Here is a 254,126-nt window from a genome sequence, read left to right as displayed (position 1 = left end):
GTCTAACACAGACTCTGAGAGCCTTGGGTTGACAGCAAGGCCCCTGGAAGAGAGTCAGTCATCAACTCCCTCCCTACCCAGCCGGCGCAGACTGAGAAGTGCTGGGAGTCAGGCTGTGGCCGTTGGCTTGGGGAACTGAGAATCACCCATGAGTTCCCTCTAGCATGGGGCCTGAGCCAGGTCTGCCACAGATTCTGGAAGCATCGGGCTGCCAGCAAGGCCTCTGGAAGAGAGCCAGTCATCAGCTCCCTCCCTACCTAGCCGGGCGCAGACTGAAAAATGCCAGGATTCAGGCCATGGTCGACAACTTGAGAGAATTGTGAGTTGCCCTGTGCATTCTGCCATAGCACTGAGAAAGGTCCGTGCCCAAGCTTGTGAGACCAGGAAAGCCTGGCTGGGAGCGCGTGACCTCACACCAGGCCAGGACTGGGAATCTGGGGGAAAAATCTGCTCTCAGTGGGGTGCTGGAGAGCGGCACCAGTCTGGATCTTGGGAGGGCACTGGTGAGACTGGTTGAGTTCATTGAGAAGCGAGGAAGGCCACACTAATAGCCCCTCAGGCTGCTGCAGCTAGTGAGACCAGAAGAAAAAGTTTGACCAGCTGGAAACCAACAAGAGGAGTAGGTGGAAGCAGAGAACACCAAGATACCTGAAGAACACTGCACCACTGAATTTCACAAGTATCCTACCACAGAAGTTCACACCATAAACCCAGGGAACCAGAACAGATCAATTTAAGAAGCTGAGGCCAACAAGAAGAGCATCACAAACAATGGGAAGACAAAGAAACAACCCCAAATGAAAAAAAGGAGGAAGTCTCAGAAAGAATGTTAGATGAAATAGAGGCAAGTCAACTATCAGATATTGAATTCAAAGCACTGGTTATCAGGAAATTCAAAGAGCTTACAACGAGCTACCATAAACTACAGGGGAGCTACAATGAACTCTCCGCAAACTATACCAACATGAAAAAGGAAATAAACCATCAGTAAAAGCCAAGAGGATATGAAGAATACAATTTCTGAACTGAAGAACACAGTAGAAGGTATGAAAAGTAGGATCGATGAGGCGGAAGACTGCATAAGTGAGCTAGAGGACAGGGTAGAAAGAATCTCCCAGATGGACCAAGTAAGGGAAAAGAGAATCAGAAAAAATGAGGAGGGTTTAAGAGAAATGCAAGACAATATGAAACATAATAATATCTGAATAATAGGAATACCAGAAGGAGAAGAAGAAGAACAAGGGATAGAACATCTACTTGAAAGAGTAATAACAGAAAATTTTCCCAATTTGATGAAAGATAAAGTCACACAAATCCAAGAATCGCAGAGAGTCCCAGGCAGGTGGAAACCAAAAAGGCCTACTGCAAGACACATCATCATTAAAATGGCAAAACTCCAAGACAAAGAGAGAATCCTAAAGGCAGCAAGGGAGAAAAAGGAAGTAACGTACAAGGGAATCCCAATAAAGTTGGCTACTGACTTCTCAATGGAAACATTCCAAGCAAGAAGAGAATGGCAAGAAATATTCCAAGTAATGAGAAACAGAGGCCTACAACCAAGGCTACTTTACCCAGCAAGGCTCTCAATCAAGATAGAAGGCCAAATAAAGAGATTCTAAGACAAAAGAAGTCTAAAAGAACACACCTCCACCAAACCAGCTCTACAAGAATTACTAAAAGTGCTGCTTTAAGGAAAGGAAAGAAAAGAGAGAGAGACAGAGAGGAACACAGGTACATAAATGGCAATGAATAAGTACCTTTCAATAATAACCTTAAACATAAATGGATTAAATGCACCAATTAAAAGACATAGAATAGCTGAATGGATAAGAAAGCATGATCCACACATATGCTGCCTACAAGAGACCCATCTCAGGTCAAAAGACCATCACAGACTAAAAGTGAAAGGATGGAAACAAATTTTCCAAGCAAATGGACAAGAAGAAAAAGCCAGGGTAGCAATTCTCATATCGGACAAAATAGACTTCAAAAAAAGGGCCATAAAGAGAGACCCAGAAGGTCACTTCATAATACTCAAGGGAAGAATTCACCAAGAAGACATTAACATCATAAATATATATGCACCCAAATATATAAAGTAAATCCTAGAGGACCTCAAGAAAGATATTGACAGCAACACAATTAGAGTAGGGGATTTTAACACCCCACTGTCAAAAATGGACAGATCTTCCAAACAAAATATCAACAAAGATATTGCAGCATTAAACGACACTCTAGATGAAATGGACCTAATTGATATATATATAGAGCCCTTCATCCCAAAGAAGCTAAATACACATTCCTTTTGAATGCACATGGAACATTTTCAAAGATAGACCATATGATAGGACACAAAATGAGTTTCAACAAATTCAGGAAAATAGAAATCATACCAAGCATTGTTTCTGATCACAAGGGACTGAAATTGGAAACTAACCCCACAGGAAAAAAACCCAAAACACCAAAAATCATGGAGACTGAATGGTATGCTATTAAACAATGAATGGGTCAAGAATGAAATTAGGGAAGAAATCAAAAAGTTTCTGGAAACAAATGAAAATGAACTCACAACAACCTAAAACTTATGGGACACAGTGAAGGCAGTCCTGAGAGGGAAGTTCATAGCAATACAGGCTTACCTAAAGAAGATAGAAACATTTCAAACAAACAACTTAACCTGACGCCTGCAAGAATTCGGGGAACAACAACAAAGACAGCCCAGAGCAAGTAGAAGGAAGGAAATAACCAAAATCAGAGCAGAATTAAATGACATAGAGACTAAAAGCACAATTCTAAGGATCAATGAATCCAGGAGTTGGTTTTTTGAAAAGATAAACAAAATAGACAAACCTCTAAGTAGGTTCATCAAGAAAAAAAGAGAGAGGACCCAAATAAACACAATCAGAAATGAGAGAGGAGAGATTACAACTGATACCACAGAAATAGAAGGGATTGTAAGAAATTACTATGAAGAACTGTATGCCAAGAAATTTGAAAACCTAGGTGAAATGGACAAATTTCTAGAAAAATATAATCTTCCAAAACTCAATGAAAAAGAAGCAGAAAACCTGAACAGGCCAATAACAGCAGATGAAATTGAAGCAGTAATAAAAAAACTCCCATCACACAAAACCCCTGGACCAGATGGTTTCACAGGAGAATTCTACAAAGCTTTTAAGGAAGAGCTAACCCCTATTCTTCACAGACTATTCCAAAAAATCCAAAAGGAGGGAAAACTCCCCAACTCTTTTTATGAAGTCAGCATCATCTTAATTCCAAAGCCAGATAGAGACACAACAAAGAAAGAAAACTTCAGGCCATTATTGCTGATGAACATAGATGCTAAAATCCTCAATAAAATATTGGCAAATCACATCCAACAATACATCAAAAAGATTATACACCACAACCAAGTGGGATTCATCCCAGGGATGCAAAGATGGTTCAATATTCATAAATCANAAAAAAAAAAAAAATGAAACTCAAGCACCAACTTACACCATACACCAAAATAAATTCAAGGTGGATAAAAGACTTCAATATAAGCCGGGGCACCATTAAAGCCCTAGAGGAGAGCATTGGCAGGAAAATCTCAGATATTCCATGCAGCAATATTTTTACTGATACGTCCCCTAGAGTAAGGAACATAAAGGAAAGAATAAACAAATGGGATCTCATCAAAATTAAAAGGTTCTGCATGGCTAAGGAAAACAATATCAAGATAAAAAGAGAAGCAACTGTTTGGGAAAACATATTTGCCAATGATACCTCAGACAAAGGTTTAATCTCCAAAATATACAAAGAACTCACACCACTCCACTCAAAGAAGATGAGCAACCCAATTAAAAAATGGGGAAAGGACTTGAACAGATAATTCTCCAAGGAGGACATACAGAGGATCCAGAGACACATGAAAAGATGCTCGATATCACTAGCTATCAGAGAGATGCAAATTAAAATCACAATGAGATACCACTTAGCACCAGTCAGAATGGCCATCACAAACAAAGAAACAAACAACAAGTGCTGGAGAGGTTGTGGGGAAAAGGGGACTCTAGTTCACTCTTGGTGGGATTGCAGACTGGTACAACCATTATGGAAAATAGTATGGAATTTTCTAAGAAAACTAAAAGTGAACGTGCCTTTTGACCCAGCAATTCCACTGTTAGGAGTATATCCTAAGAACCCTGAAGCACTAATCCAAAAGAATCTATGCACCCCGATGTTCATAGCAGCACAATTTACGATAGCCAAGAGTTGGAAGCAAGCTAGATGCCCATCGGTAAATGACTGGATCAAAAAACTATGGTACATTTACACAATGGAATTCTATGTTGCAGAAAGGAAGAAGGAGCTCCTACCTTTTGTAATATCATGGATGGAACTGGAAAGCATTATGCTGAGCGAAATAAGCCAGGTGGTGAAAGACAAATAACATATGATATTACCATTAACAGGAATCTAAACAACAAAACAAACAAGCAAGCAAAATATGACCAAAGACACTCAAATACGGAACAGGCTGACAGGGACCAGAGGGGAGAGGGTAGAGAATCACAGGGGAAAAGGGGAAGGACTCACATGAACAAGTATAAAGGCCACATGGACAATAACTAAGATGGGGGTGGGAAATGGGAGGGAGGTGGGGAGCACTTGGGGGGCAGTGCTGGGAATATAAGACAGAAAACTGTACTTGAACAAGAATTAAATAAATTTACAAAACCAAAAACCACTAACTTATCCATTTTACAAAAAATGAAAGTGTAGAAAACTTTGAGTGGCCACAGTACAAAGGATGGCAGGAGAAGATGACCAGTGCAATGTACCCCCTTACAGCACTGTATTCACTAAAAAAAATTCTGAAATAGTTTAAGACTCGCAAGAAGTTTAAAAATAGCACAAGTTTCTTCCATGTACTCTTTGGCTCTTCCCAATGATAGTATCTTACATAACCATGTACCATGGTCATTGCCAAACTAGGAAATCAACATTGGTACAACAGGGTATTACAGGGCCACTGTAATCAAAACAGCCTGGTACTGGCATAAAAACAGGCATATAGACCAATGGAATAGAACAGAGAGCCCAGAAATAAACCCAAATCTCTACAGTCAATTAATATTCAGTTATGGACTGAATAACTAACTAACTCAGTTATGGACCTCATTTGGATTTCACCAGTTTTTCCCTGTTCTGTTTCATTTTTGAGGCTACTTCTGTATTTCAGAATATCGTTTGATAAGCTGAGTCTAAATTTAGCTCCATTCACACCAAATAAGTCTGGTTAAGCTTTAATTTGGTCCAACAAATTGAAACCCAGAACAAAATTTATGAACAACATTCTTTGAGCTTTCTAAACTGTCTGTATGCAGGAAGACCTCAGGGGATCTCCTGTTTACACCATTCACATGGGGAGTCAAGGACCTTCCGAAAGAGGTTTCCCCACTTACTAGTTGTGTGATCGTGACCAAATTACTTGAATTTTCTAAACTTTGCTCTTCTCATTCTGTAAAATGAGGGTAATAATCTCACCTACTTGATAGAATTATTACAAGGATTATATTTGAAAACATGTGAAATAGAATGATGTTATCAGTTTAGTTACTACTGTGACTATTACTAGTACTAGTAGTGTGGATGGTATAGGCATCACCACCATCACCATCAGGACCACCGCAACTACCACCAGTGGAATCCCTGTCCTTTTGGTCATTTTCTTAATAGTAGAGCTGCATAGGTATGGCTTAGAGCTGGGAGTCAGATCCGGGTGCAGCCAGAAGTCTTTACTCTCCTAGTGGCTGGCAGATAGCAGGTTGAATGCTGTGGTCGCTCCTGCCTGGGATGGTGGCCAGGTGCATGTAATTTAGTCTTCCCTGGCTGAAACTGAGACTGCATTTCCCAAAATACTGTTACTGCATTGATATCTATGGGTTTTGTGAGAAGTCCTGCAAGCTAGTCACCTGTGGTGTAGGACTCTCAGTGGAAGAATACATTAGGTTTGAAATGAAACTGTTGGAGCACAGCCCACAGAGTGGGGATTGCTTATACAAGAAAGATAATGGCTTGTATGTATTTTTTAAAAAAATAAATAAAAGCTTTTGTTTACTTATTTTTAGAGAGAGAGGAAAAGAGGGAGAAAGAGAGGGAGAGAAACATCAATTGGTTGCCTCTTGAACACACTCCAGGATCGAACCTGAAACCTAGGCATGTGCCCTGACTGGGAACCAACACAGCAACCTTTGGTTTTGTGAGACAACGCTCCAATCAACTGAGCCACACCAGTCAGATCTTGCTTATATATTATTTTTGAAACTAAGATATCCACTTGGCCCCAATGCTATTTCCAAGTAGCAGTAAGTTTAAAAGAAAAAGTAATAAAGATTGTTGGTTTGAATGTCAGTCATTTCCAAGTGACAGTAAAATTCTCCTTGCTGGCATTACTAGTGGATTAAATAATTTCATGTAGTTTAGCGTGAATTAATGTAGTATTGCTGGTCATAAGCACGTCTGAGTATTAGACAGAACCAGGTGTGTTGGAACTGGCTGGCCCAGGCTCACAAGAGCCAGCTGTGCGCCTCTCTTCCCTCTCTGTGTTCAGCAAGGTCAAGCTGGTAGCTTGACGTTGACCATGGTGGGCATATTAACATCACAGAAATCAGCCAATGCTTCCCCAGTCACTCTCAGTGCTGGATGTTCCACATTTACCAGCATACCACTGAGTCCAGTTTTTTTAATCCTCTCCTGAGGATATGTTTACTGATCTTAGAGAGGAAGGGAGAGAGAAGGGGAACATCAATGTCAGAAACACCAATCAGTTGCCTCCTGTATTGACCTAATGGGAGATCGAATCCCCTTTTGGTGTATGGGGGCAATGCTCCAACCGAGATGCCTGGCCTGGGCCCGACTCCAGGTTTAATTCAACAAACATTTATTGTGCCAACTGTATGTCCACCATTATTTTAGGAAACTATTTGTATAGCACTGAACAAGACAGCCCCTTGGAACTTTAAGGAGATCCTTATAGATAAACCTAACTCCAAGGACACATGAAATATAGATGGTTTGGGGTGAAAAAGCCCCCTGATGTCAGTGTAGCCCCTTTGATAATCCAAACCAAGTTTTCTCATCATTCAGTCTCTATTGGGCAAGTCCTCCTATGAAGGATTGCTGTTAAAGCCATCCGAGCCATTCCGTTTTTAACTACTTCCAGGAAAGTGCATTCCACAATCATTCACTGTAATCACTTATATTTGATCACTTCCAGTTTTTCCCTGGTTTTATACGCAGACCTGCTAAGCTGCCATGCCCAGAGCCAAGCATTGCATTGTACTCTACTCTGGTAAACACTAAGGTGAGCTCACCTAATGGTGTCCACATACTTCATTGTTAATTATGCATATTGATATTATACTCTAAAATTTAAAAATATCAAAACAGCATGACAAATTAATATTCTACCGTTTATGATGCAAATAGACTATCTTGTGCCTCATCCCACCCCTCACCTCACCCCAAGGTGACTTTCTCTACAGGGCCTGGTAACGTTGAACCCAGAATATCTGTGTTCCACTCAAATTTGTTTTAAAAAAATAACCCTTCAGTCCCTTGCTGAGGGGTTTGGGATGGAGGTGGTGAGTAGCCACTTGGCTGCATGTGGGAGGTAACGGGAACTCTGGGGGTCCAACAACCTCACATGAGACTTTCAAACCTTCTTTCACATTTTCAACCCCTGGCTGCACCCCCTTCTCTGCGGTGATTATTGCCTTTGAGGGGTTTGGGGAGAAAAGGGCTTCTCATTAGTATTCTCCTCAAACTACTTTGTAACTTTGGTCTTTCTGCTAAAACAATCCTACTCCAAGTCTGCCATTCAGTTTTTGTGTCTGTGTATAAACTTTTAAATTTCACAGTGCACAATGAAATGAACGAATCTTAAGTATACAACCTGATAAATATTTCACCAATGATTATATTCATTTAACAAACTTCCAGGTCAAGGTACAAAACATTCCTAGAACCAGAAGCCTCCCTCAGGCTCCTCAAAGGTAACAGCCATTCTGTACATCCACCTGTTGTATATTCATGGCTTTAATTCAACAAGTTTACTCTGAATGCCAGTTGATTAATGAAAATGTTAAACAATGCTGGGCTCAGACTGGACCCGGTGGGAACATCCTCCAAGTGTTTGAAGATGAGCAGGGACCCTGAAAGCTTCCTCTCCAGTTATGCCCTTTCAGAGAGATATTCAGTCCTCTCCTTAGTGTGGCGTATCCAATACGTAACAAAATTTTCTCTGTTTTTTTGAGTTAGGTAGAACCAAAAGACATAAACATTGCGAACAAAACCAAAAACATGCATCTGATTCTTTCCACAGAAGAACGTCTTGGAACCATGCTTTCCCCTCATTGATAATAATGTCCCTCCTTTGCTTCTGCCTTTTCTGTTTCAGAGTCTCTCCCCGAGCTCCGGTCAGTGGAGCGCTCCTAACCACGTCTGGGCCTGGCGCTGCTCAAGTAAACTCTTCAAAGCGTCAACGTGCTTCAGTTTCTCTTTCACAGTATAAAGGCCAATATCCCTCATATGTTTGAGCTCACCTCTCACCTCCCTCTTGCCTTCTCAAGGGCTTCCCTTCTCGGGGACCTGGGCCATTCTCTTGCTGTCTCACTAGCATGTGAGCTGTAATCTGGACTCTTCTCTCTTGAAAAACAAGACAGACAACAACAGTAAAACAACCCAAATCCAAACACTCCCATGTGCTTTTTAATCTCCGTAAGACTTGTCTCTACAACTGAATTTCCTTCTGACCACCCCACGCTGGCCTTGGCTTCCACCACTCCATCACACAGGTGTTGCTAAGGTCACTGCACTGGGCTGAATAACAGCCCCCTAGAAGATATGTTCATATCCTAACCCTTAGACCTGTGAGTGTGAACTTATTTGGCAAAAAAGATGTAATTAAGAATCTTGAGATGATATCATCCAGGATTTAGGGCTGGCCCTAAATCCAATGAAGATGTCCTCATTAGAGCTAGGCCGTGGGGGGTCTGAGGCAGAGGGGAAATGCAGAGGAGAAGCCCACACGAAGATGGAGTCGGAGATGGCAGTGGTGCACCTGTGAGCCAAGAACTGCTACCTGTCACAAGAAACTGGGAGAGGCAAGGGAGGGTGCTCTTCCAGAGCCCCTGGAGGGAATGCAGCCCTGCTTGCTTTTGGACTTCTGGTCTCCAGAATTCTGAGAGAATATATTTACATTGTTTTAAGCCACCGAGTAGTGGTAAATTGTTATGGTACCTTAGGAAACTGACAGTCACGAATGATCTGTGTTGCAAACCCAGGCCATAGTATCTACAGCCTCCATTTTACAGCAATTGTTCCCTCCTTGAAACATCTTACAGTTTTGGCTTCCAGGGAACCACTTTTTGTTGGGTTCTGTTCTGGTTGGGAATGCTTCAGCTTAGGGGTCTTTGCTAGCTTTTTGCTTCAACCTAACTTCTAAATTACTGCTCTTTTCCTTCTGCATTCTCTCAGGTAATCACATCCATACCTGTGGCCCTAAGTATTATCCATATACTAAAGATTCCCAAACTGAAGCCTCCAGCTTTGACCTGCAGATAGCTTTCATCACGTGTAGACCACGCCTTCTTGACATAGGACCTTAGGTGTTTTATAGTGGTCTCATACATGAACAAACTATTTGTGCAAAAAACAGGACTTCTAATCTTTACAATGCCCCTGCCACTGCAAAAACAAAACAAAACAAAACCAAACCCACCTGTTTCTTCTCGGGGTTTCCACATTCTGAAGAAACCTGCCCCCAACACAACTGCTCTGCCAGAACTGGAGAGTCATTCCTTCCCTGACTCTTGCACCCAAATCCTAAAGCAAGTCTTGTTGACTTAATATGTAAACTGTATTGTGAATCTATTCACTTCTCTTTATAAGTGCTGTCACCATCCCGAGACGACGCTCACATTTCGTCTTACCTGATCTCTTGCAATAGCTTCCAGCTGACTCTCCACACAGCAGCTAGAGTGATCTTTTAAAACATCAGATCATGCCATGTTCCTACTAAAGCCCCCCCCCCCCCACCAAGGGATTCCCACTGAATTCATTGCAAAAAAAAAAAAAAGCCTCCAAGAGCCTCTCTTGACCTTGTCCTTGCCTCCTGTCCCTCTCTCCTCCTGCTTCACCCACTGTGGATCTTCCTTAGGGTCTAGGAATTTACATGAACTTCTCATACCTTGGACAGTCTCTGCTTGGGAGTCTCTCCCCACTCTGTGCCTTCAGCTCACTTCCTCCCAGAAAACTCCCTGACAGCACTCCCCTCACACACTTTTGTCAGTTTCTCCTATTTTCTCTCACAGAACCATGGCATTTACCACCATCTGCCATTACACATTTGATCGTGTGTTTATTTACTGTCTCTTCTACTGGGCTGCTTCCAGAAAGCAGCTGGGACTATGTCTGTTTCTCATCACTAAGCATAGAGCACCTAGCTCAGGGGCAGCCACAGCCAGGATGCTCCATAAATATTTGCTGAATGAATTCACTCTTCTTTTCTAGTCCTCAAATGGACCTGTATGTCCTAGCAGGAAGTCTTGTCTGGTGAGAATATATATTCACCCCCCCTCCCCCACAAAAAAATCTAAATTTTATGAAAACCCGAAGACTCTGTTTTTTTTACAAACATATAAATTATTTTATTTACAAAGCCATGTTACAAAAAAAAAGAAAGGAAAAAAGAAAAAAAAAGCTCAAAAAGAAAAATACAATCGCTCACTGGAGAATGTCTCCAGGCCTGATGCTGAACCATGGCAGTATCAGTAGATACATGTTCGTTCTTTCCTTTTTACAACTGTAAGCCATAGAATTTACTATTTACACCTACTTTAGACATTTATTCTGCTTACAATATCACAGGCATGGAATGAATTCCGATAGTGCTAATACATAAAGGTGCGGGACAAAGAAGGAAAATACTTAGTGTTACAAAATATGGATCATAGAAAAGAAACCCACTCCACAAGTGTGGCATTTGTTTAGAATGTTTGGACATGCTTTCTTCAAAATTCTTCTGGAAAAGGTTTTAAAATCAGTAGTAGGAAAGGACAAATGAGCAGGTGCAAATTCTTCTCTGTGCAACAAGTTATTTAATATACCCCATGACTGGCCAGCTACGTAAAACCCACAGTTTCGTTAAAGTGCCATGGGCCGACGGCATTAACAAAATAGAAGGTGTAAATAGAAAATTTCTTTGTTTCCTTTTTTTAAAACAAGAGTTCACTGAGAATCAGCAATAATAGAATATGCTGTATAAACTATTCTCTACAAAGGTTGATCAGCGTTATTTACAATTGGTACATTGATACAAAAGAAGGCATACAAGTTATCCAAGTCGCTTTGTTTTTATGGCTGACAGGTCTATGCATTGCGTTATGCTTAACAACCAAACATTCCTGCCTCTGTGGCTGGCGGCAAGTCATGAGATCTCCAGGCAAATGGGCGTGTGCAGTCAAGAGGCTGGGAGAGAGGGCTGGGTGGGGGTGGAGGTGGGCAGAAGTACCCAAAGGGGGTCACCCTCATAGTGCTTTATAGGCTGGTCCAGTTGAACTCCATTAAAACAAAACCAAAGAAAACCTTTTATTTGCATTCCATTTTTCAAGCTGTGAGTTTTGAATACATCATTATAAAGTAAACCTGTGGTTGACTGTGAGGAAAGAAACATGGTGGGTTTTCCCTTTTTGCTCAGCTTTCCAGAAATGTCCTCACCTTGGTCAGAGCCAGTCTTTCACCAAGTCAGCAGCATTCGGCGGGGAGCCTCTTTCTTCCGGCTTGTAATGCAAGATGCAGAGCTAAAATGTTTAAGCCTACTACTGAATTGCTCCTTGAGTCCCTGTCGAGACGTGATTTCTCAGAAGCAGACACTTCATCTTTCAACCTTTGTTTTCCCTCTTTGAAAGTAGGAGTTTATAAATCAGAGGGTTATTTTGTTGCTGAGATTTTTTTTTGTTTTTAGTCCTGCAACTTTTACAACTCAAAATAAATTATAAAAAAACAGACTTCTAAAACCGAACAAGACAAAAATTGTGCAAAAATAACAAAGATATGTACACACTTTTCAGTCTGAAGAAATGTACAATAAAAACATAATTCAAAGAACATTTTAAAAATATAAACATTGCTTAAACTTTCCTAAGTTTCATACTGTTTTTGAAACTATTCTGGTCAGTTAGCTCTGTAATATAGTAAAACATAAATTATTACAAAATTAACACTATAAAAATTTACTTTAGGAATATCTTCTAAACTTTTTTCAAAGGGTCAAATCTTGTTTATAATTTCTTAAACATTTATAAGTCTTAAATCTGCCTTAACCTTTTTTTAAAAAGAAAAAGTAACATATCTTCCCTTCAATTTGCAGTCTTTTTTCTAAGATGTAAATAAACCAGCATATAAGTGCACTTTTAACACTGTAGAAATAAAAATGAAATTACCTGAACTAATGTCCTGGAACCTAATACCAACTCATGATTTAAAAAAATCTTTTTATATTAAAAATTTTAGTAATCCTGTACGAAACACTGTCAGTGCAACTTCATTGACGCAAATCACTCCATTGGCCTCCCGTCTTAGTAAAATCCAATTGTGTGGTGAAACTTAACAGGAGTCTGATCTTTGGGTTGGAGGGTGGGAGAAAGGAAAATGTCAGGGTGGGGATGAAGGTTTGTGTCCAGCCGCAAAACCGGCATTCATTTCTGGTTTAGGGATGAAGCAAAACTCCTATTATCTGTGCCGTGATATCATTTGCAGTTACACGATGAACAGCACAGAACATTTCTTTTATATTGTGAGTTACTTTACCGACTATGATTCCTGATTGGAGCTTACAGTGCTGATGTTTCCTTCAAAACTCCAGGGTGAAGTTTCTTGGCTGCAGAGTGGCAGCTTCTCTCCCCATCAGGCAGGCCTCTTCCTCATCACGCAGGGGCTCGGCCTTACCACTTCGGGGGGCGGCTGTGTCTGAGCTGTGGCCTCTGCTAACCCAGGACACCCTGATGTACGGATGTGCAGAGTCATGGGGCCGAGTGGCCCAGGCACAGAGGTAGGTGAGCCTTGCTAGTACTTATTCTCACCAGGGGTTTGACACACAGCCCTCCATGGAGTTTCCCCTCCGGGCCTTCTTCTCTTGCCTAGTCCTCCTGGAGGGCAGCCTGAGAACGTCCACAGCTGTAGACACTGTGCCTTCTCCAGAGTGGCTCCCTGGGGTCTCTCACCTTCTCCCTTGGGTGCTTCCCTCTCTGACTTGCCCAGCTTTGTACATGATGCCCAGGAAGGGGTTTTGCAGCATGGATTCCTAGCAAGCTCGGATGACCACAGCCACCCACTTCCCACAATCTTTTGAGGGATATCTTCTCTTACCTCCATTCTCTGCTTCCTGCCACCTCCCAGACTCATTCCAGACCTGACACAGTACATCCTCTCTGACCTGCTCAGCTGGACAGTGGTATTGGGTAAACCACATCTTTAAAAGGTTGCTTTTCTCAATTTTACCAATAGCATCTGGCTCTTGCTGCGCTGGTGCACTGCAGGAACCTGGTGAGTGCACTGAGCCACCCTCCGACTCTGCTCTCCGCTCCCCAAACACAGACTGCTCCACAGCAACGCCTCCTTTCAGCACACTGTCCAGAGGGGAGCTGAGGAGAGGCAGCTTCTTTTGATGGCCTTGGAGACCCAGTGTGTGGCAGGAGGGAGGGGAAATCAAGGAAGGGATGGATGGGTGAGGACAAAGAAAGGAGCACTGCACGTGCTCAAGTTCAAGAGTTTCTGACGATGCCCACCAGGAACTGAAGTCCTGCACTGTCTGTTCTTGTGGCTGGAGCAAAACGATGGTGCAGTAGCTAAATCAGAAGCTGGAGGAGTGACCCCCAGCTTTGGAAGAATGTGTACATGTGGCGAACAAAAGACAATGCAAAAAAAACACTGGTATTTCCTGTAAATTGCAAATTCGCGTTCTCTTGCCTTTTTCTTTTTCTTCAAAACTAAAAATTGGTCTTTAAAAATAGAAGAAGAAAGGCCAGAGTCACAGGCAGGGCCCAGGAAGTGGACTCCCCCACTGCCCACTCCCTTTCCTCCCCCGCCTGGGCCTCCTGGGTGGGGTTGGGTAGCCAGGCATTGGTTTGGAAGTGGCTTCATCATCTTGTTATGGAAGAGTCCTTATCCTGCCGGTTCTGTTTGTGGTCTTCTAGAAAAGAGAGGAAAAAAAAACACAGAAAAGAAGAAAAAGGAAAAGTTTGGTGTTACCACAAGGATTCAAGAACAGAGTGAGTCTTCTCATCTATAACAAAAAGGACACCATCCCAACGCAGGCAACCGGCTACAGGCAGGTGCAATGAGCACACCAGGGGATGGCTATAAAGGGCCCCGTAAAGGGAGGGTAGCCACAAAGCTCCTGGCTTCAGAGGAAGATGCAGGGACAAACCCTGTGGGCATTCAACAGGTTCCCTCTAGGAGAGAGGGCTGGAGTAAGTGAGCTGTCTACGGTTTTTGTCTCTCTTCGGTCACTTGGGATGTTTCCTGTCTAACCTACGAACAGCATAGAGAATCGTCTAAGAAAGAAGCCAAGTGTTGGGTTAAGCACAGAGACTTGGGAGACAGAGTCTTAGTCCAGTCATATGCACCTACAAAATGAGGACAATCCTTTTTGCCTCCCACAGAGTTTGTTAAAAGGTTTAAATATATGTAAAGGGTGTTGAGCACAGCACCTGCAGAGAAAGTGTTCAACAAATGATAGCTATTATTATTATTATTACGACTACATTTGTTTAGGCTGACTGCCAGCATTTGGGGCTCCCAAGGGTGCGCCTGGAGCTTTGGACAGGTGCACTGGGCCACCTATGCAGGAGGCCTGTGGCAAACAGTGGCAGACTGCCTGAGCATAGATGAGCCACCCCCAACGCCACCAGCCTGGAAGGTGGGCGGCAGGTGCTCAGGTCCCGAAAGGGCCACAGTGTCTCAAAATAAATGAGACATCCGCCTAGATCTGGGGATACAAAGACTATTTCCCTATAATCTTCACCTAAACTCTATCCCAGATTTGTGGGGAAACCCCAAAGCTCAAAATGTAGATGAACACATTGCCATTTGTTATCTATAAAACCTAAAGCACATCTAAGACAACACAGCACAGCTGTATTTGTATCTTTTGCAATCATGCAGAACATGCAGAACCCTACCGCCTACTCCCTCTGGTCTCCCCTGGATGCACACAGGCCACTGGAGAAAGTCATTTGTGTACTGGCTACTCTCACGTCTCAAGTTTATAAAAAGCCCTAAATCTATGCTGAATACTCGTACCAGAGGCCTTGAGAAGGCACTGACTGGTACCTGCAAGGCCCTTTAGTCAATGTCATCTTGTTGAACTGTCACAAGAACCCTAGGAGGCAAGCATTGATTTTGCCATTTAATAGATGGAAAAAAATCAGACTCAGAGAAGTAATCTGCCTAATATTACACAGTTGCTGCTAATAATAATAATAGTTAAACTTGTGTGTTTGTTATATCAGGCATTTTCTAGAGGCTTTATGTGAATAAAGAGTCATCCTCAAAAAGCCATACGAGGTAGGGGCCATTATAATTCCCATCTTAATGTGAGGAAGCTGAGGCACAGAGAAAAAGTTAAGTACCTTGCCCAAGGGCACACAGTTAGTAACTACTAGTTGTGGAAGCAACACAACAATGCTCTTAACTGGAGATGAGATTTGGACCAGGGTCTGACTCCAACGCTCACATTCTTTCCACCCTGCTGATGACCCCATGAACTTTTGCTCCCCAGTAACTTACCTGTCGGCTGTGTCCTGGGCTGGACATGCTTGAAGGGCTGGATTGTGACAAAGCTAGGCTGCTATTTTTCCCCACCTGAAAGAAACCAGCGAAGCCCTACTCAGATATTCAAGCCAGCTTGGGAAAGACCTCCCCTCCCAGCCATCCCACGTGTTGCTGGGGAAAGGAGAGGGGCTGCGTGATAACATGCTCATTCTCCTCGCATCCATTTGGAACTTGTGTTTCCACTTTAAATGGCAGAGAAAATGAACATGTTTCAGGGGGTACTTTGAAGATGCCGCTCTCATCATGGAGGGGCACTCTTAATTCTGCTTCCCAGATGTACATACTGGGAGTTTTAGGGGTGAGGACAGAAGCATCTGGCTAGAGGTGTGCCCCTCCCTCCAGGAGCATCTAACTCAGCAGAGGCCCAGTTCCCTCAGCTGCCAGTGGGTTATACAGATTTATCCGCCTCTGAACGCAGTGGCAGACTCCCCTGGACCAGTGGGGGATAAAAGCCTGGGTCTTTTTCTGGGTCAGTGTTCTCGGCCAGGGGACACAGTGCACACCTTACTGTTTCTGAGAAAAATAGCAAGATGGCACAGGTCTTCCCCGTCAAGTGGGAGGCCCAGCTGGGTCCTTGCAGTGCACCTGGGTGTGGCCGTCCAGCTCCTCTCCTTCCTCACTGGCTCCCTTGGCACCTGTCGGGCTGGTCCTCAGGTGAGTACCATTCCACAGGCAGCTCCCCCCTGTGGCCCATAAGAACTGGTCCTCCACTTAACTCGACTTTGCATAGACATTTGTCTTACACTCACAGTTTTTTTGTTTAATACTTCTGTGCAAATTCTGGCCTTACACCTACCAGAGACAATTAAACAGGCCCTCAGTTGGTCACCAAAGCACAGGTGTACCTTGAATTTCTCAACCTGAAGCCACACCCTTTCCAACCTCCTAGGAGAATTAAGAGATTCCAAAAGCTTTTTCCTCCAGCACGTGAGAATCACTGGCAGTTGCCCCGCACAAAGCCTTTTCTTAACAGCCTGGGGACAAGCCCCAGATGTCCCCTGCATTAGAGAACCTATACAGGCTAGACTTGAGGCAGCCTGTTACATTCACCAGCTTTTTTTGGATTCCTTCCTGATGGGCACTCACTGGTGGAGGCTTGCCTGCTCCTCTTACCACTCGCTGGTGGTGACTGATTCATTCGGTGTTTGCTGAACATTTCCTATGTTCTTGCAGACCCAAGGGTCAAAAGAACAAGCAACGTTCACTCCACACAGAGGCACTCCATTAACACAGAGGCATGGGAGGAAAGAGCCCAGACTCCAGAGCTCAATTACCTGGTTTGGATCCCAACCCTACTATTTATTTGCTGTGTGACTTTGGGCACGTTGCTTGATTTTCCTGTGCCTTGGTTTACTCATCTACAAAACGGGGTGGGTCATAACAGGTAAGGAATAAATAAGTTAATATATCTGAACTACTCGGAACAGAGCCCATCCCGTAAGTATTAGCTACTAGGACTTTCCCTAAAATGGGTGGTACTACCGCCCTGCTGCTCGGGGTGCGGCCTGCAAATCAGTGGTCTGTTAGAAATGCAGACGCTCAGGCCCCACCCCAGACCTGCTGACTCAGAACACGCGTTTTAACAAACCCCCAGGTAATTCATGCGCATGTTCAGTTTTTGGAAGTCCTGGCTATGCCCTCCACCCTGAGTCCTGGAGGTGGCACTGACCCACAGTTAAGCCTCAGCATAGGGCCCTGTGGGTGCTGGTCCCCCTCCCCCTGCGCCCCTGGGACGGGGGAGTCAGAAGGCAGCACAGGCTCTAGTGAGACGACCTACGTCTCCCCCTCTCTCACCTTGGCCTCAGTTGCAGCTTGTCTGGCCCTTGGGATCCAAACTTGCTGTTTCTCAAGTGTTTACTTGTGATTTGTGAATCCCCCTCAAGATGTTCTCTTCGTGAGGTTTTAACAAGTCTCATATAAAAATGACACAAAACAATAAAACATCTTTTTAACAACTGCCTCTCATCTCTCCCAAGTCCTCATCCCCAGGCGGGGCTAGGCTCCGGGTCTGGCCCACTTCATTCTGTGGCTGCGAATCTGGGGCTGCTGCTACAGTCCGCTTGCCGCCCTGGCACACCTAAGCCCCTTGGGCAGGCCTGCAGACTTTGGTCCTCCCGCCAGACTCGGCCCCTCCTCCGTGCCCAACTGGCACCAGTCTGGAGAAGGTGGGGACTTTCTTAAGTAGCTTCCCCAGCCTGAGGAGACAGACTAGACTTGAGGATGTGACGAGAACTCAAGGGAAAGAAACAAGGATTCTTCCTGGGCCATGCCCCACTCCCATAGCTTTCTTCACAATATACCATCCTATTTGTACAGTGGCATTGAATAGTTCTGTGCTGGTTGGTGTTAGTTTTACATTCAGAAACAAAAAGCTACATCAGTAAGAGGGGGCCTCAAGGCTGTCAGGTGAAGGGAGAAAAGCAGTCACCTGGGAGCTGGAAGCATAAGCTATCACCCCACAGGTGGGATCCCAGGCATCATTTAACCTGCTTGGGCCTCAGCTCTTCCTAAGGGGACTCCAAAAGACCAGATAAAACTTCTTGGCAATAGAACTCTTTAATAAAATGGCCAGAACCTCAAGACGAAACAGGAGTGGAGTGGGGAACTCAGAATCTCCTCGTGCCTCAGTTTACTCATCCGTAAGGTGGTGATAACAATTATATCAACTGCACTGGGTTGTGAGGATTAAAGGAGAAAATATTTGCACAATGCTTACAAGAGCACTTAGCACAAAGTGAGGCTGCAGAAAGTATTTGTTAAATAAACTGCCCTTGGAGCAGAGGGGGACAACTGCATATGGGAAAATGGACAGTCACCTGGCTCAGCAGGGGTGCTGCCCAGCTCCCCCTGCCCTGGGGACTGAGAAGGAAGTGCCAGGAGGTCCCTGGCGGGATGGGTCCCTTACCTGCCGAGAGGAGGTGCTGTTAACGGGATCGGGCATCGGTGCGAGAAGGCTGGGTGGGTTCTTTTTGTGAACGCTATTCATACCAGGCATTTTAGTGATTTTACAGGCTTTGCTACTAGAACTTGAGTTCTTACGCTTTTTTCCTTCTGATTTGTCAAAAGAGAGGGGCAGAGAAGACACGGCATTGTGTGAGGCCAGAGAAAGGTCCCCTGCAAGGGAGGGCACTGAAAGGGGACAGGAGTCACTGCCGCCGCCCACCGAGCCCACGTGTCTCCCTATGTCCGTGGGGCCACCGGGCAGCGAGGTCCGTCCTGAGGGCTCCAGTTTGGCACTGAGTGGGCTCACCCCATTGTTCGAGTTGTGCATGGACAGACTGTTATAGGGAAGGGCCGCCTGATAGGAGTTCAAAGCTGAACTGGCATTCAAAACACAATTCTTTTTGTGGGGCCCTGATAATGAAGACGAGAGGGATGTCTGCAAGGAGAATGAGGAGGAGGAGGAAGTCGAGGATTGCGGCTTCCTCTTTTTGTTACTTGGAGACTCGTCGCTACGGGCAGACAGGTCTTTGACTTTTGAGGATTTGCTGGTTTTGGTTTTGGATGGCTTGTGGGATGGGGAAGGGATGACGGCTGGTATCGGGGACACCGCGGATGGGGCCTTGAAGGTTGAGTCCATGATGCTGAGGGTTGCAGCCACATGAGGGAAAGCTGTGGTGTGTGACATGAGGGCGCTCGGGTCCGGCGATGTCACAAAAGCTGCGTTTGAGAGCATGGCTGATGTCATTATGTAAGAAGAGGTGAGTCTCGAGCTGATGGGAGCTGAAGGAAGATACACAGCACTGGGGTTGCTGAAAGGCTGTAAAACGGATGCTGGAACAGGGGTGGTGATGTGGGCTGCTGGCGAGGGCATGGGGCTATCTGCCGCAGGAGGGATCTTCCTAAACATGAGAGAAGAGTGAAAGAGAAACAGTGAGAAACAGGCGTGGCACTCCTCAGAGGCTCGAGTAAGTGCGAGCATCAGGGCTACAGAGAAAACCCCGGTAGGACCAGACTATGGAAAATGAAGCCTTGAAGGATGGCAAAATCTGAATTATGGCCCTTCCCTAGTCCCTGCGGCTCCCCCCATTGCCATGTCCAGCAAACTCTCTTCAATCACTTTCAGGTTCTCCGATCCTTTTTTCCATGCTTGGCTATTGGATAATGGCTGATTCGGGTTCATGAATAAAAGGCGATGGTGATTTAGAATATAAATTTCTCCAACAATATTGGTCTCCTTATTTGCAGGGGTGGGAGGCCGTGATGAAGGTGGCTTTTAATGAGAAGTGGTCATTTCACACTTAGGTCCTGGCTTGAAGTGAGAAGTGTGAGGACAAGGCTTTGCCACCTACACACACGGGACAGAGCAGCTCTGCCCACCTGTCCCCCGCCACTCCTCCCTGCTCTTGGCTCCAGGCACAGTGGGAAACACCCCGCTGCTCACAGGCCAGCCTCCTCCTGTATTTCCTGTCTGCAGCCTCTGGTTTGTTCCATAGAGGCATTTCCATGTTAGCTTGTGGCCACTGGCTCCTGCTGGCCAGGCCATGGAAGCTGCAGGGCAGCAGAGGGTCGGGGCTGGGAAATGATGCAGACGTTAACTTTCTCAGACCCAGGGCTAACTTCTTCTTGACCCCCCACCTTACGTCAGCTCTCACTCAGAGGAGCTATAATGGGAGTGTGGCTGCCCTTCAACAGGTCTTCTTGTCCCTGTGTTAGGAAGGGGTGAGAGAACAGAGACTCTCATGTACCCAGGAAAGGGGATCAGGAATTTCTAGTTTGTTCTGAAGACAAGTGTAGGGTTTGGGTATAGGAGAACACACGGACAGAAAAGGTCCTCCTGGAGGCTGGGGTGCCTGGGAGCAAACACCATGCCGCTTACACTCTGTGGAGCCAAGGCCAGAACCAGGCGGTGGGCCACTCTTCGGGCCTTCCCGCAAACTCCATCCTTTGACTGGTGGTAGAAGTGGCTCCCAATTCCAAGCCATGGCCTGATATTGCTGCTACTCTGGGGACCAGGAGGAGCACAGAGCCTTGGGGATCACCATTTGTTCCAGATTTGCAGGAAAAAATACTGACCTCAGGATGAATGTTGTCAAACTGGCTCTTTTTCATTTCTCACCTTTCCCCCCCTCCCTGTATCCCCTGGGAATCATTCCCAGCACAGCTAGGGCTCTCCAGAAGTTAGGAGTTCACTCTCCTTTGAAAGCAGCACTGGAAGGTGAGCAGGTCTGGCATCTGCCACCCAGGAGCTTGCAGCAAGGTGTGAGATGGGGCTTCTCCAGTCCCTTTTCTCCTGAGAGGCCCCACTCCCCGCTGTAGCATCAGGGAACTCTGGAAAGAGGACCTGCTGACAAGGACATGCCTCTCATAGCGCTGTTCTCTCTGAGGATTCCATTTTCTGCCTGCCACTGGGTGAAGCTATGGCTTCAGTCTTTAGGGTGGAATCTGAAGGAATCCTTGAATATAGATAAACAGAGTCCTTGAAAACATCAGACTGAGGAGATCAAAGATAAAAGAAAAATGTTGCCAAACACACTGTGGCCATAGCGGTGTTTGAGAATCTACTTTCTCTCAAGCCTAGAGAATGTAGAAGATCCCATCAGCACTAAACAAGTGTTCCATTAATTGCACTTATTGCAATGAATGAATGAGTAAATGAACGGATGGATGGATGGGTGGGTGGATGGTGAGCAAGTGAATTCTCAGTAGCAACAAACTATGCATGCTGGGCAAGGACTTCCATATAATTGGACAGGAAGGGTCTAAACACGCTCTTAGAACTGTTGGGCGCTGTACAACCCCCTCCGAACAGTGCCAGGGAACATGTCTCAGCGCGTGTGGCATCGGCACACTTGCCCTGCTGTCTCAGCTGCCTTGGTGTGGACTGTAGGCCTCCCACTCAATCTCCCCTCAACTCAAGGTTCTTACCAGTTAGAATCTGGATAGAAGTACATGTGGGCAGAGGTCTGGCAGTTACTTGTAATAAAAAGTTACTTACAAAGATCAGATGGCTCATTTAGAGAGGACCCCATTCAAGACCTTAACTGGGATCTCTCTGATGTCCCAATTTGTAATTTTCCCATTCAATGGTATAAATTCACGTTTCACTTGTACTGCCAAGCTGAGCTGAAGTCCTTAATCTTGTCTCCCAGACACTCAGGATTGGGATGGGGCTATTTTTCTGGCATACTTCTTCTCCCTTTCCTTCCTGTCCCACTGACCGTAGTGGATAGCAGAGGCAGGAGAGAAGAGCAGGGGAAGCAGGGCAAGGGCCATGTGCCTGCTCACTGTCCCCGGGACCCGCTTCCCCCCATGCTAAGCAGTTTATGTGTCTGTCTAGGGGCCAAATGACCGTGGATTTCAGCTTTGCAGGCTGTGCCTGGTTTAAGCTTTGCACGCTGGCCTAGGGAAGTCCCGTAAAAAGCCCACAGATGCGAATAAATTACTGACAGTGCCCATCCTCCCCTGCCAGCTGGCATGGAGCTCCAGATGCTGACCTGGCTGAAAGAGAATACTGTGTTGGCGTCTCCTGATGCAGAGTTAAATGCTTGTTAAAGAAAAAAGAGTCTTGGCCGTTCCTTTTCTTCCTAATGTCTTCCACGCCCCCATCGGCTGCCATCCCTCCAAGTTCGGGCCCGTCCGGGCCTGGGGTTTGGGCAGCGAGGTTGAGAGGGCAGCGGGGTGCTACGCTCTCCAGAGTTGACACCCAAGCAGCCCCAATGTTGCTCAGTGACAGTAGATTGGTTAGGCAAGTCCTGAAAAGGGGGGAGGGACCTGATGCCCTGTGGCTCGGGTTTCTGTGCCTGAGGAGGAAAGGAATATGGAGCTTGAGCTGACAGGACAGCAGGTAGCGAAATACAGATCAACACATTCCTTCCACGTGCCTGGGTTTTACACTTCCACAACACAGGAGAGCAAAGAGCCGCGAGAGTCATCAGGGCTGGCTGCCATCTTGGGGGAACAATCGCAGAAGGATCAATTAACAAATAACCATGAACACGGTAACCCCGCATGCAGCACCAATCTGTTGCTGTTTAGAATGGACACAAGTAGGTATCAAGGGTGCCTTTTAGACACACTGGGCAGTCACTTAAATGGGAAGAAATGATAAGCTTCTCTTGTGGCCCTTTCCTACTTTATAGAAAGTATTCTCATTTAGTCCTAAATCCACTCTGAGAGCTTACTGCAGACACAACGGAGCTTACTCCTTCTAGATGTTCAGGTCAGCAAGCTTTTTGGGCACCATGATGAAGAGGTGTCACAGCTGCCTGGGACAGAGGAGGAAACCTGGGAGAAGGGCAAGTTTTGAATTCTGTTCCCATCCCCACTACCAGTCCCTCTCGTTTCTCAGGAATGCCTTCCTTGCCTCTCCTGGGCTTCACTGGGCTGGGTGAGGGCTTCAGAGTTGGCTTTCCTGCACCATCTGGGCTTAGATCTGAGAGAGCTATGATTTTAAGCAATTATGATACCTTAAGAGCTCACCTTTGTAGGAGGTGGGGGGTGGGGATAGCCAGCAGGCTGGTCTTGTTTTATCAAGTGGCCAGAATGGCAGATTCTTATGTGCTGAGGTTTGAGAGGGTCTAGCCTGTCATTCCTTCACAACAGCATTTTCCTAAGAAGGTTTCTTCCTTTTTTATGAAACTCCTATGAAAATGTAAATACATTGGGAGGTGTTGGAGAATAAAGGGACATTAGAGAAATGGAATGTAAGTCTGGGTTTAGGTTAGAGAGAAGTGTGAGTACAGAGCTCTAAGGAGGCGGGAAGGGCCAAAGACAAGCTTAACCAACTTCACAGCATCGCTCAGGATCTGCCCTGTTGGCCGACGTACGTATTGTTTTCATAGGATATTAAGCGATTAGAAATTGGTCATAACCATCATGAAATTTTTAGTATGGACATTATAGCTTTAACATTTCAAACAGAAACATATTTTTAATATCCTTAGGTGTCCTTACTCATAGCCAAAAGGCCCTTTATCATTGTTAAAGAAATAAGATTTTTTCTAATACTCTTTTCATTTAGATTACCAACACAGAAATGACCTCCAAATAAGACAAAGCATAACACACATCTATATGTCTCTGAACAACTGTAGGCGAGCCATTAAGAAAAGCTGACATTTAAGAGTTAATTATGAATCCTGATTTCAGAATCATTTTGTTCTACTAAAAGCTAACTGCTGATACTCATTGAGAAAGTTGGGGGTCAGACAGTTGTAGGGCAGCTCTGATCTTACATTGCACAAGAACTGCACACTTACTTCCACATCTGCGAATTCAAGTGTTTTTCTACCATGGAGTTTAGTGCGAATCGAAAACGATCCCATCTTCTATCAAACACATAGTACCCTCGTCCCATGAGGCGACTCCCGAATGAGCAAAACTGTGAGAAAAAAAGTTTTAATTTTGATTACAGGCTAATACGCTAATATACACCATACAGAGAAAAATAACATTTGCATAAAAACACACAGGGGCACACTTAAACTCAAAATAAAGAAGCAAACAGAACTGAAGCCAAAAATATTTCTGTGGTGCTTTAGTTTGAGCTCTAGATTTTTTGCAGAACATCACATTATGACTCAACAATAGTGACATTTAATTTTCTGTGGCACTGAGGGCTCTTTCTCTACATCTGGGATTAAGCCAACATTTTAGGTTGAAAACACCGAAACCAACAACAACCAGCAGCCGGGATGATTTTTTAGCACCACCTGCTTATTGAGTCATCCATCTTCTTACGGGACTTGGTGGTTCCTTGCTTTTTATCACAGTAGTGGAGAGACTTCATGCTGATGTTCTTCGGCCAACTGGTCACACCCTTCCTACCTGTCGTCAACAGAGCCACATAATTTCTAACTGGGCTACACTCCTCCTTTCCTAGTCCTGACCTCATCTCCTTTCCTATCAGCGCTTGCAGGCTGCCCAGGACCCATCACTGCCTCCACACTTACACTCATGCTGTGCCGTCTACCTGTCTTCTCCCTTCTTCCCTGTCAACCCCAATCCTCCCTGCCCTCAGCGCCCTACCAAGACTCTCGTTTCCAATGACTTTATCTGGGTAACATTGCCATTCTGAACTCCCACAACACACGTACTGCATACTTTTTACATCTCACCTTGGAAACACTAGGTGGTCTTATGGTATATGTAATGCCTAGGTGCCTGATGTGTTTATTCACTATAAATGAATAAAGCCCAGGGACCCCATTCTGTTCAATGAAGATAGTAGGGATCTGGGCAGAATGATGGATTGGAGAGGTAAGGTCCCACAAAATGTTTAAATCAAACTATTACATTTAAACCATATGGCTGAAATATGGGTAGTAAGATGTTTAATAAACATCATTTTATTATGATGATAGGACAACCAGAACTGTAAGAAGCGGCCTCTGCGAAGGTGACATTTGGCTGGTCTAGAGCTCAGACGAGTCTGCAGATGACTCTATAACTCAACGCAGCTTCTCTCCCTTTCCTCGGGCCTCTGGCAGCTCCTGGCCTCCATCCCAGACACAGTGCTGGGTTGGCGCTCGCTCCACAACCCTTCCTGGAACAGTTCTCAGGAGCAAATGCAAGATCTTCCCTTTGTTTTGTTTCTGCTTAGGTTCTGGGCATTTTGCATGAAAATCTTGCTGCCCATCAAATGTGGTACTATTGATGAAAAAGTCTTTACTTGCATATTAAGTGCTTATTGATGAGGGAAGAAAATGCGCAAAGGGGATTCTCTAGCGTGAAGCTGGCCCCCAGCATCATGGGGGAGCTCGCCCACGTCTAGACGTCTCTTCTTCCTTCATCCCGTTGCTAAAGACACACCGAATGAGTGTTCACTACAAAAATGATTTAATATAGCAATTGATCATGAGAGAAAAGATAAAACAAAGGAACAAATCTGTGGCCTTTCTATTTAAATCAGCACACCATTAAGGGCACACAAATCCACTGTGGCCAGAGCTGAGTGAATCCTTTGTAGCCTGGCAGCTTGTCATGTGGACAAACATCCTGATGTGTTCCAGATTCTGGCTTCCTGGGAGAGCTCAATCTCTCTTTCTGACTTGGAAGCCAAAGGCACCTTTTCGTCTTTGCTACCTGTGTCTCTAATTCCCTAGGGCAAAGCCACATGCCCTGAGAGGCTCTTGTTCCCGGTCACACACTATGCCCTCAACAGAGCTGTAGATTTGCCATTGGCTACTGCAGCAGACCCCACAGGCTGCCAATCTCGCCAACTGCCACCCCACTGCCACCTCTCCCTGCATTTTCCTGGCGAGCAGAACCGCACTTTTGTTCTGATATCTGACATGGAGCAGTGAGCAGGAAGGTGGGTCTCTTCCCAGAGCCTTGGGATGAATCCTGGCTGGCTCCATCCCGTGTCACTGAAGTCCCATCCTTCCCTGCTGTTGAGTGGTGCAGGCGTGAGCATGTGAGCCAGTCTGGTAGAAGTAAGGGGAAATCAGCTAGGGAGATCACAGGAAGATTTTCATCCTTATAAATGAAGACTTCCTTTCTGTTTGAACCTTTCCATCCTGTGTTAATGCTACCGCGTGAGGACTGGAGTTGTAGCAGACATGCTGAGACCAGTGTCCCTCAGCTTGGAACCACTTACCTCTAGACTTCTTGTGACATGAGTCAATTAAATGACCATAGTATATGCACTGTATGAGTTGAGTTTTTTATTACTGGCAGTCAAAGGCATTCTTAATTATCCTTCACTACTTCTGAATTAGCCAAGAGGCTACTGGTAAACCCCAGGTCCCCTCAACAGGAAATGAATTTGGTCTTCATTCATCTCACAGACAGAGGGAGAAGGGAGTCACTCTTTCTTGATGCAGGATCGATGTCACCTACATAGTCCCTGAGCTCCAGAAAGAGCCAAAACTATTCCTGCAGGGCTCAAGCTGACACCGGAGCAAACCATCCATGGGGTCCCATGTGCCAGGCCCCCAGCATTCAGCTCTGTGATGGTAGCACCAAGCATCTCCTTCTCAAGTGCTCATACGGCAAACCTAAGTACACCTCCAGCTCATGCCTCTTTATGTTTCTAAGCTCGATTTCAATGATCTGAATAGTTAAAGGGGGCTCTTTCGAGGAATGGAAGAAAATGACCTTTCTGTTCATCAGCAATCAAGCTGCTATGAACAGTCTCCTCCTTTCTTTAATGCACAGACACACACATACTCAGTACCAGCACCATATGGTCACACTCACTAATAACAATAAAAACTCAGAACCAACAATGGGAGCAACAGCTACTGGGCTGGCACCTGGCACACTGCTTAGACAGACGGCTCCCAGTGCAGGTGAACTAGACTAACTCTTAAAATCAAAGTCTCCATTTTTAGATGGGCAAAGCTAGAAGGTCAGCTCCCCAGTGCACTTAAATAAACACCATTTCTTAAGCATTATTACTTCAAGATAGACCACAAATACTCAGGTGCTTAAAGGATTATAATAAGTTGGGAGCCCTTTCCTTTCCTTCTGTGTTTTTCAAGCTTATTTCTAAGGCAATCATTTAACCTCAGGGTTGCTTATCCTGACGACCTCTCCTTAAGAATGCATGCCCTTTGACACGATCACCTAAATGCCCACAAAGCACAGGGGGGAACATGCACAGAGGGAAACATCCAGTGGCCTACCCCAAGAGGTCTAGGGTGGTGGGTGGAGAACTGACAATCAAACTTCTCAGATTCGTCGGCTCCGTCCATCTCCCCTTCATCACTTGACAGTCGGCTGGCCAGATCACCTCCAACTGGAGGCAGAGGGGGTTCCGGAGTGTAGCCACTATGATTTGAAGATGTGGTGCTGCTTATGCTATTTGCAGATGATGGTCTAAGGGCAAGAGAGAACAAACAGAATAAACTTTTCTAAGGTATCAAGACCCATGCAGTTTAACAGAGCCCAGAGGGCAGCCCAAGTAGCTTTTCCGGGTCAGTGGCAAATTTGCACAGGGAAATATTCAGGCTGAGAGAGTCAGCAGCAACCAGCTCTCTACAGATCTGGTGGAGCTAAGGCTCTGCCCTGTTTCAATCTGGGCATCAGGGAAAATATGAACAGTGAATGCAGAATGTAAAATGCAGTGACAGAGTCTTCTATGAGTTGTTAAAACTATTCGACCACTTGCATGTAAGTAATTGGTCATGTAGTTGCTTCTCTTTGAAAGTGGAACTTGACAGGAAGATCAACCAGATAAGCAAGTTAAAACCAATTGACAAAATATCAATAATGACGAAGGACATCCCTACAGACAGCTTTTTTTTTTTTTTTTTTGCTACTGAACAATGGCTTTATGAGACTGTTATAGTGACATGAAAAAAGGTTTTGTCCAAATGATGGGGCCACAAGTCCCTTACCCCACAGCCAGGCCAGTTTCTTAATATCATGCCACATGTAATTTAATTGTATCTTCTGAGGATAAATGTTTAATTTTTTTAAAGATTCGGCTTTTAAAATTTTTATTTACTTATTTTTAGACAGAGGGGAAGAGAGGGTAAGAAACATTAATGCCTCTCGAGTGTCCCCTACAGGAGACCTGGTCTGCAACCCAGGCATGTGCCCTGACTGAGAATTGACCCAGTAACCTCTTGGTTCACAAGCTGGTGCTCAATCTACTGAGACACACCAGCTAGGGTGAATGTTTAATTTTTGACAAGGAATTAGAGCCTTCCACTGGCAAGGTTGGCTTGTAGTAGGTGTTGAAATATGTTTCTCAATGAAGGAATAAATGAATTCCATGTGTATAAATAATCCAAGAGATCTCATCTCAATTATGGCTAAGATTATAGAGAAGCAATGTCATAGTATGAAGTAGAACATTCTTTCTAAGCAGTAAAAATTGAAACAAGGTAAAAACAAAAAACCAAACAAACATATGCACATCAGTAGAAGAGTTAGAAGAGAAATAGTCAAAGTTAGTTGTCAGTTGTTTTTACTGCTTCTTAGGCAGCTGATCAGGGAAAAAGATAGAGAGGAAAAGAAGTTTTGGAGTAAAAAACCCTGAGATCCTTAAAAAATTGTTTTTCTGTATTCTTCTTTGAAAGCTTCCCCTTAAAGTCACATGAAGCAGCACTGTTGATCTGTCTCCCTTCTCTTTCATTTCTACTCTGGATTCTTTGTTGCTATAAAATCTTTCCAGGTATGAAATACCTGAGTTCATGGCAGGCTGGTGTGGCTCAGTGGGTTGAGCGCCAGCCTGCGAACCAAAGGGTCGCTGTTTTGACTCCCAGTCAGGGTATGTGCCTGGGCTGTGGGCCAGGTCCCTAACAAGGGGCATATGAGAGGCAATCACACATTGATGTTTCTCTTCCTCTCCCTTCCCCTCTCTAAAATAAATAAATAAAATCTTAAAAAAGGAGAAATACCTGAGTTCAAAGCAGCTCCTGAAAGCACAGTTCTTTAAAAACAAAGCCACAGAGGTGGAAACAACCCAAATGTCCATCAACAGGTAAATGGATAAACAAAATATGGTATATCCACACAAAATATTAATTAAGTCTTTAAAAATGATGAAATTTTGATACATGCTACAACATGGATGAACCATGAAGACATTATGCTAAGAGAAATAAGCCAGACAGAAAGGACAAATATTGTATGATTCCACTTACACAACATACCTAGAACAGTCAAGTCCATAGAGACAGAAAGCAGAGCAGTAGTTACCGGGCAGTGGGGGCGGGGGAGTGGGACATTTGTGTTCAATGACTACAGAGAGGTTCAGGATGGGGTCATGAAAAGTTCTGGAGACGGTGGTGGCAGCTGCACCACAGTGTGAGTGTGCTCAATGCTACTAAACTGTACACTTAGAAACAATTAACATGATAAATTTCGTTATGTATATTTTACCACAAAAAACACCCAAACCTGCCCTGAACAAAACTACAGGTAGTTTTTCAGTGTTGTTAAAAGAACTCCATTAGTATGACAGTTTATTATTGACTATCACCTTCCCATATTTATAAAAACAAAGACACCCTTCACTCTGCATGTTAAGTCCACAGTCCAGAGACCACATCTCCCTGGGTGCATTTCCAGATACCTACTCCCCTGCAGAAGGGGCAAGCACACTATTGCCTGTTAACAGCTGAAGACCCAAATGGTAAAACAATTTTGATGGAATGTATGAAAAAAGAAAACAGCATCCATAATCCTACCACTGAATATTGAGTGCTATTACCATTCTGATTTATATCCTTCCAGACTTCTTTATTGTGCGTACACTGACATTTTAAAATAAGAACTGAATGGACCACACTGTACATACTATTTTGAGACATTAAGAAAAAAACCTACTGATATTGCAAAAATCTCTCCATGTATAGAACTATGTCATCTTTTAAAATATTCCCTAGTATTCCAAAATATGGATACATCTCAATTTACTCAACTAGTCTATGGATGGACATTTAAATTGTTTCCAAACTTTCTAGTAGGCTCCTTTTGAAGCCTTCTCCAACATGATAGGAGCCCCCTGCCTCACAGGAGATAAAAGTTAGCTGGATTTTGTTAAGTGTGTAATGATTACACAGAAAATTATCTTTACTTTTAAAAGATGTATCTGGAAATCTTTACAAGTATAATGCCATGATAATTGCAGTTTACTCCAAAATATATCATCAAAAAATATAAATGAAGTAAATATAATTGCAAAACCTGAATATTATAATTCTTCAAGCTAGGTATATGAGGTGTTCATTATATTGTACTCTTTTCTTTTCTATGTATGGGTTAAAATTTAATAAGAAAAAGTAGAAAAAGAAAATGAAAAAAAAGTGAGCAAGGAGTACAGGAACTTTTTTGTAAGAAAGTGTGGAAGAACTTCCTGTTAAGTGGGCTGATTGATTGAACACTTATCTTCTCTCCCTCCCAAAATCCCACTAAAATCAGAGTAAGGGGATAAAAAAGGCATTAGCTGCAAAGAACAAAAAGGTCAGCAAAAATAAGGTGGTAGTTATAGTGATGAACTCACAGCCTCCACTGAACCTCCAAACCATAATGAAATCTCATTCATCTTGCTAATGATTGGTTTAGAAAGGGACATGAGAAATAAAAGAAAATGTGTTCTTTGGGGAGGGCTTTTTGCAAAGATTTTTCTCACCTTTAAAAAGAGACACAAGAAAAAAGTGGTTTCCACCTTCACTAGACCTTGTTTTATCTGGATGTGCCAGAAAGTGCTACAACCATCTTGTTATAGATTTTGAAGACAGAAGAAATGAAATGAAAAAAAGGGCAGAGAAGCAGAGCCAATTTCTGATCTCTGGGGACAGATGCCCTTTCACCTCCAGACTTCCTGTCTCAGTTGATTAGAAATTTGCTAATTATTTCAGCACGTATTAAGACTAGGTTTTCTGCACATAAACAAATGGGGATACATCAAGCTAAAAAGTTTTTGCAAACCAAGTAAGGAAACCAACAACGAAATGAAAAGACAAGCCACTGAAAGGGAGAACATATTCACCAATGATACATCTGATAATGGGCTAATATAAAAAATTTGTACAACTCAACATTAAAACAAACAATCCAATTAAAAAATGAGCAGAGGACCTAAATAATTATTTTTCCAAAGAAGACATACAGATGGCTAATAAACATATGAAAAGATGCTTAATGTGACTAATCATCAGAAAAATGCAAAATAAAACCAGAATGAAATACCACCTCACACTTGTCAGAATGGCTATCATCAATAATCCAAAAACAAGTGTTGGCGAGGATATGGAAAGGGGAACCCTTTAGCACTGTTGGTGGGAATGCAGATTGGTACAACCACTGTGGAAAGCAATATGGAGTTACCTCAAAAAATTAAAAGGGAACTGCCTTATGACCCAGAGATTCTAATTCTGGGTATATAACCCAAGAGTCCCAAAACACTAATTTGAAAGAGTATATGCACCCTTATGTTCACTGCAGCATTATTTCAATAGCCTAGCGATGGAAACAACCCAAGAGCCCATCAATAGACAAGTAGATGAAAAAGTTGTGATGTAAATATAAAATGGAATATTAGCCATAAAAAGGAATGAAATCTTACCATTTGTGATGGTAGGGATGGACCTAGAGGGTATTATGCTAAGTGAAGTAAGTGAGACAGAGAAAGACAAATACCATATGATTTCACTTATATATGGAATCTGGAGAGTAAAATAAATGAACAAACAAAACAGAAACAGACTCGGATACAGAGATTAGACTTATGGTCAGAGGAAGGGGGTTGGGGGTCTAAGTGAAAAAGGTGAAGGAATTAAAAAGCACAAATTGGTAGTAACAAAATAGTCACAGGGATGTAAAGTACAGCACAGGTAATATAGTCAATGATATTGTAATAACTATGTACAGTGCCAGGTGAGTATTTAAAATATTGGGGGGAGCACTTGGTAAAGCATTTGATTTTCTAACCACTAGGCTGTATACCTGAAATGAATACAAAATAATATTAAATATAAACTGAGATTGAAAAAAAATGACCAGGTTTTGCATCTGAAGAACCCCAACTGAGGTAAGTGTGAAGAAGAGATTTAGCGTATTTTTAGATGACAGAATCTGGCTGGAGAATGTTAATTAATGGGACAGGAGGTGACTTACCACAGAACCTCTGAGAAGGAGGGCACCAGGAGCTACCCAGAGATGCAAAAGTCATGGCAGATGTGACAGCTAAACACAGTGGGAGAGTTTAAAGTCTTAATATAGGGTAGTCATCAACACTACATCAGACAGCCAGGTGACTCAGTATCTACCAGGACCACCCTCCCTCTCCATCAGCTCTCCAACAAGAGAACAAAGGTTTATTTTCTAGAGAAACTGAACTGGAGAGACTGGACACCAGGCTTAGCAGAGATCAGAAGGGAGGGACAGGGCTGGACATAGAGTGACTGTGGGCTGTCCCTAGTCAGATCCTTAGTTTGCACTCTCAGAATGCCCATGGCTAGACGCATCACTGGGCAGGATTCTTCCCTTGAGAAACTGAATGACTCCAGAGAAAGGCCCCCAGATCTCGCCTATGAGAATCCTCCAACAAAGGCTGATTGGTGACCTGATGACCTTTTGGTTTTATTTTCCCACACATGGGCTTCCAATCAGCCTGTTAGAATCTCTCTTCTAAATATGAATGGTTAGGGATCACCAAAAAATTCTTGGAACATCTCCACCATGAGATTGTTCAATCAAACTTGAAAACATGTGCATGAAAGAAACTTGTGGGAAATTAAGATAAGGAAGGAAAAAACCTATTTCCAAAGATATTAGAAATGTACTACCTCTGCAAAATGATTGCATTTCATAGGACATTATAAGGAGCAATCAAATAAAGAGCAGATCCTAAAAATTTATTAAGTGAATCATAAATTGATTATTTAATATATATAGTTTTGAAGGTCAAGAAAGTATTTTAGAAAATAAAATCTTTGAGGAAGTGGAATATGAGATTAAGAGAATTAACAGGAGAAAAGATGTTAAGACAATGAAAAGATCAGAGTAAAACGTCCGACATCCAACCAATATGAGATGAAGAAAGAGAATTAAGACAACAGTGTAGAGAAAATTTTCTGGGATGTAAAGACGGGGAAATATCCCGGAAACAAGTGTTTTCAGATTGAGAGAATCTACTGAGTATGCAATACAATACATGAAAAAAAATACCTATATTAAGAGTAGTCCCTTTGATATTTAAAGCATGTCTTCAGAGACAAAAACTGGTCATTGAAAAGAAGTGTGAATTTGAATGATATTAAACTTTTCAACAAAAACCTTTTAATATGAGAAGTGAATGGAAATATTACTCCAAATTCTGTAGTAATATCCAAATATTACTCCAAATTGAAATGATTTCAATCCAGTTATTTGCTAAGAAAGGTGATCAATTAAGTGTGAGGGTAGGAAAAAAACATTTAAGCGTGCAAGGATTCTAAAAACTGACCTCCTGTGCACCTTTTCCCCAGGAGCCAATGGAGGAGATACTCCTTCAAAATAAAGAAGCAAACCAACAGGGAGGAAGGAAGGCACTGTGATCCAGGAAAACAGGTGCTCTAAACAGAGAGGGTAGGAAGAGTCCCAGGATAGCAGGAAGTACTGTTTTCCATTCTATGTCTTTCAGTACTAGGCAGTATTTGAACTATATGCCTATATAAATTTGTTTAAAAAAGAAATTTAAACATAAAAAGTAAGCTGATGCAAAATTATAGTGTGATCTTCTCTCTCTACTGAAGACAAAGTTTCTTGGACTATTGGTCTGCTACTGATACTGGAAAAAAATCTTCTGCCTAGAAAACAAAGATTCTGTGTTCATCAAAATAGTTTTCTGTGTTTTATGTTGTTTTAACCAGGTCCTTAATTACTTAAGAAAATGGCACCTCATCAATACCAAGAACTGTTTTGTTAATAATTATGTAAACTTCTGTATTTTTTAATCAGCTTATCAATAACCCACAACCTTCAGACCAACTTATACTTCTGTATTTGTGTTTGAAATTTTCTATTATCACTTTGATTAGATGGATAATTGCATATTGCTTCATAATGACATGATCCTATGTAGTCAGATGTCTAAAATCTCCTGATATATTTTGACAAACTTCCAAAATTTAAATTATAAATAGAGTCTTGACCTGGGAACACCTGAGATGTTCCAGAGGGCCTATGAAAGACCCCCCCAAAATTTGTTTTCTCTCTTTACAAGGAGAGATGTTAAACTAATTAAGTTTTTTTTTTATTTTTTTTAAATATTTTATTTATTTATCTTTAGAGGGGAAGGGAAGGAGAGAAGGAGAGAAATATCAATGTATGGTTGCCTTTTGTGCATCCCCTGCTGGGAGTTGGCCTGCAGGGAACTGGCCTGCAACCCAGATATGTGCCCTGACTGGGAATTGAACCGCGATCATGTGGTTCGCAGGCCCGTGCTCAATCCACTGAGCTACACCAGCCAGGTGTAATTAAGTTTATTTTGATGAGGAGAAAATATATAAAAAGCACTGTCAAATAACAGTGAGTCTTCTTTATGTTGTATTTTTATAAGTATATATTATAAATGTTCCAAAAATATGTTGCTGGGGATCTGAGATGTCCTGAAATAAGATGTCTGTCATCAAAATTGAGGAACACATTAAACCCTGGCTGGTGTAGCTCAGTGGACTGAGCACAGGCCTGCGAACCACGCAATCTCGGTTCGATTCCCAGTCAGGGCACATGCCTGGGTTGCGGGCCAGTTCCCAGCAGGGGACTCACGAGAGGCAACCATACATTGATATTTCTCTCCTTCCCTTCCCTTCTAAAGATAAATAAATAAAATATTTATAAGAAAAATTGAGGAACACATTAAAACGACTGACCCCGAGCATCAGATTGTGGCTCCAGTGAATCAAGCCCATCCTATTTCCACAAAAAAATGACCCACTGCCAGACTTTTGCCATCCTGATGTTTTTATAACATGGCAACAGTGTGTTCCTGAATCAGAGTCATTAAGGTCGGTAAACAATGGATGTAAATCGAACGAATAATTGGGGCTACGGGAAACCCAAGATGGCCCCCTGGGTAACCTGGCTCCTTGGTATTTTTTGAGTTTTTGCATTCCTCATCCACTATAGTTTATTTAAGCTGGACTTCATCCAACTGCCACTTGGTTTGGGTGATCAATATGTTCTTGTTTTTGTGTGTATGCCTTCTGGGTAAGTTGAGGCTTTCTCCTGTCACAGACTGAAGCCCTCACAATGGCAAAGAAACTGTCAGAAACTGTGTTTCCCTGTTGAGGACTGCCCTGCTTGGTTTCAGGAGCTGAAACCCCCAATGGCTAAGTCTGAGTGAGCGACCTTTGGACCATAAGCCACTAAGGAGACAAAGTTTATCTTCCCTGGCAGGAGCGCCGCTTCTGCTCCTTTTTCCATAACTGGCCTCCAATGCTTGATCAGTTAGCCAATGATGGGTAAGATTCCCTAAGGGGGGAAGGACCTAAGACAGGCATGATCACGTGGAGGCCCCAGGGAAGGACTTGGGGGGCTATGGAGAAAAGGGGTGAGGGACCCTCGCCCCCCGGCTTTGACAAAGCCTGACTCCTCAGTCTGTCTGTGAGACGTCTCCGAGAATTCTTCGGCTATCTGCTTCTTCTGCCTGACTTAAGCCTGAAAACAATGACAGAGGGTGGTGCAGCCTTGTGCTGGGAATGGCGATCTGGATGAGAAAAAATTCCTCAATCCTGTGAAGCCTGCTTTGCTGAGAATGTTTTTAGTTAAATGAAAAAGGCCCAAGCAGAAAAAAGTTTATGTTCCCAAAGTTCTGTAGCCTTTTAGCTGACAGACCCTGACTTAGGAGAAGCCCTAAAGGTTCTTTGTATACTATCTACTGTTTACTGCCTGACAATGATTAATAAGTTGTACCTGAATTCCTGTGCAAAAAAATCAATAAAACCCTGTCTAGGTAAAGGTCAACACGCTCTCTCTCCCCTTGAGAGGGTGGTCAGGCTGCTCCGAGGCACTCCCCCTTGAGGGAGTAGCTGTGCCATCCCTTTTCCTCCAGAGGACTCGGTAGTCCGTGTGAATTTGTCTCATGTCTCATCCATGATGCCGTGGACACTGTGAGCCAGTGCACGCATCATTTCCCCCTTAGAACATGCCTTCCACAATCTCTAGTGATCAGATATCCACTTTACTGAGCAAATCACGAGTCTTGACAGACGTGCAAACTTCTTGGAATTATCAGGCAAAGTCTAGAGAACTAATAGAAAAACTGGATTCAACACAGCAAATTTAATTACATAGGACTGAATGAACTGATGGAATGGTTACAGTTTTTATGACTTTTTGTTTGACATTGCTGATTTTTTAATCTTTTTGTTTTTCAGATAAAAGGAACCTTGTTTACCTATGACTTAGCAATTTGGTAAATTATACATCTGTAAGCAGAATTGAAATATTTATTTTTTTCACTACTTGATCCCTGCAGAATCAATAATGAGTGAGTATTTCTATTTTCATGGCAATGTAAGTTAAATAAGAATCTATTAGACTGGTTTTATTATCAAGGCTTTGAATGGAATGTCACGTTTGAAAGAGACATGTGCAGACTTGGACCAGAAGACTCTGAGGAATTAAGATTGACTTTGGAGGGGAGAGAATCATAGGGGAAAAGGGGAGGGACTCACATGAATAGTATAAAGGACACATGGACAATAATTAAGGTGGGGGGAGGAAATGGGAGGGAGGTGGGGAGTACTGGGGAGGGCAGGGCAGGGAATATAAAACAGAAAACTATACTTGAATAAGAATTTAAAAAAAAAGATTGACTTTGGAAGCCAATAAAGCCCCTTTGGGAAAACAGTCTGGTATCTAGTTTGCATGGTTCACAGCAGACGTTCCAGGCTGCTGAGAAATAAAGGTTGCTTCCTGGAAGATGCAAGGAAAGACCCTCAGGATGTGTTGGGGACCTTGAGAAGAGAGGAGGATCCACCCAAATGTGTAGGTATTGTAATCAAAATTTGATGGTAAGTATATGGCTTGGCTTCTCAGTTTTGAGTGGCTATCTAAAGTTCAATCTGAGCCCTGACTGGTGTGGCTCCGTGGGTTGGGTGTCGTCCAACTGTGTCATCTAGTTGGTTGGGTGAAGTGAAAGGTTGCTGGTTCCATTCCTGGTAAGGGCACATGTCTGTGTTGTGGGTTCCATCCCCGGTGGGAGCGTGTATGAGAGGTGGCTGATCTCTCACACTGATGTTTCTCTCCCTCTCTTTCTCCCTCCTTCACCTCTCTCTAAAAATAAATAAATAAAATCTTTTTTTTAAAGTTCAATCTAAAGATTCCTGAGGAAAATTGCAGCAAAGCAGATTTAAAGGGTCCCATGTGGTTAATTATTATTTAATAATTATACAAATAATCAGGACAAGTTTACTGAGATTAGATTTATTTTGCAGATAAATTGGTCTCCATTTGGATATCTTTGGTAAAAGTGGGGGTGACTATAGGGAAAATTATGTTTCAATAGGAACTATAATATACCTTTGTGGATATTAGATTCTAGTGCTGTCCATTATCTTTAGTTTCAGTTTTATATAATATAAATTTCAAAGAAATTGCCACAATAGTTCATGCTTAAACAATCTCAGTGACTAATGTGGTGTAAGCCTCACAGATGGCTTACCTGAGCAGCTGGCGCTAACTATATCTTAGAGAATTTAACCCGTATTAGTCAGCTGTTCAGCCTGTTCTACTGCCCCAGCTCTATGACTCAGACCACTGCACAGGCCTTGACATGTGGGTCTTTAAACAACGGGATTGTTTTATGTTACTTGTTAGCTGAACAGGGAAGTGTCTGTGCAGTGGACAACTCATGGTTTGGGTCTTGGGGGCATAATAATAAAAGTTACTCTTTATTCTTTGTCTAAATTGAACCCTCGAAATGCTCCTTCTGAGGTTGGGGCTCATCACAGAAGAGGTGGGCATGTGAGATTGTACAAGCTGGATAAATGGGGCACAATGGGCAGGCGGATCTGACTCCACCTTGGAAGCTAATATTCCCTCTTAACTGAACCTGGACCTGGTTGCCCTATTTCCCTCAGTACTGAGGAATAAATGACAAAAAAAGGGGGTAAATGTGACAGAGTGAAATGCTTGACCTCTCCAACTCCAAGCCTGAGTTGTTCCCATGGCCTTCAGGCTAACAGCTTCCACTTAGACTTGCCAATATAATGCTAATCATTAAGAGGAATTCTGCTTGTGGCTTGAGGGTTGTTTATCAAAGATTTACAGGAACCTTGCAACTGAGACCAGACTCCCAGCAACCAGCACAATCTTCTTCAGACCCTGACTGGCAGCACCCAGATGTCTGAGGTAGTCAATCACCTCTCGCCACTCCCATCTCCCCTTCCCTTGGCATAAAAGAAGACTGAACTCTGTGCTTTCTTAAGATGAAGTTGAAGTACCACTAGGGCTCCCAACTTCTCAGTTGGCACCTTCTTGATCAATAAACCTTTCCTTACTACAAACAAACAAACAAACAAACAAACAAAAAAGGTTGAAACACCCAATAGCAAGTTTTAGTTGCCAGAGAATAAAGATGAACATGGAACCTCTGTGTCCTAGAACAAAATCAGCTCAGAGGGCAAAGGCAGACACATGACTGCATGATGGTATGCATACGTGCACAGAGACACATGGAAGAGGCAGTGATCCCAATCTATCTCTCCGGAGGCTTGTTTCATTCAGGATGCATGCACCCTCCTGACGATGACAGTACGGTAGATGCTTACAAGACCTTCCATCTCTGATCACTGCACTCTAGGGTGGAAACTGGAGGGGAGGAGTTCACTGGAACCAGCTGTTCTCAGGAGAAACTAGGGCTTGGTGAGAATCGATGGGGAAACAGACAACTAGTAATGAGAAAGTGTGGAAAAAGTCACTCAAGTTTGTTAAGCCGCCATCCACCTATTCTCCCTCGACACTACATCATCCCTCCCCTCTTCATTTACCAGTTTGGTCTAAAGACAATGTATGTGATAACAATGCCGGTTCGTTTTCACTCAGAGAAACATAAAGAAAGTCTCCATGCCCGCCACTTTGTGGAAACATGAGCATCAGTCTGTCTGAGTACTTTGGAGAAGAGAGAACAAGGCAATTGACCTTAATTGAGTTCTTACCATGTGCTAGGCATGTTACCTACACTTTCTCATCCAAGTTACCCATTGCCTTTGTGCATTTAACTATTATGTACATTTCTTTTTTTTAAAGATTTTCTTTATTTATCTTTAGAGAGGAAGGGAAGGAGAGAAGGAGAGAAATACCAATGTATGGTTGCCTGTCATGAGTTCCCTGCTGGGACCTGGCCTGCAACCCAGGCATGTGCCCTGACTGGGAATTGAACTGCAATTGTGTGGTTCACAGGCCCGTGCTCAGTCCACTGAGCTACACCAGCCAGGGCTATTATGTACATTTCTTAGATGAGGAAGTGGCTTGCAAAGCTAATAAGAAGTGAAAATCAGACTTCAAAGCCTCCCCATATTGAGAAAAGAATGTAGAAAAAGCACAGGAACAAATATAAGCTGAGGAGAGAAACGGCTTACAATTTAGCAATAACACTCTCCTAATTATTTAAAACTGAAGCTGCTTTTATTCCGTACACATCTCTAGTCTTTTTCAGGTATCTAGGACCTTCTGTCTCTCTCCTCACTGTCCCTTGTCAGTCTAAAACTCAATGGATTTTGCCATTTTATACTTTAAGATTAGATGTGTGAGCACTCTCAAGACAAAGAGGAATGTGCCCAGATCTGGTCAGACCTGGCTTCCACAGCCAATCTTTCCTCTCCCTCCCAGAGGTCCAAGCCCAGTTTGTCAGAGACCAGCTTGAAACTCTACCTCCTTCTCTCTCTTTCCAACAGGGTCTGGACAGTATGGCTGGCCTGGTCGTCCATAGTCCTTGGGTACTTTGGGACAAGTAATGTGTTCCCTTAGAGTCAGGAGCAAAGAAACAGAGTACATATGTATGTTATTTAAAGGCCCCTGGGTTGGGGGACAGGAGGCAAGAAGATGGGCAAATGGAAATCAGGGACTATCAAGGTCTATTTACTCACATGCTTTCCCACTGAATACCACTACTACTAACAGCTACCATTAGTTCAGTGCTTATTATGAGCTTGGTACTTTATCTCACTAAATTCTTTTTACCTCCATTTTATAGATGAGCAAGTTGAGGCTACAGAGACTAGGAAACATGACCAAGCTCATCTAGTTAGTAAACACAGAATTGCGATGCACACTTTCAATTCTGTTCTGACCTGTGTTCTCTAACTTTAACTCTTCCAATTCTAGACTCAAGGTCCTTTTTAGGAACCCTTGACAAGAGTGGGTTGCAATTCAAAAATATGAAAGCTGAAGTATTTTCAAGGTGATCAAAATAACATGTAAGAAATAAATTCACACACATTAGGGCTTCCGGCCAAGATGGAGGCATAGGTGGAAACACTGTGCCCCCTCCCACAAATAAATTTAAAGACAGCGAAGTTTTAGAAACAAAGATGCAGCCAAAACAGTGAAAATTGAACTGCAGGGAAGTCCAACAACAACGAACCACTCAGCCAGACCGGTAAGAGGGGCAGAGTCAGCGGTGGAGCGGGGTCGGGCTGGAAAGACCTTTCCGTCCGATCGACCCAGGAGCGGAGGTGGAGGCAGTTGGTGGATCCCAGGCGTGGGGTGGTGACGGGTGGACCCAGTGAGGGCACAGGGTGGCTGGCTGACTGCGGTCACACATTCGTGCGCAGATAAACCAAGCAAAGGAGCGAACAGTGAGACAGATACCGCAGGCTAGGGCCCCAGCAATGCGAATTAGAGCCTGAAAGCACCAACTGGAAAGACTTTCTCGGGGGTTGAGAGGCCGGGAGAGGCTCCCAGGCTCACAGAGAGTTCATTGGAAAAACCCACAGGGTCCTGGAGAGTACACGGGCCCACACACCTGGGAACCAGCACCAGAGGGGCCCAATTTGCCTGTGGGAAGCCACAGAGGGGACAGAAATCTGAGGGAGGGCGGAGCAGAGCAAAGTGCCATTTTTTCCCCTCTCTGACCCTGCCCCCACATACCCAGCGACTGGGTCGCCAGGCCCTGGTGAACACCTAAGGCTCCATCCCTCAAACATAACAGGTGCGAACAGACTAAACATTATGACTCAAGAACAGCTCAAAGCTCCAGAGCCTATAATTCTAGGTGACCAAGAAATTGCCAGCCTTTCAGATGCACAGTTCAAAACACTGGTGACCAGGATGCTCACAAAATTGGTTGATTTTAGCCACAAATTAGAGGAACATATGAAGGCTAAACTAATTGAAATGAAGGGAAATGCACAGGAAACTGATAGTAAGGGAAAGGAAACTGGGACTCAAATCAAGGGAGTGGACCAGAAGGAAGAAAGAAACAACCAAACAGAAAAGAAGGAAGAAACAAGAATTCAAAAAATTGAGGAGAGGCTTAGGAACCTTCAGGACATCTTGAAACATTCCATGTGAATTATAGGGGTAACAGAAGGGGAAGAGGAACAGCAACAAGTAGAAAACTTATTTGAACAAATAATAAAGGAGAACTTCCCCAGTCTGGCAAAGGAAATAGACTTCCAGGAAATCCAGGAAGCTCACAGAGTCCCAACTTCTCAAAGAAGTTGGAGCCAAGAAGGAACACACCAAAGCACATCATAATTACATTACCCAAGATTAAAATGAAGGAGAGAATCCTAGAAGCAGCAAGAGATAAGGGGACAGTCACCTACAAAGGAGTGCCCATCAGACTGTCAGCTGATTTCTCAAAAGAGACTTTACAGGCAAGAAGGGGCTGGAAAGAAGTATTCTAAGTCATGAAATCCAAAAACCTACAGCCAAGATTGCTTTATCCAGCAAAGCTTTCATTTAGCATAGAAAGACAGATAAAGTGCTCCTCAGATGAGGTCAAATTCAAGGAGTTCATCATCACCAAGCCCTTATTACATGAAATGTTAAAGGGACTTATCTAAGAAAAGGAAGATAAAACATATGAACAGTGAAAGGACAGCAAACTCACAGTTATTAACAACCACACCTAAAACAAAAGCAAACTAAGAGGACAGCTAGATCAGGAGTGGAACCATAGAAATGAAGAACACATGGAGGGTTAGAAACAGGGAGGTGGGAGGAGGAGAAGGGGGGAGAAGATACAGAGAATAAGTAGCATAGATTGTAGGTAGAAAATAGATAGACAGGGGGAGGGCAGGAATACTATGGGAAATACACAATCTAAAGACCTTGTGACACATGGACATGAATGAAAAGAGGGGGAATGGTGGGGGAGGGGTGTGCAGGGTGGAGGGGAATGAAGGGGGGAATGGGACAACTGTAATGGCATAATCAATAAAAAATATTTTAAAAAAAGAAATAAATTCACACACATTAATATTTCCAACAAAAGGGATAAGGAAGGGACTATTATAATTCTATTCATGTGTGATAATATTATTTTTTGCCAATTATAGATAATTAATGGAACTGAAATATCTATCATAGATTTCTGGTCAAGATGGAGGCATAGGTAGATACACTTCACCTCCTAGGGCAACCATGGAAAGAATTACAACTAGATCTCAAAACAAATAACATCCAGAACCATCAGAATATTGAGCTGTATGGAGCTCTGGTGACTAAGGATTTAAAAAAGCCACACTCATCCAGATGGGTAGGAGGGGCAGGGTCGTAGAGGCACAGTACAGGGTGGAGAGGCGGCAGTGATCTCTATCACGTGTGGTATATAAAAATTGGGAGAAATACCTTGGGAGTGAGCAATCCCAGTCCCCAACCAGAGTGCACAGCCCAAGGTTCCAGTGCTGGAAAGATAAATCCCCATAAATTCTGGTTGTAAAAACCAGTGGGGGTTGGGGCGGTAGAAAAAACTGCTAGGTTTTTAGGAGACTCCATGTAAAAGGCCCACATGGACTTAGAATGTGTGCAAACCCACCCATGCTGGGATTCACTACCAGGGCAACAGCTGGAAGGGTGTCAGTTGCATCCTGGAAGTGGGTGAAATGACTGGAAATGGGGCAAGTGTTTTGTAAACCTCCAGAAGCCAGGCAGCAGCATTGTCTCCTCTCCAAGCCCTCCCCGCACACAGTGCCACAAAGTGGCGAAGTGGGTTGCCCCCACCCTGGTCATTACCTAAGGTTCTGCCCCATATAATTTACAGGTGCCTTTTCCACAATAGGCCATGTTACTAAGACAGGGAGTCAAAGCAGCTCTACCTAATACGCAGAACCACACACAGGGAGGATGCCCAAGAAAGGAGACAAAGAAACATGTCCCAAATAAAAGGACAGAACAAAACTCCAGAAAAAAAAAATGATACAGAGATAACCAACCAATGAGATGCAGAATTCAAAAACACGGGTGATCAGTATGCTCAAAGAACTCATTGAGTATAGCAACAACATAAAGGAAGAAATGAAGGTTACACTAAATAAGGTAAAGAAAAATCTACAGGGAACCACCAGTGGAGGAGAGGAAGCCAGGATTCAAATCAACAATTTGGAACATAAGGAAGAAACAAGCATTCAACCAGAACAGCAAGAAGAAATAAGAATTCAAAAGAACAAGAATAGTATAAGGGCCCTCTGGACATCTCCAAATGTACCAACAAGTGAATTATAGGGATGTCAGAAGGAGAAGAGGAAGAGCAAGAAATTGAAAACTTATTTGAAAATATACTGAAAGAATTTGGTGAAGGAAATAGACATACAAGTCCAGGAAGCGCAGAGTCCTAAACAAGTTGGGCCCAAAGAGGACCACACTAAAACACATCATAATTAAAATGCCAAAGATTAAAGATAAAGAGAGAATCTTAAAAGTAGCAAGAGAAAAGCAGAGAGTTACCTACAAAAGAGATTCCATAAGACTATCAGCTGATTTCTCAAAAGAAACTTTGCAGGCAAGAAGGGACTGGCAAGAAGTATTCAAAGTGATGAAAAGCAAGGTACATCCTAGCTTATTCTATCCAGCAAAGCTGTCGTTTAGAATGGAAAGGCAGATAAAGTGTTTTCTAGACAAGGTAAAGCTGAAGGAGTTCATTATCACCTAGCCCTTGTTACATGAAATGTTAAAGGGATTTATTTTTAAAAAAGATCAAAATTATGAACATTAAAATGGCAACAAATTCACAAATATTAACAACTGAATCTAAAAACAACAACAACAAATTAAGCAAACAACCAGAAAAAGAACACAATCATAGATATGGAAATCACAGGGAGGGTTATCAGCTGGGAGGGGGAAGGGGCAAATGGGGCAAAAGGGCAGGGATTAAGAAGCATAACTGGTAGGTACAAAATAGGCAGGGGGTGTGAAGAAGAGTATAGAAACGGAGAAGGCAAAGAACTTACTGTTGTATGCACAACCCATAGTCATGAGCTAAGGGGGGGTGACTGCTGGAGGGAATGGGGTGCTGGGTGAAGGGGGACAAAGGGGGAAAATTGGGACAACTGTAATAGCATAGTCAATAAAATATATTAAAAAAGAAATATCTATTATATAGATATTATAATTACATAGATATATGTGATTAATACAAGTAAAATAAACATTTTCAGTTTTATATAATTATAATATGAAACTCATGCTCTTTTAATCTCTGATTATATGAGAATGCTATTTCCTATCAACACCGGACCAGAGTCCACCCTGAGTTTTTCGGTGTCTATATCAACTTTGAAAACCGTCCTCAAAAATTACTGTTAGCAACATTTGTGATGCTCTCCTTTGCACCCCCCTTCCTTTCAGAGACATCCTTTTTGGTGATTAACCTCGCTCTCTTTTTTCTGCTTCTGTAAGAAAACACCTACATCTGGCATTTCTCCATCAACAAACATTCCTCTGAAAACTAAACCAGAAAGGAACAGGCAGAAGAAGCTATTAAGGCTCTGTTGCCTGTTTTATTTTTTAATGGCTGTCCCCGGCTTCTCTGTTAATCAGGTACCACTGTGTGGGTGAGAAGTGCCTCCATCAGTCAAAATCATACAGTAAAAAAAAAAAAGTAAAAAAAAAATCATACAGTAAAAGGGTTTTCAAACTGGGTTCCTTGGAATCTTTGGGGAATATAAGGTGATCCCTTGGAGGGTTGTGGGGACAGCAGGCTCTGGGTACCTGTGTAATGAGAGCAGGGCTGAGTTGGCTTTAGGTGGAGGCAAGTCTGCTTGTATACTGGGTACCATGTAAGGTTCTGTGGGTATGAAAGTTCTACACCCTGAAGTATTTTGAAAGTCATGTTGTACAGAATTGAAGCTTTTCCTAGAAACTTGGAACAGAACTGTCTTCTCAACTCTAAAGCAATGGTAATATCCTCCACTTACATCCACATTATAGTAGAAGTAAATATAAAATAATCTTGCAAAATGAGGGGTGGCAAGAAATGCGGCATGGAAATGGAAGACCACAACACGACAATGGTGAAGATGGAAACATGTGTGGGCCGCGATTCCACAACTGCTCCCCCAGAATGCCAGAGCTGAGGTTGGACATTCCTACAGAGGGACCACGACTGCCACACTGGGTCAGGCTTGTTCCAAGGTGGAAGGCATGAGGGCAAGAACCTGGTAGATCAGTAACAACTGCCACCAAATATCTGCTGTTGCTTTAAAAACCAACTCCTGTTAGATGTGAGATGCCCCTGTGAGATGCACAGAGCATGCATTCAAAACCATCAGTAACACCAGGACCTGTACTTCTCCTATTATAACGTTAACGTTTCCTTTCAATGACATTATAAATATTTGAATCTTATCTCATGTTCTAAATTCTGAATTCCTGAAAAGCAGAACCTAGTTTCATTCATCTCTGCACCTCTGCCAGAGGGTACCTACCACAGTTACCTTGCTTATGGGGCGAGTGGGTGCTCAGTAAGTGTTTCTGAATAAACAGTTCCCTGTCCTATTACCTAGAAATTGGTCTGTGACTAAGCGTGGCAGTCAGTCCACTGCCCATTAAAACCCACATGGGGATTTTAAATCTCTTAATCCAAATGGGTTCTGACTCTCTTCTCTGTTCTTTCCTTTCTGTCCAGGACAACCAAATAAAACCGCAGACAGGAGGCTCAGCTATCTGGGTATGCAGAAATATAAGAACAAAAAGTCTCTGTTATGCTACTTTTCCCTTCACCTGAGGAATTGGAGTGTTGTGCAAAAAACTCACAAAATATGTGCCAAATGGGCTCCTACAGGTGCCAACTACCCACTCACCCAGGTTTTCTGCACTCCCTGCTCCAGGAATCTTCAACTAATCTGAAATCCCAAGCAGCCAGGAAGTTGCCTGGTGGCTGATGTGTCACCCAAGGATTTCTTTTTCTTTTCAGCTTACTGTTGTTCGGAATAGGTCTGCTATGAAGAATGATGATGATGACAATGATAATGACATTCAACACTATGGCTGAGACCCTTATGCCCATTATCTCATTTAAACTGCAAAACCGCCTTACATGGCAGGACTATGATGACTTCCATTTAACACGTGATCAGACCACATACAACCCAGCAAGACAGAGTCACTCGACCAAGGACTCTGGGCTCCTATCGCCATGGTGAGACTTACCTAGGAAGCACAGAGTTAGGTGGCCTGGACTTTGCAGGGGATGCGACTTTAGGTTCTGGCCCAGAGCTTCCTGAAGATCCTGGCAGAAGGTCCTGTGCCTGCCCGGATTGGTTTGGAAGTACTTCCCTTGAAGTCAGAAGATGCTCTTTATCTTTAACTTCTTTTTCCCGGGACTTGGCTTTGTGTTCTGCCAGAAGAAGGTCAAATTGCTTTTTCCGGCCCGGGACTGCCCTCCGATGGCTTAGCGAATGTGTCTAAGAAGAAGAGAGATGAAAAGCACAGCCTCTTTGATCAGCACATAAACCTGCTTCTCTGGGCCCTCCATTTCAGAGGCAGCGATTCATGGGAATTTAGAGGTACTTGAAAAGTCAACTTCAAGGCAACAGCTCCTGTTCTGCGGCTGGGAAGAGGCAGAGACCACACAAACGCAACCATGCCCTACTTTCCTGGCGTTAAGCCAAAGCTTCCTCCAAAAAAATGGCACAGGACGATGAGCTTCAGTGCAGAACCCAGGACAACCTCTCTGATGAAAGGCCACCGTGAAGGAGTCTAGAGTTAATCCAGGTGCAGGTGGGAGGCTTGCTTTGGCCCAGATACCCAGAGCCACCAAGCAGACAGGGCCACAGCCTCAATCCCAAGACGCACTAGCAGTTCAGTATGAAATATGCGGCTGGGGGTTACCCAGTGGTGGCCGCCTTGGGTCAGCTGCCCCCCTGGCCACCCCAGTGTGGCCGATCAGGAGTACGGCGGGACTGTCTTTCAGGGCGCTGCCGCCGCGCTGCCGCTCCCGCATACATTAAAACGTAGCAGGGTTTAGAACCGCCTGTGAGTGCCTATAAATACAATTTACTGTCTGGCCTCACAAGTAACAGGGGATGCCTTTTTTTTTTTTCCTCCCTCTTCTTAAAAAGCCAGCCAGTTTGAGGCAGGCACTCTGCTACCATGGAAGAGAAGAAAGCATTTCCTTTACAAAGAACAGCTGGGGGTCATGTCTAGGTTCCACACCCTGCCGTGTGCAGAGAGTGGCATGCAAACATTTCGACAAAGGCCCCAGCGAGAGCAGGAAGTATTTTTTATGGAAAGAGAAATACCTTGCAGGTGAGGGATCTTGTGCAAGGTTTCTTTGTCTCGGGATCCAATACTCCACAGTGTTTATTTGGGTCAAATTCTCTCTCTGGTTTAAGAAACAAACAAAAAATATAAGAAAAAAGGAGACTAAATAGGATTTGGCATTAAGACTACATTAAAAAAATGCACATTTGCACCAACAAGTGAGACATTGTCAGGCAATCTGTTTTTGTTTTCCCCAACCGACTGCTAAAATGTTTCAAGAACCGCTCAGGGGAAAACGGGACACCCCTCTGTACCCAGAGTTCCCAAGTAGGGATGAGGAATGCGGCACAGGCACAGGGGTGGATGGGGTGGGGGGAGCACTGGGCGGTGAGGGGAGGAGCCATGTGGCTCTCACACTTGATTTCACTTGAAAAGCTTCTCCAGATACCTGGCCCTTTGGGCACAGATAACTGCAGACCCCGGGAGTGCCACCTGAGGCCCAAGGGCCACTTTTTCCTGGGTGGCTCCAAGAGTACATCACATCTCCCCAGCCCCACCCTGCCTTCCTACCAGTCGAAGCCATTTAAATGGGAGATTGTTCCTGGATAGGTCAGTGTGACCTTGCCTCTCTCCTGCTTTGCAAAGTGCCCAGCACAACCTTATTCACCAGAAAAATTGACTAGAAAAATTGTTTACCTGATTCAGAGACATTTTGGAGGTGTCACAGGCAGGGGCAGGGGAAAAGCCTGGGTGTGTACCTTATGCAAATCTGAACTTGAAGGTGCATAGAAGGCAGAGCCTGCCAGTCTCATAGCTTCAGCTTGCTCTGCTCCCAGCATGGGCCTGTTGCTCCAAATGGGAAGGGGCAAGGCAGGCAGTGTTCCTGGATGGCTGTAAGGAGGCCAGGCCTTCCCCATTGTCTGCCTTCCCACTGGACTGTCGGTGGGTCATGTTCACTTTGCTTTCAAGGAACTTGCTCTTTTTAGGCCCATTTTGGATCCTTTGTCCCCTCTGGATCACAAAAATGCTCTCCTCTCCAGGAAAATGAGGGGAAGTGAGGGCAATCTCTTAAGGCCCTCCCTCTAGGCCTTAAAGTTCCACCCCTCACATGGCCTGTGCTGCTTCTGGGAGGCATCCAGCAAGCACCTGCTTCCCTCGAAACAGGAATGACGCAGCTCTTCTGGGTATTCAGGAAGACAGTTACCGGGTGGGTGAGGGGTGTGTATAAATGCGGTGGTGTCCTTAAGAACCCTGGATGGCTGTAAACTAAAAAGAGGTTACCTAGTCTAAAAAACTCTCTGATGTTGGTGGAATAAACTCTGAGTGTACTCAATGAATGGGTTCTACTTTTAAAAGAAGGTTTGGCCCTGGCTGGTATGGCTCAGTGGCCTGAGTGCCAGCCTGGGAACCAAAGGGTCTCTGCTTCGATTCCCAGACAGGGCTCACGCCTGGGGTGCCGGCCAGGTCACCAGTAGGGGGTGCTCAAGAGGCAACACATTGATGCTTCTCTCCCTCTTTCTCTTTCCCTTCCCCTCTCTGTAAAACGGAATAAATAAAATCTTTTTAAAAATGCAATAACAGGTTTGAGGGACCTGGAGTGGTTGTGATGGTAGTAATGGCAATATGTGCAACAAAACCACTTTCATACCCAAGACAGATTCTCTGGTTGGCTCTCAAAATGCCTCATGCCCTTAATTTTCTTTTTTCTTATTTAAAGTTTCAATTGTAAGAATAGGAAATGGCTAGACCTGGAGATGCCTATTTCTTAAGAGCCCTCTCCGCCCTCCAAGCAGGGCCTGGGTGCCGGGCCCCGGGCGGCCTGGCTTGGAGCTCTTTCCCTTGCACCTGTCCAAGTCGGACCATGCCCAGATCCACACCAGCACTCATGCTGGCCTGGAGCTGAGCAGGCTGTTTCACTGGCTGCCGAGTGTGAAAGCGAGATAGAAGCAAAAGACCCAATGAGACAAAACAACCAACAAAATGCAGCACCAACGAACAGCAAAAAATCCCCAAACCACTTCAGACTGGGGTGCAGGCTAGAAGCCACGGTCATGCTTCTGCCACTAGGACCGCTGCCTCTGGACACTGTGCACGGCCTGGCCTATCATCCGGAACTGAACTTGCTATTCAGGAGAAGAGCCAGGAGTCGGGGCTCCCGTCCACACAGTGAGGCCTCCCCTCATGCAGCGAGGACTCCAGGCTCTACCCTTATTTCTTGATAGTTGGTGGATAGTATGTGAGGAGGTTTGCAGGTATAACACTTTTGTCATTTGGATGCTTTGGGCGAAGGTACTTGTAAAAGTAATTTCTTTAAAAAGTTATAGATATAAGGTAGAAATAGTGAAGTACAAGGTGAAGTACAGAGAAACACAAAGTAGAAAATAAAAACGCTCCACAATTTTGGGGGTGCTTAAGAAGTGTGCTCATACTGGGAAATCTAGTTTCCTTCTCATGGGGTGGTCCCACATGTTTCCCCTTGTCATCATCAGATAAATGCCCACGATGTGTGACTAAGTTATGAAACTTATTTGAGTCTTTTGAAAAAAGCAGAAACTGCTAGATGTAGTTTTACAACAAATCCAAGCAAGTGGCCTCCACGTGGCAGAGGACAGCTACTGCTCTCCAGGTTGGCCGCGAGCTCCTCCCCAGTGCCCGCTCAGACAATGAAGGGGTGCACCCGAGAGACCCCCCAACTCCTCATCTGCTGCGCTAACCTAGTGTTCCCATAGGAATTCCAGCTGGTTACGAGAGGAGGCAGTTGTAGCCACAGACCACAGAATCAACCTGGAAACCAACCAGGCCAAAGGACAGAGGCTGTGTCTTTCTATGGGGCAGTCACTGAGGGGACTGTCCCACGCCTATTCTGAGCTACTGTGAGATTTCACTGTGGCTTGTCCAGCTTCATGGTGGTAAGGCCTCTACAAAACCCAGGGGCAGTTCAGCCTGTCAGCATGATAATAAGACCCTCAGAATCCACAGGCTGTTGTGGTTGGTGCAGAGCATGCTGATCTCTGGGTCACCGGGGTAATTCCCGCTAAGCACTGAGCTGGGGCAGAGCCTCATCTGGCCTGGGAAAAGGAGAACCAGCTCTTCTTGCATTTTTAGGTAGGTGTCCTGCCTGTAGGTAAATTCCATGTCCTTCTTAAAATGAAACAGACCTGCTTAATTATAAGAACACATCACTCCTGGGTTATGGGACATGACTCAACTTCAGTCTAATCATGAGCCAGACTTGAAGGGTACAGACACATACCTGAAAGTCTTCTGTAAGGCTTGTTGTTGTTTTTGGTGCCATTTTGGTGTTTCTTGTCTATTGTGGTGGACAAAATTCCTTTGCCATTTAAGATCTTCTCTGGGGAAGGTGGCACTGACTTGGACATCAAGATCGGCTTAATTAAGGGTGGGGTGGAGACGGCCGAGAAGGAGGTGGAGCAGGCGGTGACTGCAGCAGTGGTTGCAGAGTTCATTTTGACATGGGCACCGTCTGCCTTCACCAGGTTAGGAATTTTCTCTAAACTGACTACAGGAACTGGAACGCTGAAAAATAAATGAAAAAACACGCACAATTGCCTTCTGTGATACATCGAGTCTGCTGAGAAGCTATACCTGATTACCGCTATCAGAACACTTCCTTATCACTTATTTATACTCCTCCTGTAAGGGAGCAGCATGACTCCAGTTCTGATGGAGGGGGGAGTGGTGCCTCGGAGAGGACAAAGGGGTGCGAGGCTGGCACGGTGCCAGGGGTGGCATCAGAGCTGACTGATTACCTCCCTTACCCAGTGTCCCCGTAGATTCTGCAGCTCCCCCTTCTCAGTCCCTTTTTGTCAGCTGCCTTCGAGACAGCACCTTGGGAAGAACACGGAGCCTGCTGTGAAGCTCAGGAAGAGATGCTGTTTGTCACCTGGCGAGAGTGCACCACACCATGCCACTTGCTGAGTCACACCCCTTCCCCACTGCTGCTTGGCTGGTCTCCCGCCTGGGGATCGGCGATCAGGCCTGACATTTGCTTAGCTGGGGCGCGCTGATGGGCCCGCACCACATGGAGGCATGGCTGCAGGCCAGCACGCCACGTGGCATGCTGTCGAGGGCTCCTGGATCACTCTCACATCCTGGGGATGGGCTCAAATTAAGTGAGCTGCCATGTAACATTATCTAATATTCCATTTTAGGCAGCTAGTTATGTAAATAGGCAATGCTCAAGGCTGGCAGGTGAGAGGATGAATTTTAAGAAGACAGAGCACAAAAGCGTGTGTTCTTCGGAATCTGTCACCTAAGCGCCACTTCCCTGCTATTTCTCCTGTAATGGTTATGCATTTAATTTCAGTGCATTTCATGCAGGAGGACCCTATTTCTGGGGGACTGTGGAGGACCCTGTGTTGGGTTTTAAAAGATGAGTAAGCTTTGCTTTGGTTCCTGAACTAGATTTTCTTTCCTCTTTGCAGGAGGGCAGAGCACTAATACTTTAGCCCTCCATCATTGCTGAGCTGACTTAGGTATCTGAATGCCAGGTGATCTAGAGCACGGCGTACACGTGCCTGCAGACAATGCAGGGAATGGAAAAGAGGCTGTTTGGACAGGGGGGAAATCTTATTTGTTCACATGGCTCGCTGGCTCTCCTTCCCTAGGATTTATCCACAAATCATTTCTTTGATCCATTTGTTCGTGTAATTATTTCTGCACCCCCTCCGCCCCAGTCTCTTTTCTGACTTTGAAACAGGATCACAGAGGCTATTTATAGGTCTCTCCCAGTGAGAAGGGCACTTAGTGGTAGAGCAGATTGCTGCTGGGCTTCAGCAACTTCATCCTAGGGCCACATGCTTTCCCGGCTGGGGAAGGGTGGTGCGCACTTCAAGTCCCCTGGGAGGGGAAGCGGGAACAGTGGTATCCAGCAAAACAACGAGTCACTGCCAATTCACCCTTGATCACTGTCCCAATCACTGAGACAGAGCTGCTACTTTCTATTTAATGGCGATTCGCAAAGCACTCACGTATTACCAAAGAACAGCATGAGGAGCCCTTGAAAAGTCAGCACACTAAGAAGCTGTAAAGATATCACCTAGTGAAATTAGTGCCGCATTCCTGATTTTCTTCAAATGGTAACAAATGCAAAAACATAAACCATGTACTTCTAGGATCACCCCTTCACTCAGTTTTAAAGGACACAAATGATAGAAGTCAGGGTTTTGGAGAGATATCTGTGCACCTGTGTTCATAGCAGCACTATTCAGTGGCCAAAAGATGGAAGCAACCAAGTGTCCACTGCTGGAGAACGGATAAACAAAGTGAGATCTATACATACAACAGAAGATTATTCAGCCTTAGAAAGGAAGGGAATTCTAAAAAAAAAAGAAAAGAAAGGAAGGATATTCTGATACCTGAATGTTGAAGGCATTATGCTAAGTGAAATAAGCCGTCACAAAGAGGCAAATGCTGTACAATTCCATTTGTACGAGGCACCTGGGGTGGCCAGGTTCCCAGAGACAGAAAGTAGAAGGATGACTGCCAAGAGCTGGGGGCAGGGGAGAGTAGGGGGCTGTTTAGTGGCTACAGAGTTTTACTTCTGCAAGATGAAGGTGCTGGAGATTGGCTACACGACAGTGTGAATGTATTTAACACAACTGAGCAGAACATTAAAATGGTTAAGAGGACAAATTTAATGTGTATTTTACCACAATTAAAAATTTCAAAAAATGTGCAAACTAAAACATACTCTCACAAATTACAAAACTCACACAACTTAAATTTTACTTCAATACCCTGATTTTAAAAACACATAAGAGCCTGCTTAAAAAGTTCTTGATGATTAGTCACTCTTGTTCTAATCTATCGACTTTTATTTCTTGAGAAAAGAAGTTGAACTTCAAATGCTGATGTGAATCCATGGACTATCAGCCAGTGAGAGGATGCTCTAGCACCTGAGTGGTCTTCTCTGACATACTGCTTCGTGAAGCCAGAGAGTTTGGGAGAGGAAGTTAGGAACTTCACGTTCCAGATCTAGCTCTTGTTGCCTGAGCCGGCGTAGCACTGGGAAGGCCTCCACTTCCTGTGAGAGATGCCCTGGTACATGCTGAGTGCTTATGAGCTCAGTGGATGATGCTGGGATAAAATAATCCAGAACAATTTTATAAACTGAAATGAATTTTAAAACTGAGCCAAGTGGTTCTCAAATGCTCATAGTATAGTCCGCATTTCCCCCCTTAAGATGTCCCTACTCTCCCCCAAAGGTTTTGAGCTTCCCCTGTAAGGTGGCCTGTCTCTGGCTTGAGCTGAGAAGTTAAGAGTTAAAAGAAGGGAAGTGTCAAACACATCCCCAGGGGAAATGAGAGAGAGGGGCAAGTGAAAATCATGCCTGTTTGATCTTACTCCTCTCAGCCCCCAGAGGTTTTTTTTTTTTTTTAAAGATTTTATTTGTTTATTTTTAGAGGGAAAGGGAAGGAGAGAGGGAGAAATATCAATGTATAGTTGCTTCTCATGGGTCCCCTGCTGGGAACTGGCCTGCAACTCAGGCATGTGCCCTGACTGGGAATCGAACCTCGGTTGTTTGGTCCGCAGGCCCACACTCAATCCACTGAGCCACACCAGCCAGGGCTCAGCCCCCAGTGTTACCGGTAGCCACTGGCTGGTCTGAGTGTTCAGCCTCCTTTTTCCACTGCTAGTGGCAACAGCCCCAACTGATGAACAAAGGAAGAAATGATTGCAAGATGGTGCCACACAATGTGGAAAAGCAATCTCAGAGGTTCAGTCTTTTTCCGCAAAGCGCTCTGGCTGACATAAGGAGCTGCTGAGAGCCCCTGGCCCGGCTTCATCCACATACAGGTCCCTGCGTGTGTCTATACTCCAGGGAGTCTGGGAGTGTGGCTGTCTGGGAGTCAGTATCGCAGAGCTGTCTCTTGCTTTCTCTTGGTGTTCCTTTCCTCACTTCCTCGACATTACCTTTCCCCTCCAGGGCAGTGTCCCTGTCCCAGTAGGCAGGTAACGGCTCCTTCAGATGACAGTGGACCCTGAATAACAAGTTTAATTTTTTTCCATTTGGAAAGAAGCCAAGAGAATCTGACCCCTGCTTTTGTAGTCCAGATGTCTCCCCCTTTTCTGTGTCTAATCACAGTAACTCAAACACCTCCTGTGGAGGTTAGGCACTGGGAGGGGTGGGTAGCTGGTGACACCTAGACGACTAACTAAGCAATTTACTATTCTGTTTGCTTTAGGTGACAGGCAAGCCTGGTGATTACCCCTGAGGTCAAAGCCCCTCAAGCTCCTTGCCTTTCAGTCTTAAGCGATGCACTTACACACTCCAGAAGTGTAACAATTAGCTGCATTTATCAACTCACGATTGTCCTTTCTTCGAGGAGCAGTATCTGAAAGGGAAGGACGAGTCCCCACTCTTCCCCTGCTGCTTTCATAATGCCTGTTTTGTTCGCTTGGAATGAACTCCTTCAGGGAGCCCGGCTGCAGCCTGGTCCCCTGCTGCGCCCAATACACTGGGAGCAGTTACCTCCTTGTTACCTCCGCACCCCAGTCTCTGTCCTGGGAAGGGATCCTACGGCCCAGAGAGAACAGCCCTCCCTCACCCTCCTTGCCACGTGGACATGATGTCTACCCAGTTTTCTTCCCGCTGCTCTGGCTGCCCGTGTCTTCTTTCTGTGTGCTTGGACAGTCTGCATTTATCTCTCTGAACCAAGGCTTTAAGAAAAATGGTTCTCTTGGCACCAAGAAGATTCCCCTCCCTGTCCCTGTGATGACTGCAAAAGAGCAGAGGTGAAGAATCTTACGGTGCCACCAATTGTCACTGGGCCAGCTGCTTTTCTGGCGACCATGATTTATTCTTTTATCAGCAACAGATAAGCCTTAAGAGAATGGTTCAGAAAATCTTGAGTCCTGCAGAAATCATTGCCAACCCTGCTCCACTTACCAGCGCAGGGGAAAGATAGATTTGACAGGCAGGAGCCTGAAGACATATGGTATTTGTGCTGTGGGTTATGTGTCTGATAAGAGTTCTCAGCTGTCTGATTTCTTCCCACTGATTCCTCTGACAAAAGCCCATGTGCAGAATTTTGAGGATCTCTGATTCACCGGCAGAGCCTTGAGAGGGCCATCTCACCTAGCCTCTTGCTTTCCAAGCAGTGGGAGCACTGCAGCCAAGCTGAGGAAAAGGGATTCACCCTCCTTTCAAAGACTCCCAGAGAAGGAGTTCTATGTGGGTCTCATAGATGCATTTTGGGGACTGCTATCAGGACATTATTTATATCAAATTTAAATTATTTTTAACTTTATTGAATTTATTGGGGTGACACTGGTTAATGAAATTATACCGGTTTCAGGTGTACAATTCTATGATATGCCATCTGTACATTGTATTGTGTGTTCACCATCAAATTTAAATTCTTTAAGTTGAAGAACTACTTGGGGCGTTCTTGAAGGCCGGAAGTCAGGCAATCACTACGAATCCGCCTAACTGGCAGAGCTGCAAAGTCCTGCCACGGTGCAACAGCCTTGGGACCCACGACATCAATTCCGGCAAGTGAATAAATGGTCTATTTTATGTAGAAAAATACTGGGAAACTTTCGGAAAGCCAATTTGTAAACATCTGAAGCAAAGAGAAAATGGAGAAAACAGGGTACCTAGCCACAGAACACAGAAGTCAGAAAATCTGCAAGATTAATCTCATAACACTCTGCGGCTAAGTGTCAGACCTGGCGGTCAGGAAGGAAGCACTGTGCATAGTCCCTCCTGGTCTTGGCATAGCTCTGGATTCCCCTCCACACAGCACACCTCAGTGGGAATACGTGGTCAGACCACACTGCTATTGGGGGTGAGGAGCCCTGGCAGCAGAGGGGAAAAATTGGTTAGTAGAGTCTTGTGCCAGCCCAGAGGGGTACCCAGCAGAGCTCACAGGGGCCTATTGCCAGCCAAGGAGGTTAAAGTGTCTTTATCAGGGACTTGGATAATGGGCTAAGACCTACTCCCTCAACTGGCAGGAGAGGCAATTAGCCGCTGGGAAGAATGATGTGGGACTTTCCCTAAGACAGTTAGGAGCAGGGGAGAAGTGAGCAAGCTGACTTGGATGAATTGTAAAAGCGGCCAGAAACAAGTACATAGAATCAGGGAAGACAAGCAGGACTGCACTGAGGGTCTGCGCACTGTCCCTGTTCTGGCGATTCATAGAATGCGAAGGGGTGTTTCAAGACAGCTTAGGACAACGGTTCAGAAGGCAGGTTTTGAAATGAGGCAAACCTAGAACCTCTCCTGCCTTTTCTGTTGCCAGATGCATTATGGTGGGGAAACATCTGACTTCTCAGCTTTAGGGCCTCAGTGAGTCCATGACTTCCGTGGGTATCAGATAAAGGGTGGCTGGCCAAGCGGATGAGTGTTGCTTTCAGCTCTTCCTTGCCCCCTTGGTGGGACAGCTTCATACAGTGCAAAACCACACCGACATCTGTGGCTGCCCTGCCTGGCTTACCCTGGGACCTTACTACTCTGGGTCTCAGTCTCTTCATCAGTAAAATGACGATCATAATAGATATTTGAGCCCTGGCTGGTGTAGCTCAGTGGATTGAGCGCAGGCCTGTGAACCACATGATCGCGGTTCGATTCCCAATCAGGGCACATGCCTGGGTTGCAGGCCAGTTCCCAGCAGGGGACTCACGAGAGGCAACCATACATTGATATTTCTCTTCTTCCCTTCCCCTTTAAAGATAAATAAATAAAATTAAAAAAATAGATATTTGAAGTGATTCAATGATATAATACGTATGAAGTGCCTTGCATAGTGCTGGGCACGTAGTTGGACCTAAATAAATTTGAGCTAGAACAAAAAGGGGAGAGTGTTTGTGAGTTATATAAACATTTAACCCTATGCTGTACACCTGAAGCTAATATAATATTCAATGCCAACTATAATTTGAAAATAGAAAAAAAAAAAGGAGAGAAGAACGGATCACGTCATCTACTTCCCACAGACCCTGATGCTTTGGGGGATATATATATATATTTGGGGTGCAAGTCATCACTACCATCAGAAATTTCTGTCCTGGCTCTGGCCGGGAATCTCAGTTGATTAGAATGTTGTCCCAACATGCCAAGGTTGCAGGTTCAATCCCCAGTGATCAGAGCACATAGAAGAATCACCCAATGAATAAGGAAGTGGAACAACAAATCAATGTATCTCTCTCTCTCCCCCTTCCTCCCTTTCTTTCTAAAATCAATCAATTAAAACATTTCTTACAAAAGAACATTTCTGTCCTGTTAGCCTTGCGGGTTGTACCACTGGGGGAGGGATGGCCCAGGCAGCAGATGGGTGTGAGCAGGGAGTCCCCTATATTCACAGGGAGTGGATGACCACTTCTGGGGGCTGTAGTGAAAAGGAAAAACAGAACTAGGTGGGAAGCTTTTCCAGATTCAACTGGCCCCTTTCCAGGAGCATTCACTCCTACTTCTCAATCCCACCTGCTGCTCAGCCCCTGGCCTTTCAGGCACTGCCGAAGCCTGGACCAGTGGCTCGTGCTCTTACGTGCACAACACATTCTGGAAGAAGAGTAAGTAGGAGCTCCAGGCTCCTTGCATACAAACATGTTGTCTCCATAACCCTGAAGTATGTCAGGCAATGAGGGTCCTTGCTGACTCTACCAGGTTTTCTGGAGGCCAGGAAAACATGTGATCCTGTCTAGGCAGCTCCAGATTTCTCGGGAGCAGGAGGCCCAGCACCAGCCTCTGTTAGAATCTGCAGCACTTCTGTTAATCAGGGCTTCCTGAGGCACAGGACTCAGAAAGTAGTCCCCAAACCTGCCAGGAGTTCAACAGGAATTCTGTGTCCTGACATTCTAAGCCTGAGGGAAAAGACCAGCAAGCCAGAGAAGAGAGGAAGATAAAAAGGGAGAAACAGAGACCTGGCACAGTAGGGCAGGTGATGCTGGACAGGCTCTCTGGAGTGCACTTGGGACCAGCTGGCCTGAAGTGATAGGTGGCCAGTTCGGGAGGGAGTTAAGACAACACTAGACCAAACCAACTATACCTGTTCAGTGCCTTTTCTTCCACATATGAGAATTAAAGTCCTCATAACTAAAAAGAACACCCAGTGAAACCCACAGCAGTGCATAGATGGTATCAGGACCTCTGAACAGAGGTCAGGAAGCAAGTGGATTCGAGAAGGAGTGTTGATGCAGAATGGGACAGAGCCCCAAGTGTCCTTGTTGCCAAGCACCAGCCTTGGAACTGACAGGTTCGGCTTGGGAGCCCCTAGCGGGAGCACTTCCCCCTGCAGCCACCAGAGGTCACTGGTTCCCGTTGCTGGAGCAGCAGGGTGCCCTGTCTTTGGGCCTGTCCCTCACCTTCCAGAACCAGTGCAGCCAAGACATATATTGTCTCCCTTTAGTCCTTGAGAGAAGAGGACTCCTCACAGAACATCATCCCTTCTGTTGCCAGAGAAGGCTAGGATTGGGGACCTGGGCTCACACCTTCAGCCTTTGCTTTCAGTAAGGTCTTTCTGAGCACGCTGGGAATGAGGAACCGGCGCAGCACCCCTGGCTATCAGCAGTACCCCACCTCTGTTCCCCAGCCTCCTTCTCAGAGGAACAGCTGCAGGGAGTGCCTTCCCTCCCAAGTGTCCTGTCACTTACTCTGCTCTTGCCTCCTCTGTACTGGAATTCAGGGCTGGGCAGACAGCCCTGCACCCAAACCACCTCTACCAGGGACGCTAAGCACACTGTTTAAGCCTTCAAAAGTGTAGTGTTCACACAGACTGACAGCAAACGCAGGGCATTTTTGGTCCCAAATTAAATTCACTTTACATTTCTTAAAAAACTCCAGTCAGAAACCTTGGCCCCTCCTGACATTCTGTCACTCAAGTCTACCTGCTAAAAGAGGTCCCTACCTGCATTATCAGGTCAGGCCTGTCATCAATGCTTGCTTGAATCTTGATGGAAACCCTTACCACCAGTCTTTTTGACCTGGCCTCTCTGTGCTTGAGCCGGCCTCCACTCAGTCGCCAGTGCAAACCTCATCCTGCTACCAGCTACTACCTGAACTCTGTATCTGGGCTCCTCACTGCCTAGATACAGAGTTCAACCTCACGGCCTGGCTCACCCACAGCTCCCACCAGGGCACCTTCTCCCAGCCGCAGCGTCGCCTGGCTCTGGACCCTTGCGTGGTCTGGACAGTTCCTTCTGCTTGAGTGCCCTCTTCCCCTCTCCAGGTGAACACTCCCCCATCTGCCCAGATCTGATGAGATCCTCTTCTCTCCAGTGCTGACTGTTTCTTTCTCGGGGTTTCTGCCACACTTCTCTCATCAAATGGCCAGCTTTTACCTTTATTTCTCTGTGGCCTGAGCAGACCCTGAGCTACCTCAGGAGAGGAACCTGGACCGAGTGTCTATTTTGCTACAAAGTCATCCCAATGATGTACACATTATTTGGCACTTAGGAAGAGCTTTAAATGTTTGATGAATTAATTAATGCCCTCAATGAAGATGAAATCACATAACAAATAAAAACTAAACCAGCTCTCCACCAGAACAAATGCTTTAGGTAAGGAGCAGCTTGCAGTTGTCTCTCCTCCTGACAGAAGAGCCAGAGAGATGGCAACAGTGAGGGTGGAGGGTTTCTTCTCTCCTTTTCCCTTGACATGGACACACTCAACACCTGCCGTGCGGTGTGCAGCCAGCTACACAATCATGCGGGAAGATGGTGTTTCTTCCTCACCCTTGATTTATAGATGAGAAACCTGAGGCTTAGAAAGGTTACCCCAGGGCATTCATTCAGCAAAAAAGTGACCTTGGGCAGCTCTATCACAAGTGAGAAGACCAGAGGTAGAGTCCCAGCTTTACCACTAACCAGTCACTTCATCAGCCTGGGCCTCCATTTCCTCATTACAGCACCAAGTAGACTTGAGTCCCAAAGGGGTCAGGGGCACCCTGGTCAGTGTGGCTCAGTGGGTTGGAGCATTGACCCACAAATGAAGAGGTTGCCGGTTCAATTCCCAGTCAGGGCACACGCCTGGGACGGATTTGGTTCCCTGTTGGGGTGTGTGTGAGAGGCAACCAATTGACGTTTCTCTCTTGCATTAATGTTTCTCTCCTTTTCTTTCTCCTTCTCTTCCTCTCTCTAAAATCAGTGAGCATGTCCTTGGATGAGGATAAAAAAAATAAAGAGTCTGGGGCTGTGAAAGTATCTAAAAATTACAAGGTGCTATGCAAATATGAAGGACCGTGGTTACTAATCTCTGTGGCTCACACTCCCTCTCTCATGCCGTTTTCCCCTTCCCCAGCTGTCCTAGCCTATATTTTCTGTACCTAGACTCTAGTCCCTAGTTCTGAGCACTTACTCTCTTTTTAAATATATTTCATTGATTATGCTATTACAGTTGTCCCATTATTTTCCTCCCCATCATTCCCCTCCGCCCTGCATACTCCTTCCCCTAGCATTCCCTGCCCCCCTTAGTTCATGTCCATGGGTCATACACATAAGTTCTTTGGTTTCTCCATTTCCTACACTATTCTTAACCTCCCCCTGTCTATTTTTATCTACCATTTATGCTTATTCCCTGTACTTTCTCCCCTCCCCTTCCCCACTGATAACCCACCATATGATCTCCATTTCTGTGACTCTGCTCCTGTTCTAATTGCTTGCTTTTGTTTTAGGTTTGGTTGTTGATAGTTGTGAGTTTATTGTCATTTTATTGCTCATATTTTTGATCATCTTTTTTTCTTAGATAAGTCCCTTTAACATTTCATATAATAAGGGCTTGGTGATGATGAACTCTTTTAACTTGACCTTATCTGGGAAGTACTTTATCTGCCTTCCATTCTAAGTGATGGCTTTGCTGGATAGAGTAATCTTGGATGTAGGTCCTTGCCTTTCATGACTTGGAATATTTCTTTCCAGCCCCTTCTTCCCTGCAAAGTTTCTTTGAAGAAATCATCTGACAGCCTTATGGAAACTCCTCTGTAGTTTACTCTCTCCTTTTCTCTTGCTGCTTTTAAGACTCTCTCATCTTTAATCTTGGGTAATGTGATTATGATATGCCTTGATGTGTTCCTCTTTGAATCCAACTTCTTTGAGACTTGCTGAGCTTCCTGGACTTCCTGGAAGTCTATTTCCTTTGCCAGATGGGAGCAGTTCTTCTTCATTATTTTTTCAAATAAGTTTTCAATTTCTTGCTCTTCCTCTTTTCCTTGTGGTATACCCCATATAATTCAGATGTTGGAATGTTTAAAGTTGTCCTGGAGGTTCCTAAGCCTCTCCTTATTCTTTTGTATTCTTGTTTCTTCATTCTGCTCTGGTTGAATGTTTATTTCTTCCTGTTGCTCCAAACTGTTGATTTGAGTCGTGGTTTCCATCCTGTCACTGTTGGTTCCCTGTACATTTTCCTTTATTTCACTTTGCATAGCCTTCACTTCTTCCTCTATTTTGTGACCATACTCAACCAGTTCTGTGAGCATCCTGATTACCAGTGTTTTGAACTGTGTATCTGATAGGATGACTATCTCTTTCTCACTTAGTTGTATTTTTTCTGTAGTGTTGATCTGTTCTTCCATTTGGGCCATTTATTTTTTGTCTTGGCATGCCTGTTATGTGGTAAGGAGCGGAGCCTTAGGTATTCACCAAGGTGGGATAACCCTTGTTGCTGCATTGTGGCACTGTATGTGGAGGAGGGGTCTGAGAGGGAACAATGCCACTAGCTTGCCTCTCAACTGGCTTTTAAGTCACTTCCCCCACTACCTATAAGCAAAATGGGCCCTTCTGGTGCTGATCCCTGTGTGGGTGGGTTTGTGTATGTTCTAGGACCCTGTGGGTCTCTCCAACAAACTCTCCTGTGAAGCTGGGAGTTTCTCCCGCTGCCACAACCTCCACAGATTTTTACAGTCAGAGGTTTTGAGACTTTATTTCCCCATGATGAAATCCTGGGTTGTGCGGTCTGTCTTGCTCCCCAGTTGTTCCTCTTGGTGTTTCCGCACTCCAATGTGGGAAGGCCTGCTCTGCCAGCCACCGCCTCACCATGAGTCCTCTCTGCTTGGCTGTTCATTCTGCCCCTCCTCCAGGTCTGAATGTTTCTTCTTTAGCTCCTTGGTTGTCGGACTTCAATACAGTTCAATTTTCTGGCAGTTCTCATTATTTTTTGTTTTTAAATTTGTTGTTGTCCTTCTTTTTGTTGTACAAAGAGGCAAAATGTATCTACGTATGCCTCCATCTTGGCCAGAAAGCTATTTCTGAGCACTTCTGTGACTCAGCAAGGCCAGCTGAGTTCATACCCAAGGAGCTGTCCATTGTCCTTACCTTGATCATCTGAAAACCTAGCAAGCATGTTACACTTAAACGTTTAAGTTCCTGATGCCTTCCTGTCCTGGCCGGGACATTATTCCTTGGGGTGCCTGAGTACTCTGGCTTGTTTACACCCCACCCTCTCACCCTCGTGCCCTTTCTACTCCTCCCCTCTACGGCTCACCACAGTAACTCCCAGTAGCCTTTTGTCCACTCACTTTCCCTCCTTCATCTGCTGCCCCATTCCTTCTCCCCTGACACCCAAACCCACAGCACTAGAGGCAAAACTGACCTCAGAATGCCCCATCTCCTGTCTCTTGTATGAAGGCTAGATTTGTAAGTGGGAATCCAGGGAGGGGCTTCTGTGGAACACCACGCCAACTCCTCAGTTTCCTTCCGATTAGGGTTTTCCTCATGTGGCTGAGTGCATCCTGGCATGTGGGCACAAACACCATGCAGGGGTTGTGGTATGGGGTGCCCTGTACTTGCCTCCTCTTTAATTTAAAAGAAAATAGCTTTTCCTTCTTGCTAGAGCACTGCGGGTTTTTCCTTCTTATCATCCAGGGCCACAGTTTTCCCTTCCTAACTCTAATGAGGGAAAAAATAATTCCCTGATGGAAGCTGGCACTTTGATTTCTCCAGAAGAATTCAAAAGATATTTATTTATGTCTGTGGTTTCCTTCAGCATTAGAAACATCTCTGTGAGGAAGGAAAAGCAGCAGTTTTACTCCACAGACTCCATCATTCAGTGATCATATATTCATTTATGAAATAGTTGCTGGGCACCAGATTCCATGCTAAAACATGGGGATGCCAAGGAGCTCAAAGTCTAACTGGAAGCAGGGGAGGATAAAGGTGCAAATAAGTACAATATATGAGGGAGCTCTTAAACTGGTATCTTGAGTGTTCACGGGATTTTAGAAGGAGGAGCGCCTCAGTCTGTAGAAAAAGTCCAGGAAGGCTTCACGGAGGAAACGATGCTTATGGAGACTTTAAAGCATGTGTAAGGACAGGCAGGGAGGCTGCTCCTGGGAGGGGAGACAGCACGTGCCAACACATGGAAGACACGCTCTAGGAGCTACAAATAGACAGGGACATCTGGAGTATGAAACGAAAGGGTTAAAATGCTGGCAGCAGCAGTTGGACAAGTGAGAAATGCCAGATCATATACCCACCTACAAAGAGGTTAAACTTATGCTCCGTGGGCAAACAACTGAGGGCCATCAAACGCTCTGAGCAAGGTGAGGGTGGGCAGGGCTGGGTGCAAAGGACAAGAGGACCAGGTAGAGGCCACTGCAAGAATCCTGCTGAGGAAGTAAGGTGGTCGGAGGCCTTAGGTCGCAAGAAGCATCCATAGCACTTGGGGTCTGTGGAGTTTCCCAGATTGTAACGAAGCCCTGAGATGGCTCTCTGGAGCCTTCAGTACTGGCTCTTGCTCCCGGTTCATGCCAGCACCAGGCAAGAAGCGATAAGCCAGCCTCATTTCTCCCAAGGCGCTCGGCCAGGGCTGCTCAGTTATCATTTCCTCTCCATAAAGCACTGGGAAGGCTTCCAGAGCACTCCTCCTGCCCAAGCCTGAGCCCCCAGCACTGCAGGAGGAGACGCCTCCCATGGAAGCACCAGAGGAGGAGCTGGTCTCCTCCCCACCACACTGTCAGCACACACAGGAGGCCAGGCGCCTGCTGATTTTTCTCTTGCTCTGGTTCTTTTTCCTTCTGGAGCAGCAGGCTCGTCTCCTGCATTTTTAATAGCTGAGCATATTTAGCATTCAGCACACGTGTGTGGGTTGATAAGGCCCGAGGAGAAGGCAACAAGCCATGCAGGGGAGGAAAGCCTCCTGCCCGCTCCTGCTCACATCAGCGGGTTTGCGTTCCCCCAGTGGCTCAGCATGCTGGACAAGGAGAGCCGAAGCGGTGACAGTAGGTTTGAAAGTCAGGCTGGCTGATTCAGTCCCAGTACAAGGGGCCGGTCCCCTGGCCAAGCAGGGACTCATAAGTAAAGTCTGAAATACTCATCTTAGCTCAAAAGAGCTGAAGAGTCTAACTCCCTCTTGCCTCCCACCTGGGGACAGCCTCATCTTGCCCACCTCTCTGCCTTACCTGGCAGGACAGCGAGCTGGTGGAGGGGCTCTGAGAACCCAGTGTGGGGCCAACAGGGAATGCCACGGGGGGCAGAACTGCAGGCCACATATTCAGTAGCACAGGGATGCCCTCTCTGTCTCCCCCTTTCTTCTTATGCAGAGTTATTTTTAATTTCCTCAGACACAGAAGGGAGAAGATAACAAACGCAGAGACCACCTAAGTTTGTGTGAGATAGGTCCCAGGAGGTCGCCTGGGTTCAGCACTGGCGTGTATCACTGTACATGTGAATCTGAGCCACTTGAGAGAGAGTGCCCCCGGCCTGCTGTCAATTTTAATTTAAAAGCCACAAGCAACCGGTGCTTTCTCGGCTTTCAGGGCCAACGCAGAGCTCCCTTGGAGGGGAGGAGCAGGACTTCAGCAGGGGAGACTGCCGGCCGGATGGGGTGCTCGGGGCCTGCCCCACCACACACCCAGCTGTGACTAACAAGAGAAAGGAATGAGCGCTCCTTCCCCCCTGGATTCAACAGCTCCTGTGGGAAGCACAACATTTAAGAGGGCGAGGAGCCACCTTAACATGCCTGTGAGTCCCAGAACCAGAGAGACCGGCCCAGGGTCACCTGGCCTCGGTGCTCACAGCTGCGCTGTCTGGGACAGCAGCCATTGGCCATTTGTGGCTGTTGAGCTTTTAAAATGTGGCTGAGGAACTCAATCTTAAATTTCATTTAATTTTAATTCATTAAAATTTAAAAATAGGTGCTTGATTCAGTTGTTAGGAAATGTTTAAAAGTATGTTTGGAACAACTTGGATATGGAAATCTATTTTATAATCATAAATTTTAAATAATATCTGACTACGGGTCAGATATTTCTGATGAAAATTCGGCGTCCAAACTGAGTAAGTGTAGAATGTACAGAGCATTTAGAAGGCATAAAAAAAGAACATAAACTATATCAGTGATTATATGTTGAAATGATAACACCGTGGTTATGTTAGGTTAAATAAAATATATTATTAAAATTATTTTTGCCTTTTTTTCATTTTTTCAGTGTGGCTATCAGAAAAAAAATTTTAAATCACACGTGTGGCCTTGGTAGGTGTAGTTCAGTTGGTTGGAGTGTCGTCCCATAAACTGAAAGATCATGAATTCAATTCCTAGTCCAGGCACATTCCTGGGTTGTGGGTTTGGTCCCTGGTCAGGGCACCATCGGGTAACATACAAGGTATGAGAGGCAATTGTTTGATGCTTCTCTTTCATGTGGATGTTTCTCTCCCTCCTTCCTCTCCCCTCTCTCTAAAATCAATAAGCATGTTCTTGAGTAAGAATTAAAACAAATTTACATGTGTGGCACATAGTATATTCGCACTGTATAGTGCTAGTCTAAACAACTGCAGATAAAAAGTTACAGCCTCCAGGAATGGGAATCTTACAATCCATTTCAATGATCAGATCCATTTCATTCGATTCAGCAAATACTTACTGATAAGGGGCCTGTGTTTGCTGAATATGAGGACCTACCATGTAGGAGGTCTGGCAATTACTACTGAGCAGAAGGAATAGAGTAAGCCTAGCCTGTGGCATCACAAAGAGTCACAAGTAACATAAAAATGAAGTGCCACTGGGCTTAAAAAGAGACACCAGCATATCAGGCGGCTGACAAGGAGGAAGGGAACGAGAGAAAGGCTTGGAGAGAAAGGTGGCCAGTGGGATGGGCAGTGCGGATCGGTGAGGATGTGGGCCAAGAAAGAGGACACACAATGCTGTGCAAAGAACTCTGGCTTAGCAGTCCCTACTTCCTCAGGTTCCTCTTCCCCAGACCCCCATTCTCTAGGGCCCTGACCTTGGCCCCTGCTCTTCTCAGGCCTCGTAGCTTCCTGGGAGGCTCCATCAGTACCCATGGCTTCAATGCCCACGTCTACACTGACATTATTAAAATCTCCATTTCCAATACATTTCCTCCTCTTGACCTCTGGGTCTACACATTCAATGCCCACCAGCATCCCTATGTAGATTGTAGGTGTTTCTCAGATACTTCAAACTCCACTGACTTCTCAGCTGAACTAACCCTTTCCTTTGCACCCTAAGCTCTGGACCTTTCTATCCTTCTCTTGAGGAAGTAACAGGACTAGTCACCCAGTTGTCCAAGTCAAGACCATAGACATCATCCTCAACTCTTCCCTTTTACGGCAAGACCTCCACACAAGCAGCTCCAAAGTCCTGTGGAATTTTCCTCCTAAATATTTCTCCCATCCAGCCCTTTCTGCACATGCCCACTATCACTGCCTGGTCCAGGCCATCACCATGCCTCACCTGGATTATACACCAAAGCATCCTCATTGTTCTTGCTGCTTCCTGAGTGGCAAGCCATCCTTCATAACACTGTCAGAGTGATCTCACTACAGGTAAAAACTGCTCCTTTAACAGCTCCATGCAGCTTCAGGGGGTAGTCCAAATTCCTGAACTTAGTGCATACGGTGGAACTTTATAATCTACCCAGCCCACCTACCCAGTTCATCTGCCTCCCCCTCATGCAAATACTCCTGCACGCTCTATTTCCTTTGCTTGGGATACCCTTCCCACTTTCTTAAAATTTTTTTTAATTGTGGTAAAAATATATATAATCTAATATTTACTATTCTAATATGTTTTTCTTTGTGTAGCTCATTTCTACTTATCTTTCAGATTAGCTCTGTGCGACCTCTTCTGAAAACCCTTCCTGAGTCCTCAGCCTGGGTTAGGCGACCTTCTGTAGTTCTAGTATCTTAGCTCTTGTCACACTGTACTCCATGTTTGCTTACGTCTTTTTACAGACTCCCTACGAGAGTGACTATCTTATTTCACCTGGCATCCCCAGGGCTGCAGCGTGCAGTTGTACAGGTTATGCATTACACTAGGAATGCCTGATTGAGGAAGTGAGTAGGGGGCGAAGACCACTGGCCAACTGGGTACCTGGTCCTGAACTGTATCCAGGCTTTTTTCTATTGGCATAAACGTTCCATGGACAACATCAGTGGGCCCTATACAACCCCAGTGCTTGTTAGAGAGTTGACACATAGTGCTATAATAGGTGCTCATTAAGCGGCTGAGTCAAGACTGATGGATATTCTAGACAGAGGTACCAGGGGAGATTGTACTGGGGAAGCTGGAGTAGCGGGATGGCACTGTACGATCAGGACTGGATCAGGGGTTTGCAGGCAGTTTGTAGAGAGTCCCTTACGTGGGGCCGAGGGGCTAAACTTTTAATTCAGGAAGCTGTGAGAAGTTTTGAGGGAATATGATGACTTAGAATCACAAAATATGCAGGCTCAAAAACAACACTCAAAGAAGTAACTTGTTTAAGGTCACACAGGAAGTTAGTGACCAAATTGCAACCTGAACTGGCTTTTCTTTTCTTTTTTTTTTCAAAAGCTCTAAATTGGCTTTATTAAGTGATTCAGGAACCAGGCAGCATCCCATTGAGCCGCTAGAAGAGCGCTCCCTTGAACTGGCGCGTCTTGCCTCTAGCTCTGTGTCCATTCTTCCACACTGCTCTCTGGGGGCGCTTCCCTGAACTGAGGCTGAGCCCTGTAAGTCTCCAAGCCGGGTCTTGCCAGCCTTCTCAGCACGTGTCTGCAGCCTGGCTGACTGAAGGTGAGATTAGGCAGGAGACCGCTGCAGTCAGTGCTGAGCTTCTTTCGTGGTGCACCCCTGGGTCTGTCTTCAGAGTACCTACCTACTTCAAACCAGGTAAACTGCCCACCCCCTGGCTTTCTGTTCTTCACACAAGGCAAGTGCTCTCGTTTTTGGAGTCTTTTTCTTATAAGGTATTTCCTTCCTTGTACTTCTTTTGGTTGTTTCTATTTGGGCCCTGGGTAGATTTTTCATATCATTCACAAGTACCTGCTGCCTCCAGCTGAAGGGGCCTTGCCCACAACAGGTCTCACCAAGTGTGTGTTGAATTAGTTGAATCAAAGGTGGAGACTGACCTAACCCCAGTGATCTCCCCAAAGGCCTGCCTCCTGGGAGGATTCTTGGTGCTGAGGCTCATCTCCCTGGGGCCACATTGATCATCGATCATTTCTTGTCTTCATTTTATGATCTTTTGAGACCCTGGAGTCTCTTTTCAGCTTATTCCTCCTGGGCCCCTTGCCTAGCTTTCCTCACTGGGTGTCTCTGTAGCTCACTTCTGGACTCTGGCCGATGGTATCCTTTTCCATTTTCAAATTCAGTCAGAGTCAGAGCCACTTTTCTACTTTTTCAGGGAGATTTGACGTCTCAACCTTTATTCCAGGTACAGGGGCTCTGTCCTTTAGCACATTTGATACCCACGACTGTGATAAGATTACCTCAAATATTTATCAAATATGTACTGTGCTCCAGACATTGCACTTGCTGACTGTATAAAATACAGCTCACTGAATCCTCATCACAATCCCGTGGGATAGTGCTATTATTAGCCCATTTTACAGATGAGTAAAACTGAGGCAACTGAAATTGAGCAACTTGTCCAAAGCCACCTAGCTGAGATTCGTACACAGGCAGTAATTCTGGAGCTCGGGCTTACAGCAGGACACGTGATGTTACCTCAATGAACAATCTTCAAGTGCTTTCCAAGGTTACCGATTAGAGGACGATTCCCTCCCAGAGGCCCAGCACCAAGGCCACCGTCACTCTCAGGCTCTTCCCTGACCAGCTACATCCTCCTACAGGTTGGGCCTGAGATCCTAACGATCAGAAGAGAGCAGAGCTTGTCCACAAGGCCCACAGGTCACCTGGCATGACAGGTGACTCCTCTCCTTGGCAGCTGTGGCTAAACCTTTCCACTCTGCCACGAGGCTCTTTACTTGATCTGGCATTATTGGTTCTTTATAAAGTCATCATAGTTTCCAGTGTGCAGTGACAAACCGAGTGACACTTGATTTCAGTCCCCGGCTTTTCTAGGCACAAACTTAAGTATAATTAACTATCACTGATAAACAGAATATTTTTCATTTTTAAATATATAAGCCAGACTCCACAATGATCCCTGAAAGATAAAGCTAGGAGCCCTGTAATAAGGCCATCCTTAAGTTTTCCAAGTTGGGTCCCTCAGCATTTGAAGATACAGGCATCAGGCATACCTTGTCTTACTGTGCTTTGCTTCACCACGCTTCACAGATTTTGCATTTTGTACAAATTGAAGGCAAGATCCTCTATCATCACGAAGATTATAACTCACTTTGTTGTGATACTTGCTTCATTGCGGTGGTCTGGCACCCGCAATATCCCTGAGGTCTGCCTGAACTCATCCTCTCCTTCCTGTTCTTATTTTCACCTTAGTTTCCCGTCTGTCCATTCAACAGGTAACCTTCTCTGACTTTTTGGTGAAGACAGAGATTTAAAAAAAATGAATTAAAAGCCTCTGATTTTTCAGTCACCTGCAACCAACAAAGGGGTGCCATTCTCCTTGCATTTGCTCTTTTCCGCCTGTGGTCAGTTTCCAATCTCCTGCCTCTGCTGGCAGCCATTCCAGGAGTGGAGACCCCGCTGCTCACAGGAGGGAGGCTGTGCAGGGGGCCACCTGCCTCCCCAGACCGCAGGCCTGGCCTGGCTCCCTGCTGAGCAGACTGATTGTGCTTTTGAGTATTTACACCAAAGCTTCTCTTCACTGGGGTGGAGGACTGAGAGGTGACCGAACCGACATGGAGTACTTCCCCAGCACCCTTTTCTTAGACACAGCTTGGCTCAGCTCTTAGGAGCAGAAAAATTCTCCTGTCACGCATATGGCAGTTTAAGGTCCCGTGTTCCCTCCAATGTTTTTGATGCCTCACCCTGTCATGTGTGTTTTCTGTCCTTGCCCTCCTTAGACAGGACGCCCAGGAGCTAAGCCAGAGGGTAAACACTGTTTCCTATGGTGACAGGGGCAAGGAGCGAGGACAGAGAGCTGCTGGCTGCCAGCGCCGGACACTTACCATGGTTTGTCCCTTGATCCTTTTGCAGAAAAGACTGTGTGCTGTTTGCTGCTGGAGGTAAGTAGATTGTCTTTGGGCGTTTTGAATGGCTTTGAGGTGCTGCTGGCAGAGTTATGGCCGCTGAGACAGGCTTTTGTTTTCACCTGTACTAGTGATGTCCTGGAATTGGAGGGTGGAGACGCTGGAGAGGAAGAAGGTCTGCACATTGAAGCGTGTCTTCTCTCTGCAGAGGGAGAAAGAATAGAACTCAGCACATCACTGGTAGCAAGTGAGTCTCTCATACACTCATGCCACGCTCACACACAACACCTGCCTCCCTGAAGCCTCAGCTCTGGCTACGGTTTGTCTTTTTCTTTTCTGAATGAGAAACTGCCTTCCTTTATTTAACTTCTTTATTATAACTTTAAAAATTATGTTTCCTTCAATACCAGTGGATACTCCAATCAGTAACTTTACATGAAAATACACTTATTTAAACCTCTCTTCTTTACCTCCTGAGTACTGTTTGTCTTGACATCCGTTCCTCTCCCACTAACTAGCAATGACATTCTGACTTTCTGTATCAAACAGCATGCTGAACCGGACCAAGGGTTTCACCAGAGGCATTCACCAGGTCCCCCTTCTGCAAAACAACTTCCACAGCAGTAGCAGGGAGGACACCAGGTGTCACCCGAACACCGTGGGATAACCATGTACCCAAAGTGACCCCCAGGCAGCTGCTCAGAGACTACAAGGGCCTTCAGCACAGAGGGCAGGGTGGGACTCTCAAGAGAATAAATAGGACATTCTTGAACCAGACCAGAAGCAAGGTCACTACGGTCAGGACCAGCAAGGGCTGACTGAGAAAGTCCTCAAGAGCCAGAAGTGGCCTGGCCTCTGTCTACATGTCACACCTGTGGCCTCTCCAGGGCTCTCTGGGATCTGGGGTTAAACCTGCTAAGCCAGGACATGCAGACATCAATGCTTGGGGCAGAATCCACAGAAGAGAGTAGGCACAGCTTCCTGAGGTGCAATAGAAAATACCAGAGCTCTGGGCAGACATGTCTCACTTGTTCACACTCAGTCAGCCTCGTGATCTGGACTCAGTGAGTAGGATGAGGGCACTTGACTGGGACAGCAGGTGCATGAAGTAAAGTTCTAGCGTCTACCCTTGAGGTGGTTCTTATTTGTTACAGGGTAAGAGATTTGATCAAAGGACCTCTCCCAAGACGAATGCACATTTGTACATGCCCAACTTTGTACCACATTACAGAAGGAATCCTAGATCCCCAAAACACAAAGGCTCTGGAATCCTAAGGGCCCTCTCTGGCCCTTTTGTGCCTACTATAGGGCACCACATACAGTTAATGCTGAATTAATATGTGTTCAATAAATAGATGAAATGATAACAAATGTCCTGAAGGGAAGAACTAGAGATCACAAGTCTGGAAATCTGGGTTGAACACGATATGAACGGGGTGGGAGATGAAGATGGCAGACCACATTCTCCCTCCACCTCCACGCTGAGTCCCAGGGTTTTCTCACTAGTGAGACATTTCTGGCTGCTGTTCCAGGCACCTGACCTAGGCGAAGAAAGCCAGACTAACCCTGACTATCTGAAATGGGATTGTGGTGTTTCTCTGTGCTCTTACTAGCGCCTACCAAGTTGTCTCAAAGCAGACTGACTCTAGTCCTCTGGTGAAGTGAGAGTTGCGAGGGAAATTGGATTTTTGAGGGTCATGTGATTGCTGGGTATCTTTTACCTGACCAGTGTTAACCGTAGCCTACCAGGAATGATTCTACAGTAATTTTTCTGCACCGAATCAGACTAGACTGTGCATACATGCTCAGTTTCCAGAGCCATCCTGTTGAAGGTTTTGAAAACCAAGAGCTAGTTCCAGGGCCTCTGTTTTGAGGTAGCAGAAAGAACCATGGGCTTTAGGCGGGGGATCTAGGCTCCAGCTCTAACCGTACCATGTTAGTAGGCTTATGGCCTAGAGTTCACCACTTAAACTTTCTCAGTTTCTATGTCTTTATCTGTAAATGAAGTGGGTCCCTAGATAGCTTCTAAGGCTTCTTTCCACCCCATTATCATAAATACAAGGCATACTTACACCTGCTCCTTCTCTTCTCATCCCTCATGATTCCTGAATTTACAGCACTAATTACAGCTGAAGTACTGAGATATTTTACTCAGGCAGATCTTCCTTGGAGGAATTCAGCCTTCATAAAATTTCACTGGCCTTTACAACCCCGGTGAGACAGGCAGAAAGCAGCCAGGCATCTCTACCTTCTTCACGCCTGACTGGACAGAGAAGACCCAGAATGTCGAGGTGATCCACCAAGGTCAGGGCCAATGGCTCCACAAAGAATGGGGCCTACCCACTTCTCAGGAAGGCAGGAAACGAGGTGTACTGTGATTTGGAACCAGGAAACTAGCAAGTACAGGAATTAGAATGACTGAAGGTTAGAAGTGTACTTTAAAAGTCAGCTCATCCTACCTCCTTGCTGACTGTTGAGGTCGTCAGTTGGAGAGGTCCTCTGTTACCAGCTTGCAGGGCAAAACTAGCTGGAGGGAATGTGGAGACTAGAACCAAGTCATCTCACTTCAAATTTTTCTGCCCTTCAGAAATGTTTTGCTTAGCAATTTCTTTTTTGGCAGAGGTTCCCAAAACTAAAATAAGACTTTGCTTTTTACCACTACTGTTTTGGATTTGTCTGCAGTCTTCCTTCACTCACTTGCTATCACTTGCTCAAGCTGGCTAGAGGAGGTAGGGGAGAAGGCTGTGCAGAAATATTCCTCAGTTCTGCTTGGAAAACAAGGCTTGATAAAGAACAAAAAGAAATTTTACTTTGCTGCACTAAGAGTTTAAAATAACATAAATAAACAGAGATGAATCCTCAGGGAGGATGCCACTAAGGACAAAATGAATGGGCCAGACCAGCCATTCTAAAATCCCCTTCCCAGAGAATTCTGGGTAGTGATCCTGCTGCTAAACTCACAAAAAATCAAATCAATGAATAAGCCTTTTTCTTGGTTCTATAGTTTAGTTCCACAAATGACCAACTGAAAGAACAAGTTGCATATGAGAGATTATTCATCAAAACTTGAAGAGAGCCTTTTACTCTCAATTTTTTGTGTGATTTTATATTATAATAAACAGATTAAAAGGCATTTCCTACTTGTGAAATGGTTTCACATTGTTCAGACTGAATTAAATCTACTAGTATTTCAAGATATCTCACAAAGAGATCTGTACATCTGTCCACTGAGCTCCACAGAGACCTAGCTTGACAGCCACCGATGCTGGCGAGAATAAAGTGGGACCACGGCCAGAGTGATGAGAGCTTCACTTGGGTTTCACACTTCACTCAGTTAAGCTTTTGAAAGTGGGCAGAGCTGGTCCTGGGTCAGGCAGAGTGAGGAGATTTTTTTCTCCACAAAGGTCCGATTCCTATTCAATCTGTGTTCCTCTAGTCTGTAAAGACCTGTCTGCGGATTACTTACAGGGTTTTGACTCTTGGCAGAGAGGTGGGGTGGGCTGGTGATAGGGTCTTAATTTCTGTCTTCTGTTTTTTTGGATTTAAATTTTATTGTATTTTTTTTCCTGGGTCTTAGTTTTTTTGTAAAAAGATGTTGCTGTGCACAGAGAATGTCTGAGTAAAGTGTTCTAGGTTTATTTTGCTGTCATTCTGATATAAGCCCTCACCTACTATGGGCTTACTCATTTTTTTTCGTCTCCCTGTTTTAGTCAAGGGAATACCTTAGATATATCCTTATAATTACTTAAATTTTATTTGCCCTGCCCAGACTTTATAGAACATTGTGTTCTTTATTCACTGCTAAAATATTTCATAGACTGAAGCAATTTTGAAGAAAAAACTGGAGAAAAAATTTGGAGAGTCCATCTCTCCAAAGTTTCTCATTCTTTGTTAATCTACATAGTTGTGGTAACATCTGTACATTAGACTGTAATCAACTGCTATTTTGGAGTGTTCTTTTTCAGCCGACATTATGCCATTTATACATTTCTAGCTCCCATATACAGGTCATTTGAAATGGTAATATTCAATCATTGACATGCTCTAAATTCCTTAGCCACTCTCTTACTATTTACTTGCTGTCTAGCTTAAACAAAATTAATTTAAAAAGTGATTTAGGATCACTTCTTTGAGGTATAGTGAAAGGACGCAGTAGTTTAGAGCTCATGCAACGCATTTCTTTCCAGACTGTGTGACGGAAAGCTCAAACCAATCTATGGTGCTAATGTTGAATATGAGTACCACTTACCTACTGAAGGGAAACAAACTCACTGTCAGAAGGCCCATGAAGAATGAACTGCCTACTATAGCAAACACAACCTCAGTGAGTGCTCTGGGATCACCAACCTCTGGTATCAATCCTTTGGTCCTTTGCCCAATAGTAATAGTAATTCATTAAGACTTTCCTATGTGCCAGACATGCTACCAAACACTTGATTTATCTTATAGCATTCAATTTTTGCAATGCCCTAAGAGAGGTACTACTATTATCTATATTCTACCCATGAGGGAACTGAGGCTTAGAGGTATGAGTTACCCAAGGTCATGAATCTAGGAAACATTAAATCTGGTCATGATGTTAGAGCCTGTGGTCTTAACTCTGAGTTCTACTACCTTGAAATGCCAGAAGGTGCTGCAGCAGACGGGAATCATGCAGAAGAGCCTGCAGCCCCCTCCCGTGATTGGGCACTTCAGCAGCGTACCTGACTCCTCTAAGGAGAGGAAAGAAACAAGGTGTTTGGGAAGCTCTGTGGCACGAATCAGTAGCCCCATGCCATTGCCTATGATCTCAAAAGGCAAGCTGGGGGCCCCAGGACCAAAGAAATAAAAAACCAAATCCTTTTCCTTTTTTCCATTTCCACCACAGGAAGTCCAGACCACGGGCTCAGCAGCTGGCTGTCCTAAGACCTTAGTTTACCTCGTACACCTTAACCATCCACGTGTGACCCCAGGGCACAATCCGGGAGACCAGCTGAGCGGCTGCTTGGAGACCGTACCTCTTGGCATTCTAAAAATCTCTGTTAAGTGTGGGGAGCCCTGGTGTCTCCACAATTCTCTCTCCTTACTTTTCCACAGATAAAATCCACCAGGTTCTCAAGCAATTCCCTTTCAGTCAAAATTCAGAGCCCTCACCTTCCCCCTGCTTATTCACTGAGATATTTTCATACTCACAGTATCAATGTCCTGCATTTAAAACCTCAGCACAGATGCCTCGTGAATGATTGAACCAGATGCCAATACCCAATGTGGTGCCCTGTTCCAGTTTTAGAAAGAACTTGTTGGGAATTTTCCAATATGGTTTTTAAGGGGCCAATACCCTCCCAACAGACAGTGTGGAGCGCCACGGTCACTTGTGGCTCGCCACGGTGGGTAAGCTCTCTCAGGCTTACACTAGCACCTGGTGTCCTCATGGACAACACTGAGTCTCTTTCAGCCTCTGCCCTTGAGGGCAGATACCTGGCAAATCATTAGTCAGGTTCTATTTTATCAATGAATTGTATCTGCTTTCGTAGCTGTGGCCAGGATGCTTTCCATAAAGGGCAGCTCAGAATTCCAAGGACCTTCTTCCAAAAGTAATTGGCGTTGAAGGGCGAGGGGCAGAGCATAAAACCTTAGCAAGGGGAACCATGTAGGGATCACTTGGTGAGGGAGGTGTTTTCCTAGTTTACAGCTATGGAAACGGAGGCCAACTGCATTTGAGAGACTGGCCTGAAGCCACAATGTTATTAAGCAGGGAAGCAGGGGCTAGAATCTGAGCTTGTGGTCTCATTTGCCACAACTCTACTCAGACACTAAATATAGTGCCATGGTGGTCAGAGGAGGGATGCTGAATCAACCCTCCTCAGCAGGGGAGGAAATGAAGACACAGGGAAGTCAAATAACTAAGGCAGGCTGTGAGTGGCAGGCAGAGCAGGCCGAGCAGTTCCTGTGCCAGGAGTACTTGGGAGCTTCTCTGGCGCGCTCACTCCCCCTTCCGGATGCAGTGCCTCTTTAAGATACCGGGGCCTGGGTGGCTGGGCAGGTGCTCCTTACAGCATGGGTGCCTGTTACCAATCAGCTTACACCAGGTCTTCTTTTTCTCCTTCACCTCCCACCACTGCCAGGCAACATGCACTGCGTGGGGCACTCTGACAAATGCTGGTGTGGGCTGGTGGCTCATATGTTGAGATCTTAAATCCCCCAGGCTTGGTTATCTGGTCACTCTGAGCCCATTCATAAGGTCAGGAAGAGAAGCAGCATTTCTTGAGTGCCTACCATGTGTCAGGCACTGTGCAAGCTACTTTTACACTTACCAGCTCATGTCATCTACCCAACAACCCTCCAAGTGAGTACTATGAGCCTCCTTGTTACAGATGGGAAACTAAAGCTCAGCAAAAGTATGAACCAAGTCCATGGTCACACAGAGCTCAGCAACTGGGAGCAGAGCCCAGGCCATCCCTGGGGGGATGTTCTCTCTCCTCTGCACTTTAGCAACAAACCTCTAAAACGATTCCTAACAAGGTGTTCCCCACTTTCAGAGCTGGCCCAGAATATAACTCTGAAGTTAGAAACATGGGATTCTCCTGATCTCTCCCCCTTGGTAGAAACACTCCACCGCACGCTTCCTCTTCTACTGGTTATTTATGCTCAGGTGCAAATTTGGGGCATCAATCACCAGTAGGTAGGATTTGGGGAGGCCCAGGAACTTTCCGGGACCCCCAAAATATTGCCACAGCCCCTAAGGATGTCCTCACTAGACACCTAACTTAGCTGAAAAAAAAAAAACAACCCCAAACCAACGAAGCAACCAACCAAACAAACAAGAACAGTAAATACAGACCTGTGGGGAAACAGAACGTGTACACACGCTATGGGTACTTTTAAGGGATGACATTTCTCTGGAGAGCAACCTGACAACAGCAACTAGAACTAAAAAACACTTACAGCCTTGATTTGGTAATCTGGTCATTTTAGTCTGGAAAACAGACCCCAAGGAAATAGCCCCCTCCTCCAAAAATTTTCAGAGGTATTCTCAGCAGCACTATTGAACAATAGTAACAAAATGCCAAAATTAACCTGAATGGTCTATAATAAAACAACTGAAAATGAGAGCTATGAGGGTTATCTTAAATTTAAGGAAAAGTCAAGGGCAGGTGTCTCGTTCAGTCTCGCATCCTTGGCTCTTAGCCCAGAGTTTCACCCTGACGGGCACGCACTGTCTTCACTGTTGAAGTGGTGTGAGGATTGATAACAAGTGGACGGTGGCTACCACAGTGCCAACTCACAGCGGGCACTTCACATAAGCGCCCCTAATACATGAAAATCCAGACACACAAGAAAGAAAAACACAATTAAAACTACCACAAAATTTTGTTAATACTAATCACTATTTTATAAAAACATAAAACACTTAATACACATATACTACATATGTATCATGTATTTAAATGAAAAAAAAGGGAAGGATACAGGATGGATTGCTTAACAGGCTTTGTTTTTGTTAAAGCTGTTTTAAGTCCTTACAAGAAAAAGATTAAAAACAAACGGCCCTGGCTGGGTAGCTCAGTTGGTTAGAGTGATGTCCCTATTTGCCAAGGCTGTGGGTTTGATGCCCAGTCAAGGCACATACAACAGTCAGCCAGTGGGTGCGTAAATAAGCAGAACAACAAAAATTGACGTTTCTCTCTCTCTCTTTCTCAAAGAAAGAACGAATGAATGAACAACAACAAAAACCATTATCACATGCTTAACCAGAGAGAGCAAAGGGGAGAAAATAGGTGCAAATACAATGGTAGGAAGGAGAGAAAAAAGTATGTTAAAATCAAATCTCATTAATTTACTCATTTCCTTGGAATTTACCATGCTCCAGGCACTGAGACAAAATGGGGGTGATAAAAGAGACACTGTCATTGCAGGGGGTTCCCTTGTGGCAGGAGACACTCCCCAGATCTTGGGCTGGCCACAGTTAGTCACCCTGAGCAGTGGAGAGCAGGCTACCCCCTCAAGAGGCAAGCTGTTACCTGAAGGATCTGAGGCAAATGAATAGCCCTCCTGCTTTGTGGGACTCTGCAATCCTCTTCACATTAGGCTTTTTATTGCCCCAGCTGTTCCCACATGCCCAGAACCACGCAGAGTGGAGGGGCTGACAAGGAATTCCACTGGCATGAACTTCGCCATCAGAGTGACCTCCTATCACAACTGCCCAACATACACACCGTGCAAGTCACAAGAGTTTAAACACAGGAGCCACCACAACTTAGGTGAAAAGTGGTGGCTTCCATTTTTAGGAACAGCTGCTGGATTCTACCTGAGGATGGCACAGCTGACATCACCCTGGCCCCAGGGGCACCGAAAGGACAGGTGCACCAGGAAGCCAAAGCTTCACCAAGAAGGAGGCACAGTCTGAGGGATCTTTGGCGTGAAGATACATGAACAGAGTTTCCCAGTGTCTAAAATGTCTGAACAGCTCGACTGACTCTTCCCAATACTATCTTGAGACAAGCAGTATCAGTGGCCTTTACCCAGGAGTCTTAGGCTAAGAACACGAAAAAGCCCTGTTCCTGTCACAGGCATGCCCTGCCCGCACCTCGGGGAAGGGAGGGAGGATCCTCATGCATGAGGCAGAGAAAGAACACAGACCACACTTATACCTCAGAGGCCACCTGGTGCAGCAGAGGGCTCCTCACTCTTGGGACAGCAGGTCCAGGGCCCCCAAATCAGTATTTTTTAAAAGGTCCCAAGGTAATTCTCATGCTCTCGGCTTTGGGAGTCATGAGAAACAGGGACCAAACACTGTGGTCTTTGGAATCAGAGAGATCTGGGCTCAAATCCCAGCTCTGTCACTCATTAGCTCTGTTACTCGGGCAAGTAACTTAACCCCATGAGCTCCAGGTTCCTTACCTACGAAAATGGGAACAATAATGCCTACATCAGGGTTACAAGTGGGAAGGTGCCCCTGCAGTACAGTGAGGGCCACATCTTAGCTCACATCACATATTATGATCGTTGGTTTCTGGGCCAGGCATCCTGTCACTGAACGCTCCTCGTGCGCAGGTGTCTTGTTCAGTCTCTCATCCCTGGCTCTCAGCCCAGGGTCTCACTCTGATAGGCACGCACCGTCTTCACTGTTGAAGAAATGAATGTTGTAAAAATTGGTAACACGTGGACGGTGGCTACCACAGTGCCAACTCACAGCAGGCACTTCACATAAGCTCCCCAGATACTTGAAAATGTACATTGAAACAGAACACAAGTAGTAGCTCTCCTAAGTGGGCAGTCCTCTGCCTTCTCCTTGCCCCTGAATTAAAACTATTTCACTTACGAGATCCTGGAGCACACTGTTTAAGGAACACAAGCTGAGCAAGGAAAGGCCACTGCTGCTTGATTTCTATCTGTGCCGACCTCCAATTTCAAGACTGCAGGGCCATTATCTCCTACAATAGAAGGTGCAAAGTCTCACTCACTGCTAGGCTCACAGTGTCACTCACAACCACTCACCCCACAGGCTGTCGTGGTCCCACAGCAGCCACTAATAACGGAACCATTTCTGTTCTCTTTGGAGTGGCAGTTGGCAGTGGCAAACAGGAAGTTGTCTGAAACAGGGTGTGGTTGTGCCCTGTCAATATAAGCCAACAGAGGCGCACACGCTCCCCGCCCCCTCCAGTTTCTCTCTGCTTCTTCTGTAGGAGCAAAAGGTCTGAGTTATTTTGATGAAAACAGAGATTTTTTTTACATGATTTAAGACCAACTATCAACACCATACAAACAAGTACCTGGTGCAGGAAGGAGCATCAAGCACAGGATTGGTCTGATTTCCCGCCAGTCACTCGCTCGTGGCATTGAGTGAGCACGGACTGCGTGTGTGCATGTGTGTGAGCTTTCCCCTTAGTTTCTCCGTGGGCACGCAGGAAACTGAACCCGAGTTAGAAACCTGGCCAGGTGCACTGCCAGCCCGTCTGCCCGTGGCCGGCCACCTCGGTTTACTCAGGGCCCAGTGTTGTACACACTGCACCCAGGACCATCCACGAACAGCACAGAAGGAAAAACACAGACCACTAGTTTCAAGCAATTTTAAAGTTTGGCTAAAAGAGACCTGAAACATTTCTTAACACACATCACATAAAAATGACAAAGAAAAATAACTGCCAAAGAGATAAATGCATGTACTTGGAACTGCACATAAAGGCTGAGAAGTGGGGGTGACAAGGTGGTAAGGTTTACTACAGCTGGCTTCCTGGTACCACGACAGGTGTGCTATAAAATTTTCCACTCCATTCCTTTCTAGGCCCCGAGAGTTATGCCTCCAGAAAGGCTGTCCAAAACCGACTGGTCCCCAACCCAGCCTCCTGCTCCTGACCTCTTTCTGAGGCAGCACCTCTCCCCACTCCGCGCCTCAGCCCTCTCTGCTCTGGCACCAGCTCACAGCCCAGGAGCACCATCTCTGCTAAAGCTCAGGCTCGCTAACTGGATCGTGGGCTGACGGCACGCTCCGCCTGCCAGACTCTCTTCTGTGACCTGGGCCCAGCCCCATGCCATCCTGTGTGGTCAACATGCCCTGTGCTCACACTTACACATCCCGGGAGGCAGCCTTGCCGTTAGGATAAGGAGGCTGAGCCTGTGACACGCTGGGCAATGTGACTTGTGGGAGCCGTTTCCTGGCTCCTGGAGGAGGGCCCTGGCCAGTCAGAACGCACCACTTCCCCTTTAAGAGAGCACGCCCAGATGCGATTAGGGAAAGGCAGAAAGAAAAGCCCGGAACAGTCAGGGTTGTATCCTGAATTTGGCAGATGAACTTGGGTTTTCCTGAACCACACACACAAGGTGTGGTCAGAGGCAGCGGGCTCCTCTGAGGCTGATTTGAGCAGTCCCTGTCGGGGAAGGGCCGGGCCTTCCTGCAGCCCCACAGAGCACTGGCCACGTGCAAGCTGCTGTCCCCTCCACCTGGTCCCGAGCAGCCTGCAGGAGCCTCAGGCTTCCCCCCTCCCCCCTGCTGCCCCTTGGGGCCTGTCCATCCTGACGGGCAGAGTCCACTGCAATACCTACTACTCTGCTCTGGATAGAGTAGACACATCACTATAAAAATGGAAAAATACTTTTGTGGGACATTTCAACTGCTAATTCAAGCAGGGAGCTTTCCTTTATTTTGTATATTTCAAAAGTTTATGCCCTTAGTAGACTGCGGTGGGGGTGTTCAAAAAGCAACAACAATGGTGCACAAAAGGTCACAGTTGTACAATTCCATCGGCATGAAATATCCAGAGCAGTACAGCCACAGAGACAGAAACTGGGTTAGTGATCGCCAGGGGCTGGGGAAGAAGGGAGTGGGGAGTCACTGCTTCACCGGTCTCTGCTGGAGGTGACGAAAACGTCTCCAAGGTGCGCAGTGGTGACGGCTGCACAACTCTGTGAACGGACTCAGTGCTGCTGAACTGCAGGCTTTAAAATGATTAATTTTGTTATGTCGCTTTCACCTCAATCAAAAAAAACACTCAGTGGGAAAGTGTGTTTGGGGCAACTTTATTTTCTACTAGAATCTTTCCTACGTTTCATCCAACATTTCTTTGTAAAATCTGACCATTACCTGATAAATTTTTAGATAACCCTGGCTAAGGAGTACACACCTTTTAATAAGGAAAAATAAAAACACACCATGAAGAGACAAAAGCTTCCAAGACCCAGAAATATGGCTCTTCTGGAGCATTTCACACTGAAGGGAGGTGGCATCATTTCGAATCGCACCGCATAGCTAGGCAGTGCCTACTCGTCTTTGTGAGACTGTCTTAGGTTGGGACCATCCATCCTGTCAGCAGCTGGGCAACATAACCAAAGCCAGAGGAGGGTGTCTCGTGGGAAATCTACTCAGGGGAACAGGACAGTGGGCCTCTGGGCTCTTGGCCTTTTCCCCCCTCATGTAGGATGAAGAAGAATTAGTCAGTTTTTTTATTTCTGAGGGGGCTGTGCTGCTTGACAATGCAGAACTGGTTTCTACAATTCCATTTCTTTGCAGTGGAGCCAGAAGGAACACGGGGGCATGGCCTGACCACCCACCTGACCCAGCCCCACCTGCATCCAGCCCTCCTTTGCAGCTTTTCCAGCTTTGGCCAGAGAGAGCCTGCTCTGAGGCTAAGGCTGTGAGCCTTGTCCTCCAGACCTTAGGCCAGCAAGTCAGGGCTCATGGGCATACTTCCCCCGACTCAGAGTCAAAAGGAGGCCTGCCGGCGGCTGTTGCAATACCTAGAAGAAACACAGGTGAAAGGGCAGACCCTGCGGCCGAGGAGCCTGAGTCTTTCCAGAGACAAATGTGAACGGCTTTCCTAGAATCTGTTTGCTAAGAGCTGCAGGATGACCTGAAGGACAGAGATATGAGCAGTGACATGGGCCAGTTCTCCCAGAGCCCTTGGGTCCTTCTGAGGCACTTTGCCAGCCTCTTTCACTCTGTTCTCTCTCCTCGTTGTGGGTGTCAAGGTAATGAGTAGGTGGCCTAAGTTCTCAGCAAACAGGTGGCTTAAGATTTTTTTTTTTTAAAAAAAAAGCAATATTTACACGGCTCTAGCAAAAACAGGCAGGCTCAACCCAGTCAAAAAATGGGCAAAGGACTTCCACAGATATTTCTCTAAAGAAGATATACATACAACCAACAAGCATATGAAAGGATGATCAACACTGTTAGTCATTGGGGAAATGGAAATCAAAATCACAGTGAGATGCCACTTTATACTTACTAGGGTGGGTTTATAGCAAAACAAAACAAAACAAAGGGAAATGGAAATTGGAACCCTTGGTCACTGTTGGTGGAAATGTAAGATGGCGCCACCTCTACGACAAACAGTTTGGCGGTTCCTCAAAATACTAAACATTGAATTACCATATGATCCAACAATTGCACTAGCAGGTAGAGATCCAAAAGGACCAAAGACAGGTACTCAAACAACCCTTGTCTAGGAAGGTTCCTAAAAGCACCATTTGCAATAGCTGAAAGGTAGAAACAACCCAAATACCCATCAATGGATTGAGGGATAAACACATTGTTATATATACACACAATGGAATATTATTCAGCTATAAAAAGGAGTGAAGTACTGACATATGCTGCAACTGGATGATGCAAATGAAAGACGCCAGGAAAAAAGGTCACATGTTGTATGAATTATTCAAGTGATTGTCCATAGAGACTGCTGGTTGCCAGGGACTGAAGGGAGACAAAAGGGGAAAAAACTGCCTAGTGGGTCGGAAGTTTTGTTTCAGACTGATGAAGTATCTGGGACTAGACAGAGGTAGTGGTCACACAGCACTGTGCATGTACTCAATGCCACTCAAAATCTGCTTTATAATGGTTAATTTTATGTTACATGAATTTCACCTCAATAAAAAAAGCCCTGCAGAATATAAGGGCCAGGACAACCCACAAACAGAACTATCAGTGACAGGGGAGTTACTGTCAAAGCTCTCCTCGGAATCACTTAAAGGAGGTAATTTTTAAGGTAATTAAGGTGGCCAGCAGGACAGAACAGACTAGCACTCCTAGACAGCAGTTCTTAACATGGCCAATTCAGGTTCATGAGAAAGTGTTGGTGACACACACACACACACACACACACGCACAGCAGAGTGCACTAACTATGTACAAACAGGACACTGAGGCACAGCTCGGCTCCGGCAGCCCCCTCATCCCTGATTCAGCTGTCATTTTCACCAAGGGGACCAATCGCCTTCCGACAGTGGAATCATCATTTCCGTCAAAGGGACCCAGGTCTGAGACCCTAAAATGGGACGGAGTAACAAACTCCAGATAGGAAAGAAATGCTACCAGGTTGGCATCCTCTGCCAAGCCCTGTCAGCCCTCTCCCCGGGCCTGTAGACACTGCCTCAGCACTCCAGACAGCAGCTGCCAAGCCTGGCCCCCCCACTGCAGGTCCCCGAGTGGACAGTGGTTTCCAAGTGCACACAGGGTGGCAGTTCCTCCCTGTGCCGAGCTGCTGGGTAATGACTGTGCACTAGTCTGATTTCTGCTCCATGGCTGTCACCTTGAACCAGCCCAGCGCCCCTTCCTTGGGACACCTGGCCAACTATCTGTTCCCTGAAATCTTTCTCCAGGCTAATCCCAGGTGTCTTTTCAACCATTCCTCACAAAATGTCATTTTCACAGTTCCTCCTGGGCTCTGGGTCCTCTGTAGCTCCTGCTGTCCTTCCTGGGCTGTGCACCTGAGAAGGGAGAATGTTACAGGTGGGGTCTGAGCAGCTCCTAGCAGTTTTGGATATCATTCTCCAGTAATGCACCTGAAGAGCCAATCTAGACATTTTATCTCTGATACCTGCATCACCCCTAACTCTTAGAAATAAAGTTTTATACTTTGCTGTCAGGCTGCTTATCCACAGGTATCTTTTAAAAATGTCATCTTGTTGGGTTAAGTCCAGCCTGTTGAGATCTTTCTGAATCCTGGCCCAATAACCTAACTATTCTCCCTCCCAAATCGACCATCTGAAAACTTGAAAAGCCTGCCACTAATTCCATTCTTCTTACAGATCCTCATTTATAATGTGGAAGAGGAAAGGGCCAAGTGTGCAGCTTGGTACATCTCCCAGCATGACAGTGACCGGTGAACAGCGCGCTTGAGGTGTGACTCTGCTAAGCCACCTACCATTCCAGGAAGAAGTGTCTTTCGGCCCACACTTCTTCATTTTTCCTGTAAAGATCTCACGGACAACGGGCAAAGAAGGCTCACAATAGCCCTTCTGACCAGCGGTTGGAAAGACCAAGAGTCAAGATCTCAGAGCCTGGCACTGTGCACAGCAGGCAATCAAGCGTTGCCTTTATAACCGACAGCAAATATGATAATAGAAAAACACCTGGTTTTCCAATTCCCAAGCTACCCTTCTTCTTGGCATCCAAATACAGGCATTAGGCAGCTGAAGTCAACAGAAGGCGCAACAGCATCCAAAAGCTGGAGTCTGAATCCTGGAAATCCTTCCAGAAGTTCCACGCTCTCAGGTCTACAATACCTGCCCTTCTAGGGTTTTAGGGAGGAGTCAATGAGATTGGCAAGTAAAAGAGGTTTAAAAGTTGAGTCAGGTTGAGTGAACACAAGAGTACTATGATTATTACTGTTGTGAATCCATTTCCATTGGTAGAAACCTGCCTGCTAAGCCAAGGGAGAACCTATAGATGCACGCAGGCTGCCAGAAGGCAGTCTTTCAGCACAGAACAGCGGTGCTGCTGCAACGGAACAGGTTTCTGATCTCCTCTTCCAGTAGCAATCACCTTCTCTCTCATCTCAGACCAAAACCCAGGACGGCTTACAAAGGGTAATGAAGTCTCCACTGTTCAGCAGGAACACATTGTCTCTTCATCATCACCTTGTTGAGACTAGGACTTGAGTGATCTGCAGCAGAGAGCTGGCAGGTAATGAAGGGCTGAGAGGGCTGCTTTTGCAACCCTGTGGCTTGGCCCCAACTAATGCTTGGGTTTCTGTCTTGAATGGCAGTTTCTAAGAACACTAGGCTTTTTGGTTTGGGTGTTCTCAGGGCAGGCCCCCAGAAACCTGGTTCTTGTCTCAGATGAGGGTGTTTGCCTCAGGGGGGAAATGGTCCTCACTGCAACAAGACTGAGGAAGAAGTGTTACAAAGAGTTGTCAGAGGTCAACCTGCTAGGGAGCATCTCAAGGTCAGGGTGTCCCATAGCAAGGCAAGGGGGAGAGAAAATTGGTATGGCTTACATAACCTCCTGGGAAAAAAAGCAGTAGTTAAAATGCAAAGCAATAGCGGGCTAAATTCTCCTCTTCTAGTCCACATAAAGTTGGCTTCCCAACTTCCAGGGACAATGATGTAGAGGGCAGATTTTAAATATGTATCTACATAGAACTGTTTGCAAGACACTGAGAGGATCATACCAATGAATCTATGAAGAGATCGGGGAGTTTTCTCAGAAAGCCACTGGAGGAAGAGGCCCCGAGGGAAGGTACCAATTTCTGTCAGGTGATTTCTGGAGCCCACTGGTCTGCAAGCCACTCTTACTCACCATACCCCTATAACAGTTACCCAAAGATAGGTGGGCTGCTGAAGTCACCTAACATCACGGGACACCTGAAAGCTAACTCAGACTTTCATAGCCACTGGAGACTTCTTGTGACGTCCGAACATATTCTTGTCTTTCTCTTACTGTATTTCCTTGATGATATACCCACAGAGAGAGACAGTGCCTGGTTCTACACACACACACACACACACACACACACACACATATGCAGGAACAAGTCACAGCTATGACTGTAGTAACTGCTATGGTGGAGTCTCTCTACACCATAGCAGTTACTGCAGTGTTCTGATGTGGTCCAGCAGAGTTGAGGCAGGACCAGGCTTAGCTGATCAGTGTTATGCACTGCATTCTATCCCCCCACCCCAAATTCATATGGTGAAGTCCCTTCCTCAGGACCTCAGAATATAATAGTATTTGGAAATAGGTCTTTAAAGAGGTGATTACACCAAAAATAAGGCCAGTTAGGGTGGGAACCCTAATCCACCTTAACTGGTGCTTTTATCAGAAGAGCAGGAGACACGAGAAGTGTGTGCACAGAGGGACAACCATATGAAGAGGCAGCATGAAGACAGATACCAACAAGCCAAGTGCAAGAGGCTTCAGGAGAACCAGCCCCACTGGTACCTTGATCTTGGACTTCCAGCTTCTAGAACTGTAAGAAAATTAATTTCAGTTGTTTAAGGCCCCTAGTCTGTGGTATTTTATTATGAAAGCCCAGGCAAATTAATATAATTGGTTTATCTAAAAACTATCCATGTTCACTGGATAAGGGAGAAAAAGTATGATAGGGAGGGCAGAAGACAAGGGACTCCTAACCTCTGCCAAACAGTAGATCTAATGCATCTTCCTCCTTGGTTTGGGGCATGCCATGTCAATGGTAAACTGTAGCAAGGTCAAGGTGGTAACAGTCTCCTGATTCTTGACATCTGGCAAATCCTGCCCTCTTGGAGGCATGAGGTGGAGGTCGTCTACAGGTTCATAGCAGCTGATCTGAAACATTGTGACTTCAAGCCACAGCCTGGGAGAAACCAACTTTTATCAGCTCACTTTCTTGTGCGGCCTCTCACCTTTGTGGGTTGTGATGACTCTGTCAATACTATCCTTCCAGAAAAAGATAAGGTCATGAGGGTGAGTTGGCCAATGGCAGAGTGAGGTAACTACCAGCACATTCACAGGTTTGACAACCTTAATCAGACCATCTGGCCCTGTGCTGCTTTTCACTTGGGATCCACCAACCCTCCAGGTTCTACCTGGGAGCTTTGATCCTCCCTCAGGCTCCCTGGCCCTGGCTTCCCACTGAGTGTACAGCAGACAGAACCACTTCCCCTAGGGGCCAGGAGAGGAGAGGAACCCACAAATGCTCGCTGCTGCTAAGAGGCCCAGATGCACGGGCTGGTGGGACTCAGAGATCAATCCAACAACAGATATGTCACTGAGCTCTTCCCTGGCTGGGGGGTGGTGGTATGTGTACACGTGGTGGTAACAGAGGCGGGAGAACAATCAGAGCAAGGAAGGAGGTGTCTGAAAGGTATTGTCAGGCTGATGTGAGGAGGGGTTGGGAGGGGCGACATGCTGTAGGAGACAGAACTAACAGGATGGCACATGGCTGTGCCTTTACTTTCCCAAGGAGAGCAGGGTAGGCGGGTCTGGCCAACTCAAATGCAAAAGAAAAAAAGGCAGGACGCCTGGGAAACATTTCGGTATTCATTGCTGTCCCTCTCCAACGCCCATGTTAAGGCCTGAAGGGTCCCTTCATATCTCTTCATTCACTCTGAGGTTATTTACACAATGGGGTGCAAACCCCCATAACACTGCCAGCTGAGACGCACACAGACCAACCCACATCTCAAACATGAGGCCTTCGAATGGCAAGTCTCAAATTCTATCCCAATCTGATCCACTGGAGGAGGAAAGGAAGTGTAATAGGCGCCCCCTCCGTGGGGCAGATTTGAATGGTTAGAACAAAAAGTATCAAAGGTTGGCAAGGCAGCCAGTTCACCCGGTTTGGATGGAGCAATAAGGAGCTGAAGATCTGATGGATAAAGCTGATCCTGAGTTCAGGCTACCCAGCTCTACCACGCCAGTCAAGCCACATCTCCAGCCTTTTCTCCTGGAAACGAAGGGCTAGCCTAGTCCATCACTAGTTCAGTGCAGCTAGCATGGGAATGCACAGCGCATGCTCTGGAAAGCAAGGCAGCTTGACCATTCTCTGCAAGCAAGGTCAGAGGATACCGGAAAAACAAACTCCCCCCTGCAACCCCAATAACACTCCCCAACCCCTCCAGCTTTCACAGATGAGAAAAACACAGAGAAAAAGAAATCTGCTCTTTGGCGGTGGCACTCAGCAGTTATAACTCTGCCAAGCCTCAGCCTAATGGTCACATTTACTACCTTGGAAATTTCCATTTCAACACTCCATTTTCTTTTGTGGGGGTGAGGGAGGTTTGGACTTGTCCCTGAGGGGCCCAAGACCAGGATCAGGGCAGACCTGCGACTTAGAGGGCCTTTCATGTGGCCCAAACCATGCTTACCATTTTCTCCCCCCATTTCGATTTGTTTGGTTTAAAATATTTAGCCCTAGGCACAATGAAGTGTCTCATTAAGGACGTTCTCCTGGACGATTAGACCGGGACTCCACATTCATTACGCTGATGAACGTGCTACTTACCCATGCAAATTCCAGGAGCTGCTGACACAGAGATGGGAGGTGCTCAAGGTAGCTGTCAAGGGCTGATTTAATTATGCAGCCATTCAGTGGGCAAAGCAGAGCAATTTTTAGTCAACTGTTCTAGTAAATATTATGGGGAAACCCTTTCATAGAGCTCTAACTCTGGCTTACTGATTTCAAACGTGCCCGGCTTTAGTTCTCATTCGCTCAGCTCACTGTGCCCCAAAGATGCTAGGACAGCCCAGAAAATTAAAGAGAATCCATTAGCTGATACAGCGTTTTGCAGTCGATTATTTGCTTAAATATTATGAACACCTGAGTATCACACTATTACTTAGAGGTGAGGACGAACTTGAAAACCCACTAACTGCCCGCGGCCACCCTTCCTCTGCCCCTCCCCCAGGCTCCCTGCGTCCAGCCAACCGGCTGCTGGGCAGGCTGGGGGCGCCGGCCCACACGGCTCCTGCGGGCCGGACCAACCACCACCGCGAAGCCACTTCGGGCGCCCGAAACAATGCTCGCTCACTGCACCCACCCTCCCAGAGCGCCCCGGAGGAAATGGCATCATCACTTTCATTTCACTCCGTTTGTGACCGACCAAAGGAAAACAACACGTCCTAGGACAGCGATCAGGGCACGCTATCAGCGGCCGGAGAGCACGCTCCGGAATGCAATCGAATGACCTCGCGGAGAAATTAATTTTCAGGAGATAAACTACCCTCTGTTGCACACGCCCTGCTGCTTCTCTAACTGCAGACACGGATTTCAATTTCCACACTTAGAATAGAAAACTCTCATGTATCCCCGTTTTCTCAAAAAGTCTATAAATAACCCAAGATCAGCAAAATTACGCAAAACATCCTGCTAGGAGAAGAAATGTAAACTAAAACCACTTACAGACACACTCAGGCTGCCAACTTGATCTGATTCTACGACGACTGTAAACATGTTGTACTTTTGGAACCTGAAGCGATCCACATTAGCGCGGGCGCCGCCACAAAAAAAGAAAAAAGAAGAAGAAAGAACCCCCCCCCCCCCCAAACAACAACAAAAGCCCAAACCGGCTCGGAGCACCGCGACTCGTATTCTGCACGGTCCGGGCCGACGGCCGCCCAGCTGCAGTCCGCACCAGCTACCCCAGCTCGCACACGCCAACTGTTTTGACTACAGGCACTTGTTAAACACAGAGTTTCAGGTCCTACCAGTTGGACACCAGAAGTTCATAGAACTGACCCAGTGCCAAGAACAACAAGCGCAGAAAGCGAAACGGCTGCCTCGTGCGCCGTGTTTTTTTAACTGTTTATGCAAGCCCCAAAGCAATTGGGTAACTATTAAGAATAAAACAGAACGTAAATTTTAAAAAAAAGCAAAAGATTACCACCTTGAAGGAAATGTAGATGTTGGCAGATAAAGGACAGACGTCAACCTGGTTTATTGGTGGGGTGGGTGGGGGGTTTTCAGAGAGAGTCACTGGGGGAGGGGGAGGTGTCACATGACAAACTGCGGTTATTAGAAGGAACTGACGGGTGCCTCCTTGAAGCATCTTTCACTTACGGACTGACTTAAGAGATTCGCAAATGCCAAAGCCCTGTTACACAGCTGGAATGCCTGCGAAGCACTGGAATTTGTTACTTGGTAAATCCCATAGGAGAAAAAAGGGGCGTGGTGAATGAAGTTTTCAAGACACGGGAAAGGGACTTCCAAGTTCCCTGATCCCTGCAGTGAGGCCACTGAGCCATGCAGGAACCAAACAGAGGGTAGGGCACCCCTGGGCTTTTCTGACCTGGTTCTGAGAAAGGTTCCCCTTTCCCCTTTAAGCTCGGGAGGGTCAACCTTTCTCTCTCATCAGGACTGGAGTCTGTTCTCTCTAGGTATCAGTGAATAAAGTATTTTCATCTGTCGAAATAAAATTAAAAGGAATGCTTACGTTACTTATTTAGCAAGGTTTTCCATTATTTTCTTAGAATGTATCAATCATGATCTCATTTTAGTCCACGACAATTAACTAGATACAATTTTAGAGTTATCTGAGGGGAACTGGGTAGTGGATGTAAGAATGAGAAGTTTTAAATTGCTGAGTGGGCTCAAGCCTACCCCCTACATTTCTCTCTCTCTCTCTCTCTATCCATCCATCCATCCATCCATCATCTATTTCTGATTTGAAGAATAAAATGTTGTCCCTTTCACACTCCAGAAGTCTAGAAAAAAGTATTACGTTGAAACAGGCTGTTTGTAAAAGCCACTATAACCTTGGGCCAGATTCTCATTTATTCTGGAAAGTAAATGTAGATGTCCAAAGGCATATGAAAAGATGCTCAACATCACTAATCATCAGAGAAATGCAAATTAAAAACACAAAGAGATATCACATCACACTGGTCAGAATGGCTATGGTTCATAAATCAACAAAAAAGTTCTAGTGAAAATGTGGAGAAAGGAGAATCCTCATGCACTGTTGGTGGGAATGCAAATTGGAGCAGCCACGGTGGAAAGCATTAAGGAGTTACCTCAAAAATAAAAAATGGAACTGCCTTACAATCCACTTTTGGGGATTTATCTAAAGAAAACTGATACACTAATTGGAAAGAATATAAGCATCCCTTTGTTCATTGCAGCTTTATTTACAATAGCCAAGATTTGGAAGCAGCTGGTGTCTGTCATTGAATTGGTAGATAAAAAAAGCTGTAGTGCATTTACATAGTGGAATACTACTCAGCAACAAAAAAACATTTTACCCTTTGCAAGAGCATGGATGGACCTGGAGAACATTATGCTAAATGAAATAAGCCAGTCAGAGAAAGACAAATACCATACGATTTCACTCATAAGTGGAATCTAATGAACAAACTGAACTACCAAGCAAAAGAGAAACAAACTCATAGATAGAGAGCAGGCTGACAGCTCTGGTGGGGGCAGTTACCAGGTGGTGGGATCTGGCAAAAAGGAAAGAGAACTCACGAGCATGGACAACAGTGTGGTGATTGTGTGGGAGGGAGGAGGAAGGTGGAGGTAGAAGGAGGTATAAGAGAGATAAATGGTAATGGAAAAAATACAATAAAAATAAATTTTAAAAAGAAAAAGTAAATGTAGTTCCTTTGGTTCCGGAATTCACCAGTACAACAGTGGTAGATATGGACCCACACGGTGGCTTTCCCTTTCTTCCCAAAGAAACCCCGTTTTATTACAAAGTACATATAGAAAGTTTCACTGGGATCTGAAATGAAGCCCCTGGAGTGAGACACAGCAGCTGCCTGACAGATCCAGAGATAAGAGCCAAGGCAATTCAGAGCATCCCAGACAAAGGAAGGAGCAAGGAGGGATGCTGAGGTGAGGGAGAGGAGAAGGGGGAAGACCCTGGAGAGAAGGTTCAGGTCTGGCAAAGTGACTCTTGAACCAGCCCTGGCCTCAGGACTGGCAACTGACTTCTTAAAGCACCCCCTGAACGCCCTGGCTGGTGTAGCTCAGTGGATTGAGCATGGGCCTGTGAACCAGACAATGATGGTTCCATTCCCAGTCAGGGCACATGCCTGGGTTGCAGGCCAGTTCCCAGCAAGGGGCCACTTCCCAGCAGGGGATGCACAAGAAGCAACCATACATTGATGTTTCTCTTCCTCTCTCCTTCCCTTCCCCTCTAAAGATAAATAAATAAAATATTTAAAATAAATAAATAAATAAAGCACCCCCTGAACTTTCGTGAGCCCTAGCTGCTCACTTAGAACTCTGTGGTTTCCAAGTCTGCTTCACACATATTCCATTATTTGATTCTCAGAAGCATCCTGAGAGATGGGGAGGGCTGGTATTATTATCCCTATTTAAAGGGAGTAAAACAGGCTCAGAGAGGCCTTGGCCTTAGCCCCACCAATGATGACTTGTACTGTGTGGTGCTTTATTATTTGTAAAGCACTTTGAAAGTGGTGGGCTTACCTTGGCCTGGTGGTTAGGTTGGTTTTGACCAACATCCACCTGTAACATCATCCTGTACACCAAAAGGTTGTGAGTTCGACTCCCAATATGGCACATACCTAAGTTGCAGGTTTAATCCCCAGTCGGGGTGCATACAGGAAACAACTGACTTGTGTTTCTCTCTCTCTCTCCCCTACCCCTTCCTCTCTCTAAAATCAACAAAACTTATCCAGGGGTGAAGACTTTTTTTAAAAAGTGGTGGGCTTTATTAGTCCCATTTTCAGAGACAGGTAAATTGAGATTTTGGAGAGGTCACAGATCACGGCCAAGGCCACATTGCAAATCGACAGCACTGGGTCTCCCAACTCCTAACCCAGTCCTTCTTGCTTACTTCTACCTTGTTTCCAGGATACAATGATAGAACTAAAAAGAGCCTGGTGTCCTCAGAATTCCTTGGCCTTATGGTTTTTCTGTAGTTGCTCGCGGATTATATCCCCCTCATGCCAAAGGGTTCCTCTTTGTACTGGTGAGCTTGAGACATCTGCACACCAGAGCCCTGATTTCAATGGAGATGGCAAGCAACCATCTCCACCCAGTTTGCATCCTGGTCTAAGAAGAAACCGCAGCAGAGTGGCTTTGCAGGCCCGCCAAGCTGCGCAGTAGGCAACCTGCAGTTCCGAGGGGTGCTGTCTTGCATGTGGAAGGGATCTGGCTCAGCACATGATTTGGAGATGGTGGATCTCTTCTTCAACCTGGTATTTCAAAGTTGTGCCTTTGTTCAGTGCTTTGGCAACAGAGACTACTAAAAATATTGGACCTGAGGAAGGGTACCACTGTCACGTGCCTTGTCCATGCCAAGTGGGCACACTCACAGCTTGATAGGGGGTGCTACTGCTGTTATGTGATGCACATGGGCGGGTTCATTGCAGGTTTGGGGCATTTCCTCTGAGCAAACATGCTAGTGAGTTACTGCAGATGCTGAGGTGCTTGTAAGAGTGAATGGAGACATCTGTCTGGAGTCCAAGGGATCAGGGCCATGACCAGAGGTGCTAAACGTGGAACAAAAGAGGGGAGACAGTCAGGAGGTGATAATTAGAAAGTTCTAGAATATTCTGCCATTTCCTTATGAATCTACCTTTTCCTTTCTTTCTCCCTGAAAACACAACAAAACATAAAACCAAAGGTCAAAGAAAGTGGATGTCATAGTGGCCTTCATGTTGAATGTCACTAAAGCAGGCTAAGTTGCAAAGACTAATGAAATCCGTGTCTCCTGTTAACTGGAGAAGCTCTGTGGGTAGATAAGATACACAGGGATACCTTGCACTGATTTATTTGGTGTTGCTTGGTAACCATAAGACATGTGCATCCATGCTTCCTGAAAAGAATGGGGGTCTGAGCACATCAGAACAGTCTTGACAGGAAAACTTGTTTACTCATAATTTACAAAGTGAGTAGAATACAGTATTTCCATGTACCTTGTGACTCCTCTGAGTATAAAGACCATTGTTTTTAAAACCCAAAAGTAGGGCACATGGTTTGACAAGTGCCGGCGTATTTAGGGAAGACAGGTAGACTATTTAAAATCAGGACATCTGAAAATCTGTGAGGGATGGCCACCAAATTTGTAATACAAATCAGTAAAAGTGGGTGGATAGGGGATATGGAATATTAGCATAAATTTGCTATCGTTGGTACTGGTGTGCTTAACCAAGGTAGTGCTACCATAGATCAGACATTTTGTCAACAGATAGGGTGGTTTGGGGAAGGCTGGTGAACACAGTACATCCAGGCCTTGAGGACAACAGCATCGGTGTAGACACGGTTGTGGCCCTGTGCCCAAACTTTGGGCATTTAGACATGCCCCTCCCCCTGGGCCCGCCCTCATGCAGAGAGCCACATCAGAGTACACATACAGAGGAGGAAGCTGGTGAGGGACCAGTGAGGTCTTAAAACATGGCCTCGATATGCGGAAAGTTGGTTTAAAAAAGGTTGGAGCCAGAAAAGGATGGAATCAGAACAGGATGCAGGCCTGAGCTGTCAGCAGCTGTGGCAGCATTGGCTGCAGACTGGACTTTTCCCCTGAAGTTGCCAAGTGTACTTCCAGGTTAGAACGTAGGGCTCAGCTCCATGCTCTTGATTTTGTCCTGCTACCGGGGTTCACAGGGACTGAGCAAACCTTCCCAACCTTACCTGGGACTGGCTTTGGCTTAATGCTCTGTGATGTCGGCTCATGATGAAAGCCACAAGGCCAGCTTTGCACATACGGTGGCCATATACCCTAGATTTTTCAGGAGTGCTAATTTCAATCAACCTTAGTCAGTACTGCACCATAATTTTCAAAATGAGTTTATGTGAAGGGCAATAAATGTGGGCTGACTGAAACCTGGAGCACTAGACAGTAAGTTTTTTGAGGGCTGGTTCTGAGTCTCATTTATCTTTGTAGGCCAATGCTTAGCTTGGGCAGAGAAGCCCTGCTCTGCATTTTTATCTTTTCTAATTTTTACTTTTCGCAAGTTACCCATTTTTTATTGTTGTTCAATTCCAGTTCCCATTTCCCCGCATTACTCTCCCCTGCCCTACCCACCGGCCAGCTCCCACACTCAATCCTCCCCTCTGCTGTGCATTTTAAATTAGGGCTTTGAATGAATGAGTTAAGTTCCTGTTAATGTGCACCACAAAGACATACGCATGTCTTACTAGGGATGTCTCAAGGTGAATATCTTTATGTTAGATATGTATCAAATTTGGTGTTTTAATTAATTTTTAAAAATGATTTTAAATATTTCATTTTATATTTTTAAGGTGTCCTCCCTCTCCTCAACCTGGGGTCAAATTTGGCATTTTTAAAGGTCATGTTTATGATTCAAGGTAGGGATAAGGTAAAAAGGCTTTCCACTTAAAATGTTAAATACTAAATCTCCAAAAAATTGTAGGTGCTTTGTAGCAGGAATCTTTCCAAAAGATCTGCATCCCAATGTACTTTGTCCTCTTAATTTACATACTTTGAACATTATTTGATTGTTTTTGGGTAACTCAAGGTCACTGTCATGGGCGTTTATTTCAATACTTTGCTATAAAATGGTGATGACTTCAGGGCCTACAACTGCAGCTTTCAAACTTTTTTACCCTGATCCACTTTAATAAATTTTGCACTGCAGCCTAGTATGCACATATGGATATGAGACAAAACTTCCAAAGGATAACAATTATCTTTAATTAAGTAAAAAACACTATGATATTTTCTCATCTCTTCTATTCTACTGTTTAAAATATTGGTCAGGCTCTGACTGGTGTAACTTAGTGGGTTTGGCATTGTCCAGAAAACTGAAAGGTTGCTGGTTTGATTCCCAGTCAGGGCACATTCCTGGGTTGCGGGCCATGTCCCTGGTTGGGGGTGTGCGAGATGCATGAGCGATGTTTCCCTTGCACATCAATGTGGCCCCACCATTGTGGGCAAGGCCCACCCCTTGCAAACAGTGAGAAAGCAGGTAGAGCTATTTGTCCCTGCACAGAGGGGTCTCAGCTTCCCCACTTTCTGCCTTTTACTTTCTGCAGTCTGATGCCACTTCTTTTTACACTCAGGGTTGCCTCCACAGTCCTTCTCAGAGTGCTAATGTGCTGAATTTGGAAGTCAGACCATCAAGCTTGCTAGTATTAGGTAAAAACTAAGTGTAAGCTTTTCTCAATGGAAGCCTGAAAGGTGACCCATTGGGGCTGAGTGGGGTTGGGTGCCCTTCAAGTGCTCAGAGTTGCTGCCTGGGTTCCCAAGGAACTTTACTCTGTGGCAGAGTTCATGATACTTAGGTGTTATTGGTGGCACCATGTATAAATACCCACACGTGTGCAAGACGTTCTCTTTTTCAAAAGGAGTATCCTGAGGACTGGGCCTTGGGCTGGAAGGGGGATTAAGTGACAGAAGCTCCTGGCAGCCATCTTCCTTTGTTACTGATCTGGGCTCCAGAGTGTGAGGAAGTTACTCCCAAAGTAGCTGACCCTACTTCAGGCAGTTCACACCAACGCAGTATATGGTTCTCTGCTCTGAGCTGCCCTTTGCCCAGGCCTTTACAGCTCCTTCTGTCTGCACCTCAACTGCCAGGGGGCCTTCCACCTGACTGTGAAGAGATAAACTAACGGATTTGAAACTTCGAGGGGAATTTTGAAAAGTGTGCAAAGGGGTGTGTATGGGTGTGTGTTGGTGTAGGTATCTTATACTCATTTTTTAAAATTACAGCAAAAGGTAGATATTGTGCCCCTAAACAAACTTATACAACAAGCAAACAGGCCTTGGTTAAGCAAACCATTGGCACATCTATTCAATGGAATGCTGGGAGATTGTAAAAATAATGATGTCTATATTTATTGAAATGTGTGCACAGTCATTTTACATGAAAGAAGCAGATTTCAAAGCCATGTCTATAATAAGATTCGACTTTTATTTAAAAAATATATGCGTATGGGTACATATGTACAACACAGAGACATACACATAGAAAAGATCAGAAAGTTTTACACTAACACTGAAATATTTACTTATTTTTCCTGGAATTTTGGCAGTTTTTACAATGCATTGCTTTTGTAATAAGAAAAAAAGGAATTTCCTCTTTGAAAAGGTAAAATTCTACGCTGTTCTGCAAAGCAGTCCTTCTTTGGGGCACCCCAGGCCCACCTCATCTGCTGCTGTCCCTGTGGGAGCACCGGCCGCGTCATGCTGCGCTCTCACCCTCGCCTCTCACTACTTATCACGTCTTCTCAAACTTGAGGAGTTCTACTCATAAAGAAAGGTAAGTTGAATCTTACTGAAAAATTTTTATATGAATGCATCTAAGGCAAAGGAGGGGCTTCTGGTTTTACTTTTAAGGGTCATGTTCTCTTCTCTGATGGAGTCGGGGGAAATGTAAATCCCCAAGCAGATGGCTGCTTGGTGACTCTCAGGTCCCTCCATTCTCCAGGAAAACAAGTGAAAGAGCCACCACGATCTATATGTGGAAGCTAGTTTCCCTCAAGTGGGAGCACAAACCTCGGTTGGGTTTAGGGACAGGCACAATCCCTAACTCTTGTCAGTGTTGCTCCCTCTACAAAGTTTATTTACATCCATGGGGTAAATGTGATTGCCTAAAAAATGACTAGGAAGAGAGGGCAGGCAAGGGTACTGTTCTCAGCTTACAAACGACAAAAATAAGATCTATTGAGGGGAGGTGGTTTGCCCAAGGCCACCCTATTGGGAAGTGGGAGAGACAGAATTTAAACTCGCTTCTTCTGGGTTTGTCATCTTTGTTCTGTGCCACTGCATTCTTTCCATAAATAGAGTAACCATATACTTTATCGTCCTAAGTGGACACCTCTGAAAGTAAAAAGGAGTGCTAAGTGGGTGGGCCCCAGGGCACTAGGTATAAGTTGTGACTCTCTTGAACAATCCAGATTTATAGTCACTTTAGATACAATCCAGTCCTCACCCCTACCCTCACAGGGGGACCCCATTTGTGAAGTCATACCTTTTCAACAGGAGAGAGAAATGGAACATGGTTACAATGCCCACAGTTTACTTTAAAGTACTTGTGTCTATGAATAAGTAAGAGAGAGAAAAGGAAAACACTGGTGTTTTTGGAGCGTAACTGGTGTTGCGTTGTGTCTGAAGGGTCCAGGCTTTACCTCGAGGGGTGGTCAGCTCGCACGCTACCAAGAGCGCAGAGTCTGCCCTGGGCAATGAGTGCTAACCCGAGAGGGTCACCCTCCAAAAGGGGCTGCTTCCCGTCTTTCTGCTCTCTGTGTTTTGATCAACATTCTGTATGTAGAAAATGTGCTTTTGTTAGTAAAACTTGTGACTTAGCATAATGAATGCTACAAATGGGTGCTTACAGGTGCACTTAAAGGTACTCAAGATACAAGGCCTGGCCCCAAACCTTCAGAGACACCCTCATCCTGTATAAAGAGGGCACTGGAATCCAGTGAGGCTCGTGCACAGCCACTGCATTAGAAGGGTTGATAACAGCACGGTGCTGATTTGGGGAAACAGAGTCCTGTCTCTGGAATGTTCTTGCAGCTACCTCAAGTGAACCTCTCATACAAGGTGTGATGAAACACATCAAAGCAGAGAGGGCTGGGCCTCCATCGGGTTCTCCAAATAGGTTGAGAGAACTGTGTTCCCCCTCCTTGCTGATAGACATTTCTTCGATTAATGCCTGTACCTGTGGCAGATGTCAGCCTAACCCTTGTATTCATGACAACCTGGTAGTGAGGTAACAGGGAGAGGCTCCCTCTCACCACCTCAACCTTCTGCAAACTTCTACAATGGCAGCTGTTTTCCACCATAAAATACCTGCTCGGTTCTGCATGGCCAAACAAGCTTCGGTCAGCCCACATGGAATATGCCTCTGGGTAGATTTCAGAGAGGGAGTCCTTGATACATTTTCCTCTTCATCAGTCTAGGAGCCCCATGAAAGCAGAGCCTGGGTCTGTGTTGTTCACTATTCTAGACCCTAAACCTCATGCAGTGCCTGTCCGTAGAAAGTGTGTGATAGGTATTCGCCCAATGAATAAATAAATGAGTTGGAATTCTGTTATTTCTAGAATCTATCTTATTGACTGTAATCTGTGACTGTTTTTTGCTCCACTAATTATAACTCAGCCTCATATACCATAATTTATTTCTTGCCCTGGATTAAGATAGTACTTTAAAAAGCAAGAAAGAAGCTGGAGATTAAAAACCACGGTGATTGTATGGTTTACTCCTCACAATGACATGATGAGATGGGTTTTACCACTCCCGTGTTCAGATGAGGAAATCAAAGTCCAGGGAGGTTAAAACTTGGTGAAGCTAGACCCCGAACGCAGGTCTGTATTCTGAGCCCAAGTTAGCAATCACTCAGTTGTGCAGGGATTGAGCTTTTTTTTTTTAACCATACTCTAGCCCTGGCTGGTGTAGCTCAGTGGACTGAGCACGGGCCTGCGAACCACACGATCGCAGTTCGATTCCCAGTCAGGGCACATGCCTGGGTTGCAGGCCAGTTCCTAGCAGAGGAGACACCAGAGACAACCACACACTGATATTTCTTTCCCTCTCTCCTTCCCTTCCCCTCTAAAGATAAATAAATAAAATCTTAAAAAAAACTATACTCACTTTATCCTCACGCAATTGAACAAACACACACATTTTTCTGGCACTTCATCCTATTTTACCAAAAGATGTTTTTGAGGGGGGGGGGAGCTAGATGGGTGTTGGAATGTATGAACGAGCTTTCTAGTTCTTTTGCTTTTAATTATTTTGACTGACATATGGCACTGAGGGATGTCTAATGGTCTCTTGTGTCTTTGAGCTGCAAAAGAATCAGTCCCTAGGAATCTGTGGCCGCTCTCCTTGTCTCCAGGGCACCAGGCACTGCAGCTCATTCCGACACCCTCCCCCTAGGCATCCTGCCCTCACTCAGCCCTGGACTACTGAGAGCCTTTTGTTATAAGCCTCTGTGACTTGGTGTACAGTGTTCTCTCCCCAGAGCGTTCAGCCACCCTTTCGCTCTTCACCTTGGTTAATCCTTTGTTTCCTTTCAAGACCCATTTCGAACATTCCCACATCCAAGACTCCTGTCACCCTGCACGTCTGCCAGGTCTCACTTGAGTCCCCTTCCCAGTGCACCCAGGACACACTGAGCACATCTCCGTCTGAGCACTCGTCACAGGGCTCTGTATTGACGAACTGCCTTGCCTCCCACTTCCACTATACCACAAAGAGCTGAAATCAGGGACCTTGTCCCAATACTGGCACATAGCAGGGACTCAAAGTGTGTTAGATAAGAATGAGTAAATCAGGAAATAATTAGCCAATCCACAGTACGGTGAGAGAAAACACAGGGATCAGGGGGCCAGCAGTTTCCGGTGGTCTGAGGGCTAGCTAACTTTAATTACTTGTCTTAGCCAGTGCACTCAAAAATGATTTTTTAAACCTAAGAGCATGGTAGTGGGTTTTTATCAGAGGCAATAGACTCTGATAAAACTCTGAGTGCTCTGTTTCTTTGCCTGTTATAGAAAAAAAAAAAAACTCTGGAGAGATTTTTCCCAGTGCAGACAGTTCCCACTTGCTAATGCTGTGCCAGCCACTGGCATTCCCCTGGAGGGGGTGACCCGACAGCACCCGAGTGACAGGATGCTCTGGCACTTCCAGGGGGCCTACTGAGGTGCAGAAGTTGGCAAGTTCCAGGAGCAGGCCAACACCTGACCTGAGTAAGCCACAGCTTCACCCACTGTGGGACTCTGGCTTAATGAAATAACAATTTCCAGCATAGCCTATCCTTTCCAAATGTCATTCCTTTTAACCACATTGTGTAGATAAATATAATTTAGTGATTTTCTCCCACCAAACTCTTGGGCACAGACCAAGACATTTGCAGTGTGGCTGTTCTGATGTTGCTGTACAACTGTAAATATTTAGGCTTCTCTGAGCTCTTATCAGTGTGTTGGCAGGGATGTACCTGGCATTTTGGTGGGATAATTCTTTCTTGATGGAACCATCTCACCCATTGCAGAGGGTTAAGCACCTCTGGTCCAATCAATGATAGTTACTATGACAGCCTTAGAATGCACCTTTCCAAACAGACGTCTCTAGGAGTGAGAGCTGTCATGATCAGAGCTCCCAGTGGGTTAGCTTTGACTCATCTCACAGCAGGAGGGTCTTGAAAGGTACTGAGGGGCCACCCAAAGCAATGGCCCCGAGAAGTCAGAAGGAACACAACTGAGTCAAGGAGGTATCAGACCAGGGCCTTTCTGGGGGGAAGCAGAGGTCCTGAGAGCAGGGAGAGTGCCTGAGTCTCTGAATGAACATGTAAAAGCAGGAGGGAGATGCTCTCAGAGAACCAAGGACTGGGACTTGAGTAGAGGTCAAATGGCACAAAAGAGATAAAGAGTGAGCAGGGGCAGGGAAAACCCCAGGCAACAGCTCTGAACCCTGGCTACATGCAGCCTCTCAGGCTGCAAGGGTGTGACAAAGGGGCCGAGAAGATCACTGATCATGGGCAGCTCCAAGGTCCCACATATTAACCAGCTCTCCTCTCCTTCCTGGCCTTAACCGAGCAGCCACAACACAACGAAACTCTCACTGCCACCCTTACCACTGTGGCTACACCCCACGAATGAGACTCACTGAGGAGAATTTCCAGGTCCTTCAAAGTGACTCTCAATGGCATCTTGATCACAAAGAGGCGAAAGACTCTAAAATCATCCAGAGAGGAAAACCCATCAAAGCACTTAGTGGGGCCTTGAGCCTGGACTCATCGCCAGTCACTGATTTCACGGCTAAACGCTCCATGACCTTACCAGAATGGCAATGGGCAAGGTCATTGTGAAGCCACTTATTCCTTTGTCTCATCTTTGTCACTTCTTTTAAATTTATTTTGCTCCGTCATTTGCCACTTTATAAACAACCCTAAATCCTCATTACAACAAGACTTAGTATAAGTAAATAAAACAAAGAAATAAAATACATGGCTGCATTGTCAGCACTGCTGGACCAAACATGAAGTGTTTTGGCTCCAAATGAAGAGAAAGGAGGTGCTCTGATGAAATGGGAAGAGAAGATGGGGAGGAGAGAAAATGGAAAAGGCTGGCCTTGGGCCCTGGGTTCCTGCCTTGTCTCTGTATTAAGGAGTCACAGAGCCCCCTGCAAGTTACTAACATCTTGGGCCCTAGTGTCCTTAAAAAATGTGAGGTATTTCATTGGATGATTTCAAAGGTTTCTCAATGTTCAAGCACTGGGATTTTTAAAAAAATTATTTTATTGTTGTTTAAGTACAGTTGTCTGCATTTACTCCCCCACCCCTCCACCAACCTCAGCCATCCCCACCTCCTTCCCCTGCTTCCACCCGCCATGCTTTTGTCCATGTGTCCTTTTTAGTTGTTCCTGAAAATCCCTCCTCCTTTCCCCCCATTATCTCCTCCCACCTCCCCTCTGGTTACTGTCAGATTGTTCTTAATTTCAATGTCTCTGGTTGTATTTTGCTTGCTTGTTTGTTTTGTTGATTAGGTTCCACTTAAAGGTGAGATCTTATGGTATTTGTCCCTCACTGCCTGGCTTATTTCACTCAGCATAATGCTCTCCAGTTCCATCCACGCTGTCACAAGCAGCACCCACACTTGGCCCCTGTTCCCCTTTCTCTCTTTTCTTTCTCGAACACCGCCTCTTCTTCAAGTGGAAAGGACCAACCAGGGCTCCTTCTAGAGGAGTTTCTGTGTGTGTTGACAAGTGTAAGTTGTACTTGTCACCCAAAAAGATAAAAGGTCACCCCAAAAGGATTAATGTTCCATTAAAGAAATTGGAGGAGATCCAAGATGGTGGTGGAGTAGGTGGAAGGCACACTCACCTCCTCCCAGGAGCAAACAGGAAGTACAGCTAAATTACAGAACTATCAACCTGAATATCCAACTACAGAGTAGCTGAACAGAAATTTTATAAGCAAGGATTTGCAGAATAAGCCACATCGAGACTGGTAGGAAGGGCAGAGGTGTGAAAAGGGCTACTCCCACAACCTCATGTGTGGTTCAGATTCTGGAGAGCTATCTCAGCTGCCCAAATCCCCTCTGAGGAACGTAGGATCTCAACCCCACACTGGGATCCCCAGCCCAGAGCACCACAGCCAGGAAGAGGTGCCCACATAACATCTGGCTATGAAAATCAATGGGGAGTCTGTCCACCAGGTAGAGATGGGAGTCTGCTAGAAACCCAGGTGCCTTCTTAAAGGGCCAGTGCACAAAACCTCATTTGTGGCCACTCACCCTGGGCTCTGGCAGAGGAAGGGCAAATCAGAGCAGAATGGAGTTGTGCAAGGACAGACTGGGGTGTGACATTGGGGAGAGAATTGAAGGGACAGGTGCCAGGGTCCCTGTGCTGACTCCTTCTCCCACATTGTCCACAGATGCCATCTTTCCTGGGACTGCATTAGCCCCATGCTCTGAACTCCCTGTTACCTGACCCTACAGAGATCTCACTCAGAGGCATGAGTCCACTGTGTAGACTTTCTTGAAGGGTTCTTGAGGGCGAACTCAAGGGGAGTCAGAGAATGAGTTGTGTGTTTGTGGGGCAGGGGTTATTCCTGCCCCCTGACCTGACTGGTGCCACCCACCCATGGGAGAACCACTAGCCCCATGCTCCTGATTCCCAGTGACCCTGGCTTGCTCAGCTTGTGCCCTGCAGATGAAAAAGCTGGCTATGGCCAACTTGGGCCCTTGGTGCAGACTCTCTTGGAGGGCTCTCAAGGAGGGAAAAACTGAGTTGTGTGGCTCTAGGGCAGGGGCCAGTTTTTCCTCACACACAACTGACTGGCACCACCATTCATATACAGAGCCCAAACTTCACAGGCCAAATCTTGGTCTGTTTGGGCCTGAAGAATTCTGCTGACCACACTCTGATAACTCACTGAGACCCTGACTCACCACAAAGGTCTGAGGGTGTCAGGTAGTTGGCTTTGGTGTACTCTGAGACTTTTGCTGAGTGGCCTCAGACCTAGCTCTGGCACTGAATGAATCTGTATCAGTCTGGTGAACATTACTCACCCATACCTGGTGACTTACTGACAAGCCACATCATGTCACTCAAGTACCACCAGAGCCTCGTTCAATGACTGAGCCTAACAGGTAGATGGTAAGCAAAGGTGGATTTTGGAGTGCCCTGGGCCTTTTGCTGACCTGCCTCGCTGGCTCGGTGCTGTGGTAGCCAGCATTGGTGCACAGTTTGGCCTGTCCTATACATAACCAGACCCACAAGAGGCAGCCACAAACAATGTACTGCTTTGTAGCTCCAAACAGGTAGCCCAAAGCCAGTCACAGGAAGCACCTGACATTGACCTGCACCAGAGTCTCTCCCAAGAGTCTCCAGAACCAATACACTCAGTGACAGAATTCAGACATTATTAGAGCACTATCCAATTAGTTCCACAAGAGGCACACCCAGTGGAAGATCGAGATAGGGACCAGACACTGCTGTTGTAAATTTGGCTTCACGGGGCCAGCCCCTGAAAAAAGCTTGTACAATATGATTGGGGTTGATCCTTAGAATCAGCCAGCCCAAGGCTTAACCCCACCCACAGATGGACCAACAGCAATCAAGACTCAACTACAACGAAAGGGTTCACATATCCCACACAAGAAACATTCCTGGAGAACATAGCTCAAGTGATTAGGTAGACTGTGCCACTGAGCCCCACAAGATATATTAGGCTAGCAGAGCAAGACTGGGAGGCATAGTAGATCTACCTAATATACAGAAACAAATACAGAGAGGCAGCTAAAAGGGGGAGATAAAGAAACATGCCCCAAATGAAAGAACTAAATGAAATGCAGGCAAGCAATCTACCAGATACCAAGTTAAAAACAATGATTATAAGAATGCTCAAAGACCATAGGAGAATAGGTAAACACAGTGAGAACTTAAACAAAGAGATAGTAAACATTAAAAAAAGGACACAGAAACAATAAAAATGAACCATTCAAAAGCGAAAAATACAACACCTGAAATGAAGAATACACTACAAAGAATCAACAGCAGATTACATGAAGCAAAGGATCAAATCAGCAATTTGGAAGACAGGGTAGCAGAAAATACCCAATCAGAGCAGCAAAAAAAAAAAGAAGAAGAAAAGAATTTAAAAAACCCATTAGGATAATTTAAGGGACCTCTGGGACAACATCAAGCATAACAACATCCACACCATAGAAGTACCAGAAAGAGAGAGACAGCAAGGGATTGAGATCATACGTGACGAAACAGTAACTGAAGGACTTCCGCCAAGATGGAGGCATAGGTGGAAACACTGTGCCTTCTCCCAGAACCAAGTTTGAATACAACAAAGGTTTGGAGAAATAGGACACACCCAAAGACTAGAAAACGGAATTATACGGAAGTCCGACAACTACGAACCGAACCGTTCAACGGGGACGGTAAGAGAGGCGGAGCCAGCAGTGGAGCAGGGTCGGGCAGGACAGATCCCCCGACCTAGGCGCGCAGGCAGCCCCGAACCAGTCAAGGTGTGGGGCAGATTGACCTCGGTCGGACATTCGCGCATGGTGAGACGGACCACGCAGGCCCTGGGGGGCGAACCCAGTGGTGGAGGGCTGATGGCGGTGGCACACTCACGTGCAGTGGAACGAAACACGTGGGCCTGGTGATGGTGGTGGCTGCGGTGCCGGTGGGGGCCACGGTAACAGGCGGCAGAGGGAAGCCATTGTCCCTCTTTGACCCCGCCCCCACATACAACGTCACAACCCAGCGACTTAGTTGCCCTGCTCTAGTAAACACTTTAGGGCTCTGATCCTGCTACGGAACAGGCACAAACAGCCCAAAAGATGGCACAAGAAGAACTCAAAGTCCCAGAGCCAATAACTCTAAGCGACCGAGAAATTGCCAGCCTCTCAGAAGCACAATTCAAGACACTATTTATAAGGATGCTCACAGAACTGGTAGATTATAGTCACAAATTAGAGGAACATATGAAGGCTAAACTAATTGAAATGAAGGGAGATGTCCAGGAAACCAATAGCAATGGAAAGGAAACTGGGACTCAAATCAATGGAATGGACCAGAAGGAAGAACGAAACATCCAACCAGAAAGGAATAAAGAAATGAGAATTCAAAAAAATGAGGAGAGGCTTAGGAACCTCCAGGACATCTTTAAACATTCCAACATCCGGATTATAGGGGTACCAGAAGGGGGAAAGAAACAGCCACGAGTGGAAAACTTATTTGAACAAATAATAAAGGAGAACTTCCCCAGTCTGGCAAAGGAAATAGACTTCCAGGAAATCCAGGAAGCTCAGAGAGTGCCAAAGAAGTTGGACCCAAGAAGGAACACACCAAGGCACATCATAATTACATTAGCCAAGACCAAAATGAAGGAGAGAATCCTAGAAGCAGCAAGGGATAAGGGGACAGTCACCTACAAAGGAGTACCCATCAGACTGTCAGCGGATTTCTCAAAAGAGACCTTACAGGCAAGAAGGGGCTGGAAAGAAGTATTCCAAGTCATGAAATCCAAAGACCTACAGCCAAGATTGCTTTATCCAGCAAAACTTTCATTTAGAATGGAAGGACAGATAAAGTGCTTCTCAGATAAGGTCAAGTTCAAGGAGTTCATCATCACCAAGCCCTTATTATATGAAATGCTAAAGGGACTTATATAAGAAAAAGAAGATGAAAAATATTAACAGTGAAAGGACAGCAAACACACAGTTATTAACAACCACACCTAAAACAAAAGCAAACCAAGAAGACAGCTATATCAGGAGTGGAACCATAGAAATGAAGAACATATGGAGGTTAGCAATAGGGGAGTGGGAAGAGGGGAAGGGGGGAGAAGGTACAGAAAATAAGTAGCATAGATGGTAGGTAGAAAATAGATAGGGGGAGGGCTAGAATAGTAGGGGAAAGATAGAATCTAAAGAACTTGAGACACGTGGACATAAACTAAAGGGGGGGAATGGTGGGGGAGAGGGTGTTCAGGGTGGAAGGGAATGAAGGGGGGAATAGAACTGTACCAACTGTAATGGTATAATCAATAAAATATATTTTAAAGAAAGGAAAAAAGAAAAAATAACATTATTTAAAAACGAATGGGTTAACTGTGAAATCAAGGAAGAAATCAAAAGATACCTTGAAACAAATAAAAACGAAAACACAACAATCCAATATTTATGGAACACAGTGAAAGCAGTCCTTGAAGAAAAATTTATAGTATTACAGGCCTACCTTTAGAAACAAGAAAAGTCTCAAATATACAATCTAATCTTACACCTAAAGGAACCAAAAAAGGAACAAACAAAACCCAAAGTGAGCAGAAAGAAGGAAATAATAAAGATCAGAGTGGAAATAAATAAGAGTCTAAAAGAACAATACAAAAGATCAGTAAAACCAAGAGCTGGTTCTCTGAAAAGATAAACAAGATTGATAAACTTTTAACCAGACTCATCAAGAAAAATACGAGAGGACCCCAAAAATAAAGTCAGAAATAGAAGTGAGATTTCTGGCCAAGATGGAGGCGTAGGTGGAAACATTGAACCTCCTCACAGAACCAAATTTAAGGACAACAAAGATGTAGAAACAAAAACACAACCAAAAGAGACAGAAAATTGAACTGTACCAAAGTCCGACAACAACGAACCACTCACTCATCCAGACCAGTAGGAAGGGCAGAGTTGGCGGCTGGCAGAGAGGGGTCAGGGCAGGATAAGGTGGTGGTGGGTGGACCTGGGCCAGCGTGGGACGAAAACCCAGTAAGGTTTGTAAAGTGACTGGCTGACGTTGGACACACATTTGCATGCAGATAAACCAGGCAAAACAACAGCAACAACAACAACAACAACAACAAATGGGCAGTGAGACAGACCGCACTACCCAGGGCCCCAGCGCTAGGAAATAAAACCTAAAAGCGCCGATTGGAAACACTTTTGGGGGTTGAGGTGCCGGGAGAGTCTCCCAGCCTCACAGGAGAGTTCATTGGAGAGACCCACAGTGTCCTAGAACGTACACAAGCCCACCCACCCGGGAACCAGCACCAGAAGGGCCCAATTTGCTTGTGGGAAGCGGCAGAGGGAACCAAAATCTGAGAGAGATAGGAACAAGCGCCATCGCTCCCTCTCTGACCCCACCCTCACATGCAGCCTCACAACCCAGCAACTGGGTTGCCCCACCCTGATGAACACCTAGGCTCTGCCCCTCATACATAACAGGCATGAACAGACCAAAACATTATGGCTCAGGCAGAAGAACAGCTCAAAGCCCCAGAGCCAATACTATGCAACAAAGAGATAGCCAACCTATTGGATGCATAGTTCAAAACACTGGTGATCAGGATGCTCACAGAACTGGTTGATTTTAGTCGCAAATTAGATGAAAAAAATAAAGGCTACACTAAGTGAAATGAAGGAAAATGAACAGGGAACAGACAGTGATGGGAAGGAAACTGGGACTCAAATCAAGGGAGTGGACCAGAAGGAAGAAAGAAACATTTAACCAAATCAGAATGAAGAAACAAGAATTCAGAAAAATGAGGAGAGGCTTAGGAACTTCCAGGACATCTTTAAACGTTCCAACATCCGAATTATAGGGGTACCAGAAGGGGAAGAGGAACAGCAACAAGTGGAAAATTTATTTAAACAAATAATAAAGGAGAACTTCCCCAATCTGGCAAAGGAAATAGACTTCCAGGAAGTCCAGGAAGCTCAAAGAGTCCCAGGGAATGTGGACCCAAGGAGGAACACACCAAGGCACATCATAATTACATTATCCAAGATGAAAATGAAGGAGAGAATTCTAGAAGCAGCAAGAAATAAGGGGACAGTCACCTACAAAGGAGTTCCCATCAGACTGTCAGCTGATTTCTCAAAAGAGACCTTGCAGACAAGAAGGAGCTGGAAAGAAGTATTCCAAGTCATGAAAGGTAAGGACCTACATCCAACATTGCTCTACCCAGCAAAGCTTTCATTTAGAATGGAAAGGCAGATAAAGAGCTTCTCAGATAAGGTCAAGTTCAAGGAGTTCATCATCACCAAGCCCTTATTATATGAAATGCTAAAGGGACTTATCTAAGAAAAAGAAGATAAAAAATATGACCAGTGAAAGGACAGCAAACTCACAGTTATTAACCACACCCAAAACAAAAGCAATCTAAGAGGACAGCTAGATCAGGAGTGGAAACATAGAAATGGAGATCACATGGAGGGTTAGCAACAGGGGAGTGGGAGGAGGAGAAGGGGGGAGAAGGTACAGATAATAAGTAGCATAGATGGTAGGTAGAAAATAGATGGGGGGAGGGCAAGAATAGTATGGGAAATGTAGAAACTAAAGAACTTGTGACACATGGACATGAACTAAAAGGGAGAATTTTGGGGGGAGGGGGTGTGCAGGGTGAAGGGGAATGAAGGGGGAAACTGGACAACTGTAATGACATAATCAATAAAATATATTTAAAAAAGAAATAGAAGTGACAACTGACACTACAGAAATACAAGGAGTACATGAAAATATGATGAACAACTATATGCCAACAATTTGGACAATCTAAAGAAATGGATAAATTCCAAAACTTAACCAAGAAGAAACAGAAAACCTAAATAGACCAATTACAACTCAGATCAAGCAGTAATAATAAAATCCCAACAAACAGAAGTCCTGGACCGATGGCTTCACAGTGAATTTTACCAAACATGCAAAGAACTTCTAGCCTTCTAAAACTACTCCAAAAAATTAAAGAGGAGGGGAAACTCCCACGCTCTCTTTATAAGGCCAGCATTATCCGAACTCCAAAATCAGATAAAGACACTTCGATGAAAAAAAATTAAAGGCCAATATCAATGATAAGTGTACATGCAAAAATTCCCAATGACATATCAGTAAATCAAATTCAGCAGCACATTAAAAAATCATACATTATGATAAAGTGGGATTTATTTTGGGGTGCAAGGTTAGTACAATATCTGCAAATCAATTAATGTGATACACCACACAAACAAAATGAAGGATAAAAATCATATGATCATATCAATAGATGCAGAAAAAGCACTTGTCAAAATCCAGCACCCATTTATGATAAAAACTCTCAGCAAAGTGTGAATAGAGGGAACATACCTCAACATAAGATTGTGACATATATGACATATAACATGGCACATAGTAACACACGATACACACATAGATAACATCATACTCAACGGGGAGAACTAAAAGCATTTTCCTTAAGATCAGGAAAAAGACATGGATATCCACTTTCATTATTCTTATTCAATATAGTACTGGAAGTCCTAGCCACAGCAATCAGACAAGAAGAAGAAATAAAAATCATCCAAATTGGAAAGAAAAAAGTAAAACTGTCATTATTTGAAGATGATATGAAGCTGTATATAAAGAACCTTAAAGATTACACCAAAAAACCCAAACTAGAACAGATAAATGAATGCAGTAAAGTAGCAGGACACAAAATAAATATTCAGAAAAGGTTGAATTTTTATACACCAATGATGAACTACCAGAAAGGGAAACTAAGAAAATAATCACATTTTCAGTTGCACCAAAAATATATATAGAAATAAATTTAACTAAGGAGGTAAAAGACCTGAACTTGGAAACTATAAGAAACTGAAGAAATTGAAGAAGATACAAATAAATGGAAGCATATACTGTGCTCATTGATAGAATAGAGCACATTTACTGATGTCATTAAAATATCATACTCCCCAAAGCAAAGTATAGATTGAATGCAATTCCTATCAAAATACCAATGGCCTATTTCACAGAACTAGGGCAAATAATCCAAAAATTTATATGTAACAACAATAGACTTTGAATAGGCACAGCAATCTTGAGAAAGAAGAACAAAGTTGGAGGTATTATGATACCTGATATCAGACTAGACTACAAAGGCATAGTAATCAAAACAGCATGGTACTGGCATAAAAACAGACACATAGATCAATGAAATAGAACAGAATGCTCAGAAATAAACCCATGTGTTTATGGTTAATATTTGACAAAGGAGGCAAGAACATGTAATGGGGTTAAGACAGTCTCTTCAATAAATGCTGCTGGGAAAATTGGACAGATATGTGCAAAATAAAGAAACTAGACCACCTTCTCTTTTTTGAGATTTTTTTTATTGCTGTTCAAGTACAGTTGTCTCCATTTTCTCCTCAGCACTGCCCACCATCTAGCCTTCCCCACCTCCCACCCTTAATCCTACCCCTTGTTGGGCTTTGTCCACGTGTCCTTTATACATGTTCCTTGATGACTCTTATCCCCACCCCACCATCATCCCCTCCCACCTCCCTCTGGTTACTGTCGGTTTGTTCTTAATTTTAGTGTCTCTGGGTTGTATTTTGCTTGCTTGCTTGTTTTGTTGATTAGGTTCCACTTATAGGTGAGATCATATGGTATCATATAAAAGAGAATAAACTCAAAATGGATTAAGGACTTAAATGTAAAACTTGAAACCACAAAACTTCTAGAAGGAAACATAGGCAGTAAAATCTCTGACATTTCTTTTTGCAATATTTTTTCTCCTTGGGCAAGGGAGAAAAAGAAATAATAAACAAATGGGACTACATCAAACTAAAAAGTTTTTGCACAGCAAAGGAAGCCATCAAAAAAAATGAAAAGACAACCTACCAAATGGGAGAATGTATTCATCAATGATATGTATTATAAAGGGTTAGTACCAAAATTTATAAAGAAGTCACATGCTATATTTTTTGGACCATAAGATGCACCTAGGTTTTAGAGAAAAATAGGAAAAAAATTTTGAAGCAAAAAACATGGAAAATATTTAATAACATAAATTAAGTTAAAAATTCACCAATATAAATGTAAACAGAACTCAACAGCAGCATTAACACCATTATTCCTCTCAAATTGGGGGTGGGGGGAAAAGGTGCATCTTATAGTCCAAAAAATATGGTAATTCAACACCAAAAAGCCCCCAAACAATCCAGTTAAAAAGTAGGCAGAGGACTTGAATAGACACCTCTCCAAAGAGGACATACAGATGGCCAATAGACATATGAAAAGATGCTTAATGTTACTAATCATCAGAGAAGTACAAGTTAAATCCACAATAAGATATCGCCTCACACCTGTCAGAATGTCTTTCATCCTAAAAGCAAAAGCAAGTGTTGGAGAGGATGTGGAGAAATGGGAAACCTCATGCACTGGTGGTGGGAATAAGACTGATGTAGCCACTAAGGAAACAGTACAGAAATTCCTCAAAAAATAAAAAAAGGAGCTGCCTTATGACCCAGCAATTCTACTTTTGGTAATATAGCTGAAGGAACCCAAAAGACTAATTTGAAAGAATATATGCACCTGTATGTTCATTGCAGTGTAAGTTGCAATAAACAAGATATGGAAGCAACCCAAGTTCCATCAATAGATGAATGGATAAAGATGTGCTACCTATACATAATGGAATACTACTTGGCCATAAACAGAATAAAATCTTATCATTTACAACTATGGACTTATAGGGTATAATGCTAAGTGAAATAGGCCAGTCAGAGAAAGACAAATACCATATGATTTCACTTATTTGTGGAATCTAAAGAACAAAATAAAGGAAAAAACAAAATTGAAACAGAATAACAGATACAGAGAACAGAATGATAGTTCCAAGAGGGGAGGGATGTTGGGTAGCTGGGTGCAAAGGTTAAGGGATTAAGAAGTACAAACAGGTGATGGGGAAATAGTCACAGAGATGTGAAGTACAGCATAGGGAATATAGTCAATAATATTGTAATATTATTGAAGGTGCTAGGTGGCTACTGAGTGGCTACTGCTATAATATATTACAATATTATATTACAATAATATTGTAATATACGTGTGGTGCTAGGTGGCTACTGAAAATACTGGGGGGAGATCATGTTGTAAAATATATGATTAAGTACTATCTGTACACCTGAAACCAGTACAAAATAATACTGAATGTAAATTGTAATTGAAAAATAAAATTTAAAAGATTGAAGCACTACTCATTTGGGGGGTCAGGAAACCAGGGTTTTATTAGATAATTATTGATCAATTTTCATTGTAAAATGGGATAAAAAATATTTGCTTTTATTTCCATTCAGTGATGAGGTGATAAGTTTTCTCCTTTTAAATATGTTCTTTTTTAAAAAAAAATTATTTATTTATTTATTTATTTATTTATCTTTAGAGGGGAAGGAGAGAGGGAGAGAGACATCAATGTATGGTTGCTTTATGCATCCCCTGCTGGGAGCTGGCCTGCAGGGAACTGGCCTGCAACCCAGGCATGTGCCCTGACTGGGAATCGAACTGCGATCCTCTGGTTCGCAGGCCTGTGCTCAGTCCACTGAGCTACACCAGCCAGGTAAATATGTTCTTTTTTAAAAAGATTTTATTTATTTATCTTTAGAGGGGAAAGGAAGGAGAGAGGGAGAGAAATATCAATGTATGGTTGCCTCTCGTGCGCCCCCTACCGGGAACTGGCCTGCAACCCAGGCATGTGCAATGACTGGGAATTGAACTGTGATTTTTTGGTTCACAGGCCTGCGCTCAATTCACTGAGCTACACCAGCCAGGGATTAAATAAGTTTTTTTATAGAAAGTAATGGTACTTCTGTTTGCACAGGATCTATGACTGCTGTACAAATCATTATTAACAAATAAAACTATTAACATTAGCATATGCCCAGGAAATGAAAGGTATTGCTAATGTGCTGTGCCACTTTTCTCTTAATTGCCCATTTAAAATTTCAGCCTCGTTTTATTTTTTAACTTTAATTTCTTCACATTTTTTATTGTTGTTCAAGTACAGTTGTCTCCATTTCCCCCCACCACTCCCAGCCTTGTTTTAGTGTCCTTAGTCTCAGAATCCCACAGTCACTGTCCCTATTTGCACAGAACAGTTTAGGACATACGCTGCTTTTAGGACACCCAATTCACAAAGTCAGAGAAGCACACGCTACAATAGGGCTTCTCAAACTTTATCGAGCTCATTAATCACCCGGAGATCTTGTCAAAATGCAGATTCTGGTTCTGTAGGGCAGTGTATTAATCATGCCTTTTTATTTTTCTGTATTCCTGATGCTTTGACATCTTAGGGCTTGCTGACTTGGGCTAGCTGATTCCAAGAAACAGTAAAGGATTCTGCCAGCAATTGTACCTTTCACATGCAAACCAACCAATCTAAAGCCCATCCCCAACCACCTCCTTATGGAGTTATTAAACTCCCCTGCCAGTCACCCCAGTCAGGTACCAGACTATGGGAGGCATCTTTATACCAAAAAACTAGCCAATCTTAAGGTTGCTTATTCTGCTACCAGTCCTTCCATGGAAACCACTATGAAGGCTCTTGCCCATGGTTTCCATCTTCCTCTGCCCCCTGACTGAACCACATGGCTCTGTGTGGCATGACATGCCCTTGTCTTGGGAACTGTAATAAAGTATCTTTTTAATGGTAATGGTCTCCTGATTTATTGGGCTCACTAGACCTGAATAATAAAACCTACATCTTCAAACAGCCAGGGATGGGGCCTGGGGCTGCCAATGCTGCCCATCTGAGACCCACGCTTTGTGCAGTAAGGCTCTAAACTGCGATGCTCCTGTCACGGGAGAGGGTGCCTCGGCTCGGCTCTTAGGGGGAACCACTATCCTATGTACCTGGTGTGACCCGCACTGGAGCCCAGTGTGCTTCTACAAGAACAAAGTGGGAAAGTGGCTGAAGCTGCTACAGAGACAGCCCTGAGGGTAACTCCAGTGCTTCTGTCTTACTTTCCCTGTGATGTGGGTCCTTGGAGCCTTCCTAGCTAAAAATTAAATAAAAAGCCGCAATGAAAAAGAAGCAGGGCCCAAGGCCCTTAAACGGAGGCAGGCACAGTGCCAGTAAGGATGACCCAAAGCCCAAGGGCCCAAGGGTTAGGACTCTGGCAGGTGAGCTGGCATAGGTACTCAGTGTGCTCTTTACCTGAGCCATGTGTGACATGGGCAATGGATGCCAGGCATGCATCCTCAGGAACCCCAGTCGGGGGGGCCCAGAAGGCCTTGGGGGTAAGCCTGGGGAATCCAAGCAACTTACTGGTCCCCACAGTAACAAGCTGTCCAGGTGCCTACCCATCATCCCTCCTCCCTAGAGGTGTATGAGAGCTCTGTAGATCTCCCTTGCCCGGGGCCTAGACAGGATCTCAAACTGTCTGACTCAAAGGCTGGAGCACTTTCCTCCACCCCAGGACATAGAGGCTCCAGGTGTTACTAATAAAAGCATATCCTGATTAAGAACTATCAATTGGAAGTACTTCATGTGGCTTATTTTATCTAATCCTTACAACTCTTAAGACATAGCTGCAATTTAAATCCTTATTTTCAAGATGAGTAAGCAAGCCCAAAGAAGTTAAGTAGCTTGCTCAAGTCATCCACTAATGGGCAGGGTCAGAATTTAAATCTGAATTCTGCAGCACAGAGCCTTTGTCTGCAGATCACTACCTCCATGCTTAGGGGCCGGGTGATTTGGGTGCAGGCCCCAACTGCCCCTGACCTGCTGAGTAAGAGTCTGCATTGCAGAAGCTCTCCAGGCCAATCTGCGGCACACTGGAGCTCGAGAAGCCCTCTGTCAGAAGCAAACCCGATGGAAACTCATTTCCCGGGTCAGACTGATAGTAATAGCACAAGTGAAACTTCAGGTTTAGATTTCACTGCTCAGCTTCATGCTCTGGGAGGTGGCTTGGTATCCATACCAGAAGGAACAGGCATGGGCTCAGAACCCAGGTTCAGCAGCAGGTAGCAGGTGGGAAACTTTGGGCAAAGAACTCCACTCCTCTGAGCCTCCCTTTTCCTCATTCGGAGAGTGGGAATGTTTTATCTTCCTCCTAGAATTCGTCCTGTGAGGTAACCCTATAAAGTGTTCTGTCCCATTGTCTAACACCCAGGAAATGCTCAGCCTCAGTACCTCCTCAGAGCATCCTAGTTTTCTAAAATTCACGTCTCTTTTTACCATGCTTTACAACAGTAGGAACCCTGAATTCCTTCGGTGGCCAAACCAAGGCAGATTCCAATTCAGCAGGTCTGGGCTGGGTGGCAGCTGGCTGTGCAGCGGTGCTGACGCCGACACTGCACGCCGGAGGCCGGCACCTGCTCCGGGAGCAGCAATGCCCTGGGCGTGCGGGTGGCGTGCGGCAGGCCACGGCTCTGTGCTGCAGAATTCGGATTCAAATTTTGACCCTGACAATTGTAGCTTTCAAAAAGAATAAAGCTATAATTTTGGATAACTGGAGAAGTGGGCTAGGTAAACAATGTCTAATGGCATTAATACCCATATAGGGCATGTGCCCCCAATACTGACGTAAGTTCTAACCTCAAGGAGTAGGGGAAAGTGCTCACTCATGAATAGTGGAAACTTGCATTTAAGCCACAGCTTCGCTCCCATCTTTGTTATAGGACTACACCTGGTAAAACTGTTACCAGTGACCCTGGCTGGTGTGGCTCAGTGGACTGAGTGCCAGCCAAGGGGTAATCAGTTTGATTCCCAGTCGGGGCACACGCCTGGGTTGGGGGCCAGGTCCCTGGTAGGGGGTGCAGAGAGGCAACCACACATTGATGTTTCTCTCCCTCTCTTTCTCCCTCCCATCCCCTCTCTCTAAAAATAAATAAAACTTCTAAGAAGAATTGTTACCAGTGGCTTGTCTTTTAAAAAAGTACTCCATCCCACACTACAGGGGAGGAGCAGGGACACTGATGGTGAAAGATCGGCTTCTAGCACAGAGCAAACACCGCGGTGGTGATCCCAGGCCTGTCTCAGTCCTGCCGTCTCCAGGCCTGTACACTCTGGAAGAAGCAGTTCTTCACACCGCTTGTCACTGAGGCAGGTCATTCCAACACCAGGAGGCTAAGGTATAGGCAAAGAAAAGGAACCCTTTCCTCAAACAGAGGAGTGAGAGAAAAGAGAGAGGGTGTGGGAGAGGAAGAAGGCAGCCTCAGGGAGCATTTATGTCAAAGCTAAGCTGCCACTGAGCCTGCTTTCCAATCAGGAGAAGGGGGTACAAGTATTATTATTAAACAATGTATTATTTTTTTAATTTTTAATTTTAATTTTTGATTTTAGAAGGGAAAGGAGGGAGAAAGAGAGGGAGAAAAATATCAACATGAGAAAGAAACATGGATTGCCTGCCATCCACAAGTGTCCTGACTGGGGACTGAACATGCAACCCAGGCAGGTGCCCTGACCGGGAATCAAACAGGAGACCTTTGGATTTGCAGGCTGACACCCAACCAACTGAGCCTCATCAGCCAAGGCTAAAGAATTTTTTTAAAAAAGTAATACTAGCTCAATTATGTAATTAAAATCCCACTGGGACATGTCAGTAGTTACTCTTTATATCGGTAAGAAAAAATTTCAATGAAAGGTTGTGGGTGGTAAAATCAAAATGGGAGCAGATCTCGTCTTATCATTATTCCCTTTCGGATTTGGAGATCTCCACAAAGATGTCAGATTGTTTTGTACGGGGGGCCCAGTTGTGTCAAGTTCTTTTAGATTCTGGCCCAGGGAGAAAACAAAATAAAACAAAAAACCCAAATCAAAATGGGTTCTCATGTACCTTTAGTCTGGCCCTGTTATCAAGTTACGTATTCTTTAAAATTAAAACAATAGAATGATATAAACAATAGAGTGCAAAAAATTTAGAAAATTCAGATATGAGTAAGAAAATAAAAATTACCCACAGTCACTACACCTTTCATTTAAAAATAAACACACACACACATAGATTTTAAAATGTGATTGTACTGAGCACTCTGTATTAAATGCTATTTTCCTCCACTTTTTCCCCATTATGAAATATTTCTAAAAGATTATTTTAGAAGTGTACTTAATATTCTGATAGACCTAACTATTTGGCATTCACAGTGGTTGCAATTTTTTGCTGTTATAGATAATTCTGTAATGAACATCCTTTGAGTTAAGTTTTTGCTTTTTTATACAAATTCCTAGAAGCAAAAGTTTTGGTTCCAGGCCCTTGATACATGCAGCTGAGTGTCGGGCAGGAGAGGAGCTACCCGCCGGCACCCCGGGAGGGCGGCAGTCTGCCTTCCTTCCACCTCGCTGGTGCTGGGTATCATTAGTTTCTAAATATTTGCCATTTTGAGGAGTGAAAAATACTCCGTTTTACTTTTTGTTTTTGATTACCAGTGAGGTTGAGCATTTTTCATATTCATTGGCTATCCGAATTTCTTCTCTGATGAATTGCCTATTCATACACATTCTTTAATTAGCATATTTTCTTTTTGTCATTAATCGGCAAGAATTTTTATTAGCAAGAATATTAAAATTGGAAAGTCAGAAGTTAAAATTATCATTATTAATAAGACAACTGTGAAGTGGTTAATATCATCAAGCATTAAAAACTTTGGGTGGGGAGGGGTGGGGAGAGGACACAGGGGGAGGTGAATATTTTTTTTAAATCCTCTCCAGAGGATGTGTTCATTGATTTCGGAGAGAGGGGGAGGGGGAGAGTGAGGGAGAAACACCCATGTGAGAGAGAAACACCGATTGCTTGCTTCCAGAAGGTACCCTGACAGGCAATAGAACCTGCACTTCAGTATGTGCCCTGACTGGACCAAACCCGCAATGCCCTGGGTGTACCGATGACGCCCCAACCAACTGAGCTACCCGGCCAGGGCAAGTGAAGTTTAAATCTGATTTAAAAATATGTTTGTCACCAAACCTGACCCTGGAATTCTCATTTTAAAATGGCTCCCCTTTTAGGCCCTGGCGGAGTAGCTCGGTTGGTTAGAGTTGGCCTGATAAGCCAAGGCTGAGGGTGTCATGCCCAGTAGGGCACATATAAGAATCAGCTAATGAATGCATAAATAGGTAGAAAAACAAATCGATGTTCCCCCCTTTCTCTCTCTTCCTCTGTCTTGATAATCAATTAAAATAAAGACTTTCCTTTTAACACAAGAGCAATAGCAATAAAACTCCAGACATAAAATAATGAAAGGATGGCTTCTCCGGTTGAGGTCTGTGCCTACGCTAGGGGTAGTACCTTCCCGGTTAATCTGCTGCAGGACACCTGAGTAGCAAAGCGCATTCACGTAGGTTCCTACCCACGTGGGCCCAGCCCTAGCAGGGCATTTTGCAGAAGTTCTTGTTTGGATCAGAGCCAACCAGTCAGTGGTCCAGATACTGAGTTTCTGTGTGCCAGTTGGGAATGAGCTGAGTGATTAGAAGGTCCCCCCAAACGGGATCCAGCTCCACCCTCAGGGTGGGCAGGACTGAAGAGGATTAAGGAAACTACAACAGCGCTCGCTTCACCATTCCAAAGAGGCAGGGCCACATCCACCTTTTGATGTGGATGCCTAAGGGCTCCCTGAAGAAGCTGAGCACAGACTGCTAACTCTGGAATCTCCCAGGCAAGGAAACACCTCTATACACACTTGATGCAGGAGAGAACACAGCCAGCCAGGTTGGGAGGGTGGAGGGTGAAGACTGGTGGGAGTCATACAATCATCTTGCACTTGGGGGCCAACCCAGGTCACTAATTATAGGGCAGGTATTCAGGTCAGATGCTTGCCATTCACATGGGCTCTGTGTCTGCCCAGGCATGGGTCCAGGCCACGACTGTTTTAAAATAGAACAGGAAGTCCAGAACAAAACAAAAGCTGGAGAGAAGGCTGCAGCCCAGGAGTGCAGGTTGGGAGAGAGGATTTATCTTGTGGGGAGGGCCTCGGAGATGAGAAGAGAAGCACCTGCTCCAGGCACAGAAAGACATCACAAACAGGTGATGGATGGAAGCCACTGTCAGGCTGCCTGCTGCGTTTCCACATTACATCCAGATTCCAGGATGAGCAGGACGGACACAGTGGTTACCAGGCCCATGGCCAATACCCACTAAAACAGATTTTTCTTTTCTTTTGTAATCAGTAGTAGATGAGTGAAGGGAAGCTAAGGAAAGAGAAAAAGGAGTGGATGGATACGGAGAACATTTGGTATATGGCCAGCTCGGCATTCATTCCCCCAAGTCTCCTCTTCCAATCAAAGACCTTGCTTTTTCTTTAGGGAACACCTTTCCCACACGGTCCATGAGGCCACCATGGGGCGAACTGTGCCCCACCTCTGGAAGGGCTTCAAAGGCCCTCTCTAGGGGACTTCAGTAGTTGATAAAGTCATTACCACAGACATTAGTGTTAGGCCTTATAGGTTAAAGAGCTTACATGTACCCAAAGCCTGGGACTTTGGGGCTTTCTGGTTTTCCAAACTCATGCACAGTCCTGTCTCTTGGTTCACCAGGCTAGGAGTCCCAAGACCCTCACAGCACTAACTGTTCTCCAGAGAGGTAGACTGGGGCTTCCTCTGAAGTTGGAGCAGGAGTGAGTACATTGGTCATGGTCCTAGGTCTTTCCAGAAAGCCTATGTCTAGGAATGATTAGATTATGTTCTAGGTAAACCCAATACCTATTTAAATTGGGGGGTGCACCTGGAGCCCATGGTGGAGACAGGGAAGAATTAGGATTTGGCAGCTCCATGCCAGAGGACAGACTAAAATCCACCAATACAGAGAAAGCAATGGTACAGGGATTGAGTACTGTTTTCGAAGTAGATTTATGCTTCTCAGTGAGCTGTAGGAATAGCAAGAGCCACTGTACAAGGCCTGGCCACGCCTGCATTTGCAGACTGCACGGACAGGAAGAGAGGAAAGGGGCCTCTCTTCAGCCATACCCCAAACTTCGGGTTCTTCCAAAACCTAGGGTGACTGTGGAATCCCTTAAATGTCTTCTGACCCTCTCTCTAACTACCTAAGATATATTAAACTATACCTTAAGCCATAAGAAGCTTGGTGGGTGGGCTGGAATTTGGAACTTAGAATTTGCTTCTTGCTTCTTTAGTCTGAATACTGCTTATGAAGCCTGAAATCTTGATCTTGGTATAGCCCCTGGGCCACAGTTACTTCTCTGGGCACTATCCTCAGTGCAGGTGTCTAACTCATTAGTATCAGCAGAGTGTAGACTCCAACGGGCAGAGCCAACACCCGCTCTTTTGTGATTTAGTGATCTAGGCACCTTCTCGCACGTCAAAGGAGCTGGTATCTTTTGGGCATCCACTCACAGTCCCAGGGCACTCTCCACCTGTCTGGCAGAATCAAGGCAAACCTTGGTAAGCCCTGAAGAGGCTCCCCAAAGCAGCCCTGCCTCCCCCCACTTGGGTCAAGACACTTGTTACACCTCCTTTGTCTTTTCCCCCCCCCCCCCCTTGGTCTTTTTATTCTCTCAGATCTTGGTCTGTGGGAACATTTCCTCGGCTCCACATGCATGGCTTCTCTGCCCTGGCTCTGAACCCACAGAAATTCTAGCGAGGAGACTCTTCACCCACCCAACGGCCCCAGCGGCAACCACCACAGAACCCCAACACCAGACACTGCCGCCGGGTGCTAAAAGGCAGGGTCAGGACAGCGGCTTCAGGGGGTCGAGACTTTCCCACCCCATCTCCATCCGGCCGGTCAGCCAGCGTGGGGAGAGAGGGCACAGAGAAAGAGTCACAGGGTGACTGTCAGGACATGGAAGTCTCCTCAAATCTCTGACTCTGTTCATGCCTGCCATGGCCTCCTGCTTCCCATGGGGGAAGCAGAAGGGGAGGAACTGAAGGCCCCACTCAAACAGACGTGTGGGATGGGCAGGGGCCAACACGGCGCTGCACTGAGCTGCTGGCACAGTCATTAATAAGTGTCCTCTGAAGCCACCAAATGGGTCTGCTGCAGGACAGCTGGAGGACAGCCGTCCTCTCCCGTTGCACCCTGCTCTCTCTTATGCATCTATGGTAGCCACTCCTGGAGGCCTCGCCATGTGGGGAAGAGGTCCTGTCCCAGACCTGGAGGTAGGGGACAACAGGGACAGTCCATGTGCTGGTCCTGACTTGGTGTCATTCTTTTGTGACATTGTTTTGCAAAAGCTGTGAACACCCTACGCTAGAGAGGAGGATCATCTCAGAGGAAAACTTGGAAGAATTCCCGGCGCTGGCACGGCAGCCCCAGCCTACTGCTCTGGCCAGCCAGCCAGAACCCACAGAGTTCTGTCTTCCCTCTGCTGGCTCCTCATCTTGGGACAGCGTGGCTGGCTTTGGCCTTCCTGGGACTGCCTCTCTGAAATCCAGCTCTAGTGCATTTTGGGGGAGGGACTCTCTCAGGCAAAACTCGTATCAGAGAAACTTATTATATTAATGAGAACAGGGTAGTCTATTGATAATACAGTGGGGTTTTTCTCCTAAACCTCTACCTCTAAGCTTGTGTTCTCTTGGGACGGACTGGTGTTTCCTTTTTGTAAGAGGTGTGTGTGCATGCATGCATCTGCCTGCACAGACACTTATGTTTCAAGGTGGGTCTATATTAAGAAGATATACAGTGCTACTTCCAATACAGTGCTACTTAGGCACTGTGGCTCCAGGTCTGCCTGATATTCTCACACTCTGGCTGTGTGATGCAGGGTAGATCATTTTATGTTGGGGTCTCTGTGGAGTGGGGCCCTAAGATGGCTCCAGATCAGACAAAGCTGGGTTTGAGTCCTAATTCTGCCACTTGCTAGCTGTATGTCTCTGGGCAAGTTCCTTTACTCTCTGTGCTTCAGTTTCCACACCTACAGATTGGGAATAACAAGAGTCCCTATTGCAAAGCATTGCTGTGTTAACTAAATGAGTTAATGTACACAAAGCACTTAGGAAACTTCCTAGCACGTAGTATGTATGCAATAAATATTTGGTATTATTTGTATTATTATTCAGCAAATACCAGATGGTATTATTATAAATAAAATGGGTGGGAAGTTGGACTGAATCATAACTCAGGTCTTTTTCAGCTCTAAAATCCCACAATTTTATGACACTATGGAAAACTCCATGAATCCTGAATTGATCCTTTGAAGAACAACACTAGCCAGAGGGAGAGAGGCCACAGGGAACCCAGGACTGGGCTGCCCACCCCGCTCCCGGACCCTGTATGTGCACTTTTTGGCAAAACCTGCATGTTCCAGGTTGGCACAAACTGGGATGACCTGTGGCCCTGAAGTCTCTTCGCTGTGAATGCAGTCGAGCAAGGAGGTCAAAACCCCTTTTGTTTTGCCTGTTTGTGAATTCCAGGTCCACCTCCGAGCGGCAGCTCTATTACACTGTGCTGTTTAGCTGGCCGCCAGGGTCAGAGCTAACAGGCTGCAAGTGTCCATGCGGCTGCTGAGACACTCGTGGGCACTTGACTTTGCTGCATAGCTGGGAGAAACGGAGGAGGGATGCTCGCGGGAAAGGCTACAGTCTGGAACTGAAAGGCACTGCTCGATGTGGGCCTGCATCTTTCTCTGATGGAAACAGAATATCTGGTTTAAAGCCTCCTTTTTCAAAAAAAGCCAAAAGACAGTGTATTAGTTTTCGAGGACTGCTGTAACAAAGCACCACAAACCAGGTGGCTCAGAACAACAAACGTTTATTCTTTCACAGTTGAGGAGGCCAGAAGTCTGCACCCACACTGTTGGCAGGGTTGGTTCTGTCTGCAGGCTTTGAGGGGGAATTTGTTCCAGGCCTCTCCCAGCTCCTGGTGTCCCTGGCAGTCCTTGCAGCTCCTTGGCTTGTGGCTGCATCTCTCCAGTTTCTGCCTCCTCGTGCATGTGGCCCTCTTTCCCGTGTGTGCCTGTGAGTCAGAACCGTTCCTTCCTCTTTATAAAGACAGCAGTCATTGGGTGTAGGGCCCACCCTAATCCAATACAACCTCAACTCGACTGTTTCTGCAGACCCTATTTCCAAATAAGGTCACATTCACAGGGAGATGGTAGGTGAGATTTTAGAATGTTATTTTTTAGGGGGCACGGCTCAACCCACTACACAGAATGAACAAGGTCCAGAACAGAACTGAGAGAAAAACCCAAGAGTTAACTGTTTGACCACTGATAAAACAAGAGAAATCGCCTCGGCTCTAGGAAAAGATATAAAACAATAGTAAGTGGGAGCTAGCAGACTTCTTCCAGCTCTGCCCTCCCCACTTTGGAGTCAGTCGTGGCATATCATAGGGCTACGGGGAGAGTAAAACCCCAATGATCAGTGCTCCATTGCAAGTTACTCCATAAAGATGAAACAAATCTGAATCCTCCCCTCCCCCACTCCCTCCTCACATGGTTCCATCTGTGACTTCCCAGAGTTGAGAGGCGGTGTGAGTAAAGCTCCCTATGTAAGGACTCTGCTCTTTGAATGTGAAGCACATACCTGGTTCTCATTAATCAGAATAGGGGCATTGGGAGCAACTTTAATTTAATTTAATTTTTCCACTTCTGATTAAATAGCAGCACAGCAAGTTATTAGCTTTCACACATCCATCTGAACACCAAATCATCTAGGAAATAATTCCAGGAACACAAAGAAGGCTGAGAGAGTGAACTGGGAAATGGTGCACATCTGGCAATCTGCAAGGATTGAATCTACTGTTCACAGTATTTTAGGATGGTTAACACATCCCCAGTCCCTCAGGCAGCACAGAAATGCCTCACATGCCCCGCAGTATGGCAAAGCCAGCATGGAGCTGAGAGTCTGAGGTGACGGCTATCAGAGCCAGGTGTGAGCAAGCCCTGGACAGCAGCATGTCACCCTCACCTCTGCCTCCTCTGTGCTGGGCTTCCTGCCTGGTGTCCGACATGCACTCAACCAAAAGGGAAAAGTAGGTTCCGAACACAGTGGCCCCCTCTGCAGATGCATTCTGGGCATTTCAAGCCTGTCTGAATAACTGGACAGCAAAAGGACATTCCACTTTCCTGGCTGAATAACTGGACAGCCCAGCTGCTGGAGGGTGATAAGCTGTGATTGCTGAGTGGATGAACAGATGAGGTGCCTACTCATTGGGAGCACATGAGAGGCCATGAAGATCCTCACCTTGCATCTCCCATCTTGGTTCTTTCATGCTGTGGCATGTCAGGCTCTTGTCAAGCAAGTAAGGCGTTTCTGCAGTTTCATACAACTGATGCAGCATCTACTCAGAATCAGTGGCCTGGAGTGAGAACGGTAGACCAATAGACTATACTGCCTTTCTTCTAATAATTTAATCATTAACACTTTAAAAACACTTGAAATCATCACAGCATGAGGTTCTTTTAAATAACTCACAATGAGTCTTACCCCCTAGTTAGTATTCTCTAGAGAGAGACATTAAGACAAATTAAATACTAACAATTTGATTCTTTTCTATGTCCCACTTAGCCACATAATATAGAACATGGTTTTTTCCTAGCTTGAGTATACTGATGGACCATTTGACTGCAGCTACTATAATTAAAATGAGCATCTTTATGACCCAGCCTTTCCTGGAGAAACACTTGCACATGTATAAGAATGCTCACTGCGGCCCTGCTGGTAACAGTAGCAGAAAGAAAGCCCACTGTTGTAACCAAACTGTCCGCTCTATAGAGTGCATGGCCTCACTTTCAGTTCTTGAGGCACACAGCCATACAGAACAGAAAGACACCCAAGTCCAATGGATAGCCAAGTTGCAGAAGTTACACATGATGCCATTTATGTTAAAGCACACATAGCAATACTGGACATTTTCTATGGGTATATACATGTAGATTAAATCCAAGAAAATGGTGTGCACTGATGAGTCCCAGAGGAACAATGACGTGTGCCTCTGGGGAGGAACTAAGCCGGGAGTAGGATTAAAGGGGCCTTTAACATGTATTAATGTAATATTTATATAATATATGAATAAATTTTTGAACAAACAAGAAAATGACAAAAAGTATGTACTACAGTATGTTGCTTCTTATGGAAGTTGTTCTCTGTGAATTCTTTTATCTAGCTGGAGATGAAATGTTATTAAAGTGTCCCCTAGGGTCTCGGGAAGGAATGCAGACTGACAAGGAAATCTAACGGTTTGACACACGTGCGAGACCACCTCCCTGCAGAGGGCGGGGAGAAGTGCTGACCTCTGAACCTCTGCACACGAGTGGAATTTGTACGGCTAAAGGAAAAGAGACCGTGTAGGGATGCACTGTACTCCAGCTGATGAAGGCGTTCCCCTGGGGGCATTGTTTAACAGTTGTGATGCTGCTGCAGGGGCAGCATCAGACTGACTGACTGACTGGCGCTGAACAATGAAATGGACGACACATAGTGAAAGCCAGGCTGCCTACTGCTGGAGCGGAGGTTTACAGAGACGCATGGGGAGGTGGCTAGAACGATCTAATACGGCAGCAGGTTAGAGTTGGAGACATCAGTGTGAACTCCTGTTTACCTGAATATAGGTACAGATGGCTAATACGGAAATATGTGTCTACCTGTATATATACACACAGGGGTTAGCACTTACACATGGGTTGGTGCACGCACCCAAGTCCTTGCTCTGCCAGCTGAGAGGGCCTACGAGCAACAACGCTCCATGAGCATACCTGGTGCTCAGGTAATAGTTTCTAACACTATATTCTTCAGTAAAAGGGACTTGGACTCACTGGAGAAATGGCTGATTCTAGACAGGTACAAGATGTGTAAGATGAGCCTGAAGTATCTTGTAGTACCAGAAAGTAAGGAATAGCTTAAAAAAAATAAAATAAAGAAGCCCCCAAATTGATGAGTATATGTCAAAAGAACTCAGAGCTAACTGGAAGAATTTTCAGTGACAATAACAAGAACAATTCGAGTTAAAGAAAGAAAGTAGTATTGGATGAGAATCCAAAATATAAAATAAAGACCCATGAGTCCATACTGATACAAACAAATGATGGAAGAACACATACATGAGGAAGAAGCCACACTTCTCTTTCAGAAGCATTCCAAATAATATAGGTAGACCTTCATCTTCAAGGAGGGAGAGAATAACTCTGCACTCCTTAGGTGTGGGCTGTGCACACTAACTTCCTTCCAAAGAGCACTGTGTAGGAAAAGGTGGGGGTAGAGAGCAGCTTTGTGGTGGGGAAACTCGAGGGATGCAGCCTCAGCCAGGTGATCCGGGTCAGCAAGGATACCAGCAGCTGAAGGCATGGCAGCCTCGAAATGATGTGGGGATGGTCAGTTCTGTGGTGCTCAACCCCAAACCCACACGACAAGTCTAATCATACAAAAAAGTTAGACAAATTTCAACATAGGGCCTTCCTCCAAATTTCTTGACCAGTACTGCTCAAGACTGTCAAGGTCACAGAAAATAAGGAAAGTCTGAAAAACCGGCACAGCCAAGAGAAGCCTAAGAAGATGTGACAACTAAATGTAATGTGTTGTGCTGGAAGAGCACCTGGAACAGAGACACTGGGTAAAGCGAGGAAGTCTGGATGAACTACGGACTTCAGTTTATAAGGAAGCATCAGGATCGGTTTGCTAATTGTGCCAAGTGTATTGTACCAGTGTAAAATGTTACCAACAGGGGAAATTTTGTGGGGGGCACTTGGGAGTTGCCTGTAACCGTCTCAAAACTTCTGTAAATCTAAAATTCTCCTTTAAAAAAGTCTATTAAAAAGTGTCTTAATTACATAAGTTTTTATTCCTTCTTAAAAAAATAAAGTCAAAATCTAAGTACAGATTTCACATTTACAAGGACAGATCATGGAATTTTTTCCTTGAGAAGAGGTTTTAGGACTAGGAGGCCAGCTACTTGGGACTATAGCTGAAACGATCTTGCAGTTTGAGTTGGCAGCTTGGGGCAGTTGACCACGAAGGCCCTTGGAGCACTCAGTGATGGCTGCTGAGGTTTTGGCAGGCAAGCGTGCAGCTGCCCAGCAATGGGCATTTGTAGGTCAATACTGAGCCAATTGGGGCCTGTGTTGGGTGGGGGTAGGATGGTCGTCAGCCCTGAGTGTAACTGGCAGTCTACCCCATCTGCCCTCCGACTGGTCCCAGGGGCACCAGATTTCGATGTGGGCAATAGCCGGTGAGAGCCAGAGCAGAGGAGGCCTGGTGAGATCTCAGAATCTTTTTATCTCCTGTAACTCTCTGCCTCATCTACTCCCTTCCAGTCACATCGGGCTCCTAGCTATTCCACAAACCTGCCAAGCATGGTCCTGCCTCAGGGCCTTTGCACCTTCCGTTTTATATTCCTGGAACACTCTTCTCCTGGCAAACTTCATGACTTGTCCCACCACTTCCTTTTGGTCTCTGCTCAAATGTCATGGGATCAGAGAAGGTTTTGTGATTAAATAGCAACTCTTACATCATCGCTTAAGTTTTCTTTCTCTGTATTAATATGTTGTCTATTTAGTTGCTTATTATCTACCACCCCAGATAGAAAGTGACTTCCATGAGAGCAGAGACTTTACCTTTTTTGTTGCTGTTGTTCACTGTTGTATCAGCAATGCCTAGAATAAAATCTACTGCTTAGCAAGCACTCAATACTACTGGTTGAATGAATACATGAATAAATGAGATATTTTTTACATCCCAGTATGGTGAATAATATGTGTTGATAAATAAGAGTAATTATATTCACACTGTATTTCTCAGTCCTTTATATATATATATATATACATATATATATATATACACACACACACATATATATATATATATATATATATATATATATATATATACACACACACACACATTTTTAATCCTCACCCGAGGATATGTTTATTGATTTTAGAGAGAGAGGAGGAGAGAGAAACATCTATCGGTTGCCACCCATACACGCCCAGACCAGGGATCAAGCAGACAACCCAGATGTGTGCCCGACCTGGGAACTGAAGCCACGACCTTTCTGGTGTGCAGGACGATGCTTCAACCAACCAAGCCACCTGGCTAGGGCTATTCTTTAAAGCTCAGAAAGTTACCTTTTCCATAAACTCTTGTTTGTCATGGTACAAAAGTACATGCATACATAGTAAATTATTCATTAAAAATATTTATTAAGTTGGTCCTGTAGGTCAAAGCACTATGGTGGCCACTAGGGGTACAAAAGTGAGTAAGACTCACTTTCCAATCTCCAGAAGTTCCTTCCATCCATCCATCCATCCATCCAACCATTTATCCACCTGGTCTCTCTGAGGCTCTGCCAGACATGCGTGTTTAAGTAGTATTTGGTGTGTCAGTTTGCCTTTCTCTCTGGATTGTTAACTCTCCTAATGGCAGAGAACTGAAGAACTTACTTGTAGCTATGCCAGTGACTAATATTGTGACCTGAACAATCCTTAAACTCTGAGGATTAGTTTCCTCATCTGTAAACAAGGGTGTGAAGCTCTGGACATCCTGCTTCACCGTGCTGCTGGGAGCTTCAAGGGAGATGATCCAAAATAAATGTGCTCTCTACACTGTGAGTCCTAAACACATATAAGGGATTCTCAGTCAGTAAATGCTAAAGGCAAAAATAAAACCCAAACAAAACAAAAACCCAAACGCAACCCTTTCCTCAGATTGCTTCTCAGTGGACCTCACAGCTTGAGGCAGCTGCGACCGCTGGCAGGCCCCATCTGCCATCCTTCAGAAACTCCATGGCTGGGAAAAGCCAGGACAGGCAGCCCGATTCCTGTCAAGGCGGTCCTTTGCAGATTATGTAGATCATCAATAACCTTTGATTAGCTTTGATCTGAGCATGCACCAGCTCTTCCCACCCTTGCTTCCCCTGTGCTATTCTGAGTGTTAGCCCTCAGGGTCTCCTCTCACATTTTTAAAAACCTTGACTTGGCTGATTCTGGAGTTTCTTCTAAGATGGGGTTTCTGGTGAATGAGAGCGATTTCTGAATGCTGACATACAAACACCATGGACGAGGCCAGGTCCTCTTCCAAAGTCTAATCAAAGTGAATAAGCTGGATAAGCGGCAGGGGCGGTGGGGTGGGGAAGGTTGAGAATAAAATGTGAGGCAAAACAAGAGAGATGTGGAGCAAAAAAGAGAATACAGCCCTGGCCAGGTGGCTCAGCTGGTTGGAGCATTGTCCGGTACACCAAAAGGTTGTGGGTTCGATCCCTAGTCAGGCACATATGAGAGGCAACTAATTGATGTTTCTCTCCAACATTGATGTCTCTCTCTCTCTTTCCCACCCCCTTCCTCTCTTTCTAAAATCAATAAAACACATCCTCAAGGCTTAAAAAAAGAGAGAGCAAGAAGGCATGTGAAAATATCCTTCCCAGAGCCATGACTACTCCTCCATAAGCTCTGGACTTTCTGGCCTCTGTACTTATGCTCTCCTTGATGGGGCGCATGCTACGGTCAGCAGGAACTGAAGAGGTGGAAGCTTTCGCCCAGAGCCAGCCAATTTATTCTATGGAAACAAAGACACTCCTCTCTGTGTTCTCACCTGTAAGAGCTAAAATAGTTTCAAATAGAAGAAATTATTTTCCTCATCCTCTTTCCTACTGGGTCCCTATGTCCTGGACCACAGTAACAACATCTATAATAACTCTGATGATATTGCTGGCAGCCTCTCATATGTGGAGCAGAGTCTGAGCCTGGTAGACGCTGACTACCATACAGACCTTGCCGGCTGCAGGCAGCATGGTCCGAACTGAGATGCCGTCCCTCTTTCCCCCATTTATTTCAGGGTCCAGAACCTTTCGTTAGTCGTGTGCCGATAGAAGCTCATACCTACCAACTTGTGGTTTCTCCCTGTATTTTTTCTCATGGAAAAATTTCTTCTTCTTTAAAAAAAAACTTCACCAGGGGACATTTTTTTTCTTGCTTTAAGGGAGAGAGAGGGAGGAAGAGAGAGAGAGAGAGAAACATCCATTGGCCACCTTCTCATATGTGCCCTGACTGGGAATCAAACCCACAATTTGGGTATGTACCCTGACTGGGAATTGAACTCATACCCTTTGGGTCTACAAGATGATGCTCCAACCAACTGAGCCACACTGTCCAGGGCCTTATGAAAAATTTCACACTTGTACAAAAAGAGAAAAGTATAAGAACCCACAACTCAATTTCAACAGTTAATGTCTTGCCAGTCCCATTTCATTTACTTTCACCACCAACTGTTTCTTTTAGGGAACACTGTAAAGGAAACACCTGACACTGTACCATTTCGTCACCACCTGTTGGTATTCTTCATCTTTTCAGAGTCGCTGTCATGAACTGTGAATAGTGTACACAGGCACATAGTCTGCACTGTTCCTATATTAATCAAACCTAAGCCACCAATCTACTCACTTGTTTACTTCTTATATTGTCTTTTGCTAAGAATTGTTCAAGTTGCCTATTATTATTATTAAATAAAACAAGGGATAGTAACTAGATTTACACCTATGACTGAGGCTAAAGACAGGTGATAAAATTAATATATACAGTTATCTTGGGTTCTGAGGAGGACGGGTGGTCCAGAAGGGACTCTAAGAGACCCTAGTCAGGGAATCGGAACTAATGGAGAAATGGGATCCAGAACACCCCTTCCTCTTTAGAGCTTACAGGACTATTTGATGGGGCTAACAGTGCTGTTCATGCTGGTGCCAAATATAGGAACTGGGAAATGGACAAAGAGAAGCTGAAGACATGGACTGACTGTGTGCACACACTGCTTAATTAATTACATATGTAACTGTTTACCTCGTGGGCTTAATTACCTCACAGCACGATAATGAACAGATCTGTTATTAAATCCCATTGGATTCCAGAGATTAAAATTCTCCATGGGCTTTCCTGGCCTTCCGGTGTAGCAGGATAGATTGCTGGCTCAGAACTTAACAAATATGAGGGCCCCTGCTCCCCACTAGGTCTTTGGTCTCTGAAGAGAGGGCACTTGCAGCTCTGTGGAACCCCTTGCGGCCCTGAGCTTGGCAAGTCTGTGGCAAATGACTGCCTCTTCTAGGTCTGCAAGTCAAAGGTTTGGCAGAAAGTCTCTCCTTGAGCTACTCGGCTGTGCTGGGATAGTTTGGAACCGTAAACCAGGACTGTGGATTTATGTGACTGCCACTTTCCTTAAAGCAATGGGTCTGGGGGCTTGAAAACGTATCTAGGGCCCAGCTCTCCCCCAGATTAATGAAATTCAGATCTCTGGGAGGGGGGCCTGGTGCTGCCTAAGTGATTCTTACGTGCCTCCAGGTGGAGACCTGTGGCCATAAAGTGAGAGCATGTCATGAAGCAAACCAAGGCTTGCTTTCTTCCCCATCTTTCTTTGTCAAGGTCACCTTTATCCTCAAAGCTTTTGACATAGAAGAGATGTGCTTTTTAGGTTTGAATATTCAGGTCATGCTGGCTTCAGGAAACGAATTGAGAGAAATTTTCATCTTATGCTATGGGCTAAAATAGTTTTAATAACAAAGGCTCTACCTGGTTTTTGAAGACTAAATTGTATGCAGTTATAAGACCACGAAGGCCTTTTAAAAAGGGTAAAAAACAGTGTAAAAATTTTCAAAAGTATTCTGTGGTTATTGGTCTATTCAGGTGTTCTATTTCTTCAGGGACAATTTTGATAATTGATATTTTGCTAGGAAATTCTATATTTTCTCTAGATTTTTAAACTTATTGCCATAAATTTTCACATATAATCAGCTTTTATAATTTTTATTCATTTCCCAACTGGTAATCACTTATTTTCCATTCGAATGTCGCTTTTCAAGTGTCCTCCACTGCAACAGTAACGAGCAATGCTTACCGACCACTGGCCATGTGCTACGCACAAGGTTTCAACTGCTCTACCTGACTCACTCACGTAACCCTTACGAGAATTAGATGAAGTAGGTACTCTTATTTTCATTTTCAGTTTTTAAATTTTCAATTATAGTTTACATTCAGTATTAATCTGTTTTAGTTTCATATGCACAGCGTAGTGGTTAGAAAACCATGTAGTTCACAGAGTGGTCCCCCTGCTAATTCAAGCACCTGCCCTGGCCCCATACACGGCTGTTACAATATATTGACTATATTCCTCATGCTGTAATCGCATCTCTGTGACTCTTCTTTACCTGCCAACTTGTACTTCTTAATCCCTTCACCTTTCTCACCCACGCCCAAACCCCCTCCCTTCTGTCAACTGTCCGTCTGTTCCCTGAAGCAGGCACTCCAACGACACTCACGTCACAGACGAATTCCTTGCCTTTGGGTGCATAGGGAAGTTAAGCAATTTGTCACTAGGTCACACAGAAGGATGCAGCTCTACACACTGCCTACTGTTGTGTGTGTGTGTGTGGTTAGACAAAGCCCATCATTTGAGTGTATTACGTAGTGGAAGCCCTGGCTGGGTGGCTCTGCTGGTTGGAGCACTGTCCCATATGCCAAAAGGTTCCAGATTCCATCCCTGTTCGGGGTGCATACAGCGTTTCTCTCTTTCTCTCTTTTTCATCAATAGAGATATCCTTGGGTGAGGATTAAGAAGAATAATTAAGGGAAGGAAAAAGGAATAACAACTCAGTTGGAGCTGTGGGTTCTTGCTCAAAGCTCTTGGCATATGGTCTTTTAAGTGTTCTGTGGCTGGGAAGTGACAAGATTCCACTGGCTGAGAGTGGCCCAGAGGCTTGGGACTGTGAGCTCCAATGATTAGTGGATTCCATGTTATGTGACCCTTTTGGTGACCTGGCCCAAGATCACTGCATTGCCTGGAGTGTTCACTCAGACTGTGAGAGAAGCTTGTATCAATACCACAAGGTAGACATGAAGAGAAATGAAGAAAATAACTATAATTACTTAAAGAGGGGAGGTGGTTCAACTCAGAGCGGCACCACAATGTACAACTTTTGTATAAAAGGACGTAGTTAAAAGATCTTCTAGGACTAGGTCTCTATTGCTTCCAGAATAAAATCGGAACTCTTTAGTTTGGCCTTCAAGGATTTCCACCACCTGACATTCTAAATCCATCAGCTACTGCTCCCATCGGGCACCACTGCCCCGTCAGTTACACTGAACTCCCGGTTCTACAGGTCCTTGTGTGGCTGCCTCTGTGCCTTTGCCCATGCTGTTCCCACTACCACTGATGCACTTTCTCCAACTCTGGAGGATTCGGATGTGGTGACTACATCAAGCTCTAGCATGTCACAGTACTGTTTTCAATTCTCTCCTCCCACAAGTAGGTCATATTAGCACTACATGCAGTTTCCCATGTGTGCCAGCATCTGGTAACTCATTTAACTTTCAAAACAACCCTATGAATCATGTACTATTCTTATCTGTGTTTTATGATTGGGGAAACTGAGGCTCAGTAATTTGTCCAAGGCCACTGCTAGTAGCAGAGTTGGGAATACGAACACAGGCAAATCAGGCTCCATGCTCTTAACCCCTCTGGACAGGACCTGTGCATCTTAGCAGGCCTGACTTACAGTGACCTTCTCACTCATCTCACCTCCCCTGGGGGACAGCGAGCTTCTCCAAGCAAGGCTGTGGGTCTGGATCTGGTGACCTTTGAACCCACTCAATAGATATGCCATAACTATTTAATTTTTTTCTTTTATTGATATTAGAGAGAGGGGATGGGAGGGAGAAAAAGAGGAAAACCTCAACGTGAGAGAGAAACATCAATTGGTTGCCTTTTGCACGTGCTCTGACTGGGAACCAAACCCACAACCCAGGCACGTGCCCTGATGGGGAATCGGACCCATGACCTTTCAGTTTGTAGAACAATGCCCAACCCACTGAGCCACACCAGTCAGGATGATATGCCATAACTATGTGTTTGTGGATGGAGCTAAGCTAGAGGTGGCCATGGCATTGTTACCTTTATCAGGAACCTTGTAGAGAAGAACAGTCTTGGGTTGGTAGGTTGGGAAGGGCAAGGGTGAAGAATTTGGTACCAAGGTCAGTGAGTGCTGTCATGATACTTTAAAATGTGGGTACGGAGGTCAACTTTTGATAAATAATACAGTGAGAAATCACTGCTGAAGAGAAAGCAAATGCAACTCCAGAGAGTATAAACTGAGGTAGGAAAGAGAGATGCTGGCAGAGCTGTGGAAGTCTGTAGACTCTTGGGGACCAGAACTACACTTAGGGCCTTGCTACACAAAGTATAGTCCCTGGGTCAGCAAGGGGAACCTGCTTATAATTCAGAATCTCTGGCCCCACCCCAGACCATGGAAGTAGAATTTGCATTTTAACAAGGCTCTCAAGGAAGTCATGTGCATATTAAAGTTTGAGAAGCAAACCCAAAATTGTGATTTCATTGGTTTGGGGTGGGGCCAGGGCATCCGTATTTTTAAAAACCCTTTCAGATAATTTCTCATGCACTGGGGTCAGAACCATTGCTTTGGCCTTCCATGAAGACCTATGGAATGAAAGATGGATGCAGGCAAGGCCCGGAGAGTCCTGGCGCTGCCACTGATAGCTATGTGACCTTGGGCGCATCGCTGAATGTCAAAGAAGAAAGTGGATTAGACCAGCAGTTCGCCAAATTCGGAATCAGAAAATACACGTGTGGATGGAAAAGGGGTCATGTACTAACCCTGACAAGCTCAGGGGAGGCACGCCAACTCTGGAGACCAAAGAAGTAACCACATAGGATGGTCTGAATGTAAAAATTCCTGACTAAAAGCAGGCCATGCTGAGTAGTCACTTCTTAGGCCTGTAGCTCCCTTGACAAACGTCAGTCTTCAACTTTGAAATTATCTATTGCGTCTGTGCATCTAAGGTCACGTATCTTTAAAATGTCAGAGTAATATTCTGCTCCAGACCACTGGAAGGCACAACCTCCGGCACCACAACACAAGACCACACTATTATCTTGTTCCCCACATACCACCACCATGGGCCAGAAATGTTAGCCGTCCTATACTCAGCAAAGTAAAAGATATATCTCTCCATTTTACTTTTTATCCAATCTTAGAGATGTCCCCAGTGTTTTTTCCTCCCACTTCCCTCTTCTACTACAATGGATTCTCTGTAACATTCCTCATGTCTCCTCCTTTGATTCTAATGTATAAAATAAGCGGCAAAACTGCCATCCTCCAGAGCATTTTCTCAATGCATTGAGATTTTGCTTTTCGGCAACTGCCATCAGTTAGGATCACAAGACTTTTTCTCAGGCTGGATGTTCTTTCTTCGACAACATTCTTGGATCAAGGGAATTTTAATTCCCAGGGCTGGGTCTAAGGATTCAGCATTTTAAACAAGTTTCTTAGGAGATCCGCATGATGACTTTTTCAGGACCAGAAAGACAGGATCTGTAAGCTTTGCCTGGTAGTTGGCAGACAGCTCCAGTCTAGCTCATGAAGGACCCAATGGACAGCTGATCACATGTGGAACCACAACAAAGGGGCACTGGTTAGGGAAGCTGGAAGTGAGAAAAAGGGGTTAGTGGAAGTCCCCAGACTCAGGCTGAGGGTTACCAATTAATACAGAAGCATCGTGCACTATAGCTTCCAGACCAGAGTTCTCAACACTAAAAACATCTCAGAATGACCTGGACCAATATCCAGGTCCTACTCTCAGAATTGTTAGACCTCTAACCCAAAGCTCCCCAAGTGTTCAGAACAGGGATCTCCAACCTTTTTGGCACCAGGGATGCGTGTTGTGGAGGGGGCAGGGAGACAAGGGGTGGAGCTTAGGTCATAGGTGAGCCAAACTTCACTTGCTTGCCTGCCACGCACCTCCTACAGTGTGGCATGGTTCCTAATAGGCCACAGAGCAGTACCCATCCTCTGCCCAGGGTTTGGGAAAAATGCAGCCCAGATGGAAAAATCACTGAGTTAAAGAGGCGGGGCCACATAACACAACAAACGTGGGCTTTGGAGTCCTTTAATTTCTTTGAGGCTTCCTATCTGTGCAATGGGGATATTAACATCCACTGTAGTGGCTGATTGTGAAGATTAAATAAGAAAAATTACATACACCTCTGACCTAGTCAAGAGTCACTTCACTGTGAACCCAGCTTCCTCAGTGGACTTAAAAGAACACTAAACCCCAGAATGGCAGGTCCCAGTTCACACAGTTGGGCAGCAGCACAGGGGAGATGACACTTAGCTCCAGTTGCTAATTCTACCGCACTGGGGTGGGGGGGGCCTCCTCTGGATACGAGAAAAGAGCCCAGAGAAAAGTCAAATGACTCCAGATGGCTACCTCCCTCCTTTCCACACTGAACTTCATCCAGTGGAGAGTCCCTCACACAACATAAATCCTTAATTTCCTATTATTTATCTATTTTTTTTCATACATTCCCCGACTGGGACCAAACTTGCAATCCAGGCACGTGCCCTGACCAGGAATCAAACCAGTGACCTTTGTGGGACAACACCCAACCAACTGAGCCACCCTTGTCAGGGCAAGCCTTTGTTTTCTTTACCCGAGAAACAGGTCATACCTCTCCCTACAACACTGTACAAACTTGGCTTTCAACATGTTGCTGATGGTGTTTGATTTTAACCCGTTTGAGCTTGATGTTCTTTTCTAATCGTAGTATCTGGAATGAAATAAATGCCTCCATATTGAAAACGCAGTTGGAGAATGAGTTTTCACCCAGTGTGTGGAAGGTGAGCCGGAATGGGAGGTGAAGAATAATGGACCAGGCAGTCGGACGGCAGTTTCGGCAAGTTGGACATGCAGGATTGAGTGGGGGCTGTGAGCGTTATAGGTTGAATTGTGTCCTGCTAAAAGATGCTGAAGGCCTAACCCTCAGTACTTGTGAATGTGACCTTATTTGGAAACAGAGTCTTTGTAGACCAAATTACGACAAGGGCATGAGGGTGAGTCCTATCTCACACAACTGTGTCATGGTAAAAGGGGAATTTGGACACAGATCCAGACGCACATGGGGAGAACACCGCGTGAAGATGAAGGCAGAGACTGAGTGATGAATCTACAACCAGGAAAGGTCAAGGCTGCCAGCGACCATGGGAAGCCAGTGAGAGGTCTGGGACACATTCTTCCCGACAGCCAACCTAGATGACACTTCGATTTCAGACGCCTGACTCCCAGAACTGTGTAATAATAAATTTCCACTGTGGTATTTAGTTATAGCACCCCTAAGAAGCTAACACAGTAAATGTCAGATCCTTGTTCAAAGAACACACTGTCATGCACGGAGGCAAAGAGACCAAATGTATCCCCTGAAGAACCAGAGATGCAGAAGAGGGAGCCTGTTCCGCCGCAGGTGTGGCTCTCCACCCGCAGTGGGGACGCCAAGCTTTATCTGGTGCAGAGATCCAGCCTTGAAATACAGTGTGGGTTTTGAGTTCAAGATTACCAGCCCCTTTGCTGATGTTTTCAAAAATTACCAGCAAAAATTTCAAGATTACCAGCCATTTTGCTGAAGAGCAAAACCCAGCGGCAATTTCCTCACAGGTCTTCTCATCAGTATAGTCGGTAATTACTCTTACATTGTGCTTAATATATGCCAGGCTTTTCTAAGTGCCTTACATACATGAATTCATTTAATTTGCACAACAACCTTATCCTGTAGGGACTATGATCATGCCCATTTTACACACGAGGAGACTGAGGCACGGGGAGATAAAGTAACTTCCCCAAGGCTACAGAACTGGAAATGCTGCAGTTGGGATGTGGACCCAGGCAATAAGGGTCCAGGGGCCCTGCCCTTAAATATTGTAAGAAATGGTTACCACTTGCTGAGGCTTCACCCTGGGGAAGGTGGTATTCTCAAGACTTACATTCTGACCCATTTTACATTCACAACCATTTCTCTAAGCTCTCAGACTGCTTATTTTTCTATATTCATACTTCCAAGAAAGAGCTATTTTACTTTGAATGAAGAAAGGCCTCCCAATTCCCATACACACACACAATCTAGCTCCCCCAACAAAACAAGCCGTGGGCTGGTGACCCTATAGCTGCCTCTAAGTGGATATCTTCCAGGGTCTGCCGCCTGTCCCTGCCCCTCTCAACACAGCTGTGTCCACCGCTGCTTCCAGCCCCAGTTATAATTACGAAGTGAATGCTTCTTCGGGGAAAGCCAGACCTTTTAAGGCCTAACTCATTGCTTTCCAAAGTAGGATTTGATGGATCGTCTTACTTTCCTCGTCGGAGTCGAGGAGGACTCAACTTCCCAATCTCTGCATGTGATTAACATTTTGGTATGAAATAATAACTTCCTTTTACTGAGGGGATCGCAGAGGGAAGAGGAGGAGCAGGAGTGTGACGTGGAGGAGGAGGAGCTGACCAACAAATGGGGGCAAGGGGAAGAAGACCAAGGATGACTCCCTATCTGCGCCAGGAACTGGGGCCAGGCAGGAAGCACACTGATCTCACTGCTGGAAGGAACCTCCCAGAGGTTAGGCAGCCTGCTGCACAGAGCTGGGCTCGAACCTGGTACTCCCACCGCTGCTCCTGAGAGTCCGGGTGGCAGTCGGGGCAGCGGTCCTGCTCATCGGTCCTGACCAGAAGGGAATCTTCTCAAGGACAGTCCTCAACTGGGTAAGGAGGTGCTGGTCAGCATCGCATGTGCAAAGTCTGCAAGGTGATCTCTCCAGGGTTCTATGTGCCCCTCAGAGCAACATCGAGAAGGCAGCTGTGATTGTTGAGAGGTTGTTTCCTTTAGAGGCCAAGGGCTGTGCCCTGTCACACAGCAGTGGCGCAGTAGCCAGGTGGTGCCCACACGTGTGGGCATGGGCTCTCTGACCGTCCCTCCCTCAAAGCTAATGACGCCAGATGTGGTAAAGCTCCCCTTCAGAGCCAGCCAGCGTGACCCCCACTGTCACTGGTTCTCTCCAAATCTGTTTGGTAACCTCTGAGGAAATAGATCTTTCCACCTCGGTAACAACAAAATTGATCTTTGCATCTGTGAAAATGATGCTCTAGATGACAGCAATCCTGAACATTAATCAAGTATCAGTCACTGACATGAGCGGAAAATAGAGCTGGAGTCTTTATTCAAACCTTGTTTTGAGCAAAGCAAAGCAAGGGCTGATTGTGGAGAAAACTGGCTAACAGGCTTGAAATAGCTCAGTCGAGTGGAAAGAGTGTGAGCTTCGAGGCTGAGGACTGGTCAGTCCCCGGCTCTGCCTCTGCTTCTGCACGCATGTGCTCTGGGCCTCAGTTTTCCTATTTGTAAAACACTGTCCCCCTCAGATCACTGAGAGAATGCACATAAAGTATGTAGCCCATGCAGGCTCTACACACAATGCATGATTTATATTAGACACACTTGAAATAACTGGGAAGGATAGATCTACTGGGGAGTGCATCCCTTTTCTTGCCAAATATTAGCTCTGAATGTATTTAATGTGTGCTGTGTCCAAGCCAGGTGAATAAACATTCTCTCTCATTTCCCGCTCAAGATTCTGAGCTGCCTGGTTCCCATGCAAAGGGCTCTCTCTCTAAACTCAGCAGCACTCCCCTGACCTTCCTTGTCCTTGTCTCAGCCACTCAGGCTCAGGTCTCACCCCCTGCAAAGAGCCTTCCACATTGAAATACAAAGGTTGAATCTAACCATGAGGAAACTTCAGGACGTTTTACAAAATGCACGGCTTGTCATTTTCACAAGTGTCAAGGCTGTGAATGACAGCCTGAAGAATGGTCACCAATTAGAGGAGACTGAAGAGACAACTGAATACAACATGCAATACTGGGTTTGGAAACTTTGTTTGCTATCCAGGGTAATGGGCAAAATTTGAATAAGGTCAGTCTCAGTGCTATTTCCTGGTTTTTACAATAATACTATGGTTACACAGGAGAATATCTTTGTTTTTAGGAAATACACACTGAAATTCTTAGCAGTAAGGGGACACAGTATTTGCAATGTACTCTCAAACAGTTCAAAAAATACATACAGTATAATAAATAAAAAATTATCTTCCTCTCCCCACACCCTGAAAAGCACTACACAATTGGTTGCACTGTCTGCTCCACTTTGCAAATGTCCTTGTAATGATTTTTTAAAATGTGAGTGGTGATAGGAGTTCAAAGACCATCTAACTTGCACCCCAGAGGGGCCTTCAGCTCCTCCCCACACGGCTGACTGCCTGTGAGGGCCTGGATTCCAGGACCTGACCCCCAATCCAGTGAGTGCTCTTTCTTCTTCACAGTGTGGCCACACAATGCGTTTGGCTGCTGAGGAGGGACAGCTGTGACAGAACATTGGTCCCCTTGGCCTTGGGGGGCGATGGATGGGACCTGTCAGGAGGCCAGGGAGGCCCCGGTGTAAGTGTCCTTCTCACCTTCACTCCCTTAGAGGGACACGGGGTGAGACGGTTGGGCAGCTGCTCCCATCGTGTCTGTTCCCAGGGTTCTAAGGAACACCTATGTGCTGATGAGGCTGCTTTGATTCTCTGTCCCTGACCTCTGAAGTCCATCCTCCTGAATCCATCTGCCAACTCTTGCCCACTGAACTGCTCCTTTAATGTACAATGTCCAGAACCAAATGCTAGATTTCTCCCTTCCCCTGCCTTTTCTTATCTCAATCCAGCATGGCCATTCACCCAGTTCGGTCCAAAACCTTAGAGCACCCTGGCCTCCTGTTCTCTCACACCTCCCAGCTAAACCACCAGCACATTCCACTGGCTGGACCTTCCCGACATACTGAGAACCTGCTTCTCCAGTGCCACCCCGTCCTGACCCAGGCCGCCATGACTTCTTGCTTGGACCTTCTGATGCTGTCCTGCTCCCACCCTCCCCGTTCCCATCCTGTGTTCCCTACTCAGCAACCAGAGTGAGCCTATCTCTTCCCAGCTCAAAACTGTCCTGGACTTCTGTCTCACTTAAAATTAAACCTAAATCTTTGCAAGGGTTTACTTGACTGGGCCTCCCTCCTCCTTTCTCACCATTCTTTACCCCTAACCTCCAGGCACCCCACCCCTTCGGTGTCCCAGGAGCTTGAGATCAGCGGGGCATACATACCCCAGCACCAGGGTCCTTCGCCTGCTGCTCTCCCTGCCTACAGTGCCCCGCCAAGGCCGCGCCCTGACTTCACTCTGGCCCCTTCAGACAGGCCTTCTCCAACTCGCTCCTGTGAGGGAGCACTCCCTGACCCCTATGCTGACATCTGCCAGCATATGCAGCGTATGCTTTTTACTCATTCACGGTCTTTCTCTATTCCCCACGAAGTGCCTGGTGGGTGGGAATTTATTTGGTTCGCTCTGTACTCCAGCCACTGCTTGGCACATAGTAGGAACTCAATAAATATGGGTTAAAGCAAGGAATGAATGCACTGTTAAGTTGAAAAAGCAAGGAGCAAAACTGTATATAACACACACCCATTTATTTCAAAAAGAATCAACCCATCTACGATTGCCTGTCTTCGGGAGGATTTGACAGCCATGGCCTCTGGGAGGCTGAATGGGTGGCTGGGGGCAAGGGTGCAGGGACACTTGTCATGCAGGCCCTTTTGGTGCCTTTTGAGTTTTTCTATGGGAACATGCATTACTGATTTGATGAATACATACATCAAATCATTATGTTGTACACCTAAAACAAGTACAGCATTAGACGTTAACTACATCTCAAAAAAGCTCCCCCTCAAGTGTTGTAAGGTATGTGAAAACACACGTGTTGCAAGTATGAAATCATGATACACAAATGTCATACATACAGTACATGATTTTTTAAAATTATATTTTATTGTTTATGCTATTACAGTTGTCCCAATTTCCCCCCCTTTGACCCCCTCCCCCCAGCCCTTCCCACTCCCTCAGGCAATCCCCACACCACTGTATATGTCCGTGGGTCATGCATGTATGTTCTTTGGCTACTCCATTCCCTATGCTGTATCTTTACATGCCTGTGACTATTCTATAACTACACATTTGTACTTCTTAGTTCCTTTATCTTTTCCACCCATCTCCCTAGTACCCCTCTCATCTGACAGCCATCAAAAGGTTCCTAGCCTCTATGATTCAGTTTCTGTTCTGCTTGTTCATTTTGTTTTTCAGACTCAATTGTTGAAAGATGTATTTATTGCCATTTAAAGTACATATCTATTTAAAACACATAAACACATTTATATCCAACCTACTAATGTTGCTGGCCATCCATAATCCTGGTAATGAATAATTATGAAAAGACAGTCATGGCAGGCTTAGTCTGCATTTGTGAGAAGGGCAAGGGACACTGGCGGAATGCTTGACTTGGACTTGGACCATCTGGGAGAGTGGCCTAGCTCTGTTTCTCCCAGAGTGACTCTGGGCAAATCACCTGCATGGCCTCAGTGGGTCTCAGGTTCCTCTACGGTAACAAGGGGTGCAGAGGTTGAATCTGTCATCTTAGAGGTCTCTTTCCAGCTCCAGTATCCTGCAGTTCTATTTTGAGTAGATGTTACCTGTTGGCTGGCTCACACAAATGGACAGGTGCTATACCTCTGAGGATCCATGTAGACAGAACACTGATATTGGAGACACTGACCCAGCTGCATGTCCTCTGGGCCACCTGAACCTGAGTATGACTGAGCCGGAAAGCTGAGGCTCACCCTCCTGCTTCCCAAGGCTGCCTCCTCAATCCTGGGGCTTGGGCTTTTGCACCCTGAGCCTCTGACAACTTTTATGAGCCAAGTGAAGCACTCTGGGAGCTGCTACATATGAGTTGAGCAAAGCATCTCAGAGCCAGGTGTGGAGAGCGCTACCTCTGTGTCCCCAGAGCTGAGCCCACCCTGGAGATGAAGGAGAACAGCAGGTGGCTTCATGAGCCACCAGGACAGTGAACTCCTTTTTCCCCCGAAAAAATGCTGGAAGGAAAAACTGAAGAAGTGCTCTCATCCTGTTTTGGGGAAGGCCCAGTGTCAGGGAGGGGTGTGGTGGTGGAGGGGCAGGTGAATCACAGACCTCAGTTCTCAGATTATCTGCATGAGAAGAAAGGAAATGGCACAGAATTGGCCTCTCACTTTGGAATGCCCCACATTATTGCTTTCCTTATTAGATTGTCTCGTTAACTGCTTTAGACTGAATTATGTTAAGATCGCTGTGCATTCCCTCTGCACATTCTAGCAAACTGGTGGGTGTGTGGGAGTGTGTTGAGTTTCAGAGGGAATTCCCTGTGGAAATTCCACAAAGGATTCTCTCTGGATAGTCCTCAAAATTGAGTTTCAGGTTCAGTTACAGTATGGGTGAGTAAGAAAGGGTAAAATAAAAATACTACAAGCCAAACAAGAATGAGAAAGAAAATGTGTCTTTCAGAAGAAGTTTGATGACGTCTACGGTTTAGTTTTCTTAACTTAATGGATGCTTTTCAGCCTAATTCGTCCCTACTTTGAAAGCTCAAGAATTCCAGTGTTTGGAGTTGTCTTTGCTGGGGAGAGGGGAAGGGGAAGGAGGTGCACAAAGTCCTCACACTCCAAAGAGGGCCACTAAAAGAGGTTGTAGAAGCTCTGTCCCTGGATGTTAAAGCAGATCTGAGAGAGCATTTGGGCTGGTGGATTTAAATTGAGGGAGCTTCAGCATCAATCACCTGAGAGCAGAGCCTGTCCTTCTTATTTCAAAAATCCCAGAGAAGACTGTAATTCAAACCAGTTCTCTGTCATCCCCCTGAACCCCTTTCCCCTCAGGTCCAACCCTTCTGTTGAGAGCAAGTAGACACTTCTTGCTTAAAAAAATGAATCAGCCTGTGAAGCGTCTCCCTGCAGTATAATGATAAAATCTTAATTTTATAATTAAGGTGCACAACACCTGTGCCCTACAGGAACCTATGAGGCCTTCAAATGGGACAACTGGGGCTTTAACTTCCTGACTTCCCCTTCCTTCTTTTCTTCCTCCTTCCCTTCACTTCCCTTTCTTTTTCCCACTCAAATGCACTCCACAACAGTGCGTACAGACTGAAGGTGCTTTAGAGAGAAGCTGGGTTGAAAGACTGTCTTGAAACCAAAGGAAGGTAAAGTCCCCATTTCCAGTGCCTGTTCTGTCATTCACTTAGTCTGCATTGCAAACAACATATTTGTGAGCAGTTAAATATGATAATATAATTTTATATTTAGTGGCCCTGGCTGGTGTAGCTCAGTGGATTGAGTGTGGGCCTGTGAACCAAAAAGTCGCCAGTTCGATTCCTGGTTGGGACACATGCCTGGGTTGTGGGCCAGGTCCCCAATATGGGGCACGTGGGAGGCAACCACACACTGATGTTTCTCTCTCTCTTTCTCCTTCCCTTCCCTTCTTTCTGAAAATAAATAAAATAATTTACATTTTTTTATTTTTAAATATGTAGTTTGAAAAAATGTTATTTTTATCAGTCTTCTCAAAATCTGTAAGCCCCTTCTGAAACTAAAGCCCTAAGTCTTTGAAAGTGAATTTTCTTTTTCTCAGTTTGCAATTCAAAGCTTTCCATGGCCTGGGTCCATTGTGATCTACCTAATTGGTTCCTCACACCCCCCTCAACCCATTCCTATGGCTGGTTGCCTCAGGGTTTCAAATTCGTTAATGATAGAATAATTGCACAGGATTATATCATTAGGGTTATGGATGGATTTTAACCACTCCCCAGTTGCTGAACATTTTTCTGTTCCCCTCTGACTCCCCCGCCCCCCAATGGTCCAAGGAAGCATCTAGTCCTACGGTTCTCAGCTTCGGCCAGTCATTAGAATATGGAATTACGGGGAAGTGGAGGGCCTCTTGTTCATCCCCTGCTGGGAACTGGCCTGCAACCCAGGCATGTGCCCTGACTGGGAATCGAACCACGATACTCTGGTTCGCAGGCCGGCGCTCAATCCACTGAGCTACACCAGCCAGGGCAGGTTATTTATTTTTAAAGTTGATGTGTAACACACATACAGGAAAGGGCATGAATCACAAGTGTGCCAACTGATCGCACTGGGCACACAAAATACCCCATCTGTCACCAGCACCCAGGTCTTGACTTGACACAGAACTGCCAGCACCCTAGAAAGGCTGGGGTAAGGGAGGCTTTTAAAAAATTCTCACTTTCCTAATTGTTTGAAATTCTGATTCCTAGATCTGAGGTGATGAAGCTCAGGAATGCGCATTTTTAAGATTCTCCCTAGGGATTTCCCAAACACTGCCACATTTAAGAGAAATCTACCAAAAGCTTTCAAATTGCCCATCGGTGTCAATTTAGGGTAGGGTGGGGGTGGACACACAGAGCTGACAGACCTGCCTTCCCCTTCAATCAGAGCCTTTGTATCTTTTTCTTATACTGGGCTTCCTACCATCTATGGATAAAAGCAATCTCTTGCTCCACAATTCTGAAAATGCCCTGTATCAGTCAGGGTTCAAATGAAGAAGCAGAAGTACAAGGATAGACAGGGATACATATACATATATGTGTTTGTCTATGTACTCTGTGTGTGTGTGTGTATATATGCATATATGTGTGTGTATTGTATGTGTGTGTATATCTATATGTGTCTGTAACAGGTATTTGACCTTTTGCAACAGTAATTGCTGATTAAATAGCCTCTATAAAGCTGGTATTTTTGCATCTGGTGTAGAGTCCATGAGACAGACAGCAGAGAGTTGGGAAGGAAAAAATGAAAAGGGGAGAAGACCAAGAGAATCTGGAACTTACACGCCTTAATGGGAACCCCATGAGGAAGAATTGAAACTTGTGTCAGGTCTTGTTACCTTTGACCTTGATGGTATGGATGTCACCCGGAAGCCTGGGATCTTCGTCAGGGAGCTAAGCCCGCAAATGTGGCCCAGGAGTCAGAGTACCCCACAAAGGATCCAGGGGAAGGTGGAGCAACTGCAGCCTTGGCCACTGCCTCATGCCAGTGAGGTGAGCCAGCAGACAGGTGGCAATGCCTGTGTTGCAAATGGCTGCTGCTTCCTTGGTGCTTGCTCTCCAGAGCATCTGAGAATCTCTTTGTGGCCCCACCCCAATTAGAAACCCATGGGGCAGGGGATTCTGGGAAATGTAGTTCAGCCCCCCCCCAGGTCAACAGGTGACAAAGCCACCAACACCCATCTAACGTCAGGCCTGGCATCAGGATATGTGAAAGCTTCCTAGGTCACCCTATTGTACAATGGATGCTGAGTAACACTGGCTGTCAACCTTAGTACTATCCCCAACCCAGGGCCCAAGAATATAAATTCTATTCTGTTTTTTCCCCAAGAGGAACATAATGAGATCTGATAATTTGTACACCGTCCCTTAAATGTTTTTTTCATTATCATGCTTTCCTGCATCTGCTTGTCCTCTTTGCAAACCGAGCCACGACCCTCATGCAGTCCTCTCAGCACACCGGCTGCGCCTTGAACGGAGCCACTGCTGTCATCCTCCTGCCGTAAGTGGACGAGGAGCACAGTGGGCAGACTGAAATCACCCTAATGCCATCAAACTCACAGTGAACTGAAGACTCGAACTTTTTCACTAAGCTTCTAAATAAAGCATCTCTTCCTCCTAGGCATAGACTAATTAAAAGATTAGCATGTACACAAAGCGGTCAGTGAACACTGAACTGCCACAATACAGGCAAGAGTTGGCAAGAGCCAGTGCTGTGGACTTGCAGGTGGCTGAGTTGCCTGCCACGACTGGGTCTTTCTCAAGGATGCTAAAAGAGAAGGCTGAGAGGGGTCGTTTGAGAAGAGGAGATGGGAAAAGAGTTGGGGGTCAGAAAGAGCTCAGGTTCAAGTTCCATTGCTGGTACTAACTAGCTATGGGGCTTGGGCAAGTCACCTAATGTTTCTAAGTCTCAGTATTAGCCCTGCCTCCTGTATAGGGTCATAGAGAGCATCAGGAAAGAGAAGAAATGTGAAAAAGTTTTGGTGGAAGAAAGTCTAAAATCACAAACATATCTGTGTGCAAGGAAGTAGTACTAGCTCTGTCACAGACCACACTGGTGTAAGGAAATAGTTATCTATATTGTGGATTATTTAGGCCCCTGCTTTCCTTTTGCTGGCTATCTGGTTATTTCTAATGAGATCTGCCAAAGTGTGAGACGGGCACAATTGATTAAAATTAGTCTTTGGGATTTCCTTTGGCTTTCTATTTTTTTAAAGATTTTATTTATTTATTTTTAGAAAGGAGAAGGGAGGGACAGAGGGAGAGAAACATCAATGTGTGTTTCCCTCCCGTGCACCCCCCACTGGGGACCTGGTCCGCAACCCAGGCACACGGCCTACACTGGGATTCATAGAACCAGCAACCCTTTGGTTTCCTGGCTAGCAATCAATCCACTGAGCCACACCAGGCAGGGTGGCTTTCTATCACTTTTTATACTCTCCCTCTCCTCCCCATTACGGCAGACAACTGAAGACTGCTGAGACCTCATTCTAAACTCTCTAAATAAGTTTACACAGAGGGAACCTTTCTAAGAAACAACAGCAACAAAAGAATCTTTCTTTGCAAATCTGGAGAGTAAAACCGGTTAGAGATCGGGCGGTGCTGCAATATGTTTATTGTTTAAAGTAGTTTTCTGTGCCCGAACTAGATTTTAAGCTTCTTGAGGGCAATGCTGGCTCTTGATTCCCCTTTATTTGGATCCCCCAACACTGCCACCTTCTGTTGGGTTGCCCCCCGACCCCAGGTTTCCAGAGTCCTGTTCTTGCTTACTTGACTCTCTGGTGAAACTGACTCTGACTTCACTTACTCACTCTTAGTGGTAAATGCACGTCTAGGGGTGAAAGCCTTGAGGTAAAGGAGCGACGTCTCAGCTGGAGGGAGAGGCATGTCAGAGGTTACCCGAAACACCACATCCCAACGGCAGTCACTTTAGACTTGCATTTGCAGGGACAAAAGAAGCGGAGAAAGTGGGGGATAACAGTAGGGATAAATTCCTCTAAATAGACCTTTGTGGCTTTTAAATATCACTGAAGATCAAGAAGAGTGGGGGCAGAAGCAATGTGGCTAATGTCAGGGTCTGGCTCTTATTTATCAAGGAGTCTTCAGTAGCCTGAACCTAGAAAAGCTCTATCAATAGGGCCTCTGAATTTTCCCTCAATTCTGACCAAGTTGCCAGACAACCACTCTGGTGAATTTCGGGATGAATTTCCAATTTTTCTCTAAGTAAAAAGGTAAAGCATCATTTACTATAAGGCACCCCCAAGGCCAAATTCCTGAAAGGCTGTAGTAGGTCATGTGAACCCCAAGTAGACCCAATTAAAAGAAAAGTTTTCATGTTAAAATAAAGCATCGACACACAAAACTGCGCAAAACGAATACACCTATTGCACTGGGAATGATGAGAAAGCAGATGCCCTGGTAACCACCAGGCAAGCAAAGGAAGGGCACTTGGCCAGCCAGCCACCCAAGAAGCCCATGCACCTGTCTACCCCAAGCTGCAGCCCCTCCCGCTGCCAAAAGAAGCACTTACTTCCTCGTGTCCATTTGCAGTTTCATCACCCATGTGTGTATCCCGGACACTGTTCAATCTTGTCCATTTTTTAGATGTCTCCTTTTGTTAAGCGACCAGTTCTCCCTTCTATTTCTTTTCCTTACTATTTATCTTTTGAAGACTCAGGCTAACCTGCTATTTTCTACTGTCTGGATTTTGCTCTTGATGCACATCAACACATTCAAATGCTTTCATTCTTAATGCAAATAATCATCCGTTAGAAAAATAAGCTGTATGCAAGCCATGTTCTTAAGGGGGCACAACCCACCATAATCACATTTTTGTGTGTGGGCAAAGGGAGCTCTCACAATAGAGAGGACAAGGCAGCGACCAAAATGTGATCTGGAGGGAGCTCTCCATGGAACTAGTGATTTATGAAAAAAACTTTTTTGCAATTGGAAGTGACCAGGGAATGCTTCTCTTTAAGGTCTTCCAATATAGTCTGCTTTAGTAGGAAGCACATTTGGAACATGGTTTGGTATCACGTTATGCTCTGGGGTCCAGGGCTGTGTACCAGTAGGTTTTATCAAAGATGATTGAATAATAGGGGCCTGGATGAAGTAGGAATCTAAACCACTAACCAGATTCACCAAATGTAACAAGTACAAATGGTAGATGAAAGGAAGATCAGATTTGGCCATTTACTATGGTTTGGAGCAAGAAAAATAAGCTTAAATTCATTTTCCTTTTTCTAACCTCAGCAAGCAGTCCCACCAACATAATTATTAGTATTTTCAAAGGCTTTATCAAATATGAATTCAATGAAGAGCGCATCCACTTAACGGTGACCTTTAGACAACCCAATAACTCCAGGACCCGTAAGTATATGCTCCAGAGCATATAATGGAACCCCCACACAAGAAATACAATAAATGAGCAATGTCATAGTAGGAGATGAAAAGTTTTTTAATACTTTAAAATATTTGGGGTCTGTTTTGATTTGCACAGGGGAAAAAACTCCAAAACAAATGCAATAAAAATTCAAACATCAAGGCATTCTTCAAACCCAACAGGCTGCCAAAAGTACCTTCAAAACTTTATCACAGTATTAGTTGTTCAGCCATGATAGCGGCCTAAAAGACATCAGAGGAGAGTAGTCAGAGGCACTAATTACCACATTCTGGTTCTCTATTCCTATTTATTTCCTCGGTTCTCCTAGGGGTGGTGTTTGTGAAAGAAAGCAGGATTGTGTATTTGGTGGGAAGGAACAGGGAGGCAAAGATAATGGAGAGGAGGACCTAATGGAAATTTGACAGGCAGACAGATTTTTTTCCTGGGCACAGGACTTCTAAAAATTGCTTGCAAGATTGGGTTCCTGCTCTTACTGTGTAGATGGTAAATGATTTCCAACCCTAGTTTTTACAACACTCTAGGGTATACCTAATGATTGCATTCTGTGTGTTTAAAGTTCTCAAAACCAATTTAATTTGAGTTCACTTTCACTGAAAAGGCAAATATGATTTGAAGCTTTTTTTCTTAGTTATTGTCTCGTCTACTTTTCTGAAAGATCTGATACTCCTCAAATTTCCTTCCTGCCTGGCTCTGTGACACTGTTAGTCTGACGTTCCAGGTCTAACCACTTGCCTTCCTGGCTTCCCAGCTTCTCCCCAGGCCCTGTCTCTGCATCACCAGGAATCCCACAGAGTTCCACTCTACATCCTCCTCTTGTGCCTGCCCCCACTGCAGCCCCCACCCAAAACACCCTCATGGACTCCTCTCTTTTCCACTCCAGACCCTAACAACTACCCAGTATATGAAATATCCACCACATGAAATTCCTAAAGGGTATGGTTCTTTAAAAGTTAACCAGAAGGTAGGGAGGGGGTTCAGTCCAACAAGGCTTCCATGCTTTTATTAGCTCACTTCTCACGCTGAGCCAGGCTGGGTCTAAGCACGTTACATGCATTGTGACATTTAATCTCCATCTCTCTGAGAAAGGATGATTATACCCATTTTTTTCACACATGAGAAGATTTAAGCTCAGAAGAGAGCAGGAGACAGGCGAGGCATAGCTGAGCTGTGAACCTAGCTCCAGGTCCAGCTGAGTCATCAAGCTCTTCTGGACTTAAGAACTTTGGGGTTGCTCCTGTGGTGGACCAGTAAGAGGCCAGGTCAGTGGTCATGGGCTCCAGCTCTGCTGCCCCTGCCGTGCGACCCACGGACAGGGTCCTGCCTCACCTGTAACCAGGCGCCCACTGGCCTCACCAGGAGGGTCTGCTGCTGAAGTGAAGTGGTGTGTGAAGTCTTTACTTTGTACCTCCCTATACTTTCAAGACTGGAAGGGACAATGCTTCTTGTAGAAGGACCAGGGCCTTGACATTATTTCCTGACAAACTGTGTATCAGCTCAGAGAAAACTCTACTGATAAGACTAAATATTCAAACCTCCAGCTGTCCAAGAAATCCTAGATCTTGGAGATGTGGAGAAGAGGACAGAGGCATGCGTGAGTCTGCATTTAGAGCAGCAACACACTGTTGTGCCATCGCTGCTGAAAAGGCACTGTGGCGGGGCCTTCAAACCCTTTCTGAACCACTTTAATGTCTCTGCAATACCACCTCCTTCCCCCATTGACCCATGCTCCATACCAACAACCACTTCATGGAAACGACATATTTGGTGGCGTTTTTCTTCCAGTCTGTTCTTAACTTTTCTTACTGAGCACCAATTTTGTCAGCCCAGTGTGGAGCACTGGAGGTGAAGATGATTGCTAAAGTAGCCATGGAGTTTCGTTTATTCATCATGTCTTTCTTATTCATCAGAACTCAGCCCTGAGATGGCTTGTACTGGGCCAAGGCTCAGCTTGGGCCGCTCATTCCCAAGGCCCCCACACAGACTTGGCTGGGTCTGGGCTTGGCAGGGAGGTGAGGCCTGAGCCACCACGCTGAAGGAGTAACCAGTCACAGGACTAGGAGCTCAGTGGGTGTGTATGCACCAGAAAAAATCTCATAGAAATCTGCAGGAGCTCTCGCATGAATCTCGTACCACAGATCTCTGCCTGCACATACAGCCCCACTCCTACCAGAACATAGGGAGTTAAGAATAAAATCACCTTTGAAACTGAAACCTAATTCTCCATGGCAATCTATTAAATAACGAAGGATTTCTAGGCCTTATTAAAATAAATGTTTAGTGTATTCTCTTATCCTCTGACGTTTACTTCTTCACTTGTCAGCACTTGCAGGCAGTAGCTGGAATAATCTCACCAATTTTGCTGTATGTTCAAATCAATTTCATCCCCCCACCCCCACCAGGACAAAAATCAGTAAAGTGATTAAGTTATAATTAAGGCATGTCACTGAAAGCACAGACAACATAGAAAGGCTGAGAAGGACTTGCTCTGAGGTCATTACTAACTTCCTTCTACCCAAGGGAGCCGATTCCTGCCCTCCGCTCCCTTCATCTTGTCCTCTTTGCTGTATGTGATATTGTAAGTGATACACAAGACTCCTCCTACTTCCTGAAATTCTCTCCTCTTTTGGCTTCCATCATGTATCCTCATGCCAGGTTCCCTCCTGGCTCTTATACTGGTTCCCTAACTGTCTGTCTGTCTGTCCGTCCATCCATCCATCCATCCACCTATCCAGTAGATGCTCGACCCCTCTGTGTCAGGCACAGGGAAAAGTGACAGTATATTTATATCTGGCAGTGCAGTTAAAATGTTTTACAAATATGATTTCATTAATTTCTTGCTACAACCATGTGCGGTGGCTGCTGGTACTCCCCTTTTAAACAGGATGAAACAGGCTCTGAGGTGGTCTGTGATTTACTTACAACAGCACAGCCAGCAGGGGGCAGTCTGGAAATGAATTCAGGTTTACATCCCAGCAAGAATACACACACACTGGTCAAGTATAATTTCTCAAGTAGCTTCACTGTTCCCAATTAAAGGTCACGATCCAGTCAGTACATGTTACTGAGGCTGTGCTAGGCCCTGAGGGGTGCAAAGACTGGGTCCCTGTCCTCACAGGACTTGTAGCTTACTGTGGAAGATAGACATTAATCATATGTTCACACAATAAATATTTGTTTTCAAGGTATGAGAGAGAGCTGACATAGTTGTGAAACTCAGGGAAGTCTTCCAAGAGGAAGTAATCATGAAGATGCATTCTGAAGGATAAGTCAGAGTTAGCTCCAGGAAGGCCGGGGGTGAAGGGACATGAAAGAAAATCACATACAGAGAAGGGGAAGCACGTGCAAGGGCCTGGTGGCAGGAAGACCCAGTGTGCTGAAATTCTGAAAGCCCGGCTGGACTGGCATGCAGAGAGCGAAAAGCAGCCTGCCACAGGATGTGGTTCAGACCACGCAAGACTTTGTAGCCATGGTAATAATTTTTTTGCTTTTAGCTTAAGAAGCCACAAGTCAAGACAATGCTATGGTTAAGTTTGATTTTGATTCTGACTTCTGTGTGTAGATGGACTGTACAGGAGCCAGAGTGGAAGCAGGAAAAACAACTGAAGGCTTTGGTAGTTGTCCAGGTGAGAAGTGATGGTAGCTTGGACCAGGGTGGTGGTGGTGGAAATGGAGAGAAGAATCCCACAGGTGCCCCCTGCTCTGCTCAAGCCCGTTTTCTCCCTAGACCCTGTCACCAGAGTGTGCTCACGAATTTGTAGTACGTGGAAGCTTGTCCACACTTCGGGCCTTTGCTGGAGTCTCCTCTTCCAGGAAGCCTTCTCTGGACAATGCGAGTCCTCCACAATCTTTCAGAAGGTATGTCTATCTTCTGCAATGTCCATCTCACACCTGATTCTTCTCTACGGCTTGGCTGTTCTCTGGTCCATTCCTGGAGATGCCTCATTTCTCTTGTCTTGCTTTCTCCCTTGGGAAAGTAAATGCTTTGTTGGCATTTGCTGAATGGTATCAACAGGGCTCCCTGGGAAATTACACTTGTAAATGATTACTCATGCCAATTGCCTTTTTCCCCTAAATTAAACACTGGTTGTATAAATCTGTCTTTATGATCTTGTTCTATCAAAACGTATGTCCCAATTTTTCTACTATTTCCTCTAAACTCTTTTCCCTATTTGTCCTAGTAAAAAGCAGTCTCAGGGGGGATGCAGTGGGGGTGGGGTAGGGGCAGGAGTGTAATTAAACAGGGGCTATCTGACCAGAATTCCTATACCTTTTAATGGGGTATTTGATTAATCCTTTCTACAGGCACCATTATTCATGCCTTGATGGAATCTCATTTTATAGCCCTTAATACATTGGACCCAATTTATCCACATCACATTGTATTCTAATACTTGTCATCCAAGTTATTAGCTATCTCCTTCCCAGTGTAAAATCATCAGCAAGTTTGATTAGCTTATTCCCCAAGGATGATAGCGGAGATAAGAACAGACACAGCACAATACGACCATCACCAATGACTCTGCCTCCTCAAGAAAAGGCCGCCAAGTGGAATCCATTTATGGAGCTACGGAGGCCAAAATAAACACCTGCCCCATGGCAGGGTCTCTGTGTGGGACCTAGGAGCCACAGCCACAAAGGACCAACTGCTGCTGTGCCTAGTGCCACTGAGCTATCATCCTGAGTGGGACTGCTTTGATAAAAATAGTGGGGGTCTTCCCCCTCCTGCTTCCTAACATTCCCCACCCTCCATGCGTTCTTCCTGAAAGGCACAGCCCAGGACACCACTTTTACCTTAAGCTCCCACTCTCCCCATCAGGGGCCTGCAGGCCAGATGATCTGGGAGACGCACACCTACGTACACCTCTTTCTCCAGCACACAGTTGGCTCTAAGTAGCCAGCCCCTTCTTCCTGTTCTCTGGAACCAAACCTCGGGCTTGGAACTCATCGGTGGCTTCAGTTCTTTCTAAGCAAGATCACCTCTGGCCTAAAGAAAGAGGGGGCATTGTGTGACCCCTATAGGACAGTGGGCTCAAAGCCCACAGGGAGTTTCCGATGCCCCCTCCTCTGTCTAGGTGATCCGATGTCCTCTGATGCCCTTCTCCTCCTCATCAGCCCAGTCAGTCCCCTCTGAAATCCTTTTAAAAGCTCCCCTCATCTTTTGACCAAAGGCCCTATACCAATTATTATTGTGCTCTTCTGGGCCTGGAAGGGGAGGGCGGAGAGGCTCACTCTGCGCTGGTGGCAGCCCTGCTCCTCCAAGAGGGGGAGCCTCATTCCCTCCCCCTAGAGCGAGGGCTGGACTTAGAGACTTGTTCCTCACGAACAGAATAATGCAAAGTGGATGAGACTTGGTCATAAAAGGCATTTTGATTTTCTCCCTCTCTTCCTCTCTTGCTTTCTCTGTGGGGTGTGAACTGCTATGTCCCGAACACCCCTACAGAGAGGTCTAAGGTACTGAGAGGGAGGGACTGAGACCTCCTGCCAACAGCCAGCTGAGTGGGCCACCTTGGAAGTGTGCCTTCCAGCCACAGCTAAGCCCTCAGTGACAGACAGCAGCTCTGGATGACAGTTTGGCTGCAGCTTCATAAGAGCCCCTGAGCCAGGACCTCCCAGTGAAGCTGCTCCCAGGTCTCTGACCCATGGAGACTGCACAAGACAATAGATATTTGTTGTTCTAAGCTGCTAAATGTTGGGCTATTTGTTATATAATGGCAGGTTACTAATACACTCTTACTGTCTCAGAGGAAGGCCTTGGTCCCCTCCTTCCTTTCAATTTCCTTTTCAGGTTCCACTTTGATCTCTTTTCTGTTTGGGCAGCCTGTGTCCCTCTAATGCCTTCTATCTGAGGAGTCAGTGACTTCTACCATGTGTCCTTACAGTCTTGAGGACTCTTTCCTGAGAAGGGTGGATGGGGGAGAGGCCTGGGTTTGGAATTCCAGCCCTTTGCTTGCCATCCAAAGCAATACCTGGGATTAGGAGACTGACTTTTTGCAGAAAGCAGCCTTCCTCAGGCCATGGAAGTCTCTCTGGTTCTGAACCTGGTGGGTGCCTAGTGACTTCAGTCAGGCCAACAGCCAGTATAAAGACTTCCCAAATGCGCTCCCTTTTGCATCCCATGTCCATGTCTTGTACCCTTTTTGCTCTCCGGCAGTTTCTGCAAAAGGACATGTCTCATTCCAACTTTGCGATTAAGCACAGCTGACATTACGTGCAGATTCCAAAACTGGATGGAGAGGCAGTCTGGCGTACACGTTGCAAGGTGCCTCGCCCCACTCCACCCCACTGGCTGCGTCCTGCCAGCGCAGACACAGTCACGAAGGAGGCAGTGATCCGATTCTCACTTCTCTCAATTATGCGAGGGACAGAATGAAGTTCAGGTTAAAAAAATCCAGGTTGCTCTTCTATCTGATCAAAATCTCAGTTCTATGGGGCAAGATAGGATAGTTAAAGATGTCGATCTCTGGGAAGGCTTGGAAAAGGCAACAAAGCAGTGAAGCTGAGTAGTGGGGTGGACCCTAAAGCAGTGGCTCTCAAAGTGGAGCCCCCAGGCCAGCAGCACAGGCATCCTCTGGAGGCTTGGTGGAAATTCAGATTCTTGGCTCCCCCACCCCGACCTACTGAATCAGAATTCTGGGGGCAGAGCCCAGCACCCAGTGTTTTAACAGCCCCTCAAACAATTCTGATGCATGGCTAAAGGTTGAGTATCACTGACTTAAAGGATTAAATATCTAAATTATTCATTCATTCATTCATTTGTAAAGACACTGATTGAGTAATTACTATTTGCCAGATACTGGGGCAATGATGAAGAATTATAAGGAACTCCATCCTCAAGGAGGCCACAGTCCTCACCTCTCTTGCTTTATGACAAAGCTTGAAAAGAGGGCAGGAATTTGAAGATGCTAATCCAGGGAATGGAAATTGTTACATGTAACTCTGTCCAAGGGACAGGAGGCACAATGAAATTTTTTTTTTCTCCAGTAATGATCATACTGTCAAAATAGTAATTCTTCTAAAGTAAGTAAACATGTGAGTTTACTATATCGTGTACAATTGGCTCAGTCTTTTAAGCTTAAAGAAATAAAGATTATGTCATTTCACCATGAATGAAATGCAGGACTCCTAAAAGATTCACTTGGGTTTGTGCCTGTCTTTTAATGAACAAACTATTCTGTTGTTTTATCACCTTTGATTAAATACGAGTTTTCCCCCTCTTTTTCTGTAAGCCTAAGAAAGTCACAACAGCTAAGATGTACTGTGTGCTTCCCTGACCTTATAAAGATGATGTAGCGAAACCCACACAAGTGGAAGAGGAAGAGCAGAGGCTGGGAGAGGCAGGAAAGGAACTCAGACTCATCTCTAAACTTCACGTGAATTATCTTCCTGTGCTGTACATTCGGCCCCATTGGGTCATTTTGCTGTTCATTAAAACTACTGATTAATTGGGAAAACATACAAGGAAATACCACCCCTCCCTTGAAAGATTTCTAGTCTGAAACAACTGAGGGATTTATTTTTAAATGTTAAAGTTCATGCTGGATTTCTCCTTCAGTACCATAGATAATTAGGAGCTGACTATAAACTTGTCACGGTCCCCAGCATCAGTGGCCTGCGTAAAAATCTCTTCCTTGCTCAACAGATCCAGATTTGAGAAAATGCCCCACAAGTGCTCCTTTCTCAGGGTGCCTCAGTGACGCTCAATGGCTCAAGGGCCAAGCCTGGGCCCTTGTGACTATGGATGCCCATAATCCAGCAGCTGTGGGGGTGAAAGGGGTGACTGAGAGCCACAGAAGAAATCAAAGCAATCTGCAGGACCAGCAACAACTCAGCCCCTTGGCATGGGCATGAAACCTGCCCCGGATAGCCACACAGGCCTACCCTTCATTTACAGGGTATCAGGAGTCACCCACATGTTGATCATCAAAAAGGATCAGGAGGCCTCATCTACTTATTGCACCCTTGGGAATAACTTGGTGACTTTAGTTAAAAGCACCCCCAAAATCTAAAGTCTACATGGGCTGTGTAGAAACTGTGTGAGTATCTTTCAAAGCACTCACAAGCATGCAATTTGCAATGAACAGAAACATATCTGCCTTTTCTCTGGCTTTCTGTAATCACTGCTTTCTAGATCACCAAGTCCAACCCCTATCTATTTTATTTCTCATTGGGGGTGCTGAGAAGTTGATTTGATTATTAGCAGGATTCTATGGAACTACAGATGTGAGATGTTGAGCTAGCAAAGGTATGATTTATTTCAAGATTCTGAAGTGAGAAAGCACCTGTCAATGGCACATGGAGGCTGGGAGATTCTTTGAAAGCATTTCATGCATATAACTAGCACGTGCAATAAAAAAGTTTGCTTATGGTCACAATCCCGATGGCAGGGACCACCCCGCTGTGCTCCCCATCCTCTCGGAGTGACGGCTCCATGGGAAACCGCTGGGATTAGACGATCTGGCGTTTGGACACCCATATGCTGCCTCATTTATCTACCTGTGACAGGGACAGGGCTGGAAGAGAATCAAAAGATGACAAATTGCTTCTGGTTTTAAAGGAGCTGTTCAGGATGGGCACACCCGGGGGAGCCAAGTTTCATGCCAGGAGCCATCACTTCATCCTGTTTTAAGGCCACATTTTGGCAAACATCAACCAGCATGTGACTGCTGTCTCCTTTCACCAGTGGATTTAAGACACTTGCTCTGAAAGCCTGAAATCCAGTCATTCTGAAGACGTGCGCAGCAGGACGCAGACTTGCCCACACACTGCAGCAGGGCAAGATGGCAGGCATCACGCACGAGTTCCTGATGGGAGGGCCCTGTCCCATGTGGAGCAGACAGATAGCTGGGATGATTTTGCAGGATTTCACAGTAGAGATAGGTAGGGTATTAATAAATGACTGGGAAAGACTGATTCCTGTTATCCAGGAGGAGGAATTTTCCAATTTTTGTTCACACAAAAAATTCCTAGGATCCTGGCCACTGGCATCTGCCTTTGTGGATAAAGAATCCCCCAAGCTTCCAACTTCCCTGTGGGCAGGGGAAAAGCAGGTGGGAAGATTCAAGATGGTCCACCTGAACATAGGTCAGGCCTCCACAACACTTTTCTTACCAGCCAGGGGTCTAGCCAGGGCTGGGCACCATTCCAGTGGTGGCCCTGCTTCCTTCTTTTTAGCTGATGCTCCCTCTCTGGAAATGACCATGTAAATTCATGACCCACACACTCAGTCCTCTGCAAGTGAACTTTCCTCAACCAATTCAGTTTGCGTTTCTTCTCTGCCATGTGCTGGAATTCGCAAGGCCAGAGAAGTACTTCACTATGCTTATGTGTAGAGATGCCAGGCGCTCTGCTAAGCATTGCACTCATCCCTACTCATTCTATCCTCCTGACAACCTCTGAGACAGATACTAATACTCTCATCATTTTGTCACTGAGGCACAGAGATTGAAGGTTTGGCTGAAGGTCACCTAGTGGGTGAGCAGCAGAGCCACAGTCCTGCCCAGACAGCTTGGTTCCAGGGTCTGCCTGGTTCCTAACCCCTCTGCAGCCTCTCCTAACATAACCCTCCGCCACACACAGCAGCCGAAGCCCATGTGGGCACTGGTTTGCCCAGGCCTTCCTCATTCTCCAGACCCAGCCCTCTGGAATTCAGTGGGTGCTTGGAGCTGGAGCACAGGCCAGGTGTCCAAACACTAGTGTGGTGCCATTTGTTTGAATATTTCACCACATTGCCCCAGACTGCTTCATAGATGGTCTCGCTGTCCTCCTTCCTTAGACAAGCACCTGGGCCCCACCCCACCTCCTGTCTCTCTGGCAATGATTCTGCTGCCAGGGACTGATGTTCCTGCCCATTGTATACTTCAGCTCAAAATTTCTATTTTCACATGTCGGTGAGGCATATTTATAGCACTAGTCACATGCCAAGGCATTTACAAGTTTATCATTTCTAATAATAACCTCGGAGCATAACCACTGTGCCCACTCCACAGATGGGCAAAGGGAGGTGGGAGGTCACAGCAAGGTTGCAAAGGTGTCCTAAACTGCCAGGTCTCTTGAGCCACTTATGTACAATTCTGTCCCTGGATTGCTTCCTCTCATCTTCCTGTTTCCCAAACGTATCTAAAGTCTGGGAATGAGTGATGTTATCCCGATCAAGTTGTGCTGTATCTGTGTCTGGATTCCAGAATTCTAACATGCAACTCTAAGCTCTGGTGGTAGGAACATCAGTGTTTAGATTTCTGCCCAAACCCGTTCTCATCAGTAGGCTTACATGCATGAAACACATATGTGGAGTTTTGGGTCTGCACAATTCTCTCATCACCCATTGTGACTAATAAGAATGCTGAGTGGTTTATTCTCATGCAAAACACAACCAAATGCCTTCAGTGTCTGCAGCAATGACCACAACTTCTGTTCTGATGGAATCTACCGGTCGGGAAATGAAAGGGTAGATCATAATCAAATGCAAACTGAATAATATTCCTTCAATATCAGCACTGCAAGACCGTTTCTCAAATGGTTGTTACAGAAAGCCTAGATCCCATGTGAAAGAGACAGGACAAAGCTAGAGGATATGTTTGTTGCATGTAAGTCTGGAATTAGAAAGTGAAAACATTTTAAGTTTCATAAATGCAAATCTGCCTCTAAGAGTGAACACATGCATTTGTTGGTGCTGTGCATTTTTTCACTGGGATCTCTGTTTATGGAAAATGCACTGGGGTGAGTGTCGAGTCTGGATGATAAGTCAGCCCCTGCTCTGTCCATTTCAGTTCTGGGACTTCAGGAAAGTCAATGAACTCCTCTGAGCTTCCGAATCAGGGAAGCCAGCACCCACCCATCTACTTCACTGAGTTATGAAAATAAAAATGAACGAGCTACGTGAGAGTGCTTCATAAATGACAAATGCTGTAAATATTTCTAAAGATCTATGACCATCCTCAAAATGTGGTAGTGAGAACAGAAGTTTTTCATCTCTGTTTTCTAAAGAATCACCTAGAGATATGGCTGAGAAGTGGCATCTGGGAGCATGCCCATGGAAGGCCTTCGGAAGCAGGCGACGCGCACTGTTTTCACTCCTTCACCACCTTGACTCACATTCGTCTTTCAGTCCTTATCTCACCACCAGCACAATGCTCGGCACCCAGTGGGTACTCAGAAACATGAGACAAATCAAAGAATGCCCGGCTCAGGATTTGAGTCCCTCTGGCTCAGAAAGGTCGTCTAAGAGAAAGGAACCGGGGGTAGAGGGGAGGCTGAGAAGGGGAATTTCTGGAAGCCTGAGAATGGGGTGATTGGGCAACCTGAACTTAAGGGACTTCCTGGGACAAGTTGGTCACTCATATCTGAATATTCCCTGCCTCCTCCCAGCTGGCAGGAAATAAAGTACCTGAACTAAGGGAAGATCGGTGGAAAACGTGTGTCTCTTATGTTCCTAGAGTGGATCCCTAGAGATTTATAGTCTGGGGATCCCCTCCCTCCCACCCTTTTTGCCTCCTTTAATTTCAATTTCCCTAGCTGACGACACCACCTTCTTACTGTCAGGGATCCAACAGAATCACACTCTGTCTATTCATCCTGCATCAGATTATCGCCTCTAAGATATTTCCCTGGTCTCTGTTGGTGGCTTCCTGCCACTATCTTCTACTTAACAGCTCAAGGCATTCAGGGCAAAACTGCAGGCTTCAGCAGGACTTGCACTTGGAATCGTCGGAAGCGCCCTGCGGTCTTCACTAGGAACACACGTGTGCTGCAGAGCTGCCGTTGGGATCCAGAGCCGACTGCCGCTCACGGCAGGGAAAGTACATCTTAGGCCCGGGAGGAGATGTGATCAGTGGGGATTTCCCCTTTAAAAACGTACAGCAAAAGCCTGCCTGAGACCATTCAATATTCATAAATGGAAAGCAGAGATGGCATTTCTGTTCCACCAAGAGCATAGCTATTTATCACAGCAAATGACTGAAATAGTTGTATGTACAATGCTTTACTCAGCGCTGTAAATTACGGTATACAGAAGATTAAACTTAAGCCTAATGCTACCCTTGAGCTTCAACAGCTGAGTCCTAAAAACAGATACCCGTTAAGAGGAGAGAATCTCTTTCCTGGTTACTATTTAAAAGTCTGTGTCTATTAAAAGCTTGTCTTACACATAAATTACCAGGAAGCCTGCCCCTGGGCCTAGGCAGGCGCTCCCTCTGGGCACTGGCTCACAGTCCCATCTGTGTGACACAGTGCTAGGCCTGAGACTTGAAACACGTCCTGTGCTGACCTCCAGATGGAGGCGAGAGGGACGTCACAGAGGGCTAACGAACACTCACTTCCAGTGGGGAGGGCTTTGGAAACAAAACATTCTGAACCCCAAACTACTTCAAAGAGTACATGTCTTCTAGTATCTGCTCCCCGGTCAAGTATCAAGAAACCCTCACCTACAGCTGAAGCCCCAGTGTTCTAGGTACATTTTATTCTCCAAGCACTTGCTCCTCAAAGCGTGGTTCACACACCAAAAGAACCAGCATCCCCTAGAAGTGTGTTAGAGACACAGACCTACTAAATCAGAATTTGCATTCTAGCAAGAAATTTCCGGGTGCTTCACATGCACATTAAAACGTGGGAATGAAGGTACAAGTTAAGCAGGTGTTAACACGGAGAAGCTCACCGGAAATCTTACACATGAAAAATAGGATTTATAGGAACAGGACCTAGCAGTGGACCCTAGGATACTGAGTTCTCTTGTGTCCAATCCTACTTTGGAACACTTTCAGGAATTTGAGAGATAGGTTTTTATGAGTGGGGAATGACTATATCACTCTGACTTTGAAAGCCAACCCAAAGCACCCCAGGGTGTAAAATGGGTTAAATTAGTGTAAAGCTCATACTTTACAAATCAGTCAGGATACCTCTAATCCCCCTGTCCAGGCAGGAGGCTGAGAATGGTGGGCAAAGTTTTGGGCCAGAATTTCATTCTTTGTTGTAATTACCAGTTGACTTTAAGTAAGAAAAGTATGCAAATGTCTTTGTGTTGTTTGAGAAGATTCAGGAAAACTGTAGTCTTTATTAGAAGAAAAATTTCCTTCAGTATGCAAGTTAAAAACTGAGTGGCAATCATTGCATAAGTAGATATTTACACACAGAGACAGATTTAGAAATAAAATCTACTGAGGCCAAGGTAGCAGAGGGAAAAATAGAAAGTGGGTTAAGAAAACTTTGCTAATCTAATGAAAGTCAGGCATGGAGTACAAAGAAGCAAATAAAATGCAAGATAAACAGAAACACAAATTAAAAGATAAAAAAGCCCAAATATATAAAGTTATCACAATAAATGTAAATGGATAAAACTCACCTATTATAAGACACTATCAGATTGAGCTTTTTAAAAAAGCCAGCTATATACTGCTTACAAGAGAGACACCTAAAACAAAACAACACAGAAAAAGTTGAAAATAAAAGACTGGCAAGAGATAAGGCAAATACATATTGGCCAAAAGAAAATCTGGTAGCAAGTTAATCAGATAAAATGGGACCTAAGGCAGAAGCACTCATAGGGATGAAGACTCCACCACTAAAAAGATATGAGCCATAAACTTATCCGCAAGCAACAGCCCAGCCTCAGAGCTCGTTAAGGCAAAAGCTCGTTAGAATTCTAGGTGAGCCCGACACACTCACAACCATCGCAGGGGACTCAAAACTCCCTTCTCAGAAATTACAGACCAAGCAGACAAAAAATGGTTGAGAGATCATAATAAAAAAGAGAGATTATACAAACTTTCTAATCATATATGACACATGAAAAAAACTGAGCGCAACAAACTAGTCACAAAGGAAGTATCATAATTTATAAAATGGATAACATAAGTCATACTCTCTGGTGGCCATCAGAAATTAAACTAGACGTCAAAAATAAAACAATCGTAAGGCTTCTCCTTACCGCACTTTACATGTGAAAACTAAAACTGTAGCCCTAAATTACCACTCGGAGTCGGTGTGATTTTTTCCCTACGTGTGGCACAGTAGCTAAGGGACCAGGTTAATTTCCATGAAATTTGTTGGGGGTACCACCAGAAATAGGAAACTCCCCAAGCTATTATAGCTTCATTAGTTTGTACTTTGAACTAAATGTTAAACCAACAGGACAATGACGTACCTGCTGTTCGGAAGAATGGGAGGGATGTGCGTGGGTTAATTATGACCTAGTCATGCAGGACTAGAAGCTGCTATTGGCTTAGACCTCAGACTGTGCCCTGCTCTGCCATTTTCCACTCATCGACGCTGGCTGCGGCGTAAAAGAGACTGTCCTGGAAGTGCGCCTGGCACCTGGAAAAGGTGCCATTCAACTGACAAGGCATCATACAGTTAATAGCATCCCAGAATCAAGCAAATACTGTAGTTAACAGTTTGCACGAGACCTTCTGTCCGCTCTGTCACGGGGCCAACCACTTCTGAAAAATGATCAGGGGATGCTGATCACATAGGACACACGGAAGATAAATATAGGTACAAGTGTCCCTGTGGGGGAGAGAGCACCCCCAAACAAAATCAAAACCAGGCCAAAGGTCCTTCCCTTGGGCTGTGCTGCTGAACAGGAGAACAAATATCAAAAAGGAAAACACCAAACAACCTACAAAGGATGAAACGCAGGATCAAGGTAATCCTGATCAAATCAATGATGACAGATCTGCAAGTTCTTCAGGTGAGTGGGGGTGGGGAGGTGGGAAAATAGGAAGAGAAAAGAGGACCACAGACCTCCCGCCTGGGCTGTAGGCACCAGTGGTGGTCGAAACAGCCGGGTGGGTTCCTGGCTCACAAACATTACAAGCCACGGAGAGGGGCAGCTCTCACGGCACCCAACCCCTCTCAGCAAACATGCGTCAACATCCCCCCCTTCAATGAACAGCTGAGGCAAAGGCTTACTGTGAGGGCGAAGGCTCCTCACCACCAAACCCTGGGGTGTCTCAAGTGGTGAGAAACGATGGGGGCGGCTGAGAAAGTGGCACAAGAGTTTTAAAAGCTACTGTCCAGCCCTGCCTCCTTAAAACACACCAGGAACCCGATTCACTCGTATGTGGAGTCACCATCATGACGATGTCCTCATGGGACAGTAACACAGGTCACCGAGTCAGGGGTCAGTCAGGGCCAGCATCCACGGGGCCTTACTAATGGGGACCGAAGCCACAGTGCTCCTGGTGGGGACAGGCACTTGTTGAAGAGGGTTATGCATGGGGTGGGGTGGCCACACAGAGTTGAGCAGGAAACCACAGCCACAACACAAATGAAACCACATTTGTCTTAGAAAAATGCACCCCTAGAGAAGGCTCAGTAACTTGAAGAAATAATTCCTGGCGGAGAAAAGCAAAACATCTATGATGCTAATAAACAAGCAAATAACAAGGTAAATCAGAAACCAAACCTTAGGAATCTGTCATTCCAGCTTTTAAAAACAGACTGCAGTTACTTTCTCTGGGAAAAATTATTATTCATTCCATGGAAGTAGGATTCATTAAAGTGACGCGGTTTACTTACTCTGTCATCACTTACCCCCCCCCCCCACACACACACTCACATTCCCCAGACCTGTTGTTCATTTCCCACATGTCTCCCGTGCAGAGGGCCCAATCTGCACTCATTTTTCAGAAGTGCCTGGCCCTGCGAAGGAGCAGAGGGAGGGTCCTACACAAGATGTTAGCTACAGGACCTCCTCGACTCCAGGATGCCATTCATTTCAGCTGCCACGTCACTTTAACAGCTCCTTTTTCTGGAGAAGGGGGAAGAAAGCCTGCTATAGCAAACACGCAATGACGCTAAGAGGCACTTGGGCTTTAGAAACAGTAGTGCATCCCCAGGGTCAGCCTCACATGTGATGCTTTTGCAGGAAGCTGTTGGTGACCTGGGCGAAGCACTGAGAATGAGCTCCTTGAGCAAACGCTGCCTAGAGGCTCCCCCAGAAGGGAGACTGGGAGGTGAGCGCAGCCCAGACAGCAGGGGGTTCAAGCATCCGGATGTGAGGTGCGAATCATGTGGAGTGAAAACTGCTCTTGATGCCCTTCTGCTCATAAAATGCAGCCCACACGGCTTGGGGACAGTGGACTCTCCAAGGCCTGCTTCTCCTCCAGCGCTGGAAGAGATCTTTTTTCTGTGCCAGGGCACCAGATGAAGGAGTGGGCTTGTGTCTGGGGCCACATTATTAGAAACAAAAGTGCATTATTATTATTATTGCCCAGTGCTTGTCGTTGAATTCAGATAAATTAAGAGTGATGAAACTCTAAAGTGAAAGAGATGTGCTTTTTTTGGTACCCCAAGACCTCTGAGCACTGTGGCAGGCTAGCTGCTGCTGCGGTTCTGCTGTGGAACAGAGTCTGGCTCACAGTGTTTCCCAAGTGTGTGTCCACCCAAACCTGAGCTGTCAGAGCACTGATCTACTTCTTTGGGAAAGGAACTCTGTTGGCTGGGGACGTGCTGCCCTACTCACTGCTCAGGATGGGAAGAGTTCCCAAGTGACCTTTAAATCAGTGCTGGCAACATTCTTTCCTCAGATTTAAATAAAGCAACGACTGTTCCTTCAATTTTCCTCGGTTGATACAGCTCTGAGGAATGGAGTAGCCTGTGCCGTGAGCACCAGCCAGCGATGAGTCAGAGGCCGGGGGTCAAGTCCTCGTGCAGGCCCTCCAGAACTCAGCTGTGGTCCGGAGCAAAGCGTCAGCCCCGCCAGCACTCAGTGAGGAGGGACCGTTCCTGTGTCAGCTTCTCCAACAGCATCTGAACAGAGATGGCCACTCTCTTTCCAGGAGCGCTATCTTCTTGATGACCGTACTCGTCTGTGTGTGGAATTTGGCTCTTTCACAACTGGCAAGCCGATTTTCCTTCCTTGCTCACTTCCACCCTCCTTTATTGAGCACCAACTATCGATCCTGCACTCGTTATGTTGACTCGGGAAATGTAATGCTGAACATGATGAGAGGGCTCCTTGAACTGTCCAGACAGGGGTGTGTGTGTGTGTGTGTGTGTGAGAGAGAGAGAGAGAGAGAGAGAGAGAGAGACGGGGATAGATAAGTACACAAACATTTGCAATAGCTGTCATGTGTGCAAAGACCTCAGGAGCTCAGCACCTAGTGTTCACAGGCGACTCTGCTGCAGTTATCAGTGCTGCAGGACACAGAGATGCAGGGGGCAGAGGGACCAGCTGGCAATTGGGTCGGGTGGCAGCTAAGCTCAGCAGAAATGCAGAAAAACACCTAGGATGTTGCAATCTTAAAACCGATCTATCAGTGATGTAAAAATGAAGTCACCTGAACTGGGAAAAATATCCCAAACACAGCTAAAATGGTTATTGTCAAGGCCAACAACGTTTGGTGGCAAATCTAGTAACCTCCCCTGGCTCAGCCTCCTGCATTTGACCAGGACTCCAGAGGCTTTCCTCTCTTGGCTTCCAGGTGGTCACCCTCTGCTGCTTTTCCTGCCAGATCACTGGCTATATTCCTTCTAACTAACCTGAAATGTTGATTCTACCCTTTTCCAATTCAATCCATCAGTAAATTCTGCCTTTTTTCATTTCTAAAATGGATCTCAAGTTTACCCTTTTCTCATCTGCATGATGATGCAGTAGGCCTTACAAAGTTTCCCAGGCTCCAAGCAGCCAGAGTGATCTTTTAAAAATATAAATCAGATGATGTCTTTTCCTCACTCAACAGTGTCTTCTCACCATAACCAGAAAAAAACCCAAGCTCCGGACTCTGGCCTAGAGGGCTCTGCAGTTCTGTTCCCCACCCACCTCCCCGAGGCCCTCAGGCACACCCCACCGGCTGGGCTCTCTGTTGGGCCACTCGTGCCAGCTCTTCACGTGGCTTGGTCAAATTTTTGTTTATATTATTTAACTCACCAGAAAGTAGGTTTCAAGAAAGCCATGCCCTTACCTGTCTCATTCAACTAGTGTATCTGCAGCACTAGAACGATGCCTGGCATAGAGTAGGTGCTCAGTAAACGTATTCCAAATAAATGAATGAATCAAAGCCACATGACTTGAAAAAGGTAATCCAAGATATTCAGCCTTCAAGAAACAGGCTTTGATGAGATTATAAGCAGAAGTTTATTTTCATTTAAAGATGAATTCAATAATCCTAAGGCTGTGAAGATCCTAGTAATCTATCTCTGAACTTGAGCTGTATCACTACATTGGCTATTTGTTTACTTACAACATCCCTACTTAATTCACAGAAACATGCAAGAGAAAAGGGAATTCCAACGAATTTAGAGGAAGTCACCTACTGTCTGTGGGCCTCATGGTCTGCTCATTTGTTAGAGATGAACGAGAAACTAGAGGCAGCCCTGATGGTGGTACCCACCCCACCTCTCCTACAAGCTTTAGGCTTTTTATTTTATTGTTTTGATATTTAAAGGCCTATTTAAAATGCTGTGGCTAAGGCTCTGAACACATTCACTGTAACTGATTTAGTGAATGTGCTCACTCCCTTCCTTTCTCCCTCAAAATTGTGCCCAAGGCTGTCACCAATGCCAAGAAACAGACAGGATCGGTGGTACGGCTCACAAAGGTGACAGAGACAGAGGCTGCACTGCCCCCAGGCAGCTGCCATTTGGTCTCTGGCATCCCACAGGAAACCCAAACGACCTTTCTATATCAAAGTCTAGTTACGGTGTTGCAGAGAGCTTCAGATCCAAAAACACTCCGTTGTTCGGTAGTTAAAGTGATCTGAGAGTCAGACAGAGATTAGAATCCTGGTTCTGCCTGATCCTGAGTAAGTTTCTTAACCCCCCTGAGTCTCCCTTTCCTTGGGTGTGGGATCGGAATAACATGGCCCTCGCTCCTTAGGGCAGCCACAGGACTAAATGACACATAAAACACTGAGTACCTATAACAACTCAACCAGTGTATTGGCCTTACTGCTATTGTCATTGTGAGTGTCCATTAGCAGAGTTCGACAAAAAAGCCAGGGTCGGAGATCAGGTCACCCTGCGGTATTGCAGACCTAGCATTAACTCTAATCTGAGCAGTAGTGCGTTCAAAAACATAAAGATTTAAAGTGGAACAGAATGTGGTATTTCGTTGTAGATTCCCCTTGTTGTGACATTTGAGGTAAGGTCTAACCAGTTGCTAATCAGTCAGTCCGTCACTTTCCTTAGGATCTATCACAAGGACTTTCTTGGGCTCTATCGTAGGACCTGCCCGTCACCAGAGACAATGGAAAGAGGCGACAAAAAGAAACAACAGCAGATATTATTTCTGATCATAGGGGGCCCCAGAGACATATCAATCCAGGAATTAACTCTGGATCAGAGATACAGTCATCAAATTAAAATTAAAAAGAATCCTATGGACAAAATAAAGTTTGCATAGATTCACATGCTCTTGCCAAGTCTTAGTTAGTACTGTCAGACTTGACAAAGAATATTTGATGAGACCAATTTCCTTTATTTATTTTACACTTTCCTGAGGTAAATAATCTAGTCTCATAAAAGACAAATAACAATAACAACAGAAGAAATTTAATCTCAACAAATTCAACTTAATTGACAAAAAACCCCGAGCCCTGCACTGTGTCAATTGGTGCCTTCAAGAAAAAAAGTTCTGCAGACTAATTGCCCAGGGATGGTCCCACGGAAGCCAACGGGCGCTGACATTGGGAGGGGCTGACTTTCTCTAGGGCTCAGAGGCACAAATGGTTTGGTTCCTCCTAAAGGTCACCTGGAGACAGACAAAATAAAAAGAACAATTGCAGAACACCCCGGACCCTCATCAATGAGGCTCCCACATGCAGCACTGCTAAGCTGTGCTGCTCTCGGGACCCAGCTGGTATCAGCATCTGGATATGCATGGAAGGAACGGAGGTGCCAGCTCCCACGAGCAAGCCGCTGTCACTCATTTATTTTGCAGCTCAGCCTCTCTGCTTTAGCTCACAGTTCATTAAATTCTACTGCATCACCATCAACATGCAAAACAGCTACTTGAAGGGCATTCAAAAATATAATCAGAAAAGGGAATAAAAAGCCCTCTCTGAAAAGAGGGGAAAAATTAATCCTCTCATCTATTGAATGACATCTAGGTTCTTTGGTTCTAATACATTTCTTTTTAACTAGCAGTGACATCCAAGGATTATCTCTGTCTGATGGATGGGGTGTGGGGCTGTATGTTTCTCTGCTTAGAGGGCAAGCACCGAATGTGGCTGAAAAATTCTGAAGGATCTGTGTGTATAGATGTACTGTCTCTGGAAGCTGAAATAGTAAACTTTCTACATGTAGCTATGTGATTCCAGAGCAGTTATTTCTGAGCTTAGTGTACATGTGCACATACACACATTTTAATTGGGAGAAAATTTTAAATACAGAAAAGCATGAAATATGGTATGATACATGGGGGTGTTATATTTTCTGGCAGCGGTTTTTAACGGGGGGGTGACTTTGCTCCCTAGGTGACATTGGCAAGGCCTGGAGACAGTTTTGGTTGTCATGACTGGGCACGGGGGCTGCTACTGGCATCTGGGAGATAGAGGCCAGGAAGTTGTTCATTGTCCTACAGTGCACAGGACGACCCCACAGCAGAGAATTATACAGCCCCAGATGCTCAGAGTGCTGCTGTTGAGAAACCCCACTGTAAACTAAGTTCACTATGTAATTATATTAGCAGATAAAAACAGAAAAAAATCATATTCCTTTCTTTTAGGCCTATCATACTTCATAGATGTTAAACCCAATTACAAAATTACAACTTGGGTTCACCTATCATTTTTTTAAAAGTTTTATTTATTCATTTTTAGAGAGAGGAATGGAGGGAGAAAGAGGAGGAGAGAAACAGATATGTGAGAGGTACATCATTGGTTGCCTCTTACATGCCACCAGCCGGGGACCTGGCCTGCTACCCAGGCATGTGCTCTGACTGGGAATCGAACCAGTGACCTTTCACTTCACAGGCTGGCACTCAATCCACTGAACCACACCACCCAGGGCTTTCTTTAATTATAATATTCCAAATTGATTAAAAATATGTTACTACCAAAAATAATAAAGTATTTTTTATCGCAGGCACCTTGCACCTCCTTGTGTTGAGCTTATACACAAGCCTGTGTACACAACTGGACCCCTACACCCATGCGAGCACACGCACAGGCACGTGAACACACCACATGCAGAGGATTCTTTTTGGAAGAAATGGCAGCAACGCCCTCTGGGCTGAGGTTGGGACCCACCACAGCACTGACACGGGAGGGAGAGTCACACACGGCACCTCCTCACTTTGCGGGAATCACAAGTGAAGACCCTTTGGACAAGGATTCATCAAAAATCTCTGCAACAGTTAACTTGGTTAATGATAGCACGACTTTTCTTTCTAAAGCCAACTTTATTTCACAACTGTGCTAAGTACTTTCCATTTAGGAGTTCCTTTAATCATCATAATAACCTTACGAGGTAAACGACTATCCCCATTTTAAGAATAAAACTGAAGCACAGAGAGGCAAAACAACCTGCCCAAGGTCACAGAGCCAATAAATGGTAGAGCTGGAACCGGAATCTAGCAGACTGACCCTCGAGAGGCTGTTCCCAACCACATGGCCCTCACATCCTGCCAGTGCATGGGCCACCACCTGGGACTGGGCTGCCTGTCGAGTGGGATCAGGACGGCCAAGGCAAGGCTTTTTGTTTCTGTTTCCCCCTTTTTCAGCCATCCCTAAACAGCCTCATCCACTCACCTAAGGAACTTGAGAAACAAAGAGATCCCTTAAAGTCCTAGGTCTCCTGGAAACGGGTTTACAAAGACCTAAAGGGCCCCTGTACAGACTTAGGAAACAGACCCAAGGAGCCAGCACCGGGGGTAGGGCACAGACGGCGGCTCCCAAACTTTTTACACCTGGGACACCAGCCTAGGGCACGAGTCAGGAGCAGAAGGAATGTAGCCAGTTCTGGGAGGCGGCTTCACATGACCCCTAGGTAACAAGGTGGCCAAGGCCAGCTGGACCTCAGTAGGGACCCCAGAGAGATCCTGGGAGCTGACGCTGGGTCCAAATGTGAGCATGAACATATTTAGAGAGCCAGCTCCTTGGGACTCTTGGCAACGTGACCACCTTCAGGCCAACAGTTCTCGCCTCCAAGAGTGTGGGAAGCAGAAGATGAATCACAGGCCACAGTCAGCAGGCTAACCTCGCTGTGCACGTCCCCTGAGATGGGGCAAGAAACGAAGACAGGAAGCGCTTGACTAATTTGGTTTTCCCATTTTTTCATAAGAAACATTCAACTTAATAAAAAATAGCCACACTTTATTGACAGTAATAGCTACCCTTTCTTTGTTTCCTTACCATGTGCCAGGAAACTATTTTATCTCTGTTTCTCTTGTATCTCCGTACGGCAAGGACAATCACCTCCATAGGAAAGTATAATGAGGCTTGTAAAGGTCATGAAATTAGCCCAAGGTCACACAGCTAGTAAATTAAGTGGAGAGTCTAACCTGGGTCTGTTTTACTTTGAAATTCATGATTTTTCTACTGTAGCTTTTTCACATTACCTCTGACCTCCAAAGTCCCCAGAACCAGATGCCTAAACACATGCACACAAACACACTTTTAACACTTAAACAAGTAGGAGGCCAAGATCTTGAATGCTGCCATGCACCCATCTCTCCGTAGATGCTATGACCCTCAAAGTCCAGGAGATGAGTCACAGGTGACTGAGCTCACTGTGAGAATGAGCACGCAGTCCAGTCTAACAAGGTGACAAGTCTAGATCCGGGCAAAATGGAGGCTGAGCTGGGATTTGGCCCCAGGTGTGCTGGACCCTGGACAGTGTCCCTCCAACTGCACTGTGGCTCTGCTTTGTGATGATTCTGGGTGTTGGGAATGCAGAGTTGAAAAGGCCCATCCCTGGTCCTGAGAGGTTCCTGGAAGCTGGTCGATGTCTGAGACAGTCCACAGGTAACTGAAGTGTGTGGCAGGGGAGTGGGAAGCGGCACAGGAGAACAGAGCTCTATGGGGCAAAGGGGAGAAAGGCACCGTGGGGAGAAGCGGGGAGAAAATGCGTCCATGCTCTGCATGTATTTGTAAGAGGGTGCCTTACATCCATCATTTTGCCCCAGGCAGAAGACCCCCAGGCAGAGGACCCCCAGGCAGAGGACTCGTTTTGTAGACAAGATGGAGAGACAGGAGGCGACCTGCCTACACAGGTTAATGAGGAGTCATGTGAATTGCTTTATCTGCTCTAAAGCCCATGTTCTCTCCACTACAACAAACCTCAAGTGCCATTCTACGAGGGCCTGGAGGGTTGGGAGGGCAGGAGGCGGCCAGGCAGGTCAGGAGTAAGTCAGGTCAGGAGTAGCTCAAGCACCCATCCCAAGTTCAACCCCGATGGGTCTGCTCTGTATATATATTTATAGATCCGGGTTCCACATGAGATTCTATTTAACAAGAGCTCTGCAGTATAAAAAAAATAAGTTTGAAGCCCTGTACTATGTATGAAGTGTTACCTAGCAGGTGAATGCGTCAGGCCTCAGAGTTTGGGCAGGGCAGGGACAGCATGTGGTCTCTGCAGACAGGCGGTGGGGACAATGACTAGCAAGAAGGTAAAGCACACACTGCCCTGACTCTGGAGAGAGTGCTGCTAGTGCTCAAAATCGGGCTCTGCACCTGCCTCGCTTTGAGACCTGGGGCAAGGCATTCCTAAGCCATAGCTGCCTCAAGTTCAAAATGGGATCATATTGGTCTTACCTCTTAGGGCTATTGAGAAGAATATGTGCTCAGAGATATGGAGAACATTTAGCACAGTGCCTGGCACTTAGAACAACGACATTCTTATTTGTTTGTTGAAACTAGTGACACTAAAACAGCAAAGAAAGAACTATCGTGAAGCTACGGGAGGAATGCTTAGGGTAACTAAGATATCCTCACTGCCCCCAGAGCGCTGCTACGGCTCTGAGCTCTGCCTTGAATTCTCCCGGCCTCGGTAAACATGGGCTGTGAATCAACGGGACACACACCTGAACGACAAGGTGTCCTCGCTGCGGCCTGTCAGCTGGCTCAGCGAGAAGCTCAATGGAGACTGGGCTTTGGATGATAAGGTCAGACACCCACACCCCCAACTAATTTACTGCCACTGCTCAAAGCAGATGCCACAAAACCCTTGGTTCTTCCCCTGAGCTCAATTTAGCTCTTGTCCCAAAAGGCCTAGGAGAGAGGAAGGCACAGGTGTCAGCCAAGCCAAGCCCTAGGCAGGGGTGTCCAACCTTTTGGTGTCTCTGGGCCACATTGGAAAAAGAGTTGTCTTGGGTCACACATTAAATACATAAACACTAACGAAAGCTGATGAGCTAAAAAAAAAAAAAGGTTCTAAGTAAATTTACAGTTTTGTGCTGTGCCACATTCATATTTACCCTGGGCCATGGGATGGACCCCGCTGTGCCTAGAGGCCTCCTTCACTGGCTAGATAAGGCCGTGCCTTGGACGGAATTCCGCAGGGCGCAGTGGGGCTCTGGGTCCCTTTCTGGTTTCTTCCATCAAAGACTCTGTCACTGAATTAAGTTTCCAGGGAAGATGTTACTGGCTTACAGGACTTTTGTCTGCCTTGTTTGCTGCTATATCCCAGTGCCCAGAACAGCAGCATGTCCCTAGGAATGAATGTGTGATGATTCCATTCAGGGTGATCGGGCCTCTGCATTTTCACAGACACACAAAAGCAAGTGGCCACAGAGTTTCTAGAGTCATTCGACAACCAACTAGCTGTGTGGGATCTTCTCTTCCCTGCTCTGCTCTTGATCCCACCTGTCACCTTAGGTGGTAGCACCACCACTGAGTCTCTGACAGCGTCCCTCTTGAGAAGTTTGATCTTTTCTCGCTTCCTGGCAGAAGGGAAGGTCATTTGCTACACAGCACTGAGCAAGAAGGTCAACTCATGCCAAGCACACGACTTGTTCCTCTCATGCTCACTCTGCCAGACACAAGAATGTTAGCACTAGAAGCGCCCACAAAAGTCATTCCTTATGGAAGAGAAGAGAAAACCAAAGCCTTGATACATTAAGCAAGTAGCCCAAGGTCACTAAGCTGTTTGCGGGAGGGTCAGGAGACGTGGCCTCTAAACAGAGCTCTTTGCAGAACACTTTTAGGGCCCTCTCTCTGCCTGTGCAGTTCAGAACGGGTTGGAAAGTACCCCTAAAGCTTGGAGTTTCTTTCTGCATATTATAAACACAAAATATACCTACAGTATATACACAGCTATATGTGGTTGATATACATCAACCACAGGGCCACATATTCATAAATGATATTAGGGTATATAAGAACTACTGCCACCCCCTGGAATTTATGGGGGTTAGTTCCAGGACACCGCCCCCCGCTCCCAGCCAAGCCCCCAGATAGCAAAATCCTCAGATCCTCACAGCCTTTACACAAAATGGTGTTCAACAATGCATACAGTTGGCCCTTTGTGTCCATGGATTCCAAACCACTGACTGAAAATATGCACCATTTCCAATTTGCAGTTGGTTGAACCTGCGGATTTGAAACCCATGGATATAGAGGACCAACTGTATAGTTATTGAAAAAACTCACTTATAAATAGACCTGCCCAGTTCAAACCTGTGTTGTTCAAGGGTCAACTGCACTCTATAGTCCCAAACACATTAACTGGACAGCTTACATAAGCCCAATGCCCTTTATTTTATGCCCATGTTATAGAACAGCGACAGGTGAAGGGGTAGAGAAATGAGAAACTCTGAGTGTGAGACAGGGACAGCACGTGGTTTGCAAAAGCGTATTCAATGTTATAATTGCTTTGATTTATTTTAAGGTACAATATTTAATGTGCTTTGGAATTTAACACTAAAGGAGGGCACTCGGATTTTATGTTCACCAAAAGGGAGTGTGGCTTAAAAAAAAAGATTGGGACATACTGTTCTGGAATGGAACGGCAGCAGCATATCACAGCTTTGGAAACCATCAGGTCCAATGCCTCCTCTAAAGATAAGAAAACGTCCACCCAGAGAGGTCAAGTAACTTCCTATCTCAGGTAAACAGCTATTTATTTGTTCCTGAGGGGAACGGCCAATGTGGGCTTTATCTGTGGTGTGTTCGTGGCACCTACGTTGAAGGGGAGTCCAGGGTTTGCTGTTGGCCAGCTAAGGGAATTTATTACACCAAGGACATAAAAATACAGACGCAAAGCAAATTCCCAAACACATCTGAATTTTTTTTAGCAAGGAGGATTCTCGGAAATGGAAAGGCTGAACCTGAGGCTTTACATACAAGGCATTTCCTCAGGGCAGCACTCCGGTGGCCCCCACAGGGGCCTACTCTCGACTCCCGTCCCTTCTTTGTGTAGATCCTGGAGACTCTGTCTGGCCCTCTCGTTCAGGGGAACAAACTGTCAGGCTGCAGGAGTGACTCCTTAAGCCATAGCTCTCCCCTCCCTTTTGTCACCTGCAGAGGCCACTGAAAGGCTGGCTAAATGGTTTCTATCTAGTCCCATCTGCCTAAAGAAGTTGCAGGTCTTATTTGTTCTGATAGGACTGAGCATTTCGGCAGAAGGACTACAGATCCTAAAAGAGTTGTCCTGAGAGCAGAGGCAGAGCCCCGGGAAAAATCAGCCCACAGCCTTGGGCTATGACAGACACAAGGCCAGACCTCGTCTGGGAGCCAAAGGGGCGGCGCTGCTCCGCGAGCGGCTGCAGGAGTCCACTTACCGCAGTGCGACTGGAAAACCTGTGGCTTGACGACCTGATTACAGGCACTGCACACTACGAGATAGAAGTCGTCATGTGCTGGATAATGGCCAAATAAATGCATATCTGTGGGGGAAATGAAAACAGGTGTTTTTGAAAAAGCAATTAAGTCTCAGAAGGTGTATAGTTTCCTCTTGGAGTTTCCTCAAGGACAGTTTTTCAAACGAGACACGCAGAAAGCAATAATCTTCACTAAAGGGAACGTGGTTCGTCATAATGCAGCTCCCCAACTCTCAGAGAAGCAATTGCCTCAGAGAATACCTCCTCATTTCACTCTTGGAAATGGATGGCGGCTGCTGCTGCTGCTGCTGCCGCTGCTGCTGGTTCAGTCGGTGGTGCTGCGGCTGCTCTGAGTTGCATGCTATGGGGAAGTAGCCTGTTCTGAGAGATCGTGTGTTAGCCAATGAGGCACAAGCTGTTTTTAAAGGGGGCCTCTCCCAAACCCATTCTGACTTAAGTGGAGGTCTCTCAAGTGAGTGAGTGGGTGAGGGGCTCTGGGGAGAGAAAGGGGAGTCACCCTGGCCTCAGAAGTTGCCCATGTTCTCCATCATGTGAGGGAGATCTTGAGGCAAAAGGAATCCTCAAAATAAAAGACTTGATTGCTGCCACCATTATGCATTATTCGTTTGACTAATATTTACCATGTGTCTAAGTGTGCTGGGTTCCACACTAGGTGCTGGGGATAAGTGGTGAACAAGAACGAGGGCCCTGCTCTCTTGGTGCTTACAGTGAGGAGGGAACATTAAATAGATAATCACACAAGTCATTTGGTTGTAATCGTGGCACGTGCTAAGGAGATGTGCAGGGCCCCACAACAGCACGTGGACCTCACCTGAGGTGCTGGAGAGACTCCCCAGAGGAGCAGCTATGTCAGCTGAGACATCAGGATGAGCAGGGGTTAGACAAACAAAGGGCCAGGGGAGGAAGGGGAAAGCCCCAGGCCTGCCAAGGGAGGAAGTCGGTGTCAGAGGAACCTCCTGGCTGGGGCAGAGGAATGAGCAGAGCCCCCAGAAGACATAAGCCTTGTAGATCAAGGTAAGGATTTTTGAGCCTGGTTTTAAGAACAATGGGAACCAAGTGAAGGTTTTTAAACAAAGAAATGACAGGATCTGACATATATTATTATTAGTTATGCAGCCTAAGAGACATGAATGCATATGTCCATACAAAAACTTTACCTGCACATTCATAGCAACATTATTTGTAACAGCCAAAAAAAGTGAAAACAACCCAAATATTCATCAACTGGTGAAAGGGTAAACAAAATCTGGCATCACCAGAAAATGGAATACTATTTGGCCATGAAAAGGAATGAAGTACTAATACCTGCTACAACATGGGTAACTCTTTTAAAAAAATTTTTTGTAGAGGGTTTAGATTTTATTTTCTTATTTTTAAAGAGCATAGAAGAGAGAGAGAAAAAGAGGGAGAGAAACACAGATGTGTGAGAGACATATTGGTTGGTGCTTCTCACTTGCCACCAACTGGGGACCTAGCCTGCAACCTAGGCATGTGCCCTGACTGGGAATTGAACTGGTGAACTTTAGGTTCGAAGGCTGGCACTCATTCCCCTGAGCCACACCATCCAGGGCAACATGGGTGAATCCTGCAAACATTATGCTAAGTGAAAGAGCCCAGACACAAATGGCCACATATTGAATGATTCTACTTATACCAAATGTCCAAAATAGACAAAGCTATGGAGACAAAAACTAGAGTAGTGTTTGCCTGTGGCTGGGGGGGCCAGGATGCCTGGGGGAATTAAAGAGTGACTGCTAAAAGGCGCAGAGTTTCTTTTGGGGGTGATAAAATGTTCTAGGATTGATAGAAGTGATGGTTACACAATACTGTGAATATACTATAAACCACTGAATAATACACTTTACATGGATGAATGGTCAAAAGAGAGAGAGCGAGAGCAAGAGCAATTCTGAAGAAACAGGTGGTCACATCTCCTTGTGCACCACTGGGTGGAGGCAGAGCCCTGGAGGCAGCTGGGCCTATCACTTCTTAGCCCAGTGGCTGTGGAGACATTTCAGCTCTCACAGCAAGGTGCTCATAACCATGAACAGAGCTGAGCTGACAGAGAAATTAAGACAGTGTATGCATGCAAATGCTTTGCCACAACCCCCCTGAACAACCTTCTCCTGAACTCCCTGAGCCCTCCTTTTCTAGACACAACTGGTGTCTTTAACAAAAACCACCAAACACAATGGCTCCCTCAACTGCAGCACTAGGCCACAGGGAAGAGCTGAGTTCATCATGATAATGGGGATGGCTCATTTATAACCAAGCAAATGCTTTAATGGAGGCATGCTTGGCTCTGTGCTCTCCACTCAGCACAGCCAGCCGTGCTTCTTAGAGGAAAGTGGTATTGACACGTGTCATATGCAAGAAGCTGAGACCACCACGGCCCTGGAGGAGATATGTTACTCGAAGGGTGAGACCAGCTCTCACTGCAGGGTCCTCCTCAGGTTTCAGGTGTGTGAGGATGTGGCTTGCTGCCACAGTGCATGATGGGGCAGGGCTGGACACTAGGGTGCACTGAATTTCTAATTGGTCTGTTGCCCTGGGCAAGGCCTGTTATTTCCCCCCTAGGACTCGCCTCTGTTTCCACTTCTGACTAAGACTTCTTCCCGGAAGGGAGCATTATTAGTCAGTGCCTGAAGGGTGGGGAGGGCTGTGGAAACAGGCTGAGAGCGAATGAGCTGTGACAAGAGTCCTGAAGCGTGACAAGGCTCCTGCTTGGCCCACCCAGTGTGTCAGGGGCCCCCGGTTCAGAACCTCACAGCATGAAGAGGATGCCTCTCGCTTCTTAACTGCTGTTACCCTCCTGTTTTACATTCTATTTACAGGTTATTTTTATAACATACATTTTTTAAAATAACAAAAGTGATCCATGTTCTTTAAAGATATATTTGAAAATACAGAAAAGCCAGGAAAGAAATAATAAAAAATCCCTGGCAACCTTTATTAACATCTTGCATCTTGTTTAGATTTAGTCACATTTTATATCCAAGAACACGTAACACTAGGAACGGGCGAAGGCACTTATTTATTCAAGGAACATTTACTGAGCTGTCTTATACCCTTTCTGCAATAGATCAAGCTCTAAAGGAATAAAAGAAATTCATTACTTAAAAACAAACAAGAATTAACAATAGTTTCTTGAGCACCTACTCTGTGCCAGAAGCTCTGCCAAGGGCTGGAAGCTGACACCAGACACTACAGGGTGTGGGGAGTGTGTCTGTACCTTTGCCATACATGCCAGCCAACCTTGGAGGCCTCTCAGGAGTCCACTTGATGTCCCACTGTTTCTGTATTTTTTCAGAAATCAGCAGAGCCTCCACCTCTGTGGCCTCATACACCTCTTACACTGGGAGTTGAGGGTAAAGGGTAGGCCAGCCAGAGACTGGCCACCTAAGGGTGTGTTCCTCTCCGGGCCCTTCACTCTCCTGGGACTTTTCTTGATTTCCTCTAGGGCAGATTCAACTTTTCACACGTCTGCTCAGAGCACGTCTTCCATGGAAAGTGAGGGAACCTGCTTGCCTACTTGATTCTTCCTCAGTGGAGCGACCTCAGAACCTCCTCTATAGGCAGCTTGTTCTGAGAGCCAGGAAGATGGGGAGCAAGAAAGGCAGAAGACCACCACTTCGGGTGGGTGAGGGGATCATGGTCAGTGCCGTTTGCTTGAGGATGAGGAGAAAAGATAGGAAGAAGTGAAAACTAGTACACCCAGCACAATGAAAGGTAGTCTATTAATTAGTTCACTCTCTTTGTCTCAGTTTACCACCCAAATAAAACATTCAGTGCACAGTGAAAAATGAAAACAGTGGTTTGTTGAGATGGGCTTGTACCAGCTTGGGAGAGTCAACTGTGCATGTCTCTTTCCAACTCGTTCAGCAATAACCATGGTGGTAGCTTGAATCAGCCATCTGGGAGTATTTACACCATGGAAATGGGCAAACAATACAAAGCAGGTCTTTCTTTTAGAGAACTGTTTGTTAAACAATTACCAGTGCACTACTGAATAAACATGGCAAAAAGAGAGAAAGCAAAACCATCTGTAATGACACCACCTAGGGATAACCACTATTGACATAGGAACATATATCCTTCTAGACTTTGTTATGTGATAATGTTACCTTAGTTAATCCTCATGATTAACCTACGAAGTTACCATCATCTCCACTTTCTGGGCAAGAAAACAAAAGTAAAATAATTTGCTTGAGATCCACAGCAGCAATTTGTAAAGTAGGATGAGATTCCAGGACACTGACTCTGAAGCCAACATTCTCTCAAGTTATCGACTTAGCATGGCAGCCTTGGCCTGCTCCACACAGCATGAGGTTCTCGCAGGCCTTCATTTGCTCCCAGCTTCCCCAAACACTCCACCACACCCCTCCCTCTCTCTTCTCCCAGAAGGCAGGGGAGGGAGGAAGAGAGGGGACCAAGCTCAGCTGTGATGGAATATGAGATTGCACTTAGGACAACGGAACAGTTTCTATGAAAGTAAGATAACTCTGATTTCCAGTGTAGCTGGTTAACAGTTTTGTAAGTCAGCACTGAAAAGGAAATGGACAGAATGGGAGTAGCATTTTATTCAAGATAAACAGCTTTCTGAGGGATACACTTTGGACAAAGCCATGTGTATGTACAAACTTTAGTTTACATCCGGGATTCACTTTTTGAAAGTGGCTGAAGTAAAGGAAAAGGCAGCCTCCCCAACTCACTATTTGTTAGGACTTGATTCTAAGATGGGAAGACAGCTGGTTTTGTGGGTTTAGGATCAAATGAGATGCTGTGAACTTTCAAATTTGCCTCTGGACACCTTCCGAAGCTGGAGACTGACATTATGAAGCCACAACTGGTGAGAGCTCAAAAGACGAAAAACTTAAAGAGTGAATGAGGACTGATTCCTTCTTTTTGCGAGTGGGAATGCCAAGTAAGGCACAGGCTGCATGAGAAGATGCCGGCCACAGGCCTGCTGTGGCTGCAGTGGGGCAGCGCATCAGCAACCGGTGGTACCCGTGCTTGCTGTGGGAAGGAACGCAAAACACACGACTTTGGGTTTTAGTTACTTGAAAAAAAAGGGAAAGCCCTGGAAAATGGCTTGCTCTCCCTAAAAGTCTTTTCCAGTGTTGTGAAACCACCTCAGTTGCTATAGGAATTACAAAAATGTCAAGGTAGTAATACCCTATTATAGCAACAATTTCATTTAATTTTAAAATGATGCTTCCCTTTTTAACTGACTCTACAAAATATAGAAATAAAAAAAGTTGAGATTGTATTTATGTCATTTCAACACTCCGGGCCCTTTCCAGGAAGGCAAATGTGAGTCCTGCTTGAAATGGAAGCCTCTGCCCGTTGCGGGGTGGGTAACTGGCACAGACGTTGGTAGAAGCGAAGGACGTGACAGCCCTGTGACGAGAGCCAGGGAGCCGAGTGTTACTGGACTTCCTTGGAAAACTACCAAAAAGATGAGCTGGCCACTGGCAGCGGTTTTGATTTGTGGGCTTCCACTTACATAAACTCAGGCGTGGGAAATTACTGGGAAGAACAGTCACAGTGTTTCAAGGACACACACGGCCGCCTCCAAGCAGATTTGAATCTGGACACAGAATGACACCTACAGAAATGACGTGTGTCACATCTGAAGGAGTGCCTCTCACACTGGAAGAGGCTGGTCTTAAGTCTTCCCTTCCCTCATTAATCTTAATATGCTCATTATACAGTTTTTATTAATTTGTCTTTTCTCTCTGCTAGTGGAGTTTTTGGCTGCATTTTAATCACTAATGTCAAATGGAAAGCTTGAGGGGATATAAAAAACATTTCTCCTTTGCTCTGACAGGGTGATTCTACTTGTTCCCCAACCCCAAATCTTCAATTCATAGAACAAAACAACCTGGGGTCTTCAAAGCAGTGACATCAGACCTGACAGAATGTTCAACTCCCCTCTAGGAAAGTTAAAAAAAAAAAGGCAGCCACTTTCCATTTTCCAGGCCTCTGAACACCCAGGGCCTGACTGTGAGGGCTTCAAAAACAGCAACTGAAACACGAGGACTGGAAAAGCAAGCAGTGCGCGAGCGCTCCAGCATCATCGATGAGGGCAGGCAAGTGTGTGCGTGGGGGCGGCAGCACTGAGCCTTTCTTCTCACACAAACCTGGGCCTAGAAAGGGCCCCTGCCTCCTCTTGCTGTGGCTGGGCTGGAAGTCACCCCCTTGCAAGGCTGGAGCCAGGAGCTGGGCCTGGTGGCAGGTGGAAGCTCCCTATTATGCTGCATAAACCAATCCCTCCTGATCCCCAATCCAACCAACCCACGAACCCAACCAACCCACATGGCCACATGAGACCGCACCATCCCTCCATCCTAGTAGCGCCTTTACAGACAGCATTCACTGTCTACTGAGGCAGCGGGGTGAGAGTGTTCTCTCAGGCCTGTGCCACAGGTCAGCCCCTCTCACCGACCTTTCCTCTGGCCTCCACTAGACCTAACAGAAATCTCATCCTGCAGTCCAAGGAGGGAACAGATGACCCCAGGAGGTGGCTGTAGCCCAGAGTTTACAGCAAAAACTATGAGTTGTGGGCCTTGTAAAAAGCAGGGCCTGAGACCTGCGCCCTGGAGTCAGGCAGCTGAGTTGAAATCCGAACTCTGCTGTTTGGTGTCATAATCAATCCACTCTAAGCTTGTGTTTCCTCATTGGGAACTAAATGACTTCTATAAAGAGTATGGTACACAGTAAGGATGGAAACAGTACAATGGATTATTATGCATGGCTTTCTTCCTGTCTCTTCCATTTGTCTGGGACGCCTTCTTTGACTGGCCCAGAGGAGAGGGAGAGCTCCCTGCATGCCACCCCCCAACACACACACACACACACACACACGGCTGTAGCTTTCCTAATGCTGTGGTGATTGGTTTACCCCTCTCTCACCAGACTGGGATCTTCCTGAAGACAGAAGTCACAGGAACCATGACTTCGTATTTTCACAGTCAGCCCGTCTGGCACATGGTAGCTGCCTAATAAATGAAGTTCTCAAACTGATTTACTCTTGAGTCCCCTTAATTTTCTTTTCTTTCCCAGGAGGAAAATATAAATGATTTAAAAAATTGCCCTAACATCCATATTATTATCTAAGATTACAAGATCAATAATTGTGTCTATTTGTTCATTCTCTGAGAAAAGGGCTACGTGAATCTGAGAAGGAGGCACACCCCAGATGGGCCACCTTAGTGAAGAAGTGGTTAATCTCTGCTCTCACCATGCTAAGCTCATGAAGATTGTCTCCTTTCTCCTTTGACACACACAGCCACTCCACACCCCATGTCCTGCAATGGCCTCTCAGAGCCAGTGTGTGGGGTGGGCTTACAGGTGTTTTTGGGGTGTTCCTTCTGGTCCCATTTCCTGCTTCTTCACCCTGGGGCTGCAGGGTGTTTCGAACATCAAGACAGTGAGTACTGCAGAACCTGAAAGATCTAGACTTTGCCCTCCCTCCCCGGTTTAGCTGTGTCCTGGCTCAGCCCAGGACACGCTCAGTGATCTGAGTCCAGCCTGGTGGAGGATCTGACTGGCTGGCTGTGCAGTGATATCCCTAGCAGCCAAGAGAATCATTTTACAAAGGGCTCCCCTTTGCTATGCCTGGCTTAGGCAACAATGCCAACAATTTATCCCTAAAACTGTTCCTGAGGATGTAAACTTATACCTGGTTCTCTCTCTCAAGCGTCTGCAGGAGAGCCAGGCTCCTCCCTCGCCAGTCATACACATCCTTGTCCAACACTCCAGCCAGGTCAGCTGGCGGCTTCTGGCCTGACACCCCCAACTCTGGCCCTCTGGACAGATGGGAAACTAGTAACCACTTTGGCAGGTTTCTGAGTCCTGATAAGGCGTCCTAGTGAAGTTATTTCTACAGCAAGGGTTGTTTGGGCTTAGAGATCAGCTGCATGGGCAGGACAGCCCATACCTGCTCACCACATTGGCCCCAGTGCCCTAGGCCACCAGGGGAAATTTCTGCGTGGAGGACAAGAATAGGAACAGCATTTTCAACCAAGGACTTGTGCAGTTCACTATGACTCAGTTAGAGAGAAGAAAGACATCAACCCAGTGGGGGAAATTCTAGTCCCTTCCTCGGGCTTCCCGCCTAGTGGTACTTGAAGGGTAGGTAAGTAGAGACCACTCTGAGTCACCAGAGTCATCACCAGACTCCCTTGTCTCTCAGGGCCTCCCACTGGGGTCACTAAAATGTTTAAACGTTCAGTTAAATGTGTATGCCCACACTACCTCGAACTTGAAGACTACAGTTTAGATAATATTTGTTTTCCCAATATCACTAGGCCTCCATGTGCACTTTTTCTCAATGTTTCTTCAGTAGGCCTTGCTCTGTTTCTCTGGAACAGGCTTTTCCCACGGTGAGCCTCACTACCTGTGTGAGGCCAGCTTCCAACTGATTCTGGGGCAACCTGTCATCCCGGGTCATCTCTCGGGTCCATCTGCGATGCGTTCCTTTTCCAGCCCCACTCACAGAGATCTTCGTGAGGTGGAGGCAGGCACCACATTTCAGGGAACAGGCCAGTGGGTTGAGGAGGAGATGACCCACAGATGATGCTTTTCTCTGCAAGAAATGTGATGATCAAAGAGAATTTTCAGACTGAACGGAGCAATGATACTGAGAAGAGCTGAAATGGGTCGAGGGGAATCGGTGGGACCTCTGGTGTCTTTTCATGTAGGACAGTCCCCTTTCCTGCTGTGGCAATCTGACTCAGTCTGGAGGATGGGCTAACTGATCCCTTAGTTCCTCTCTGGCTCTTCAGTTATGACGACTGGTCCAACAGGGAGGGTGTCAGGAGAAGAACGAGCAAGAGGGGAGGAAGGGGAGGATACCACATCCATGTTACGAACAGCACAAGGTCTGAGTGGTTTACTCCTAAGAGGAGTTAGTGAAGGCCATCTATCTATATTTCATCTATCATCATCTATGTCTCAGCTACCATAGCTCATCTATCACTTCTACCTTATCTATCATCTCCATCTCTATCTATTTATAGGTATCCATCACATCTATCTTACCTATCATCTATCTCTATCATCCCTCTCAGTCATCTATTTTGATCTACCTATCCTATATATCCTATCATATCTATCATCTCAGCTATCTATTAACTACCACTCACCCTTTTCTATGTATCTAATATTGTATCTCTACTCACCTATTATCTGTATCATCTCTTTCTAGCTCATCAATCATATCCACGTCACCTATCACCTATCCATATCTATCAATTATATTTCATCTATCATCTATCTCTATCATCACTATCAATCATCTATCTTTCACATCTATCTTTATCTCATCTTCCATCTATTAGTTACATCTATTTCATCTATCTCACTTACCTCCAGCCATCAAACATCTCTCTTGATCTATTCTATGTGTTTATTATACCTGTCTCTATTTCCTCTATATTGTCTATCTATCTATATCATCTGTTGATCACATATATCTACTATATTTATCTGTCTCTATCTCATCTATTAATCATCTACCTACCTATCATCTAACACCTCCATTTCCCCTCCCTGCCTCATCTCTCTGCCTGGCAGAGGAAGCACCACAGTTTTTGAGCACCATCATTCTGAGGTGAACTCAGTCTCAACCTGTTTTATGATACACTAACTGCTACACTTCTTGGTGACAAGGGTGATGTAGCTTTACAAAATTAAACACAAATTTAAAAAGAAGAAAAGAAAAAAAAAGAAAGCTAGACATTAGTAAAAAATATCAGTTGGTGTTCAAAGGCTAATTAGGAACGACACAAGAGCAAGGACCAAGCCTCCTGCGCGCTTCCTCTTCCCCACGCCAGCACAAGTCTGTTCATGCAGTAGGAGCTAAGCAGATGCTTGAATGGAAGTTCTTGGAGGCAGCTGGATTCAGCCTTCTCTCTGAAACAGACTTTAGACTTAAAAAACAGTGGCTCTGAGGCTTACTGAAGAACTTGATGTCCACTGTCTTGCTTCTTGAGATTCACGAGCCAAAAGGTTTTCATTCCATATGGATGAAAACAAGACACAGAGCCCAGGCAAAGGCACAGGGTAGGGCTGGGGTAGCCAGCTGTCTGTGGGAGTCCAACTGTGTGTACTGAAGGCTTTCACAGTGCTTCCAAGACCAGGACAATGAGAGAAGCACGTCCCCTTAGGCCTTCCGGCACTGTTTACAGACTTGAATTTTAAAAAGGACTGAGGGGGCCAGGCAGCATCTACCACTGAGATTTCTTAGATAACAGGTTGCTGCCAGGCCATACTGCAATAATCTGAGTCCATGAAGAAGTCCTCCAGGGGTACACCATGAGTGTACGAAATGTGATGTTTTAAAAGGCACAGGCAGAGGTCTTCATGAGACAGCCTCATGGCTAGCAAGTCACTGCTACTAATGCCATCCAGATCATGCAGGAGAGACCACAAAAAATGCCACCCTGAGAGCACCCCCATCATTTCAGACACACCAACCCCTGCTCAGCTGTGGGCTCCATCAATGCTCTGCCTGCACATTCAGGGATGGAGAAGAGGTACACGCTTAGAATCTGTCAGACTGTGGCCAGAACAACAAGCAGGCCCAATGCCTGGTGGTCTCAATGAGTCCACAGCAGTGGTGAGCTGATTCCTATTCAGAGGGCCTAAGGCAAGAGATTCCTGGATCCTGTGGCATTGCCAGTGGCTTGTAGCAAAACAGAGTTAGCTCTGGCTGTGGTTTACCTGTAACTGGCAGCGACCGTGACATTTTTTTCCGCAGAGGGCGTTTGTTAAGGCAGTGGAGCTCCTTGCAAGTGCCCTTAGACATTACAACGATCACCCAAACAATGCCGCCCGCCACAGCTCAGAGGTAAACAGGCCATGTGGCTCTGCTACAAGATGTGTCCACTTGGCACAGCCAGAGGGCAGTGGCAAGAACTGCTTAACGTCTCTGGGAATCAGTGTCCAAAGCACTGGAGCCACTGGGACAGCCAGACTGTGGGAAGTGGTTGACAGATGTCTCAGGCATTCTCTGAGGAAAGGGCTGCTTACAGGGAGGACAGAGCCACTCCGGGTGGACCTGTCATTGCACCAACGCTCATGAAAAACAGAAATGTGCCTTTGTTCTAAGAGAACAAAAAGAAGTGCTCGAGCATCTCATCACATCCAGGCTTCTCTAAGCAGTCACACACACCTGGTGACTACTAGGGTGGGCTGGAGCTTAAGGCCAGCAGCTTTCTGAGCTCAGAAGCCCAGGAAGAAAAAATGCACCATGAGAGGATTACAGAAAGCTGTTTTAAGGTAATGGAAGATAGGATCGATCAGCTGGAGGAGAAAAATCACAGTGCCTTCAATCACAAATCAAGCATGAAGCTAGTTCTGTGCCCGAGGAGAAAAGGGAGACTCGGAGAAGTTCAGGGACTCTGGGATCTGGCCATACCCCTGGGCACCTTCCACCACGTCCACCCCCACCGCTCCTCCTTCCTTACCCTCCTTCCACAATCACCAGAAGTCCTACACATTCTTCCAGGCCAGCTTTAGTGCCACCTCCTCCAGAGGTCTGTCTCCGAGTCCCGCAGAGGCAATGAATGCTTTCTCTGCATTTGCACAGCCCTCTGTATTTACAGCTACACTTGGCCCACTCCACCTGGTGTTTACCGTCGGTGGTAGATCTGCCTGCCTTCCTCATTTGTACACCAGTGGTTCACATATGGATTCAGGCATTCAGTAGTCAAAAGTTAAGATGGCCAGAAACACGCTCAAATGCTTAAAAGAGTGCCCATGCACCAAAGCTGCCTTATTTTGGATTAAGAACCACCCGGGAGACTTAACTGAGGGGTATTGGGATTAGCAACACATTTCCACTCCGCCTGTAGCTGGCTGTGCAGCAACGGGCCAGCCCCTGACCCTTTCTGAAGCTCCCTTTCCTCTGCTGGAAGGCAGTGGTCGTACTTCCCCAAAGGCTGCTGCAAGGGTTAAATGAGGTAACTTACGCCCATGCCATCTCATGGGCACCTCATTAAGCACCCATGGGGTTGAACTAAACTTTAGCCTGAACTGGCCAAGGCAAAACACAAAGAGCCTCAGCTGAACCCTTTTACAGAGGCCTTGAATGAAGCTTCTGGAGTCACACTGCTAAATTTAAATCCTGGTACCCCCTCCTCGGGGAATTCTCAGGGCTTCAGTCTCCTCATCTGCAAAACGGGGATGGTAATAATAGGGAAGCTGTCAGGATGAGGTGAGGGTAACAAATCTGATGTGTGGTACTTGTGAAGCTCTCAATAAGTGTTAGCTATTATTAAGACTTAGAATCAGATTTTGCATGGAGGGACTTTAAAAAAAGACAACCACCCTGCTTCACTGGAGCAAAACAGTGAGTGCTGAGAAACAAATCATTGTTAAAAGCCACCAGACCTTGAACTTTCGGTTTACCACGGGGCTGAGTGAGCAGTAGATGGGGACTTCTCAAACTGAATTCTACCTGTAATTTGGTGGCCAAGTGTAGATGCTGGAGCTTATCCCAGATCTGTGAAACGAGATTCTCTGAGGGCAGAGTTCAGGAGGACGCATTTTTAACAAGCTCCCCAAGGGATGCGACAACTCCTAAAATTGTCCGATCAAGGCAACTATTAACATGGAGACACCTGGCCGCTCGACACCACTGGTACATCCCTGTGTTAGTCTGGAGCTAATGGGACCTCCTGCTGGTTAAAAGATTCTGTTAGCCAAGGGGGAAGGTTGTGTACAAGTAGGGGTGTCACTGCAGCACCCCTGGCATGTGGCTTGGTATGCCCCTCTTAGGTACCCCCAGGTATAAACTCTCTGGATCTGTGGGTTGGAAACACAGTTCAGCGGTGAGATGGAGCCAACGGGAACCGCTCGCTCATCAGAGCCAACTGTGTGCCTTCCTTCCTTCCCAGCTCCACATTTAGCAACTCCATGTTGGTCGTTTGAAACTCACCATGATGGGAGTATTTATATCTTAGAAATCAGCAAATGCTACAAATTAGGGCTTTTAAATTTGTGCCGAGAGCCAGTATACCAGCATAGCCCTGGTTCTCATCCGTAATAAAGTCTGGAGCCCAACTCTGTGCAACATGGTCCAAAGCACTATACTTAGATCTTTGGATGGCTTGGGGCCATTTAAAGCCTGGTTTCTGAAAATCTACCTAAAATATGATGTTAGTGGTATTCTGGTATTTTAGTCCTTATGGCTTGGCTCAGGAGAAAACCTCCTTTGTGCTCTGTGGCCATTCCCTAAACCGCAGCACTGGGCTGGCCATCTGGCAAACTGCAGTCTTGATACCCAAGTAGAATGGAGTCTGGATGCTTCAGGGCCAATCCCCACCACCACTGGAAAAACAGCTCTGTTCTCCTAGGGCTGCCCCGTGGCCTTCATACCTGCAGGAAACTAATCGACAAGTGCAGAGAGGGCTGAGGTTCTACAATAAATCTCCCCATCCTGAGAGCAGGGTTCAGCTGCAGTGGTGGCCCAGCTGAGCTTCAGCCCCAGTCCCCAGTCTGCTGTTCAGATACCCCAGCTGCCTTTCAAAAGGTAACCCACTAAGAGCCATAAACCCTGCAGCCAGCCCTGTTCAGCAGATACGCTGGGGAAACACACACTTTTCCTTTGAGTTCCTCTACTCAGCAGTCAGGTGAGCCAGGGAGGATTCAATCCAATTTCTCAGTGAATCCTACTATGCTCTGGAAGGACACGGTTTGAAGAATCTATTTTTGTGCTTTTATTTACTTAAGGTCTGCCTGCCTGGGGAAGCTTTTTCAGAGTGCCATCAAACTGCCTCTCACTTACCAGAAAAAAAGGTTCCACCTTCCTGGAGTACTACCAGCAGCAGCCCAACCGCTTGGCCTTTACTTTTTGGTCCTAGCAGTCTTGCCCCACCCCCACCCCCTTTCCCTAACCTCCTTAGCAAAATGCCATGTGCAGCCTTGGGGAGAGCAGTTTTGGGAAGATGTTTCCCCAAGGCACTGTGGCTCTGGGCTCCTGATTCCCAGCAGCAAGGGGCTCCCTCCAGCACCTGGCATAGCTTTTCCCATCTAAGGCTGCCCAGAGATCACATATATTTGTTTTTCTGGTTAAAATGCTGTTCTGATACAGACGTACAGCCCATCTCCGTGGAGTTTGCAACTGCAATTCGAGGCTTCCAAGTGTAAACTGCTAGAGACAGGGCTGGGGGTCTTTGGTCAGCCTCATCTGTCTAGAAGGGCTACGTGCTCAGAAGACGAATGTACTCAATGTCCTCAGGCCCTGGGGCTGTCTGTACTGGTAAACTTAGACCTTCTCACAATGTTATTTTCTACCTCTATGTCAAATCTACCCTTTTGGGTCACCATCCAGCCAACTTCAACTTGGAACCTCTACAGAACCCCAGTGCAGGTCACATGTCATAGAGTCCACCCACTGGCAGTGGCAGGTTACAGAGGTGTCACGGGCAGCTGGAGAGGCTATGGGCGGAGGCACAGGGCACACCTGCATTTACACCACAGGGCTTTTTAAGGAATAGCCTGAAAGCTCCTCTTTTTCTCTTTTCTGGCTCCTCCTTAGATTCCCTGAAACCACGGATGTGCTCCACCCCCTCCCAAGACACAGACCCCACCCAGGGGTGGGGGTTGTTGAAGGGATAGCTCCAGCCCTGGTTGTTGTGAGAACACAGAGCTTTAGCAGTAGTTGTGAAGCTTCTGGCCTCTGTTAGGAACTTGTCCAGACATGAAATCCCTCTGGCTGCCCAGATCACCCCTGCCCTCACTGGCAAAAAGAGGCAACGGGACAAGGCCTGCAATTTTCTATAGCCTACTGAGGGTTCAAATCTCCCAGGAGCTTTTAAGGGATAGATTCCTGGGTCCCCGACAGACTGATAGAATTGGACATTCTGGGAGTGAGTCCTCAAAAATTCTGGAAAAAGCTTCCCAGGTGATTTTGATGCAGCTATTCAACCTGTGCTGGGCTAGACCCCCAAATATCCCTTCCCATAAAAACATATATTGCTTTCATACACTTTCTCTCAGTTGTGAACTGGGATGGGGAAGGGAAAACACAGGGGTGGGACTCAGATGCACAGTTCGCCTCTCCAGCCAACAGAGATGGGACTATGGTCCTGTCCCCTTGGACCCAGCTACGTGGCCACCAGTTTACCCTTAAGGGGACCTTACAAGGTGAAGGATGAGTGTCACCCAAGTTAAGGTATCAGTGCCCTGCAAACCTCTAATGGACACGACTTCAGGAACAGGAAGAGGAAGAGCAGCCTCGACCCACCTTGTGTCAAGATAAGAATCAGAGTATTTGGGTTCACAGGGACGAGGAGAGCTCTCTTGGGAGATGACTGGAAATGCCCCCACTCTCCCCCTCCCATCCCAGAGGAAAGTAGCTTCTCATTCCCACTAACAGACAAGGGGTAGGATTTCAGAAGCAGCCCCATGAAACCACTTGCCGGCCAGTCTGGCATTTCTACAAACACTTATTCCATGTGTTAGATGCCCAGGGGCTGATCTACGCTACATCCTTAAGGGGAAGGATTATTAATGAAGTAATATCATTGAAAACAGCATCAGTCATTGCAGCCAACACTTGTTAAGTATTCACTCCCTGCTAGGCGCCATGATATATGCTTTATACTGACTGTTTCATTTAATTCTCACAATAGCCCTACAGGGGTGATAGTATCTCCATTTTATAGATAAGGGAAGTAGAAACTCAAAGAGGGTAAGCTATTTGCTCTCAGGCTCACAGCTTGAAAACAGAGGAGCCAAAAAGTGAGGCCAGGTCTGCTGACTTAACTCCTAGGCCAGCTGTTTTCTCCCAAGGAAATGGCAGCTCAGAGAAAAGGCAATGGGTCAGAAGTGACAGGACTCCAAGGTCAATTAGGAATAAAGACCTGTGGGGTAGCATTTACCAAATGTCCAAGGACTGAGAAAGTACAAAAGAAGCATAAGCCCAAGCCCCAGTTCACAATGCGGGCGCAGCTAGGACAACATACACAGCTCAAACAGTGAACAAGCCAGACAGTAGGATGTCCTGATACAAGAAAGGGCTGGGCTCTGCCAGACAGTTAGAGAATAGGAAATCATAAAGTGGTGTGGGAACTAAGCAGCAGAACAGGCAGGCAGGGCCACAGGAACTGCAGGAAGGATCGGTGAACGTGGCTGAGGCGGCAAGGAGCTGGCCTTCGGAGGGTGGTTTTTGTAGGCGGGAAAGCAGATGTGGCAGGCCCCTGGTGCCGGAAGGGGAACAGTCTGCTTCCCAGACTTGGGAGGTCCTCTGTGTAGGCTGGCAGCTGATGGCACCTGGGCCAGCTGGGCACTTGAAGCCACTCAGTGCAGGAAAGAGGAGGCTGTGGGCTCACCCACTGGCCTCATGCACTTGGTTACCCATTCATTCATTCAACACTTATTTAGTCATTGATCATATGTGAGGCACTGAAGTAGAGAGGAATGAATGAGGTGATTCTGCCCTCAAGGAGCTCACAGACCACAGGGAAACAATACAATACGGGGCACAGAGAGCCGAGGAGGGGCACTCACATTCAGCAGAGGAAAGGGAAGGTCCCAGAGCAGGGTCATCTGAGCGGAGTTTCTAGGTGGTCTAGGGTAGAGGAGCAGATAAGGCAGTGAGATGGCTCGTTAAGGGTACTGTAGGTAGCTGAGTGTAGAGAGAACAAGGATGCCAGGAGGAAAGGCAAGGGACATGGCCAGCGAGGTGGGAGGCAGGATTCTACTGTGTGCACATGTGTGTGAGGACAATGTGAAGAACCGGGATGCGTGTTTGTTTTGGAAGCAATTCTGAACTTGCCTGGACAAGCCTGCAGTAAGAAGGCTGCTGCAGGGGTCTGTCGGGAGGGTGGTGACACCTGACCTGGGGGCAGTGGCTACAGGGATAGAGTGAATGAGGGTCCCAAGACAGTCAGCAATGAGCCACTGTGGGAAATTTAGAGATTTCTGGCTGGGGTTACTGGGAAGAGGGGAAGGTAGATGGAAATACAGCAGGAGGGCAGGAGGCACTGCAGACTGACATGTGTCCTTTCAGAATTCCTATGTTGAAGCCCTAACCCTCAATGTGATGGTATTTGGAGATGTCCTCATTGGAAACCAACCACACGCTGACACCCGATCTTCAGGCCTGCAGAATTGTGAGAAATAAATTCCTGTTATTTAAGCCCCTGTTCCATGTTATTTTATATGGCAGCAAGAGTGGACTAAAACAGATGGGGCAGATCATTTGTTTTGCAACGATTGAGTCTGAGCAGGAAGCAAGTTGGGGTCAGAGAGAGATGGAGACAATCATGAGCATGCAGACGGTCCCTGAGCTGGGAACAGAGCAGGGGTCAGCCTGTGAAAGGACACTGCCGATACCTGGGTTAAGGCTGAGACTTGAGGATCATCAGCCAGGAAAGGACAAGAAGAGGGTAGGGGTCGGAGAGGGAAGCTGAGAAGGAATGTGCAGAAGGCGCCAAGGAGGACACAGGCCACAGGGTCCAGGGCACAGAGACGTGAGGTCGGACTGCGAGGTGTCCATGTCTCTGATGACTAGGTCCAAAAGCCACTTTGGGACCTAAGTGGGGTGTGGAAGCAAGTGGCTACTGCTGGGTCATGAGCAGCTAAGGAAGGGTGACTAGTTTGAGTGTAAACAAACATCAGAGTAAGGTTTTAGTTTGCAAGAAGCCAGGAGAGCCTTCTCTGATCTTCTCATGTATTCACCTGGCCTCCAGGGGCCTGCAGTGCTATAGTCTAGGGCTCGCTCTCTCTGCACAACCTGCATTCAGTCCTCTAAAGAACACTGTGAAGGAGGCTTGCTCAGGTCCAGTTTACAGGTGAGTAAACTGGGCCTTGGAGAAGCAGTTACCTGCCTAGAGTGCCGCGGCTAGTAAATGGGGCGGGGATTTGAACCCCTGCGTGTCAAACTCCATTATACTCGCTGTCCTCAAAGAACCTCTCCTGTTCATGTCCTCCTTGAAAGAGCCACCTGTATGGACCCCACACATTCCCATATAGGCACAGAATAGGACACGGATGCTGCAGCAATGACACCCCAATTTGTTTTCTGTTCCTCGTATCCACACCAGTGGGTGTTCCCCGCCCACACTAATTCCAGGCTTGGGCATGTGACTTGCTTTGGCCAGTGGGACAACAGCAAAGGTGACACAGAGACATATAAAAGAGTACTTATACATTGGCTTTGTTCGTCCTCTCTTGCTGATCTTTGGAACCCTGACACCTCAGGGGCAGAAGCCCAGGCTGGCCTACCATAGACTGTGATGAGCCATCCCTGACCAGGTCACTCCAGATCAACCAGCCTCCTAACCACAGACAGTGAGTGAGGCCATCTAGACCATCTGGGCCAAGCTGAGCTGCCCACACCAGAGAACCACCCCGGTGACGTTATCAAGTTTTGGAGTGTTTGTTTTGAAGCATGAGCTGACTGATACAAGTCAGCTTGAAAGAAGGCCCCCAATCAGCTTCTCCTTCCAGTTCTGAAGCAATGCAAGCAAATTCTTGGATCTCTGGTGTCCACAGACTTCTTCAGCAATGAAAGGGCCACTACAAGAATACGACACTACCCTTGGCCTGGAGGGACCCTGTGCTCCTGGAAGGAGCGGGGAGAGGGATAGTCTTCTGCGTATCTTTTCTCTGGGACACTCAGTGAACCAGTTCCCAGCCAGCAGGCAGCCCCTGACAGGTTCCAGGTTATTTGGGGACAAGGTGACACAGTAGCATGCTTCCACCATGTTGTCCCCAGCCCAGTGTTTTTCCACTGAGGAGAAAGAAAGAAGAACATCTCTCTAGCGAGAGCAACTGCAAAGGCTTTGAGGCAGTGTTTCATCAAAGGCGCTGGAGGAGCTCTTCTGGGAGACTCTGCAAAACCCAGCGATCTCCAGCAAGGCTTGCTGTTCCCGTTTCCAGAGAGGCATAAAAATGAAGGAGTCCCCCAAATGCGAACCTGATCAGTGGCACTTTGATAAGGTGACCACACCATTCCCTCCTCCAGTCCAAACCCACTCTCTGTGGTGAACTATTGCGGGAAGGAAACATCAACTAATTAGAAGCATCTCTAGGACATGAGAAAAATCAGCACCTAAAATGCCTGAGCAGAGAGAATTCCTTGTTAGGAGGAGAGAAAACAAAAAAAATGCTAGGATGTCAAGCATATTTATAAAGGGAGGAGGAGATAAGAATTAATTAGGACAGGAGCTTCTACCCAAGTGACACAGAAGACACAGTTATTTTTTGCTACTATTATAGACCAAGTGCCCCTTCCAAGTGCGGACAGATGCCTAACGCTGATCACTATTTTGAAAAATGACTTCTGGTCTTCGCTAGTTCTAATAAAGGTGGTTCTTTTGTTTACTCCCTGTTTATAAAGCCCGAGCCACCACTCATCAATAACACCAACGTCTGGATTATTCATTTCTCACTGGCCAACCCACGGGCCATACAATAATATTATGGAGCCAAAATATGAGGCATTTTCTTCCAAGGGAGTATGGACATGCCTTTCCAGTACCGTAGAGCATGGCCCTTTAATAATCTGGCTTTTGATGGGCAGGGCTGATGCCTGCCTTCGGGCAAGGCAAAGAGTCCAGAGGGGCAAGAGGCCTGCTTCTCATTGTCCCCCACCCCCACCATTTGCCAGCTGTGAGGTTTTGAGCAAGTCCCCTTACTCTTGAGAAAATTCAAGGAAACAAAGGAGTTAGTAACTAAAATAGTCTTTTTTAAAGAAAATTTGTGGCAAAAAACATAACATCAGATCTACCCTCTTCAATTTTTAAGCATACGGTACATACGGTACTATAAGCACAATGTTTTACAGCAGCTCTCTAGAACTTTTCCACCCTGTGCAACTGAAACTTGACCCCCATTTCCTTTCCCCAGCCCCTGGTAACTACCATACTAATTAGCAGTCCGTTTCTACGAGTTCGACTGCTCTAGATAGGTAGGTAAAATGCATGATATCCTCGAGGTTCAAACTTACTATATTCTTATAATAACACCAGGTTTGCACTGTTGAAATGATAAGTTATCCTCACAAAGATCCTCATTTAATTCTCAAAAAGATCCTGTGAACTAGAACATCATTGCTATCTCTTTTTGAGGTAGAAGGAGGTGAGGGGATGTGCCTAAGCTCACCTGGGTGTGAACATAACCAACACGAAGTTGTTTCTGCACAGTTAAAAATTTTTATTTTTGGTAAATAGGTTTACAGAGATACTGAAGTCACTGAGGAGGATGGTGGAGGATGGGGCAGCAGGGAGAATAACGAGAGGTGGTATCTGAGGGGATTACCTTTGCGTGGTTGGATGTGGTCCTTCACAGCAGAAAGGCAGGAGGCCTTGCAGCTGGGGGACCTTGATCCGGTTCTGGCTCTATCTGTGCTCCAGGCACCCAGGAAACAAAAATGAACACACCAGCAAGGTCCCTGACTCATGGAGATTACATTGTAGCAAGGGAGACACAGAATAAATAATAAACAGTTCTAATAATGTTTAGTATGTAGAAGGGAAAGTATTATGGAAAAAACACTTGAGTACATAGGGGATTGGGAACACTAAGTGGGAAGCCTAGTAGGAATTTAAAAAATTTTATCACTGAGAAGATGATATTTGAGAGAAGACTAAAGAAGGTGAGGAAAAAGCCTCAAACATGAGGCAGGAAGATACCCAAGCAAAGGGAAAAGCTACTGCAAATGTCCCGAGGAGGGGTGAGCTTAGAATGCATGAGGAAGAGCAGGAAGGCCAGTGTGGTTGGAGAGGCACAAACAAGGGCCAGGGTAGAAGGCCATGAAGCCAGGAATTGGGGGAGGGGCAGCATGAGGAGGCCAGTGATGGCTCTGAGTGGCATGGGAAGCTACTGCAGGGTTCCCCACAGGCGTGTAAAGACTCGGAGCAGAAGGCACCCACACTAGAGGGAATGGCCTGGGGAAAAGAATGGGTAAGTCAGGAGGGCTGGCTGAAGGCTGAATAGAGAGGCTGGGCTCAGGCCCTCCTCTGTAGGTTCCCTCTAACCTTCTACCTCTTCCTCCCCAGCACCATCAAGGCATTGGAGAAACTGCTCCAGGCCAGCTCCGGTCAGGGCAGACGGCAGTACTGGACGAAAACAGGGAGTGAACTGAAAGTCCCTGTCCTGAACAGTGGACCAAGCCTCAGCCCGAGGCTCCATGGTTTCTACCTCTCAGAAGGAGAAACAGAATGGCCCTTGTGTTTTCGGCAGGGTGGGCCTAAACCCCCTGTTGATAAAAATCACCAGGCAATTGAGGAAAGACTCCAAACATGAAAAAGTGAAACTGAAATCAGGAGGAAAGGAACTTAAAGGAAACAGCTAATTCGGAAAGAATTAAGAAAACCTAGAGAGAGAACACAAACCCTATAATTAATATCACTAGCGATATAAGACACTGTATTCAGAAAACAAGGTGCTCTGAAATAGAATCAGAATGAGAAGAATTCTAAATATTAGAAATATGTCAACTGAAATAAAACATTCAGTGGAAGATACTGGAGAACAGTCAAGAAAACAGTGCAGAACGTAGATCAGATTCACAAAAGATAAGGAATACGGAGAAAAGGGAAAGAAGTTAGAGGTCAGTCTAGGTCGGCCAGCATTTAACTAATATGGAGTTCCAGAAAGAAGGAACAGAAGAAATGATGAAATAAATAATCTAAAATATGAATACATACCAGAATCAAAGAAAGCCATCTTCAGACTGAAAACTCCCAATGACTGGCCAACTCAGTGAATGGACCAAGAAGAAAGGGAGCAAGAGGGAGGGAGGGAGGAAGAAACCATCCAAGGCATGTTATTCTGCATGATGAACGGGAGACCTCCTAAACTTCTAGAGAGAAAACAGGTCATTTGCATTAGACTTTTCATTGGTAACATTGGAAGCTGGAAGGCAGTAGACTGCTACCTTCAAAATGTGGAGGAGAAATTTTTTTCAACCAAAAATTCTATATCCAACTAACCGCCATTGTGATTGAGGGAGAACAAAGGAAGTTTCAGACCCATGTGGCCTCAAGAAGTTGCTTCCCACACACCTTTCTCAGGAGCTGCTGGAGAACACACTACCCCCAAATAAAGGGGTAAGGTATAGGAGAGGAAGCCCTAGGGTCCAAGAAAAACAGGGATAGAAAACACAGAGGTGCAGGGAAGGGGAGCCCTCGGATGATGCCTGAAGAGTGACAGGTCTGGGCTGGAGCAGGAGATGGGGGATTCAGGGTCTGTGCAGGGCAGGGCTGAACGGAGAGATAGATTACATGACCCTCGTAAGCATTTGCTAGACGTACAAGGGGTATTTGGAAAGAACATGCCATAGGTATGTAGCAAACTAAGCAATCTCTTAAGGGCAATTAATTCTGAGAAAAACAGAAAGTTGTGTAGAAACAAAGTGTAATTCCAGTGTAATAGTTGGTACTCTAGTGAGTACTAATAGTGAAATTATCACTGCACTGTAAACACTGACCACAGATTTCACCCCACCCAATATATAACTGTGCCAGGGAGGGGAGGGGAGGGGAGGGGAGGGTGGGTGCTGCAGGGTCAGATTCCTCTGATAGGAAGTCAGCAGGCAGTGTTTAAAGCCTATAAACCAGATAATACAGCACGAACCTCTAGTTTATGGAGATCAATACCGAAGAAGCAGCTGGGGCTGGAGAGGAGCCGAGAAGGCCACTGCTGTTTGACTTTACCACCGTGTTTTTACAAAACTCTGATAGAACAAAGCTTACAGTGAATTTAAAAACATGTATTCCAATGGAATAATTTTTTATCCTCACCTGAGGATATATTTATTGATTTTTGGAGAGACAGGAAGAGGAAGACAGAGAGAAACATCAATGTAATTAGTTGCTTCCCATAGGCGCACTGACCAGGAATCAAACCCACAACCTTTTGGTTACAGGACAATGCTCCAACTAAGCCACACCAGCCAGGATTTCCCTGAAATTTTTATATTAAAAAGCTTTTAATAAGGAAAATGGAGCAACAAAGCAACTCAAAATGAGTGAGATTAAGGTAGAGGAGGACAAAGAGGAAATACTATGAACTTCTCAGTGTGATTCAGATTCAGGACACACGAATGTGATTTCCCTGCTGCTGACAACTTCCAAGCGCAGTGCCCCTGTAATGTGTGCTCCTCCCCCACCTGGTGCACAAGGACAGTCCACCACCCTAAGGGAGGGGTTCAGACATGAACAAGTTTCCCCGAATGACTGTCACTCTATCACATCTGCTCTGGGCAAGTGGAGGCCTCCAACTGGGAAACACAGCTGCTGAGACTTGCCTCCAGCTGTGAGCTGGAATGTTCAGGAATGTTCTAGAATTTTGCTTCCTAGGCAGGAGAAGCCAAGAACTCTAGGAAAAAAGACGGTGTGGGGAGCAGGGTGAGATGCAGCTGATGACAGGTATCACAGTGACCTTAGAGTTCAGAAAACAATCAGGGAAGAACAGCTCTGGGTCACTGGTCAGTATTTTACCTCAGCTGACAGAGTTCACAGTGAAAGTCAATCAACAGGGGAAGCTGGATGAAGAGGGTGGGAATGACGTTTTAGTTAACTGAGAGCTTGTCCTCCAGACATAAATCGGCAACATTTCCCCACCAGACTAGGAAATTCAATTATGCTGAAGTTGACTCTCATTTCTAAGACCTGGGAGTGGGGTGGGGTATTTAGAGACCCTAATGAGAGCAGAAAGTAAACAAATATTTAATTGAAAACAGAAAAGTCAACATGCACCCTTTACCTACTGTTGATACAGGAGAAGGCAATTTTAGTAAGACCGAAACAATTCCACTTGAAGATTGCTGTATACAAACCACATGTAAATGAAGGCCTACTGCTCAGGGTGCAGAAGAAAATAAACCACTGTTGGTTGGTGGTTTCTTCTGATTACACTTAAGTAAATGCTTAGAGATTATGTGTACTGAAGATAATTGTACTGAGGTTATGTAAGAGAACAGTCCTCTACTTAGGCTAAAGTAATTGGTAAAGTACCATTAAGAATGTAACTTCCCCTCAAATGGTGTAGAAAAAATATTATGTGTGACTATTTAAACCTATATGTAGATATGTACCCATATATCTCTATTATCTATCTATCTATCTATCTATCTACCATCCATCTACCTACCCACCAAGCTTTGCCTTGGGGAGGTGGCTGGACTGGGAGATTCCCAGGCTCCTTTCGACTTTGGTTCTCCATAACTCCGGTTACATCACTGTCTAAGAGAGGTGAGTCGTCAGCAAAGGAGAGACATAGGGCTCATGTGACGGCAGAAGAGTCAAGTGGTTACGAGCATGGGTTCTGCAGACGGAGAGCTGGGTTCAAATAGCCCCACCGTGATCACGGTGAGTTATTTGTCCTCTCTCACCTTCGGTCCCCTTCTCTGTAAAATGGAAATGAAAACAGTGAGGATTAAATGAAACCATACATGTGCAGGCTGGCATAGAGGAAGTCAGTGCTCAGTAGAGTTAGCTGTGATTATTGCTACAGTTCTCACAGTACTTATATCAAGTGGTACTTGGAACACTTTATTTGCCCTTTGCATGATGAATCCTCTACGTTGCTTGATGCCAGGGATGCAGTTTTGCTACACTGTGACATTGCACATATTCAAAATGCTAAGCCCCAGGCACCTGCCACTGGCCATTGTGGGGCACAGAGACTTGCCTCCAGGCAGCCGGTGTAATTCTATGAATCTTTATAATACTGAGGTTATCTCTTCACAAGGCTGTAGTAGAATCTAAAAACTACATACCATTAAAATTTCCTTATCAAAAGTCACTAATAATAGTAAAAGGAAGAGAAAGGAGCAGAATGATTCTGGGACTCAGTTTCTTCATCTGTGAAGTGGTAATAAAAATACGGCAACTCCTCTGATTTTCTCTGTGCGGTGGTTGAGACACGTAAAATGGACTGACAAATCTGAGGGTATTTTTCAGCTGCAGAGCACACAACATGCAAACCCAGTTGTATGATCAGTTAGCTACCTCATGTGCCCAGCCAACTATTCTTTTTTACCATCCAGAAGTCCTTCCACTGGCCACAGCAGTAATGGGGTGAAGGCGGGCAAGTGAAGTAGTGAAAGTCCCCCATCTTTACTTAAAGAGATAAGCAAAACAACAAGCAACCCCAAGCCCAAATCCAGCAGCTAATGAGTTAATAGCATCTTCTCCATTCACAGAATAGCCTTTAAGAAAAGGCCTTTACATGCCAATAACTGAAAAATCTCCAGAGAAACAGTGAGTTGTTGATGAAACCCCCCTGCACAAGAGGGTGCCAGTCAAAAGCTTTACGGAAACACCCAGAAGCTCCAAGCTGCTTGTGTCACATTCTCCAGTGCTAAAGGCCAAGGATCACCAAACATTTGAAGAATGCCACCAACAGGAGAGAGACTGAGACAACTGCCAGGAATAGAGAAATGTGGAAGCCACCGAATGAGCGAAAGAAGACTCCAGAAAAGCTATCATTAATATTCTCAGAGAGCTAAACCAAAAGCAAGGTGCAGTGGTGAGGGAAGAGTAGAGAACAATCAAGAGCTCTTGGAAATGAAAAAATATGATGGGTGAAAAAAATTTTAATGGAAAGTTTGCAAGATAATATACAGTAAACACTCCAAAAAAAAAAAGGCAAAAAGACAGAAAGTAGAAATGGATAGTCTTAGAACTAAGACTGGAGACTATGTCCAGATATCAGACATAAGGTCCAATGTCTGACAAACATGTAGGAATTCCAGAAAGAGAACAAAGTAGATGGGAAGGAGGAAATCACTGTAACACACACACACACACACACACACACACACTTCCAATATAAAAGGACCCATCTGTGGAGTGCCCAACTCAAAGAAAGATAATGGGCCTCCACGGCACATTATCAAGCAACTTTAGATCCACAGTGATAAAGAGAAGGCCTTAAAAGCTTTCAGGGGGGAAAATGGGTCACATGCAAAGGACTGGAATCTAACATTAAGAATGGCATTAGAATTTGAAGACTACAAAAACTGAGGGAAAATTATTTCCACCTTTGAATATTCTGTAACCACCAAATTTTAATAAACCATAAGGGCAGACTAAAGACATTTTCATATTTCAAGGACTCAAAAATCTTACCTTCTATGTAGTACACACCTGGAAGATGTGTTCTACAAAACAGGGAGTAAGCCCAGCAGGAGGAGCAGGCCAGGCCGGGTGGGCGGGGCCTTGGAAGGCAGTGCCACGCAGGCAGGCCTGGCGTCTGATTGGGCTCCAGCAGGTACAGGGGACTTTCGGGGCTACCTGACACGTCTGACCAGCGGGGGGAAATATACTGACAGGACATGCCCAGTCTAATGGGGAAAATTCAGGATACCCACACAGAAAAGAATGCGAATAAAAACATGAAGCAATCATTACGTTTCAGACAAGCAAGCATTCATATCTGAGAGGGTGTAAACACCCATGTCTAATACTGATGAATGAGGATGCAGCCCATACACACGTTACACGTATTTTAAAGAAAGACAGAGGTAAATGATGCTCCTTAGCTCTGCGGTGAACTAGGACACAGGTGGCCCTTACTGGCTAAACCCTGACTCTCCATCCTGTGGAAGTAAATACATTTGTAAAATACTTTTTATTTTTGGATCATTCCTCACTCTCTTAACTCCAACTACTTACATTTGAAACCCAGAAACCAAATAAATTTAGATCATATGGTGCCCTTCACTTTCTGAACTTGGTATCTGATTCAGGAAGTAAATAGATGCAGGTACTTGATGTTTACATAAACTTAATGTAACCACAGACCCTTAACTTGGGAACTCTGACACAGCCATAGAGAAGGGATGGGGAAAGAAAAGTGGGTGAAGGGGTGCAAAGCCAAGCCCTCCTCTCCTGTAACTGAAAGTTCACTGATAATCTCTAAAATATCCAAAAGCCGCAACTGCAGAAACACTCACATGAATGTGCTGCACACAGACACGCAGTAAAACTGGAAGAAACGACTGAAAGAGTGAAGAGAGAAGCCTCCACAGACAGGCCCAGGGCCAGGCGTGGCAGGCACAGGGCAAGCGACTGCTATTTGATTAAGTTTTAAGTGTTGTTTGGGGTTTAAACAAAGTGCATGTACTACTTTGAAAAGAAAAATAAGCACAATAAGCTATTTTGTAAGAACACTAGCCTGGAGACCTGGGTTCTGACTCAAGGTTTGTCACCAGCCAACTGGTACCTCAGAACACAACACTTCGATCGCCAGGCCTTGGCTGTTTCACCTATGAAACGAGGAGTTGGATTCTTTCCCAACTCAGCAGTTCCGCAACTGCAGCGTTTTGATGTGCAAATTTAAGTTATCTTCCAATGTTGGGAATATCATCCAAGCTTAACTGCTTGGATTGTAACTAATATTAACATTGGTGTTAAGGAAATTTATCCAAGGTCTGTCCAGAAAAAGTTCAACCATTGTTAATATAAAGAGAATGGTTTGCATGAGGTTGACACAACCTGGCAGCCAAGGAGAGTGGACTGGAATGCTCATGTATGAACAATGACCACTTCACTGTACTAGTCAGTGGGGGTGGTAGATGCCATTGAGGGAGCATGCGTACTGTGCGGTCATCACATTCAAAATGACTAAGTAGAGCCACGAATCTGCATCAAACTTTGCATTAAGCTTGAACATTCCTCTGTGTAAACTATTCAGATGATTCAGAAGCCCACAGCTATGGGCAAATGTGATTGGCAGCTTCATCAAGACAATACGCCCACTCATGCATTACATCTCGTGCAGAGTTTTCTGGTGAAACTTCAAATCACCCAGGTGACTCAGTCCCCCCATAGCTCAGATTTGGTGCTCTTGACTTCTGGCTTTTCCCCCAAACTAAAATCACCTTTGAAAGGGAAGAGATTTCAGACTGTTAATGTGATTTAAGATAATACCACAGGGCAGCTGATGGTGACTGGGAGAACTATGTGAGGTTCCAAGATGCCTACTTTGAAGGAGACTGAGGTGTCACTGTCCTATGTATAATGTTTCTTGTATCTTCTTTAACAAATGTTTCTATCTTTCATGTTACACAGCTGGGTACTTTCTGGACAGACCACACACCCACCCCACAAGACAGGCATTTGGGAAGAACTTGCAATAAGAGGCTTGTGGCTTGCCAGAAAAACAGTAATGGCAAACCACAGCTATTCTGTAGAGGAGTGCCATATGTAAGAAAACATAGAATGGTCAAAGAAAAAAACTCAACCTGATCACCAAGAAAAAGCAAAGCAACAATAATAAAACAGCCAGCGAGGGTCAGATCCCAACAAGGCTGAAGTTAGATGTAGGGGAGAAAAGGAATAGGACACGCCCAAGAGATTTACATGAGCAGAAAAGTCTAAGGGGTAAATGATTTTGACATAAGCATAAGATTGAAGATGTAATAAAAAGAGATAAGAAAGATAGAAGCTGTAATATTTTACCAAGAGATTCAACAATATTTTTCCATTGAGGATAGAGCAGTAAGAGCTCCCAAAGTAAAAACTGATAAGGTTTGGCAGAGGACCGAAAGACGAGAGACACCTGGGACCACCTGAATGAAGGGTGTCAAAACAGCATCTCTGAGGGAGGCAGTCTTGGGCTCCATTCCAACCTCGTGCATGCAGAATGGAAGGCGAGAGTGCAAAGGAAAGGCTGGGGATTGTGTGTTTCCTGGCTAAAGCAAGCCCTTGTGATCAAGGGTACAGAAAAAAGATCCAACAATCATTGTGGCACCCATACTTGTTTAAANGAGACACCTGGGACCACCTGAATGAAGGGTGTCAAAACAGCATCTCTGAGGGAGGCAGTCTTGGGCTCCATTCCAACCTCGTGCATGCAGAATGGAAGGCGAGAGTGCAAAGGAAAGGCTGGGGATTGTGTGTTTCCTGGCTAAAGCAAGCCCTTGTGATCAGGGTACAGAAAAAAGATCCAACAATCATTGTGGCACCCATACTTGTTTAAACTGACTTCTCTTGTCGGACTCTGAACCTCCTTCCAAAATAAACAGCATACTTTCTTCTTGTTCAGGCAGTAAAGTTCATTTTTATGCCATTCATTAAACATTTAAACCATTTAATAAAAAAATAAACATTTTTACTGAGGTAAAATAAACCATTCATACTTAAGGATATAGTATTTTTTCGTCTCTTTGGGATAATAATAGCTAATGTTGAAACACTTCCAATCCAGTGACCATGATTCTAAGAGTGTCATGCAAAACTGCTTGTTTAATCTTTCCAACAACCATGCAGAGGGGCTACTAGAGAACCACAATACCTCGTCCAAAACTCTTGGGCTAACTGGGTTTCCCAAATAAGAACTTACCAAATTTCAGTAAGGTAATATGGTACACATTACTGTACCTAACACCCGGGCAGAACATGGGGCTGCATCCTAGAATCAAAAACATTAATATTTCTACTGTGAAACAGAGGACTAATTATATACCAATTTGCATAAATAAAGAGTTTATTACATAGCTACATGTCAGTTCTGATCAGATTTTGGTGCCATATGAGTGCACCTGAAACTTAGGAATTTCAGTTTTCAGAGTATTTGGGGTTCAGGAAGGAAGACCCTTAATAATAAAGCAGTACTGTTATCCCTATTTGATACATGAGGTAAGTGAAGCACACAAAAAATTATATGACTTGCCCAAGATCCCACAGCCAGTAAGGGGTGGGTCAGGAGCTGGCTCCAGGCAGACGAGCCTTAAATCGAATGGCAGTGCCATGTTGCTGCTTCCTTGGGCGCGGCTTACAGTCTAGGCTTAGGGTTGGTGGAGGGCGCGAATTACATTTCGTCATCTAAGTAGTCAGAGAAGCTGTAACCCTGCTCCAAGCAGAGCCTCGCTGATACATAGGGCAGCCAGGTGGCATCAGTGCTTCCCATCCCTGGAGAACAGGAAGGATGACTTATTAAGAGACTAAGGTTTGGAATTATATTTAGCTGACCATGAACCAGAAAGACCCTGGACACACAGAGCACCTTAGAGAGGGCTCTGCTCAGTTCAGATTACATGGAAAGGTTGGGACGAGAAGACTACAGAAAAGTTCCAGGTGTAACCAGGTAAACCCGTCTCAGTAACCACTGAGTCTGATGAATATGAACATGAGAACTGAGAAGACAGTGAAGAGAAGTAACGACAAGAGCTATTTATCAAGCACATATACACTATCATGCCAAATGCTAAGTACTTTATGTACAATATCACATTTTATCCATTCCACAATCTTTTGAGGGAAGAATTATTATTACTCTCGTTTTACAGAGGAGGCGGTTGAGACCAAGCTCACGCAGTTCACAGTTTATCAAAGGCAGAGCCCAGGGAGGAGGGAGCCGAGAGGAGGGAAAGCACGGGATTTAGAAGCTAGGACACTTCCCGAGGGAGACAGAGGTTTTGAAGATCATCGATTTTTCCTGGAGAAACACATGGGCTCTGCCTGCAAAGGTACCGTGGCTTATGCAACGACAGCTATTTTCTATGAAGACACTTTTTAAATTGTGTCTTCATGGGGTAATACCTTTGGCAGAGTAAATGAAAAGAGAATTTTAATACTAGATAAGGACTTTTATTTGCTCTTTCACCAGGGAAGATGAGCAAATATACAGCTTCCGATCTCCAGCTTGGAGAAGATGGCGCCCCTCACGGGCTCCATCCTCAAAGAGCAAAGTGAAAATCCAGCCATTTCCCACACAGACAGGGCTCCTACGGGACGATGTGGAGGAGGGAAGAGAAATAATTGCACAATTTTATAATCTAATTAATTTAATTAACAGCAACAACACACACTCACTGAGACGATCACACTACTGGCAGCCTCCCCATCTTCAATGCTGACCAGAACCGTAGACTTCCAGGAGAAGCACCAAAGCGCACTAACCGGAGAGAGATCACGTCCACTAAAGGGGAAAACACTAAAATTTCCTATCTGAACAGATGGGCCAAAGACAGAGAACACTGTTTACATTCTGAGCAAAATCACAAGCAATTAATGACTGATGTTACGATGACCTCACAATGACCTTCTCTGGAAAGAAGGGATTAAAAAGAAAATATCTAGTTATTACAAACTACTGCCTTCTCACGTGAAAGCTGTGAGGAAGCCAGAGGCTCCCCCTTCAGCGCCAGGGGTTCTACGTAGGAGGGCATAAGGAGAGTCCTTGTCACTCAAAGCTGGCGGCTGCAACCCCACTTTACTGATGAGGACAAGGGCTCTGGGAGGTTAAATCCCTTGTTCCAGGCCAAGCCAAGCAGAGGCGGTGGAATCAGAAACAATAGGGGGGTCCACCGCCACAGCCAGGGACTCTGGCAGGAGGGTTGGAGGGGCTGCCGGAGCGTCTGCAGCCCTCCTCGTCCCTCCACTCAACCTGAGCTGGGGGGGTTCCACTTCCCCTGTCCTTGCGATCAGACACTTGCTTAAACATTTTTTTTTAAATGGTTCTATTCTGCAAATACTGTCATCATCAACAACAAAGACGGCAACTTTGGAAAACCACGGCCTGGTGCCAAGGGCATGCCTTGATTTGTGACTGGAAGACTTTTCTACCTTCTCCCCATGCCCCATCCCTGGTGCCTGCCCCCTCTCCCCCCGCCCTGAGAGGTATGGGGTGCGGCCAGTGGTGACGGTGAAGAGGATAAGATGTTGCTGTGTGGGAAATGTCATACATACCTAACGCGTGATTTGGCAATGGAAGATAACATCTGAGTCATACAGCAGCCCTACATCAAAACAGTAAATCAAAGGCAAACAATGTGGGAAGGCAAATTCCTGTATTCTTACAGAGCCTGCGCTGGGAGGGCTCCCATCCCAGAGCTCTTAACCCGTAAATCAACAAATCCGTTCCTTCTCTCAGCAAAAACCAACATTCAGGCCCTCACCCGGGGTGGGGGGGAGATTAAGGACACGGTGTGTGCCATGCCTGACAAGTCCAGTGCCCTGGGGACAGGAGGTGGCTGGCTGTATGTCCTGTGACCCCACTTGCAAATAGCATTTTGTCGTGAGACTCCTGCAGAGCAGTGAGCATTTGAAAGGGCAAGGTTCACAGAGGTGTCCTACTGAGGCATGAGAGGCATCCTCAAGTCCAGTGCTTCTCAATCCAGGTCCCTCGGAGCCCTGAGTGTCCCAGAAGCACTTCAGGGTTCACCCCATGACCATCTCCTGCAATCTTAACAGCTCCTCTTTGTGTTTTATTCAGAGCGCCTAAGTAAAGTTTGGCTAAGAAATGAGATTTCAGTCCCTTATCACAACATGGAAGAGGCCCAGACAGGGAAAGTAAGTTGCGCACTGTGACACAGCCGGTTAGCAGACAAGCTCCAGCCACCTGCACGATGCCTGCCCCTTTCGCCACCCGGGTTGCTGGAAGGATTCTGCTTCAAAACGACTGAGTGAGTTAGAATGTCACGTAATCTCATCACTGGTAAGAAGAACTGAGGGCACACCAGGTCCATTCAGAAGGCCTCTAAACTGCTCAGGGAAAGCCATGAGGGATTTAAATGCCTAGAAAGCAATGGCCGTGGTATGGCCCGTCCAAATTCCCGATTTCCAACTCTGTGGGTTCAGTGGGGCAGCAGGTGGACAAATGATCACAAAGAGAACACCTGCGGACACCTGTTACGAAAAGGCTGTGGGCCAGGAAGTGTGGAACGTGCTCTGGGGGACTCATGGTTAAACGTGGCAAATTGACCACCATGTTTGTCGCTAAAGACCCATTAAAATGACAGCAAATTAAATTTTAAAAAGGTGAAAACAAAATTAATAAAAAGGAGATGAGAGCAGACCCAAAATGACAACAAAATTCGGGATGCTCCTGGGGAACAGTTGGACAAGTGGTGAAGGACTGAGTACACCAGTGGGAGGGGGGAGGAGCGTGGCTCAGGCTGATGGGAGACTCAAAGGATTTCAGGCGTAGGCCACCCTTAAAAGCAGAAGCGTGGGCCAGGCTAAACACAGGAAGCTTGCTAGAATACCTGTATAACCTTATATCTTCACACCCTTTGCCTCACCCCAGCAAAAGACTTTAGAAAACAAACAGTTGTTTCAATGGAGTCTGTCTGTATTTTGCTGTTAGTTCTGCTTATTCATTAGGTTCCACACATAAGTGAGATCATATGGTATTTGTCTTTCTCAGATTGGGTTACATCACTTAGCATAATGTTCTCCAGGTCCATTCATGCTGTTGCAATGGGTAAAATGTTCTTTTTTTACAGCTGGATAGTATTCCATTGTGTAAATCTCCCACAGTTGTAGACAGAGAGCAGGCTGACAGCTAAGGGAGCGTGTGGGGTTAGGTGAGAGGGTGGGGGAACTGAGTGAAAAGGGAAAAGGGCTCATGGACATGGACAACGTGGTGATTGTGGGGAGGGGGCGCGGTCTATAAGGAGACTGAATGGTGATGGAAAAAATACAATAAAAAGTTTTAAAAGAAAGAAAGGATGTGGAATACACTTGGGGATTCAGCTTACATGATACTTACATGGTCTAAGGATACAAGCCCCTGGCATCTATTTAGTGAAAAACTGCAACTATGTTGGAAGGCTGAACAGACAAGTGTGTATGGAGAACCTATCAAAGAAATAAACCTTCAACTTCGTGAGAGAAAGGTATGAAATAATATAAAATTTAAAAAAATAGAAATGACAGGAAAGGCAAGCTATTTTAAATTACAGAAAAAAGTATTTTTTTCTGATATTTGAAATGTCAGAAAAAAAGGAAAAAGTATTTTGGAAGTCTTTGCATCTGGGAGTAGAAACTGAGAAAGGGGAGGGGACTGCTGATTCTTCGTATAATGCAGAATACGGTTTGATTATGTGCAACTTTTATAAAAATAAAAATGTGTTATGCTAAGGCAAAGACTTGTTAACCAAAGAAAGAATTTTTACTGACAACACAAATTGGGTGTTTTTTCCCCTCTGCAATGATCTCTTACCTGGTCCCCTGACTCCAGAACCAACTGCCTGGCACACTCAGGACATACTTTGCCAGGGGCATCTTCAGGCAGATCTCTGCCACACTCTGTTCAAGACCCACAAGCCAGAGGATGATGCCCACACCTGGGCCCAGCAGCTCATCGCAGCTTTCTCTCTGACGCCTAGCCTGGCCCTCAGGTGTTCTCTGCTCAGGGTCAGCCTGCTACTGCCCCCTTCCCTGTGGAGGGACCCCACAGGCAGAGCTCATCTTGTCAAGAACCTCCCTCAGTGCTGGACAAAGGCCGCCCTGCCTGGGGACTGCTCTCCCACCTTCAGCACACTGCCTGCACTCGAATGTCTCTCTTCTCATCATGCAGGTCTCAGCACAAAGGTCATTCTAGTCCTGCCTACCTGCCTTCCTGAAGGAGCTGCCTCCGCCACATCACCCTGTCTGATTTTTTCAGGGTACTTTTCATCACTTGGGATTATCTTGTTTACTTATTTGTTGTCTGTCTCTCTCCTATACCTGTCTTATTCATTGTTGTATTCTTAAGAGTTGTGCCTGGGACATAGTAGGCACTCAATAAACATCTGGTGATAAGTGAATGAAAGGACTTTTAAAAATGCACCCTGTGGCCCTGTCCAGAAATTAACAGTAATAAGTGCTCTTTATTAGGCCATCCTACACAGAAATCTGCTCCTGCTACCCCACTCCCCTGCCCAAGTCACCTGTGACCTCCAATTTGTCGAATCGACCAGTTAACTCACTACAGTCAGAAGATCAAGTCACTTCCCTGATTAAAACCCTTCAGTGGCTTGTCTCAACACTAGAATAAAATCCTAACTGCTAACATAACCTACAAGGCCCTATATGGCTTGGCTTCTGCCTCCCACTCTGACCTCACCTCCCAGTACACTCCACCTTACTCAGTTTCCTCTAGCCATGGCAACTGTTCTCCCTCTCTGTCTCAGGACCTTTGCACCTACTGATCCCTCCAGATTCTTATTTGATTCTCTCCTCACATCATTCAGTACTCCAATTAAATGGCATCTTCTAGAGAGGCCTCCTCTGCCACTCACAGACCATCACTCACCTTCTATCTCCTTGTTGCATTACCTTTGGTTTACTGACTCTTCCCACAGTAGATTGTAAGTTCTATAAGGGCAGGGAATTTTGCAGTGTTGCTGACCACTGGATCCCCTGTATGTAGGGCATAGTCTGGCATATACTACATGATCAATAAATACCCATTCAATAGAAGAATGAATAGATATTGTATACCATTTAGAAAATAAATCATAATATAATGAAGGAAATAAAATCATCTCTAGAATACCATTTCACAGATATATACATATACACAAATAAGTATGGCTGTTTAATAAGAAAAACAATAAACTTAATTTATAATGTTTTATATCTTGAGAATGATTTGAGTTTCACCCGAGTATTTGTCAAGACTCAGCGATTGTACATTTAAGGTTTATATATTTCATTGCATGTAAATTTTCCCTCAAATGAAAAAAATAAACAAATACTGAACACTAGTTAATAATGTACATGCTGAAATATTTACAGAAAAGTGTGCTGATGTCTGCAACTTACTTTGAAGTGCATAAAAAATAAGATGGCTTATTGGATGGATGGGGAAGGTAGATGGATATATATCTGTGTATCTACATCCCTATCTATCTATATGATAAAGAAATATAATAAAATGTTAATGGAAGAACTAGTGGTAGTTATAAGGGAAAGTTAACTATAAAATTCTTTGAACTATGCTGTATGTCTGAAAATTTTCATAATCAAATGTTGGGAAAATAACTGGGAACATACCGAGTACAGTTTTGTATCCCAGGTGGTTCACTGAACATACGATCATTACTTTCCTATATCGTCGCTGTCTTTGGAAACACGGTTTCAAACAGCTGTGTAGGACACCAGTGGATGGATGCACCACACTTATTTGACTGTCTCCTATTCTTGGACATGGAGACCTTCTTCAATTTTTCACTTTTATCACCAGCAATGAAAACCCTTGTGTATAAATCTGTGTGCATTAATATGTTTATTTACTCAGTTTACATTCTCAGAAGTAAAATCACTAGGTTAAAATGCCATAACATTTTAGAATCTTGATATGTACATACTGCCAATTGCCTTCTTAAAAGGTGGCCACAAGTGGGTTTGTTTATTCTTAGTATTTGGTGGGTCCGCAGAGAAACTGTTTTCCCTGCCTCCACCACTGGCTTAGCAAACTGCCACGCACTCTGTAGACGCTGGGAAAAACACCTCAAATTCCATTAAAAAACATATGACCAGAAATCTTGTCATCTTTTAGAGAAAAATGATGAGGGGTACTTTTCTTTATGGGGCATTTGAGGCAGCCTCTTCACGACCCACAGTGAGGAGAGGGATACAGATAGGAGGCAAGGACCAGATCTCCGTGTGGCCCACCAGGCCCCAGGGAACCGTCAACCAGTTCTTCCGAGGTCAAAGGTAGTCTCCCGGGGTAAAAGGTGGCCTGAAAGGAGTGAGTCCGGTGAACTCCGGTGGGAAGACGGCTGGGCAGGCTGCTAGGGCGGGCGTGCAGCGGCAAGACTCAGGAGAGAGGGGGTGCAGCGTCCTCCGGCTCTGCAGGTGGAGGGTGGGGGGTACACCTTCTCTACTCCATGCCCCTCTGGACTATGGGTTTTTCCTTTGGTTTTATACTTGTTAAAAATGTTAGTTCTCGAGGTACAGAGAGCGCAGTGGTAGAACGACCTTCTGAGATGCTGTGTGGATTTAGCACGGCCATATTTCAGCTTAGCCCTCAGAGAAGCAGCACTGCCGCCTTCAAATCTGAAACTGGTTTTGTTCCGAAAGTTCATTTGTAAGTTCTTGTTTGGGACTTGGAGCCTAATTACCTACAAAATGGAGGCAATTTCTATTCAGGCTGGCAAGAGCTTTTCTGACGCTTCATAAAACCAAAAATATATCTGATTTTCATAAAGGATGGTAAAGCCCTATTGACAGAGATCCTGAAGGGGACTTTCACAGGACTGTGACAGAGGCTGTAATTTTTCTTAAAGAAAAAAATCTTTCTAACAAACTCTGGCTAGTGGCACTCTTAATTCTCTCTTTTTTTTTTTTAAAGAGGGAAGTACAGTGGTGGGGGAAACCCTCAGAACTTTTTTGAGGTAACTGGTTGAGGGATGAAAGTGTGCAGAGAACGAGTTCTTTAGTAAATGTTGAGAACAAGTTCCTTCTGAGGTGGACCGATCTGCTCTGGTAGGTGAGGGGGTGAGGGAAGAGGAAGCCTGCCTGGGCTGCACCCCCAGGGTAAATTAGAAAAAGGGCAGTGGCACCAAGAGGGGCAGTGCCCTAGGCCTGGGGGCTTGGGGAGGCGTGTGGGATGAGGTCTCAGAGATGCAGCCCACAGGGAGCTTGGATGCTCCCAGAGAGGGGAATGTGTCTGTGGCCCAGAAACAAGTATTTCGGAACCTCATGAAGACCAACAGGAATGGAGAGCATCCAAGGGTCAGAATTTCAGCAGGTCTGAATCCCCCAAGCACTGCCCTCAGGTCACTAATTAGTTTATAGACAACAGTGGCAAATGATTGCCAGTAAATAATGCATGTTTCTATCACATGAGAGAGAATATCTATTTAGCTGGAAGTCCTATTACACCAGGAAAATGTAAGTCCTGGAATCATGCAAGAGCTACAGGGCCATCTAAACAACCAAAATAATCCAAGGAGCAAGAAAACAATGTGAGAAAAGAGATGAATGTGTGAAAAACCTGGGAAAGAGCAGTGAGGGAGAGGACTGGATGCTAGCATGTAAACGGTCGCACAGCGAGGCCCCCTGGGCTCAGTGGGGAGTGATGCTTCCAGAGATGAGGCGAAAGAAAAGTGACTTACCAGGGACAGACAGCAAACATGACCAGGTGGCATAAGGACCCCACAGGGAAGTGCTGGGCTTGGGAGACACCAAAGGCAGCCGTGGCCCTCCACTCCCTTGCTTCCTCCATAGCACCCTGGCCCCGAACAGACTAAGTATCTCGAAGGCCGTCATATTACTCCCCATTTCTTCAAATCTATGACCCCATGACATATCTCACTATTTTATGTACTGGTAAGAAAGATAAAACCCAACTGACCAGTTAAACTACCACAAAGCATTAACTTTAAGATGTATCTCAACAGCACAAATGTTAAAATTACAAAATTACTAGTGCACATCTTAGAAGCATGAAATACAGTAGATGAAAAGGAGTGCCTGGAACCACTTCTCCCTCCCAGCCTCCCTCCCCCAGACCCCTCTCTCACAGCGAAAGGGGGTGCAGAGTGACAGGGGGAAGGCTGAGAAATAGGCAGAAGTGTGGGACTGTATCTGAAGAAAAAGCAGGCCCAGGGACGTGTGGCCTCCCTGTGGGTCTGATTTATGGTCTCCATGGAAGGCGGACTCCACCACTGGGTGCAGGTCTCTGACCACCCTTCTGCACTCACAAGGTGAGCCGATGATGCCAAGCTTGCCTCTGTGGGAAGGGCAATGGGCCTTTGGGGGCATTTGCCAAGCACTGGAAAACCTTGCCAATTAACCTGCACCAAGCAATCTCTTGTTGTGGAGTGTGTCTGGTGGCACAGGAAGTATTTGTACAAAGAGGGAACCAAGTCTTCTCTCTAGGGAAAAAGCTTTCTCTAGCCTCCTTCAAGGGAGTTGGGGGGAAAATGCTGCTCATTTGCAAATCAACAGTTACATTGTTTGTGTCAATAGTGAAGCACAATGTGTGATCCTAGAGACCCTTAATGGCCCAGTGTCCTAACATAATCCTGTCCTCCAAGAAACTGACAGAGCCTCCTGCTGGTCTGTCCAGTGCCATACCAAGGGCTGGTGGTCTGCCTGCTTCTTTTTTTCCTTCCTTCTTTTTCTTGTTTTTTTCTTTCTTCTTCTTTTCTTTCTTTCTTTCTTTCTTTCTTTTTTTTTTTTTTTGTGGAAAATCAGAAGCTTTGGCTGCAAGTGCTGCCGGGAACCAACGACACTCGACATTTTACCACTTCCTATTTTTCAGTTATTTGCGTAAGAGTTTTTAGGAAAATACCTGTACCAGAAGGCAATGATTTAATGGAAAAAGCATTCTGATCATTCACTTTCAGCCAGAGTTTCACACACTCGAAGGCACTTGACATTATCCTTGGAAACCTGGAGAGAAACAGCTGCCACACAGGCCACACCCCCAGAGATTTCAGTCTTTTTATACAAGGGGTGTCGCAGTGCAGAGGTTTGTTAGATTCTGTGAAATCCCAGCCAGAAGCAGAGGCTGGGAGACTAGGTAATAAAATCCATCTCCATCCCTACTGGATCAGGCCCCTGCACAACCAGCCGAGACAATAAAAAGGGCCTGTGGCTGGAGAACTTAATTTTCCCTTAATGTCCCACTCCCTTCTAATTACTCTTCTGAGTCTGGCACTGGAGCAAGAGCCCTGGGGGATGTAGAGATGACCTGAACTCTTGAGTCCCTGGGAACCAAGCCAGCCAGGGCTCTGGGAATCTAGGAATGAGTCATTATCAACCCACTCACCCATCTGAAGGTTGGTTGGAGCGTGCCGCAGCTTCCTGTCCACTCTCAAAGGGAGACTGATAGGAGCCTAACTCGATCCCAGCAGAAGAACAAAGGAATCTGTTCCTTCATGAAGGATAGTCCTTGCTCAAACACGCATTCCTCAGTTCAGACAAAACTGCAGAATAACCAGCTGAATTGCCCACTCAACTTTAGGGAGCAACCCACCAAATGAGCCAACATCTGACACATTCGGCTGTGGGTGTTCTAGGTACAAATGCAGAGGTTTTGTCTTTTATGAAGGCCAAATGGCATGCTGTTATGGGCAGTAGCTCAGCTGAGAGAGGTTTTTAGGAAGCTGTTGCTGCTGCATGGGGAAAAGCTGGGGGAAAAGCTGGTGAATTTTGTGCACTTCCAGTGAAAATCAAAACTTGAACCTGGAAGACGGTTGCCTGGTGGTCTGGCATCTCTCCCTGGCCTAAGCACTCCAGCTCCAATGTGAGGATTTCCATGCCTCGGCCACATACTCTTCCTGAACCTCACTCCCATTGGTTGGCCACATGGGTGTAATATGCTGGCAGCTTTCCCATTTGGACTGGGTTCCAGACGGTACCTGATTAGCACATAGGAGTCTGTTCTGGCCACTTGGCCTATATTGGACAGTCCATCTGGGGCGTCTGAGTGGCAGCTGTGAGGCAGTTCAAGCACAGGGAGGTGAGCCTTCTTTCCTGTCTCCCTGCATCTCTGCTCAGTGTACCCAGAAGAGAGGGAGGAGCTTCACCACCCGATGAGGACTGCGCTCAGGACAGAGAGGACTGACATTTTACACTTCCTTGCACCCAATCCATGAACACCCATGGGAAAATATACCTATTAAGCACATACTATGTACTAGGCATGGGAATGAGGGATATAGAGATGAGATGCCGGCCAGAGCCTTTAAGACAGATCATAAAGGAACCCAGAGTCCACTGGGAAAAAAAGACAAGTGAAATAAGAAACAATAATACAATATAACAGGTGCAATAACAGAGCCACCTGAAATGTGCTAGGAAACGGATGATGACTTGGTTAATTGTACAGGGAGTGGGGTCAGAAAAGCCTCATTTAAACGGGGTCTTCATGGATGCAGAAGAAGTTGCCCGGGGGACCAAGACAGAGGTCAGAGACAGAGCAACCAGAAGAAAAGGTGACGGGGCTGGGGCTCAGGCTGCAGGAAGGGCCATGTGTCTACTTCACTTAGTAGGACTCCAGGGAGCTACTGATGTAATTTAAAGAGCAGAGTGACAATGAGATCTGAGCTTTGAAAAAAAATCTCTTCATATAGTAAACCGGATCGAAGAGGCATATCTAGTAGGAAGATCAGTTAGGAGGCTGCTATAAAGGCTCTAGAGAATGAGGGTGTAGACGAGGGCCACCGCTGTGAGGAAGAGGAAGGAGGGCCAGGGGGTGGGAGCTGAGGTCCCTAGGGCCGCGGGCAGGATGGGAAGGAGGCCGACCTGGGACCAGCCTGCACACTGCTGGGGCTAAACAGCCTGGTGCATTTAATGACTCATATCCAGCCTGCCAACACGTCTCTCTCTCTGCCACATTTTCTGAACTTTCCTAATCCCCAGATTCCCCTCGGCCAGAATCTGAGCAACCTTCTGGCCTCCAGCTTTAACTTTTATATCCTCTCCAGATCATGTATCCCACCCCACACCTTCCAAACCTCTCACCTACCAACGGGCAAGTGCTGGGCCATGGAGTCTTCCTGTCCTCCCCTGCATCTCCTCAGGCTCCAGGACCAGAAACCCCAAGAAGGAGTTGGGTGTACTCCCCACTAGATCTGAGGCACAGGCCCATTTCCAAAATCAAACAACAAATAACTTACTTGGAGGTGAGTTCATCTTTCTGGGTTTACGTGCCCTAGCTGGTATCAGGAATTCCAGGAGGCACCTGGTTTGCCTTTGCCTCCAACCTGGCCCCATGCATTAAGTCAATCCTGGAGTCTTCCCAGAAACCTTTTTGGAAGATTTTTCTGGACAAATCTGAACATGAGATGACAATCCTAATTTCTTTGGTGAAGTCCAAAAGGAATGCATCTTGGGTGGGACGAAGACAGACAATCCCCAGATGTTTTTCCTATAAATCTAATTGCTAATATCTAAGGCAGGAGTCACACAGGGCCTTGGGTATGCTGTATAACATGTATGTTTATAAGAGAATTTCATGGTGTATAATTGCATGGGACCCCTACCACCACATGGGAGGTGAGGGCTACCAACTCCTAGGAGGAGAGCCCGAGAGTACAGATCTGCGGTCACAACGCCTGGGTGAGACCCTGCTCTGCCACTCACTGGCTGTCTGACCTTGGACAAGTACTCTACTTCCTGTGTCTCCATTTTTCCAGCTGCACAGTAGGACTAGTACTAATGCCTAGCACATAGTGAGCACTCTGTAAGCATTTGTTAAAGAAAGATCTCCAACTCAGAGGTGACTTACACACTGCTGACAGGCTAAAGAACTTGCCTGAGGCTGACTAGCTGGAACTGGAGGTGGACACCTAGATTCCTCAACTCCCAGGCCGTACTCTTCATGCCACGTCAAGCTGCTCTGGGAAGCACCTGTGCTCTGGAGGTCCCTCATCCTGCCCTGGAAAGGGCCCTTACAGGGAGAACAACGCACACCATCATCCTACAGTAATAACCTTAGAGTTCATCTTTTTAAAAAATTTTATTGAGATAAACCCATTTTAAAGGGTACAACTTAGTGTATATCCACAATATTGTGTAACCATTACCACTATCTATGCCTAGAATATTAACCACCCCGAAAAGAAACCCTGTATTTCTCAATCTCCTTCTTTCCCCAGCCCATGGTAAGAGACTATCTGTCCCGGTATGGATCCTGATGTTTCACATAAATACAATCGCACAATATGTGGTCCTTTGCTTCTGGTTTCTTTCACTTAGTGCTATGTGTCCAAGGTTCATCTATGCTGTAGCAGGTATCAGAACTTCACTCCCAATTATGGCTGAACAGTAGTCCATGGTACGGATGCACCATCTTCTGTTTCTCCATTCATCAGCTGATGGACCTTTAGGTCACTTCCACGTTTTGGCTAATGTGAATAGTGTTTCTGTGAACACTGGTGTACACGTTTTTGTGTGAACTTGGGTATAAGCTAAGAAATGGGATTGCTGGATTCTATGGTAACTGTTTAACATTTCGAGGAACTGCAAAACTGTTTTCCACAGTGGCTGTTTCATTTCACATTTTCACTAACAATATGTAACTGTTTTAATTTTTCCACATTTTTGTCAACACAGGTAATTTCCCTCTCCCCCCCTAAATATATACTGTAACCATCCTAGTAAATGTAAAATTGCATCTCACTGCAGTTTTGACTTGCATCTCCCTAATGACTAATGATGTTGAGCATTTTTTCATGTGTAGTACATCTTTATGCTCTTGATATTATGCAAATTGAGATAAGAGATACGAAGTCTTAGGTTCCTTTTCTTTTCTTTTTTTTACCCTTACCTAAGGACATTTCTTCATTGATTTTTTTAGAGAGAGAGGAATGGAAACAGGAAGGAAGAGAGAAACATCAATGTAAGAGAGAAGCATTGATTGGCTCCCTCGTGTATACACCAGGACTGAGGAATGAACCCGCACCTGCACCCATACCCTAGGCATGTGACCAGGAGTCAAACTCACAACCTTTTGGTTACAGGATGATGCTCCAACCAGCTGAGCCACACTGGCCAGGGCCTGGGCCCCTTTTCTTAGATGAAGATGTGGGCCTCATGTACGTGTACAAAGCTAACCCACATACAGATCACAGCAAGGAAACCTAATACCCAACAGACAGGTTCCTTTGGTCAGTTCCTACATGTAGGAAGCAAATGGTGGCCTTAGGGACAGGATGAGATTTGGGAAGGCTGCTGAGGTCTATCTGGGGCCCCTCCTGCTCTGTTCCTCTAGCTGGCTATTGGGTAACATATGTTATCATGGGCCTTCTAGGCTGCCTCCACCTTTAGAATGCAGCTTAATTTTGCCTGGAAGTGAAGGTTTTGAGATCTTCAACTGGTAAACCAACTGCAGGCCAACTACGAAAAGCTGGGGAGCTGAGCATAAATGCCACATGACAGATCCTTCTCGGGAGCAAAGGGAGCAAATGGCCTAAAATGCCAGCCAACATCAGGGCATCACTGAAGCAAAAGCGCCTGTGGTACAGGAGCAGCTTAGGACCCCAGGTTGACTGGCTCATGAGCCCTGGGAGATTCCGAGCCATTCTACCAAAAGTAAAGGCAGAGTGCAGCCGGACAATTATTTTTCTGAAGATAGGTCACTGGCCACCTGGCAAAGGGTGTTCACCCCAAGTGTGAGTGTCCTGGCCCAATTGCTGTCTTCTGGTCACTTCATATTTTTTCAGGGCCTTCCCCAGTAATAGAGAGAAGAAGACACCAGTTTGTGCTCCCACAATTCTGGTAGGAAGGTATGGTTGAGTAAGTCAGGCTGGAACTAATGGATTCCTGCTCTATCTTTTACTGTGCAATTAACTACCTCCCAAATTTCTGGTTCAAAAGCATAATTTATTACCTCTCACAGTTCTGTGGATTGACTAGACTCAGCTGGCCAGTTTTTCCTTAGATGAGGCATTAGTCATATGAAGGATCTACTGAGCTAGGTGTCCAAGATGGCCAGTTCACATGGCTGTTATTTCATGCTGATTATCAGCTGAATGTTCAACTAGGGGTTTCCCCTAGTTTCCACCTACCGCCTACCCCCGTCGCAAAAGGTATGAACTTCCTAGAGCATGTCAGCTAAGTTGCAAAAGGGAGTGCGCCAACAGAGAATGTTCTAAGAAACTCAGGAAGAAGTTTCAAGGCTCCTATGACCTAGCCTCAAATGTCACAGCGTCACTTCTGCGACACTCTATTGGTGAAAAGTGAGTCACAGGGGAACACTTCCCAACTCTGAGGCCAGTATTACCAAACCAAAGACACCACAAGAAAACTACAGATCAAATCCTTTATGAATATAGTTGTAAAAATACTCAACAAAATAGCAGCAAACTAAATTCGGCAAAATATAAAAATAATTATATACACATCATGAATGAATGGGATTTATTGCAGGAATGCAAAGGTGATCCATTCATGTAATACACCATATTAATAGAATAAACAACAAAACCACATGATCATCTCAATAGATGCAAAAAAATCAGCTGGTGAAATTCAACACCTGTTAATGATTAAAAACGCTCAGAAAACTAGGAATAAATGGGAACTTCCTCAGCTTGTTAAAGGGATTATAAAAAGTCCAAAACTAATATCATACTTAGTGGTAAAAGAATGAACGCTTTCTCTCCAAGATCAGGAACAAGACAAGGATGCCCACTCTCACACCTACATTCAATATTGTACTGGAGGTTCTAACCAGGGAAATTAGGCAAGAAAAAGAAATAAAAGGCATCCATATAAGATAGGAAATAGTAAAAACTATCTCTATATGCAGATGACATGACTTTATATATTAAAAAATCCTAAAGAATACACACAGATACACACAAAACTATGAGAACTAACAAGTTGAGCAAGTCACTGGATAAAAGAACAGTATACAGCCCTGGCTGGTGTGGCTCAGTGGATTGAGCGCGGGCCTGCGAACCACATGATCGCGGTTTGATTCCCAGTCAGGGCACATGCCTGGGTTGCATGTCAGTTCCCGGTGGGGGACTCATGAGAGGCAACCAAACATTGATATTTCTTTCTCTCTCTCCTTCCTTTCCCCTCTAAAGAGAAATAAATAAAAAAATCTTTTAAAAAAAGAACAGTATACAAACATATATTTCTATATTCCAGCAATGAACAATCTGAAAGTCAAATTATAAAAACAATTACATTTACAATAGCAGTGAAAAAGATTCTTACAGATAAATTTAGCCAAAATGGTGCAAAACTTGCACAATGAAACATAGTTGACAGAAATTAAGATCTAGCAAAGACCTTAAAGACACCTCAAATTCATGCACTAGAAAACTTAATGATGTAAAGCTAGCCATACTCCCTATACTGATACACAGATTTAAGACAATCTCTGTAAGAATTCCAGCTGCCTTTTCTTTGAGAAGTTGACAAGCTGATCCTGAAATCCATGTGGAAATTCAAGAAGCCCATATTGCTTCTGCTGAAACAATTTTGAAAAAGAACAGACTCGGAGGACTCGTATTTCCTGGTTTCAAACTTACTATGAAGCTACAATAATCAAGACAGTATGGTACTGGCATAAGGATAAAAATACAGAGCAATAGGATAGAACTGAGAATCCAGAAACAAGCCCTTATGTTTATGGTTGATTGGTTTTCAAAAAGAGTTCCAAGACAATTCAATGGGAGAAAGATTAGTCTTTTCAACAAATGGTACTGGGACAGCTGGGTAACCTCATGAAAAAGAATAAATTTACACCCCTCCTTCACACCATTACAAAGGATACCTCAAAATGGATCAGAGATCTAAATATAGGGACTAAAACTATAAAACTCTTGTATAAGAAGACATAGGAGTAAATCCTTGTGACCTTAGATTAGACAAAGCAAAAAGACAACTCACAGACTATGAAAAAATATTTTCAAATCAAAAATCTGATGAGACTTATATCCAGAATATATACAAAAAACACAACTTAATTAAAATGTTGAAATAGCCCTGGCTGGTGTAGCTCGGTAGATTGAGCACGGGCCTGTGAAGCAAAGGATCACGGTTTGATTCCTAGTCAGGGCACATGCTTGGGTTGCAGGCCAGTTCCCAGTGGGGGACTTATGATGGGCAACCACACATTGGTATTTGTCTCCCTCTCTCCTTCCCCTCTCCTCTCTCTGAAAATAAATAAATAAAATATTCTTTAAAAATGTTGAAATAAACTGATGAAAAATTGAGCAAAAAATTTAAAGACTTTTCTCCAAAAGACTGCCAATATGTGCTGATACAGACACTACAAGATGCTCGACATTCCTAGTCTTCAGGGAAATGCAAATCAAAACCACAGCACGCTACTGCTTCACACCCACTAGCATGGCTGTGATAAAAAGATGGATAATAACAAATGTTGGCAAGGCTATGAGGAAACTGGAGCCCTCCAGCTTTGCTTTGTGGGAAGATAAGATGACGTGGCTGCTCTGGAAAATGGTCTGGCAGGTCCTCAAAAGGTTAAGCATAGAAAAACCAGGTAATTCAGCAATTCCAGTTCTAGACATCTGCAAATACATGTCCACACAAACACTTGTACACAGATGTTAATAGCAGCACAATTCACAATAGTCAAAAGATGGAAATAGTCCAAAAGTCAACTGGTGAATAGAAAAACAGAACGTGGTATATTTATATGATATAATACTATTAACCCATAAAAAGGAATTGAGTACTAAGCTATGCTACAACATGGATGGTCCTTGAAAATATTATGCTAGTGAAAGAAGATAGATACAAAAGGCCACATATTGTATGATTCCATTTACATAAAATGTCTAGAATAGGTAAATACACAGAGACAGAAGTTAGATTAGTTGTTTCCAGCAACTGGGGTGGGGCAGGGGGAGAGTGAAAATGATGAGTGACTGCTAATGGGTATGAGGTTTCTTTGGGGGGTAATGTTCTGGAATTAGGTAATGATGGTGTTTGCATAATTTTGTGAATATGCCAAAAATATGAAATTAAAGAGGTGAATTTTATGGTACATGAATTACATCTCAATAAAGCTATTATTAAAACAGACACACACGTGTGAATCAGAGGGACAGCCAAGTGCCACACAGAGGGCACTACACTGGGAGGCATGTTCACCGTAAGGGAATCTTTGTGGATGAGCTAACACGGTCTCCAACTTGCTCTGCTTTGAGGAAGACCTGACTTGAAAAACTGTGGTTTATCCTGAGAATGGGAGTCAGCTGGGAAGAGCGGAAAGCACCTGGGTAGTAGAGATGGGAAGATACAAGTTCAAATCCTGACTCTGCCACTTATTAGCTACATTGAGTTCAAGTGAGATACTAAATTTTTCTCTGCCCCAATTTGCCCAGCAATTTGCAGCATGATAGGATTAAATAAATAATAGTTACTCAGTAAATGGTAGCCCTGTTCTTAGTTCTCTCTTGTCAGCATAATTATTAACACGAGTGGTCCTTGCCAGCACTCAGTAACACCTACCACATGGCTTGAGAATTATCTGAGAACATCTATTTTCCTGGCTAATTTGCTCCTCTAGGCTAGATCAGAGAATCACAGAATTTTTGAGCTATAAGATTTTCTAAAAATCATGCGATATAAGTTACAGACATGGTAGATTAGCCTTAATATATACAAAATGCTCACAAGTCAATGAAAGAAAGGATTGAGAGGCCAATAGAAAACTAAGCAAAAACCATTAAGGAGCAACTCACACAAGAACATACAGAAGTGGCTAACATATATAAGACACATATTTATCCTCATTAGTAATCATAAGCATGTAAATTAAAAGAAGATAACATTTGAACTTATTAAATCATCAAATATTTCAAAGTCTTTAGTGAGTTATTGGCCAAAGTTAAAAAACAGCCACCCTCATACATTCCTGACAGAGTATTAATTGGTATAATATTTCCAGAAGGCAATTTACAATGATTATCAAAAGGCTTTTAAAAGCATTCCTCTTCTAAACACTTACACTATGGAAATAATCATGAATGTGCGTAAAAATTTAGCTACAAAGATATTTACTTATTGATGGCAATATTGCTTTTAATAGTGGAAAACTGAAAACAACCAATTTATCCAATGACAGGGAAGTGGTTAAATACATCACGGAACGACCCTGACCAGTGTGTCTCGGTTGACTCGGTGGCATCCCACAGAGTGAAAGGTCACCAGTTCGATTCCTGGTGGAGGCACATGCCTGGGTTGAGGGTTTCTTCCCCAGTCAGGGCACATGCGAGAGGTTTCTCTCTCACTTTGATGTTTCTCTCCCTTTTTCCCTCCCTTCCCCTCTCTCTAAAAATAAATAAATAAAATCTTTAAAAATAATAAGTAAAAGAACACCGAGACGATAGAATAGTTAATAATTTGGAAAGATACTCAATATAATCAAAATACAATATTATCTCATTTTTGTAAATTATTATTTTTTAAAAGGCCAGCACTAGTTAATTTTAGGTGACAGTTTTACAGGCTAGTTTTTGTTTTCTTCTTTTGTTGATGTGTACTGACTACAGTGATCATGGATCACTTCTGTATTAAGAAAAAGAGAGTATATTTGCTCACGGAGGCCCAAAGCCTCCACACACACCTGCTCCGAGTGCCTGGCCGAGCAAACGCTGCTGCTCAGCTCACTGCTTTCGGCTCCTCTTACATTCTCCCCTGCAATAATTATCACCCCAGGGAATCACAGGGCCTCTCGGCCCCTCCATTCCCCCATCAGCCCCTGTAGGTCATGCCAGCCTCCCCCGCAACCTCTGGAACCCAGCACTCAAGACAAATAGAAACTCGCCAAAGAAGCTGGTCTGCAATTCTACTTTGCTGCCAAGGAGGTGGCAGAAGGCTCCCTGACAAAACCACGAATGCCCAGAGGCCTGGTCCCGCGTAGTAACACGCAGGTGAGAGCAGAAAGGCTCTGGCAGGAAAAAGGGAGCTCAACGGAGCCCTCTGACCCACCCGAGGCACGCTACAAATTTTTTAAGGGCTAGAGGGTGAGGCTGGTTGTCCCCCCAAATCTTCAGCAGAACACCAAAACAGCAGGACTAGGCCCCCACTGGGAGATATGCTGGTGTGTGGGTCACAGGGAGCAGCTTCTCTCCCCTGGGTGGTTTCCAGCCCTTTTGGAGGTCTGGGTGCACATGACCCCTTGGTTTCATGACCCCTCCCCTCCTCCTCAAAAGGCTGCATGTCGATTTTCCTCCTAAGTGAAGTGAACACAGGGATGGCTCCTGTGGGTGTTCAGGCCCCACAGTGACAACTGTGGGCACTTTGGAGTCTGGGCTCACACGCTCCCCCACCCCAACATCTAAACTTACAGGGAGATCAAAGCCAGCAGCTCCTCCTTCCCCACCCTCAGCCTGTTAAACAGAGTCACCCCTACGGTGCAGGAAGAGGTACACCCGCTTTTTCATATTCTGGGGCTCTACCGAGAGCTTCCAGAGTTTCTTAAGCTTTGTTTTATTCTTAAATATTAACATAAATTTTCCTTTACACTCTATGTTTGTCGCACTATACCGATTAATTCTAAACTGTATTGCCCATCCCCACACATTATGTCTTTAGAGTCAGAATGGATTCTTAGTATGAATAGTGGCTGTAGTTTAATTGGCAGTGATTTTTTTCCAATGAAATATAATGATAAAAAAACAGTACTTTCTGCTAGAAAGTACCCTTGAACTAGAACTGCTGTTCTGAAAGACGTGCCAAGTTTGTACACTGTCAGCTTCATTTTTAGGGCCCCAGTTTAAGGGTCGTTTCTAGACGGTGTTTCCTTATGAGACATTAAGTCCAATGGCATCCAGAACACAGCCTGCCAAGGCACCAGTGTCACCTTGGAGCAATGTCCCCAGTCTCCCCTTCTGGGGATACTTGACGGCAATGAAAGGAAATGTTTACTGAGCATTTACTATGGGCTATGCACTGAGCTAAGTACTGTTTGCTGCTTCATTTACTCTTCCCAGCAACCCTATGGAGTAGCTGTGATTATCCTGCTTAGCAGATGGAGAAAACGAGGCTCAGATGTGACTTTCCCAGTAATGCACCGAACACAGGTCTCTCTGATTCAAAAGGCCTATCACTGGCTAGCGTGCCTCCTGATGAGCAGACACAGAGCGAGCATAGGACTTCTCCTGTCATGCGTTCCAGACCCCCTCTGTTTGCAGAAGGGGGATCCACGACCATGCATGGCCTGCCTGTTTGAAAAGCAGGCCTTGTCTGCCTGCAGGCGGGCTCCTCTCAGGAGCTCCCCCACTTCCAAACCTGGCTCCCCCATCTCTACACCCCCCACCACTGGGAACCCTGGTGCATGGAGTGAGCCGGAGGAGCAGATAAAGTCCGAGCCCAGAGAGAATGAAAGTCAATATCAAAAGAAAGAGAAAGTGGGTCTCTGACGTGGGCCAAGGCAATTCACTTCTTACTTTTTGTTGTCTCCTTAACCCATCTCCTCATTTTGAAAGATGATCTTCCAAACTCGCCTTCCCACAATGCCTCCCTCCCTTCACTCTCAAATTCTGGCCTATTTTTTTGCTCTCTCTACCATTTATTCACAGCCTAGAAGTTAACCTGTGAAAACTACCCGATTTCTTAGACCTACCCGCTCTGTCTGGCAATGATAACAGCTGCCATTTCCTGACCATCGACAGTGTGCGTGCTCATGAGTCAGCCCTAACCCTCCCTAGGACCGACGTTGTTGTCAAACCAAGCAAGCTGACACACAGGAAGGCAAGGTAACTTGCCCAAAGTCACACAGTGAGCAGACAGCAGGGCCAAGATGTTAGCTAAGGTCTGAATGCAAAGCCTGTGTTTTTCTTTCTCTGCCAACAAGCTCCTCTACAATCAATTACACACAAGGATGATATTCAAAAGTGGCTTCCTCACCTAGCACACCATGCTATCTTTCTTTTTTTTTATGTTTTTAAAAATTTATTTATCTTTAGAGGGAACGGGAAGGAGAGAGGAAGAGAAATATCAATGTATGGTTGCCTCTCATGGGTCCCCTGCCAGGAACTGGCCCGCAACCCAGGCATGTGCCCTGACTGGGAATTGAACCAGGATCATCTGGTTCACAGGTCCGCACGCAATCCACTGAGCTACACCAGCCAGGGCTAGCACACCACGCTATCTGTCTTTCAATCTCTATCTCTGTTTGTCTCCAGGTAAAAAGCCTGAACACAGATCATGTCAACAGGTCAGATTTTAAAGTGGTTCCACTAGCCAGGCTTCTCCCCACATCTCCACTCTAACCCAGAGAAGTCTTCCTCAAAGGAGATTTAAAAGTGCCATAAACCCTAACACCAAAATTCAACTCCTAAAGCAGGACCACATTCCCTGTTTGCTAGGATCCCGTTTTGTATAACTTATTCCATGGTCATATCTGGGCACTTGCATGCCTCCTGCATAAGCCGTAAATTTCTTTAAATAGTTTTTTTTTTTTTTTAAGGGGAAGGGAAGACCATATCTTTGAGGAGAATCTCGGGAAAGCCACAGAACCACTGCCCAGAAAAAGTGTGCACATACAACACATATGCCCTCCGTCCCCTACACATCTTTGTGCAATCCGAGGGCTTCAGATATCACACACCTCAGAGGGGCCTCTGTGCACAGTTAGTGCTGAATAATTTTATTAAGAAAAAGTGCTACCACTTTTTTTTCCCTCCTCCTCCTCCCACCACCAACTTTGGTCAAAAAGGATGTAGCTGTTTGCTTTCTGACACTTTCTATAAAGCACTTCCCCATTTCTCCCTCCTAAGGTCTCTGAAATTCCACCACCATCTTCTCTGGTTCACAGCCGAGTCTTGGAGCCTGTTCTCTGGCTCTGTGCCATCCACAGCCCACCGCCAGAGGCCTGCCTGCTCTGATCTAAATGTTTGTGTTCCTGCAGATTCCTATGATAGAATCCTAACACCCAATGCGATGCGCTAGAAGGTGGGGCCTTCAGGGGGTGAATAGGTCGTGAGCAAGGAGCCCTCAACAATAAGATAAGGGCTGTAATGAAAGAATTCCCAGAGTCTGACGCACAGAAAGGCGGAAGATCCCTCGTCTCTTCTGCCACGTGAAAACCGAGTGAGAACCCTGTGACCCAAAAGAGGACTCTCCCCAGAACCTGACCATGCTGGTGCCCTGATCTCAGGCTTCCAGCCTCCGGAACTGTGAGAAACAAATGTCTGTAGTTTCAAAGCTGCCCAGGCTGTGGTATTTTGTGATAGCAGCCTGAATGCACTCAGACACTGCCCAGTCCTGTTCTCTCTCTGACACATTTTGCTGGCTTTGGGTACCAAGGACCTAACAGTCCTACCCTTCTCTCATAGATGCAGCTCATGAGGGCTTACCCCAGGTTGCCCTGATTTCTGGCAAAGGGAGACCCAACCCCGGAAACCCTGACCCAGTTAGCTTAGCCCTTCACACTGTCCTCCACCCAGCAAGTGCTTCGCCTTGCCCAGGAAGCAAAAGCACCAGTGGCCATGTACAGTCTGGCCTCTCAGATTTTCAGCCCCACAGAGCTCCTCTGGGTTGTAAAGCACCCTCGTGCAAGTCATAAAAAGGTGCCCCGTCTGGGTAGATGTGGCCTGACCCTTGGGCTGGCACACCTGAACAGGGCCCTCTTGGCACATTCATGGCAGCTCCAACTGCAGAGAGGCACCTGAGCAGAGCTATTTTGGAAGAGCTGAGGAATCATCCCATTTTCTCCAGACCTCTATGCGACTCCACCTGACACCCACATCCACAGCAGCACTGAGCATAGTGGCCAAAAGAAGCGGATAGCCCAAGAGTCCGTCAATGGAAAGAAATTTTGATACATGCTACAATACGGATGGACCTTGAGGACTTTATGCTACACAAAATAAGGCAGTCACAAAAATGACAAATACTGTATGACTCCACTTACCTGAGGTACCCGGAATAGGCAATTCCTAGAGACAGAAGGTAGAGGAAAGGTTTTGGGGAAGGGTGAATGGGAGGCTACTGTTTAATGGGAACAGAGTTTCTGCTTGGGATGACAGCAAACTTCTGGAAATGGGTAGTGGCTATGGTGGCATAACATTGTGTACTTAGTGCCACTGAATTTAATACTTTAAAATGATTAAAAAGTAAATTTTATGTTATATACATTTTAAAAGTTTAAAAATTAAATGTGCTCTACATCGTGGCTTAAACAAAAATGGAAATCAGCCACACCTGCCTCTCACTTTGAAAAGATATGAGGATTTATTCCTCTTCCCATAAGAGCTGGGCACATCCAGCACTTTACCTGCATACCTAGCCTCCAGGCTGCAGCATCTCCACAGGGGCTGACACCTTTTGAGGCTGGCAATTGGAGACCCCACTGGATGAAAGGCCCCACTTAAATGTAAACATCCTTTTCTCACTGCCATTCCCTCCACCACAGACACACAGGCAGCTGGTTTCTCTGGTGAGGCGGCAGCAGCCAGGCCCAATCTGAGTAGGCATAAACTGACATCCTGTTATAAATCCTTCCCCACAAAGCACTGGAGATTGGCTCTCTCTCTGTGCCAAGAAGTCTTTTTCTGACCATCTGTAATCCATTCAAAAGCAACCGGCAGGAAATGGCGGCAAGGAAAACCCCTGCACAACTCAACTGGTGGGACCACCTCTCGGCTCGGTCAAGGCCAGAAACAGGAAGTGGGCCTTTCTCGGGACACACAACATCTGGAGAAGTACTGAGAGCTGCTGGGCGTCTGTCAGGGGCTAAATGGGCTCGCGACAGATGCTTGCAAAATTTGGTAAGAAACGCATGCTGTATTGAGTTTTTAAATTAGCTCTGAAGAAAACTCATTTGAAAAACCAAAACAAACCACAGGCACTAAGAGGGGGAAAAATAACATTATATGAAAACTAACCTCAAAAATGCCTTCTTCAGATTTCTATGAACAATTAGACCACAATTCCAAGCAGTTCAAATCCTCCTTATTACGGGTTCCCTTCCAATCTGGTATTGTCAGCTGCTTCCTCCTCGTAGTGACAGCTTTATTTTCTGGCACTAAAAGCTGAAGCAGTGGTGACCTGGAACTGGCCTGTACCGTCTCATGAGAGTTTCGGGAATTTGGTGAACCAGTTAATAGATTATTAAAAGTTATCTTACATACGCTAAAATTAAATGTATAGTATTTTAAAAGAATACTCAAAATTTATCACTTCTTATTTATCTCGCTACATTTTACTATCGTCAATGCTTTGCGCAGGGGTTGACAACTTTTTCTAGAAAGGCCAGGTGGTAAATATTTTAGGTGTTGAGTGTCTTTGACTCAGCCACTACACTCTGCCATTGTAGTGGGAAGTAACCAGAGACAATACATACACGAATGAATATGGCTGTGACCCTGTAAAACTTTATTTACAAAACTAGTGACAGGTGGATTTTGTCCGTGGGCCACAGTTTGCTGACTGCTGCTCTCGAACTTATTTGTACCTATGGTGTCTGCATGGCAGAGACCCACAGAGCACACGGCTTCCCGACTCCGAGTTCCGTGACAGAGCACGGACACTTGAAACGTGGTGGTGGGAGGGCTCACGTCCCAGAATCACTAAATGCTGTAAACCAGTCAGTGACTTATTATTATTTTTTATTATCTAGGAAGTGATGGAGAAAATTTTAGCAATGCAGATTTAAAAATATATCATGTCAGCCCTGGCCGGTGGCTCGCCTGGTTAGAGCACATACACAGTCTGTGTACCGAAAGGCCGCAGGCGCAATTCCCAGTCAGGGTACTTACGGGAGGCAGACATCCCTCTCTCACACCGACGGTTCTCTCCCTCCTTCTCTCCCTCCCTCTCTCTCTGAAAATTGATAAACATATCCTCAGGTGAGGATTAAAATATATATACACACACACACATATATAGATAGATAGATAAACAGATAGATATAGTCTATAGCTACATTGTGAATAGTACAAAAAATGAGAACATATTCTCCTAGTACTTGAAAACTATTATCCAATTTAGCAAGGAAGACACTCTTGTCACCAAAAACTGAGTGAAGGTTCCCCCACACCTCTTTGTGCTTTCACTTTCACCTTACTCACTGACTTAAATGAAACATCAACCAACACTTATGTCAGCTGGACACCTGTTTGTCAATTCTAACCTTAGGTTGGTCAGGGATAGAAGAATCTGACAAAATTTAACAAAAGCATTCTGTGAGAATCAACTGACTAAATGAAAGTTCACAGTAAGGAAGATAAAATATTTTATTATTTGTAAATGATATGCTAAACAGCCTTTTTTAACAGTAAAAAGTATAATAAAAGTATACAGGTACAGATTTATTTAGAGAGTAAGTTGTTAAACATTTACTAGCACAATGATTGTGATAAAAAAGAAGTTACAGATTAAGTGGGCAGCAGGACCTAAAACTCTGTGTGTGAGAGAGAGAGGGAGAAGAGAAAAACCCTCCCCTAGACACTGAACAGAGACAGCAAAACACACACAAACATTGCCACACAAAAAACCCTGTTTTCTGAAAACTCTACTTTACTGAAAACTCAGCTGTGTTGGTATCAAGTAGGTGTACGACTGGAACATTCCTCTTTGGTATTAATGACAGACCCAGGACTCATTCTAACTCCTTGTTCCAAAAGCAGCTTTCTGTGGGAACTCACAGCCTCACTTACACTGTTCCTTCTCCGTGCAATGCCCAATGTCAAATCCTAACCATCTGTGGTGGAGCATGCACTTGTGAAAATAAGACACCAGATAAACAATGAATTGGTTTTATCGACAATGAAACGGCTGTGACGTGTAAGATTTAGGGGCCAAAGTGCATGGTGGGTACAGCCAGCAGTACAGGGTCCAGAGGAGGTCCCGGGTGTGCAGCTGAGAGGCTGCAGAGGGCTTCACAGACAGAGAATGTGGCCCGGGCCCTGCAGAATGAGAATCATTCATTTGAGAGGAAGGCCCTAGAAGCAGAGGCAAAGACGGGGACTAGGGAGAAACACGGCTTAACCAAAGGGCTGTGCTGGGCAAACCACCTGTCTGTATTTGAAAGGACAGAGGCATAGAGGACCTGGAATACTGCATTAAATACGGTAGATGGGAGGAAGGTGATGAAAGGTTTTCACTTAAGGAGCAATCTGATAAAATGTGACTTTTCGGCAGATTAATTTTGAAGTGGTATTTGGGGAAGATGGAGACAGGGAGACTAATTAAGCAGTCATTATAAAAATCTAGGTAGCTATGAGGGAGGCTGGCCTGGGGTGAGGGCTGAGGGAGTGGAAAGCAAATGAAGAGGCACAGAGAACTGCTCTTAAGACAGAGTGGGGGAGTAGGAGGGAGGGAGGGAGGGCCCCCTAAAGAAAGTGGATAAGGGGAGATACGAGCAAGGCTGTGTACTTGCACTCAGTCTAGCGGGGCCTAGGGGTGCAGAAAGGACACCCACGAGGCGCTGTCCAGTGCGACACATCAGAGTGCTGAGCTGAATGTTCTGTGGAGAGGAGGTCAAGACTGGAGGCAGATGTACCAAAACCCCCACGCAGGAGGTGTGAGTAAAGAGCAGGGGAGAGCTGACACAGCAAACTGGAGGGAGGAGGAGGGGAGAGCAGGGAGGAGCTGGCAGAAGAGGCCTAAAAGTGGGTGTCATCCAAACTTTGCTAAAGGAAATAGGATTTTCAAAACACTCTAGGGCAGTCTACCATTTAATGAAAACCCCAATGAGTATATATGGAAAGCAAATAGCCTTCTACTCTGAGGCTGGATTGTTATATATGGGGTTTTCATAAAACAGGGCAGATATCTGTTTTCAATTGTCTTCTGCCATTAGTGTTTGGTCTGCGCCTCTGAAAGCAGCAGGGCTCAGTTGAGATCCACATTCTCTTTGGGTCTTGCACTGCTTCTGCAAGAGATGGTGAGGAAGGGACAGAAGCCTCGAGTCTAGAAACTGGCTAACAGGGCTGTCATTGGCGGATAGGCCAGAGGGAGCCGACCTCACCCAAATGCAAAGTTTCACTTTTCTGGTACTTTCCTTTCTTTCTGCCAGTCTGGGCAGATTCTGTCACATGTGACAGGTGCTCTGGCCCATAAGCTCTTGGCCGTCACTGGAAGGATCAAAACACCAGCCAGCAGGCAGGGGTCTGGGGCCCGTGAAAGAAACCCCACACTGATGATGAGGCAACTGAGCAGGAGAGGGGACAGTGCTGAAGAGGAGATGCATGTCAAGGGCTGGCCTGGTCTCTGAGAAACAGACACACACACACACACACACACACACACACAGAGACAGAGAGAGAGGGAGACCAGCTCCTCTGGACCACTCAGGTCATGGAGTAGGAAATGCTAACAAGTTAGTGTGCTGGCTAATGGAGAGTACATGAAATCCAAAGTCATGAACCCAACATGACCACATTCCCCCGTGCTCATGGGGGCGACGCATTCTGTGCCTGTCTCAGAATCTTCTTTGTCACTGTCCCTCAGAGTCAGTGATAAGTAGGGCAGTTGTGGCTAAAGAAGGGGAAGGTCTTTCACACCCCTCAGCAGGGGCATCAAAAGGACACGTCTAAGCAGAGGGCACTGGAAAGCTGTCTCCATTCCATCATCCAAAGGAGCGCACCCTTTGCGAAAACACTAACAATCCCAGTGCCGAGGGGGAAACTGAAAAGCGGTCTAGAAGATGTTCAAAAGAGGAAAAAGAGAGAGAAATCATCACTGTAGATAGATGCCCCTGGAGTTGCTTGGCAACCATCCTTGCTAACACCTTCTCCCAAAAAGGAACCGTCTGAGTCAGCTCCTGAGATTTCCCTGAGGCCAGGACTCCGGCCCAAAGCTGGGGCCCTGGGATGAGAAAGCACTTCACTGAGGGGGAGACCTGGGGCCCTATCAACGGACCACAGTCTCACACACACACGAGGAGGAAGAAACTGTAATAATTTTGCTTAAAGAACACGCTCTCCTAGACAGGGCTGGTACTAGGCTGAGCCATGTAAAGCGCCCTGGGTGCAGTATTTAAGGGGGCCCTCACGCCGTACTCGCAGGAGCCTGTGTATATGCCTCCTTAAAACGAGTGTTCTGGCTGCCCCACGCACCTCACCTCAGTTCTTACCCTGCTCCTGAGACAACATCGTGGCACAGTAATTAAGAGTACAGCCTCTGGAATCAGCCTGTTTCTGGGTTCGACTCTCACCTAACGTGTCGCCTTGGGTACAAACCTTAATCTCTTTGAGCCTCAGTCTCCTAATACCTACAATGGGGTTGCTAATAGAAATTGCCTCAGAAGGTGGTCATGAGGATTAAATGAGAAAATGAACATTTAGCTCTATGTTTTGCAACTAGTCACTGCCCAGCAAATGGCAGGTAGGATTTTTATTTTTAAAAACACACAAACAAGTCCCGAAACCCTTTAAACTGGAATCCAAATCTCTAGGGGCGGCCCTGGTGTCTCCGCTTTTAAAAAGCTTCACAGCCCTGGCTGGTGTGGCTCAGTGGAATGAGTGCCAGCCTGTGAACTGAAAGGTTGCTGGTTTGATTCCCAGGCAGGGCACATGCCTGGGTTGCAGGCCAGGTCCCCTGTTGGAAACGTGAGAGGCAACCAATCGATGTTTCTCTCCCTCTCTTTTTCTCTCCCTCCTCCTCTCTCTAAAAATAAATTCTTTTAAAAAAAAGCTTCACAAAGGATTCTCGGGGTGGACAGGGTGGAGGCCACTACTTGTACCCGGCAAACAGTGGTTCTCAAAGTCCAGTGAACACCAGAGCCACCTGTGGAGCCTGTTTAAAACGCCGGTTCATGTCCCCCACTCCCAGTTCTGATTGACCACGGCTGCAGCCTTGGCTGCTAAGTACCTAGGCGACTTCAACACAGGGCCACCCAAATGAACACACTTTGAAAAACTGAAACTGAGTCACTCTTAATAAGCTAAAAAGCAAAGGGAGCTTGGTCCAACTCATTTTGTTTTTACTCCCGGCATCCTTAAAAAACAGGGACAAAATGTTGAGACAAAATGTTGACCAAAGATGCTTAGTGAGCCCCCAGCGTACTGCTGAAGCAGTGACAACATCCTCAGTCCCCTGAGAGTAGTGGTTCTCTTAAGGCAAGGAAGAGGAACCAAGTGCCTGGTAAAAGTAACAATCATCACAACAAAAGCTTACATTATCGAGTAACCGCCGTGTGCCAGATAGTATCCCATTTATTTTCCCAACCCTGAGAGCTATAAGTGTTACTATTCTATAAATGAAGAAATCGAGGCTCAGAAAAATTACCTTTTCTTACTACTCACTACACAGCTAGTAAGTAGTTCAAGATTTAAACCATGCTCCATGAAACTTCCAAGTACACAATGCCAATGCACTTTTGGTAAAATATACATCACATAATATTTACCATTTTAAACACTTTAAACACTATCACCACCATCTATCTCCAGAACTTATCTTTCCAAGTAGAACTCTGTACCTATTGAACCCTAATTCTCCACTCCCCACCCCAGCCTTTGGCAACTACCATTTGACTCCCAGTCTCTATGAATTTTACTACTCTAGGAACCTCATGTAAGAGGAACCATACAGTATTTGTCCTTTTGTAGTCCAATACACTCTTAAGGGGCAGACACCACACTAGTCTGATAGGAGGAGCAAGCTAGGAATGTATCCGAACCATGCTCCATGTCCTGGTCAGTGTCATCAGTTTGGGTGTCCTGTCCCCCATCCCCACCCCACCCCAGGACTCCATGACCTACTGGTGTATTATGCTGGGGTCCCATAGCAACCCCACCCTGCTGACCCCAGCCAAAGGCATCCTTGCACTGTTAATGTTCGGTGAACCACCAATTAGCTTCACGGAGCAGGTTCCCTGATATCTGCTTCTATGTTCAAAGAGCCCATCGCTGAGTCATTTTTATCTTCCCCACTATGATGACCTGGTGTCACTCTGTCCTGCCCTAGAGAGTATTTATTTGGTTTCCTTTTTTCTTTAAGCACCTGATTCCTAAAACCATCAAGCAGAATGTGTTATGAAACCACAGGTACAGGAGGTAAAGTATCTACCTAAAAACAAAAGCTTTCCCCACAGCAGAATTCCAGCTTTACTTAGAGACAACTGGGTGAACCAAGTGTAACCTCTGAATGGCAAGGGTAATCAGCCTCAGCCCACTTGCAGGAAGGGATTTCCTGGGCTCCCATCAAGAGGCTCAGGGTCTAAATCCAGGTCCATTTGGCTGAAGTGGCCAATCTGAGCCCTGCCACAGAAGAGCAGGGGAGAACCAGACAAACAGCCTTAGTTGGGAGCCCATCATCTTGCAGAACAATGTGCCAAGATTCTTAAGAGAGAGACATGGAAGTCAGTTCCTTGACATTCAGTTTCTGCAACTCAGAAAAAAAGCCAACCTGTTAACCAACCCTCTCCCTGTCCACTACGGCTGTGTTTGATCACCGCAGTCACAATTAGACTCCCTATGGTCAAGCCCTGTAGGCTCTTCCCCACGGGCCCCTGCCCGAGGAAAGACTCAGTGTGGACTCCCAAGAAGCGCCCCACTCACTGGAGGAGCAAGATGTCTGCCCCTGGGCTCTCTTTTGCCACTGAAGGAACCATAAGCTCAGGGAGCTCCGCCAGTGTGGTGCTGCGTGACCTCAGGGAGAGGCAGCGGTCATCGTGTGGCTCATCCACTCACCCTTCAACGGCCGTCGGTCTCTGTCTCTGTGGTCTGGGGGTGCTGCAGCCTCTCACCCTTACTCTAGGATTTTCTCACTGGGGTCTTGTCTATAAATAGTTGTTAGTCGTTCTTCTTGTGAGGAGGAACCAAGCCAGGAATGACTTTTGTCACCATCTTGGTGACAGCACTGTTATTGCAGTCGCTAAAGGACTGGCGTTTCCAAATATGAACATTGGGCCACCTCAGAGTAGAGGATCCTTGGATAAAAGGGATTTGACCAGGATGGCACGTCACTGTCTGCTACTACCATTTATGTCTACATCTGAAGGATGTCACAAATTAAACAAGGCACCATGAACAAAAGGTTAGCCCCAAGGGTATAGACGTGATGTACACAGGATACTACACAGAAGCCGAATCTGCCTAACTTTTCTAAATCAACTCTGAAGAAGAGACAGCAGCACCTGTGAACCACTGGCTGGAGTGGACATGGCCTTGCAATCTGAAGTAATGCTGCAGACCACGTGGCACACAGGTCAGAAGCCCTCGGGAATCAGGCACTCCTCTGCCCTTCCTATTTTCTAACCAGTAGCTGGAAACCCCTGAAACCAGCTGCTTTGCTCTGTCGCGTGCACCCCCCTTTTCAGATAAGTCTCATGGGTAATCCCACTACACAGAATGCCAACAGCGTTTCCAGCCTGCTTCTAAACCAAAATCCTTAATGCTTGCCCATGGTACTCCTGACATCAGGGACCACTGTATAATAAATGCCACCATTATCAGAATCGATGCCTTGGGGTCTCCCCCACCCACAGTGTGGGAGGATGGGCCACCCAGAATGAGAGCCTGAAGCTCGCTACTTCACCACTTTCTGCAGACTAGAGCTGAAGGTTTGGAGGGGTCACCTGGGAAGCCTATGGAGGAGGGTTCTCTGAGGGACAGAGTCTTCTCTCTCTTCAGATCCTCCAAATGCAGCCCAGGGCTGGGGAATAGTCATAGCTTCGTATGTGTCTGAATTTTCAATAAGGCCAACTCACCTGGGATGGAGGCCTAAGACACAGAGTTGCAAAATATTTCTGTGAATATCTTAGTGTATTTTTCTTGTGTTCTTGCCTTCCCAGCCTCACCTTACACCAGTGGTTCTCTCTAAAGGGGTCTTGGCATTGTACCGATATGTTCTTGATTGTTTCAAATTGGGGAAGGGGAGCTACCTCTGAAATTCACTGGTAGAGGCCGAGATGCTGCTGAACATTTTACGATGCACAGGGCAGTCCCCAGCACGAAGACGTGGTACCACTGCTGAGAAAGTCTGCAGTACTCTCTGCTTTGCTATCTTTACTCTAAGTGACATGGACTTTCTAGTGTCTAGAACGTTCCATATTCTCTCACACTTTGGGCCTTCACACATGTTGTTTCCTCTAATTCTACCCTACCCAGCCCTGCATGTGGGTAATTTCTACTCAGGTTTTAGTGTAAATAAAATTCACCTACATTCGGTCCTCCTGCCTGTCTCCCCGTTCAGAGTACCTGCCACAGACACCATGACTTCCTGCTGTCTGCCTTTGCTGCTGGGATGGAAGGGCTCCACGGCACAGGCTGTGCTTACTGGCTGCTGTATCCCTGGGCCTCGCCTGGTGCTGGCCACTGTGAGAGTCACTCAGTCTCAAATGCATGACAGAGACCAGAAAAGCAGGAGTGGGCATTAAAAACTAAGCAAGACACCCAGAGGTTTCCATCACGGCTCCACTACACAGGCACCAAAAGAGAATGTGGCAGCACCTTATGAATTGACATGGACTGCTACCCTTTGGAATTTTGTAACCTGTGAGTGTAATTTTTTAAAGCATTTAAACGAGTGTGTGTGTAACAGTCTACATCTTCTAGACATAAAAAACCTATTTTTGTAGAAGAGGTATGATGAGAAGCCAGTGTATCACATACAGAGTTTCAAAGTATGCCCACTCTGCCTAATTTCCTGTTTTGGAAGGAGCCAGAACCACATTTCCTCCACATGAGAACCCAGGCACATGAAAATACGTGTATGTAAAGAGACGCTCACTTTATAAGCTTTATATTTCCAAAAGTAGGTGGTTTTGAAAAAGCCCTCCCAGTGTTGCTGTCTTGGCCACAGGGCTTCCTTCTCCACCAGCGGATGCTGCTGTAGAGCTTATTCATTCTCCAAGCCCTTACTTCCCCTTTTCATCTTTCCTCCCCACCACGGTTAGGCTGCTCGGACTCTCCTGTCCTTTCATCTGAAATTCTGGGCAAGAGAAGAGAGATGATAATGAAACGTCAAAATGAACAGATGTTGCCACTTGTTAGCAAAAGAGGAAGAAGGTAGGCTTAATGGAAAAAGAAGCTGAAAGTAATAGCGAAATGGAAGTTTATCTGTGTAATCTGTGGACTCGGTGTCTTCCCATCTCCTATTAGCATAGATAACAGAGTTGTCTGTGTACTGATAAAGGGAATCCCTCTGTAGTTTCCCATAAATCTCCACCACTTGTCGCTGGTTCCCCTGGCTTGGATTCTAAGAATACTTCATTCTTACCAGGTCAGTTGCTATCTTTGCCCCCAACCTGTTCCCAATCATAACTGCAAGACTCCTAAACTTGAGCTGAATGTGTCCCGGCATTCGCTGCTTCATCCTGTGTTCCAGCCCAATTCTACCGGCATCTCAGGAGGAGAGCAAACTCTTACAGTCACAGCAAGATCCTACTGGCTCCAGAACAGCTTTCACACTGGAAGCATTCCACAAGTTTACCTACATCAAATCAAAACATCTGGCCACATTAACACACAGACAAATGCCCGAAGTAACTAGACTAGTATAGGCTTCCAAAAGACCTAAACAAGGATCTATTAAGGATTTTCTTTTCTCAGTGATCAGATAAAACAACTTATTAATCATTTAAAAAATTATTTTTAGACTTCCCGGAACCAGAAGGATCTTTTTAAACCCTTCTTAACCACTGACCCACAGCTGCCTAAGTGGTTTCTCTATCTTGATAAAACTTACCAATAACAACATATTAACTGTATGCCATTAAAATTGTTTTTTTAAAAAATCATTAGTTTTATAAAATTATAACATGGTTTACTTTAAAAATAAAATTTATCATAGTTATCTTTTCCATTCATCACTGATTAAAGATCCTAGTTAATTACAAGAATAAAGTTTCCTAGAACTAGCTTCATTAATAAATAATGATGATAATCATAATAACATTAAAAAAAGAATACAGGTAAACATCCATTAAGTGCTTACTATGTGCTAAGCCCTTTGGTATTATCTCAGCTCATCCTCACAACAACCAGTCACTATCTGTTTTATATAGTCCAGGCCACTCAGGAGCCATATGCAGCCTGCTCCTTATTCATGAACGGACATTCTTTAAAAAACGCTCAGGTGAGATGATTCGAAAAGGCAAACATTTTTCTAAATCATAGAGCTTTTTCCCAATTAGCTTGAAAAAAAGTCTTCAGATAAATCTACAAAGCTAGAGAGAAAATTATTTTAAAAGGTTAGCTAGATGAATGGCCTTCCTTGGAATTCTCTATCATAAATGCATTTCATATCTTAGATTAGGCTAACAAGGTTTCCAGGACCCCTCCTCTCAGGAAACCCGAGTGCCTGACTGATCCAAGCTGACCAGGGTCAGCTCACTCTTCACCATGGGGAACACATCACCCTGGGTTTTGGACTTAAACCCTCAATCATTCCAGAGTCCTAAAGGCCACATATCATTCACAAACTATCTACAGCAAAATAGGTTTGTGTATGAGATGCAGTGATTTCTGCCACCAAGAGATTGTGAAATGAGAAAAGAAACCCAGTATGTAGTAGTTTTAGATGTATTTAACATGAGCCCTTAATTTTTAAATTTTTTTTTCAAAAAGAGCCTGACTATATCCCAAGTGTAGGTACATTCAATAGAGAAACTTACGTTCAGAGATCTCAAAGAGACCTTAAAGGATGTTCAATCCCACTTTCTGACTTGACATGTGAGAGAATTTGCCCAGAGAAGGGAAGTGATGTTCCCAAGGTCGTATGTGAGAACCTAAAAAGCTGACTCAAACCCCTCTCTCTCGATCCTTTCCCCACGCCAGGCTGCCCTCGATACAACCCAACGGCCACATCCAAGCACGGAATTAGCAACTCCTTCTGAACCCAGGTGATGATCTGGCAAGGTTCAAAACTATTTGCCAAATTCCTCTTGACTGTAATTTTAGCTAACGCTAGATGAAATAATGTATTGATGTGAAGAATTTATTACAGAGCATTCAGCAAACACTTCCTACTGACATAGGTGGAAAACTGAAGCACACAAAGGTAAAAGGAACAAGGAACGAAGAAGGAATTGTATCACAATAATCAGGTTATTCTAGAAGTCTGCAAGTCCTTCCTGTGTCTTTTGAAGCTGTGGCCAGACATAGACAGAAGGCAAAACAACCATTTTTTCACATTTCCAACCTAAATTCCCTCCCTGAGCTTAATCTATAAAAAAATCATATTACAACAATGTTCATATCAGCATTACTCACTACAGTTAAAAGATGGAAACAACAGATTTTATCCATCAACAGCTAGATGGATAAAAAACACGGTATATACATACAATGGAATATTATTCAGCCATATAAAGGAGTGAAATTCTGACACATGCTGCAACATGGATGAAATACAAAAACATTATGCTAAGTGAAATAAGCCTGTCACGAAGGGACAAATATTGCAGGATAAATCTCACTTATATAATTATACATGGTATCTAGAATAGGCAACTTCACAGAGACAGAAGATAGAGATAACCAGGGCTAAGGGCAAAATGGGAAGGGGTAGTTACTGTATAATGGGTACAGGATTTCTGGCTGGCGTGATTAAAAAGACGGGAAATGAACAGTGGTGATGGTTGTACAACATTGTGAATGTGCTCAATATCACTGAACTGTGCACTTTAAAATGTCTAGAATGGTAAATTTTATATTATGTTTGTCACAATAAAAATCATATCAAAATCTGGATCATATCCCTTATTTCTCAATGGCTATACATTCCTTGCTATTAATGCCCAAATTTCTCCTCAAGACCAGCTTACTACCAACAACATCATGGTCAATCTACGTATGTTCACATACATAGAAAAACAGACGTGCTGTGCAGTGACCTATCCACAAACACATATGCATCCTAAGGCCACCTACATGATGACTCCAGTAAGAAAGCCCATGCCAAGACTAATGCAACCAGTGTTTCTGGAGATCCTGGCAACCGCACACCCTGACAGAGTCCCAACTGAACTCTTAAATTTCTCATCATGGCAGGGGGCGTGGATATATATTTAGTTAATGTGTACTCTATCTATGAAGAAAACTGTGTACATATACACCAAGAAGACCTTCAGGAATTGCTAAGCCAAGTCTTCTCTACCAGGCTGATAAACAGAGATTTCCACCCATACATGGCTATTTGGTGAATTCGGCAATTGCATGTTACACTGAACAGCAGTGTCCTTAATGCAAATGCATATGATTGGGAGCTAAATCTTTGTACCTTTACAGGACAAAGGATACAATAAGCAGGGTGTACCACTTGTGACTTTGGAGGAAAGGAAAGTTTTTCATTTTTCCTTAAAGGGATCTATTTCTTATGAGGCAAAGAGAATCTGAGAAAAAGAGTCTTTTAAAGGAAAAGTAAGGAGGAGGGTACAGAATATGAGTTTTGTGTTGTAGTCATAGTTGATCACTAGGCCCCAGACGTGACAATTCTCTGCCATATCACGACCTTTACTCAACTTTAAAGGTTTTCACAATCTCATCTCCTTTCATGGCAACTTTCCATTGCCAGTGGTTTGATAACCGAGTCCCATAAGCTTTTAAAGATCTCAAGAGTTTGTGAAGAAAAACAATCTCTAATGATACTTCCCATTGCCTACACTCATGGACATTTAGCACAAACAACTTGCCACTTGTAAGAAGTTTACTTGACTTCATTCCCTTGCTCATCCTAAAGATATGTCAAGATTACACTAAGGTACCTAGAGGCAAACATGTTTAGAATGAGGTTTCATTTCCAATCACAGCGCTTAATTAGCAGAACCACTAGGCTAGAGAACTGTCCTTGAATATGCATGCATTTGAACCTCCATGTTATTTTTTCTCAAGCACAAATTTTCTTTTCACTAGATGGTCAGGAAATGATTAGGCACAGATAGCTGGGGTGGGGCACAGAAAACCAACTGTCATAGGTACCGATCAAGAATAAGTTCCAAGCAGGTTTTGGCTGCCTTGGAGGACGATATTCCAATTTATGAGGGAGACCATGCTTTGGAATCTACTGGCCTTTTCTCCATTCACTTGGGACCAACAATGTTCCTATGGCCTAGTTATGGCTAAACTCTTTCAACACTTCCCACCAAACTCTTCTGGCCCATCACACCACCCTCCCACATCCAGTTTCAGCCAACCATGTTTATAAGACATCAGTTAGTGAATCACAATTCAAATGAACCCATCCATTTGTTCAGCAGAAAGCGGTGTCTGGAGTTGCTCCATGTGGAGCCCATAGGCCAGAGTTACATATGGCAGGCTTGCAAACATGAACAGGATATGATTTATTTATGACAACCATGTGTGTTTGATGCCCAGTTCCAGGAGGCTGTGGCTTCACTTGCCTGCATCACTCAGGGATGACCTGTCTACTCACTGTGTCCCACTTCAGGTACTGTATTTCCATGCTGAGGAAACAGAGACAGGCGACCAGCTGGGGGGCTGCACACACAGGTACCCCTAACGCTGCTGGCCATATAACACTCTGTGACCAAGCATAAAGTGGGCAAATGTAACTTGCTGCAAAGGTCTGCCATTCACAATGGTTTTCAGTGAAGAGTGAAGAAGTAGCTGCTGGAATGACTGACTGACTGTGTGCGGTTCATTAAACTGTTGTGTATTTACCCACAAGATAGGCTGGGATGCTTTTGAGGGAAGCCCCGCTCATTTCACAAATTTCAACCCCCCCACCTCTGGCAATGATGCTGCAAATACGAATGGCAGATAGGCATCAGAATGTCCAAACGTGGACTCCAACTGAAGTGCAGTAAACTTCTGCTTCCAACACTGTCCCCCATTTACCATCCCCCCCTGTTGTATTTATACTTTGAAAGAAGTTAACACCAAGCAGTAGACACCTGGGCGTGCTCAATTTTTGACAAACCTTAGTCACTCTGTAACCCAGCAGAACAATTCACATTATAGTCGAAATCCTGTGAAGATTTCTGCCACACATGCTAACACTAATATGCCAGTAGCTCCACTTACCTTCTTTATTAAGCCTCATAACCTCCCTGCTTTTTCCACCCTCTTTTCCAGCCTCTTCTAAATCTACATCTGCAGATGAAAAAGAAAAGGAAAAAAGAAAATAAGAGAAAAAAGCGAAAAAAGGGGGGAAAGCCAAAGTCAAGGGGGGAGGGAGAGTGTTTATTTGCCAAGAGATTGACATAAATACTGTATATGAAAATCTTTCCAAAATTGACAATGCGACGTTTTCTCCCAAGTCCGGATTTCCATCTACCTGGCCCAGATAGGTACCAAAAAAACTATGCAAGCAGCAACAGAGTAGCCTTTTAAACAGATACACCATGGGGCTGTGAAAGCCCACCCCGCGGGCTGCCACGGGGAGCCCGGCACAGACAGACAGACAGACAGCCCTGGCAGCAGGGCCTCTCTCTGTGCATTGATGCTCTGTCTCTGTGTGTATTTATTTAGAGAGAGAGAGAGAGAGAAGCATGGAGGACACCGGGGGCCACTCTCTCTCTCACACACACACTTTTTCCCAGTGGCTCTAGGTGAATGGAAAGGTTACAGGATAATAAAAGGAGGAGGAGGCGGTGGGGTTCTTACTGTCGGAGCAGTGTAATTTGGCGGCGTCGATCCAGGAGGACCAGGGTTTGCCCAGAAACGCCTCCGGACTGGGCACTTTGCGATCCAGTGTCGCCATTGCTCTTCCTTCTTGTTGCTTTTTCCCTGTTCCTTCGGCAGCAGCAGCCGAGAGACACGGGATTCGAGAACGCTCCGACGTCATCTTCGGAACGTTCCGACATTGAGTGCTCTGGAAGGGGGAGGGAGGGAGGGAGGGATGGGAGGAGGGAGGCGGGGAGGAGGAGAGACAGAGGAGGAGGAGCCGCTGCCCGAGAGCCCGCAGCCTGATGGGCCCCGCTCGCGGCTCGCACAGCCGCCAGAGGCAGCAGAGAGGCTCCCCCGGCTCGGCAGCCGCCCGCCGGGGAGGGGCCGCGGCGGCCCAGCGCCGGGTGCCGGGGTGCGGTGCGGAGGTGCTGCGCCGCCGCCGCCGCCGCCGGTACACCCGGCAGCCCCACCGGGCTGGGGTGGGGTGCTGAGGGCCAACCCCAGAGAGGCACGACTTGCAGCCATAGGAAGAGTGGTCTTTGCTGCACAGTTGCCGCTAGAGGACGGAAAGTTTTTGCCTGCAGCTCTTCCAGGGTATCCTTCCCTTGTCGGGTCCCTGACGCCCACGGCGAGGCACCGCTACACGGATTTCCGCGGCTTTAGTGGGACAGAGACAAGCAGGTTTGCAACCTCCCCGCTACGCCCCGCCAACGACTGCACCAAGCCAGGGAAGGGACCCTGGTGACCTCGCCTCCCAGTCACCACTTCCCTTACCCTTCTCTTTCACGTTGGACCTTGGACCGTGGAGGATTCTCCGGATGCCTTTGGGAGCTGAAATCGGAAAGTAGATGGAAGTGGTTGTAAAAAGCAAGTGAGTTTGGGGCGAGAGGAGCTGCCTTCCCATTTCAGCCTGCGGGACTTGTAAAGCTCCAAACTCGGTGCCCGCTGTCCCCAGATTCTCTGCTCGGTGCGCGCCTCAGGCTCACAGAGACCCACTGCGTAGGCTGTGCTCCGGGATCAGGATAGCAGGAGAGCGAATTCACCGGATCCCGTCCACGCAACCCCTGGAGTTTTCAGCGCTCCCTATGGTGAGAGGAGCGTGGCCGCGTCTAGTGCAAGAAACCTACGGCCAGGAATCTGGTTCCCAGGAGAATTCATTTTAGGTTTAGATTTTCCAACCAGCTGGATAGGAAGCATTAGATTTCCTCTGAATTTTGGACGTTTGATACTTTGATTGAGATTTCCTCCCTCTTCTCAGAGAGGTAGGCAATATAGGCCTTAAAAGGTCTCCTGGTATCTCACTCTTTTTAAAAATCCTTTTGTTTACTTAGACTTACCTAAAACATGGACACTCCCCCAAAATAGATACATTGTTCCTCCATTTCCCCAGCACCCTTTTATTACCACTTTTGTTTTCCCATGGCTGAAGCGCACTGACTTGACATAACTCTATTCTTGAGTTCTGCCCTGACTGTGCCATGTAATTTCCCTGCACTTGGCCTCCTGTATCTCCGAGCCAGCGTTCGGGTGGGCGGTGGTCTTCCGTTGCGATGTTTGTGTGAATAGGCTTGTTTATTTTGTCAGGGTCAGATAAATATCTTTTGCCTTTGTTCTGTTTGGAAGGGTTCCTACACAGGGACCACTAAGTGGCGAAGGTGCCACTGGTGGAGAATTCTCATTTTAAGGATTAGTGGTGTTAACAAATATTTATTAGTTATTGACCTCTTATGATACTAGCCTTGTGCTTAACCCTCCCTTCCTTCCCCCTCCCTCCCATTCATTTGTCCATCCATCCATCTGTCCATCCATCTGTTCAACAAATATTCCCTGTCATGTACCAACCACCCTCGGCAAAGGAAGACAAGTGGGATCCAGCCCAACTCTCCGGGAAATGTAGTCTGATGGTCTCTGTGAAAGAATGAAGGTGTGAATCATATCAACTCCTTGGGAAAACAAGACAGGTGACTGGCCAGGGCAGTCAATGGCGTGTCTCGAAGAGCTGTGCCTGTTCATAGGAGGAACTGAAATCTAGTTTGGGTGATCAGAAAATGTCACTGAGAAGATGGGGTCTGCTTGCGTCTTGGAAATGGGGAAGGATTTATAAATGGTAAAGTGAAGGCAGGTCCTGCCAAGGGAGGGGGAGTGATAGTGTCACAGAGGCTTCAAGCTGTGTGTAAGTGTGGTGTGTTCAGGTGTTGAATGTGGTTTACCTGGGATGGTTGGTTACTGTTAGGGATTGGGGGTGACGAGTTCGTATAGTTAGGCCTGGGTCAAACTATGGAAGACACTAAGTGGCAGGCTAAAGAGTCTGTGTTTTGTTTGACAATGGAGAGTCACTGCAGGGGCTTTCTGTAGCTTATGGATAACTAGAAAGCATGATTTAGGAAAATTACTCTGGCCTTAGTGTCCAGGATGTGTTGTGCTATGCAAGCTGGTTAAGGAGAGTAGTGCTACACTACTGATAATGTGGAGAAATGAAGGCCTGAACTCTCATGCTCCCATGGAAGAGAGAAGAAGGGACAGGGGTGAGAGACGCCAGGCTGTGTTGTATGCTTGGATTTGGGGAGAATGAGAGCTGCAAGGCATAAGTAGTGAGATCTTGGAACATTTTCTTCTTTTCCTACTTCTTTCAGATTTTCCTTTTATTTTGGTGTTTAGTCTTCAATTGTCGTGCTTACAAGGAAAGATGTGGTTGGCAGCTCCTGAGATGACCCCAGTGGTCCCCGTGTCCTGGTATTCATACCCTTGTATGATCTCCTCACCTTCAGTGTGGCTGAACCTAATAACTTGCTTCTAGCAAACAGCATTTGGCAAAACTGATGGGATGTCACTTCTGAGGTTAGGTTACAAAAAGACAATGGCTCTTGTCTTGCTCTCATTGGCTTGCTCTAAAGAAGGGCACTGCCATGTTGTAAGCTGCCCTAGGGAGAAGCACAGGTGGCAAGAAACTGAGGGAGACCTCAGCGAGGAGCTGAGGCTCTTAGTCCAATAGCCTGTGAGGTGCTGAATCCTGTCACCAGCCACATGAGTGAGTTTGCAAGCTTATTTTCCTCCAGTTGAGCCATGAGATTAGATCATAGCCCTAGCCCACACCTGTGAGAGACCTTGAGGTGCAGGCACCCAGCTAAGTCATGCCTGTATTCCTGACCCACATAAACAGTGAGATGACTCACATTTGTCATTTTAAGTTGTTAAGTGTTAGAGTAACTTGTTATATAGCAATACACAACTACAAGAGAATGACTTGAGTATAAAGTGAATGGATAACAGAAAACTTCCCAGAAAAATAAGTTTAATAAAGGAAATGTCAGAGCAGAGTTCTCTTGTTCCTCTTTTGAGCCTCCTGTGAATTGTGTATCATCTTTCCTGAAATTTTTTTTGCCATCTTTGTGGAACTGGTTTACACTTGTATTTCCTCTACTCTGAGTTTTACCATTTATCTTTATCCCTTGGAAATTCAAGTTTTTGCTATTTAAACTCAATTACTATTTTGTTGAAAGAATTCTCTGGTGACAGAGTCGTAACTAACTTTGGAAAAAAGGGTACGATATTGAGGCCATCATGCTGATGGTTGGCACACCCTGCCCGCCTCAAGCTATGTGCACAATGATGTAGGGACTTGGAGCCAGTCACTTGATCTTCCAGAAAATTCTGCCTCCTTTCCTAGAGCCACTTTAGACCACTCAAAAAATCAAAGGTGACTTTTCCTTAGTCAAGGGCACCTCAGTTGCAGAGAAACAAGGCAATGGTTCGGTATTTTAACATTAGTTTACTCTCTCAACTGAGTCAAGTAGAGGTTATTTTTGCACAACGCCCTGAAGATGGTATGACAGCCTAAATATTATTCTCTTGTAGCTGAGAGGATTTTACTCTGCCATGTAGTAAAGAATGGGCTGGAATCGAAACTGATTTAGCATCTCTGGAAAAAAAGACCAGCTACATTGCCATTTTAACTGATAATCAGAGCAACTATACATTATTGCAGTTAGAGTTATGGTGTAATTGTACAGTTTCTATTCCAAGTCTTCCACAGGTTCTCCACTGACTACAGAGATAATAATACCATCTTTGTGAAACTACAACCCACCTATCACTTTGTAAATATGGTAACATGGCTGTCAATTAAATGACACTGCTCGGAGACAGGGAATAAAAACGGCATTGCTCATCAAATTTCTAGACTGTCATACTTGACTTTAGATGAAAATTGAGGTCAGTTAAGTGTAGTATGTAGGTCTACGTTGTGCATATATATTATTATATGCACATCTATGCTTATCTGTTAACTATGTGTATTGCAAAATTATTGCAGATGTGAATTCCTTTTGATCGTAAGTATTTACAAATACTGTTAGTGACAGCAGGTATCTTATGTATTCTTAATAGGAATAAATTGACCTGCAAAGCAACAATATAAAGCATGTTAGCATAATGTCTCTGTGATAAAACTTTCTAGCAAAGGCATAGCACCGCCTATCTCTCATGATTTATGTTTAGGAGGATAAAAAGTATATAACTATTTTTATTGTCTTATTGTCTTTCTTAGAAAAATGACAGTGGTTGGTTTAATTAAAAAGGAGACTCTCCCATAGACCAGATAAAGAAATCAGTTCAGTGAATATGATGATGGGAAATACCTATTTAATGGGAATAACACCTGGTTCTGCAGAAATGTGCATCAAATACGTAGCCTGCTTAGTCTGATTCATGTGCTGTTTCACCACTTTATTGAAAAGAAGAGAGGAGGGAATGTTAGCTCTCTCATTTTAGGATATTAAACTCCCGCTGGGGTTGAGGCACTGTGTGCACCCGCTGCTTTCCACTAGACGGTTGTCGGGAGTTATCTGGAGGCCACGAGGAGAAAACGACATGTTCCGTTAAAACGGGGCATCCTCGGAATTGTTTGATGTTCTTTGCCTTAATTGAATCCATCTATCCCATCTGCCACTCTTTCCTCTTAAATTTATTTCTCTAACCCACTCTCTCTGAGCATTGTAATTTGGGGGGAAATTTGTTACATACGTTGTTCCCTTTTATATAAGCTCTTTGCATCTGGAGGGCAGGTGTGCCGTCTCTCTGGCCTTGTTAGACAAGGTTGCCTGCCTCCTCCCTGCCCCCGCACATGTTGCTGGATCAGATGGGACTGGGATGAAAGACCCCCAGTAGCAACAGGAGTAGGAAAGAACATAGGAATTCCAGGCCTTTCCATATAGGGCCCTAGCCATGTGCCAGGTCTGAATAAACGTGGACTCAATACATTTAACTACAAAAACGTGAAATTTGCACTCTGGCTGCAGCAGAAAAATGCAAAAGTGTTATTATTTTGAAGAGAAGCTTCCTTGACACCCCTGGAAGATTCGTCTGTGACTTTGATCACTTAGGGGTCCCTGGGACCACTCTGAGGCTGCAAGCTGAGGCCTCTGTTCCCCAGAGTGTGGCAGGGGCAGCCCCTCATTCCTGACCACTGCTCTTTCTCAGGTGTTAAACCAGAGGAGACGTAGCTGCTCTTCAGCATTCCCTACAAATCACTTTGGGCCCTTGACCTAAGTATAAATAAATACAAATTTAGCATTAATATACACATACTAATTGGAGCAAGGCCCACACACCCCTCCAAACTAACCATTTAATATGGTTGATGACATAGTGCAGGGTGGAGATCAGAGCACAGGTCTGAGAATGGCAGGCATTAGTTAGAATTGCTCTTCAGTCATTTGCTTGAGAACCTTTCTTAATCCATCTGAACTTCAGTTTCCTCATCTATTAAATGGGTACTAAGGCTCTTCTCTTCAGATTGTTGTGAAGATTAAGTGAGATTCTGGGTATGGAGCCCCAGCATAGAGCCTGGCACACACTGGGCAATTGTAGATGTCCGCTCTGATTATTGCTTTGGTTGCAATGCGTTGTGTAGATGACAGCAGCCAGTTGGAAGGAGGCTGACCCTCGGACACCAGGAGGGTTCATGTGGTTGCTGCTGACGGACGTGCTTCTTTGAGAAAGGAAACCGAAGCTCTCCTCTGTATTTTGTACTGGGCTGCTGCCCTGCATCAGTTGGTGGAGACCTCTGTCTAAAACTTCCTGTGGACCAGAACTTCGGGGCAGGGCGAATACACCATTGTTCAGAGACGACCCTCTAAGACCTTTATGTTTTGTAGAAGAACTGCAAAACCCAAAGTCTGGGTGGACACAAAACTGCCTTTATGTGACTGTTGTCCTCATAGTAAGCAGAGTGGGGTCTCTGCAAATTTTTTTTCTGAGAAAAATTTACTTTTTTTGGTAAAAGAAACAACATTGAATTCTAAAAATCACGTATGAGTGTGTCATTCCCCCTGCCCCCAGGTCACTCCCATACCTCCAGGTCTAAAGGTGTTTTTTTGTACCACTTTCTATGCATTGTCTTGTCATATGTATTTATCATTACAGGTGTAGATGATACTGCTGTGTGTGTGTGTTTTTTTTAAATGAACCATGTCATTATGCGGAGATATGCGTGTGTGTGTTTTTTTCTTTTTATTCCTGGTCGAGGAAGAAGCCTTGTGTGATCATAAACAAGACTGACAGGTGGAGCGGACCATTTTGTGGATATTTTCCTGCAGCTTTCTTTTTTCACATTCGCTGTTACATGTCATTACATATGGACATACCTGACTGTTTTAAACTGCAGTATAGTGTTCCATAAGATGTTCCAGAATATATTTATCTATATCTTACTGGTGGGCATTTAGGTGTCTGGTATTACAAAAAATAGGTTGGTCAACATCTTTATTTTTATATATGAGGGAGTATTTCTACTCAAAAGTAAAATTCCTGGGTATGTGCAATTTAAATTTTAATAATTCTGCCAGAATGTCTTCTTAACTAGCTGAATAATTTATACTCCCACTGGCAGCATAGGAAAGTGTCCATTTCCTCATGTCTTAATTAATACTCAATATTCTCAGACATTTTAATTTTTGCCAATATTATGGTAAAAATGCCCTATTTATTGTGTGTATTCACCATTTCTATATATTTTCGAGCATTTTTATGTTCATTGTATTTTTGCTCCATATATTGCTGTTAATATCCTTTGATGATTTGTTATAGGTATTTTTAGATCTTTTCATTGATTTGTAGAAATTCTCTGTACATTCTAGATTTAGATCTTTTGGCTGAAAGTAATGTAATTTTCCATCTTGTTGCTTTTCTTTTTTTAACCTTGTGTATGGCTTTTTTTCCCGTGCATTGTTTTTTTCAATTTGGATGCTTTTCCTTGAGATATTTTGCTTTTTGTGATTTGCTTAAAAAGACTTTCTCTTCCTAGAGGCCATAAAATATTTTTTCTTTATGCATTATAGTTTCGTTGTTGTTGTTTTGTTTGTTTTTCTTTTAAATTTAGATCTCAGATATTTTTGGCTAATGATGTGAGGTAAAAAATTAATTTTTGATCTTCTTCCAAGCATATATTGAGTAGTTTATTCTTTCTACAGAGAGTCATCATATACTTAATTTCCAAATACATGGGTCTATTTCTGATCTCTTCTGTACCATTGCTTGAACTATTTTTTTTCTAGCACCAATTCCATGGTTATAATTACTCTTGTTTTAGAATATGTTTTACTGTCTGTTAAAAAATATACTTCTTTTCCATCATGGATTTAGAA

General features: G+C 45.3%; 1 protein-coding gene across 5 annotated transcripts; it reads right to left on the bottom strand.

Moving 5' to 3' along the window:
- Positions 1 to 12,674: 12,674 nt before the first annotated feature.
- On the bottom strand, positions 12,675 to 246,676 carry ATXN7L1 (ataxin 7 like 1). 5 transcript variants are annotated; one of them, XM_037057049.1, is made up of 14 exons: positions 246,481 to 246,670; positions 245,899 to 245,967; positions 177,774 to 177,878; positions 71,185 to 71,407; positions 51,173 to 51,456; positions 47,958 to 48,040; positions 46,867 to 47,120; positions 46,518 to 46,655; positions 27,453 to 27,645; positions 24,084 to 24,205; positions 22,320 to 22,625; positions 18,788 to 19,724; positions 15,838 to 15,912; positions 12,675 to 14,239 (listed from the first exon to the last, which is right to left on the bottom strand). In XM_037057049.1, the coding sequence occupies exons 1-14, from the start codon at positions 246,659 to 246,661 to the stop codon at positions 14,198 to 14,200; spliced, it is 3,012 nt and encodes a 1,003-aa protein (XP_036912944.1). In that variant the 5' UTR covers positions 246,662 to 246,670; the 3' UTR covers positions 12,675 to 14,197. The 5 variants fall into 5 exon arrangements, with proteins under 5 accessions (XP_036912944.1, XP_036912948.1, XP_036912945.1 ...); XM_037057053.1 differs by lacking the exon at positions 46,518 to 46,655 and having other exon boundaries at positions 246,481 to 246,676; XM_037057050.1 differs by lacking the exon at positions 22,320 to 22,625.
- Between the last annotated feature and the right edge of the window lie 7,450 nt (positions 246,677 to 254,126).

The sequence above is a fragment of the Sturnira hondurensis genome, unplaced genomic scaffold (genome assembly GCF_014824575.4).
Source record: "Sturnira hondurensis isolate 20B ecotype Veracruz unplaced genomic scaffold, ASM1482457v3 Scaffold0009314, whole genome shotgun sequence".
In the NCBI taxonomy this organism is placed as follows: Eukaryota; Metazoa; Chordata; class Mammalia; order Chiroptera; family Phyllostomidae; genus Sturnira; species Sturnira hondurensis.
Note: the sequence above shows the minus strand (reverse complement) of the source record. Positions and strands in the feature narration are given on the sequence as shown.

Excerpts from the sequence above, each read along its gene's own strand:
- ATXN7L1 (XM_037057049.1), bottom strand. The coding sequence starts at position 246,661 with ATGACGTCGGAGCGTTCTCGAATCCCGTGTCTCTCGGCTGCTGCTGCC. Across the intron at positions 47,121-47,957 it reads CAAGATCCCTCACCTGCAAG|ACACATTCGCTAAGCCATCG; the intron begins GTATTTCTCTTT and ends TCTTCTTCTTAG. Across the intron at positions 15,913-18,787 it reads ACAGCACCTCCTCTCGGCAG|GTGGGGAAAAATAGCAGCCT; the intron begins GTAAGGGACCCA and ends GGTTTCTTTCAG.